At 44.0% G+C, this 288,358-nt stretch overlaps 12 protein-coding genes and 1 pseudogene across 25 annotated transcripts in view; 5 read left to right on the forward strand and 8 right to left on the reverse strand.

Annotated features, from left to right (window-relative positions):
* Window positions 1–8,568: 8,568 nt before the first annotated feature.
* LOC106590259 (sialic acid-binding Ig-like lectin 13) lies at window positions 8,569–20,653 on the reverse strand. The gene is made up of 8 exons (XM_014181074.3): window positions 20,524–20,653; window positions 20,377–20,443; window positions 19,648–20,031; window positions 18,794–19,099; window positions 18,397–18,663; window positions 9,999–10,098; window positions 9,831–9,888; window positions 8,569–9,519 (listed from the first exon to the last, which is right to left on the reverse strand). The coding sequence occupies exons 2-8, from the start codon at window positions 20,423–20,425 to the stop codon at window positions 9,193–9,195; spliced, it is 1,491 nt and encodes a 496-aa protein (XP_014036549.2). The 5' UTR covers window positions 20,426–20,443; window positions 20,524–20,653; the 3' UTR covers window positions 8,569–9,192.
* Window positions 20,654–23,621: 2,968 nt separating this feature from the next.
* Window positions 23,622–27,621, reverse strand: LOC123731530 (flap endonuclease 1-like; annotated as a pseudogene). The gene is made up of 5 exons (XR_014383078.1): window positions 27,490–27,621; window positions 27,126–27,167; window positions 25,434–25,473; window positions 25,167–25,337; window positions 23,622–24,801 (listed from the first exon to the last, which is right to left on the reverse strand). The product of XR_014383078.1 is annotated as a flap endonuclease 1-like (transcript).
* On the forward strand, window positions 27,330–32,984 carry tm9sf1 (transmembrane 9 superfamily member 1). Of its 7 annotated transcripts, none has more exons than XM_014181067.3 (10): window positions 27,330–27,567; window positions 27,702–27,783; window positions 28,152–28,372; window positions 28,697–28,828; window positions 28,938–29,060; window positions 29,163–29,515; window positions 30,248–30,402; window positions 30,887–31,072; window positions 31,433–31,706; window positions 32,146–32,984. In XM_014181067.3, exons 3-10 carry the CDS (start codon window positions 28,157–28,159, stop codon window positions 32,537–32,539), a joined length of 1,833 nt encoding a protein of 610 aa, XP_014036542.1. In that variant the 5' UTR covers window positions 27,330–27,567; window positions 27,702–27,783; window positions 28,152–28,156; the 3' UTR covers window positions 32,540–32,984. The 7 variants fall into 7 exon arrangements, with proteins under 7 accessions (XP_014036542.1, XP_014036546.1, XP_014036543.1 ...); XM_014181071.3 differs by having other exon boundaries at window positions 27,702–27,778; XM_014181068.3 differs by having other exon boundaries at window positions 27,332–27,641; window positions 27,714–27,783.
* A 1,295-nt stretch (window positions 32,985–34,279) lies between these two features.
* On the reverse strand, window positions 34,280–36,555 carry nanog (nanog homeobox). The gene is made up of 4 exons (XM_014181073.3): window positions 36,037–36,555; window positions 35,260–35,618; window positions 35,043–35,159; window positions 34,280–34,597 (listed from the first exon to the last, which is right to left on the reverse strand). The coding sequence occupies exons 1-4, from the start codon at window positions 36,419–36,421 to the stop codon at window positions 34,301–34,303; spliced, it is 1,158 nt and encodes a 385-aa protein (XP_014036548.1). The 5' UTR covers window positions 36,422–36,555; the 3' UTR covers window positions 34,280–34,300.
* Window positions 36,556–39,127: 2,572 nt separating this feature from the next.
* On the forward strand, window positions 39,128–51,136 carry LOC106590255 (importin-4). The gene is made up of 29 exons (XM_014181064.3): window positions 39,128–39,484; window positions 39,786–39,872; window positions 41,239–41,318; window positions 41,459–41,500; window positions 41,699–41,828; window positions 42,037–42,216; window positions 42,338–42,403; window positions 42,540–42,641; window positions 42,751–42,834; window positions 42,971–43,126; window positions 43,220–43,273; window positions 43,501–43,610; window positions 43,824–44,062; window positions 44,789–44,902; window positions 45,203–45,316; window positions 45,481–45,604; window positions 45,769–45,880; window positions 46,001–46,122; window positions 46,349–46,426; window positions 46,695–46,752; window positions 46,862–46,967; window positions 47,159–47,352; window positions 48,666–48,716; window positions 48,818–48,943; window positions 49,193–49,419; window positions 49,699–49,831; window positions 50,129–50,233; window positions 50,429–50,498; window positions 50,597–51,136. The coding sequence occupies exons 1-29, from the start codon at window positions 39,419–39,421 to the stop codon at window positions 50,725–50,727; spliced, it is 3,261 nt and encodes a 1,086-aa protein (XP_014036539.2). The 5' UTR covers window positions 39,128–39,418; the 3' UTR covers window positions 50,728–51,136.
* A 2,980-nt stretch (window positions 51,137–54,116) lies between these two features.
* rec8b (REC8 meiotic recombination protein b) lies at window positions 54,117–64,739 on the reverse strand. Of its 4 annotated transcripts, none has more exons than XM_014181059.3 (18): window positions 64,502–64,739; window positions 64,275–64,343; window positions 63,692–63,834; window positions 62,979–63,054; window positions 62,038–62,158; window positions 61,723–61,798; window positions 61,548–61,615; window positions 61,244–61,322; window positions 59,649–59,724; window positions 59,306–59,516; window positions 58,958–59,095; window positions 58,637–58,709; window positions 58,197–58,369; window positions 56,647–56,698; window positions 55,893–55,959; window positions 55,498–55,591; window positions 54,990–55,096; window positions 54,117–54,888 (listed from the first exon to the last, which is right to left on the reverse strand). In XM_014181059.3, the coding sequence occupies exons 1-18, from the start codon at window positions 64,555–64,557 to the stop codon at window positions 54,753–54,755; spliced, it is 1,815 nt and encodes a 604-aa protein (XP_014036534.1). In that variant the 5' UTR covers window positions 64,558–64,739; the 3' UTR covers window positions 54,117–54,752. The 4 variants fall into 4 exon arrangements, with proteins under 4 accessions (XP_014036534.1, XP_014036533.1, XP_014036536.1 ...); XM_014181058.3 differs by having other exon boundaries at window positions 54,119–54,888; window positions 55,475–55,591; XM_014181061.3 differs by having other exon boundaries at window positions 54,120–54,847.
* A 294-nt stretch (window positions 64,740–65,033) lies between these two features.
* Window positions 65,034–73,689, forward strand: LOC106590254 (programmed cell death protein 6). 3 transcript variants are annotated; one of them, XM_082970739.1, is made up of 7 exons: window positions 65,034–65,261; window positions 65,380–65,479; window positions 68,347–68,408; window positions 71,040–71,084; window positions 71,997–72,164; window positions 72,536–72,645; window positions 73,037–73,689. In XM_082970739.1, the coding sequence occupies exons 1-7, from the start codon at window positions 65,231–65,233 to the stop codon at window positions 73,133–73,135; spliced, it is 615 nt and encodes a 204-aa protein (XP_082826865.1). In that variant the 5' UTR covers window positions 65,034–65,230; the 3' UTR covers window positions 73,136–73,689. The 3 variants fall into 3 exon arrangements, with proteins under 3 accessions (XP_082826865.1, XP_045566694.1, XP_014036537.1); XM_045710738.2 differs by lacking the exon at window positions 65,034–65,261 and having other exon boundaries at window positions 65,268–65,479; XM_014181062.3 differs by lacking the exon at window positions 65,034–65,261 and having other exon boundaries at window positions 65,268–65,479; window positions 71,997–72,155.
* Window positions 73,690–74,047: 358 nt separating this feature from the next.
* On the forward strand, window positions 74,048–96,180 carry zgc:101569 (enoyl-CoA hydratase EchA19). Its single transcript, XM_014181056.3, has 6 exons — window positions 74,048–74,392; window positions 75,034–75,204; window positions 79,772–79,869; window positions 81,598–81,742; window positions 88,806–88,955; window positions 93,016–96,180. Exons 1-6 carry the CDS (start codon window positions 74,239–74,241, stop codon window positions 93,246–93,248), a joined length of 951 nt encoding a protein of 316 aa, XP_014036531.2. The 5' UTR covers window positions 74,048–74,238; the 3' UTR covers window positions 93,249–96,180.
* Window positions 96,181–97,311: 1,131 nt separating this feature from the next.
* bmp6 (bone morphogenetic protein 6) lies at window positions 97,312–133,212 on the forward strand. Its single transcript, XM_014181053.3, has 7 exons — window positions 97,312–98,207; window positions 115,505–115,697; window positions 118,620–118,768; window positions 119,110–119,307; window positions 130,286–130,362; window positions 131,349–131,459; window positions 131,695–133,212. Exons 1-7 carry the CDS (start codon window positions 97,802–97,804, stop codon window positions 131,842–131,844), a joined length of 1,284 nt encoding a protein of 427 aa, XP_014036528.1. The 5' UTR covers window positions 97,312–97,801; the 3' UTR covers window positions 131,845–133,212.
* On the reverse strand, window positions 133,042–148,073 carry txndc5 (thioredoxin domain containing 5). Its single transcript, XM_014181054.3, has 10 exons — window positions 147,771–148,073; window positions 146,539–146,691; window positions 141,928–142,033; window positions 141,531–141,627; window positions 139,781–139,896; window positions 139,381–139,467; window positions 139,097–139,240; window positions 136,594–136,676; window positions 136,085–136,214; window positions 133,042–134,879 (listed from the first exon to the last, which is right to left on the reverse strand). Exons 1-10 carry the CDS (start codon window positions 147,956–147,958, stop codon window positions 134,757–134,759), a joined length of 1,227 nt encoding a protein of 408 aa, XP_014036529.1. The 5' UTR covers window positions 147,959–148,073; the 3' UTR covers window positions 133,042–134,756.
* A 14,661-nt stretch (window positions 148,074–162,734) lies between these two features.
* bloc1s5 (biogenesis of lysosomal organelles complex 1 subunit 5) lies at window positions 162,735–165,072 on the reverse strand. Its single transcript, XM_014181052.3, has 5 exons — window positions 164,786–165,072; window positions 164,170–164,252; window positions 163,931–164,060; window positions 163,584–163,642; window positions 162,735–163,341 (listed from the first exon to the last, which is right to left on the reverse strand). Exons 1-5 carry the CDS (start codon window positions 164,802–164,804, stop codon window positions 163,168–163,170), a joined length of 465 nt encoding a protein of 154 aa, XP_014036527.1. The 5' UTR covers window positions 164,805–165,072; the 3' UTR covers window positions 162,735–163,167.
* A 13,396-nt stretch (window positions 165,073–178,468) lies between these two features.
* LOC106590248 (eukaryotic translation elongation factor 1 epsilon-1) lies at window positions 178,469–186,301 on the reverse strand. Its single transcript, XM_014181051.2, has 4 exons — window positions 186,152–186,301; window positions 185,289–185,486; window positions 180,966–181,061; window positions 178,469–180,210 (listed from the first exon to the last, which is right to left on the reverse strand). Exons 1-4 carry the CDS (start codon window positions 186,233–186,235, stop codon window positions 180,067–180,069), a joined length of 522 nt encoding a protein of 173 aa, XP_014036526.1. The 5' UTR covers window positions 186,236–186,301; the 3' UTR covers window positions 178,469–180,066.
* Window positions 186,302–282,706: 96,405 nt separating this feature from the next.
* Window positions 282,707–288,358, reverse strand: part of slc35b3 (solute carrier family 35 member B3) — a 14,565-nt gene continuing 8,913 nt past the window's right edge. For both annotated transcript variants that reach the window (XM_014181196.3, XM_045710674.2), the window contains exons 4-10: window positions 287,084–287,238; window positions 285,609–285,716; window positions 285,088–285,185; window positions 284,876–284,968; window positions 284,138–284,249; window positions 283,560–283,629; window positions 282,707–283,447 (exon numbers count right to left, since the gene is read on the reverse strand). In XM_014181196.3, the coding sequence (XP_014036671.1) occupies window positions 283,297–283,447; window positions 283,560–283,629; window positions 284,138–284,249; window positions 284,876–284,968; window positions 285,088–285,185; window positions 285,609–285,716; window positions 287,084–287,238 (787 nt within the window). In that variant the 3' untranslated portion in view covers window positions 282,707–283,296. The remainder of the gene's footprint in view (window positions 283,448–283,559; window positions 283,630–284,137; window positions 284,250–284,875; window positions 284,969–285,087; window positions 285,186–285,608; window positions 285,717–287,083; window positions 287,239–288,358) is intronic.

Raw genomic sequence — 288,358 nt, forward strand, 5'->3', positions numbered from 1 at the left:
ATCTCCACCCTGGTACCTCCCAGCACACCAAAAATTTAAGGAGAGCCACACAGTCTAGGAGCTCAGATGCAATCATTTAATAAGCTAATAACCAACGTTTCGACAGACAAGCTGTCTTTATCAGGGTATAATGAAAATCAGTAGTTTATATAGTGTCAAAGGACACACACAGGTGTCTGTAATCATGGCCGGGTGTAGCCTGATATCATTGGTTAATTCTCAGATATAAAAATAACATACCAAAAACATGAATGGATAGCATATGAGCATACTATCCCTGCTCACAAACATCAAGTCATGCTATGGAATGTGGTCTTTTAGGTTTTATCACAAAAAGCATCATAAATCCACTGTCAGCATTAAGCCTCAGAGGCCCACTCTCAGTTGAAATAGACACAATAGAGTTTTAAGAACCCCTTATTCTGTTGCATAAGATAACCATTTGATGCAATAACAGTATTTTAACATAATCTTGTAATTTCGCTCTCACACATACCCCACAAAACATGCCACCAGAGGTCTCTTCACAATCCCCAAGTCCAGAACAGACTATGGGAGGCACACAGTACTAAATAGAGCCATGACTCATGGAACTCTATTCCACATATTGTTGTATGATGGTATGAAACATTTTGTATTGTAGATATGCAGTGGTGTAATAATGTTATATGATGTACTGTTTTATCTTTTGTTTTATGTGTGATGTAAGTTGTAACGTGTACGCTAAGAATTGGGACACAAGTACAGGGAGTGAATTTAATAAATAACGGAACATAGACCAAAACAAGAAACATGAGAAGCGAACAGACATGAATCACAGAAACAGGAATAACTAAAGGGAGTGACAGATATAGGGGAGGCAATCAGGAAGGTGATGGAGTCCAGGTGAGTCTCATGAGGCTCAGGTACGCGTAACGATGGTGACAGGTGTGCGTAATAATGAATAAACTGGTCACATCGAGCGCTGGAGAGGTGGGAGCGGGAGTAGACATAAGCGCCTTAATGTGTTTGGACCCCAGGAAGAGTAGATGCTGCAATGATTATGATGGTGATTCTGATCTAACCATATATTCATACTGTATGTTGTGCCACTGACCTGAGACTATTGAAGTTCAATATGTAGCCTAGTAGGCTCAAGTTAACTAGCTAGCTAACTTAGCTGGTTAATTTTTGCCCATGCGAGGAAGTTAGGCTATAGCAAGAATTTTAGCTAGGTAGCCTATGAAAACTGAAACTAAAAGCGTACTGTATGACAGAGTCATATAACGTTTTGCAAATATGAAAGAGTGGAGGATGGTATTGGCATTCAACTAGTCCACAAGTAGGTTGAGTTCAAAAAATAATATTACACTTGCGCGCCATCGAAGTAGTTTGGGGGACAACGTCTGTGTCATCTTGTAGCCAGCTAGAATTAGGTTATTCAGTTTGTGGGCAGTTAGATATGTTTTGGCACAGTTGAGTAGCCGACAAGGCTGATATGAAAATCCTAACTGGCATGCTGATCTTTAGAAATTGTAGGATCAATTGTAAATTGTCACTCTTATGAAAAAAGTTGCAGACCCCTGCTATAGGCTATATGAAGCCCCCCTTGTGGAATGCACCTTGTCTACAGTGTACTATGACAGTGTTACTGTCTCGTGCGCTTCCCACCAAATATGTTCTGCATTCATAGACGTTCTTTATAATGTGTACGCCCAGTACATTTTTGTATTTGCCTGTCTGAATTATTTGCCATGGAATATTCTGCGAGTATTGAAGCACAGCATCAACAAGGGGTTTCTGAGAATATTGAAATATTGTATCAACAAACGCGGTGTCTCTGAGAATATTGAAGAATGTTGTGTCAACAAGACTGCCTCGGGAATATTAATAATGCAATGTAGTAGCCAACGCGGAGGCGGCCCACACATTTTTTCCCCCGGGCCAGCTTGTCTCTGTTTGATATTGTGTTGCCGACGCAGCATCCGAGTGCTCACTATATGCAGCGCATTCGGAAAGTATTCAGACACCTTGACATTTTGTTACATTACAGCCTTATTCTAAAATGACCAAAATCAAATGTTTCCCTCATCAATCTACACACAATAACCCATAATGACAAAGCAAAAACAGGTTGTGAAATGTTTGCCAATTTATAAATTTTTTTTTTTTTTTTTAAAGCTCAGGTGCATTCTGTTTCCATTGATTATCCTTGCGATATTACTACAACTTCTTTCGAGTCCACCTCTGGTAAATTCAATTGATTGGACATGATTTGGTATGGGTGGTATGCCAACAGCATACCACCCTGCATCCCACTGCTGGCTTGCTTCTGAAGCTAAGCAGGGTTGGTCCTGGTCAGTCCCTGGATGGGAGACCAGATGCTGCTGGAAGTGGTGTTGGAGGGACAGTAGGAGGCACTCTTTCCTCTGGTCTGAAAAATATCCCAATGCCCCAGGGAAGTGATTGGGGACACTGCCCTGTGTAGGGTGCTGTCTTTCGGATGGGATGTTAAACGGGTGTCCTGACTCACTGAGGTCATTAAAGATCCTGTTGCACTTATTGTAAGAGTAGGGGTGTTAATTAACCCTGGTGTCCTGGCTAAATTCCCAATCTGGCCCTCATACCATTATGGCCACCTAATCATCCCCAGCTACAATTGGCTCATTCATCCCCTCCTCTCCCCTGAAGCTATTCCCCAGGTTGTTGCTGTAAATGAGAATGTGTTCTCAGTCAACTTACCTGGTAAAATAAAAAATTTGGCAAGGCACACACCTGTTTATATAAGGTCCCACAGTTGACAGTGCATGTCAGAGCTAAAACCAAGCCATGAGGTTGAAGGAATTGTCCATCGAGCTCCGAGACAGGATTGTGTCGAGGCACAAATCTGGGGAAGGGTACCAACAAATGTCTACAGCATTGAAGGTCCCCAAGAACACAGTGGCCTCCATCATTCTTGAGTGGAAGTTTGGAACCACCAAGACTCTTCCTAGAACTGGCCACCTGGACAAACAGAGCAATCAGGGGAGAAGGGCCTTGGTCAGGGAGGTGACCAAGAACCCTGTGGTCATTCTGACAGAGCTCCAGAGTTCCTCTGTGGAGATCAGAGAACTTTCCAGAAGAACAACCATCTCTGGAGCACTCCACCAATCAGGCCTTTATGGTAGAGTGGACAGACGGAAGCCACTCCTCAGTAAAAGGCACATGACAGCCCGCTTGGAGTTTGCCAAAAGGCACCTAAAGGACGCTCAGACCATGAGAAACAAGATTATCTGGTCTGATGAAACCAAGATTGAACTCTTTGGCCTGAATGCCAATCGTCCCGTCTACAGGAAACGTGGCACCATCCTTACGGTGAAGCATTGGTGGCAGCATCATGGTGTGGGAATGTTTTTCAGCGGCAGGGACTGGGAGACTAATCAGGATCGAGGCAAAGATGAACGGAGCAAAGTACAGAGAGATCCTTGATGAAAACCTGCTCCAGAGTGCTCAGGACCTCAGACTGGGGCGAAGGTTCACCTTCCAACAGGACAATGACCCTAAGCACACAGCCAAGACAACACAGGAGTGGCTTCGGGACAAGTCTCCGAATGTCCTTGAATGGCCCAGCCAGAGCCCAGGCTTGAACCCGATGGAACATCTCTAGAGAGACCTGAAAATAGCCGTGCAGCGACGCTCCCCATCCAAGCTGACAGAGCTTGAGAGGATCTGCAGAGAAGAATGGGAGAAAGTCCCCAAATACATGTGTGCCAAGCTTGTAGCGTCATACCCAAAAAGACTTGAGGCTCTAACCGCTGCCAAAAGTGCTTCAACAAAGTACTGAGTAAAAGGTCTGAATACTTTTGTAAATGTCATATTTCAGTTAGCATTTTTTTATACATTTGCACAAATGTCTAAACCCATTTTTGCTTTGTCGTTATGGAGTATTGTGTGTTGATTGATGAGGGGAAAAAAACGATGTAATCCATTTTAGAACAAGGCTGTAACGTAATTTTTTTTGAAAAGGTCAAGGGGTCTGAATACTTTTCGAATGCAATTTGCTGTATATCCATAAAAATGATGCTGATTCATGTTTTGACTGGCTGAGAAAAGCTGTATGCCTGTCTGTCTCATACCGACTCCCAACACGTTCATTAATATGTGACAGCTGGAGATATAATTTGAAAATTGAAACAATATTGCCAATGTCGGCAAGACAGACAGCAAGGTTTTTACAAATCTTCGCTGTTGAAAACTAAATGTTAGTCTAAAAGAAATGTGAGATACTGTCTAGATGCTTCTTATAGTGGAGATCACGTTTCTAAATTGCCTGGCTGGGCTGATGTGGCAGTTGCGCAGTCAGATTGAACAGAGTAAATAGGCATTTTAACGTCATAGATTTAGCCGGTGGTAACTTCTGGAATAGACACCGGCTGGAATGCGGTTTAAACCAATCAGCATTCAGGATTAGAACCACCCGTTGTATAACCTCAGTTAGATAAAGTGTTTTCACTTATTGCATCTGCGTGATGCTTGCGTTCTCCCTGGTGCACTCGTTCGTTCTTGAGCTGGCTGCTTGTTCTAAATAATATACTATAATAGTGGTCGCATGTGCATCTGTTTTTTTTTTACATGCAAAAGGGAAATAAGTGTATTTATGCTGTTGTTCAAATGCACAGATTGCTTTATATATCTTCAAGTAACCACCAGTAGTTAGAAAACATAGAATCATATTTCTGTCATGCTGCTTTGTTGACAACTCTAACCATCTCGCGCCACGGTATTTAGCCAATCAGCGGCCGCCGCTGCACTGAAGTTAACACACTTGAATAATGCAACATGGCATGTGTAAATGTTGAAAATGTTCATTACTGTTCGCAAAACAATGTCCATACAGGCATTGTTTTGAACACTTTACAATGCAAGACAAAACTGGTAGCTTCCAGCTTTAATTGCAGGCTAACTTTCCTTGCTAGCTTAAAGCTGAATTCACTTTAGTACTTTGTGATAATATGCAAACCATAATGCAACATGTTGTGATTTCAAAGCTGAATGTCACAAAATATGGTATTAATTAACTTCATCTCTCTCGCCACCAAAAAACGAATTCACTCCTTCGCCTCCCACCTGGTTTATCCACAGCCACATCACAGAGTTTCTAAACCCAGAAGCGCAACATCGCGAGACTTCCGGGAACACTTGCAAACCAGCCTTGAACTTTCGTAAACTACATTTCAATCGAGTACAGGCTTAACTGAATGACAACAGAGACAGAATGCCTCATGGAATTTTATTGAATAGTTGGGGGTAGGCCTCGTCTATACCTGGTGGTAATAACAGTTGACTTAATTTTAAATTGTCTCTTACGCCTAACAGCTATACGAACAGACTTTTCATGGTCTGTTGTGTTGAATGGTTTACTCTCAAGTAGGAAGTAGCTATTATTGTAACTGGTGGTTACATTGAAGAAGACCGTGGTGAAGTTATTCTGGGACATGTTTCCAGTTATCTTCCTTTGATAGCTGTTGTCTGTCTTACTACTGTTAAATATCACATTGTCCAGACTGCCACCAAAGTATGGTGATTCTTTAATCCACACTAAGTATGGTAAGTATTGTGCTGTTAAATGTATAGCGATCTTGAGGAACATCAAATGCACATGGGATTTGCACACAGGAGCCACTCAGTACATCCAATTTCTCTGACATTGTGGTGATCTAATGTCTTTGGTCAAAACAGGCCAAAACACCTGCAACATCAAGGTCAGGGAGGTGATGTGATCTTTTCAGTACTGTCTCTCCCAATAATCTGCCTCTACAGCAAAAAATCTGAATTTATTTCAATGTATGAGTGATTCCTGATATGTCGTGAAAGCATGCCCTAGACTGGAGCATGCACATATATGGAGCAAATAATAAGAATGTATTTGAATTCAGACTAAGGTCAGGCACAACTCCTTAATAGTGTAATTTTTTCCCCTTTAACATCACAATAAACTTTTACCAGTTGAAAGTAGACAAAAATGTAATACTTTTTGTAGGATTTTTGTTGTTGAAATATTATATTAAAATATGCAAATGAGGTGAACTCATTAACTATGCACATATTTGCATATATCACAAATCTATCTTTCTGGACACTGGAAGAAGTCAACCTAAATATTTTGGTTTCATTTTGTTAAGACACTTTAGGATCTGACTTTTACAGAGCAGATTATGGATAAATACTTTTTCATCTTTCTATCTCTAAAATACTAAAGACATGTACGTAAAAACATTTTCGGCCACATTTTTCCAAATAAAATGTTATCTAGAAAAATTAAATTGACAACATATCAGCAATTCCCTCAGTAAGTCTGGACATTATATCTAAGGATAACCACACAAACTTTGGTGAATTTAGATGATCTGAAGCTGAGATAAATTATTTGTTGGCGTGTGGGAAGAGTTCCTTTGCCAAGGTGTTGCTGATGCATGCCAGACCTTACACCGCCTGGATAAGTATTTTACGTATCAGCTAACCACATCATATGTTATAGCAATCTGGTGCTCGAAAGCAGTCGATGATGTGGTACGCAACCATTGGTTGATGCATGCAAAGTCTGAGCAGGGGAACACGACCTCTAACTTTTGGGAAATGGCAGTTAAAGAGAAGTACACTGAATTTAGTCTACCAATCACCAAACACTTACAGTATTTAGACCCAACCACCATCTCTTCAAAGGAACTTACTACATATAGTCCCAGTTTGTAACATTCTCTATGAAGTGGGCTTTTAAATGATGAGTGATGGCACTGACAGATGTACAGTGAGGGAGAAAAGTATTTGATCCCCTGCTGATTTTGTACGTTTGCCCACTGACAAAGAAATTATCAGTCTATAATTTTAATGGTAGGTTTATTTGAACAGTGAGAGACAGAATAACAACAAAAAATCCAGAAAAACGCATGTCAAAAATGTTATGAATTGATTTGCATTTTAATTAGGGAAATAAGTATTTGACCCCCTCTCAATCAGAAAGATTTCTGGCTCCCAGGTGTCTTTTATACAGGTAACGAACTGAGATTAGGAGCACACTCTTAAAGGGAGTGCTCCTAATCTCAGCTTGCGACCTGTATAAAAGACACCTGTCCACAGAAGCAATCAATCAATCAGATTCCAAACTCTCCACCATGGCCAAGACCAAAGAGCTCTCCAAGGATGTCAGGGACAAGATTGTAGACCTACACAAGGCTGGAATGGGCTACAAGACCATTCCCAAGCAGCTTGGTGAGAAGGTGAGAACAGTTAGTGCGATTATTCGCAAATGGAAGAAACACAAAAGAACTGTCAATCTCCCTCGGCCTGGGGCTCCATGCAAGATCTCACCTCGTGGAGTTGCAATGATCATGAGAACGGTGAAAAATCAGCCCAGAACTACACGGGAGGATCTTGTCAATGATCTCAAGGCAGCTGGGACCATAGTCACCAAGAAAACAATTGGTAACACACTACGTCGTGAAGGACTGAAATCCTGCAGCGCCCACAAGGTCCCCCTGCTCAAGAAAGCACATATACATGCCCGTCTGAAGTTTGCCAATGAACATCTGAATGATTCAGAGGACAACTGGGTGAAAGTGTTGTGGTCAGATGAGACCAAAATGGAGCTCTTTGGCATCAACTCAACTCGCCGTGTTTGGAGGAGGAGGAATGCTGCCTATGACCCCAAGAACACCATCCCCACCGTCAAACATGGAGGTGGAAACATTATGCTTTGTTTTTCTGCTAAGGGGACAGGACAACTTCACCGCATCAAAGGGACGATGGACGGGGCCATGTACCGTCAAATCTTGGGTGAGAACCTCCTTCCCTCAGCCAGGGCATTGAAAATGGGTCGTGGATGGGTATTCCAGCATGACAATGACCCAAAACACACGGCCAAGGCAACAAAGGAGTGGCTCAAGAAGAAGCACATTAAGGTCCTGGAGTGGCCTAGCCAGTCTCCAGACCTTAATCCCATAGAAAATCTGTGGAGGGAGCTGAAGGTTCGAGTTGCCAAACGTCAGCCTTGAAACCTTAATGACTTGGAGAAGATCTGCAAAGAGGAGTGGGACAAAATCCCTCCTGAGATGTGTGCAAACCTGGTGGCCAACTACAAGAAACGTCTGACCTCTGTGATTGCCAACAAGGGTTTTGCCACCAAGTACTAAGTCATGTTTTGCAGAGGGGGTCAAATACTTATTTCCCTCATTAAAATGCAAATCAATTTATAACATTTTTGACATGCGTTTTTCTGGATTTTTTTGTTGTTATTCTGTCTCTCACTGTTCAAATAAACCTACCATTAAAATTATAGACTTATCATTTCTTTGTCAGTAGGCACGCATACAAAATCAGCAGGGGATCAAATACTTTTTTCCCTCACTGTATATACAAAAAAATAAACAATTATGTGACTGAATGCAGTCAGGCCACCACACACTTAGGTGATAGAGCAAAACCAATGTGTAGCCTTGCCTTACTGACATTTTGTAATGAAGTATAAAAGCATTGGATGTTTTCAAGCTATCGCCCAAAGAATCATCTCTAATCATGACATGGTTTAATTATGTAAAATGTTGGACCAAGAGATTATGGACATTTAATGTAAAGGTTTTTATTACAATGCAATTAATAAACAACTTCAAATTCAGCCTCAATTTCTTTTCTTGCTCAACACTCAACATAAAAACACGATAAGATAAGACGATAAGTCCAACATTGATATAGGCATAAAAAATAGATAATATTGTTATTCCGGCAACTGCATAAAAGTAAAAGAAAAATAGTGACCAGTAGATTTTATCAGTCTGGAAATGTACACTTACTTCACCAACTTCCTGTCTTGCATCAGGCCACTGTTTTCCCAACTAATTGTGTTTCTTCTTTCCTCAGTCATCATTGACTTTACATGGCCTTAAACTGCCTTCAGTAGATGAACTCATTAAACAGATGCTCTGTGAAATCAGTACTCAAAATAAATTGGCTAAAATAGAGAGTATCATCCAACCACCACTGTAGTTACAGTTAAACACTTTTCACCCCAGAAAATTCTACAAAATATGCAGATAATCAAAGAGCCCAAAATTGTAAATATAACAACCAAATACCAATAGAAAACAATTACAAAATACATACTGTCCATAAAAACAAATAATACCCATTGGCAAAATGCTCAAAATGCACTTTTCTTATTCACTTGTGCATAAACCCCATTTATAACTGGAGGTTCCTGGCCCCTCTCCCGGTCACACTGACTTCAGCGTATTCACTCTCCTGCCCCTGTTCCCTGTCCAGGGCTGCAGCTGGGGTCTCTTTGGGCCGAAGTTTGGAGAAGTCTATCTCACCGTAGTGGATCTCCTCAGGCTGGTCTTCTGCAGGTTCTTCTGGTTCCTCGCCGTAGTAGATCTCCTCAGGCTGGTCTTCTGCTGGTTCCTCTGGTTCCTCGCCGTAGTAGATCTCCTCAGGCTGGTCTTCTGCTGGTTCCTCTGGTTCCTCTCCGGTCATGGCCTGGTTAGTATACACCATCCCAACTGGGGAGTTCTGTGGAGAGAACACAGAAAGGAAAAGGTGTCAGGAAGCAAACTTTGTAAGAATAATGAGCTGATCATTTTAAAGGCATTAAGTTATACAACACATTACACATAGGATGTGTAACATACTGATATCAATTGCTATAAACTGACAGAAGTACAAAGTTCAACAACTATGCTGTTATTATTCGTTGTTCTTACAGGATGTGGCATTGCTATCGGTGTGGTCTTATCACCCTAAATTTCCTCTTAAATTATTTTTTTTGTAGTTCCTTCATTGCATTTTGTAGATGGGTTTTAAAAGTTTAGCCTTATTCCCACCTGTCTCAGTGGATTGTCTGTCCTTTCAAGTCCATCAGGGAGCCTAGATTTTCTCTTCCTGGAAGACATTTAGGAAGATTTCCTGAATGCACTGAGAAGGATTTCATATACAAAATCACAAACACAAGATAAATACACAGTTTTGTAGAGGCCAGGAAAAGTTTTTACCATCCAAAGTAAGTGATCAGGATGATTAGCAAAATTACTCCCAAGGTTGCTCCTGCTCCTGCAATTCCCCAAACCCTTGGGTTAAGAGGCTCTTCTTTCCCTGAAAATACAGCATATATTATGGTCATTTCTTTCAAAAACAGCTCTAAAGTACACTATACAGTGCATTCAGAAAGTATTCAGACCCCTTGACTGTTTCCACATTTTGTTACCTTATTCTAAAATTGATTAAATAAATGATTCTCATCAATCTACACACAAGACCCCATAATGATGAAGCGAAACAGGTTTGCAGAAATATTTTCAAATGTATAAAAAAAATAAAAAACACTTCACATAAGTATTTAGACTCTTTGCTATGAGACTCGAAATTGAGCTCAGGTGCATCCTGTTTACATGATCATCCTTGAGATGTTTCTACAACTTGATTGGAGTCCACCTGTGATAAATTAAACTGATTGGACATGATTTGGAAAGGCACACACCTCTCCACAGTTGACAGCGCATGTCAGAGCAAAAACCAAGTCATGAGGTCGAAGGAATTGTCTGTAGACCCCCGAGACAGGATTATGTCGAGGCACAGATCTGGGGAAAGGTACCAAAAAATGTCTGCAGCATTGAAGGTCCCCAAGAACACAGTGACCTCCATCATTCTTAAATGGAAGAAGTTTGGAACCTGCAAGACTCTTCCTAGAGCTGGCGGCCCGGCCAAACTGAGCAATAGGGGGAGAAGGAAGGGAGGTGGCCACTCCTCAGTAAAAGCCACATGACAGCTCACTTAGAGTTTGCCAAAAGGCACCTAAAGAACTCTCAGACCATGAGAAACAAGATTCTCTGGTGTGATGAAACCAAGACTGAACTCTTTGGCCTGAATGCCAAGCATCAATGTCTGGAGGAAACCTGGCACCATATCTACGGTGACGCATGGTGGTGGCAGCATGATGTTTTTCAGCGGCAGGGACTGGGAGACTAGTCAGGCTTGAGGGAAAAATGAACGGAGCAAAGTACAGAGAGATCCTTGAGGAAAACCTGCTCCAGAGCGCTCAGGACCTCAGGCTGAGGAGAAGGTTCACCTTCAAATAGGCCACTGACCCTAAGCACACAGCCAAGACAACGCAGGAGTCGCTTCGGGACAAGTATCTGAATGTCCTTGAGTGGCCCAGCCAGAGCCCGGACTTGAACCCGATCAAACATTTTCAGGAGAGACCTGAAAATATCTGTGAAACGACGCTCCCCATTCAACCTGACAGAGCTTGAGAGGATCTGCACAGAAGAATGGGAGAAACTCCCCAAATACATGTTTTTCAAGCGTCATACTCAAGAAGACTCAAGGCTGTTATCGCTGCCAAAGGTGCTTCAACAAAGTACTGAGTAAATGGTCTGAACACTTATGTAAATGTGATATTTACGGTTGAATTTGTTTTATACATTTTGCAAAAAATTCTAAAAACCTGTTTTTGCTTTGTAACAAAATGTGGAAAAGGGAAGGGGTCTGAATACTTTTCGAATGCACTGTATATACAAAAGTATGTGAACACCCCTTCAAATTAGTGGATTCGGCTATTTCACCCATGACTGTTGCTGACGGGCATAAAATCAAGCACACCGCCATGCAATCTCCATAGACAAACATGTATTAGATGGCGCTGACAGACATGGCAGTTCTGCTTCTAGCTCCTAGCAACTTTGTAGGTTTTTGTTTTTTTGTGTGTTGTTTCTTACATTATTAGCACAGAACTTTTTTTGTGTTATTGCGTACAGCTGGAAATAACCTTTGGATATCAGAGCGATGGTAACTCACCAGCATTACGATCAGAAATATGACGTACTCAAATTGGATCCTTTGTAGTGATGCCTTAGACCACTGTGCCACTCGGGAGAACATTGATGATGGTTTTAAGTTTTGGTGGACTTTTTTTAGCAGATGTACAATCATCGCGAATTAAATTATAGGGCGTTTCAGGAGTGAACAGAATTGTACACTTGCAAACTTGACCACAAACGAGGGCAAATGGGCTTACGTTGCCAACTTACCTCGCTTTTCTAATTATTTGGAACGATGGCCACGGGGATTGGCCACGGGGATTCCCCCAAGGGCATAAGGCGAGGGTAAGTGGAGGAGAGTGTGTCTTTTATGTGTTTGAAACGCAGCCACGGACACGGTGACTGTGTTCATCAGGAAGTGTATAGGGGATGTTGTTCCCACTGTGACTATTAAAACCTACCCAAACCAAAAACCGTGGAGCCTGGCAGCTTTCACACAAAACTGAAATCGTGAACCACTGTATTTAACCACGGCAATGTGACTGGGAATATGGTTGAATACAAACAGTGTAGTAATTCCCTCCGTAAGGCAATCAAACATCAGTACAGAGACAAAGTGGAGTCACAATTCAATAGACAGGAGGCGTACACCATCGTTCAAATGTCCTTGTTTTTGAAAAAAAAAAAAATGTTAATGTTGTAAATGACTATTGTAGCTGGAAACAGCTGATTTTTATGGAATATCTACATAGGTGTACAGAGGCCCATTACCAGCACCATGTTACAATGGCACGTTGTGTTAGCTAATCCAAGTTTATCATAACAAAAGGCTGGTTGATCATTAGAAAACTCTTTTGCAATTATGTTAGCCCTGCAGAAAACTGTTGTGCTTATTAAAGAAGCAGTAAAACTGGCCTTCCTTAGACTAGTTGAGAATCTGGAGCATCAAATCAAATTGTATTAGTCACATGCGCCGAATACAAAAGGTGTAGACCTTACAGTGAAATGGTTACTTACGAGCTCCTAATCAACAATGCCATTTAAAAAAATACAGATAAGAATAAGAAATAAAAACTAACAAGTCATTAAAGAGCAGCAGTAAAATAACAATAGCGAGACTATATACAGGGGGGTACCGGTACAGAGTCAATGTGCAGGAGCACCAGTTAGTTGAGGTAATACAGTTGAAGTCGGAAGTTTACATACACCTTAGCCAAATACATTTAAACTCAGTTTTTCACAATTCCTGACATTTAATCCTGGTAAAAATTCATTCCCTGTTTTAGGTCAGTTAGGATCACCACTTTATTTTAAGAATGTGAAATGTCAGAATAATAGTAGAATAAGGCTTGGGTAAACATAAGTGTATGTAAACTTCCGACTTCAACTGTATGTACAGTTAAAAAGATCGCGTGTCTCCCTCAATTCAGATAATTATTTTTATTCGCTATTTGCACTTCTTTACTTGAAGTTTACCAAAGTAAGCCACTCTCTGGCTGGCCTGGGTTCTATCCTCAGCTTTCCCTCCGCGGAGTGTCTCGTCCAAGCTGCTGCTCTTCACTCTCTGCCAGGCTGTCAGAGGCAGCTCAACAAACCCCAACGCCCAATCAATCTGCGTTCAGCTCCAGCCGCAGGACGCCAACCAAATGGACGATCCCGGTGATCAGGAGCGGACCGGTCACCCCTGCTGATGCGCGGGAACCTGACAGACCGGCTGAGGCAGGGGAGCCTGGCGATCCGGCTGAGGCATGAGAGGCAGGGGAGCCTGGCGATCTGGTTGAGACATGATTTGTTGATTTGTTTTATTTTGACTGGAGCAAGATTGAGCTTTTTCTTGATGTGGAAACTGCCTGGAAGTTCTTGCATGATGTTTTTTTCCAAATAGTAAACAAACATGCCCCATTCCGCAGGTTCAGGGTTAAAAGGCAGGATTATCCATGGTTTTCTTCTGAGCTGTCTTGTATTATTCACAAACGTAATCTAGCCTGGGCTAAAGCAAGGAAATCATGTTCTGATGCTGATCAGCGTCTTTTTAGGCAGCTACAAAACAAATGTTCTTTTCTTCTCAGGAAGGCCAAGTCTGAATATTTTATGTCTGTTACCATTGATAACCTGAATGACCCTAAAAAGTTTTGGAAGGCTATTAAGTCTATGTCTATGTCTGGTAACAGTAATGTTAATGAATTACTCTCATGTGTATTGAAGGACTCTGTTGCTGTATATGGCAACTTAAAAGCTGAATTGTTTCAATGAGCACTTTGTATCATCTGGTAGGCTGTTTGATTCAGTATCCTCTGTCTCTGTACAACCCTGTGTGGATGAACCAGTGAGAGCTGGTCAAACTTTTAGCTTTTTGCTATTCTCAGTGCAAGAGGTACATAAAGCCCTGAAATCCTTAGATCAGAGAAAGCCTGCAGGTCCTGATCATCTTGATCCCTGCTTTTTAAAACTGGCAGCTGATTTCATAGCTGAACCACTTACGTATTTGTTCAATCTAACCCTGGAATGTAATGAAATTCCAAAGATCTGGAAATCAGCATTTGTCCTACCACTTTTAAAAGGGGGAGATCCAACTCTTTTAAATCATTATAGGCCAATCTCAAAGCTGTCACCCCTGGTGAAAATACTTGAAACCCTTGTTAGTGAACAGCTAAAATAGTTTTATATACTAACTCAATTTTATCAATAGACCAATCGGGCTTCAGGAAGAAGCATAGCATAATTACAGCAGCCATGAAGGTTTTAAATGATATAACTGAAGCCATTGACAAAAAAAACCCTGTGTCTCACTTTTTATTGATCTCTCTAAGGCTTTTGATACAGTTGATCATGTTATACTGAGGCAGAGACGTAGGTCTTTTGGAGCATGCAGCTGCATGGTTTGCTAACTATCTGTCTGATAGAACTCAGTGAACTCAATTTGATGGGCTCATGTCTGTCTGTAATGGTGTGCCCCAGGGCTCTGTACTTGGTCCCCTCTTATTCACTATATATATAAATAATTTAGACAAAAATGTGCAAAATGCGCAACTTCACTTTTATGCTGATGATACTGTTATTTATTGTTGTGCCTCGTCTCTCACAAAATCTTTCCAGAACTTGCAAACTGCTTTTAATACTGTTGTGTCAATTGAAGATTATCCTCAATACTGACAAAACTAAATTAATGGTGTTTTCTAAAGCAATAAATAGACCTCTGAACCTTTCACCAATTACTACCTGTCAGGGCAATGAGATTGAGACTGTAACCTCATATAAATATCTTGGAATTTGAATTGATGACGGCCTCTCTTTTAAATTGCACATTCAACAATTTACAAAAAAAAATTGAAGCTGAAGTTGGGATTTTATTTTAGGATTAATGTCACGTCCTGACCCTTGTAAGAGGTAATTTTCCATAGTAGAGTGGTCAGGGCGTGACAGGGGGGTGTTTTGAGTGGTTTTGGTTTTCTGTTTCTATGTGGGTTTTCTAGATTTCTAATTCTATGTTTTCGTTTTCTATGTTTGGCCAGGTATGGTTTCCAATCAGAGGCAGCTGTCTATCGTTGTCTCTGATTGGAAGCCATACTTAGGCATCCTGTTTTTCATGTGTGGGTAGTTGTTTTCCGTTTTGTATGTGTTACCTGACGGAACTGTTGGTGGTCGTTTTGTTGTTTTTGTTAAGTGTTTCAGTAATAAAGTAAATATGAGCACTCTACACGCCGTGCCTTGGTCCCCTTTAGATGACCCTTGTTACAATTAAGGCCTGTTCTTCTTTTGAAGCCAGGAGGCTAGTTTCATCTACATTTATGCCTTTACTAGACTATGGGGATATTTTATATATGAATGCTTCCACTCATTGTTTGAGATCAATTGACACCCTTACCATGGAGCATTGAGGTGTATTTTAAACTGCAAAACCCTAACGCACCACTGCACTTTATATACCAGGGTTGGCTGGCCTTCTCTAGTTAATCGTAGGCTCAGTAACTGGTATACTTTTATTTATAAAGCCATTTTGGGTTTACTACCATTTTATTTTGAGATTTTTATTGTTCAGAAATGTGGTGGGTACTCTCTTCGTTCGCAGGACTTTATCCTGCTAACTGTTCCAAATGTCTGAACTGAATTTGGTAAAAGGGCTTTTATGTACTCTGCGCCATCGGCTTGGAATGCCTTACAAAATACTTTTAAACTGGAAGAACTTGTCCCGATTAGTGTTTTTAAATCATTTTGAAGGATTTTGAGGCTGATTCCCAGACCTGTCAATGTTTTTAATTTGCTGTTTTATGATTTTGTTATACTCTTGTGAATTCTATGGTTTTTACTAGATTACCTGTAGTTTTTCATGTTGTCTGTCTGTAATTGTGTAATGACTTGGTGCTGCCTATCTTGGCCAGGACGCTCTTGAAAAAGAGATTTCAAATCTCAATGAACCCTTCCTGGTTAAATAAAGGTTAAATATATATTTTTTAATAAGTCTCTAACTCAATCATCAAGTTTGCAGATGACAACAACAGTAGTAGTAGGCCTGATTACCAACAATGACGAGACCGCCTACAGGGAGAAGATGAGGGCCCTGGAGGAGTGGTGCCAGGAAAATAACCTCTCCCTCAACGTCAACAAAATGAAGCAGCTGATCGTGGACTTCAGGAGACAGCAGAGGGAGCACTCCACCATCCACATCGACAGGACCACAGTGGAGAAGGTGAAAAGCATCAAGTTCCTCAGCGTACACATCACGGACAATCTGAAATGGTCCACCCACACAGACAGTGCGGTGAAGAAGGCGCAACAGCACCTCTTCAACCTCAGGAGGCTGAAGAAATTCAGCTTGGCCCCTCAGACCCTCACAAAATGTTATAGATGCACGATTGAGAGCATCCTATCGGGCTGTATCAACGCGTGGTACGGCAACTGCACCGCCTGCAACCGCAGGGCTCTCCAGAGGGTGGTGCGGTCTGCCCAACGCATCACAGGGGGCACACTGCCTGCCCTCCAGGACACCAACAGCATCCGATGTAACAGGAGGGCCAAAAAGATCATCAAGGACAACAACCACCTAAACCACGGCCTGTTCACCCACCGAAGTCAGTACAGGAGAGTCAAAGCTGGGGCCGAGAGACTGTAAAAGCATCTCAAGGCCATCAGACTGTTAAATAGCCATCACTACCATCCGATTACTCCACCCTGCACATTAGAGGCTGCTGCCCTATGTAAATAGACAAGAAATCACTGGTCACTTTAATAATGGAACACTAGTCACATTAATAATCTTTACATACTGTTTTACTCATTTCATATGTATATGCTGTATTCACTGTATTTTAGTCAATGCCACTCCGACATTGCTCATCCTAATATTTATATATTTCTTAATTCCATTCTTTTACTTTTATATTTGTGTGTATTGTTGTGAATTGTTAGATACTACTGCACTGTTGGAGCTAGGAACACAAGCATTTCACTACATCCGCAATAACGTCTGCTAAATATGTGTATGTGATTTGGCAGTAGAATGGCCTTACTGAAGAGCTCAGTGGCTTTCAACGTTGCACCGTCATAGGATGCCATCTTTCCAACAAGTAATTTCGTCAAATTTCTACCCTGCTAGAGCTGCCCCGTTCAACTGTAAGTGCTGTTATTGTGAAGTGGAAAGTCAAGGAGCAACAAAGGCTCAGCCGCGAAGTGGTAGGCCACAGAAGCTCACAGAATAGGACTGCCGAGTGCTGAAGCACGTAGCGCATAGAAATCGTCTGTCCTCGGGTTACAACACTCACAATCGAGTTCCAAACTGTCTCTGGAAGCAATGTCAGCACAATAACTGTTCGTCAGGAGCTTCATGAATTGGGTTTTCATGACCAAGCAGCCGCACACAAGCCTAAAATCACCATGCGCAATGCCAAGCGTTGGCTGGAGTGGTGTAAAGCAGACCGCTATTGGACTCTGAAGCAGTGAAAATGCGTTATCTGGAGTGATGAATCATGCTTCACCATCTGACAGTCCGACAGACGAATCTGGCTTTGGCGGATGCCAGGAGAATGCCACCTGACCCAATGCATAGTGTCAACTGTAAAGTTTGGTGGAGGAGGAATAATGGTCTGGGGCTGTTTTTTCATGGTTTGGGCTAGGCCCCTTAGTTCCAGTGAAGGGAAATCTTAACGCTACAGCATACAATGACATTCTAGATGATTCTGTACTTCCAACTTTGTGGCAACAGTTTGGGGAAGGCCCTTTCCTGTTTCAGCATGACAATGCCTCCGTGCACAAAGCAAGGTCCATACAGAAACGTTTTTTTGGAGGTCGGTGTGGAAGAACTTGACTGGCCTGCACAAAGCCCTGACCTCAACCCGATCGAACACCTTTGGGATGAATTGGAATGCCGACTGCGAGCCAGGCCTAATTGCCCAACATCAGTGCTCGACCTCACTAATGCTCTTGTGGCTGAATGGAAGCAAGTCCTCGCAGCAATGTTCCAACATCTAGTGGAAAGCCTTCCCAGAAGAGTGGAGGCTGTTATAGCAGCAAAAGGGGGACCAACTCCATATTTATGCCCATTATTTTGGAATGGGATTTTCAACAAGCAGGTGTCCACATACTTTTGCTCATGAAGTGTATATCTAACCAAAGATTGTGCCCTATGTGCCCGTGTTACCTTCAATAGCTAGAAGCACTTTCATTGACTTCTCAATGCCGTGATCATTTCTTGCTTCACAGTAGTACATCCCTCCATCACCAACAGTCACATTGAGGGTGTAGGTCTGTCCAGATGCTACCCATGTTGGTTTACCCCCACTGATCTGGAACCAGGTGAAGTTTGTCACAGGAGGGTTGGCTGTGCTGCTGCAGGTCAGATTCACACAACTGCCCACTGATACTGGATCAGCTGTACTGAGGGAGGCTGAGGTGTTTTTAGGAGAGACTGGGGGAGAGGGGTTAATTAAGAGTGTATCTGGTATTTTGAATAGTCTGATCAATACCACTCTATGACATAATCATCAGTAAAAACATAATGACAGAATGATCTACAGGACCCAGGGACTAAATCTTACATAAAACGTTAAGCGTCATGATATGTTCCGCTGTCTTGTTGCTTGTTCCTACTGGGTAGACTGCAGTACAAGTGATGTTCTTCTCATGATGAAGGTGTGAAGGAGTGAATGTCACCGTGGAGAGAACAGATTTGGTTTGATCTGAATTCTCTTGCAGTTGGTTCTCAGGTGTAAACAGGGTTGGGAGAGTCCATGTCAGTTTAGGAGAGTGTTTGGGACAGGGAGCTGCAGCAGAGCAGTTCAAACTGACAGGCCTCTCTTCCTTCATCTCACCTGAGACAGTAATCTTGGGTCTGAGAGGCAAATCTGTAATACATTGCAGGTTAATTTATTTTACACTCACGGTTGGGTAGGTTACTATCTAAATGTAATCTGTTACAGTTAAAAGTTACCTGTCCAAAATTGTAATCAGTAATGTAATGTATGGATTAGCAAAATGTAGTAACATAATCTGATTACTTCCAGTTACTTTTGGAATCCATCAAACACATTTGGTGTGTTCATTGTGGCCTCTGATTTAAACTTGCACCTTTTTTCAATGCTGAATTGAATGTTATTGAGAAAACAGAAAGGTGTCATCAAACATCCTTTCTGAATTTAAATCTAATCAAAAAAGTAGTCATCTACTTTTTCAAAAGTATCTGTAATCTGATTACAATATTTTTTTTTGCTGGTAACGTAAGTAATTGCAGTTACCGGTTTTTGTAATATATGATTACATGTAATCAGTTACTCCCCAACCCAGTTTACACTGACAGCCACACTGTTCTCTTGTTCTTATTCTACTTGTATAATTTGATGCAAGGACTCTAAACAGATTTTTTGGGGGGATAAACAGTTAAATTGTTTCTTACCTGTGACAACTATATGAACAGACTTGTCAGGGTCTGTTGCTTTGAATGGTCTACTCTCAATTCTGAAGAAGTATATGTTAGTGTAACTGGTGGTTACATTGAAGAAAACTGTGGTGCAGTCCTTCCAGGACATGTTTCCAGTTATCTTCGCTTGATAGGTGTTGTCTGTCTTACTACTGTTAAATATCACAATGTTCGGCCTGCCACCAAAGTACGGTGATTCTTTAATCCACACTCCAGAGGTAAGTATTGCGCTGTTAAATGTATAGCGATCTTGAGGAACATCAAATGCACATGGGATTTGAACACAGGAGCCACTCAGTACATCCAATTTCTCTGGCATTGTGGTGATCAAATGTCTTTGGCCAAAACAGGCCAAAACACCTGCAATATCAAGATCAACATCAGAGAGGTTATGTGATCTTTTCAGTACAGTCTCTGTTGATATTATGCCATTACAGTTAAACAAGATTAACTTATTTCAATGTACAGGTGATTCATGATACTGTATGTTGAGATTGCATGCCCTAGACTGGAGCATACACATATCTAGAGTACATAATAAGAATGGATTTGAATTGAGACTATTAAACTGCAATTATCCGTAGTCAACTGTACTCTATTTCCACATTGAGAAAGTTGGAAATATAGCCCATACCATAAAATGGAATGACTTCCTCTTTGTCCTGTTCATAACTACAAATAATTGGAGCTGTGTGGAAAACTCACCTGACATGAAGAGGCCAATGAGAAACATGTTGTCAGTACTACATGCCATGTCAGAATTCACATTCACCTGAAACGGTACAAACATACACTTAATGGTAAAGTAGCCTAACTCACACAACACTCTGAAATCAATTTCTCTGCACCTACTCAAATGGCATTGGAGGAGAAGATCACTTCAGATGCCAAGAGTGTGCAAAACTGTCATCAAGGCAAAGGGTGGCTACTTTGAAGAATCTGAAATATAAAATAGATTTGGATTTGTTTAACCCTTTTTTGGTTATTACAGGATTCCATATGTGTTATTTCATAATTGTGATGTCTTCACTATTATTCTACAATGTAGAAAATACTAAAAATAAAGAACATCCTTGAGATGTTTCGACAACTTCATTGGAGTCCACCTGTGGTAAATTCAATGAATTGGACATGATTTGGAAAGGCACACACCTATCTATATAAGGCCCCACAGTTGACAGTGCATATCAGAGCAAAAACCAAGCCATGAGGTCGAAGGAATAGTCCGTAAAGCTCAGAGACAGGATTGTGTCGAGGCACAGATCTTGGGAAGGGTACCAAAACATTTCTGCAGCATTGAAGGTCCCCAAGAACACTGTGGCCTCAATCATTCTTAAATGGAAGAAGTTTGGAACCACCAAGACTTCCTAGAGCTGTGGGGATGTTTTTTAGCGACAGTGACTGGGAGACTAGTTCGGATTGAGGGAAAGATGAACGGAGCAAAGTACAGAGAGATCCTTGATGAAAACCTGCTCCAGAGTGCTCAGGACCTCAGACTGGGGCGAAGGTTCACCTTCCAACAGGACAACAACCCTAAGCACATAGTCAATACAACGTAGGAGTGGCTTCGGGACAAGTATCTGAATGTCCTTGAGTGGCCCAGCCAGAGCCCGGACATGGACCTGATCGATCATCTCTAGAGAGACCTGAAAATAGCTGTGCTGCGACGCTCCTCATCCATCCTGACAGAGCTTCAGAGGATCTACAGAGAAGAATGGGAGAAACTCCCCAAATACAGTTGTGCAAAGTTTGAGGTGCTTCAACAAAGTACTGAGTAAATAGTCTGAATACTTAGGTAAATGTGATATTTCAGTTTTTTATTTTTAATACATTTTCAAAAAAGTCTAAACCTGTTTTTGCTTTGTCATTATAGGGTATTGTGTGTAGATCGATGAGGGGAAAAAAACAATTTATTCAATTTTAGAAGAAGGTTGTAACGTAACAAAATGTGGAAAAGTCAAGGGGTCTGAATAGTTTCCCAATGCACCGTATGTAAAACACATGCACTCCCCTCTGTATGTATTTGGACAGTGAAGCAAAAATGTTACATTTAGCTCAATTCTTCACCATTTTAGATCAAATGTTTCATATAAGGTGGCAGTACAGAATGTCATCTTTTGTTTGTGGGTATTTTTTTTAAACACTGTAGTAAATATTACAATAATGTCCCCAAAATCACTACAGTCTGCAAAAACAGTAGTTTTTTTTAACTATAGTAAATACTAAGTATTTAATTTGCATATACCCTGCCCACTCCCCTCTCCCATATCCCAATTTGTGCCACCCATAAGTGAAAGACCTACATGCCAAGTCTAGAGCATATATTGTGTTCTCTACAGGTTATAGAAAAGAGCAGAAGCGCTGAACTATCTGTTCAGATCCCAGTCCTACCGACCAACACGTTATGGAACATTTTATCTTTTATAATTTCTCCGGTAGGTTTCCTCAAGACTTAGTGTGCAAAAACATTACATGCTACAGTAACGTCTGCAAAAACACTCCAGTGGATACTATAGTATTTTTTCATGTGGGTGTTTTGTTGTAGCCATTAACTTCCTTTCTCATCATTATTCATGATTCATTCTTAATCATGGCATTATTAGGATTAGAGATGTATTGCATTGAACCATCCCCATATCTAGTGGTGGAAAAAGTACAGAATTGTCATACTTCACTACAAGTAAAGATACCTTAAAGTATAAATAATTTCAAATTGCTTATATTAAGCAAACCAGACAGCACTTTTCTTTTTTCTTTACAGATAGCCAGGGGCACACTCCAACACTCCAACATAATTTACAGATAGCCAGGGGCCCACTCCAACACTCCGACATAATTTACAGATAGCCAGGAGCCCACTCCAACACTCCGACATAATTTACAGATAGCCAGGGGCCCACCCCAACACTCAGACATAATTTACAAACAAGGCATTTGTGTTTCATGAGTCCGCCAGATCAGAGGCAGTAGGATAGACCAGGGATGTTCTTTTGATAATGTGTGAATTTGACAAGTACTTTTGCATGTCAGGGAAAATGCATGGAATAAAAAGTACATTATCTCCTTTAGGAATGTAGTTAAGTAAAAGTTGTCAAAAATATACATAGTAAAGTACAGATACCTAAAAAAAAATATTTTTACATAAGTACTTTACACCAATGCTCATATCAAATAGGTATTTCAGTTGTGAAGCAAATACATGAACTAACAGCAGTGCTTTGAACATTTTAAATCTCATTACTTGCAATGAATTTCCTTCATTTAATTTGAACACTAAAATTAAAAGATAATTAAAACACTTGCCTTAAAATCATGAAAACCATCCACAGGAAAGGAGAAGCTATCACACACCCGTAGTGGTTTCTGACAAAAAGTGTTACAATTCAATTGGGTCACATCAGTGACATACTTCCTATTACTATGCCTAGCGTTTAGACTGTTTGTTAGAATACCAGAGCTGACAAGGTGAAAAAGCTGTTGATGTGCCCTTGAGCAGTTTCCTCTTACTGTGATTGTTTGGTCAAAAATAAACAAAAATAGCTTCTTAGCATGAGCAATTTCTCAAGCATGGATTTTGCTAGGACTGTCTAGGTGTGTTCTGAGTGGGGAGTGGAAGATGGAAAACTAGCTGTTACTGGCAGAAAGGTTTAGAACTCTCTGATTGGTATTTTAAGTAGTTTACTGACTGGTGATGTCACCAGGCAGGCCAAAACTCCATTCCACCAAAGCAGGCAGAAATTTCAGGCAGTCTTTTCAAAAAAGCTCTTACATTAAAAGGGCAATATCCCCCCTGTCCCTGTCAGAAGAGCCTACATTTGTCAGGGCATGGACTCTACAAGGTGTCGAAAGCAGTTAAACAAAACTTTTGTCAATAGAACCATCTCACCATCCTATATCTCCGGGCTTAAATGGGAATGCATGTGGGATTTGGATAAATATAAATCAAAATACAAAATTCATTATTACTTTTATTTAAGAAAAAATCATTTTAATAAAACTTGCTAGTTTAATTGGAAGACGTTAACTACTACCTTATTCTCACATTTTCAAAATGAAGAACAGACTTGGCTAGATACTGTAATTGTAGATGTCTAATTATCACACACACTCCTCAACTTCCTCTTTCCTTGCTTGACTTCCTCTTTGAAGTCTATTTGCCTGGGGTTGCACCGGTCTTCCATTTCTTGTTGGCTAATCCCTTTATCTCAGGTTCCTAAATAAAAAGGAGGAAGTAGAGAGGATTATTTTAATATAGATACAGTATGGTGTGGACAATGTTTTTCATGAATCAAACATAGATGAGGTATGGTATACACTGAGTGTACTAAACATTAAGGACACCTTCCTAATATTGAGTTGCATGTTGACTCCAATGCCTCCCACAGTTGTGTCAAGAAGGCTGAATGTCCTTGATACACACAGGAAACTGTTGGGTGTGAAAAACCCAGCAGCGTTGCAGTTCTTGACACACTCAAACCGGTGTGCCTGGCACCTACTACCACTCCCTGTTTCTCTCTCAGAGAGCCGATGATGGTGAATAGAGTCCAGTCATCCCGGTGTGCTGCCTTGTCGGCTCTTCATCATCTTCTTACAGACGTTTTTGATGTAGTTCTCACTGTGCACAAACACACTTCACAGTATGAGACATTTTATCACTCATACCAACCATGGCGTAACATCATGTGGATGTGGAGCAGGATTTCAACAGTGTGAAAAAGTAGTGCCATTGTCGGAAAGTACAGTGCCACATCAAATGATCCAAATAAAATCGACTTATTTAGAATACAAAAGTGTGACTGAAGCGTATATTCTCGTATTTACACCATTAAGTCAAATTTCCCATTAGTCATGCATTGACGTCAATGGGAAGAGTAGGATTCACCCCTGCCATTTTTTACTCAAATAAATCAGAGTGAGGCTCCATAAGGGTTGCAATATAACCACAGTGATGTTCTATTATGTCGACCCTATCCTGTACCTGAACTGTTTCTCTGCACACATGAACTGGATAAGGGCGTCCTCGTCGGGCTCGCTCCACTTGAGATCTACGGTGGAGTAGTCCACAACGTCAGGCTGCAGGAACAGACCTCTGGCCTCCTTATACAGCCAGACCTCTGGGGCAGGGTGCTTCTGCAAGGGGCCAAGGAGACACTCACACTGACTTCTGGGAATGGGATAACTGCTGCGTGACGGTTTGGAACTCAAACTAGGGACTGCTTATTATGTGGGACTGTCGTGCATGTGTGCGTTTAAGAGGAGCAAATTAAAACAATGGAGAATTGGGATTACAAACTCTTACAAAGTTTGACAGTCACAACACAGGTGAACTCACAGAAGGATAGGAAGCTTCCTAAGATAGAGAAACCGAAATGTTATAAGTAACCTCAAAAACAAATATCCAACACACACACAGCTTCTATTGTTATAATACTGTTAGATAAACTGTATGACTGGGATGAAAGATGGCTAAGGTGGTATAGAAACTGCAGTAGTACTTTGCGTCGCTGGTGGTGAGGTGCCTCAGTAGGACCCCTGCTCCAAATGTCAGGCTGTCCGTATCTTCTGTTGCCGTGGCGACAGGGTGAGCAGCTTCTTGCACTCGTCGTTGTGCTGCCAGGTAACTTCCACCAGACGCTTACTGAACTTGTCAATGTTCTCCTGCACCCCTGGTGGTGAATAGAAAAATTGGTCATCATTACACACGTGTTGGTGTAATTTCTGTATCATGTAAATGTTTATTTGCTGTTGGTGACTTCCTGTACCTGTTTCCTGCACCTGGGCCAGCAGTTTCTCAGCATCCTTCTCCAGATAAAACCACACAGAGAGAGAGGTTAGATTAAGACTCCCGAGTGACGCAGCGGTCTAAGGCAATGCATCTCAGTGCTTGAGGCGTCACTAGACACCCTGGTTCGAATCTAGGCTGTATCACAACCGGATGTGATTGGGAGTCCCATAGGGCGGTGCACAATTGGCCCAGCGTTGTTCGGGTTTGGCCAGTGTAGGCCATCATTGTAAATAAGAATTTGTTCTTAACTGACTTGCCTGGTTAAATAAAAAAGACATTGTTCAACATTTTAGAAAATACATAATGCATATCAACATCCCAAGGAGGTGCAATAAAGTTGTGATCTTGATGTGACCCCTGTCCTTGTGACTTCAGCTGTGGGGGCTTGCCATCAAATGCGTAGACAGGTTTGATCCCGTGCCTAAGCATGTGGATGGTCTGGTAAAACGTGCCCATGAGGTGGCTGAGGATGCAAGTGAAATCACATGACTAACAGAGACTTGAAAATATCATATTAGAATGGGTTAGAAGAAAATACAAAGTATATTCATGTTGACATACACTACAAATATAAAAGTATGTGGACACTTCAAATTAGTGGATTCGGGCCTCCCGAGTGGCGCAGCAGTCTAAGGTAGTGCTAGCTGTGTTACTACAGATCCTGGTTCGATACCGGGCTGTGTCGCGAGACCCATGAGGCGACGCACAATTGGCCCCAATCGTCCGGGTTAGGGGAGGGTTTGGCCGGCCGCGATGTCCTTGTCACATCGCGCTCTAGCGACTCCTGTGGCGGCCCGGGCACATGCACATTGACACGGTTGTGTACATTCCCGTTTTAAGCGTGCATTGTGTCAAGAAGCAGTGCGGGATTGTGTTTGTGACACATGGCTATCGACCTTTGCCTCTTGTTGAGAAAAAGGGGAAATTGGGGAGAAAAAGGGGGTAAAAAATATATATATACATACATAAATAAAAAATGTGTGGATTTGGCTATTTCAGACATGCCTGTTGCTGACAGGTGTATAGAATTGAGCACACAGCCATGCAATCTCCATAGACAAACATTGACAGTAGAATGGCCTTACTGAAGAGCTCAGTGACTTTCAACGTGACACTGACATAGGATGCCACCTTTCCAACAAGTCAGATCGTCAAATTTCGGCCCTGCTAGAGCTGCCCTGGTCAACTGTGGTAAGCCATACAAACTCACAGAATGGGACTGCCGAGTGCTGAAGCGCGTAACACATACAAATCGTCTGTCCTTGGTTGCAACACTCACTACAGAGTTCCACTTTTTTTTTTGTCATACCAGTGGTATTGGTCTGTTATAAACTGGGTGGTTCGAGCTCTGAATGCTGATTGACTGACAGCCGTGGTATTTCAGACGTATACCACGGGTATGACAAAACATGTATTTTTACTGCTCTAATTACTTTGGTAAACAGTTTATAATAGCAATAAGGCACCTCGGGGGTTTGTGGTATATGGCCAATATACCACGGCTAAGGGCTGCATTCATTTATAATTGAGTTTAGACAGCTAGCTTGCTAGCTAACGTTAGCAACTTGAAGATATTTGAATGTGAATATTTTCTACAATATAACATTTTATAAAATAAGGATTTATCATGACTAACATACGAATAAAACATTGCTTACATGCAACTCACTGGCTGTTCTCGTGTCACTTTCGCGGAATCTTCTGTTTCGGGCTGCGAAGAAAATACGAAAACTGTAATAAGACATTAAAATTTGAACATATGGTACAAAATTAATGAGAGACTGGGTTGACAATCCAGGACTCTTCGAGTATCGTTCATCGATTGACCGGTAACAGATTAAAAGGCCTGTGTCTTTGACAGGAAGTAAATAAACATATTTGATGAGACTAAGGGAAATCCGGTCGAGAGAAATATCATGAATTTAAACAGTAATCAGAGGAGACACAACGACAATTACTATGCACAAACTAAATAATTATATTGATCATATTTTATTTAGATAGTAAAATATAAGAGATTTGAAGATAGGTACCGTGGAGGTGTGTTTATGCTTCTTCCCACCGCCCACTCCGGAAAAGTCAGCCATCGTTAGCTATTTTTATTTTTTAAGGTGACGTGGAGTCGGTACCTACTTCATCCCGATTCATGTGTCTTTAAAAGTACGACACATATCTGGATTTCTAGGTAATCGAAGTAGCAAAATTGAAACTAACTGGAATATTAAAAATGTGTATCAATATTTAGATTCAATCCTAGCAGGACATCGCTGAGGAGGCGAGTATTCTTGGGCCTGGAATCTGAGGAATCCAGCGGGCAGACAGGTTTGGTACGATATGTTCTAGAGCTAGCGAGATGCACGGTACGATAGCTAGTTCCTCGATGTAGCTAGAGGACCTTTTTTTTATAGATGAAAGCAAGTAATTCTGTATGTTTATTCAACTGTAATAACGTAGCTAGTAGAGTCAACACTGACTACGTACAGACTCTTTGCAGAGTTTACTCTTGCAATGCACTATCGATGTGTTGTTGTTTCACAGGTAGCCAGGGACAGTCGCTATCTAGGTGATGGCTGTTGTTGATATAGCAAAGTGATGTTATATCGACATGATGCAATGGTTTGCTCTCACTGAATATGCTTATAGGCTTTTTGACAATTGACCTGTTCAATTATTGGAATCTATTCATTTTCAACAGGGCCCATGATGGCTGAAATTGAACATCCTAACCAGCAAGGAGTCTGCCGGATGATAGGTTATTGCATCTTGGTCCTGTGTCTCGTGCCACATATAACATGGGCTACAGTGAGCTACAAGCAAGGGGATCCTGTAACATTATATGTCAACAAAGTTGGTCCTTACCATAACCCTCAGGAAACGTATCATTACTACACGTTGCCTGTTTGCAGGCCTAAAGAGGTCAGTGAATACATGTGAATATCATAGGAGGTTGGTGGGACCTTAATTGGGGAGAACAGGCTTGTGGTAATGGCTGGAGCTGAGTAAGTGGAACGGTATCAAGTACATCAAACATATTTTTCATGTGTTAGATGCCATTCCGTTTGTTCCGTTCCAGCCATTATGAGTTGTTCTCCCCTAAGCAGCCTCCACTGGTAGATATGCAAATATATGACTAATGAATTATGCTTGTAGGGCTCTACAGATGCATGTTAGTAGTGTGTGTGTGTGTGTATAATAATTATATTAAGACTTGGCATACCATGAGAACATTTTTTTCCCCAGGTGCACCACAAGTCCCTTAGTCTAGGAGAAGTACTTGATGGGGATCGGATGGCAGAGTCCCTGTATGAAATCAAATTCAGAGAGAATACAGAGAAGAAGTTACTCTGCCAGCTAACCCTCACAGAGAAAGAGGTATTTGCATTTGGACAAAATACGCAGAACTTCACAGTACATTGCATCATGGAAAGGTGTAACTAAACCTAGTTGGTGATGTTTTTCCTTTATTGCTCCTTTCATGTAGGTGGACCAACTCCGAGAGGCCATAGAGGAGCTGTATTACTTTGAGTTTGTCCTGGATGACATTCCCATCTGGGGCTTTGTAGGGTACATGGAGGAGAGTGGCTTCCTGCCACATAGTCATAAGGTGGGTTAGTCTGACTCCCTTCAGTTCTCTCTCCCTCATGGCAAAACCCAAATATATGTCTACCTGCATTGTGTGTCTGTCTGTGTGGGTGTGTGTATATAGGTGGGGCTGTGGACACACCTGGACTTCAACATTGAGTACAACGGCAACTCTGTGATCTTCGCCAACGTCTCCGTGAAGGACTCTAAGCCAGTGCCCCTGGAGGAGGGTGGCGCCGGGCACGGGGCGGTGGGGACGGGCGGCGGGCTGGCACTGTCCTTCACCTACAGCGTGCACTGGTTCGAGAGCCCTCTGACCCACGCCCGGCGGGCCGAGAGGCTGAGGGACTACTCGTTCTTCCCCAAGACCCTAGAGATCCACTGGCTCTCTATTATCAACTCCCTGGTGCTGGTGGTACTGCTGCTGGGCTTCGTCATCATCATCCTCATGAGGGTCCTCAAGAATGACTTTGCCAGGTGACCAATGAGGGGACGGAGTGAGGAGGTTTAAACATTAATGATGTTCTGTTTTGGGGCCTCCCGAGTGGCGCAGTGGTCTAAGGCACAGCTAAGTGCAGGCACAGCTAAGTGCTAGCTGTGCCACTAGAGATTCTGGGTTCGAGTCCAGGCTCTGTCGCAGCCGGCCGCGACCGGGAGACCCATGGGGCGGCGCACAATTGGCCCAGCGTCGTCCGGGTTAGGGGAGGGTTTGGCCGGCAGGGATGTCCTTGTCCCATCGCGCACTAGTGACTCCTGTGGGCGTCCTGACACGGTCGCCAGGTGTACGGTGTTTCCTCCGACACATTGGTGCGGCTGGCTTCCGGGTTAAGTGGAAATTGTGTCAAGAAGCAGTGCGGCTAGGTTGGATTGTGTTTCAGAGGACGCACGTCTCTCGACCTTCGCCTCTCCCGAGTCCGTACGCGAGTTGCAGCGATGAGACAAGACTGTAACTACTTCCAATTGGATACCACGAAATTGGGGAGAAAACAGAAAATAAAATAAAAATATTTTTTTTTTAAAAGGATGTTCTGTTTTACTGGAGAGCTCACATTGATATTGGCATGTAAGAGTTTGGGTATAATTAGAGTAGGTCTATTTGTGGCTATATATCATGTTTTATTGGGATTATGTGTGGAAATTGTAGCTAAATTTTGTGGGAATGACATTCCCATATCTCAAGATCTTTCTCTCTTCTGGTTGTTCCTGTAGGTACAATGTTGAGGAGGAGGGCGGCTGTGATGATCTGGACCAAGGGGATAATGGCTGGAAGATCATCCACACAGATGTCTTTAGGTTCCCCCCTTATAAAAGCCTGCTGTGTGCCGTGTTGGGAGTGGGGGCTCAGTTTCTAACCCTGGCCACAGGTAACCATCAACACTGGTTTAACACTCAGAACACATTAATTCAATCTTACAATTACTGCTGATCTGATCAGCATGGACACACGCATAACTTGGATGTGAACACCTACCTACATGTACAAATGACCTCGACTAACCTGTACCCCCGCACATTGACTCGGTACCGGTACCCTCTGTATATAGCCTCGTTATTGTTATGTAATTTTCTTGTTACTTTTTTATTTATTTTTTTACTTTAGTTTATTTAGTAAATATTTTCTTAACTATTTATTGAAGTGCATTGTTGGTCTAAGAGTTTGTAAGTAAGCAATTCATGGTAAGGTCTACACCTGTTGCATTCGGGGCATGTGACAAATACAATGTGATTTAATGTACATGGACCATGCCTGTGACAAAGTAGTCTGTAGAAATTAAGAACTGTGGTTATCACTACAGGCTCCTTCCCCCAAGCTCTCCCATTTGACCTCTGTGTCTCTGGTTGCTGTAGGGATCATCGTCATGGCGCTGCTGGGAATGTTTAACGTGCATCGCCATGGTGCTATCAACTCGGCGGCCATCATGCTGTACGCGTTGACGAGCTGCGTGTCAGGATACTGCTCCTGTAGCTTCTACACACAGATACATGGCCAGCGCTGGGTCTGGAATATCATTCTCACCTCTTCACTCTTCTCAGGTGAGCGGACAGATTTGGTCTTCTGAATCACGTCATACATATCGTAAATATTCCATATAGATTGTTCGTGTCATTTGTTTTTGACAATTCTGGTTGAGTTTCAATTACAATAAAACTCTGAACATCTAAAGTTTACACTGTATTCATTTTTAGGCAGGATGTGTGTCGAACTGTTGAGTTTCAATTACCATAAATCTTCTCTCCATCTCTGCTTGAACCGGACTTTCTCCTCTATTTCCCCTCCCTTTCTTCCTTCCTCCACTCTTCTTCCTTCCCTCTCTCCACCCATCTCACCTTGTTACCCACCCTCTTCCTACTTCCTTGATTCCCTCCTCTAACCATCCTCCCTCAACCCCACAGCTCCCCTGTTCCTGACTTGGAGTGTGGTGAACTCAGTCCACTGGTGGAGCGGCTCCACCCAGGCCCTGCCTGCCTCAACAGTGCTGCTGCTGCTGGGGGCCTGGGTCCTGGTGGGATTCCCCCTCACTGTCATCGGGGGCATTGTGGGCAAGAACCGTGCAGGCAACTTCCAGGCCCCCTGTCGCACACGCAACATCGCCCGCCAGATCCCCACACAGCCCTGGTACAAGCACACGGCTGTACACATGGCCATTGGGGGCTTCCTGCCTTTCAGGTGTGTGCGAGTATGTGTGTAACAAGATCAATATAACAGAGAGCTTCTCTCTGGGTTTGGTAATGGAGTCCTGTTGCTGAGTCATGAGTGAGTGCTTTTCCCCCTGTCTCAGTTAAACAGCTGTCGCTCTAGAGTCTATAACCTTCTGTGGCAATGACTCATTGTGTATAAAACCAATCGATCACATTTAGTTTGTGGTCGTGCCTTTTAGTAGCTGTCATGTGACAGAACATAAACCAGAAATAGAGTGCATCTATAACGTTAGTGTGTATATCCTACTCCTGTCTTGTTTTATGATTCAGTTCTCTCCCTCCATGTCAGGGCAATCTATTTGTGATTGTTTTCAGCAGCGAGCTTAAAGTAATCTGAACGTTGAACACCGGCATAAATTGTGTGTATATTGTCTAGCCTACTCCTGACCCTAACCTCTCTCCCTCAGTGCCATCTCAGTGGAGCTGTACTACATCTTCGCCACCGTGTGGGGACGAGAGCATTACACCCTGTACGGCATCCTCCTCTGCGTGTTCGCCATCCTCCTCTCGGTGGGCGCCTGCATCTCGGTGGCGCTCACCTACTTCCTGTTGTCGGGCGAGGACTACCGCTGGTGGTGGCGCAGTGTGCTGAGCACAGGTTCCACGGGCCTCTTCATCTTCGTCTACTCAGTCTTTTACTACCGCAATCGTTCGAGTATGAGCGGCCTGGTGCAGAGCGCAGAGTTCTTTGGTTACTCTCTCCTCACAGCGCTGGTCTTTTCCCTCATGCTGGGTACTGTCTCCTTCTGGGCCTCGCTGGTCTTTATTCGCTACATCTACCGCAGCCTCAAGATGGACTAAGGGAATGTACAGCCGATTACATAACAGCCCAGTTTGAATGTCTTTGTCCTTTCATTTAGTCGATTTGATTGGTTGGAAAAAAGTATTTTCTTAACCAATCACATACAGGTCAGTGGTTGCCACAAGGAAGTGAAGGATGCATTTGGACATAGGAATTGGTCAGTGTATATGCCTCATGGGGTGGGGGAACCCAGGGGCCTTGTAGAAATATGAAAGACTGCCATAGAGGTTGAGTAAGGGAATTGGGAGTTAGGTGAAAGGGTATCTATAAAGGGATGAATGTGTCCTTTTGAGTGTGTTGTGCAATGTGTTGCAGGCTTGCAGTTTGGCATCAGCCTCTGGCAGAAGTGATGGGAGAAAGTGTGTACTAGTCACCATCCACTGATTTTGGTTCTGGTGTAAATATACAATCTTTTCAATAAAGACATCTTTTTATTACAACCTATTCACTTTGAGCTAGCGCAAGATAGTTCCAGGCCTACTCTGATTTAATTCAGTTTTATTCACAGGAGGCTGCTGAGGGGAGAACGGCTCATAATGGCCAACATTTGGAAGCCATGTTCGATGCAATTGATAACGAGCATGTTCTCCCAATTATGGTGCCACCAACCTGAGCCTAGCATCCTGGCTAAGGAATGCACTTGTACAGAAACAGCAGGTAGCGGAGCTATTCCAGCACACAAGGCTACTTAAATGAGAGCTTGGGAATATACACAAGCAAGCTTGGTACACATAAACTAAGTATTTTGAATGAACATTTGCCCTGTTAAAACATGGTTTATTTGTGTACCAAGTCATTCTTTCCCCATGAAAGAGTAACATTAGTAACAGATTACATTTATTACCATAAACCAGAATCAAAGCAGTCAGTGTTGAGTTATGTACATATTTACACCAGGTAGGTTGCTGGGTTCATCTAACAACGCCTTAAAAAAAAAAAAAATCAAGTTAAAATCTACCAATAAACCATTTGCCCAAAATGTCACGAGTACATCAACCAAGATAACAAGTAAATCCCACAATTTTATTACAGGTTGACTATGCAACAATAGGGTTAATTATACAACTAGTACTCATTTTAAAAAATAACACTTGACACTGTTATATAGGCACAAAGTAGAAAAAACATTACGCTGGGAGGTAGCATTTGAAATCTGCCGAGACAACCAGTTATTGTACATGTCAATGCATTTTCCCCATGTTGGGCCTAGTGAACAAAACCCTGACATGGAGGGGAAGGAATCACCACACACTGTACAACGTGGTCATAAAACATGGCAATAATGTTAAGAGCATCCAATAGGATACAAATCTGGTGTGGCATGGACCAACAAACATTCAGTAGGAACATGTGTAACATCTAGTAGTGCCTTGCACAGATCACTTCATCAAGTAGGCTAGTGAGGGAATAAAACCGTGCCACTTCCAGCATAGACACAGCAAAGCTTCGTCAGAGTAGTATCAAAAAGCAGAATGTCAAAACAGCAACGATATTCAATACACAGATAAAAACTTTGGAAGGTATAAAACAAACTTCAGATTTTTTTTAAGAATATGAAGGGATACAATTTCTCAAGTGGGGCCAGCGAATGGTTAAAATGGATTGATAAGATTAGCCAACACCTCGTCACGAAATAGAGAATTGCATGTGTCTGAATCTTAATTGTAATAATCATTCAAAACGAGAAAAAATGTAATACCTTGACAAACCAGTGAATTTACCACCGAGACCACTAACATGTTACCTATGTTAGTTATTGGCTAGACTTGTGGAACAGTCATGTGGATGGGGCTCATGACTTTCCAGTCATCACTGTTGCTGCTAGTATGGTGGTTTACACTGACCGTGCTGTAGCCATTGGGGTATTCATGGGTCACAGCTGGGGGCAGGGGCCAGATGCCCAGGGGCCTTGCAGGGGGCTGGGGGGGCGAGGATGGCCGAGGGTACCCAACAGCATAGTAAGGCAGGTTCTGTTGAGGACTCTTCCTTAACATGGCCTCTCGAAACTGTTGAGCAATGGTGTGGTCCTGGATCTGTGCTTGGGGTTCGCCCTGAAACTAAAAAAACAAAACAGATGGTGGTTAATATCACCAAAGGTCAAAAGCACAGCTGTGCGTAGTGATGTATCATCCTGCCTTTAAGACATTGTCCAGACTAGGGACAGGTCTCCATTGTGGATGAGTCACTCTATGTCCAAGCCTATTGCCACTCTGTTACTGACCAACAGGATGCACAAGCTAGACAAGTGGTTGAGCAATATATACTGTAAGTGTAGTATTGCAAAAAAATAGTCAAATGCCTTAATTGGGTAAGGAAAATTACTATTGGACAGGGTTACAGAGCACCCACTCTCTGCAGGGATGGCAGAAAGTGGATGTTTGCAGTTAAGGGTTAACATATTTTCACCCCAACTCCTGTTTCCCCTGAAAAACAGATGCTGACAGTGCTCATGCATCTTTATTCACCTGCTACATTAAGTTAGAGCACTACAATTGTGCTCACCTGAGGGCGCTGTGGCATGTTGGGGTAGCCAGGGTTGGGGTACCCAGGTGGTGCCCAGCTTTCGTCTTTCTGGTGCCTCTTCAGTTTCATCCTGCGATTCTGGAACCATGTTTTTACCTGTAAGAACACATTGGGCAACAGAAACAAATACCAGCTATGATTTGATACATTTGTGAAGTGCAGGTTGTTCTTAACACAGTGAGTAGCCTTAACTCACCTGTTTGTAAGTTAGCCCAGTCAGTCCAGACAGGGTCTTCATCTCAGCAGGGGTGAGGTACTTCTGCATGTTAAACCTATGAGTAAGGGCACCCATTTGGCCTGTTGAGAAAGCAGTTCGAGCTTTTTGTTTAGGGATATTCTTGTCCACTTTCTCTGGGGAAGATGGGGGCAATGACTGCAGGGTGCAGTCCTCACTCCCCATAACTTGTAGACTTCTAAACTCCTCTGGAGGAGAACTGGAGACATGCCCACTGCCATTTGGGCTTCCACTGGCTGTCTCCAACTCATTTCTCACCCAGGTGGTATGGTTGGCTTGAGAATTGTGCGCCTCTCGGTCGTTCGCAAAACTCAAAGAATCTGAGTGAGGAAAGGAGAAAAGTATGTACGCTTACTGGTATGTGAAGTCAGTTTTTTGCTTGATTACTTTAAATTCTCACGTGCAAACGTGGTTGTGCCATTGTCCACGCAATCTGACCAAGAGTAAACCCTTGCGCCAGTGGTCACTTTTAGCGGTTCATAACAAATAACCAGTAAGACGGCGTTGGATATACAAACACACATGGGCTCCGTTTGAGAGGGAGATCGTCACTTTAGCCCGAGACCCATCAAATACAGTGCAATAACTACCACTATGTCTACGATACCGCCCGTTACATTGACAAACTAGTTACCTAGAGTACAGTAGGACGCATTTACACGGATAGAGACTTACTCGGTGATCACAAAACAAGAACTAGTTAATGTTAGCTACATACCAGTAGCAGTAGTTATTTACCTGGTGAGGTGTGGGTCTCTGAGTCGCTCTGAGTGTCACTACTTGGCCGCTCGGTCTCCGTTTGCGGATCATGCGGAGCCCGGTTGTTGGAAATGAAAAGGCGGCCACTCTGGGTATGGCTGTGAGGGTCACCAAGACATGCCACAGAACCCGGGTATTGGCCATTGCTCGTGCCAGCATTGTTTTGTTCGGGAGTCCAGGATGGTGATTGATGCTGTGGCTGCGCTTGCGAGTAGTAGCTGGCGCTGACCCCAGGGTTGTATGTGGCCTCTGTCCAGCTGGAGAAGTTAGGATGATTTTGCTCAGCCCCTGGTTGGTACACGAGACCATAGGCAAAACGGTGGTAGGATGGGTTGAAGCTCACTGGTAGCTTCCAGTCTGCCATATTTTTCACTAACGTTAGTAGGCCTATGTGAACAAGAACCGTCCAAACAAATTGTCACGCAGTTTCCTAAAGATTGAAAACCACAAAACCACCCTTCCAGAAGCTCGAAAGTTCCTTGGTATGCTGTTTATAGGTGAATGTGTCTGGGTGTGGGTCAAGGTCGCAGCCAATCAGTCTTTCATTCAGGTATCTTGGCAGTGAGGCCGCGCCCCTGGAAGGGTCCATTCATTATTTCCATTATACACACATTTTGAACTAAATAGTAATTTGCACAAGCAAAATAGTTTCGACAGAAAGATGCTAAAAAGTATTTGGCAGAAACAGTTTAATGAATGGTTTGATTTATTTTGGTGCAATTCATTCCTCTTTATCGGATATCCATAAAATGATCAGCATTTAGATTTTAAAAGATTGAACTAGCTAATTGCAGAGTGCACACTTAATAGCTAGTTATTTATAATATCATTGCCAGTGCCACTGTGAGTTCCCATATTTGATTGATAAAATGTATCCTTTCTTCACCTTGAAAAGACTACATTTGATTAAATGTGGTAATGAAGTTTAATGGTTAGGGTGTTGTGCTCAGTCTCCTAATCTCATATTTTAATTTAAATAGGCCCATAACGTTTTAAGACATTTTTATTGTCAACTCTTGAATTGAACCACTGGGCACACACTGGTTGAATCCTCCACATTGTTTTCACTTCATTTCAGTGAAATTACGTTTAACCAATGTGGAATATATGTTGAATTAATGTCTATGCCCAGTGGGTTATAACTATAATTGACATATCTATCAATCATAGTGGCAAAGCCTATCACTTCTATGTAGGCCTAATTTATTACACATGTCAAACATGTTTATCTCTCCTTGGATCAGAATGTTCATTTCCTCACATCTTTGCCATAAAGTGTCTCTTCAGATCTGTCCCATTGTTGTTCAGGTACCCTCGGGGTAGTACTGATTTTAACAGTTTTTCAACCAAGTTAACAGTTGTCTCACCAAGGATTGCATTATTCTTCAATTGTGGAGAGAGACAAAACATTTTTAGCGATGGTGGTGGCTGTGAGTGGTATAAATATATGGATTCCTTTTACCTACACAAATGTGTTTAGCAATGGTGGCCTAAATGGCTGTGAGTGATAGAAATATGTGTATTAATTTAACCTCCAGAAATGGAATTAAAATCAAACATTGCAATGAACAAGAATGTAGTATGTAGCCTAAAGACTATGCTTTTACTTTACACTCCCTATGTTTTTGTCCAGACATATATCACTGTCAGGGGGCAACTCATCTTGGTTAGATGTGATTATCACTCCATGATTGAATCTATAGGCATTGTAATGTCTCTTTGTTGTTTGGTTTAAAAGTGCAAATTGAAACGCCGTCTACATGTCTCTCACAGCATGTTGTTGATCATGCTGTTAGTACACCTCAAATGCAAAGGTGATCACTGATTACTTTGTACTTGAGCCTTTTACCCTCCTCAGATACAATTTGTTCACAATGGCTGGACATGTAAATGCAGTGTATGGTCAACCCAGGTAGCAATACTTTCACAAACTGGCACAAACTGTCCTAAGTATTACCATTCAAATGCTTGTTTGTGGTCCACCTCCTTGGCTGCATTGACATTTCAATTATTCAGTTAGTGGTGAAAATATGTGATAATGTTGTGCCTATGGGACTATTAGTATAGCTACTGATCTTTACCTGGGGGGATACAGTAGCTAAGACAGTATCCTAAATGCGATTTTATTCTAAATGCTAGGCCTATTTGTACACTCAATGCATTTTGTATCTTTTGTAGATGCATAGAAAAATGTACATGCTTGGACACGTGTATGTAGGGGCTCCCGAGGGGCGCAGCGGTCAGACACAGACACCCTGGTTCAATTCCAGGCAGTATCACAACCGGCCGTAATCGGGTGTCCCATATGGCGCGCACAATTGGCCAAGGGTCGTCCGGGTTTGGCCAGTGTAGGCCGTCATTGTAAATAAAAATGTGTTGTTAAATAAAGGCTAAGTTAAGATATATATATGTTATGGCATACGTAAGTGTGTAGACTTTATTCGTGGACAGTTCTTTATTTGTTTGTAAAAAAATATATTGTTTTGTTTTACCTCGTCAATGAAGGGAGAAATACGTATTATAGTACAGTATATAACGTTTTATAAGTATCTTAGGAAATAAATAGCCCATTTCAATTAATTGTTCTTTGAATTAAGGCCTACGTCATAATTATGTTTAGACTGTGGCACAAAATATTATTCTAGATAAACCTTTACATGAGAATTTGTGATGACAGAAAATGTTTCATTTTTAATAAGAAAGTGAGTTGTCCACCTTGATGCCTGTGAAAACAAAAGTTAGGAACAGGAAGATCAGTCAGGCAAGTTGTTTTTTCGTTAATCGATGTCTTTAGTGTCACAGTGTGGGACGAGGTTTTGTTGCCTAAAGAAGGTGCAAATTGTCACCTATACTACTATGCATGTCAATTGAGACATTTTCAACTACAACAACGTTTTTGCAACTTCAAAACGTTCAGAATTGGTCATGCAAATAGTAGTTTATGCTGTTCGCTCACTAACAATAACTGATCATGGTTTACCCTCCGTCCAAAAGCAGGCGCTGTACATTTGTGCAGCATGTGTTATGTGTATTTCAATGTGGTCCCTTTAACAACGCGGTTCACGTGGAACTCCCAGGGTTCTGTCCTTGGTTTTAATGTCTGTGGTTCTGTCCCGCGTGGTGACTTGATGGAACGAACCAGACTTGGAGCGACACTCAAATCTCAACCGCCGCCGATTTGGGTTACTAAACCGGTGTAAAAAAAATTAACCATACATATTTTGATGCGCTAACTAGCTAGAGAATTTATCACATTAGTCAAGTTAGTTCACTGTTTTGCCCTGTGAAGGGCCAACTTTTAGCACATCATTTTGAATAATACCATCAACTCTCAGAAACACCGATTTTCGGAAGAGCCAAGATGTCTGGGGAACTAGAACAGATTCTCTTACAACTCACGCAGCCTGACAATGCGATTATTCAGCAGGTAATAATTCCTTACTGAACCTATAAATGTGGGATTTACCCTGACATGCTTTGATAACAAGCACCGGTAACTAACGTTAGCTAGCTAACTAACTAAGCTAACTGTTAATCAAAATGGACACCTGTTGCTAGGCAAATTATGTCACATCACGAACCAGTGTGGCTAACTGACAGAATTCAAACGCAATCTTAGTCACTTCATAAACGTGACAGTTCGCTAACGTTTAAGCCGCCTGCCTGGCTAACTTTCTTTATTCCAGTCAGTATTTACCATGTCCAACATATTTTTCTCCCCCGTACAGGCCACCGCCCAGTTGAAGCTGGCTTTTAAAGACCCAGCCATAATCCCAGCGTTGTGTGCTGTCATGACTGGGTCCCAGAACCCACAGGTATGTAACTAGGTTACATATTAGTTAGACAAACACCTATCATCAGTGTGATAGATAGTGTCTTGAGAAAGTATTCATACCCCCTTGACTTATTTAGCATTTTATTGTTAAAGCCTGAATTCAAAACAGAATAGATTTTGTGAATATATTATTTTTCTCACCAATCTACACACAATAACATATAATGACAAAGTGAAACATGTTTTTATAAATGTTAGCAAATGTATTGAAAATCAAATACAGAAATATCAAATGAACGTAAGTATTCACACCCCTGAGTCAATACTTTGTAGAAGCACCTTTGTCAGCGATTACAGCTGTGAGTCTTTCTGCATAAGTCTGAGAGCTTTCCACACCTGGAGTGTGTAACATTTGCCCATTATTCTTAAAAAAATTATTGAAGCTCTGTCAAATTGGTTGTTGATCATTGCTAGACAACCATTTTCAGATCCACCACTATGCTTGGAAATATGGAGAGTGGTATCAATGTCTTAAGTTTTAGTGTGGGACGAGGTACTCTTTCGATTTGCCCCAGACATAACACTTTGTATTTAGAACAAAAGTTATTTTATTTTTTATATATTACTTTAGTGCCTTGTTGCAAACAGGATGCATATTTTGGATTATTTTATTATGTAGAGGCTTCCTTTTCACTCTGTCAATTAGGTTAGTATTGTGGAGTAACTGCAATGTTGTTGACCCATCCTAAGTTATCTGCTATCACAGTCATTAAACTCTTAACTGTTAAAGTCACCATTTGCTTCATGGTGAAAAATCTGAGCGGGTTCCTTCCTCTCCGGCAACTGAGCTAGGAATGACGCCTGTGTCTTTGTAGTGACTGGTTGTAAGTGTAATTAATAACTCTAAAGTGTGATTCACAACTTCTCCATGCTCAATAGGTGCCCTTCTTTGCGAAGCATTGGAAAACCTCCCCGATCTTTGTGGTTGAATCTGTGTGAAATTGTATGTGTAGGATACAGAGATGAGGTAGTCATTGAACACAGTGAGTCCATGCAACTTATTATGTGACTTGTTAAGCACATTTTTACTACTGAACCTATTTAGGCTTGCCATAACAAAGGGGTTGAATACTTATTTTCTTAATTAATTTGTAAAAACGTGTTCTACTTTGACATTATGTGGTATTGTGTGTAGGCCAGTGAATTTTTATTTATTTAAATGTTAGAGCATGAATTTAAAATGTATAACACAACAAAATGTGGAAAAAGTCAAGGGTTGTGAATACTTTCTGAAGGTATGTGTAACCCAGGGGTTTGCATGCCCTACTCGGTTGTATGTGTTCTATTTGTACGGCTTATCGCCGGCTCTCATCAGTGCATTCATTGTTTTTCTACCCTCCTTTCAGATCCGCCAGTCAGCTGCAGTGATGTTGCGGATGAGAGTAAAGAAGCATTGGAAGAAGATTAGCCTTGATCACAGAGAGAGGTTGGCTGCCCTTTGTCTAATTCCCCCACAATCAGCCATTTCTAAGTCTTCTGTATTGGACTGTTGAATGAATTCCCACTGAGCTTTATTTGTTATACGTTTCCATTGTATTTTTTTCTTTTTTCTTTCTTGCTTCTTAGTCTGAAAGCAGTGGTACTACAAGCTTTTCAGCAGGAGACGGAGTAAGTATCTATTGTCCTTTACATAAAAACAGTCACATAGCTTTTGAGGTGGAAAACTAGGCATATCCTACTAGAATATCAATGGGTTATAATACAGATGTATAGCTACAACCTATCTGACCATAACCACTAACCCATCCAACACACCAATTAAACTTGTTCAATCTGAACTTGACAATAACCCTCCTCTGTTTCCAGACACACAGTGCGCCACTCCCTCTCACAGCTCAGTGCAGTGATGGTCAAACACGAGACGCCAGACCGCTGGCCTGCTCTATTCACACTCCTCAACCAGTCCACCAAGAGCAACAACCCAACGGACAGACAGGTATCAGCTTCTATAGACAGAACTAAAACACAGTCATGTATTTGTTGTACATGAACAAAGAGAGGTTTTGCAGTATGTGGCTTTGATTTGAGCTCTTGATGGTTGCTCACTGATTGGTCAGAATATGCATAGATCAATATATTTTGAATACATTCTATGCATCTTAGGTACCCTAAGCCAATCACTAAAATACCCCTGTCTCTCTCAGGTGGGTCTACTCTTGCTCAGCAAAGTGGTGGAGTCCAACCCAGAGCCCTTCAAGCCCCATTACCGCCAACTGCTGCAGCTGTTTGGCACCGTGCTGCAAGACCTGGACAACCCCACAGCTATGTACTACTGCATCCTCACCCTCACTGCTATGACTGCCTACACTGGCACAGAGGAGATGGTGAGGCCACAATCAATGAGGCCACAATCAATCTATTTTATGCCTTTTTGGAGTGAACAGAAATGTAGTCTACCATCATCCTTCATTGCTGTGCTGAAATGAAATCTCCTGTGTCTTTCAGAACCTCATGCGCTCCCTCATCCCAAGACTGATCATTGCGCTCAAACACCTAATCAAGGCAGACCAGGTAGGGTGTACTTCAATATGTCAGCCCCCACTAGCACCACTGCTGTATTGCACTGATGATTGCATCAGTCTTCTGGGATTACTATTAAATGGAGCTTCAAACACTATTGTCCCTTGATTGGATTGTTTCTGACCAGGGTCAGGCCAGTGATGCCATGGAGGTGTTTGATGAGCTTATGGAGAGTGAGGTGTCAATCATTGTGCCACACATTGCTGAAATTGTCCATTTCTGCTTGGAGGTGAGAACAGAGCTTCTTGTAATTATATTTGTAATGACTTTTTGCTTACATTGAAGGAAATGTGATGGGTTGTCTTGTTGACGGTGAAATGTGTGTATGTTCGTCTCAGGTCAGTGCAGACACCACCCTGACTGACTCCCTGCGTGTAAAGGCTCTGTCCTGCATCGCTTTTCTCATCCGACTCAAGAGCAAGGTAAAGTTGCCCAGTTATAAATGGATGCTTTAGACTATGGAGATGCACCCCGAGCACTGTGTCCTTTTATCCTTTTTGTCAGTTAAAATATGTGGAGCTTGTCAGTGATGTATGCTGTGCTCTCTGCCTCCTGCAGACGGTGCTAAAGCAGAAGCTGCTGAATCCCATCCTGCAGACAGTGTTCCCTGTGCTGAGTGCAGCGCCCCCACCTGGGGAGGAGGACCCAGAGGATGAGGAGAATGGCGACGAGGGCGACACCGACAACGAAAGTCCTAAACACTTTGCTGCTCAGGTCAACTTCCCTTGAGAAATAACCACATGCAAAGAACAGAAGGGGTGTATTTTTTTTTTTTGTGCCTAAAATATAATCTCTCTTCGTCTGCAGGTTATTGACACCATGGCTCTTCACATGCCCCCTGAGAAACTATTCCAGCAGCTGGTTAGTAAACACACTCACTTGCTTTATATGAATGTTATAATTTGCCTTTCAGTCAGACACTTCATGAAGTTATCTCTGTGCTGCAGCAGTATGTAGCCATCATTGTATTAGTAGCTGCATTGTTTATAACTTGCAGTCATACGGAGTTGTACACATATTTCCATGCATAAAGCACAAATAGTTTTATTATGTATGTATGTATGTCTGACCCATGGCATATCCATCAGATGCCACTGACCCAGGTGTGCCTGGCCAGTGAGAACCCCTATGAGAGGAAGGCAGGCTTGATGTGTATGGCAGTGCTGGCTGAGGGCTGTGCCGACCACATACGGACTAAGTGAGTCAATGCTGCTTTCTCTTATTCAGTGGCTCCCTGTCCAAAAAACAGTTAATTTAATTTGTTTCATTTGCCAATGTCCAGTCCTTTAGTGTGTTTTGGAGCTGAAATAATCCAGAGCAATGTTTTTCTCTCTTATTTTTCTCTCATTCAAATGGAACCATTGTCTTTTTCCTGCTAATCCCACTGTCCATCTGTTCCTCTGTGTGTCAGGTTGCTGTCCTCCATGCTGCAGACGGTGTGCCAGAGTCTGTCAGACAATAACCAGGTAGTCCGCAGCGCCGGCCTCTTTGCCCTGGGACAGTTCTCAGAGCACCTGCAGCCCGAGGTCAGTAAGTACTGTGCCGAGCTGATGCCACTTTTGCTGGGCTACATGTCGGCTCTGAACCAGGCCAAGATCGGACACATCACCAAGGCCTTCTACGCCCTGGAGAACTTCATGGAAAACCTGGGTGAGGATCCTCCCATTCACCTTTATCCTGATCCATACCCAACTGTCTTGCTATTATTTGGGGCGGCAGCATAGCCTAGTGGACTAGTAACCGAAAGGTTGCAAAATCGAATCCCCGAGCTGACAAGGTACGAATCTGTCGTTCTGCCCCTGAACAAGGCAGTTAACCCACTGTTCCTAGGCCGTCATTGAAAATAAGAATTGCCTAGTTAAATAAAGGTTAAAAAAATAAAAATAATAATAATTGGGTTCAGAAACGTGTATTTGTTATTTAAAATACTTTTTCTGTGTATTGAAATACACAGCCCAAAACAAGTACTTTTATTTTAGTATTTGAATTACTTAATTTTTTTTGCAAATAGCATTTCAAATTGTGTTAAAGTATTTTCCAATACAAACACTATTTTCAAATACCTGGGTTAAATGTATGGGAGTGTATTTGAGTTTTTTTTAAATACTTGGAAGTGTATTTCCAAATGCATTCCAATATTCAACCCAAGTCTGTTTTAGTTCTATTCTATACTAATTGGAGGATGCCAAAATGCTAAGCTGTTGCTAGGTAAACAAATGTTGAGCCTCTGACTCTCTTGCTCTCTAATCTTGCCCCTAGACTACTTTTAAGGTACTGATAATATAAGATTTGAATATGTCATTTGGGGGAAATAATCTTTTTAACCCCCTCTGTACTGTGCTGATGTTTTTCATGAACTGTTCCATCCCCTATCAGGTTCGGAGATTGAGCCCTACCTGCCCACCCTGATGGAGACCATGTTGTCTGCCCTCACCAACGCAGAGAACCTGAAGCTCAAAGAGCTGGCTGTCAGTGCCATAGGAGCTATAGGTAACACTGCAAAAGTCCATTTAGGATTGAGCCTTTCAACAGAGCATGTTACAGCTCAATCATTTGGAATGGCTTCCGCTTGAGTCTTCCTTCGTCCACACTTATCTGAAAGGACTGCTAAAGTCAAAAGTAAGTCCGTTGCTTTGAAAACATCTTTCAGATCAGGGCAGATGGAAAGGACACAAGGAGAGGAGGCCACTTGAGACTATTGAGATGCATCGGGTCTATTTTAGACGTTTTAAAAGACTGGAATGTGTATCACTGTAACTGTATTAACTGTATCCCTTCTCTTCCTTTCAGCCAATGCAGCCAAAGAGAAGCTAGTTCCTTACTTCCCACCTGTCATTGAGAGTCTGAAGGGCTTCCTCACTGACACAAGGGATGAGATGAGGGCTCTGCAAACACAGGCTCTGGGTAGGCTAACTATCTCTAAGCCTTAGTCTGTTTGATGTGGTCATCCAGCAGACACTTATAGTCCATGCTATTGACAGTTTAGGGCTGATCTGTCTTGCGTCATAGAGATTCTTTTAACCCGAGTCACGTATGGATGACGAATGGGGTTTCCTTTGTTCTGTCAGATACTCTGTCAGTGCTGGCCCGCACCATAGGCAAGGATGTGTTCAGCCCCCTGGCTGCAGAGTGTGTTCAGCTGGGACTCAACCTCACCAATGCCATCGACGACCCCGACCTGCGGCGCTGCACGTATGTAGTGTGTGTCTGAGATGCTCTCACTCTAATAGAAGTCCTGCCAGCCTGTTGGGTTTGGCGTTCAGAGTGCATGACTGTTTTCTGACTTTTTGATGACTTTGTATTGAACCCATGTGCTTCTCCCCCCTCGATCCTTCTCTGTCTCTTTCTGTGTACAGGTACAGCCTGTTCTCGGCCGTGTCCACAGTGAGTCCAGACTGTCTGAGTCCCCACCTCACAGCTATCACCACCATCATGCTGTTGTCCCTCAAGTCCACAGAGGGAGTCACGGTCAGTCTGACAGACACTGCTATAACTCCTATTCACACTCTATTCTATTCTCTTACACCATTGAGAAATTGCAAAAAATATAGTTTCCGTAGTTTAAAAAAATATCCTTTTCATCCTTAGGCTCACCTTGAGGAGGACAAGACTTTTGTCCTGCTGGACGACGACGATGATGATGACGACACCGAGGGAGATGCCATTTTGGATGACGAGGGGGCCGACACCGCGGACCCAGACACAGCCGGGTACGTTTCTCATCTGATTATCTTTCATTTTATGACCTTTGCTGTGTTTTTTTTTGTGGGGCAGGAGTAAAGACACAATGCAAACTTCAAAGCAGCTGACATAAAAGTAGTCAATTGAAACAAATGGAAGCCATTTTGTTTGTCAGGCTTGTGCCTAAAGAACTAGATGGAGGTGATTCCCTCTGTCCTTCTCCATTTTAATCTCTGTGCTCTCTCCATTCCCCAGGTTCAGTGTGGAAAACGCCTACATTGACGAGAAGGAGGACGCCTGTGATGCTCTGGGAGAGATTGCCTTCAACACTGGGTAAAGACTCAAGAGCAAAGAGAGATTTTGAGTGTTGCATGTCACAGACCATCTGAGTTCTATGTTCATTCCGCGTTGCATGGTATCTGCAGCTAGCCACTTCTCCGGTTGGCCCCTCTATGCCTAGAGTCCTTGAAAATCTGTCGATACAATCATCTCACTTCGCAGCAACTTTTCCTCATTTAACTTCCGCTGTCTTCCAGTATGCAAATGGAAATGTGTTGTCCCTACAGTCACTGATGTCTCCTTATCCTTTTCACCCATTCAGTGCTGCCTTCCAGCCCTTCCTGGAGTCCAGCTTTCAGCAGGTCTATGAGCTGCGTGATGTAAGTAATGTAGCACAGCTCATCCATCCTCCTCTCCCTCTGTAATGGGTAGTTTGTATGTTGGTCAGCGTTGACTATCTCTGACCATGCGTTCCTGTCCTCCCCTCAGTTCCCCCACGAGGACGTACGCAGGGCTGCCTTCGGGGCCATGGGCCAGTTCTGCCGAGCTCAACACAAAGTGTGGCAGGAGAATCCCACTGAGGCCAACCACCAGGGTAACTCGCTCGACCTCTACCTCATCAGAGCCTTGGCTCTTTGAATTTCTGAAGCATCTTATGTGGCGCTATTATAGAGTTTTTCTAAGAGAATTATTAAACGTATCAAATGAGATAATAGTTAAGACATTCATTCTGGGAATTAGCCAGGCCTGTCTAAAAAAAAATACAATTAAGCTTCCTTCCCTCAGCCATGCAGAAGCTGCTGGGGGTGGTGCTTCCCAGCTTCTTGGAGGCGGTGCGCGGTGAGCGTGAGCGCCAGGTGGTGATGGGTGTGCTGGAGGCCATGAACGCCGTGCTGAAGGCCTGCCAGGGGGAAGCGCTGCAGAGCCCTGGGCGCCTGCAGGAGATCAGTCAGGCCATCCGAGATGTGCTCAAGAAGAGGGTGAGCTGACACAAACCAAGCCTGAGTGCTCTTCACAGGCAGGATGTCCCCCATTTATTCATTTAGGATATCTGATATCAGAATATGTGTTAGTGTGGACGTAGCTTTTTCCACTCACAGCCCCAGTCTTCCCATATACGGGTTGAAAATGCACAATTTATTAATTGATCAGTGCCTAAATTGGAACCCGGTGGCTGTACATTAGCATGCTATACATGACGTCAGCACTGCACGCGACAAGAGATGCCCCCATCCCTTCCGCTAATAGGGATACTTTTGCCCATTTGTTGTCTGAGTGAGGGAAATGCTGTAAATCGAGAGGAGTCGGTGTTCTGACAAATGAAACGTTGAGGATTATAATAAATATCGCTTCGATGTCATACAAGCAAACCACACACCTATGAGTCCAAATGTGCACGTCACATTTCCATATTTGAACATTGAGTTTACATGATCAACATTTACGTTGGCCATGTTTGATCCACAGTTACAAGGACGACATGCGCTATAGCCTGGGTTGTCCTGAACACAATGAGCCTATGTTTGTCGTATTGTGAAGAACATTTGCAGCAGAACATGCACTTGAATGCACTCATGAGTCCGATCTGTTTGTCTGAAGTGCCTTTTGTAAGCCTAACACTGTAAGATCGTGTTGTATAACTTAGCTAGTCATGTTGTCAGTAGAATAAGCTTTAAAATTATGCCAACCTGACCCAGATCGCAATTTATAATGGAATGTATTTGGATTGCATACAGTGCCTAAAATGTACTATTTAAAAATCTACCAGCCACTAAGATTTTTTACAAGGCAAAATCATTTTTAAGTCATAAGTGCTTTGAACTGACTTATGAACTGTGCACAGTTGGAGACACCAGTTGGACCTCTCACTCAAACCCTGGGAATAGTTTTTTTCTTTTCTTGCACCTACTCCAAAATGTCAATGGATATTCTTATGTTACTGAATGTACCCAGAGTATTTTTTAGACTTTGTTATTGACAAATGCTGTGAAAAGTACAGTAAATGTAAAATGCACATAAAATCAAACATGTCATGTTTACGTCGACTTGTGTCAGGTGAACTGTTGTCCTCACTTTTTGTTATGATAATTTCCCCGTAATATATCGGACCAAGTGTTTTCTTTCACTTGCTACCATGGTCATGCTTTTTACAGTTCTTCTGTTTTAAAACCTTTCAATTTGGCTCTATCCATATAGGCCAATTCCCACAAATGTAAGGGGTTAAAGGGCATCGTAGCATAATAGGAAAAGAATGTGATAATCCTTTGACCCTCCCCTTACCCTGTGTCTACAGACTGTCTGTCAGGACGGAGGAGGAGATGAGGCAGATGATGACGAGCAGCAGGTGGGGTTTCCTCTCTCTTTCGTCACACTCTCCAGCACTGGCAGGATCGGATGTCTTCCAAGTGTATGGTGCAAATGATATGACCATGTTGTGTGTTGTAGGCGGAGTATGATGCCATGCTCCAGGAGTTTGCAGGTGAGGGGATCCCTCTGCTGGCCTCAGCCGTACCAGCGGACACCTTCCAGCCCCATCTCAACGAGCTGCTGCCCCTCATCATGAACAAGGCTGTGAGTCAACCATCCACTAGACCGTTAGCACTGGGTTCAAATAACCCAAGTCATTTACTCCAGTTGACAATCTATCAATATAGAAATTAATAGACCTAATTCCTAATTCATTTTGTGTTGAAATTCTACAATTTTCTCAACGAAAGTTGTTTTTATTTTGTAAAAAATGTCAGCGTTAAGTACAGAGGCATACTGAAGGATAAACCTTTAGTTCGATGTGTATTGAATGAGGATGGATTTGTTCCTCAGAAATCGTCGTGCACGGTGGCTGACCGTTCCTTCTCCGTGGGCACGCTCGGAGAGATCCTGCAATCCCTGGTCAGTGTGTCCGGGGGAAGGGCCTGTGCTGGTAAACTGTCCAATCGGCTGCTGCCTGTGCTGGTGGCCGGGGTGAGAGACAGTGACAACGAGGTTCGCAACAACAGCGTGTTTGGACTGGGAGCTCTGGCCCAGGCTGCTGGACCACTTGTCGCTCAGTATCCCTCTCAATTGTGTGTGTGTGTGTGTTTTTCTATGTGGGTGTATGTGATTGTGTTTGAGCATTGTTAAAGACATGCTCCGGTACTTCGGCGACTAAGCACTACTGGCTAAAAAGTATACAAACGTACTGGAGAATCTCTTTTAACTCACTGTTATAGTTCACATGAGTAGCTAGGTACATTGACCAGCACTGACCATGTGATTTAGATTCTATTACTGTAGTACTGGCCTGTCCAGCAGCCTAGGGTGTTTTCCTCAACTCCTGTCCCTCCCAGAGACTACCCCATGATGCTGTCCCTCTTCTCCAACCTGCTGTCCAAAGAACAGGACAGGAGGGTGATTGACAATCTGTGTGCTGCCCTCTGCAGGATGATCATGAGCCACATGGAGGGTGTCCCTCTGGAACAGGTACTGTCTGCATTTTCATGTATGGGATTTTATGCCGGGCCAATGCCTAACTCGAGGTGTTTGCATGACTCTGGAAGATTTGTGTGGAACTTTGAGTTGTTCTGACTGAACTTTAAGTTGCTCTGAGAATATCTGGGACCTGTGGGACCCAAATGCTGTATATCTGGGACCCAAATGCTGTATATTAGATTTACAATGTGAGTTTGCCACAGGCTTATTGACGTACACAGCCGCACGAGTTGAAGAGTTGAGTGTCCTCAGTGATGCTGACATGGAGAACTCTTATCTCTGTCCTAGGTGTTCCCGGCCCTCCTGGCCTGCCTCCCTCTGAAGGAGGACCTGGAGGAGAACAAGACTGTGTACAGCTGCTTGGCCATGCTCTACTCACAGAACCCTGCAATGGTATGTTCCCACTCATTTATTTAGCCTGTTTGGCTTTCTTAAACTGATCACATCATATGATACTTTATTGTCCATTTCCATTGAAATACACACAGATCTAGAATTGATCTCTGAATGTGTAATTCCACAATGTTGGCTAGTAACTATGTCAAATACTCATCTGTATTTTACTAATAATAAGTGTTGTCTCATTAGGTGGTGAGTCAAATTAAGCCAATAGTATCTGCTTCGAGCCACGTCCTGGGAACGAAGGACCTTGATCCAGGTAAGAGAACCTTATATCGTGATGGGTTTCCTTTCCTCTTCGTGTACCTAAGTTGTCGTATGTAGATATAAAACGTTATGACAATGTTGGTCATCCAGAAACCCAGAACACCCTGGTCATGCTGCTCCGAGACGTCGCTCAGCGCCACTCCCAGAAATTTGAGGGTGCCGTGAGGTCACTTCCTGCCGAGCAGAAGATGAAGCTGACTGCAGCCGTCAGCCAATCGTAACACACCACACCAAGCAACTATTCTATTCTCCAGTGAAAGCCAGTGAAATTTATTTTTTATTTTTTACTACAGATGACAAATGGGACAGTAGTTGGGTCATTCAAATTTGCCAAACTCCGGCACTTGAACCATTCTACTATTAGTAGTATTATAATTTTTCAGAGGTTGTTCCCAGTATTAACTTTTTTTATTTATATTGCCTGTTTTTATTATTTTAATTTAGATTTTGTGTGCGTCACCTGTCTTTTTTTTTTTTTTTTTTGGTCACTTGTTACCCTTGTTGTACCTAAGAGTATCTTATCTATTTGCTGCTGTCCCCCTTTTGCCACAAATTTGATTAACTTCTGGCTGGGCTAGTATTGAGTATGAAGCAATGAACTGAACTCATTATAAATGCCTTTTTTGCAGACTTGTCAGTGTCATGCAGTGTTCTTTCCCCTCACTCATCGTTCAATCCCCCCTTTCCGGTTCCATTGTTTCTCTCTCAGCTGTCCATTATTCAGAGAGCTCCCCATCGTGCTTAGTAAGGTGGTTTTGTGAATCGGGGCAAATCGGCCACAATGCACTCATCTGAACTCCAGTGTGGTGTGTGTTGCATAGTATCTCCAGTTCTTTCTTTATTCCCAAACTACAGGATTTTATATTTACTCATTATGAAAAGGCAGCATTTTTTTATTAGTATTTTATTTAAATCTGACACATTTGGCATCATATGCTTTCAGGCAGGTACACTTGCTTAACAGCTTCTGCTGGGTTCAGCAATCAAATCTTAACAAATATTCCCATTTATAATTATTCTTTCATTCTATCAACAGTTCTTTCAGCCCACAATCAGTAACTACTAGTTACATCACCTACTCAAACCCATCTGGCATGTGCATATTACCGGCAATAGCTGGACAAACCTAAGTCTATAGAGTCTACGTAGAGGCACTCCAGTCTACTTTTCACCTCATTTAACATCTGATTTACTTAACAAAAGGCACATCTCAATAGGTGGTCCAGATAAGTCATGACATAGCACAAGTGGGGGGGGGGGGGGCTGGCCCTTTCCTCTTTTGTTCTCTATTGCTCCTCAAGCAAAGGGGAGGCTGGAGAAGAAACTACTTCCCATCAAACCTACTCCTTGAAATTTGCCGTTATCTAAAAACAATTATTTTGCTCAAAACATATATTTTTTTTACCCATTAGTGTGTGTACTTTACTGTATTTATACTTGGGATATCACTTTTCAACAATAAACGTTAAATCACTGGAGGACGTCTGATTCAACATCCAAGTGACTGATCCATGTTTAATTGCACTGTTGCTTTTGCCAGCGATTATCCCAAGAGTTCCCTCACCTTCATACTTGAGTAAAAGTAGATACCTTAATAGGAAATTACTCAAAAATGAATGTCACCCAGTAAAATACTAGTCTAAAAGTATTTGGTTTTAAATATACTTAAGTACTTATACTTAAGTATCAAAAGTAAATGTAATTGCCAAAATACTTAAGTAGTAAAAGTATAAATCATTTCAAATTGCTTATATTAAGAGAACCAGACTGCAAAATTATATATTAAATTTACAGATAGCCCACTACAACACAATTTTTAAATGAAGCATTTGTGTTTAATGAGTCCACCACATCAGAGGCAGTAGGGATGCCCATGGATGTTCTCTTTAAGTGTGTGAATTGGGCCATTTTCCTGTCCTGCTAAGCATTCAAAATGTAAAAATACTTTTGGGTGTCAGGGAAAATTTATGGAGTAAAAAGTACATTATTTTCTATAGGAATGTAGTGAAGTATGTTAAAAATATGAATAGTTAAGTACAGATACCCTCCAAAAATGACTTAAGTAGTACTTTATGAATCATACCTCTGCCAATGTATCGGTCAGTGTTTCAAGGTGATTGTCTTGTAGGTCAAAGCTTGCAACAAAATACAAAGTCTGCACTTAAAGAATGTTCAAAATGATTTCCCTGGTGTGTGTGAACGTCTAGTGATCCTATTTACATACCAAATTGATGAGCTTAAGAGCCAACTCTTTCTGTAGGGTCAAAAGGGCATGTTACCACACATCTCAAAATGGCCTTTTCTTTTTTAAGCATAGCTCATTTGTTATATATGCAGTGACTTTGGCTGACCTCTTGTAACTATTTTGACCCTAACTCATTGTTCCGATCAGCTTGTCTCACTGCCTCCCCATCTCTCTGGCAGTGAGCCTTGATCGATTAATGGAACATTGGCAGTGTGGTGTCACATTGTAAGCATGAAAAAAAAGCGTTAAACTGTTCGCCCTGATAATTCTTATACGCATGTGTGTGTTCTGTCCCCAGTACAGTGATGGGGACTAACACCCATGCTGACTGGCCCATGCGACGTACCAGGGTTTCACAACAAACCTATCACCTAGATACCACACCAACAACCCAGCAGATGGACATATTGTTTTCCAATGTCAAGACATTTCAGTGCCCTGCCCTCTGAAGTGACAACGGCAGAGTTGATCATTGATGTTGTGGGTACTGGTCAGTAGGTATTTTGCACAGTGCAGAACGGAATGCATTCAACTGAAATGGGTCTTCCACATTTAACCCAACACCTTTTGAATATGGAAAGTAAATGGTAAATTATCTAAAAAAAACAAGTAATAAAATAAAGGAACCAATAATTATCTTGACTAAGGGTTTACACTGGTAATGTCCGTTTTCTTAGTTCAGAGCTAGAACATGAAACGTCTGGCCCAGCAGCCATGCCTTCTCTCCCCAAACATGGACACTCAGTCCCCTATTCTGTCCCCCTGGTCTGCATTCAGCAGAGACACAGGCTGAGGTCACCATTACCCCATGTACCACAGCATTGACCTCTGCCTCTTGCATATTGCAACCTGAGGCTACAGATGTGCTGTGACTCCGTGATACAGGCTGCACAACTCCCTCTCCTTCTAACCAACAGTTAATTGTATTGAGTAATTCAGCCATGACATCAGATATGATTATTCTGCCAGCTAGGCACAATGACTTCAATCCAGGAGAGAGGGATGAGGTCATAGTCCAGAGTAGAGCTCTACTGTTGAGTTGGTGACTGACTTGTTCATGGTCCTCTACTGCCCCCTATTGTCCCCTCACAGCCTATTCCTCAAATACATCAGTGTAGCAAACTACAAGGCTATCCCACTGTAATATCATTGATTGACCACACATTTAAAGGGATAGTTCATCCCCAAATCAAAGTTAGTCAGATGTTTTCATATCTCAGATGTGGTCTTAAATTGAGTCCACGTTGGATAACACTATATCTATTGAGTAGATCCCAAATTACTGAGATAATGGCACCATTTTAATTTGATAGAATTACATTTGAGGCTTATTAATGAGTAAACGTGCATTTTATTAAAAAAATACATCTCAAATGCTTCAACGTAAGAACAGAGCAACATCATACCACAATTGATAAGATACAAAAACCACCAAAGGTTAAACAAAAGCTTTGTCAACAATATCAACTTGCATGACAGTTGACAAATTAGAATAAAAATATCTGCTAGATATACAGTATTAAATATATGAATAACAAATACGCTATTCAATAGATATTAATTATATAAATACCAACTTTGAATAAAAAGTTGTAACATTAATAGCTTTTCACTTCTTATAAAAAGGTTTCACTTATAAAGGTTACAAAAAATGTTAAAAATGTTAACTCCAAGAGGTCATCGTTTTGGGTGTGTCCTACAAATCAGTTTGAGGTGATGATTTCGTATTAACGATATTTGGGACATGAACATTATTACTCTTATAAAAGTATGGCTGCACACGTCCCGTGTGTGTGGAGACCACTGCTTAACTTGGACTGAAATAGGTGCCGGTACTCATTTTGGGTGCCGGTACTGTTTATAATTAGGTGCAGGAGCTCCACAATACTTTTAAGCTAATATTCCATAAGAGGAACAGGAGCTCAAGCAGTAGAACATTTGAGGTGCCGGTACTCAGCTGCGGTGAAATCCTGTCCAAGTCAAACGCAGGTGGAAACATCCTCAGGCGTGCATGGTGCTGAGTGGTCCAGGGATGATGGTGATGGGGCTGTAGGGTTCAGCCTGACATACAGCCAGGTCCCCAGCAGACACCAGCTCTGGACCATCACAACGGAACACAACACAACACACAAAATACCTGCATGTTGTTAGTTAAGTAAAACAATATTGGAATGCATACATGCATATAGCCCCACAAGTGATATCTATTGTTCCTCTGTTCTCTCTGTCGGCTCTCACCTAGCAGTTTGGAGAGAATGTGGGCTGCGGTAGTGCGGTCTGCCTCCAGGGGCAACAGAGAGTAAAAGGTGACTTTCCCAAACCTCAGGAGGTACGAGGACACCACACTGAAAGGAGCAGAGGGAAATGATAGCCATGTGAAAAACACTGCCCAGAGTTTCACAGTTAGAGAGAATAGATATAGAGAAGATAGAATAGTAGTGCAGTACAGTAATGACTGAGTTAGAAGCTGTTGGCTGGCCTCCCCACTTTTACGATCAAATTCCTGAACCAACACAATTGCACTTGACGAACCCCCCACTTACTATGACTGTGATATGTGGTTGTCCCACCTAGCAATCTTAAGATGAATGCACTAACGCTAAGTTGCTCTGGATAAGAGTGTCTGCTAAATGACTCAAATGTAAATGTTAGAATAGAATATAGATCTAGTTAGAATAGATAGTAGGGTAGTGATGATAGATGGGTGATTAGTAATACTATACCTCAACAGGCCCTCTGCAGTTACCTCTCTACCTTCTATCTCCTCTTCTCTGCCTGGTAGAGCCACATGTTCCTCTTCTATAGCCTCCATTGGCACTGGGGCTTCTTCCATAGGAGACCTGAACAGTCAGTATTAGTTAAAAGTGACACTTATGGATAGAAATGAGCAAAGACTCTGAGCTGTCCAACCAGGACCAAGACAACTACATAATGATACAACTATATATCCTCTTATTTTCTCTCTCACTAACTCACATACATACATACATACATACATACATACATACATACATACATACATACATACATACATACATACATACATACATACATACATACATACATACATACATATATATGTGTGTGTGTGTGTATATATATATGTATGTGTGTGTATCTATATATATATCTATATCTCACCATCTGCTGACAGGGGTGATCTGCTCGAGGGATTTGTCCTCTCTGGACACGTCTAGAAGAAACTCGGCTGAAAACATAGAACACAAACAGATATCAAAATGCAACAGTAAAGCAGTGGTGGAAAAAGTACCCAATTGTCATACTTGAGAAAAAGTAAAGATACCTTAATAGAAAATGACTCAAGTCAAAGTCACCCAGCACTATACAACTTGAGTAAAAGTCTAAAAGTATTTGGTTTTAAATATACTTAAGTATCAAAAGTAAATGTAATTGCTAAAGTATACTTAAGTATCACAAGTAAAAGTATAAATCATTTTTAAGTCTTTATATTAAGCAAACCAGATGGCCCAATTGTTTTTGAATTATACACACGAATACCCAGGGACTCCAGCACTCAGACATAATTTCCAAAAGAAGCATTTATGTTTAGTGAGTCTACCAGATCAGAGGCAGTAGAGCAAGTAAGCATTCAAAATGTAGCGAGGTTTTAGGGAAAATGTATGGAGTAAAACATACATTAATTTATTCAGGAATGTAGTGAAGTAAAAGTTGTAAAAAAATATAAATAGTAAAATAAAAGTACAGATACCCCCCAAAAATGACTTAAGTAGTACTTTAAAGTATTTTTACACCACTGCGGTAAAGTGATTGTATGTACATTTCAATGGTATCATCATAGAAGTAGAATCTTATTCTAGTTCTGTGGCGTCATTTTATTATTTAAAGTAACAGTGACAGGAAAACAATGTCTGACCTGATGCTTCAGATGGGGCTGCTCCTCCTGATTTCAGCAACTCTTGTGGGATCTGGGGATACAAGAGGAGAGAAAAGACAGTCATCTAGACTTCAGACATTTCTGAACTGTCTGTATACATGAACAACGAAGCAGTGTAGACTAGATGCTGTTATTCCAGGCTCTCTGAGTCATTTGAGATATTATTAAGAGTACTCACTGTCCTATTCAACTTCTCCCTTGGGTACATTTTAATTCACCCACAAGTCTTTTATGTAAATTACTGTTTACAAATGTCCTGTACAAGTGTCCCCTGGCGGCATTGGTAATGTAGAAGAATATGGTGTCAAACTTCACTCTGCAGTCCAACTCATCCCAAACCATCTCAATTGGGTTGAGGTCGGGTGATTGTGGAGGCCAGGTCATCTGATGCAGCACTCCATCACTCTCCTTCTTGGTCAAATAGCCCTTACACAGCCTGGAGGTATGTTGGGTCATTGTCCTGTTGAAAAACGAATTATAGTCCCACTAAGCGCAAACCAGATGGGATGGCACATCGCTGCAGAATGCTGTGGTAGCCATGCTGTTTAAGTGTGCCTTATATTCTAAATAAATCACAGACAGTGTCACCAGCAAAGCACCATCACACCACCTCCTCCATGCTTCACGGTGGGAACTACACATGCGGAGATCATCCATTCACTTACTCTGCGTCTCACAAAGACACGGCGGTTGGAACCAAAAATCTCAAATTGGGACTCATCAGTCCAAAGGACAGATTTCCACCGGTCTAATGTCCATTGCTCGTGTTTCTTGGCCCAAGCAAGTCTCTTCTTATTATTGGTGTCCTTTAGTAGTAGTCTCTTTGCAGGAATTCGACCATGAAGGCCTGATTCACACAGTCTCCTCTGAACAGTTGATGTTGAGATGTCAGTTACTTGAACTCGGTGAAGCATTTATTTGGGCTGCAATTTCTGAGGCTGGTAACTCCAATGAACTTATCCTCTGCAGCAGAGGTAACTCTGGGTCTTCCTTTCCTGTGGCGGTCCTCATGAGAGCCAGTTTCATCATAGCGCTTGATGGTTTTTGCGACTGCACTTGAAGAAACTTTAGATGTCTTAAAGTAATGATGGACTGTCGTTTCTCTTTGCTTATTTGAGCTGTTCTTGACATAATATGGACTTGGTCTTTTACCATATAGGGCTATCGTCTGTATACCACCCCTACCTTGCCACAACACAAATGAATAGCTCAAATGCATTAAGGAAGAAAGAAATTCCACTTTTAACAAGGCACACCTGTTAATTGAAATCCATTCCAGGTAACTACCTCATGAAGCTGGTTGAGAGAATGCCAAGAGTGTGCAAAGCTGTCATCAAGGCAAAGGGTGGCTACTTTGAAGTATCTCAATATTTAGAACAATTATTTGGTTACTACATTCTATATGTGTTATTTCATATTTTTGATGTCTTCACTATTATTTTACAATGTAGAAAATAGATAACAAGAAGAAAACCCCTGGAATGATTAGGCGCCTCCAAACTTTTGACTGGTACTGTAGATCCGCTCACCTCTCGCATACTAGAGTCCGTCCTCTTTCTCTCCACCTCTATCCTCACTCTCTCCATCTCGGAGCTGCCCTCCTCCTCAGTCTCCTCCTCTCTGCCTCTCTCCCCGGTGCGAGGAAGCGTAGTGAGGACGGCGCACTGTTTCCATAGCAACAGGAGGTCAGGGTGCAGGAGAGCTGCGTCGAGGAAAGAGAGACAAAAGACTCATGATGTGAAATCATCATTATAACCTCATGGTGTGGCAGTTGTGAGGTGGCTCCGTTGGTTGGAGCAAGGTGCTGGCAACATCCGGGTTATGGGTTTGAGTCCTACATTGGACACATACTGTACTACTATATAAGAACTATGAGCTGCTTAGAATCAAAACATCTACTAAATGACCATATTACTACCATCTACTCTGGTCAGCTAGGACCATCTCAGGAGAGGAGTCATATACTCACAGCCAGAAGGGGCAGTGTAGAGCTCTGCTGGGAGGAGCTTCTTCTGGGCAGGAAAGTTTATCAGCACCTGAGACTGAGGAGGAGGCACAGACAAAGCAATGAAAATACAATTATATCTATATTTTCTTTGAAGCAATCACTGATGCACCAAACGGAAGAAAACACACTGAAACAGGGAGGGACTACCTGGACCTGTCCAATAACAAACTTACATTTTTGTTTCCAGTTGCAAACCCTTTAAAACGTTACCATTGCATGCCCTAATGAACACAACTCTGGTAAGACTAGTGAAGGCTAAGTAGTGGAAGGCTTGAGTTTTACCAGGAGCAGAGTCTCAACCTTGGTGTCCTCGATCTGCACCCGCATGGTATCCTGGGAGATCTGCACCTGAGGGTCGGCAAAGATGAGCTGGCGCCTGCGACCCCGCCTCTTAGGAGGAGGAGCGTCTATATGGGGGAGCTGGGATGATGAGAGGGATGTGAGGCAAGAAAAGAGAGGAAGAGAGCAGATGGGAGGGTTATGGATAGATCAAACTGAGAGGAGCCTGTACACACCCACACATTTGGCAGGAGAAAATATAGGACAGAAATATCTTGTTCATACGGATGCTTGGATTCCTGAGTCCTCATGATGAGTCACACACAGAACAGTGTGAACAGACACACACACCTCGCCACAGGAGCTTTCTGCCGCTTTCTCCGTCCCCCTCTCTGACTGACTCGCTGACTCCCCCTCTCTCTCGGTGTCTGGGGCAGAGGGCATGGCCACCTGAGGGGGGGTCATCTCCATGGGAACAACCTCTAACGGCACCTCCATGGGCAGACCGGTCTCCTCATCCAGCAGCCACACACTGTCCCCCACCACCACCGACACCTTCAGCCTGGACACACACACACACACACAGAGAAAGAAAAACAATACAACAAAGAGTACGTTTTAAAAAAGGCATGGGAAGATAGAAGATCAAGGTGACATGCCCTGTCAGAAAACATGATTCTTCCATATGACTTACTGGTCAATGGAGGTCATGCCTGGCTCCATGTCCCTGCTTCTCTCTCCCTCTCTCTCCCTTTCCCTCTCTTCTAGCTCTGTACAACACACACACACACCAGTTTACGCAAACGTATATTTACTCACTTATTTCCCTTTCATTATCTGTCTTACGGGTCCTACTATGTTACAAAGGCTCTGCTACCCGACCCGAGCCCGACGGACCTGACACTATACAGCGGGTTAGGGCCAGGTAGGGCCTGTTGTTTCATCAATTACTAGGGTACGGGCTGAGCTATTTGCTCATGCTCTGTTGCACAGTAGCCTAGTCATATCTTACTAGGACCATAACGTGGTGACCATTGTCTGAGCCGACAAGAGAGATTATTTCACAGAAAATAAGAATGTTCCGGAGTTTAAAGTGATGAAAAGTAGCTCGCTAACTGCTCTTTTGCATCTCGTCATTGAGCAGCCCAAAGCGGAGCCGTTGCTATGAATACTATACAGGCAGACTAGCAGCAGAGCGGATGCAGGGTAGTGATTGATGAGGTAAAAAGGTAAATCAAACTCGACCAACACAATATAATTGCCATGGAAACACGTGGGGGAAAGGGCCGTGGGGGAAAAGATCCTGAATATCCTCATTGTCCCCCAGCAAAATGTGCCTAGATTTAGTCTATTGTTTATATGTGTATTTCATATTGAGGTAAAAATCTGAGTATGTTTGTATGGATGTCAACCCCAACACTTGTTCATGTCATCGTCACCAATCAACTAACTGCATTACAGTTAAAACTGACTACCACCACCAATTCTATGTGCTAGCTATGCTAACCAGCATCGAAAACAGCCAAATATATCCAAATTGGACTCAAGTTCCCACATTGTGGGCCTGCTACAATACATAAATCATGACGGATTTGACGAATATCCACTTTGTTAAATCAGATTTGTTGAATGTGCACCAATCTGGTTAATGGACCGGTATATCTCCCTACCAATAAGTGCCCTTCTTTGCGAGGCATTGAAAAACCTCCCTGGTCTTTTGTGGCTAAACACTATTATTGCACACAGAGTGAGCCCATGTAACTTATTATGTGACTTGTTAAGCACATTTTTACTCCTGAACTTATTTAGGTTTGCCAAAACAAAGGGGTTGAATACTTATTGACTCAAGACATTTCAGCTTTTCATTTTCGATTAATTTGTAAAAATGTCAAATAAGATAATTCTACTTTGACATTATGGGGTATTGTGTGTAGGCCAGTGACCAAAAAAATCTAAATTGTATCAATTTGAAATGTTCAGGCTGTAACACAACAAAATGTGGAAAAAGCCAAGGGGTGTGAATACTTTGTGAAGGCATTGTGTAGTCGGGCGGTTGCAGATGTGTTATTAGCAACTGCAGGCAGGTGCAGGTGAATAAACTGCTGAAACACGCACCACTAGCCCAGGGAGGGGAGGACAGACAGAGACCAGCAGCTAATGGATAATAATGAAGGAAGTTATTTCTGATTTCAGGTTCGGGCAAGGCCTTAAATTTGGCAGAAGCAATTGGGCCTGAACGTCGCAGGCATGTGTGGGGCTTTATTCTTTACTCTCCCTCTCTTCTCTCACCGTCATGGAATTGGTCCTGCTGCTCCAAAAGCATGTCAATCTCTTTGCCAGTGGCTTCAGGAAGGTCAGCTCCTTCAAACTTTATGGAGAGAAGGGCAGAGGGAGACCGAGTTCAACTTCAGGAACGATTGAGCTCAGGAAAGATCCTTTTGGATCCAAATTCCTTGTTGAGTTCACATGGTCACTAAATAGGCAAAGTGAGTAACATTCTCAGTCCGATCCTAAATGACTGAGGTTTATAAATATACACAATAGCCTTTCTATGTCCTTTTATCAGTATATTATAACACTATATTCAGGTCACCCCAACAGCAACGATGACAAGCTGCTCCTTCTCTTTCAGGGTAATGGCATCAGGAGGGGATTTGAAACCTGAGAGACAGAGACAGAGACAGAGAGACAAAGGGCAACAAACATTAGTAATGCAGATTTGTTGCTGAGGATTTTCCATCCCAAATCAGACTGTCACGCAGTCTCACCTCCGTCCTCTGGTGCAGTTCCAGGACTGGCCCCTATGGGGCGCTCTGGAGTCATGCTCTCAATCAGCTGCCATGGCTGGGAATGAACGAGACACACAGAGGGAGTGTTAGAACGGTGTTCAATCAATAAATGCATTATCAACTCACAAGGTGACTCAATGAGGGTAAAGTTAAATTTGTGTCTTGAAAAGGCTTTTTGTGTACTGTGTGTACATAGGAATTAACTGTGGCCGTATGGGGGTTACACATTTTTGTAGTGACATACCGTTGGAAATGAGTTAACTAGGTAAAAATTGTGTAGAAATGGTTGTATACCTGAGGGATCCTATAGGGACTAGGCAACAGGTGCTCAAAGCCCATCACCCCAAAGAAGGGGTCCTGTGCCCCCTCGGCCTCCTGCAGCAGGAACAGGGAGTCTGGGACATTTGGGGCTTGTCTGGGGAGGGAAGGGTGCTAATGTTATTACTACAACATGGCTACAAAACGGCTGACATGCATCACCCAGGCGACACATTGGTGGTGAACACCATACAATGTACAGTACCTTTTGACCTAATAAAAAAAACAGAACATAAATCCAAACCATTATCATTGTCAATATACATTGAGTATACAAAACATTAGGAACACCTGCTCTTTCCATGACATAGACTGACTGGGTGAATCCAGCTGAAAGCTATGATCCCTTATTGATGTAATTTGTTAAATCCACTTAAATCTTTTATCATGCCCATTCACCCTCTGAATGGCACAAATACTTAATCCATGTCTCAAGGATTAAAAATCCTTCTTTAACGTGTCTCCTCCCCTTCGTCTACACTCATTGAAGAGCCTTTGAACAGGGTATGGTAGTAGGCGCCAGGCGCACCGGTGTGTCAAGAAATGCAACGCTACTGGGTTTTTCACGCTCAACAGTTTCCCGTGTGTATCAAGAATGATCCAACACCCAAAGGACATCCAGCCAACTAGACACAGCTGTGGGAAGCATTGGAGTCAACATGGGCCAGCATCCCTGTGGAACACATTCGACACCTTGTGGAGTCCATGTCCCAATGAATTGAGGCTGTTCTGAGGGCAAAAGGAGGTGCAACTAAATATTAGGAAGGTGTTCTTAATGTTTTGTACACTCAGTGTATGTGTGATAGTTATATCTGACTAATGTTTTGTACACTCAGTGTATGTGTGATAGTTATATCTGACAACTCCAGGGAACATGTGTGTATGGGACATACGGGTAACGGTGTGTGTTTGTTCACCTGTCAGGCTCAGCCAGGTCGATGCGTGCGTGTCTCTCAGAGCGTACCAGGCGCTCAATGGTCTGCTGGATCTCCTCTGGAAGAGAGGAGAAAAAGTTTGCAGTGAGGTCATTTAGCAGACACTCTTATCCAGAAGCAATTAGGTTTAAGTGCCTTGTTCAAGGGCACTTAAACATATTTTTCACCTAGTCAGCTCTGGGATTCGAACCAGCAACCTTTCAGTTACTGGTCCAATGGTCTTAACCGCTAGGCTACCTGCCATGGCATGCATACATACATACAAATACATCGTCGTGACTGGACAGCTATGGTTCTGAACACGTGGGTCTGTACAAGCTGGTGACCCTGAACACGATATGATAGCGGATCTGTGTATCTGTTAGCATGATTTATGTCTGGCTGCTAGGAGGCTATATCAGACTATCGAGTTGCCTGTTATGATAAGTGAGTGTACCTGAGCGTAATCATACATATCGACCTCTAGCAACAATGTGGTTGTATACTTTATTGTCTCAGGTTGTATTAATGAGTGTGTATGGATGGAGAGTAACCCTTAGGCTGCATTTCAGTTCAATCTGTGTCCTTGGTCCTGTAGCTTGCCTTACCATTAGACCTGATATAGTGTCTCTGATTACCGGCCTATTTCGACGAGCATCTCTTTACATGGCATTAGTCTGTATGCCCTTCATTTTAACCCTTCCCCTCTCTCTCACCCAGAAGGAAACCACACTGGCGGTGGTAGACGATAACCACCCCATACTGCAGCTGGGAGGACAGGTAGAGGGAGAAGCGAGGCCGAGGGAGACCAGGGCAGAGTGGAGCCACCTGGACCGTCACGTAATCCATGATGTCCTCACTGCAAGTACACCACCATAGCTACATGATTGATATCAGATCACTATCACACTCACAACTGATGTGTATGGCCATGGCACAACATAGGGACATGTTTCATCAGGACAGAACTTAGTTAGGGAGTAGCTGCCCCAGTATCTCTGCGTTAGAGTTGTCGATGTGTCTCTTCTGGTGTCTCCAGATGTAACAGGAGTAAATGAAGATTGTTCCTCAGCGAAACACCATATTTTTTAGTGAGTAACAAACGTTTTATTTACATTATAACGTTAATGCGTGGGAGTTTGAATCAGAGCTTCATGGGTGTTAGGGAGGAGACACTTCATAGTTGACATCTCTAACGCAGAGATACTGGGGCAGGGACTAGCTAAGCAGGGACCATAGGTTGATCACTTGACATAATATTTTCCCTCAGACATAGAAAGGGAGAAGGATTGTGGTTACCATGTCCGCCCAACGTTGACCCTCAGAAGCTCTCTGCGTGTTATCCTGATCCCTTTGGTGGCTGCCAACCTAAAACACAGAAAAAAAACAGCATGACAATACCAGAAACGGAAAGGTCTCTGATGCTGATGGCATACTCACATTACATTGACTGAGATTCACAAGCTACAAAATATTAAACTCAGCCTAAGAGGATGCTAGCTAGCTAATGCTAGAGAGCAACTCACCAAATAGTGGAAAAGCAACCGGAGTGCCTCTGAAGAACGTTTGGATAGTAAAACATTTTTCCTCAATTCATGCAGAAATATTGTTTTGCAATTTGGTGTCTGGAACCTGGTTTGGAACGTAAAAAGATCAGATTGATCAATGAAAGGGTTGATGTCAGCTGCTAGATAGCTAACGTTACAGGCAGATTCTCCTCAGAGAGCAGCGGTATCGAAATTCGCGCCAAATTTAGCTAGCTTGATGACGTTTAGGTTTTTGACCAATCATGGAGACCGCAGTGGTCCAAAAAGATAAACAGCAGAGACATTTATATAGAACATAAATACATGGATCTGGTAAACACATCAGTCGGTAACTTAGATAATACAGTAGCGGTAGATGGTAGGCTGCAAAATGTTTTAGTTCTAGCTAAGTGAAAATCATATTATGTTGGAAATCTCAAACGTTTAATTAGGTCGCTATTTTAGAAAATGCTGTGAGGGAGAACATGCAGTTTAACATTTAGAGCGTCTCGTGCAATAACGTGATTTAGAATTTCACACAAGAAAGCTTTTGGTAAATAAAGACCAATCAAAACGTGTGGAAGTGGGAAACTCTTTTCACGCCACTTCGATACCGAAGTGACTTTTTGTTACTCTCATAAGCTGCTACAAAAAATCACTTTGTATTGAAGTGAAAAGAGTGTGTGAAAGTGGAGTCATTTTCGAGTCATCCACTAAGGAGGCAGCCCTATGACGTTTCCACAGTTTCTTACGGGAAGTGGTGAGTGAGATGCCACGCCTCTGCGCGAAGAATGTCAGTGTCAGATTGAAACGAGTACAGGGTACACACATTTTTCATAACACCAATTATAAAGCTTTAAAAATGGCATATCATACAGGTAGTCCGTATAGAGGACAACCTCAACAACAACAACAACAACAATACAACAACGCAGCGCCAGCACCGGATCAAGGTTTTCTTTGGAATATATTTCAGAGGTGAGTGGAAAGACGTCTTTCGTGGCTATCGAAATAACAGTACTCCGCATTGATTTGAGCTTCATTTTGAAAACTGCTGCCACAGGGCATAATAGGCAGAGATTATAATACTACAGCAGTTTATGTATGCATAAAAAGTTATTATTTTTGTCTTAGTATTATAGCCGTGGTTCGGTGATTACATTTATTTCACAGACTTTCTTAAAGAAAAACAAAACATATCAGGATTTATTTTGCCTGACAGTTTTCTATTTACTTTTGCATATGACATTTTCCTACCACACACATACAGTGCTTTGTTTTTCAATTGTATTATATACAGTTACAACCAGTACAGGGCGTAGATATGATCATCTCAGTCATGTAACGTTAGCTAATTAAAATGATCTCATCATTTACTATCTATCTGTTTCTATTGTGTTGGTCCGTTATTCTATGACATTAGTTTTGAATACACTTTATTTTACAGGGACTGACAAGAGAGCAGACATGTCAATTTACATAAACTTAAAACTGACAATAACTGGCATAACGTTGTCGAAAAAGAGGGAAGATCTTCTTTCCCCTATCTGTAGTATTGACGAAGATGGTTGATAAATGAAGATGTCCCACTCATGACCGTTTCTGAAAAAATTGTCACCGGTCTGTTAAATGGGTGGCTCTCCCATATTCACCAATGCCTTAATAGCTGGGTCTGGTCTTCTTAGTTCATTGACTGTATATCAACCAGAAGAAAGGAGTGAGTGAGACGTCTCGCTTCATGTTAGTCCCTGGTATTGAGTTATGTAACACTGCAGAGGATCCATGGTGCTCTGCTTTCTCGCAACATTAAAATGCTGCAGGTACGCAAAACACTTTTTAAAACACGAAACACTTTGGAGAATAATTTATAAGGAGGCAAAACCTAGAAAACTTGGTCTTATCTGTCTATCAGTATTCCACACACTCCACATTTCAGAGGTGTACCTAGCCTGAGCTGAAGCAACACACTGGGGCTGGAACTCCCTGCGTCATATGACTTGAGTGGTCAAAGTGTAAATCCATTAGTCACCAGCAACCTGGTGCTTTTCTTAGCATTTTGTTAGGCTTGAGTCATGGAATGATCCTTTTCCACTCCGCCTCTATGATCATTAGATTCCATGACATGATCCCATGACAAACAAGTAGTCACTAGACCTAAACAAAACTCACTCGTCCATGGTCATGTGGCATTACACTGGCATGTCAAATGTAGGCCAAAAAGGCTTGAGTTTACACAGGCTACCCAATTCTGATCTTTAGACCAATCGCATCAGAACTTTTCACATCAGATCGTTTTCAGAGCTGATCTGATTCGTCAAAAGACCCATTAGTGAAAAAAAGGATCAGAATTGGGCTCTCTGTGTAAACACAGCCAAATACATAGCCTAGGGTAGAACAGCAGAGGATCCATCTAGGCATAGATCAGCATCTGATACGTGACAAGACAAACAATTGCTTACACTGTCTGCCGTCAGTGAATAAACAAACGTTTAGGATCATTTTGTCTGAAAATCGGCTTTGTGTTCTGAAGAGCTACCTCCACTTCCCCCTACCATGAGAGCCAGCATGAGATAAGCTGCTAAAGCATTTGACTGGAAAACTAAGTTCCCGCCAGGCATGTCATAACTTGAATAGCTCCATAGGAAAAACTGAGACAGGCCGGGGAAATGTTACGATTCCAATGGCTACTGTGCTGCTTGTAGTACTAATGTTTACAGCTAATGTTTAGGATTTGTTCTGAGCACCATTCAGCAAATGGGACGATGGTTCTGCTTCAGGCCAGGGAAAGGAATTTTAATGATGCACTTTCAATTCACCTCATTTTATGTAAAACCCAGTGAGGTAAGTCAAACCTGAGGAGGGGTAACAAGTAAGTGAGATTGAGCAGTTGGACACACACGCGCACAGCACAGACTCTACTCAAAGTGTTTGGTTTAGGTTAGGTAGGTCCCTCGTCTGACCAAGCAACCCATTTCTTTCATTCTGGAGGAAGTCACAAAGCGTGCCTTCATGGAAAGTCAGGTTTTGTATTTCTATGTGGCCTGCAGTTAGGTTGGTTTGTTGCTGGTAGGTTGGTCTGTGGAGGTTGCTAAGGAACATGTGAGTCATTGGAGGATTGTGCTACATTTCAGAGGAGGTTATTCCAGAACTGGAAGGCAAGGCCTCTAATTTGTGTTAATGTTCAACTCTCACAAAACGTCTCCCACGTCTAAACAGAACGACTGTACCATTCTAATACTATTCAATTGGAACACGATTTAAAAATCAGGCCAATTAGTTTGTGATGTTACACTTCTATAACAGATGGCCTAGCGCATAGCTTTATACTGAAAGGCGGTGGGTTCTGAGATTGTACAATAGAATGTAGTAAGATATTTGTGTGTATTGTAAATTCAAAGCAAAAACGTTTATTGCTTCTCTGATCTATTTTCTCTTGGTGAAGAAAGTATCTGAAGCCTCCTTTCTTTGGCATTGCACTCAAAATACACAGTATTAGCTAGCCTGATCCCAGATCTGTTTGTGCTGTACGGTACCCAACTCCTATGCTTGTCATGCCAAACATGTCGGTTAGTTTTGGTTTCACTTTTCACTGATCTGTGATGTTGGGGATGGTGGCGAGTGTAAAATGACACCACCATCCCCACAAGTCATCGTCCTGTCCCTAGCCCAGCCTGCACACTCCCATTGAACGGAGTGTTTAGATCCTGACAAGGGGCTTACAGCGTAGTGCCGGTAGGGTTTCGGCTGGGCTGCATTGTGTGTTTGATACAGTCTGCCTGTCTGTATCTAATTGTGTGTTTGATACAGTCTGCCTGTCTGTATCTAATTGTGTGTTTCCTCCCCAGAGTGGACAAGGACAGGAGCTGTGTGATATCAGACACAGAGCTCCAGCAGGCCTTATCGAACGGTACGTCTCTTCCTTCTCCTCTAGACCTCAACACCTCCTCCTCATTTCAACACCTGGCGAGGGATGGAGAGAAGCATGCTGAGGAGAGTTGGTGGTCTGAACTTGAATTTGACACAAATGTTTTGTTTTTACTTTAAAAAAAAACAGATGGAAAGGTTTTCTGGTGACAAAGGAAAAGTACTTCCTGTATGAGACAGGAAATGGCTGACGACGGGTGTCACCTGATAATTAACTCAACACCCTCTTGTTGTTGAGATATGACAGAGGAGTGGCTTAGCCAATGCCACGAGCACAACATGACATTAGTCTTTCCACTGGGCTGGATGGCGAGAGATGCTCATGATTGAATCAATGCTATGAGTGAACATCGTGTTTTGTAGCTTAGGGCACTAGTTACTAGAGTACAGCACAGCAGACGTTGGGATCGTCTTTACAACAAACATGTATTCTGTACCTCAACATTTTGAATTGGTCAAGGTCTCTCTCTCTCTGCGGAAAGGGTTTTGAAAGGGTTTGAATGGACATTCTTCTCTCAAACAGTTTTTTTTTACACTGTGAAAAAGTGTTGAGGCCCAAGAGCGATGAAAGGAGCTGTTATCTGGTAGTAGCCCTGGTTCAGAATACTAATGACCCAGGCTGTGTGGAAGGCAGGCAGGCAGGCGCAGTTCACACAGTCAGTCCAGTCGTGTTCATTAGTAGGGCTGTGTCATGATTTGGCTGTGCCAGTGAGACTGTGTGTGACTGTGTGCAGGCTGCTGACCGAATGCAAGCTGTGCCCCGTTCTCGGCCATGCACTTCACTGACCATGCCCACGGTGCTGTCACTATATCACTCTTACACTCACCCAGACCTCTCTGTTCCCTCCTTCTTTATTTTATCCTGCTCTTTTCACCTCTCCATTCTCCTCTTATCGATCCTGTCCTCCCCTCTTCCCACTTCTCACCCCTTCCCTTGATATCCCTCTCCTCCCCTCAGGCAGACTGTGTAGTGTTACCACTATAAGCTGTGGCTCGTCCTCTCGGGGCTGACGTCCTCTCTCCATCAGACCCTGTGACAGTGCCGCTCCCTGATGAGAAACAGATGGGCTCCTGTTGTACGTCGCCAGTCTATCAATAAAGGGAATCTTTTCTAGGTGTCTGGGTCTTTTAGCTAGCTCTCCATATTAACGGTCCACTTAGCTCCCGCTCTGCACCAACCACCTGTCAAAATGTGCCTCTCCTCCCCGACTGAGATTAATGTGCTTTGATTTCTTTTATTTTTTTCGGTGCAACCAGCCAAGTAGTTGCTGAAATCAGCAGCATTGCATTCACTGTGCTGAGTAGTTTCAATGGCAAATCTACGTGCCAAGGGAATATAGGCCCATCTACTAATGGGAAAAACTCCCGCATCGACTACTCCTGAATCGCCTCATGAACATTTTTCAAAAGGCAGAATAATAACACAAAACAATCATGTATGGCTTTGACAGGAACGGGACAGATTGTCTGGCATCTGTGGAGAAGAGGTTCCCTGCTCAGCACCCTGCCGGCACTGCATGTAGGACAGGGGTGAGGGGAGGGGGACTGGTGGTCATTTTCTATCTCAAGGTTGAGCTCAACCTTGCACATGCTGTTTTAGCCTGCCTGGAGCAGTTAGTAGTAAGTGAATGAGTGTGTGTTACTATGTGTGATTTCAAACCTGTGTGAGGCCCTTTCGAGGTGTGTGTGTGTGTGTGTGTGTGTGTGTGTGTGTGTGTTAGAGCGATCTCACTAAGCCTCTCCTGTGGGGCGCAGTTTTGCGGTCACCCTGTTTTTTCTTCCATGTGCCCCTCCCTGTTCCCCCAACCTCGTCATGAGTGGGCACTGGGCAGCGCAGTGAGAAGGTCCAGTGTGTGTGCTGGACAGAGGAAGCTTTGTCTCACAGGCCGGGCGGGGGCAGCCTCGACACGCACGCAAACACGCACACTCACCGCACACACTCCTGTGGTGCCCGTCTGGGTGCTTGACCAACAGACAGGGCACCTCTCTCGGACATGGCCGGTCACTGTTGTTGACCTCACAGCTACTGGAGAACGGGGAGTCTGGCTGGAGACCTGACCATTCCTCTCTGGTCTGGGTGTAGTCCAGACGCTTCATGTCTGTTCCTTGGCCCAGACCAAATCCCAGCCAGTCCCGCCCAGGTCGGAATAAGGAGACAGAGCGGCCTGAGTGGGAGACATCTCTCCGAGGCTTGGCTTGTCGTTGCAGAGGAACGGCTTAATGTGAAAAGTGGTTCACTTGACTGGACTGCAAAGCCTCCTCTATCTCTCGCTCTCTCTCCCCCCTCAGAGCAGTGAGAGTGAAAAGGTTGAGATGGTGAGTCAGCAAGGTTTAAGAAACCCTGATAAATCTCCAGCAGTTCTCCTCTGTTACCCAAAATACTGGCTTGGTAAAAAGGATACCCAAGATAAGAACAGAATGGTTGCTTAAGTCCTCCTAACTCTTTACTTGGCCTATTTCCCTCTTCTTCTTGTTCTGTTATAAATAGCCTAGTTCATTAAAGTCCAAATGTATTAATTAACTTGGCACAGTCGTCCTGTGCATTTTAACTTTTTGTGGCAGAATGTTTTAGTCATTGTTTTTCACCAATCGTTTCTCTGTCTTCTCTTTGTAGGTACATGGACACCTTTCAACCCAGTGACAGTCCGATCAATCATATGTGAGTATTTGTCCCGCTTTGACCCTTGACACACAAACAAACTTGCACAATGACAAGCCTATATTGTCCTGACCTGGTGTACTACCATTGTTTTATATGTTATCCCCATAGCAACCCTTTTCATTAACGTTGGTGCACAGTGACACATTTCAACCCGTCTCCCCAGTTAAGTGGAAGCATGCAGCTATCGGTAAAACGGGGAATAAGGAGCATTTCTTTCTAACAAACAGGAGGTGTTTTTTTGTCTCTTAAGGCATCTATCTATATCCATCCACTGACCGTATTGATTGGCTTACACACTTACCCTTTCACCAGCTGGAATCTGCTTTAGTCCAAGTGTAGCTGAATATAAATAGAAAAATATACTAAGAAGATACAACTAATTTTATATTTAGTGGTATTATTTTGAATCTCAATAATCCACCATTGCTTCCCACTCTGACTGTACTGTACACAGTAAACCAGTTGTATTCAAATGGCCATCCAGCCGACCAGCCCTGGGCCTTCTATGTGATGAAGCCCTTTGTTAGGATGTAATTGGATTAAACCGCAGGGGAAAGTTCAAACGGGCAAGATTTCTTTAACTCTGTGTCATAACAGATGCTATGGTAGTCCTTAGTCCAGCGTGTTGACGTTATGCCTTCTAGCATTGAACTACACTTCCCAGCTGTCCCTTCTTCTTAGGTGGTGTTTCTCAGGGGTCTATTCAGTGTGGTAAAATTTCCGAATTTTGCGGAGAGAAATATAATGAATAAAGTTTACATGGTGCCCGATTCTATAAGACTAAGACAGAAAAAACATACATATTCTACAAAATGCATTTCTATCTGAACATTGTTTTGTAACATTACACCCTTCTGAACAGACCTCTTGCTCTCACTCATATCTTTTCTATTGACTTCCGTCTCACAGCCATGTTTGACAGGGAGAACAAAGGAGGGGTGAACTTCAACGAGTTTGCCGGAGTGTGGAAGTACATCACGGACTGGCAGAACATCTTCCGCACCTACGACAGAGACAACTCGGGCTTCATCGACAAGAACGAGCTTAAGCAAGCACTGACTGGATTCGGTGAGCAAAGTATGCCTTCTCTATTTGACCATATTGGTGGCGGGCCAACCGCTATACCGGTTACGTTCATTTCTGCGGTTCACAAGGTCAGATCCGATATTCTAATGCCTTTCTGTAAGATCAAGTAAGGTCAACATGCATGAGCCTGGTTAAAGATATGTGCCAAAATAGTTGTGTAGATGCATGACAATATTCATTGTTAGCCTCGCATACATTGAGTTCAAGCATGTTGTTATTTTCTATCCTCATTGAAATGTAGTAGTTCTTAGTCCTGTATGAGAAGTAAGCAGGTGAAAACCCTATGCATGTTACAAATTGGTTAAGGGTTGTTGTACAGATGTGTTTCTGTGATGTTGACTGTTCTCTGTCCTTCTCCTCAGGGTATCGCCTCTCAGACCAGTTCTACAATACTCTCATAGAGAAGTTTGACAGGCAGAGGAAGGGACAAGTGGCCTTTGATGACTTCATCCAGTGTTGTATTGTTCTACAGGTAACCAACCGTCTTACTGGGCTTCCTGTGCACATACCACTGGTTATGAAGCCTACATTGTTTTGTCAAAATATTGTCTGTACAGTATATACAGCCCATGTTGAAATTGGACTTTGTGTTGGCTCAATATGGTATTTTCTTTCCATTCATGGCCACGCTGTTGTCTGTAGATTAAGATATTTTGGGCTGGTTTCTCAGACACAAATTAAGCCTAGTCCTTGACTAAACTTTTTCAATGTAGAATCTCAATTGAGAATGCTTTTTAGTCCTGGACTAGGCTTAATGTGTGACTGGGAAAGCGGCCATTGATGTTTATTTACCAACATGGCATCTGTACTGGCTAGTATGTCTAAGTCAAGATCTACTGTAAAATGTTCTTTGTCACTTTCAGAGGTTGACCGACGTGTTCAGGAGGTACGACACAGACCAAGACGGCTGGATCCAGGTTTCCTATGAACAGTATCTATCCATGGTTTTCAACGTTGTATAGTAGATCCAACAGCACAACTGGACACAACTGTGCCAAAGCCAAATCCTTCCCACCTCCACGTGTCTTCCTTGATCAAGATGACTGGGACTCTGGGATAGGATATAAAGACATTATGTTCTGTCTGTCATTGTTCATAATGTTTGTTTAATGTCTGAATCTTATCTTAATAATGAATATCTGTGTTTAAGGTAAACCTGCATTGTACATATCATTTAGGACAAATAATTGCATGCTTCTGTGGGACTTTTGCCAATGTTCAAAGCATACACTCTTAATCTCAGATCTATTTTGCTGAAGTCATGTTTACAAATACTGTGAAAGCAGGTTATGGTTGGGCACAAAGCCTGCTTTTAGATTCACTGACATGCCAGCTAACGCCATATTTGTAAAGACATATTTTTAACCAGCAAATCTATAAAAAAGTTAGCCTGTTTATTATTTTAGGGAGAAGAAGAGTACGCTTTTGTATCGTTTATTTTTTTGTGTGCATGATGCCTTAAACTGTATAAATGCAAGAGGAACCTCTTTTATTAAAAAAAGAAACCTGAGATAAAGTTGTGAGCTCTGAATTGAATGTGTGGTGGGAAGACATAATAGTTTGCTGTAGACAGACACAATAGTATACATTGTTACTGTATACAATTAGTGACTGAAGATGGATAGATACAATTGTCATGACTTGATGATAACATAATCATTTTCCGGAAGAGGTAGATTTAGTCAGAAGTACAGTGCCTATTCCTAACTAACCCCATTCATCTGTGCTTAAGCACTTTATTTTCTACAGAAAATGTACCTCTGCGGCAATGTGCACTGCAGTGCAAGAAATGGCTCGACTTTGCCCTCTCCTGTCTGAACTTGTGTTTAACACCCCTGCATGCGCCAATCGTGTGCAGAACCTTACTTACAGTTTGCCTTGTTTCTGGGGGGGAACTTGCAAGGTGCTGCACATTATTCGTAAACATTGGAACGTTTGTTGATATGTAGACATTTTTATTTTATTTTGTTTGTAGATGTGGATAAGGAACATTAACTTTTGAATTGGGGCTACTTTTGTTCCTGTGAGCTTCAGCAGTTTCTATTTTTGCTTGTCAATCACAACTATGGCTCTCCGAGCGTGTCAGAGTACGACACGTCTTTTGTTAGCTAGAACTCTGAGCTGGCGAGCTGCTACTGCCCTAGTCCGGTTACTTGGAAAAAAATATTATGATAAAAATAGCCCTTACAGCACTTCAGCTGGAAAGGAATCAGAGAAAGGTAGTACGCTGAAGAACACAGTTGTGTCATATGCAATGGCATTTCTCTGGCAGCAGAGGGCAGTAAATACTTGCTTTCAGACCAGACCATGGACATGGGGCAGAGTGGAATGTGGATTCAATGGATTGACTGAGGAGCCTCGTATATTCGTATAATAGTTGAGACATATATTTCTCAAAACATGCGCCATTATGTATCACTTTGTTACAAAACATGCATTTAGGATATGTGGATATCATTTGTGTGGAGTTCTGCACACTCAATTTACTGACCTTGACTTCCAACGCTCTTTAAATTGGAATATGAAATTGTAGTCAATATTGAATAACGCTAAGTTACACTATTTCATATACTATATTATATGGAAATGTGTTTTGGCTCTCAAACTGTGTACTTTGTATGATTGTAGGATGGCTGGGGTGATGTTGGATATCCCATCTCTTTTGTTGAAGTTCTTTTTGATGCAACTGCCTTGATTTCGGTCCCTTTTTCTTATCGTAAATATGTAAAGTCAACTGTACGCTCTCTGCCACAAGCCACATAGCTTCATCCTCAGCCATGATCTATTCCAGTCCCAGTTTTGGGGCCATTTCTTTCTAAGTGCTGCGGTCTCACTTCTCTTCTCTCCCATTGTTGTGCAGTCGCCGGGCGGACGGTGGTGAAGGAGAGGAGGGGGTCAGTGGTCACCGTGGCGATCAACCGGCCCGAGGTGCGGAACGCGGTGAACCAGGAGACGGCTGGACGGCTGCTGGACGAGCTCACGGCCTTCGACAGCGACCCCGCCCTGACTGTAGCAGTGCTACATGGCAACGGTTAGACAGACACCTTGCTCACTACAGACAGCAGCTCAGCAAAGCCTCTGATGGAGGGTCAGCAGTAGCCTGGTCCCAGATCTGTTTGTGCTTTTGCCTACTCCATTGTCAAGTTAAACGTGTTTTGCATGATAATTCCATAAAGAGTTGGCAAGAGAGCAGAAACTGACTGGCATCTAGGCTAGGTCAGCAGGTTAAAGTAGCAGTTGCTCATGGTCACATGATGAGGTAGCCCTGCCTGGGACTTCAAAATCTGTCAGCCCTTGGCCCAAGAGGGAATTTCTTCTTGGCCTAATAGTTAAGATGTTGGTTTCTTCTACAGTAGACCTCGGTTCAGATCCCGCCCATGACATTAGCACATAGAGACAAGCAAAGAGGGTCTCTATGACAACACCAGAGACATGACGGATGATGATGTATTGCAGTAGTAGGCAACTAGATTCAGCCACAAGCCGTTTTTTTGTCGTAGTGGATGGTCGGCGCTGGAACATAATTATAATTATGTGTACACTGCAAGTTGACCACAACTAAGCCCAAAAAGAGATTGTTATTTTTAAATACAATCATTTCATACATTGAGACACGATACAGTACCTTAAGAAAGTTTTCACGTCACTTTACTTTTTCCACATTTTGTTGTGTTACAGCCTGAATTTAAAATTGATTAAATTGAGATTGTGTGATACTGGCCTACACACAATATCCCATAACTTCAAAGTGGTATTATGTTTTTTCCATTTTTATGCATATTAATTAAAAATGAAAAGCTGAAATGTCTTGAGTTAATAAGTATTCAGCCCCTTTGTTATGGCAAGCCTAAATAAGTTAATGAGTAAATATTTGCTTAACAAGTCACAATAAGTTGCATGGACTCACTGTGTGCAATAATAGAGTTTAACATGATTTTTGAATGGCTACCTCATCTCTATACCCCACACATACAATTATCTGTAAGGTCCCTCAGTCGAGCAGTGGATTTCAAACACAGATTCAACCACAAAGACCAGGGAGGTTTTCCAATGCCTCACAAAGAACAGCACCTATTGGTAGATGGGTAAAAATAAAAAATAAAAAGCAGACATTGAATATCCCTTTGAGCATGGTGAAGTTATTAAATACACTTTGGATAGTGTATCAATACACCCAGTCACTACAAATATACAGGCGTCCTTACTAACTCTGTTGCCGGAGAGGAAGGAAACCCCTCAGGGATGTCACCATGAACAGTTACAGAGTTTAATGGATGTGATAGGAGAAAACTGAGGATGGATCAACAACATTGTAGTTACTCCACAATACTAACCTAAATGACAGAATGAAAAGAAGGAAGTCTGTACAGAATACAAATATTCCAAAACATGCATCCTGTTTGCAATAAGGCACTAAAGTAAAACTGTTGTGTTGGATGGGGGCAAATACAACACATCACTGAGTACAACTTAATATTTTCAAGCATGGTGGTGGCTGTCATGTTATGGGTATGCTTGTCATCGACAATCACTAGGGAGTTTTGTAGGATAAAAATTAATGGAATGGAGCTAAGCACAGGCAAAATCCTAGCGGAAAACCTGGTTCAGTCTTTCCAACAGACACTGGGAGACAAATTCACCTTTTACCAGAACAAAGACCTAAAAGACAAGGACAAATATACACTGGACTTGCTTACCAAGACGGCAATCAATGTTCCCAAGTGTCCTAGTTACAGTTTTGATTTAAATCTGCTTGAAAATCTATAGCAAGACTGAAAAATGGCTGTCTAGCAATGATCAACAACCAACTTGACAGAGCTTGAAGAATTTTAAAAATAATGTGCAAATATTGTACAATCCAGGTGTGCAAAGCTCTTAGAGACTAATCCAGAAAGACTCACAGCTGTAATCACTGCTAAAGGTGATTCTAAGATGTATTGACTCAGGGGTGTGAATACTTAAATTGGATTTCTGTATTTCATTTACAATACATTTGTAAACCTTTCTAAAAACATGTTTTAAATTTTTTATTCTGGGGTATTGTGTGTAATTTGTGTGAGGGAAAAAAAGAATCCATTTAATCCATTTTGAATTCAGGCTGTAAACAAAATGTGGAATAAGTCAACGGGTATGCTTTCTGAAGGCACTTTTTATTTTTTATTTGTGGGAATACTTCAGAACAGATTTCCAAATGAAACATTTTTTTAGCTGAATTCCTGGTGATTTTAGTGTTTTTTGACTCAAAACTAATATTATTATTTTTTATATAAAAAAATCGCTCGCGGGATCATTTTGGCCTGTTGCAGACACCTGATATATTTTCTTTCCACAGCTCACTAACATACACATCCAAAACATGACATCCCTCTCTCCCACAGACATACAGAACAGTAGACAGCAAACTCGTAGAGATGCAATTACACCCCTTTTATTGGATGGAAATAGTATATTTTGTATGTCTTTGACAACAGAATGCTAATAAGGACATTTACATTCAGGCTATTATGATATTTACAGTGCCTTCGGCAAACATTTCTAAAAACATGTTTTCACTTTGTTATTATGGGGTATTGTGTGTAGATGGGTAAAAAATAATCATCCATTTTGAATTCAGGCTGTAACACATCAAAATGTTGAATAAGTCAATGGGTATGAATACTTTCTGAAGGCACTGTATATATCTTATTCCTACATAGCAAGGTGTTCATAGTAACGCCTTAAGAACATGACTTCCTTATAATTTCGGCAGAATATAATTATGTGGGCGGGCTCCCAATAACACACTATAAACAGTCCCCAATTATTTAGATATCCTTAATTACACATGTAGAACCATGCGGCCCAATCAGCTGGGGCGAGAGATCAAACTCTCTTTGAATCATTTCGCCGGCTAACTGCAGGCGCTAGAAGCCAAGAGTGGGAATCACATCCTCCACTCCTCCGCCTCATCCCCTGCTCACACTGCCTAATTAGCCCTGATTTAACAGCATCCAGGAGATGGGTTCACAGGGGTCCTGAGAGCCAGCCTTGACGGCCGCCGCAGTGTCTGTATTAACATATGTATGCTCACAGCTTCCAGGGCCCTGCTTTGTGTCAACCAAGGAGCGAGAATTATACACATTTAATACCTCTGCAAAATATCATCTCACCCCATCCAAATGAACTCCCACAATGGAAATCATTTTTTCAACCAGGATCAATTCTCCTCCCTTAGAGTGTAGCGTCGGCAGAGAGGCTTTATTTTAATGCTTCAACACCTCAAAGCTGCAACCCAGAAATGACGGCTGCTAAATGCCGGTCGCTTCGGCACTGAACTGAAAACAGTGTGTCGGTAATTGCCTTGTGTTATTTGGCTTAACTTTGACCAACGTAATGGACGACTCTGGCAAAGTGCACTTGGATTCCTGCGCTGGCAATTGTTGTTAATTGGAGTGTAAATCCAGCTTGTAGGTTCAAATGTAGTACTGCCCTGGTAAATACTAATCCCTCTACTGGTGGAGGTGACAGCTAGACATGTCCAGTCTGGAATACTAACAGTGCAGCCATAAGGAAGCTATTTGGTCCAAATTAGTCCAAAACATGATAATTTTCATCGCCATTTTGGGAGAATTGTTTCAGTACTTTTCACTAAATTATGAGTAATTACCTCTGTTATACATTTTTTGAATCTGTTGGCACATATTTATAGTTTTTTGGAATCGTATTTCTATGTTTTTATAGTAAGAGGGATAGGGGAATTTGAAGGTTTGCTAACTGCTGAAATAGCTGCAAAGGTCACTGTTGTAGCACCTTTCAATGAGGCCATTTTATCCCCATTGTAGAGAACATACGATAAAGTGTTGTCGCGTGAGGCCAAATCCAAACATGAGATATGGGCATGTTACTTCAACTTTTCCATTAATATCAATAATAAAATATTTTTTAAGTGCTTTTCCCAAAGAGTCGTGCGCACTGCACAATTTGCATATTGGTTTTAGCTTGTTTCTCTGATTCTAAACTCACCATGAAGTCACAATATGATCTTATCAGTTTTAAGAACAGAAAACGATATCATAATATCTCCTGGTATAGTCCTTTTACAATATGTCTTCATACAGATTCAATCAAATCCAGGAAGCACCGGCATATAATTACACAGACACAGCCTTTTAAAGAACTCTCCTCCTCTGATCCACCGCTGCTGTAATCAAGCCAGTCTCAGTAGAGGGGTGTTGTAGCACATTTCTCATCCTCAGTCTCATTACAGTTAGAAACAGAGCGGTCACACCGTTTTACAGCCCTCCGCCTCAGCGCCTGTGACATAGTGTTTGTAGGCCTCCTGGGTAATGTTGTAATTACCACATGAATCCAATGGAAGGGGCTTTGGTCAGGGTGCGTTATTCTACCATTAATGAGAGCATTGTGCAGTAAAGAGAGACTGAGCCCACGCCAAGAGCAGAAAACCATTTGTGTGCCAGCCAGCCATATTTCCTCATGCATTTCTAAATTGCAGCCCTGCCTCTCTTCTTCAAGTTGTTGTGTTTTTTTTCATCCTCGTCATTTTCCCTTCCTCTTCAGTTGCCAGCTGCCATACTTTGTAATTTTGTGGTCTCTTCCAGGAGGGAATTTCTGTGCTGGTTACGATCTGAAAGAGCTGGCCCATCACACTGCCTCCCTCAAATTGGAGCAAGATGTCACCAAAGGTCCTGCTCCTATGGTGCGTGCATCTGCAAAAACCTTCCATGACTTTGCATCACCCTCACACGCGATCAGTGTGCACAGAACTGTCGATGACTGATAACACACAACCTAACTTTCAATGTATCTGTTTGTCATTATTGACCCCTCTGTATGTATATGTAAATGGATCAGTTGTGGTATGTCTTTCATACAGTGCCTTCAGAAAGTATTCTTACCCCTTGACTTACTCCACATTTTTTTGTGTTCCAGCCTGAATTCAAATTTGATTAAATGTATGTTTTTCTCACCCATCTACACACAAATACCCCATAATGACAAAGTGAAAACATGTTTTTAGACATTTTTGCAAATTTATTGAAATGGAATACAGAAATATCTAATTTACACAAGTATTCACATCCCTGAGTCAGTACTTTGTAGAAGCATCTTTGGCGGCAATTACAGTTTTGAGTCGTCTTGGGTATGTCTGTATCAGCTTTGCACATCTGGATTTGGGGATTTTCTCCCATTCTTCCTTCTAGATTTTCTCAAGCTTTGTTAAGTTAGATGGGGAGCAGCGGTGAACAACAATCTTCAAGTCTTTCCACAGATTTTCAATGGTATTCAAGTCTGGGCCACACAATGACTTTCACATTCTTGTTCTGAAGCCATTCAAGTTTTGCTTTGGCTGTATGTTTGGGGTCATTGTCCTGTTGGAACGTAAATCTTTGCCCCGCAGTCTAAGGTCGTTTGCACTCTGAAGCAGTTTTTCATCAAGGATTTGCCTGTATTTGGCTCCATTCATTGTTCCCTCTATCCTTACCAGTCTCCCAGTTCCTGCCACTGAAAAGCATCCCCATAGCATGATGCTGCCACCACCATGCTTCACGGTAGGGATGGTGTTAGACGAGTGATGAGCTGTACCTGGTTTTCTACAGACATAGCGCTTTGCATTCAGGTCAAAGAGTAACATTTTTGTCTCATCAGACTGCATCATCTTTTGCCTTATGCTCTCAGAGTCTTTCACGTGCATTTTTACAAACTCCAAGCGTGCTGTCATGTGCCTTTTACTCAGGAGTGGTTTCCGTCTGGCCACTCTCCCATAAAGCCCAAATTAGTGAAGTGCTGTAGAGACGGTTGTCCTTCTGGCAGGTTCTTCCATCTCAGCCAAGGAACTCTATAGCTCTGTCAGAGTGGGCATTGGGTTCTTGGTCACCTCTCCCTGACCAAGGTCCTTCTTGCCCAGTTGCTCAGTTTGGTCGAACGACCAGCTCTAGGCAGAAACTGGGTAGTTCCATATTTTTTCAATTTCCCAATGATGGTGACCACTCTGCTCTTGGGAACTTTCAACACAAGATCTACAGACAGGTCCTTGGACTTCATGATATAGTTTATGCTCTGACATGCACTGTCAGCTGTGGGACCTTATATATACAGGTGTGTTTCTTTCTAAATCATGTCCAAGCAATTGAATTGGCCACAGGTGGACTCCAATCAACTTGTAGTGACATCCATTTTGAATTTGGGCTGTAACACAACAAAATGTGGAATAAGTCAAGGGGTATGAATACTTTCTGAAGGCACTGTATATAATCTGTAATCTCTATTGCCAGTCTTTCAAGCTTGTGTATTCTTGTAAAAGACCAAGGTCCTTCCTTGTTGTGGGAGTATGTTTGTGCAGGAAGTCTAGTTGCAGCCTTGTTTAGGGAGTGTATTCTTTTCATGCCTCGCTCAGGGTGTGTGTGTCATGTTGTGTCCTTCCCAGGGTCCCTCCCGACTGGTGTTGTCCAAGCCGTTGATAGCAGCGGTCAGTGGCTACGCAGTGGCTGGAGGGCTGGAGCTGGCTCTGTTGGCTGACCTGAGAGTGGTGGAGGAGAGCGCTGTCATGGGGGTGTTCTGTCGCAGATTTGGTATGTGTATCCCGCCTACGAGATGACCCCTAGCCACCTCCCTGAGCCTGGTCCACCCCCCCACTAGTGTGTGTGTATGTCATGTAATTGTGTGAGGTTGCAGCCCTTAACCCACCAGTGGAAGTCAAAATTGTTACAAAGTGCCTGATTCATTTTCCTTTCAACAGCAACATAGAATTTCAAGCCGCTATCACTTTAGCTTTCTCCTGTTTGGGTTTGAGTAACTGCGATAGCAGCAATGACCATGGCCTTTGAAAGCATTGCATGTACAGACACCAGTACTGTACATGCTGCACTCCCTGATAACCAGAAGGAGAGGAAATGAATGTAGCGTGTAGTAGCATCTCCCATCTCGACACCAGTCTGCCTCCGGGGTTAAAAATATGACCTCTGTGTTTCTAAATAAGACCGGCCGTACTATAATTTACTGGCAGTGGGTAGATCCTGGGTCTCTTTCTCTAAACGGGGCTTATCATTTTGGCTCTGTAATTAAACAGAGCATCCTGGCAGTGCCCTTGCCTGACTTGCGACCAGGGCCAGAGCCACCGTTCAGACTGTCTTGTGGCAGGGGCATGGCCACCATGTCTCGTCTTCTTCACCTCCCATCATATATCATACTGACGCCGCTAAGTGCATGACATCAGGGGTAAATCTCAATAGTCTTTATTGGCTTCCTCAATCCTCAAATTGTCTCCTTTCCTTGATACGTACCGAATTGAGCTGGTGAAAGGGGAATGACTAACCGCTCACTTCAGATCTCCTTAAGCAGCCCAGAGTGGAGCATGTGTGCTCTGTGAGGTTTTGACACTGGTGGCGGCAGAGGCACATTTCCTCCCAGCTGCTTATGTTCAGCCACCCCACCATCTCGGCTATGCCTCATTCCACAAACCCCTGGGTTGTTTGTCAACACTTTTCCCAGTCATTTCCCCAGCTTAGTTTTGCCACTGTGGCTCGTTCTATAATTGGATGTGAGTTTAGCACTGTAATTGTTATTTTGACCATACCCAGTTATCAGCTGTGGACGTTGTGTTCCTCCACTCTGTAGTTAGCCTGGAGTGTATAGCAGCAGTAAGGCTCTACTCATCAAAAGGAACGCTACTCCTCTGGAGTTTATCTCTCTGGTAGGTTTGTTGCATCTCTTTAGTTTGATGGGAGAATTCTGTAAGCGTTTTTGGTGGAGAAACACTTGGACAGCAGCCCAAGGGATCCCTGTGGTTTGAATGAATAACCCAAATCTATGTGATGTGGCCCAATGGAAGACACAAGTGAGTGACAGCTTCCTGTCACATGATTCATTGGAGCCCCCGTCTCGTGTGGAAAAACGAGAAAGGCCAAAACGAGGGATCATAGGATAGCCCACATGTTTAGAGCACAGCCTGGTCCAAAGCTGACATCATGTTGGCCAACTCAAACAACTACCCGATGACTTGTTATTAATGACATGGGGATACCATTCAGAAACACTCTGCTACGTGAAGCTGCATGGCTGAATACTCCCCCTCTAAGCAATGCATGGGCACAGGAGTGGACCGTTAGTCCAACCTCTACAGGGAGTCCTTAGCAGAACCTGAATTTCGAACCTCCTGGCTGTCCTTGGCCCAATGCAGGATAACCTCTGGACCTTGGCTCCGGACGTTCCGGCTGCGCTCAAAGATCCAATTAGTGAGATGGATGGGGTGGTGGGGTGAGACACAGCTGCCAGAGACTGTGTGTGATACTGGACTGGACCTGACCCCAAGCCTGCAGAGAGACTAGAAAGACCACACCCTGGTCTTAAGACTAGAGGATCTGGCTAGTGGCTAGAGAGGCACCTGCAGCACTGTGTGTCTCTGTGCTTTGCTGGATGTGAGTTAAACTCTAGTTCTCAGAATGTCCTGTGCGTTCTTCAGAGCCCATGGGGAGGCCTTCATCAAACAATGAACTCGCAGACACCAAAAAACGTCCAAATATTTCTTTGATGTGCTGAACAAAAAGGGAATCCTGTGACAGTGTGTTAAGCCCAAAATATTTCTCCAAGATGGAGTGTCGGAGTGTTTCAAAGTGAACCTCCGTTAAAGGTTCACGTTCTCATCTCTGTATCCGTTCCGTACGGATTTGGCTGGAAATCTTTAATCCGCATCGAACTTAATCACATTAACCCTCATGAGAGTCCATTGTGGACAGCTTTGCTTTGAAGTGGTGCAGATGCCTGTATCTCCAGCACAGCTCAGTTCAAACTGAAAAACATCAGTCGTCTGCCCAAACTGTTTCACAGAGTTCAACACTTCACTGGTGTACTGGCAGTCTTACTGTGCCTATAGATGTGGTGTTTGAACTAAGAGGAAGCAAATGAATGAGAGTGAGGCTAGGGCTGTTGCAGTGACTGTATTACCGCCACACCGGCAGTCATGAGTCATGACCGCAGTAAAATTCCATGTGACCGTTGAGTCATGTTAATCTCCTCTTACCCAACTTGCTAATGACCTACAGGTCCTAATGGTCTGGTACTCAGGGCTCTATTGTCCCTCTAACCACTCTGACATCAATGCAATTGAAAATCAAATCAAACTCGTATAATCAAAACAGTATTGTGCTTTTTAAACTCACCTAACTGTGATGATCAATTTGAAGAAAGAAGTTCAACAGCAGGTTGAAACTGAGTGTAAAACATAGTTGTTGTGGATGTTGTTTCAATAATGCAACGAAATGGACAGCGCTTTCTAAGGTGATGATTCATTCAAAACACCCGTACCCATATTAGAGCTTAGGCGTAGGCTCATGAGCCCGAAGAAAAAAAATTGAATTAAAATGGCAGAAAAACTCAAATGATTTAATATGTTTTTGCTACATAATTGGTCTAGCCTATACTCCAAAATTAAACAAATTTGATTTATTGCCTTTGTGTGTGGACTGTATTATTATTCATACAGGATGGACTGGTTACCTTATGCTATGCTCCAAGATGTCTATCCATGAGTCTGGGAGAGAATGTATAGCCCTAGGCAATGCTGTTGGTTTATTGATTGTGCAGGGCGGCTTACAGAGTTGGCCTTCAGATAGAGTGTATTTGTTTTTGAATTGCCTAGGAATAGGGCTTTTTTTTCTCTTCAGAATTAATTAGGTGACACATTACCTTTAGCTATACAGAATCTCACCTCTGTGCGTTTCCATCTCCTACTCTCTCTACTTTTATGTATTTCTAGAGCGCGCAGAGGGGCTGTCAACAGTTTAGTAAAATATGTTTTGTTGCGAAATCATGTTACTATTGATGTCCCCGAACAAATTTCAATTGGTTTCCCAAATCAAGCACTGGGTAGCTGCAGGTTTTGGGCGTAATATCACCTGTCGCGCAGCGAAAGCATGCTTCTCAAACATGGAGTGAACGTGTTCTTATGTTTATTTATCAGCTGCTCATATTAAGCACATGCTCCACTATAAAACCAAAATAGCCTACCCGGCATCATTGAAAAACGGTCCGGCGGGAAAGCGAGCGGCCTCCATTCGCTATTCGAGTGTACCATACGGATGACATGTCTTTTCCCCCCCTGTTCCTGCCCATTTGATAATGGACCATTCTAAATCGAAACAAATTTGACTAGTTTACATTTACATTTTACATTTAAGTCATTTAGCAGACGCTCTTATCCAGAGCGACTTACAAAATGGTGCATTCACCTTATGATATCCAGTGGAACAACCACTTTACAATAGTGCATCTAAATCTTTTAAGGGGGGGGGGGGGGGGGGGGTTAGAAGGATTACTTTATCCTATCCTAGGTATTCCTTAAAGAGGTGGGGTTTCAGGTGTCTCCGGAAGGTGGTGATTGACTCCGCTGTCCTGGCGTCGTGAGGGAGCTTGTTCCACCATTGGGGTGCCAGAGCAGCGAACAGTTTTGACTGGGCTGAGCGGGAACTGTGCTTCCTCAGAGGTAGGGGGGCCAGCAGGCCAGTGGTGGATGAACGCAGTGCCCTTGTTTGGGTGTAGGGCCTGATCAGAGCCTGAAGGTATGGAGGTGCCGTTCCCTTCACAGCTCCGTAGGCAATCACCATGGTCTTGTAGCGGATGCGAGCTTCAACTGGAAGCCAGTGGAGAGACTAGTAAAGACAAGATTCATTTGAGAATAGTCTGATGGGTGAAAATATGATCACTTGATGAGAGAACAGCTGTGCAGCCTGAGGCAAGGAACAGAGCGCAAGCTTTTTTTTTGCTACTTTCTCAAATCATCAATAGATAATGTTTTGATTTCTAAGACATTCTAAGGTTTGTATCATTCACAACTAAAGTTGCCAAATAACTATACATCTAGCGTATAGGACCTGTTTCCAATGATCACTTTTTACGCTCAACATAGCCACTCCTTTCTATTTTATTCAGCTAAATGAAATTATATTCGTAAGGGATAATCATCGAGGGGCTCTGCGTTCAATGGAAAATAATGAACGACTTGGAAGGTGTGATCCACGATGTGCTAGCGGAGTGGAACTGACCTTCCACTGAGTTGCATTATTTTCCAGAGAACGACTAGAGCCCCGAGTTGATTATCCCTTTTAATACCATGGCTATAATTTAACACATTTGCACCTAGAAATGCGTTCAACATCCACTGAAGTAGCTAGCAAGTTTACTAGCTAGCTACAGTAGTTTCCGTGGTAACCAAACAAACAGACTTGCTAGTTTAACAGTCCTAGCTTGCCATTATGAAAATCGAATTCAACAATGCCAATAATGTTTTCAATTCGACTTTATCTTTCAAAAGCAGCTAAACCATAGAACATGTAATAATGAACTATGGCCATTGAATTCTACCGTGCAGATATAATGCACGAGCTATAATGCCCTTCAAGCCAATCAGAAACAAGTATTCAACAATGACATGATATAATATAAAATAACGGCACAGGACTTATAAGCAGTCTTTTGCGTGACAGTAACCAGCTGACAAAATGTCATGACGGCCACAGCCCTAAGTGAGGCCATTGTTTCAACCAGCATACATTCAAATTCTATGTAAATATGAATGGTTAACCATAATCTCCATAGCATAGCAGCGTTTTAGAGAAAAACATTGGATAAAAAAGTGGTCAAAGGCATAGCCTCCTGCACTACCCCTGCAATGCAGAGGATAAGGCTGACAATCAGGAAGAGAACCACCTCCTATATCTATTATTGGACAATAGGCTCTGCTGACACACGCAAATAAAAAACTGTTAAAACTGGTATGACTCTTAAGATGGATTTATCTGCTTTGAATAGATGAGGAATTAAAGGAAGTTCTAGTATATCCACAACATGGCCTTTCTCATTCTCAGATCTTCCCAATCAAAAAAATCTAACTTAAAAAAAAAAAAAATTGACGATTTCAAGGGGACCTTGCCCAACACACTGGATTCCATTCATAGGGAACAAAGGATGGGCTGGTGTGTTAATGCAAACAGGGCTAGTTTGAGACAGACAGGGAGAGTATCAGCAGGCTTTGAGGCGGCTGCTAGATAAGAGAGGACCCTTCCGACGGCTGATAGCATGGTGCCAACAGCACTAAAGATTATCTGGCCCAACCTGGCTCCTCTCTCGCCAATCTGGCCTGTTAGTTCTGGACATGGACTGAAGAGGCTCTCTACGCCACAATCTAATCTAGCCTCCGGCCCTGAGAGAAACTAGGGGGTTGTGGTGTGTGTGTGTGTGTGTGTGTGTGTGTGTGTGTGTGTGTGTGTGTGTGTGTGTGTGTGTGTGTGTGTGTGTGTGTGTGTGTGTGTGTGTGTGTGTGTGTGTGTGTGTGTGTGTGTGTGTGTGTGTGTGTGTGGGGGGAGGGGGAGAGGGACTCATCAGTATGTGGGGTGGAATTACTCAAACCTCAAACTGGCCATCCTGTTCGAGAAAATGTAACAGTCTGTAATGCGATGTTATTGTTGTGATGCCTTTGTAAATTAAAAAATAAATAAATAATGGAATTGAAGTCAGCTTTCTTCAGCTCGGGCTATTGGTAGCACACTCTTTCATAGGAATTTTCAACGGAATCGACCTGACCGTTAGAGACAGGGAAATATGTATTTGCTGACAAAGAGCTCCCTCCCTAAGAACCTGTCTTGTGTCAGGTTGCCATATGTGCTTAGTTTTTGACCCGAGGCCTCTCGATTGGTTGCAGATGTATTAACACAGGTATTCAATGTATTCAAATGTGATTTATTTGAAGGACTCCGAAAATGTGGCAGGGAGTATGAATGAATAGAATTAGTGTTTCCACAACTCTCCCCTGGGGAACTCCCCCCGAAAACCCAGAAAGATGATTTCAGGTTCTGAAAATATGTTGGACTCATATGCTCTTAATAATGGGTGGTCAAGCAGAATCTCTGACTGGGAGGAGTTGAGGAGACAAGCTCCCTGTGCTTCGGAGGCCAGTAAAACTCTACCTCCATCTGCCTCACGGCCACAAGGGCTTCCGCAAATAATAATAGGCTGGTGGATATGCTGGTGGACATGGTCACTTTAATTTAGCTACTCTGGATCATTAATTGGACTCGTACTGTCATGTCTTGATTTCTTGTTTTGATTTTTGATTATTTGTGTATTAGTATTGTATTTGCGAGACATTCTACTGCGCTGTTGGAGCTTATAACATCAGCATTTTACTGCACCTGCTATAACACCTACAAATATGTGTACGCTACCAATAAACTTAGATTTCATTTTTATATGAGTTATGACATTTTAGGAGCCACTCACTGTTGGTGGGAAAACACTCCTTTTTAAGTCGTAAAAGTGGAGGGTAAAAGCAAGACAACACTGTTTATGCAGCTTTTTAATTTTGCGCGAGCGTTTACCCACCTTTTGCGGAAAATGCATTAAAAGTATAAGTTGCATTGCTTTACTCACCACAAACGGTGGTCAGCGTTTACCCTATATTTTTAACACTACATCACTGGGTGGAACGCATGAGTGATAAACTCCCTCACAGTCTACCTACCCACTTATAAGCGTATGTGTATGTCTGTGTGCAACAGGAAGACTAGAATAGTCAACCACTCTGTAAAATCCTGCAGCCCTCCTCAGAATGTCACTCATGGATGATTCCCTTGTCTTCCTTAGGCGTCCCCCTGATTGATGGGGGTACAGTCCGGCTCCCCCGTCTCATTGGTCTCTCCCGGGCTCTGGACTTGATTCTGACTGGACGACCCATTGGGGCACAGGAGGCCTTAGCCTTCGGATTGGCTAACAGAGTGGTACCGGATGGCCAAGGTAAGAAATATGCCCTCTCTTGAGGTTTTGTTTGTAATGTTCCTCTCCTCACTCTGAACAAGTATTTTTTTTAACTGCATTCTGAAATTTTGTTGTCCGTTCCAATGTAATGGCTGTGGTAGATTAGACAGATTTATGTAAGCTATTTTACTCAGAGTTATCCGATTTATATGCCATTTCATTGGTTGGAATAAACCATATGAATAACTTCATCAAATTCATTGAGCAATGATAGTTGAATTGGACTATGTATAATTTCCAAAATGGCATTTTTGCTATGAATGTGTGAACTCCAACTCCTTCATCCCTACGAAAAGCCTTTCCATGTGCTCTCCTGGTTAAAATTCCTCAAAAAACATTAGAAGATTAAGTTAAGTCTTTTCGGAAGTCATTCCCACAGCCAAGTCCGACTAATTGGACTCAGAGGCTGATCACTTTGGTTAGAGATAGCTCAAAGAGAGAGGGGGCACTTGGGCATCACTCACATCAGCCCTTTGCTTCCATAGGAGATTTGGATGTCATCCAGTGCTTTCATGTGGCCCAGGGAACAAAGTGGCTTGGCTCAAGCACAGAGAGGCAGGAAGTGCAGGAAGAAGGGAGGATGCACCAGCAGTAGCTGTAACTGAATAGCTGCCAAGTGCCCTATGCTAATGTAATTATTGAAACTAACTACAGAGGGTATAAATCCTGTGTGTTTGTGTATAACACTCGCTTGGTGGTGTGAATGAGTGTACGCTTGGTGGTGTGAATGTTTAGAATGGTGCCGGAGGGGATGGCTGACATTTTACATGCTCCTAACCAACTTATTTTGTACATAATGTTGCTGCTACCGTCTCTTATGATCGAAAATAACTTCTGGACATCAGAACAGCAATTACTCACCTTGAACTGGAGATTTTTCCTTTAACGAGTCCGGCGCAAAGGATATACTGCTTTCTCGGGAACAGGGCCAAATCCCCATCATTTGCGTGATAAAAGACAGAGAAAAAGGGGGCGGATGTCGGGCTGCCTTCTGAGAATTTGTAGGCGAGCAAGTAAACCTCCACTGCCATCCGTTCTATTGGCCAATGTGCAACCATTAGAAAATAAAATCGATGACCTACAATCAAGATTATTCTACCAACGGGACATTAAAAACTGTAAAATGTTTCACTGAGTCGTTGCTGAATGACGACGCGGCTAATATAGAGCTGGTGGGATTTTCCAATGCACTGGCAGGACAGAGAAGCTAGGTCTGGTAAGACAGCTGGTGCGCGATGTCTAATATTAAAGAAGTCTCGAGATATTGCTTGCCTTAGGGTAGAGTACCTTATGATAAGCTGTAGACCACACTATCTACCTAGAGAGTTCTCATCTATATTATTCGTAGCCGTCTATTTACTACCACAAACTGATGCTGGCACTAAGACTGCACTCAACCAACTGTATAAGGCCACAAGCAAACAAGAAAAGGCTCTCCCAGAAGCGGCGCTCCTAGTGGCCGGGGACTTTAATGCAGGGAAACTTAATTAATTCCGTTTTACCTCATTTCTACCAGCATGTCGCATGTGCAACCAGAGGGGAAAAAAACTCTAGACCACCTTTACTCCACACACAGAGATGCATACAAAGCTCTCCCCCGCCATCCATTTGACAAATCTGACTATAATTCTATCCTCCTGATTCCTGCTTACAAGAAAAAACTAAAGCAGGAAGTACCAGTGACTCGCTCAATACGGAAGTGAATCAGATAACGCCGATGCTACGCTACAGGACTGTTTTGCTAGCACAGACTGGAATATGTTCTGGGAATCATCCAATGGCATTGAGGAGTATACCACCTCAGTCATCGGCTTCATCAATAAATGCATCAACAACGCCGTCCCCACCGTGACTGTACGTACATATCCCAACCAGAATCCATGGATTACAGGCAACATCTGCACTGAGCTAAAGGCTAGAGCTGACACTTTCAAGGAGCGGGACACTAATCCGGACGCTTATAAGAAATCCAGCTATGCCCTTCAGACGAACCATCAAACAAGCAAAGCGTCAATACAGGATTAAGATTGGATCCTACTACACCGGCTCTGACGCTCGTTGGATGTGGCAGGACTTGAAAACTATTACTGACTACAAAGGGAAACCCAGACGCGAGCTGCCCAGTGACGCGAGCCTACCAAACGAGCTAAATGCCTTTTATGCTCGCTTCGAGGCACGTAACACTTAAGGCTCACATAAACAGCATCCTCCCTTATACCCTAGACCCACTCCAATTCGCATACCACCCCAACAGATCCACAGATGACGCAATCTCAATCGCACTCCACAATGCCCTTTCCCACCTGGACCAAAGGAACACCTGTGTGAGAATGCTGTTCATTGACTACAGTTCAGTGTTCAACACCATAGTGTCCACAAAGCTCATCACTAAGCTAAGGACCCTGGGACTAAACACCCCACTCTGCAACTGGATGCTGGACGTCCTGACGGTCCACCCCCAGGTGGTAAGGGTAGGCAACAACACGTCTGCCACACTGATCGTAAATACTGGGGCCCCTCAGGGGTGGGTACTTAGTCCCCTCCTGTACTCATTTACATTTACATTTAAGTCATTTAGCAGACGCTCTTATCCAGAGCGACTTACAAATTGGTGCATTCACCTTATAATATCCAGTGGAACAACCACTTTACAATAGTGCATCTAAATCTTTTAAGGGGGGGTTAGAAGGATTACTTTATCCTATCCCAGGTATTCCTTAAAGAGGTGGGGTTTCAGGTGTCTCCGGAAGGTGGTGATTGACTCCGCTGTCCTGGCGTCGTGAGGGAGCTTGTTCCACCATTGGGGTGCCAGAGCAGCGAACAGTTTTGACTGGGCTGAGCGGGAACTGTGCTTCCTCAGAGGTAGGGAGGCGAGCAGGCCAGAGGTGGATCAGAGGGTTAAATAATGAACGTAATCAGGGAATATGAAACAGGTGTGTATAATTAAGACAAAACTGAACGAACAGGGAAACATAGATCGGTGGTAACTAGTAAACCGGTGACGTCGATCGCCGAACGCCGCCCGAACAAGGAGAGGGACCGACTTCGGCGGAAGTCGTGACACCCCCATTAACATCGACGGGGCTGTAGTGGAGCGGGTGGAGAGTTTCAAGTTCCTTGGTGTCCACATCACCAACGATCTATCATGGTCTAAACACACCAAGACAGTCGTGAAGAGGGCACGACAACACCTTTTCCCCCTCAGGAGACTGAAAAGATTTGGAATGGGTCCCCAGATCCTTAAAAAGTTATACAGCTGCACCATCGAGAGCATCCTGACTGGTTGCATTACTGCCTGGTTTGGCAACTGCTCGGCATCTGACAGTAAGGCGCAACAGAGGGTAATGCGTATGGCCCAGTACATCACTGGGGCCAATCTTCCCGTCATACAGGACCTGACCACCAGGTGTGTCAGAGGAAAGCCCCCAAAAAATTCAGAGACTCCAGTCACCCAAGTCATAGACTGTTTTCTCTGCTACCGCACGGCAAGCGGTACCAGAGCGCCAAGTCTAGGACCAAAAGGGTCAGCTTCTACCCTCAAGCCATAAGACTGCTGAACAATTAATCAAATGTCCACCGGATTATTTACATTGACACCCCCCCCCCCCCCCCCCCCCATTTCTTTTGTACAGTGCTGCTACTCGCTATTTGTTATTATTATTAACCTGTACCCCCCGCACATTGAATCGGTACCTGTACCCCTTGTATAAAGCCTCGTTATTGTTATTTTATTGTTAATTGTTATTATTTTTTACTCAGTTTATTTGGTAAATATTTTCTTAACTCTTTCTTGAACTGCACTGTTGGTTAAGGGCTTGTATGTAAGCATTTCACGGTAAGGTCTAACATGTGTATTCGGCCCATGTGACAAATAAAGTTTGATTTTGATTAGTGTACAGTTAGTTGGTGGTGTGTAATGAATGTACGCTTGGTGGTGTGTATGTGTGTACATGTATGTGCTTATTTGCCTCCGCATGAGTCTGTTTCTTTACGATGCTCACTTATATATCTTGTGTGTGTGTTTTTGCGTGTGTCTCAGCTCTGCAGGCAGCTCTGGAGCTAGCTGAGCAGATCAGCACCTTCCCCCAGCAGTGCATGCGTGCAGACCGCTCCTCTGCCCTCTATAGTGCCTACGATGCCCCCTCCTTCAGCTTGGCCTTGCAGTACGAGATGGACCACGGAGCGCCAATCATCCAGACTGAGTCTGTCGCCGGGGCAACCACGTTCAGCTCAGGGACAGGAAGAGGCGGGAAATTCTCCTCAAAGCCCTAGTAACACTTTATTTAGGTATGCTTATAAACATGACTACATAATGTATGCCTATGTACACTACATGACCAAAAGTATGTGAACACCTACTCGTCGAACATCTCATTCCAAAATCATGGGCATTAATATGGAGTTGGTCCCCCCTTTGCTGCTATAACAGCCTCCACTCTTCTGGGAAGGCTTTCCACTAGATGTTGGAACATTGCTGTGGGAACTTGCTTCCATTCAGCCACGAGCATTAGTGAGGTCGGCACTGATGTTGGGCGATTAGGCCTGGCTCGCAGTCGGCGTTCCAATTCATCCCAAAAGTGTTTGATGGAGTTGAGGTCAGGGCTCTGTGCAGGCCAGTCAAGTTCTTCCACACTGATCTCGACAAACCATTCCTGTATGGACCATGCTTTGTGCACAGGGGGATTGTCATGCTGAAACAGGAAAGGGCTTTTACCAAACCGTTGCCACAAAGTTGGAAGCAGAATCATCTAGAATGTCATTGTATGCTGTCGCGTTAAGTTTTCCCTTCAGTGGAACTAAGGGGCCTAGTCCTAACCATGAAAAACAGCCCCAGACCATTATTCCTCCTCCACCAAACTTTACAGTTGGCACTATGCATTGGGGCAGGTAGCATTCTCCTGGTATCTGCCAAACCCAGATTCGGCCATCGGACTGCCAAAAGGTGAAGCGTGATTCATCACTCCAGTTTTCACTGGTCCAGAGTCCAATGGCGGCGAGCTTTACCCCACTCCAGCTGACGCTTGGCATTGCGCATGGTGATCTTAGGCTTGTGTGCGGCTGCTTAGCCATGGAAGCCCATTTCATGAAGCTCCCGACGAAAAGTTATTGTGTTGACGTTGCTTCCAGAGGCAGTTTGGAACTCGGTAGTGAGTGTTGCAACTGAAGACAGACGATTTTTACGCGCTTCAGCACTCGGCAGTCCTGTTCTGTGAGCTTGTGTGGCCTACCACTTCGCGGCTGAGCCGTTGTTGCACCTAGATGTTTCCACCTCACAATAACAGCACTGTCTTTTGGATGGGACGTTAAACGGGTGTCCTGACTCTCTGTGGTCACTAAAGATCCCATGGCCCTTATCGTAAGAGTAGGGGTGTTAACTCTGGTGTCCTGGCTAAATTCCCAATCTGGCCTTCATACCATCATGGCCATCTAATCATCCCCAGTTTACAATTGGCTCATTCATCCCCCCTCCTCTCCTCTGTAACTATTCCCCATGTTTTTGCTGTAAATGAGAATTTGTTCTCAGTCAACTCACCTGGTAAAATAAGGGTTAAATAAAAAATTTTTTTTTTTAACTAACAGTTGACCAGGGCAGCTCTAGCAGGGCAGAAATTTGACGAACTGACCTGTTGGAAAGGTGGCATCTTAGTTAAATAAAGGTAACATTTAAAAGAAAAATTATAATAATGACGGTGCCACGTTGAAAGTCACTGAGCTCTTCAGTAAGGCCATTCTACTGCCAATGTTTGTCTATGGAGATTGCATGGCGGTGTGCTCGATTTTATACACCTGTCAGCAACGGGTGTGGCTATAATAGCCGAATCCACTAATTTAAAGGGGTGTCCACATACTTTTGTGTATATAGTGTATATGTACGTAGTTTTTTCTTCATGATTTATAAATTATACCAGGTCCACTAAGTGGTTTATAGATGGTAAACACGTATACATGGTTTACTAATGGTTAGATAAAACTAATTCATAATGGATTATTAGCCGCCTGTCCACCTCTTTCCCACCATTTTGCATCACACAGTGTCATACTGGTGTGTCAGACACAACCTCCGTGGGGCAAATGACAAAGTCATACAAACAATGACAGAACCTCACCAGCTGCTTATCTGTACTGTCTATTTCATAATGATCCCCCACATACAAAGGTTCTTTAAAGTTAAATCACTGCGCTCGACAATTGTGGTTGGTATACCACCCTCATATCTAGAGGAATTAGAGGGAGGGCTAGTAGGGGTATGGAGGCTGATCGAAAGAAGCAAAACCTTTGAAAGACAAAGACTGGAAAGCAGCAATAGCATCAAAAGCACCAGCACTATACTGGCATTGTTTCTGGTTGGAGTTGTACTATGGTTGTGTGATGTGTGGGGTCTTGGGTCTACCACCAGACTATACTGTAGTAAGATGGTGGTGTGGAAATGCCATGTTTAGAGGAATAATTACTGTGCGAAGAATGACTGTGAGTGTGTTTATGCCTGTGTGTATGTGTGTGTGCCCACATGTTTATGTCTGTATAATTAGTGTGGAAGATTTAGCAGTCCAAGTGAACTTGGTGTTATGAGTGAACATTCCTCTGGTGGACAGCTCCCCCTCAATTATCTGTGTGTGTGTGGGTGCTTGCGCGCACGTGCATGTGTGTGAGAGATGATTCAGCTTGGAAGCAGAGAAAGTAGTACCCTAAGGCAGGTGTGTGCGTGCGTCTATACAATATGGTTGTCTGTATACTGTCCGTTAGTATAAGTGAACAGTTATATCCACAGGTTGCAATGAGACCAGCCTGTGTATGAGGGACTCCAATCTCTCTCCTCAGGTTGTGAGTGTGACCCATCGTGTGTGTGTGTGTGTGTTAATTAGGGTGAGGAGAGGCTCTGTCTAGACGCCATGATGACAGGACACACACCCCCTGTTTAGCCTGTGTGCCCTCCCTCTGCTTCCTCCTGCCTCCTCACCCATGGCCAATACACCCAGCTATCACCTGCTCCCAACACACACACACACACACACACACATTGTTATTTCCTATTCAATTTCTGTACCGCTCGAAGTGGACGTTTGAGGTTGAATATTCGTCAATAGCCAGACACTAATCGTGGCGTGTCTTTACAATGATGTATTTTACTTGCTAATACAGTTAGAGTGGCATGCCTAAATTAGATGTGATGATGTGTAAATAAAGCTAATATTAAGACAGTCAACTGTTGGTCCAATATAGTATATTTTTTGTGTCATCCTCCATTGTACTGAATTGCTAGCAAAGAATGCATTATTGACAAATGGTTCTTGGTAGAAGGGTTCTGTATTGAATTTTATACATTATTTTTCATTCTTACTTTTCCAAAAGTTCATTCTACAAGGCTGCAAACAGATGCGTTCAATCTCTACGACCAAAAACAGTGAGCAGGTAGTCTTTTATATAACAGCCAGACTTCTTTTACTTTTCCCCACTGTGCTGGCTGCCTGTCTGTCTCATCTCTTCCCCCCGTCCTGTAGGCAGTTGTAGGGAGTCTCCTTCCTCTCTTTCGCCTGGACCTCAGCCAGTGGAGGAGGTGGGGAAGGGGGAGGGGAGGGGATGTGACTTTGATGCTGCTACGCTCTTCAAGCTCCCAACAGATAAGATAGGCTGCAGAGAGATAAGGACACCCTGCCTTCCTATCAGAGGGATCTGGGCACACAGACAGACACAACACGGAGGGGGGCGGTGCTGGTGTGGGGGCACTCTCTTCTGTTCCCTCTCCAACCCCTCACCTTAAATAAGTAGTACGTTATAATTTTTGTATTTAACCTTTTATTGAACCCTGTCTCTTGACGCAAGTGTGTAATGGAGTCATTAAGCAAACGTGGATCACAATTTGATTCAATTTGCATAAAGGCATAAATATAAAAATAAGGATTATTTATAGTAATATTGTAACGTGTCTGAGATGTTGCTGTTTTTCATTTCATCGTCAGGGGTCGTGCGTAACCAATATAATATTATTTCCAAGCGGACTAGAGTAGTTTTCCCTAAAGAAAGTCCTTGAGGACCTTTAGGAAACAAGTGTCTCAAACCTTTTAGTGACTTAAAAATAAGACCGTTATGACCTGTCCAGGTTATTCGAATAGTATATATCACGATTTTTCATCAAAGAAAGTTTTACTTTTGGTGCGAGGGTTATTGCTGAGAAATGGTCATAAATATGAATTAAAGTATTTTTAATTTCTCATGCGTATGAAAAGACGTACAGCTTTTGATTGGCACTTTCTACATGTAAATCAAATGTCATCAGCCCCACCTATCCTCTGTGCGCACTAACTGGGCGGGTACAGTGGCTACACGCGCTTTACTACCTGCTAATGCCCGTTACTCAGAACTCAGACACTGCAGATACACATTCAACCGGTGGAATTGAGGAAACTTCAAGTTAAGGGGTTATTTCTTCTACGCAACTTTGGGAAATAGTGTATTTAAGAGTTAAATACATACACTAGAGTACAATGGTTTCTTTCAGAGTTATATTTTTACCAGATAACATGTCGAGGAACTTTTCATTTTGACTGGGTCTGACTTGGACTTACCGAAGCGTTTAGAAGTTGTTTTACATGCTGCCTTTGACGCAGAAAGCCGAGCTGTGGACTTGGAGACTTTTCAGAAATTATGAAGACCAATTTTACGAACATTTTTTGTTGGATAATATTGCATAATGCGTGAATGATTCTCGATTTATTTCAAAGTAGCTACTTTAGCTTTCAGTGAGAACAAGGAGCCAATTTGAAGAATAACTATAAACTTATTGAAACCGTACGTCAGAGACACACTGACTACAAACTGGACATACAATGACAAGCTGTTGGTTTGCCTTTGTGGGTTTGTGGTGGAGCGCTTATTGCATGTTCCTTATTGCAGGTAGCAATTATTTATTCGATGGGAACAACGAGGTGCACCCAAGTTTCATTCACCGGCGGTTGCGGACTCACGAAAAGAGAGAGATGCAGAAAGAGATCCTCTCCATCCTTGGACTTCCACACAGACCCAGACCGCATCTGTCACATGGAAAGTACAACTCCGCTCCGCTCTTCATGCTGGATCTTTACAATACGATATCCAGCGAGGAGAAAAACGAAGTGGAGGGCATGTTGGAACAGTACCAGTCCATGTACACCACCCAAGGTCCCCCTTTGGCAACATATCAGGAGAATGCCTTCCTAAATGACGCCGACATGGTGATGAGCTTTGTAAATTTAGGTAAGTTATTAAATTATTATATCATTACAAATGTAATGTATTCAACTGTAGTCATTTAGCTAATTTGGAGTTTAAAAATGGGCAAATAAAGTCATAGTTTATACGTCCTTAATATCAATCTCAATCCAAATGCAAATTGGAGACGTAGCCTACACTCGTGCGCAAAAAGCAGTATCGTGAAGTTAATTCTACAGAGGCTGAAAAAATAGAGACCAGAAGTGTTCCTCTGCAGCCTACGTGTGAATTGTTGTTCACAGGTGTTCGATCCAGTGCCAACAATATTCAAATGAGCCTGTATTGGGCCGTGGATGCCTGCAATATTGCGCGTGCTTCCACCAACCACAGGGACAGATCTCTAAACTCTTCCCAGTCCTCATCAGTGGTAAACGAGAGCTCGATAAAAATAACACGTTATATATACTGTGTTGAAATATCAGAAGTTCTCTTAATTGTAACATTTACATTTGAGTTATTTAGCAGACGCTCTTATCCAGAGCGACTTGCAGGAGTAATTAGGGTTAAGTGCCTTACTCAAGGGCACACCGACAGATGTTTCATCTAGTCGGCTCGGGGGATTTGAGCCAGCGACCTTTCGGTTACTTGCCCAACGCTTTTAATCTCTAGGCTTCCGAACTTTGTTTGTCTATGGACTTCACGCACGATGATCATTTACGCACAGAGATACATTGGTTAATTTAGTCCAAATGCTGATTCCGCAATGTTTTGCAATCGGTTCAATGATTTAAATCTGATGGAGGAAAATTAAAAACGTATCCACACCAAACTAAATACAAAAAACAACAACCAGCACGCTGGTATTTGTGTAAACCTATTCTTGGCATTGACCATATAAATTGCTGTTTAATATGTGAACTGTGTTGCATTGTTTGTGTTGCTTCGTTGAATTTCTTTAATTAGACCCTGGACGATAAAGAGATACTTTCATCATAAACAGTTCAACATAAAAGCCCACGGTCTCTCCTTCCATTAGCCGCGCGAGTGTTTACAGAGCTCGTCTAAACAGACTGCGTGAAGATAAACAGAGGCGCTGGCAGACTCCGGTCAACGCTGCTAAACTTGATGGATGCCATTCTTTGCATATTGTCATTATTGAGTCTGAGAATACTACGGAAGTGTCCGAACCAAGAGGGATTTAAAAAAAAGTCTGTGGCACTTCTCAGTTAAAAAATTTAAAAAAACTCAAACCTAACCACACAATTCCACAAGTGATTATCATGAGATGCAATTCAAAGTAACAAACTAAGCAGCAAAAGCTTCCTTTTTTTAATCGTCCTCTGGAGTGTTCAATGGTGAAGTTGCATCATGTAGTGATGAAAACCAGATATTGCAGGGTGTTTTTTCTCTCTCAAGTAACTCAGTGACTCTATTGGCCGCTGTTGGAGTGTGGTGAGTGGTTTCCAGTCCCTGTTAGTTTGGGTTTTTGCTGCTGTTGCACATCTGCTTATGCACTTAAATTAATAATCTCCCATACATCAGTTCACAATTCCCTCAAATTCATTGTACCCAGGGATTAAATTGCCATCCCAATAGAACAGAGTACTGCTACTTAGTTACTGCCTTGGAGAAGATGGCTTCCTCCTCCAATGTGATTGTAATTAATGCTAGACAGGCCAAGGTGCTCCATCTGCTTTGCGAATAAAGCATTGCATGACTACTGTGTGTCATCGGATTAGCTTTTAATGTGCTTTCCTCTATATTTTACTGTTTCCTGACGGATGGCCCGAGAAACAGACCACTGGATGTTGCTTATTGTCTGGGTGGTCTCGTTTCTTTCAAGTCTGCCTTCAGTCTGTGTATCGTATAGGGACAACCGTCGGATCTGATCGGTGTTGGAGAATATGGTGATTGACCTTTTACGTTTGCATTGTTGGTCTCAATTGATCCACTGCACACCCAGCTCTACTAATAGAGGCCTCCTTTTGGGCATTCCCATGGGGGATCATGGATTTAGGAGTCCCTTAACACTACGATGCTACAGCATCTGTCTGATGTGTGGCCAGTGTGAAGCAGACGTTCTGTTCCTCGTCAATGACTCATGTTTAGGTCTTGTTTAGTCATCCGCTCGTTGAGAATACCGCTCATGCCAACGACCCATATTGACTCATCACAAGTAAGAGGAAAGAACTTAAATTAGGTTAACAGAAACATCCCTTCCTTTCCGTCCCACTCATTCCCTAAAAATAGTGTGTTGATCATCGTCATCACTCTGTTTGCCTGGTGGGTACCCTTCCCTGGTGCTGGCATGGTGCAGTTACACAGTGTTACACTATGTACAGTATGAGTCATAGTCTATCGTTCGTACCACAAGTCCAGACTTGTCTTAATGCACCGCTGTGTAGTAGCCACGGTCAGCCGGTCAGTAGCAGCTCTAGTCAGCCTGATGATGATTTTGAAAATGATGGCTTTAGTCCTGTGAGAAAGGACTTTCCCTTGGAGTGAGCTGTCATTCTGTCTTCTGGGAAAGTGACTGATTCACATATTCTGTGAAACGCTGTTTTCCAAACCAGAGTTTCCCAAACTCGGTCCTGGGGCACTCCCTGGGTGCACGTTTTGTTTTTTGTCCTAGCACTACACAGCTAATTCAAATAACCAACTTATCATCAAGCTTTGATTATTTGAATCAGCTGTGTCGTGCTAGGGCAAAAACCAAAACATGCAGGGGGGGGTCATTTTCTGACCAGAAGAAGAGATAACATGGTCTAAAAACAGTCAATTCGCTTTTTCATGTAGGACATGGCCGCTGTGTCAAAATAGTCTTCAGCCAATGTACAGAAATGTCCAATAAGAGTTGGTTTAGTTTGTGTGCTGCTTGAACGGGAACTTCAAATGTTGTTCTCATGTCAATTTCACTTATTTCTGATGGATTCACTTTGCCTCACAGACAGGTGAAGGTCTTCCCGAGCTTTGCTTAGCATGAGATAACTACCAAAAACTCCCATCTCTCGTTTCTCCTCATAACGCTCTATATTTGTCTATGAGATCCTCTAAAGGGGGACTTCCAGTAAGTAAGAGCAAAATCCAGGAAAATCCATCCCTGTTTGTAGGAGTTGTCTTGTTTGGAACTTAATTTTCCACCTGCCGTGACCAGGCAGCTGTTGTTTTTTTTAGCCGCCCTCCTTCCGTGGTTTTCATGATTCACGGATGAGCCGGTCCTCACCCTCCTTAACCCGGCGTACGTTCATCCCCCTCTCCACACCCCATTGCACTGCAATGGAGGATCTGTCAGTGCCCCTCTTAACTAAGTCAATAGCCACCCGCGTCGGGTGTTAACGCACCACCAGCCTGCCTCCCACACTTGAAAGGTGACCTGGGAGACAGGGTTTTCTAGGGGGGGTTTCAGGAGATTACCCGGGTCTAGACAATACCAGGCTTACTCTCGCAATCCCAGCCTTTTAAAATGTGTGTTTCCTGTCTTACGATGCCTGGGTGCATTTCTGAGCAGCTCAATCTCAGGTAAGCTGTGTTCTTTTTGCACCAGAACGTGTCCCAAAGCTCCGGCGTGATGAAATAATTAATTGGGAATGATCAAAGAGTTAATTGTTTGATACGAGGGCGGCTTTGGCCAATACCCTTGAAAGCCTCTAAAAAAACTTCCTGTAGACCCCTTAAACAAAATCAACTGCTTTGTGTTCAGTGTTTTAGGAGTAAATGAAGTGACGCATTGGAGATATGTTGTCGTGGAATAAAATACGGTATCTAGGCCATGAAGTTTAGGGAAAATAAGAGATACAATTAAATAAACGTCAAAAAGGATGGAGTTATGATTTAACACCTAGCTCTGTAATACACATTCCATACTGTCTAGAAAAGCTACAACAACCAGACTCGGGAGACGTTTCCTCTATCAAACTGTTTGTTTCTATGAAGCGGCTGTATGTTTTGCCAAAGAGCCTCATGTCCAATACAGTCCAAACAGCGGAAAAGGAAGCTCTTTAAATGCGGTAACTCAATATGCGGAATCGTTTGTGTATCTTGGGCACTTCATTGGAACTTTATTGGTCCCATGTTAAGAGTGGAAGCATCATATGTTTGATACGTAAAACTTATGAAAGCCAAAATAATGTTAATGGTTTGTTTATGGTTACATTTATCCCCTTGTTTTAACTTTAAGTTCAGCCCCTTAAAAGGCTACTTTCTGTCCCTCAGTAGGCCTATGTGCAGGAAATGCCTTAGAGAACACTTTGAATCTTAAACATACACACACACATACATACACACACATACATACATACATACATACATACATACATACATACATACATACATACATACACTCACGCAACCACACACCAGAGATGAGATGACTCCAAGGTCGAAAGATAACACTTTTTAAGAAGGCATTCCGTTTACATTTGAAGAAGTTTCTGTCACACCCTACTCTTAAAAAACCTGATGGTATCGCTCCCTCTCACACCATTACTCTCTAACTTGACAAGATGGCTGTCACGATTGGTCTTTATACGTGTTAAGAATGCCATGTTCCATACTTTCTTTTTTCAAAGTCCCGCACTGAAAGTTCCACAGACATTCCTATTCCCGGTGGGACAGTGTGGGACGGGAGCGGGAGGAGATAAGAGCGTGATACACGGTACACGCCGGCAGTTAACCATCTGTCAAGGAGTGCAGATGACTGCGACGGAACATCTGATTACGGGCCACTCTTCTCCCATTTATCACGTCGTGTGCTGGCATGCAGGAATGTTTGCTCTGCTATATCTCGAGGACAGACCCAAATCTCCCTTACTGCTCATTTTTGCAACTTCTGCAGTGGTGTCAGAGGCCAAGAAGAGAGTGGAGTACAGTCGGCCTGTTTCTGCTATGACCTCTGACCTTCTGACTCCCTGCTGGTTCTTTTAGAGAGGGCTTTAGTGAGGAGATAATTAACCTGGTGTGTGTGTGTGTGTGTGTGTGTGTGAGTGAGAGACGTTGCTTCCAGTTTGCTGAATGAACTATTTTCGATACACGTTTGGTGATACATTCCCTTTTCACCTGCTCTCTAAGCAAAGGCCGTTGATGGGAGCGTGAAAACAGCATCGCCCCTCTTTCAGGCCCTCTTAGGCCTTTACTACCTCCCCTGCTGAGGAGTTATTGACGCCTGGGTGGCGTTAGCGCTTCCTGAATCAACACAGCACTGATATGTTGATGCGTAGCAGCTGTGAAATACACACACACACACGAATGCCCTCCCGCTATCCTGGCCAGTAGCGTACAGATATGTACAAACACATCCGTAGAAGCAGGTACGTATGCCTGCACACAGACATAGACACGCACACTCGCCTTAGGTGTATTCTCATCAATCTCCTTTGTTGCTTGCTTTTCAAGCTTGACATGCTGCAGACAGCAGAAGAGATGCGACTGATATCATTGATATCAAATTGATTCAGGGAGGTATCGAAATTGCATTTGTGTTATTCTGTAAATCACACACACGGACGTTAGGATGATAGGTTATGGTGGATATTGGTTACTCTGTGAGATGCAATTCCAGGCAGCTATCCGAATGATCAGGACTTCATAAAATGTGCTTAACAATTAACACGGTCAACGGAGGCGGCCACTAAAGAAGAGATGTATGTGTGTAAACGTCATGTCTAACTAATGACAGACTGCCTGTCACATTCCAACATGGAGCTTTGTTCTGTCCAATACAGAAAAGAGCAGGATTTATCTCCAGCCAACAAAAGGCAAAGGAGGGCATACCCAGATGTGGCACAAAGACAGAGACATGGATACAAAGAGCTGAGAGGGACAGGCCACTGGGGCCATGGGTGATTTAAGTGTTTCTGTGGCCTGGAAGGGTCAAGAGGAAGGAGAGGGGGCAGGACACTCAATGGAAGACGTCCGCGGGTGGAGATAGGACAGGGTTGACCATTGCTACCCATCCGTGTTCAGTGTTCCCAGCCCGGTCCGAGCTCTAAAGAGGACGTGCCTGAAACAACAACAGAGGGAGAATCAGGGCCTCCCCGTGCTCCGAACACTCCAACCTCCACAAGCAGCCCCTCTATTTCAAACGGGCCGCCGCTGACAAATTTATGAGGGCCAGACGAGCCGAGGGGCTGGCTTTCCAAACACGATACAGGCACAAAAACAAAGCGAGATGGGAGCTCCCTGAGCTGAGGGGAGGGATGGAGATCATAGCCACACTCCCACTGGCACATTCCACTAGTCAGGTCACTGTCTAGGCTGCTTTCAGACTGTTTACCCGCCCTCGGACCCAAAACACCCTGTATTGTTCAATGTTCACACCCCTGTCCTGTAGCTTGGGGAGGTATGTATCCTAAATCCTGGCTGCTAATGAATAGAATAGAAAACGTGTGAGCTGAGTTTCTCAGCGGGGCTCGCCTGCTGTCCCGTCTCTGTCTGACTTGTCAGGTCTGGAGGGTTGGAACTTGGAACTTTTAATTTAAGGGAGCACTTAAGTGTTTTTGGGGGGACCCTCCATTTTGGAGTGCGTTTTTAAATCATATGGCCAGTATTAAAGCAGGGTAAGGAATTCCCCCCTGTCGGTTGGTCTCCATGGTTATGTCTGTGTCATGTTTCGCTCTGTTGATTAGTAGAGAAGGAGTGTTGAGCCTTTTTACATGGCCACAGCACCTTCATTTGGTATTACATGTCCAGATGGCTGGTGAATTGCTTGAGAACCCCATAGAATATTTTCTTGTAATGTTGACTACCATGCTGACATTTTTACTGACAGACCTGTGCAGGTACTTATCGTAGTACTTATCCTAGATTCTGTTCAGGCCTTAGTACGGTCTCCGGCACTGACCACGTCGCTGTGTTTAATTTGTGTATCTTACATAAAAAAACAACACAGGGAAACAATGGAGCTGCTCTGATTTATCAGCGGATCATGTGCTCTTGTTTTGAGCCACTGAATGGCATTGTGGTCTACTCAGAGTTTCCAATGGGAATAGCATTGAGCCTCATACCAGTCAGGGAGAGAGGGAAAGGAGGTGTAGAGAGAGGGAGGGAGGGGGGGATAGAGAGAGAGAGACCCTGGCCTTCTAACTTGCGGCTGTGGAATGCAAGCCACCAATATTTTGACTTCTCCTTTGGAAACAGCTGCGTTTCCTTTTTCAAAGATATTTTTTCCTTATTTATCGGATCCCTCAGGAGAAATCCATCTCGTCCGTCTGACACAAGCTTCCTCCTCTAAATCGGAGTGCAGAGGCCCGCCGAGCGCTCAGACACACACCTGCTACAACAGACACCAGATCACTATAGCAGGTCTCCCAACCCGGTCCCGCTGCCCCCTCACACACACACACAGATGTGTACGCATATAGTACACACGCATGCATGTATGTGCATACACACGCATGTGTGCAGACGTATACGCACACACACTCCCTAGGGACCAGCTCTCAAATGGCATTCCACAAAGCCTGAAAGGCCAATAAAAGAGGACCTTGACAATAATAATCACAGACTTGGCAGAGTATGAAAAAAGAACGCTGGTGAAAATTACAAGTGTACATATTTGGGGGAGAAGTACATAAAAAAAACAACGGAGTACATCTCTGTTTATATTTAGTTTGTACTAATGGAAGCCAAACTGAGAAGTAGCAAGGGAGCCATTTTTTTATAGAGGGTCAGTAGTTTGGCCCATTGGAAAGAAGTAGCCTTCGTCGTCAGTAGCCTATAAATTTCAGGGGAAATTGACCGAAACATCAAGGACAGAGAATCCTACATTAGTGGAAGAAATGAGATCAGAGGCTTTTTAAAGATCTCCAAATCGGATGGCCATTGATTCTCCGATAAAGTTGGACATTGATGGTATCGTTTTAGCTGACGATTATTATGAGTCTCAAATGTATTTGGCGTAGCTTCAGAGAGCAGATATGCATTGGGCTAAGTGAAAGGCAGTTTGGGACACCCCTCTGGCCCACACAGATGGTTTGTCCCTGTATCCTATGGCTACCAAGGGACAGTGAACTCTAAGGACAGGATAAGAGCCATGTAAACACTTCTATGTGTATACTATGCATGTCTGTAATATGTATTGCAATATGTTGGATAATAGTGATGCTGACCTCAGTATTGTCGCTCTCGCATTTGTGTACAACCACCAGCCAAGAACCTTATATCGCTCTCACTTTGTTTACCAATGTTTGGTTGGGTTTATTTTCTTGTTTGTGTGTGAGTGAAAGCATCCAGCGGTTTTTCCCGGCCTCTGTCCTGGGATGTCAGGGAGGAGACACATGCAGGATGGTATGAGAAGATCCCGTTCTGTGAGACTGCCAATGCAGAGCAGTAGACTATACTGTAGTTTGTCCTAACACTGTTATATCAGCTATACCTTAGCTGTACTTTTGATGCTTTCATTCATGTCTCCATAAGTCAAAAAGTGGAAAGGAATGTGTGTTTATTTTCCAGACCATTGCCACGATTTTTATGGAATTTCCTTCTCAATTAGAGAAAAGATGTTACCCTATTTGTTGACAGGTCATTGGCTCACATTGGGTAGCGAATTAGAATGGCTGCTTTTACAAGGCCTGTTGAAAAAAAAAAAAACCCACTGCTAACCATTAATGTCAATGAGCCTGCTCTGTACACCTGAGGCCTTTAGCGTTCACACACACACGAACACACACACACAGAATCATTTCCTCTCAGCAGTGTACAGTAGTTATGTCCTGAGAGCTGTGGAAGAAATGGGAATGAAATCTCCCAATGACACACAGGTATGAGGGGGATGACTGCTACCATTCAGCAGTCTGCCGATTGGGGCTCCTGATAGTCTCTTTTGGTTACATTCAAGGCCGTGGGCAGGCAGCACCCGGACATCTTTTAGCAGAGCCCCCGCAAAGCTGCAATTATCACAAATTACCCGTGCCTTCTGAGTACCCCGGGACTTTAAAACCTGAGATGTGCGTCCAGATGTCATTTTTTTCTGGGCATTCGTGTGGAATGCAGCGCTGACGGACTTGCCGGTGGAAAAATAGGCCCGGACAGTAGACGTTAGACGCTGCCTGTCAGGGGTTTGGATCGGACTCAGTATTCCTTTTTAAAGGATTATGATTACAGTCAGAATAGGATTCTAATGGGGACTGATGTCCCAATGTGGAATTCCTTCCTGAGTGATGTCATTACGTAACCTGGTGGGCTGATGTGCCAATAGCTGGCCAGTCTTAGCTTGAAGGCTCTTCTTCTAGTGCAGATGGTGTAGGACGTTCTTTGCAAAGGATGGTCTCCTTGCCTCATTTCCTCGCCATGGTGGAGTGGTCTGCCCATGTTCACATTTATGTACTCTGACATTGGGGCTGAGGTGTGTGGGGGCTGGGACTGTGTGAGTGTGTGTGTGCGTGCATATGTGGCTGTGCACGCGGGTACGGCTCCATCGTAAACCCCCGATCCCGCCAGTGACCCATGCCTGGGCCGGTGTCTCCTGGCGGGCAGGCTTTGATGCAGGCTCCGGTCAGAGTAGAGGATGAGAGATGGGGACAAGTGTTCAGGGACCCCCCCAAACCCCCACTCTCACCCCACACTTTGAACCCTATCTAGCTGCCTCCCAGCTGCCTTACAACAAACCCCATCAGGCCAGCAGGACGTGGAAACAAGTCCTGGTGGAAGTGGAGCGTGGCGGCCCCTCGGGGAGCGCCACAGGCAGCTCCTTAGGCAGATGGATACAACCACCAACTCCAAACAGTATCCTGCTGAGAGAATACTGCGAAAAGTCTAAACTTTTATAGAAGAAAGGATGTTTTTCCAAGAGATTAGTTTTTGCATGGCTCCTAATACCAACAAATAGAGTTTGAAGTTGAATGGAAGCCCAGGAGCTTTTATGTTTAGACTAGAGCAGACCTATTTTTTTTTTTACTCTGAGAAATGTATTTTTCTTTGGCTTTGTTTCGTTATGTGCTGCGGTTCTAGAAGAATTGGGCCCACCATGTGAAGCCCAGAGAGTTTCCCAAGAAACAGGAGTCAAACAAACCTTTAATTATGAACACTGGAGCAATTAGTGAAAGCAGGAAGGCATTGGGATGTGTGAGAGCCCCCCCTCAGGAGCCATCAAATCTGAGATGGAGGCAAGAGAGAATATAATTACATAAACACGATATGAATTCTTCACATGCCTTGGGCTGTGCTTCATTTTTATTGGTTTAATCATTGTAGGCGTCTTTAGAACATTTTTTTGCGTCTGGTCTGTCTGAAAGGGTGCAAAGAAGTCCTATTTAATTGAAGGGCTTGTGCGAATTTTTTTTTTTTTTATCTCGCTTTAGTTCACAGCTATGCAATGTGGGTATGGCAGCTCATTCCTGAATGAATGGCAAATTAGAGAGACTTAACGACAAAGTGGATTGTTGAGTAGATTTACAGTCTGAACTGTTGGCTGGATTCTAACCCAAGCTCTTGTTTTGGGTTGTGTGAAGTTCCAAGTTGTTTTCCATTGTGGCTAACAATAATGCATATTACATGCCTCAGGTCAAGGGTAGTTTATTCACAGTCGTAATTTGACAAACTATGTTCTCTGCACTCCAAGTCATGGATTTGTAATCAACATTCTACTTCTACGAAAACATGAGATATATAGTTTGCAGCTATAATTAGAAACTGGGTTTTAAAACAACATTATCCAAATGGATCCAAATCGCTTTATTCTCCATCAGAGTGGTGGTACCCCAAGAAAACCCCGCTCCCCTGCCGACTTGGGCAACCCTGACTGAACACTACTAAGAGAGCTCTCCCCTTAACCCTCATGTTGTCAAACCGTTACTCAGCAGAAACTAGTTGGTTTTGACACATTTGCACACACTGTATACAGATTTGTTTTGTTGTTCTATTGTGTTATTGACTGTACGTTTTGTTTATTCCATGTGTAACTTTGTGTTGTTGTTTTTGCCGCACTGCTTTGCTTTATCTTGGCCAGGTCGCAGTTGTAAATGAGAACTTGTTCTCAACTGGCCTACCTGGTTAAATAAAGATGAAATATAAATAAAATGAAAAAAAACACACAGACCTCCACAAAGTTGCTTTGAGCTTTCAGAGACCTGCTATCTGGGTCACACAGGTGCTGTTAAGATTTGGTGTTAACCACCATGTTTTGCTACAGCGCCCCCGTGGTTTGGGAGGGGGCAGTGGAGGTGTGTAACTACTAGCTAGCCAGTGCCCTGAGGAGCAGTGCTGTGGGGGAGACGGCATTTGTTTTTCTTTGCGGTTGCGGGCGGTTGAGGGAAAGGACTGGATGCGGCCAGAGGGATTAAATGGAAGGCGACTGCCGGGCTCCCTCCAGGGGATTGGATGGAAAACATTTAGAGTGAGAGACGCCGTTGACCACTGACCACAGAGCCACCCGCCCACCTCTCCCTCAACGCCAGTCTGGTCTTCTTAACACTGCAGACACTCTCTCCTCTGTCCTCTCAGCTCCCTCCCTCTCTTTTTCTCATTTTCTGTGGTTCCTTAACCTTTACTTTTCCTGCATTCAAAAACAGACCTCAATTAATTTAAGTTAATCTTCCTGATTTTGGTTTCTTTTCTTAGTTTCCTTCTCTTTCTCTCCCTCCCTCTCCTGGAGTTGCATGTCCCATTTAGTTTCCTCAGTCATTTCCTACTACTAGAGCGTCCATACTGTGTGGGGGCTAATGGCAATAGCACCAGGACACTGAAGCCACATGTTGCGCAGGTGGAAACGAGAGAACAGACAGCAATAATACCTTTCCAAGACCCCCCTTCTTCTTCTCTGTCCCTTTCTGTGTCTCTCCCTCTCTCTCCCTCGGTCGTATCGCCCACCAGGTGGTGAATCATCAGAGACATTCCATTCTCACGTCTGCAGCATACTTTCACAGGTCACCACTGTCTCTAGGGCTGCTCAGTGTACTTTCCAACTGTATGTATGTGTGTGTGTGTGTGCGTGGTGGTGTGTGTTTGTATGTGCACACTAAAGACCTCAGGTGTCCAGTGTAGCAGGATCATTGACATTTATAGTCAGTTGCGATTTTTTTTAATCAACGGTCCTTTGTAAGTGCAGTAGTTTGTTTATGTGTGTCTGTGTTGGGGTGTGTGTGTGTGTGTGTGTGTGTGTGCATACACTCGCACTGGCTTTGTGACCACATTCTGTGGTTGTGCTACAGCATGTGACCATGGTCTCTGTGCTGGAGGTCTGCATCTGGTCAGTCCACCCTAACTCTCCCATATTGACCCTACACATGTTACTGTATTTCCATCACCTACTGTTAGCAAGACGTTGCTAATGCTCTCTTAATGCTACATCTTCTGGAATACTCTTAGGAGAAGCAACTCAAATGTCCCCTTCATGCCTTCTCCCTCTAGAGCTCAGGTCAGTTTAAACAAGATGGAAGTGCTCAACGGACCATCAATTGCATTTCAAGCCTCCATCTTAAACCCATGGGTGCTAAGTGAGATTTGGAATACCCTGACCTCTCCCCTTGAAAGAGCTGTCACTAGTGTAAACCTCAGGCTGACCTCTGAGCTGCAATTCTCACTGCAACTTGTGTGTGCGTGCCCGTGCGTGCGAGATAATGAACCATTCACTGTCAAGAGGCGTCAGAGGCCACGTCAACATTAGGGCTGCTGATGTGAATAAGATCTTGTTGGTTTCCTGTGTGTGTAAAGGTGTCAGCATACTTCCCATCCGAAACAGTTCATGCATAAATTATGACGACATTTTGTGACGTTTTTGTTTCTCGAGGCAAGCCGAAATTCGGTAGCCGAAAGTCTATGCCCCTCCGAAGATAAATATTCTTCAAATAATTGTTTGTTGTCATTCAACGAGAGAGTAATTGTTTTTATACAACAACCCCAAAAATTACTTGAGAAATACTGCACCAAACAACTTATTATTATTATTTAAAAATAAAATTGGGGTGGTAGATCAGCTTTAATATTGCAGATAGATTGTAGCTTCCATCAATGTAATTTTCTGCCTCATTTCCAATCCCCCCCCCCAAAAAAAATTGAAAATATATTTATATACAGTACCAGTCAAAAGTTTGGACACAGCTACTCATTCCAGGGTTTTTCTTTATTTTTACTATTTTCTACATACCCCAAATTGGAGTAAACTAATGAACAACAAAAGTTAGACTTCTAGTTTCTCTTCGCAGCGAAATCTGCAGAGCTGGGAAGGTTGTATCACTCACATATATAACATTCTCTTGGTTGTTACAATTTTGTATAATAATTTAAATGGAAAAATTTGAAGTTTTGAATCCGGCATCGTTTTGCATATCAGTTCATAAACCATGTGCCATGGAATCGGTACATCGAAAATCTCTTCCCAACTATTTTGCAATATACATGGCACAGCTGTACATTTTTTGGTCATTAAATGAAACTGGTATATTTTGGACTTTAATGCAGGACCGACAGACAAGTTCCTTACTTTTTTCGCCTTCCACTTGCCTCTTCCATTTTTGTGGCAATGCTGCAATTAGTTGTTTGTAATTTTGGGTAGAGCAGACATTTCCATTTATTTTTATTAGCTGCATGTGTGACAACTCCACCAGTCCTATTTATTATATAATTTACAAAGATTATATATATTTTCTAATGTCTTTTTTTATCAATTAGTATATTTGAGTTTAACCACAATATTTGTTGCATTATTTGTTCTGTCTTTTCTGATGGATTAAACTAAAATTGCAACCGACTTTCTATGGCTTGTTTTAAAAATAATGATATTTTGGAGACAATTTCGTTTTCAAATAACCGAAAGTGAGAGGTTGTAATCTGAATTAAAAAAAAGGGCCATTCTTGAACATGGGGTGAGACATTCTTACTAATTTGCTAGAGAAACAGGATTTAAGTATAACTTTTGGATGACTGATACCTTTAGTGAGAGGTCTAATGCTTTAATATTTAATTTGAATTCATGTTCATTATATAAATAGGCCCGTTTTATTTTGTCCAGTTTGCCATTCCAAAAAAAAGGAAATATTTTTGCTCATAATTGAAAAAACAGGTCGCTAGGTGTAGGCAAGACCATACGAAAATAGCTTCACTGGGATATGGCTAGATCAGGGTGATTTTTCCACAAATAGACAGGTATTTTCCTTTCCATGGTAGCAAGATCTGATCTATTTTTGCTAACTTTCTATAAAAATGTATTGAAATGAGATTCTTTCTTTCTTTCGGGATATGTATACCGATTATGTCCACATCCCCGTCAGACAATTTTATTCATAAACTACACAGTAATGTAAAAGTTGTATTTTTGTGTGATCCAATACTTAATATAGTTCACTTATCATAATTTGGTTTTAATCCAGAGAGGTTAGAAAAAGTATCTAGATCCTCTGAGGCTGTGGAGGGATCCAAATTGCGGATTTAAAATGACACCTTTGTTTTTAAGCACTGTATTTCTAACCCCTTAATATTATTGTTGAATCTGATTTTAACAGCTAACATTTCGATGGCAATAATAAATAGATATGCCAATAGTGGAGAACCTTGTTTTACTCCTCTTGACAGTTTAATACTTTCTGAGAGGTAGCCATTATTTACTATTTTACACATAGGGTTACTATACATAACTTTAACCCATTTTAAACCCAAGAGATTCTCCAAAATTGAAATATCCCAGGCATATATAAACTCCAGTCATACTCTATCAAGTTCGCTTTATTTTTTTATAATATATTACACTTGATCTTTCTTGAATAAGTGCCATTTCTTTTTGTTTTTCTTCCAACTTTCTCTGAGCCTCTATTGTACAGTTTTTATTCCTGTCTGTTCTGTTAGTCTTTCAATTTCCTTTGTTAATATGGACTCTTTTGATTTAAATTGTTTTTGTTTTAGACATGAGTACTGAATTGCATGGCCTCTAAAGCCACATTTAAAAGTGTCCCGTACAATAAGGGGATCTGCTGTACCTATATTATGTCAGAAAAGTCAGTTATAAATTCTTCTGTCCTAGTTATAAACAAGTTGTCATCCAATAGGCTTTTATTCAATTTCCAATATCTTCGCCCACGTGGAAATTCTGTAAGAGTAATATATATGCCAATTATGTGATGGTCCAAATGTATTCTGAGCCCTATCAACACTTTTTAAAACTTTTGGTACCAGAAAGAATGACATAAAAATTCATCAAGACGACTAGCTTGATTAAGCCTCCATATATCCACTAGTTCCAATATATCCATGAAATTTGTGTTAGATGTAACCAAACATCTTAGTTAGACATAAAATTGCGCGACTAAGACCTTCCTCGGCAAAAACGTCACAATTAATGACATATTTCTTGAGTTATCTTAGATGAATTCTGACTATTTTGAAGAAGTGGCTATGGCGTCTCAAGCTGAACAAACAGTACTATTGATGCTTTTTTTCATGTTTTTCAAGCTACGTTCTTTTAAGGGTGTATGCGAGCACACTCCTTCGGTTCGCTTAGCTGAGTTTGGCTAGGCGCCAGCGGAAGGCTTAAGTGGGGTCCTGGCCTTGTGAGTCCTGGCTGGCTGCAGATGAGACCTGAGGTGAAGTGAGGCGCGTCTTCCTCCACGTCCTCGCGCTCCCTCATCTTCCATGGTGTGCTCTGGGACGTGTGTGTGTGCGAGAGGTTGAGCTCCGGTAGATTCTGAAGGCGATTGTGTAGGGGTGTGCTAGTCTCTAAGGGGGTAAGCTCTGGTAAACCCCTAAAGCAGTGAGTATCTCTCTGTGTCTCTCAGGATCTCTAGAGGGCTGCTCGTCATTGAGCTTTACTGCTGTCTTACAAGGGGCGGACTAGCCAAGGTTAGTCAGTCAATTGAAGCCGCAGTGGTTGGATGGGAACAGGGGTCCCACAGCATACTGTCCCCTATTCTCTGTGAGACCCTCCAAAGTGTCTCTCCTCCCTAATTGGGAACACATATGCCAAGATGTACTATGCGGTACGAGGGTACCCTTGACCCCTGTTTGAAGAGGGGAGATGGGGGGGGGGGGGGGGTTGACTCCCTAATGTCTCTAGGAGAGAAGCTACTGTCCCAAAAGAAAGTATTTTCATGTAGCCTCCATACTGAAGTACTGAACCTCCATATAGACCTCCCTTGGCCCTCCCCCTCTCTCCACGTCCCTGCTCTACCATTTCATTTACTCCTCAGATTTGTTGGGGAGGGCTGGCGTGGCGGAAGTGTGGGCTCTGTGTCTGCACCTCACAAGGGAACGCCGCATGGAAATCCAATCAGAACGGGAGAGCGGGACAGGACACTCCATCCCGACTGGACTTGTACTTATGTGGCGGGAAACACACAGGCAGTGGAGCCAGTCCTGGGAACTACAGGGGTGATTGTGTGTCTGTGTGTGTGTGAGACTGAGCATGGTTAGTGGCACGAATGCCATCAGTGTGCAGGGGAGCTCACTGTGGTTCTTGCTTCTCTCTCTCCCTCCCTCTCTCTCTGTGTGCTATTGAACTGTGGGGAAGTCCCAGAGCGAAATGGGAACCAATTCCCTGGGGAACACATTATTATTGCAACGCATGTTGAAGTTGAAAGAGGGAAGCTCTGTTGGGAGGCAATAGTTGATTTTTGTCATTTGTAGCCTCTGAAGTGGTCATTGGAACACAGACTGAGTTTACAGCCCTGAAATCATGGGTTTTCACTTCAGACAATAACAGGGAATTTATTTTAGGAAGCAGTAAGCCACAGCCCTATTAGTCCATATGCATAAATCACATGTGATGCTTTGAAACCCTTTTATGGTGTACCTCACTGCTGTGTCTGTGAATGAGATACTGTATTGACCATTTAACTGCATAGGAATACATTGAACGCCTAAGTAACTAACTGCATTACAGTATAGCAGGCGGAAGTCCGTTTTTACGATTAAAAACATTTTTTACTATCCCTGTGTGGCCTCTTCATGTCAAGCCCTGTTTGTTATGCTAGCTGAGTTACATGTTAACATCCCACAGTCAGTAAATCCCCATAAAGCCAGGGGAATATTTTTTAAATCTAGAAAACTGGAACTGTATAGTTGGTCAGCTTTTCCTGTCGGGACATCATTTTTTTTTGTGTTTAGCCTCAATTGTTTAGACAACTCAAAGTAAGATATGTTTACATCCGCAGACTTTGCAATATGAAACCTAATACTATGCGTCTATGTAAATGAAGACTGTTAAGATTCATTTTACATTGTATACTAGTGGGTGTGGAGGGATACAAGATGCATCAAAAGTCGTCCTGCGTTCAGCTATCTCTCCAGTTCAGTTGAATTCCTAGGTTTGACTGTTGCATGTCTCGGCCAGGTCTAACCAATGATGTTGTGCCAATGATCTGATTTACAGTATGTGTGTGTGTGGCTCTAACTTGTGTCTCTGTCCTGTGTGTGTTTGATAGTGGAGGACGATAGAGAGCTGTCGCCACACAGACGGCACCACAAGGAGTTCAACTTCAACCTGTCCCAGATCCCAGAGGGAGAGGCTGTCACCGCCTCCGAGTTCCGCCTCTACAAGGAGTGTGTGAGCCGGACCTTCCGCAACGAGACCCTCCTGCTCAACGTCTACCAAGTGGTACAGGAGCACCCCAACAGGTAACACAGCCACACCGATACCCCCTGCATTCACTCACAGTCCAGGTTTTAGAATATGTCAATCTGGTGAGAATATGATCATATATTCAATCCCTTTTCACAGTCAAATAGCTTGGTGCTTGCTAGTGTTATATACATGGGTTTATATCAGGGTTATCTTGTTGTCAGTTGTACTGCAGCGATGAGATGTTATCACATATATTTGAGGTATAGTATTTGTAAGGGCTGCTGAGTCAAAATTCTCCATATAACACGGGCAGACCTCTATGGAATCCTCTCTCTAGTCCCCATCTGGTTGTGCTTCCAATTAGCTGTCTAACACTGGGATGACATGAACAATACAATACCAGACCCTAAGACTAAGTGAACACTGAGATATGATGTGAGACCATCCCATTCCCAACCTCCTGCTATGCCGTCCTCCTAGTCAGTCCTGAGCTTGTGCAGATGAGGGGGAAAGTATACTGTATGCAAAGGGAGGACTTAGCTACATGCACTTCTCCAGCCATTGATTACATGTTAGTGTAGCGTAGGCAGCGTCCTCTCCCCGCCTGGGAATTGATAGGGTGTTGGTGAATTTAGTCCAGGCTCCTCTCTCTGTCGCTGTGGGAGACAGACTTCCAGCTCTGGTTTTCTGCCATGTATTTTTTGTAGAATGAGGCATGACCACAACGCCTTACCGAAATAGCCTGACTTTAGTAGAGTCCAAAAAAGAGTAGCAAGGCCAAACATTTACATTGTGGCTGCTGGGAGAGACGTCCCACGCAGAGACAACGGCCAATGAGATAGCTGGAAGCTATATACTTTTTTTAAACAGTGACCAATGGGAGACGATGTAAGATTATGCAGTTGTTCATTGAGGCACTTTTCAAAAGCCACAAAAAGTTGCATAATATGTCCCAAAATGCTTTGTAAGATGGGCATCTGTTCTCTGTTTTCCTCCTCATGTATAGTGATGTAGTTGTATTATTACATTTGCCGTATACGTTTCTGGTCGTCTACAAGTCTACAAGTCCTCAATTCAATTACAGTTGTAAAGACAGTTGCTCTTTTTGCATTTTTGCTGGATTCTTTTTTTCCTCAAAGCGTTTCTATGTCTATCATGAGGTACTTGTTTGCCACATTCCTTTATCTTTACAATAGACGGTTTGTGCTCTGCTGCCGACATTTTTATCAAAATGTTTTGATATTTCAGAGATTAAAGGGGCCAATATCTCCAATTACTGTATTATTGTAGGACAAGGTTTTACCTTGAAGCGAATTATATAGTTTGGTTCGTGGGCTCTCCGAGAAACTCGCTTTGTGCTTGCAAATCCTCAATACTTGTGTGGCTTGCAAAACACATTTGCTGACAAACAGATTCATTTGCAAGTTGTTAAAGTCTTGGAAGTTATAATTGCTTTGATTATAGCTCCTAATCTTTAATAAGCAGATGGGTTAGTGAAACCTTGCAAGTAGGGCTAAACAGAGGTGCAACTGCATATCATTGCCAAAATACATTCTCTGAAGTTTCATAAAAGCCACAAGATAAGCAAAAAATATAAATCCTTACGTAAGGATTCATTTGCAACAGTAATGTCTCTGGTAGTTCTTCTTAAAGTCATGCAGGCGGTCTACAAACTCTGGGGTTTTCCGCTCCTCCTCCCTTGTTTACAGTTAAAAAGGCTTCTGTTATGACCCTCAGCAATAATGATAGGCTGTAGAATTATACTACAGTATTCACTTCATTGGGGTGGTTTGTTTGGCAGTACGCAAGGAATGCAAGGTCTTGCAGATAATGTGTTGATTGCAAAGAATGTGGCCTTAGTCAGTGCAAAAAATGGCAGGTTAACATGCATTGGTATGTGTTTGTTTCCTTACTAAATTCTCTCTCAACAACACCCAATATGTCATTACTCATTTAGCATGGTGTTCTTGAGAACTGTGACGTAATTATTTTGTTTACAAGTCTTGTCACCTGTCTAAAGCTGAATGTATATTAGAACAGTACAAGCCGTCTAAACAACAGGCCGATATGGTGCGTTTTTAACTGCATTCATTTGACAGGGCCAGTAAAGGAGATTTATTGGAACCAAAAAACACAAAACGTTGACATATGACCTTATTATTCCAGTTCATTTAAGCAGTCAATAAGAGGCTTTACAATAGGGCTTTGGTACCACGCCCCCTGCGGCTCCCAGATGGACCCCCTGCCAGTCCACAGGTTTTAAAATGGCTGCCTCGATCAGAATGAGTCAGCACTGACCCTCCGGACCCACGCTGTGCCAAACGTGTGAACTACCTGAGGGGGGCATTGGGAACTGCCTCGTATGGAAGCCCTCAGGAACACTCTCATTAACGAGCAATAACGAGGGGCTGCCGATGCATGACTGCAGGGGCATTCCCGGAACACCTGAGAGTTTGTGGGGCTTTGATGTGTGGCCTGGGGAACGCCCGGCGGCCTTGCGCTGTGTCTTTACAGTAATGGGGATGGGACAGACCTCTTTTCTCTCCTTCTTCTTCTCTCTCTCTTTCATTGGGTTGTTGTTGTCTTTTGCACCTGAGACCTAGCTACAGTTATACAGTGGGGCAGGGGAGTGGTGGTGGGGTGATGTTACGAAGTAGAGGAGTGTTACACAATATAAAACAAAAATGTCCTATGTGGCTCAGTTGGTAGAACATGCACACAATACTCTAAGTCGCTTTGGATAATATAATATTATATATTATCACAAAGTCAAGTCAAGTGTCCCATAGACTCTTGATGTGCAGAAGTTAATGTCAATCGGAAGCATACCAAAAATGTATTTTACATATTTTATGATACAGTATCTATTATGGTAGTGTACCAGTCTTTGATGTACATTTGTATACTTCTCTGAAGATGGGAAGGCTGCTAGCTGCCCCTCAGTCATGGCTGCTTGTTGTGAACCGTGTCCCCAGGGAAGCAGACTTGTTCCTGCTGGAGTCTCGCAGGCTGTGGGCGGCCGAGGAGGGCTGGCTGGAGTTTGACATCACGGCCACCAGTAACCTGTGGGTGATGAGTCCCCACAACAACATGGGCCTCCAGATCGGAGTGGAGACCAGCAGTGGTGAGCACAATGCTAAATTAGAAACATATGCTAACGGCTAACATTGGAAACATACGCTAACAGCTAGCATTGGAAACATGCTAACTAACTCATGTAAACAGTAGTGGGCAATAATAGTGTTTTTTTTTTTTATGTGTCACAATGCTGAAATGAAAAGGTTGATATCTTTGCAAATCAAATACATTTATTTGACACAAAACATCCATTAAAGGAAAAATACAGACATTTGTCACAAATATATCAGTAGAGTGTATGATACTCTTCCAGGTAGACTACGCTCAGTAAACTGTAGCCCATTCAGTATGTCCAAGTGATTGATGGCTGGCCCCTCTGGAAAACAGGGCGGAGCATTAGCTCCAAGGAGGCAGGGCTAGTTGGGCGTGACGGAGCGCTGGAGAAGCAGCCCTTCATGGTGGCCTTCTTCAAAGTCAGCGAGGTGCACATCCGCACCGCCCGCTCCACCAACAAGAACCGCAACAAGAACCGCAACCGCCCCACACAGCCCCAGGAAGGAGGCTCCAGGGGCCCAAGCCCAGCAGGTGGGTCCATAGTTTGACTAACTCCCACTTAAACCCTCATACTATTGTGCCGAGTACCGACACACTGTACTGTGCTGGCATTGAATACATTTTTTCTACAATGTCCTTTCCAGCGGGGTTCCAGCAATTATGGTGGATGCGTTACCAGGCGAGTTCATTACAGCTCAGTAGTGTGAGAAATGGGTTTTACTTGTTCGCTCAATTCAGTATGTGGAAAGTTTCTTTCGATTTGTACATATTATTTCACTATTGGAACATCAATCATAAAGTCAGCTGGGGACTTTAACAAATCAAATATGAGGAAAATGCTATCAACACATTGCCTGTATTACTCGTGCTTCAAAAACATCATTGTTAATGTCCCTTCTGAGATGGATACAAGGCGCTCCCTCGTCCCCCTTCGGCAAATCAGATCACGACTCCATTCTGCACCTCCCTTCCCATAGGCAGTGACTCAAACAGCAAGCACCCGTGCTAAGGTCTATTCAATGCTGGTCTGACCAATAGGAATCCATGCTTCAAGATTGTTTTGTTCACGCGGACAGAGATATGTCCCGGGTTGGCTCTGAGAAAAACAATGACGTACAGTTGAAGTCGGAAGTTTAAATACACTTAGGTTGGAGTCATTAACTCATTTTTCAACCACTCCACAAGTTTCTTGTTAACAAACTATAGTTTTGGCAAGTCGGTTAGGACATCTACTTTGTGCATGACACAAGTAATTTTTCCAACAATTGTTTACAGACAGATTATTTCACTTATAATTCACTGTATCACAATTCCAGTGGGTCAGAAGTTTACATACACTAAGTTGACTGTGACTTTAAACAGCTTGGAAAATTCCAGAAAATGATGTCATGGCTTTAGAAGCTTCTGATAGGCTAATTGACATCATTTGAGTCAATTGGAGGTGTACCTGTGGATGTATTTCAAGGCCTACCTTGACATCATGTGAAAACCAAAAGAAATCAGCCAAGACCTCAGGAAAAAAAAATGAAGACCTCCATGTTCATCCTCCAAATGCCTGAAGGTACCACGCTCATCTGTACAAACAATAGTACGCAAGTATAAACACCATGGGACCACGCAGCTGTCATACCGCTCAGGAAGTAGACGCGTTCTGTCTCCTAGAGATCAATGTACTTTGGTGCGAAAAGTACAAATCAATCTCAGAACAACAGCAAAAGACCTTGTGAAGATGCTGGAGGAAACGGGTACAAATGTATCTATATCCACAGTAAAACGAGTCCTATATCGACATAACCTGAAAGGCCACTCAGCAAGGAAGAAGCCACTGTTCCAAAACCACCATAAAAAAAGCCAGACTACGGTTTGCAACTCCACATGGGGACAAAGATCGTACTTTTTGGAGAAATGTCCTCTGGTCTGATGAAACAAAAATAGAACTGTTTGGCCATAATCACCATCGTTATGTTTGGAGGAAAAAGGGGGAAGCTTGCAAGCCGAAGAACACCATCCCAACGGTGAAGCACGGGGGTGGCAGCATCATGTTGTGGGGGTGCTTTGCTGCAGGAGGGACTGGTGCACTTCACAAAATAGATGGCATCATGAGGCATGAAAATTTGGTGGATATATTGAAGCAACATCTCAAGACATCAGTCAGGAAGTTAAAGCTTGGTCGAAAATGGGTCTTCCAAATGGACAATGACCCCAAGCATACTTCCAAAGTATCAACCTTTACTTCCAAAATGCTTAAGGACAACAAAGTCAAGGTATTGGAGTGGCCATCACAAAGCCCTGACCTCAATCCCATAGAACATTTGTGGGCAGAACTGAAAAAGTGTGTGCGAGCAAGGCCTACAAACCTGACTCAGTTACAGCAGCTCTGTCAGGAGGAATGGGCCAAAATTCACCCAACTTATTGTGGGAAGCTTGTGGAAGGCTACCCGAAACGTTTGACCCAAATTAAACAATTTAAAGGCAATGCTACCAAATACTAATTGAGTGTATGTAAACTTCTGACCCACTGGGAATGTGATGAAATAAATAAAAGCTGAAATAAATCATTCTCTCTACTATTATTCTGACATTTCACATTCTTAAATAAAGTGGTGATCTTAACTGACCTAAGACAGGGAATTTTTACTTGGATTAAATGTCAGGAATTGTGAAAAAATGTGTTTAAATGTATTTGGCTAAGGTGAATGTAAACTTCCGACTTCAACTGTATACGCTGACACGGTGACTGAGTTCATCAGGAAGTGAATAGATAATATTGTTCCCACTGTGACTTTTAAAGCCTACCCAAACCAAAAACCGTGGATAGATGGCAGCATTCATGCAAAACTGAAAGTGCGACCCACCGCATTTAACCACGGCAAGTTGACTGGGAATATGGTTGAATACAGTGCAGTTATGCACTCCGTAAGGCAATCAAACAGGCAAAACGTCAGCACAAAGTGGGGTCACAGTTCAATGGCTCAGACACGAGACGAATGTGGTATCCCAAGCTGTGTCCTCAAAACATGTGCAGACCAGCTGGCTGGAGTGTTTACGTACATATTCAATCTCTCCCTATCCCAGTCTGCTGTCTCCACTTGCTTCAAGATGTCCACCATTGTTCCTGTACCCAAGAAAGGAAAGGCAACTGAACTAAATGACTATCACCCCGTAGCACTCACTTCAGTCATCATGAAGTGCTTTAAGAGGCTAGTTAAGGATCATATCACGTCCACCTTACCTGACACCCTAGACCCACTTCAATTTGCATATCGCTCCAATAGATCCACAGACTGTGCAATCGCCTGCGCATTGCACACTCCCCTATCCCATCTGGACAAGAGGAATACCTATTTAAGAATGCTATTCATTGACTACAGCTCAGCATTCAACACCATAGTACCCTCCAAGCTCATTATCAAGCTTGGGGCCCTCTGTCAGAACTACGCTGATCCTCAACACAGGGGTCCCACAAGGGTGCATACTCAGCCCCCTCCTGTACTCCCTGTTCACCTATGACTGCGTGGCCAGGCACGCCTCCAACTCAATCATCAGGTTTGCAGACGACACAACAGTAGTAGGCCTGATTACCAACAATGACGAGACAGCTTACAGGGAGGAGGTGAGGGCCCTGATGGAGTCAACAAAACGAAGGAGCTGATTGTAGACTTCAGGATACAGCAGAGGGAGCATGACCCCATCCACATTGACGGGGCTGCAGTGGAGAAGGTGAAAAGCTTCAAGTTCCTCTGCGTACACACCACTGACAATCTGAAATGGTCCACCCACACAGACCGTTTGGTGAGTAAGTCGCAACAGCGCCTCTTCAACCTCAGGAGGCTGAAGAAATGTGGCTTGGACCCTAAGACGCTCACAAACTTTTACTGATGCACCAATGAGAGCATCCTGTCTGGCTGTATCGCCGCCTTGTACGGAAACTGGACAGCCCGCAACCGCAGGGCTCTCCAGAGGGTGGTTCGGTCTGCCCAACGCATCACCGGGGGCACACTGCCTGCCCTCCAGGACACCTATGGCACCCGATGTCACAGGAAGGCCAAACAGATCATTAAGGACATCGACCACCCGAGCCACGGCCTGTTCACCCGCTATCATCCAGAAGGTGAGGTCAGTACAGGTGCATCAAAGCTGCTATCTCAAGACCATCAGGCTGTTAAATAGCCGTCACTAGCCTGCTACCACACCGTTACTCAACCCTACACCTTAGAGACTGCTGCCCAATGTACATAGACATGGAATCACTGGTCACTTTAATAATGGAACACTGGTGACTATAATAATGTTTACATACTGTTTTACTAATTTCATGTGTGTATATACTGTATTTTAGTCAAGGCCATCCTATTAAACTATTGCTGTATATATACTATTCTATTCTACAGATATACTAAACATTCTATCCACATACTCTCTATAAAGTCTATACATCCCATCATACGTGTATATACAGTGCATTCAGAAAGCATTCAGACCCCTTGCCTTTTTCCACATTTTCTATTCTATTCTATTTCTAAAATTGATTGATGAGGAAAAACATTTATTTAATCTACACACAATACCCCATAATGTCAAAGCGAAAACAGGTTTTTAGATTTTTGGGGCAAATTTATTACAAATATAAAACAGAAATACCTTATTTACAAACTGTAAGTATTCAAACCCTTTGCTTTGAGACTCGAAATTGAGCTCAGGTGCATCCTGCTTCCAATGATCATCCTTGAGATGTTTCTACAACTTGATTGGAGTCCACCTGTGGTAAATTACATTGATTGGATATGATTTGGAAAGGCACACACCTGTCTATATAAATTCCCACAGTTGACAGTGCATGTCAGAGCAAAAACCAAGCCATGAGGTTGAAGGAATTGTCCGTAGAGCTCCGAGACAGGATTGTGTTGAGGCACAGATCTGGGGAAGGGTAACAAAAAATGTTGGCAGCATTGAAGGTTCCCATGAACACAGTACCCTCTGTCATTCTCAAATGGAAGAATTTTGGAACGACCAAGACTCTTCCTAGAGCTGGCTGCCCAGCCAAACTGAGCGATCGGGGGATAAGAGCCTTGGTCAGGGAGGTGACCAAGAACCCGATGGTCACTCTGACATAGCTCCAGTGTTCCTCTGTGGAGATGGGAGAATCTTCTGGAACAGGGGTGGGCAACTCCAGTCCTCGAGGGCCTGATTTGTGTCACACTCTGTCTCCATCCCTAGCAAACACAGCTGATTAATCAAATTGCATTCTGAACTGAAGCTCATGATCAGGTGATTATTGGAGTCAGGTGTGTTAGCTGGTGCTGGGGAAAAACTGTGTCACCAATCAGGCCTTTGAGGACTGGAATTGCCCACCCCTATTCTAGAAGGACAACCATCTCTGCAGCACTCCACCGATCAGGCTTTTATGGTAGAGTGGCCAGTCCGAAGCCCCTCCTCAGTAAAAAGCACATGACAGCCCACTTGGAGTTTGCCAAAAGGTACCTAAAGAACTCTGACCATGAGAAACAAGATTCTCTGGACTGATGAAACCAAGATTGAACTCTTTGACCTGAATGCCAAGCGTCACATCTGGAGAAAACCTGGTGCCATCCCTATGGTGAAGCATGGTGGTAGCAGCATCATGCTGTGTGGATGTTTTTTAGCGGCAGGGACTGGGAGACTAGTCAGGATCTAGGGAAAGATGAACGGAGCAAAGTACAGAGAGATCCTGCGCCAGAGCGCTCAGGACCTCAGACTGGGGCGATGGTTAATCGTCCAACAGGACAACGACCCTAAGCACACAGCCAGCACAACGGACAAGTCTCTGAATGTCCTTGAGCGGCCCAGCCAGAGACCGGACTTGAACCCGATCTAACATCTCTGGAGAGACCTGAAAATAGCTGTGCAATGACGCTGTCCATCCAACCTGACAGAGCTTGAGAGGATCTGCAGAGAAGAATGGGAGAATCTCCCTAAATGCAGGTGTGCCAAGCTTGTAGCATCATACCCACAAAGTCTCGAGGCTGTAATTGCTGCCAGTGGTGCTTCAACAAAGTACTGAGTAAAGGGTCTGAATACTTTATGTAAATGTGATATTTCCGTTTTATTTATTTTTTTATACATTTGCAAACATTTCTAAGAACAAGTTTTTGCTTTGTCAATATGGGGTATTGTGTGTAGATTGATGAGGGGGAAAAAACTTTTTCGTAAATTTTATAATAAGGATGTAACGTAACAAAGTGTGGAAAAAGTCAAGGGGTCTGAATACTTTCCCGAATGCACTATAATTGTACTCCTGACTCCAACATTGCTCGTCCTAATATTTATATATTTCTTAATTCCATTATTTTACTTTTAGATCTGTGTGTATTGTTATTGTTGTGAATTGTTAAAATTATTGCTGGAGCTAGGAACACAAGCATTTCACTACACCCGCAATAACATCGGCTAAATATGTGTATGCGACCAAAACAATTACATTTTATTTGAATCAAACCCAACTGCACCGTACAATTACCCCACAACATCCCACCTTACACTCACACTCACAGAAAGCACAAGACAATATCCAAACATCTGCAAGCCGAGCAGGGAAGGTCTCGAAGCACCGGATTTCAGTGTAATATGGTGAGTTGTGCTGTCATTGACGGGGACATCGGAAAAAATAGAGTCCGAGAGATGGAAACTATCCCTAGATGCATGACCTCATCATTTGAGTGCACTTTACAGTACCTGCCCTCTGCCCCCTCTTCGTATTTAGCGGCTGATGTTATGAACAGGTATGCAGGCTAATTAAATTAGGCTCTAATCCGGCTACTCATCAGCCATCATCCCCTGGCTCCGTCATAACACTAGCATAACGTTACCCTTTGCTGAACATAAAGCTGGCCCTGTGAGGGGGGATGCCAGTGCTTTTACAGCAGGAAGAGCTGCGGTTCAGAGGGCTTTGTGACTAATATCTGCCTGATCCCAGCGCTAATTTGACAGATGAGGCCCAGGCTAATACTAAGCCCTTATGGCTAGGGTCACGGGGTCAGCTACTCAGCTTCGTAACCGTCATCGTTACAATAGTAGCTCAAGTGATTTTCCTCACCACCTCAGTTTGACGTCATCTGTTTTGATGGTGATACCATCCAAAGGCTAGAGGTGTTGTTGGATGATGTTAATTGGAGATCTACAGTTTTTTTCCTTTTCTGGAACGCATCATAGTTCATCTTTATTTAACCGGGATAGTCCACTCATCAACAATTCTCATTGTTATGATGGGAGTCTGAAGTTATTAGTTTGTGGTTCCATGTCTGTAGTTCATCACACCAATCATTCTGGAAATAATCTGCCATATCTGCTTTGCTGTAGAGTCTAGAGTTCTAGACATTACATTATGGCCATGCTCTTCTCAGTAGTGCAGTGTCCATCAGATAAAAACCCTCAGGACAGAGCAGGACAGAAGAGAACGGAACAGAACAGGCTCCCGGAACAGAACAGAACAGGCTCCCGGAACAGAACAGAACAGGCTCCCAGAACGGAACAGAACAGGCTCCCAGAACGGAACAGAACAGGCTCCCAGAACGGAACAGAACAGGCTCCCAGAACGGAACAGAACAGGCTCCCAGAACGGAACAGAACAGGCTCCCAGAACGGAACAGAACAGGCTCCCAGAACGGAACAGAACAGGCTCCCAGAACAGAACAGAACAGGCTCCCAGACCAGTCTGCTGGTGCTCAAGCTAATGAGGACAATCTGTTGAACCAACGTGTCCTGAAGGATTGGACTTTATGTAACCCAAAACATCAATCCCTCGGCCTCGCCACTTGGGATGTCTGGAGCGTAAATATTTAGATCCCGCGCAGGAAGTTGCGAGTCCTTTGCGACAGCAAGTGGCGAGGATCAGGCAGACTTGTGAGGCATATGGTTCCAATACCGCATCACTCACTCACTTCACAGGCTCTGAGGAAGAGAGGAAGGATGGATGGATAAAGGGAGCATCTTTCTTCTGTGCTGCTCTGAGGGAGAAACAAATAGGGACAGTGCCTCATTGTTTAGCATCTGATGGGACCACCATCGCCCCGTCTTTACAGTTTCCGATTCATATTAACAAATCAATGTAGCTACACACCAGAATAATAGTATGCTTAATGCTTAAGAACACAACAGCCAAGTCATGAGCTCTGTTCCAACATCCACACTAGCATGCCACTTAAAATACATGCCCAATATATTGCTTCATTCTAAGTGGTACGCTAGTATGGATATTGGCAAATAGCCATGGGCTCATCATGTAGGTGTCTTGGCGTTAGTTTGCTTACAATAACACAAGCAGAAAACCCTATCCGACAAATGAAATCACACCTACATACTGGGTTCCTTTGAGAGGGGAAGTTTGTACAGTAACTGTACGCTTGGAAATGAAAGAGTGAGAGAGAGAATAAAAGAACAGTACGACACCTTTAAAGGTAATTTGGGGTTTGGGGCGGCAATGGAAGCCGGGCTTGGCCCTTTAACGACCATCCAGGAGGAGTATCACTGTAGCCTAGCCGGTCGTGGCCCCAGACCTGTCCCAGACCTGTCATTACCCAGGCCAGTCATTAGCCGCTCGCTAAAAGACTGACCAAGTTAACAGTATTGCTTAAAGAATTCTAATAACACGGCGCTGTCCAGCTGTGTGTTTTCATCTCTGCCTCTCCTCCTCCAGTCTCCCTTTGTTTACTGTTGGTGTAATTAGACATTGGCGAGCTCTGCAGAGGGTTTAATAACCTCCCTGATGAAAGACAGGAAGAAAGATAAACTTCAGTGGAAGAGGGAGGGAGGGAGAAAAAACCCGGCATGGACACAGACAGACAACAGTCACATTCTCTTTTAAGTCTTCATTGGAGTTTGAAGAAGCTAGCCCGTTCTCTCTCTCTCTCTCTTTAGGAAAACCCTGTTCTTTTGGGAACACCGCCGCCTATTAGCCCATCGTTCCATCACCGCCTCTCCACAGGCACAGCTTGTGTAATTGCTACTGTAAAAAGGGGCAGTTTTGAAAATGGCCTCTGTTTTTTTTTTTTTTTCTTGAGAAAGTTTCGTGAATAAACCATGGAATTACTGTGTTCAGTTCCGGAGATCGAGGCTTTTGGTGGAAGGAACCCATTTAATGTTGTACATGCCTCACTCCCCCCCCCGGCAACAGTGTAGTGATAATTTTGTAATTGGCTCCATTGACTTCTATATTTTTGAATGACAAGGGATAAATATTATTTATCGATTTTTCCCTTGTCAGCACCTTTAGCCCAACTGTTTTAAGGCCCTTTTGAATTGTAGTCTATGGTAATAAGGAAGCCAGGTTTTTCAGGTTAGAAGTGTATGAAAGCCCCTTGGGATCCATGCTCAGCGGTAACTGTGGTGGATTTACATTTTACAGGCAGGAAGGGGAGAGGTGGTTTATGGGTACCAAAACTCTGGCCTTTACACTCACTCAATGAAAGTCAACAGTAAATATCAGCTTGACTGTAAATACTGATGGTTATAAAGACAGAGAGGTGCAAGGAAACAAGGTGTATGTGTATTCCTGTCTGTTAGTGTATCTGTGTGTGTGCCTGCATGCACGTATACACTTACAGAACGTATGTTCAGAGCATGGTGTATTTATTTACTTTAGTGTGTGTATTCAACCTTCAGAAGATCTTTTCCACCTGGTCACCCAAGTCCTCTGGTCCCCTTAGCCCTTTCAGACATCGTCCTGCAACATGTCAAACTGTACCAGGGTGCTTGTTAAAGCAGCTGCCCAGGGCGGGGGGGGGGGGGGTTCAGTGACACGGTCCCCACCCTGTGATTTGGCTGGGAGCTGAATGTCTGGGCCATAAAATAGGCCATCGGGGGCCTGTGTGTGTGGAGGCAGGTAGGTAGGTCACACCATGCCATGTGAGAGGAACACTAGCCCCAGGGGTTAAGTACCCTCTCGAAACCGGCTCCAGGACCTCAGTGAGAGACAGATTTATCTCTGTAAATATTTACCTTGCAGAGGCACAGCCGAGGTGGCGGGGAACCCAGACTGGCCCGGGGGCTGACGGGCTAGGCAGGCAGGCTGACCCAGAGGCTATGGCCGCCCTGCACTGCGTTAGGATAGATAGTGTAGCTACACCCCTCCTCTATCGCCCCCATAGCTACACAAACCATCAGCAGACAGACACACACACACACACACACACACACACACACACACACGGAAAGAACATGGGAAACACCTGAGTGTCTCCGACGGTAACAGCCAGGATGACCTCTCAACCCTGACCTTATGACCAGATACCACCTTTTCTGTTTTCCAACCTCGGCGTGAGTTAACCCCCCAGTCAGGTGACTGCTGCACTTATGTTGAAGTGTTTCCTGTTCCAATGGGAAGCGAGCGGCGGGTATTTATAATTGCCAAGTTTCAGAGCAACGCTCTCTCTCTTTCTCTTTGCTCGCCTTGGGTCGTCATTGGGAGCAGGCACACTTGTCTGGGCTTGTTATGTTTATGTGAATTCAATCTAATTAGTAATTACAACATGTCATTACAGTTATGAATCCAAATTATGGCTCTCTAATAACGACGGCTGAGTGGGTCGGCTGAAAACAAAACAAATAAAAGGGTTCATTTTGGCGGCCTGGTAGGAGCCTGCACTGTGTAGATTGCTCGCTTGCATTGATAAATCGGAGAGTGGAGCCACCTGGTCATAACACAGTACAGTAAGGGCAATGAGTTAGTTCAACTCACCACTGCACACCCAGCTAACTAAATAAACTGGTTTAATGACTGGGTCCTGGTCTCCAGGGCGGAACAGACAGGGCAGGAGGGGGTCTGTGAGAGACTCGTCCCTGTCCCCCATTACTTTGACACACACACACACACACACACAAACAAAGAGATGGTCCTCTCTGCCACCCCTGATGCCCACCTGGGCCCCAGACTGTATGGCATATAGCCTGGCATGGTTTGCCCACTGTTGGCTTTAAGGGAGCTCCTACAGCAGGAAGTAATGCCACTCTGTGCTGATATCATAGCTCTCCTCACACTCTCTCTGTTTAGTAGGAGAGGGGGACGAACGCAACAACAAAAAATCAGCAGGTGGACTCTCAACGTCGTCAGTGGAAAGTCTGAGTCACCCGTTTTGACTTCAGAACGCCGGCCAGTGCCAGCAATGACCTTCCCCTCTGAAACACCATACCTGTGGTTGACACCCGCTGAGTCGCTAACTCTGTGACTCTGCGGCTGGGTGGGACGAGAGGGAGATAATTAAAACAAACTGCGGAGAGAGGAGGGCAGTTATAAACATGTTTGTCATCGGCAGTCCGACCCAATGCGCCCAAAAGCCGACCAATTCAATTTGGCAAGCTTTCAAATGAATTTATCTTCAAGTGAATGTGAGGCACATAAAATAATCCAGTACACAAATGAACCCATGTCACTGTGAACTGGTGTAACACCCATATACGTGTCATACTACCCAATATGATATATGACAGCGGAGGCATATGATTCAACCCTGACTTCTAGTTATTTCTTCCCATTTAGAATACAACAGCAGTGACCAGAAGACAGCCTGTAGGAGACATGAGCTCTACGTCAGTTTCCGGGAGCTGGGCTGGCAGGTAAGGATCAAATTACCCCCCCCCCAGTAATTGCAGTGACACACTGGTGGACTACAGTACCCATAATGTCCCATTTGTTCAGAGTGAAGAGTTCAATACGATACAGACATGAGTCAAACATCACAGGTCAAAGAGAAGGTCATTGAAGCCAAGGTTTGCAAAAATATGGTAACTTCCCAAAATTCCATGGTTGTTCCAGAAAATCTGGAAAGAAGGAATCATCAGGAGGGAATAAACAGGAAATCCGGAATCCTCTTATCATGATTTCTGGGAAAACCTGGGAATTTGGGGAAATTTACCAGATTGTTGCAACCCTAATGAAGACATTTGGTAGGTGAAAGCAAACCAACAAGCAGGCTTTTGTACCGATTTAATAACCTTTTAAAGAAGCATTTATAGGCATTTGGTAAGAGCTTAAGTGGCCTGTGAACTCTGTCAGGTCACTGGGTGTGTTGGGTAACAGGGGCTGCGAACAGTTAATGGAGGGGAAAACATGCAGCCACCTACGTCCTGCAAAACAATCAACCCCCTGTTAAGACAGCACTGACATCTAGAGGGAAGGTGCCAACACACACACACACACACATACAGTACATAGGCCTATACACACACACACACACACACACACACACACACACACACACACACACACACACACACACAGAGAGAGAGACTGTAGCAACCAGCCTGCTGCCTGAGTGATTCCACAGGCACTTGTACATTTCTGAACTGATCTGTCCTAAGAGACCCAGTTGAGACTGATGGTTGTGAAGGAGTGAAGTAGGACGCTACAGTCCAAAGTGCTTTAGACATTATGCGAGTATAAATGCCCTCTGACAATGCTGCGGCTGAACTGGCACTGTATATTGTACCCATTAAAACACACAGTACCTTTTTGCCACAGGATTCCATTTCCAGAGTCTTCAGAACACATTGTAGACCAGAGATTAGCCATATTAAATGTATCCCTCTTGTGATTGTATCAGGACTGGATCATTGCACCTGAGGGCTACGCGGCCAACTACTGTGACGGAGAGTGCTCCTTCCCCCTCAACGCCCATATGAATGCCACCAACCATGCCATTGTGCAGACACTGGTGAGCACTCCAAGAATTTGAGCTACTACGTTGCTAATAAAGAGCTATATCCTAATTTCATGAATCCTAATTTTCATGGAACCTGGATTTTCATGCAAATCTCCCATTGATATAAATGTATATTTGATTTGTAAAACAAATGTTTCAAGTGCGCACTTCACGTTAGGAAAGTGACATGGATCCTTCAAGCTGTGCTTGAAGAGGAATAAGTGACCTCTGACCTCTTGTCTCCTAGGTCCACCTCATGAACCCGGAGAACGTGCCCAAGCCCTGCTGCGCCCCCACCAAGCTGCACGCCATCTCCGTGCTCTACTTTGACGACAACTCCAACGTCATCCTGAAGAAGTACAAGAACATGGTGGTGAGGGCCTGTGGCTGCCACTGACAACCGCCAAACTGCTGCGTCATCATGGTCACCCGCCCATGGGCTGCAGCGGAGACTGTGTGCACACATCATGTGTCTGCCTGTTTGTGTGTGTTGTGTACTACCCTCTCCTCTCCCATACTCAGGGCGAGGGAGGAACTGATAATGGACCAGACCAACGTGCTGCTTCCCCCCCTCTCCTCCTTTCAAAACTAAGTGGTGTTCAAGTTCTGAGACGGCTAATGGCCCATTACAGCGAAACAACTCGACGGCGTCGGGGAATTGACTCAATGTTATCTCAATGCTGACAGCCAAACTGTTACATGACGTCAGATGTAGTCAAATGATACAAAACATGTCGAAATCCTTTTATAGGACCGCAGGGGAAAAGCATTAGCCTAACTACACAATTTAATAGAGATTGTATATATATTGTCTGACTAACCAAAGCCTGATTTTAACATGAACAATCTGCTGAAATATTCATGAAATGTATGCCACGATACATTAGTTAATGTAAAAAGACCCAGATATTTCCTACTCCTCTTTATGAATTGTACTCAGAAGTTCTTCCGCCATATTCCCCTGGCTTCCAAAAATATAATATGGGCCGAACGGAAACAACCACATACTATTTTAGTTGTGAACTCCTCAAAATATCTTCATTGGGTCAATATTTGCCAGGCTCATGCTGGGTGTTCACCAAGCTGGTTCAACAGGTAGCAGGTTGTGGCTTCACTGATGGACTGCTCTAAAGATGATGACATCCCACAAACTGTCATTTCCATGTTATTCCACTCACTGAGTTAACATATCCCCAAAAACCTGGAGAAAAAAAATTGTGGGAAAAGCTATTTGTTGGTCAAACCAGCTGATCAAATGTTTTGGACCAGCTTTCTGAAATTAGCTTGGGTTTGACGTTTTGATTTTGTTCATTTCAGAGTAATTGCTACTGTCGATTCATTTACAGATCGGAGCTCTATTCAATCCGTATTGCAGAAGTTCAGCATTACAGCGTGATTGAAATTTCAAAGGCAACGTTCTTTTGTGCCTAACCAATCAGATATCACAAAATATACCTCCAGTAAGCTGCTGTTTACATTTCTTGTGGTCATGTTTAGACTTACTTTTGTGTGTAAATACGTGTACATTTTCAGCTTATTTATTGCACCACTTAATCACATGCCATATTACAGACAAAAAACAAATGAAAAATACTATTTTTGGAAAAAGACATTTTATTACAAAATCTCATGTTACAGCTTGCCTTTTTTTTTTTTACAAAATTCATGGGCAGTGTACAACCCACTCACAAAAACAAAATACTGCTTTCCTTCACTGGAGTCTGCCTAGACCATGTACTATCCATAAAGATTTTACTGACAATAAGTGGTTAGACTCTGAATGCATTTGTTTCCCTTAATTGAGCATTGAATGTAAATTGCCTCACACAGCAACTCCATGCGAACACATTCTCAGACCACTTACATTTTCAACCGCCCCTGAATAGAACACACACAAAAATCTGATCCACTAACATTATGGGTTGATAGAAGATATTATATATGGAAAGAAAAGAAAATCAACTTCGTCATCGTAATTTATGATCATTATATGGGTGGATAATATCTTTTGGGTATTTGTTTTTTTGACCTCCCAAGCAACTGAGGTAAACCGAACAACAGCCCCAAAGTAAAATGACCTTATCACTGTTGTGCTTCACTGGGTGTTTGAGTGACACCCCGGGGCCTGATATGGGGCTTAGTCAATGGAACAGAATATTCATCCGCTTTGGAAAATCTATTACATTTACAGCAGACGTTTGTTCTATGCAACGTTCTGAATGTTCCATTTTTTTTTAAGTCGTTCATGTTGGACACAATTCCTCAAACCATTTGTGAGGGATGTTTCAAACATGGATTAATGACATATGGTTTTCCTTTCATGACAAACTAGCACATTCCATGCATAAGGCATGACTTGAGTGCGCCAAACAGACGATCACAATCATTGTTCATAAAACAGTGAGAACGCCAAAACAGTCCCGAGGCGCCTGACATTGGACCGTGGGACTGAACCTCTTACAGCACTAACATGGAAAACCAAAAAATACTTTTACAATCAGACTTTTTGTAGTACAATTGCAATGTCACAGAAGACCACTCACTCAAAGGGCAGTTTGACATGAAACAGTTTCATGCAGCCTTTCCTGTCATAGCCAAAAAGTAGTTGGGGGAATTTGTCAGAAAAATATAGCCGATAAGAGATCGCAGTATGGCATAGACCAAGATCTCCAACTGGGGGTCCCTGAGAGTTAAGTTAGTTAGGCCGTCACTGGCATGGATAAAAAGTACCATCAACGTCACTAGAGGTCACGCGGCTTTGACCCCTGTGCTACAGTAACATTACATCAACGCCTCATGATTGTTCGTCAACACAATTTAATCACCAAATGAACATTAACACATTTTATATCTATAAAATTTCAGACAAACTCATTCTGCTTAATCCAACGTTTTTTGATACAACCAGCAGGCACTATTTAAGACGACTCTGCTTGAGTTGTCAAGTGTTGGGATGACTATAGCAGTATGCATTTTAAGGTTTGACCGATTTAAGTACCGCTGGCAAAGTGGTTTGCAGAGCCAGCCAATGCTCTACAGAGGAACAGTGGGACTGGGCAGCCCAAACATAATATATTCACATTTTACACAAACTATTGGATTATTATAGAATCAGACTGGCCTCGCTCATGAGACATTACAGAGGGGGTTAAAAGCAGTGTGTTGATGCTACTCCTTTCTGAAAGGAAAACGATGGGAGATGTAGAGAGATAAGAGCTGGCTGTTGTGGGAGAGAGGACTCCTCCCATTGGCCAGATATTCTGTGTTGGGGAGAGGTGAGAAGTAATGGTGGATGTTGATTGGACAATGCTACAGCTCGTCTCGGGCCTGCTTCATTAGAAAACTGTGCAGGCTCTCCAAGTCCCGCCCTCCGTGATGCTCCTCGCCTTGAGCACCAGCTCTGAACAAGAGCAGGGTGGGGTACCCACGTACCTGTAGAAGAGAAAGGAGACAAAGTCAGCACGGTAACAACCCCTAGCTAGCCCCGACCTCTTCAGTGTTTGCTGATTTGAAGGGAATGGATAGGTATAAACAATATGGTCTTTACTTCACCTAGCCCTGCAATGCCTTCACCATATCACGTCCACCTTTCCTTCAGATCGGCCAACACCGAAGTAAATAATGGTTTCTCTTACTATACGAATCGTCTAGATTGTTTAGCAGTGCTAGTCATAACATAACACTAATTTAATCAATTCTAACAGTGAGCTTTAAGAGCCAGACAGGCAGCAGCTGAAGAGACTACTGGTCCATGGCCTTGAGAGGGTGAGTCGGAAAATTCCAGAGAGCGTCCCATTAATAAAGGTTGCGATGGTTATAACATGGACTGTATTCAGGGCCATGAGGGAGTCTTGAGATCCACCATTCCTGTTAGTGGAGCACCACTGATTATCCAATCCTGTGATGAGGTGGCTGTGCAGTTTTATGGCTTTTTGAACCATAGTACACAACCCACCGTTTATACTTCCTATGGCGCTGGGTCTCACCTGCTTGTGTGTGTTTATGAACGGAATGTCAAGTTATACAATCAAGGTCTTGCTAATTATACCGCAGTGTGTAGTATACTACAGTAGTGCTCTTTCTGAGAAATATCTTAGCTACTGACAGTCAATTTACACTGAGTGTACAAAACATTTCCATGAAAGGTGAAGGTTATGACCGGGTGAAAGTTATGACCCCTTATTGATGTCACCTGTTAAATCCACTTCAAATCAGTGTACAAAAAGGGGAGACGACAGGTTAAAGAATGATTTTTAAGCCTTGAGACATGAATTGTATGTGTGCCATTTATAAAGTGATTGGGCAAGACAAAGAATGTAAGTGCCTTTGGACGGGGTATTGTAGTAGTAGTTGCCAGGCGCACCGGTTTGTGTCAAGAACTGCAACGCTGCTGGGTTTTTCCACGCTCAACAGTTTCCCGTGTGTATCAAGAATGGTCCACCACCCAAAGGACATCCAGCCAACTTGACACAACTGTAGGAAGCATTGGAGTCAACATGGGCCAGCATCCCTGTGGAACACTTGACACCTTGTAGAGTCCATGTCCCAATGAATTGAGTCTGTTCTGAGCGCAAAAGAGGGTGAAACTCAATATTAGGTGTTCCTAATGTTTTGTACACCCAGTGTAGAACACCTACTGAAAACCTGTTGCAGATCGTCCTCTCCACTGTGCAGTCCACTTTGCCAATCTTAATGGCAGTCAGGCCAGGGAACTCCTTCTTGGACAGGTCCTCCCATGCAGGGGCCAGATTCTTACAGTGGCCACACCTGGAGTTGGGGGACAAGTCAGTTATAATTACGCAGGTTATCCAGTCAGTGGACCACAGAGGTTTTCTTTCTCTGCGACTGCATCTCAATAGTTGAGTGGCACTTTCATCTAGTGTATTTTTAGTCATGTGCACTGCTGTGACAAAACTGGCATCCATGATATTTTTCCCCCCCTAGCCTAGATCAGGGCAGATAGTAGTAGAGTACTGAGATGGAACTTTAGACTGCGAGGGTGCCGCTCCATTACCTGAGGGGAAAATGCACTAGCCTCCTCAACTTCTTAGAAGTACCACTGACTCAAAGAAATGTCCAAGGTCATACGGGGGGAGATAAATAGATAGTTAAAAAGAGTGTTACTACTGTATATAAGAGCGCTTACCATGGAGCGTAGAACTTGATGAACGTCAGCCCCTTGGCCACTGTCTCGTCAAAGTTGCTCTCTGTGAGTGTAATAACGCCAGACTGCATGAACAAACAGAGATGATATCAGACGGGATCATTCCTGGTCATGTATTGGTTAATACAATCCCTTCAGAAAGTATTCACACTCCTTGACTTTTTCCACATTTTGTTGCGTTACAGCCTGAATTTAAAATTGAGATTTTGTGTCACTGGCCTACACACAATATCCCATAATGTCAAAGTGGAATGATGTGTTTACAAATTAATAAAAAATCTGAAATGTCTTGGGTCAATAAGTATTCAACCCCTTTGTTATAGCAAGTTTAAATAAGTTCAGGATTAAAAATGTGCTTAACAAGTCACATAATTCTTGCATGGACTCACTCTGTGTGCAATAATAGTGTCTAATATAATGTTTTAATGACTAACTCATCTCTGTACCCGTCAAACACAATTATCTGTAAGGTCCCTCAGTAGAGCAGTGAATTTCAAACAGATTCAACCACAAAGACCAGGGAGGTTTTCCAATGCTTCGCAAATCAGGGCACCTGTCGGTAGATTGGCAAATAAAAGTAAATAAAAAAGCTGACATGAATTATCCCTTTGAACATGCTGAAGTTATTCATTACACTGCATAGTGTATCAATACACCCAGTCACTACAAATATACAGACGTCCTTACTAACTCATGTGCCGGAGAGGAAGGAAACCACTCGGGGATTTCACCATGAGGTCAATGGTGACTTTACCATTTACAGAGTTTAAACAGTTAGAGTTTAATGGCTGTGGTAGGAGAAAACTGAGGATGCATAAAAAGCATTGTAGTTACTACCCAATACTAACCTAAATGACAGAGTGAAAAGAAGGAAGCCTGTACAAATTACAAATATTTCTGTTTGCAATGCGGCACTAAAGTAATACTGCAAAAAATGTGACAAATAAATTAATACAAAGCATTTTGGTTAGGGGCAAATCCAACAACAAAAATCACTGAGTACCACTTCATATTTTCAAGCATGGTGGTGGCTGCATCATGTTATGGGTATGCTTGTCATCGGAAAGAACTAGGGAGTATTTTAGTATAAAAAGAAAACAGAAGAGACCTAAGCACAGGCAAGATCTGGAAGAAAACTGATGCAGGTTTGCTTTCCAACAGACACTGGGAGACAAATTCATCTTTCAGTAGGACAATAACCTAAAACACAAGGCCAAATATACACTGGACTTGCTCACCAAGACGACATTGAATGTTCTTGAGTGGCCTAGTTACAGTTTTGACTTACAGAACCAGTCAAAAGTTTAGACACACCTACTCATGCCAGGGATTTTCTTTGTGACTATTTTCTACATTGTAGAATAATAGTGAAGACACAAAACTATGAAATAACACATATGGAATCATGTAGTAACCAAACAAGTATTCTATATTTGAGATTCTTCAAAGTAGCCACCCTTTGCATTGATGACAGCTTTGCACACTCTTGGCATTCTCTCACCAGCTTCATGAGGTAGTCACACGAAATGCATTTCAATTAACGGCTGTCTAGCTATAATCAGCAACCAACTTGACAGAACTTGAACAATTTTTATATTGTACAATCCAGGTTTGCAAAGCTCTTAGAGACTTACAGATCGCTGCCAAAGGTGACTCTAACATGTATTGACTCAGGGGTGTGAATACTTATCTAAATGCTTTATTTCTTTGTGCAAACAAATTCTAAAAACATGTTTTCACTTTGGTATTGTGTGTAGATGGGTTAGAGAAAAAATATATATTGAATCCATTTTTAATTTAGGCTGTAACACAACTAAATGTGGAATAAGTGAAGGGGTATAAATACTTTCTGAAGGCATTGTATGTCCACAAGACTAGTAGCCTAAGTTCCTACACCGAACATCCGTGACTAATCAAGCTCGTGTTGTACTGGAATTAGCTTTGGATCTCTCCTTAAACGACTCGTCCCATGTCTTTGTTCAAGGTTGATGTCACTGTTCACACTGAACGCTCTATCTGAGATGCCTTGGCATGGGCGGAAGGAAATAGCTAGCCTGCCCATAATTGCTAGGTCTAGTTGACCGTTGTGCAGCAGAGGCCTATGCCTGGTGTAGACTGTAATCTACAGCGTAGTCCTGACCGGGCTAGATGGTAATCTCACTGCTAAAACATCTGCCCAAGAGCTTGTTCACTCATTAAGTATCTGGAGAAGAAACTTGCTGCCCACACACGCAAACAGGGTACCCGCCCCCAAAATGAGATCTCGGCGTAACAGTGACCAGTGCTAAGAGTTTTAAAATAGCATGTGGAGTATTTAAAGTCTGGAAGGCACATGTGCTTGGCCTCACGGTACCTGAGAGAAACAGTCAAACAGTCAAACAGTCAAACACACCACACACACACACACACACACACACACACACACACACACACACACACACACACACACACACACACATACACACACACACACACACACACACACCTCCTCTTTGGCAGGTTCGGCGCTGGGTACTGGGATCTCGTTAGCATGTGGGTGCTCGTCATCCTCCTTAGTAGCAGCCTTAACCTGGTTGTCTACAAAGTCCTTCAGAGATTCCAGGTCCCGCTTGCCTCTGTACTGGTCCGCCTGGACAGACAAACAGCAGCAATGGAAAGGGTTAACAAACTGACTCACGTTTTAATGGTGAAGCCATAGCTCCTTAAAAGCTTACATGTGTTACATGACACAAGGTCTTCTTCAGTGTGCTAGCCAACCAAACTACGTACCTTCTCGCCGTCCTTGAAGAAGAGCAGGGTGGGGTAGCCACGCACAGCGTTCTCAGAGCACACCTCGTAGTGCTGGGTACAGTCCACCTGGCCAATCACACAACACACCAGTTTAATCAGAATTCATTCAGCATATCCAGCTCATACCTAGTTTGTCATACTTTACATTTAACTCCTGTAGCTGGTAAAGATAGCTAGTTGTGCTTTTAACTTGGAAATATCAACATGCAATTCAATACAAACAGGCCACAGCCATAAATAACATTTGTTCAGTGGGTTGCATTATCTCATTGTACAAACAAAATGACTCGTCAGAAGATCCGTGTCCTGGTCTTGTTGCATAGATAAGTGACTCCGGTACACTGCTGTTGCTCAGGCAGGGTTGGAACTTGTCACCAACCTTGCCGATCTTGATGTTGTCTAAGTGCTCGAAGCTGATGGCCAGCTGCTCCCAGGTGGGGGCCATGGCCTTGCAGTGACCACACCAGGGGGCAAAGAACTTGACAAAGTGGGACCCTGTGGAGAGGAGGGAAAAAAAGGAGAAAAGGAGATTATACTTAATACTGGAAAACATAATATATACATAAATGTACACCAAGAATAGCTGCAATCTGAACAAACTGTAATTATAAAGCATTTTACAGAGGTACATATTACCTTAAGTTAGAGGGTATGAGCGTCTTAGCTTAAGGATGGGTTATGAGTTGATGGAATAACATGAGAAATTACATCAACTATAAAAATGGCCTCTGCAATGCTGCCCTGGAGACTAAAATAAACTGAGCTCACAGAGGTTAAATGCTACCGATAACACAATTGTCACAGTTCATCTTGCCAAGATTTAAAGATGAGACCCATAAACATTCCTCTTACAAATGACCTTGTCATATCCTGTCTTTTCTCCAAAACAGGAATCATTTATTTTCTTCTCAACCTAAACATAAGACTAAAAACCAGGCTTAAAGGGATACTTTGGGGATTTTGGCAATGAGGCCCTTTATCTACTTCCCAGAGTCAGATGAACTCATGGATACTATTTTTATGTCTCTGCGTGTGGTTTGAAGGAAGTAATTGCTAACTAGCTTTAGCGCAATGACCGGAAATCTATGGGTATCTGCTAGCATGCAAGCAGACACCCATAGACTTCAAGTCATTGTGCTAATGCTAGTTAGCACTGGCTCGTGAAACTACCTCCAACTTCCTTCATACTGGACACAGATGCATCCAAAATGGGGAAGTCTGACTCTGGGGGAAGAATACTGAACTCTCAAAAGTTGTGCACAAATTTGTCTACATCCCTGTTAGTGAGCATTTCTTCTTTGCCAAGATAATCGATCCACCTGACGTGGCATATCAAGAAGCTGAATAAACAGCATGATCATTACACAGATGCACCTTGTGCTGGGGACAATAAAAGATTACTCTAAAATGTTCAGTTTTGTCACACAACACAATGCCACAGATGTCTCAAGTTGAGGGAGCATGCAATTGGCATGCTGACTGCAGCAATGTCCACCAGAGCTGTTGCCTGAGAATTGAATGTTAATTTCTCTACCATAAGCCGCTTCCAATTTGGCAGTACAACTAACCGGTGTCACAACCACAGACCACGAGTAACAACGCCAGCCCAGGACCTCAACATCTGGCTTCTTCACCTGTGGGATCAACTGAAACCAGCCACCCGGACAACTAATGAAACTGAGGAGTATTTCTATTTTTGAAACTGTTGGATGTTGTGTTTATATTTTTATTCAGTATAGATAAAGGGCCTCATTGTCAAAATCCCCAAAGTATCCCTTTAAGAGCTGCAATGGGGACAATTATCATGACCATTTACTTTTGTTGTGCTTGTCCAGCAACCGGAGATAAATGTAGCGTGGATTGCATCATGGTTTCAAGGAAATGACGGACCCTAAATTATGTTAAACTTTGTAGAAACTTTACATATGCAACTTGCATAAAACGTTGGGTTGTATTCAGGTCTAAAGAGACAAGCCTGGTCCCAGGTCTGTGCGTGCCGTCTTGCCAACTCCTATGGCGCATGACAATTGCAAGTCGGCAAGACAGCAGAAACAGTTCTGGGACCAGGCTATAAAGAGACCGTTGCCACGTGTGTGGTACTGATCGATCCCAGTCCTCCCCCAAGTTACCTTTAGAGATATGGGCCTTGAAGTTGCTGGCGGTGAGGTCATAGAGGCCCTGCTTTGGCTCTGAGGCTTTGGGAGGCTCCAGCTCAGTCTCTGGCTCCTGCAGAACATCATGCCACACGTCAAATAAAGACTACCATCACATAACATTAGTCTCAAAAAGGTTTCCATTTCAATATATAATAAAAGAATATGCCATTTAGCAGATGCTTTTATCCAAAGCGGCCTAGTCATGCGTGCATATATTTTACATATGGGTGGCTCCGGGAATCGAACCTACAATACAATACTACCAACTGAGCCATACAGGATCACGTACTGTATGTTTTATTTAGATGCTCTCTAGTCTAAAGTATCCCTCCCCTCTGTGTCTCTGCACTTGGGTGACCTCTCTCCTTACCACAGGCTCCTCCTGCACAGTGTTGAGCATCCAGGTCTCCAGAGACTGCAGGTCCCTGGGGCCTTGGTACTTCATCGCCTCCTGCTCGGGCTTGAACAGCATCAACCTGCAAACAAGACAGGGATCAATGAGATCATACAACTCAATGACTAGGGCTTGGCCATACTGCTCTGCTGGATCGACATACTCAAAATACACCAAATTGGTCAATTGCTTTGTCATTACATGCATTGCAACTCATTTATGTCATGTTCATGGCTAATAAAATCTTAATACTTTTCTTCGTGACAGTTTTTTTCCCCCCAACAGAGTAATTTATAAGCATGTTAGGGTCTAAATGCATGTCAATGTTCACTGCTATCTGTCAATAAGTAATCAATCTACATTGAAGCTCACTGCTCTTTGTGGTTTATACCGTTAGAAAAATAAAGAAGTGCCTCGAAATGGTGAGGTACTCTCAACTTATCCATTAAGAAATCCAAGACGAAACTGTTCTATTGCACAATGTTTTAAAATGTTTTGCTACGGTATGCTCTAACGCAGAGGTTTTCAAACTGGGGTCCATTGTGGATACCATTTGTATGTCTCTGGGTCCAGTATGGAGGAAGTTAGAGGTAGTTTCACAAGCCAACGCTAACTAGCGTTAGCATAATGACTGGAAGTCCACAGGAACAGTTAGCATGCTAACTGTTCATCAAACTCTGGGGAAGTAGATAAATTACTTCATTGCCAAAAATCAAGCTAATTACATGGTTTTTTTCTGTAAAGAAAATTATTAGAAAGAGGAGGAAAGGAAGCGCTATTAAGGTACACAATAGTAAATGTTGGTAGACAGAAGGTGCTCTTTGGTAAACGGGGTGAATTGGTCATCAAAAAGAAAGGAGGACCAAGGCACTCTTCATATAATTAATTAAAATGCCTTTATTTGGATGGCATGTTCAATAGAAACAAAGTTGTTGTTGTTTTCTTTTACGACGCGTTTTGGCTAAAATTATTAGTTGTGACATCTGCGGTAATTTTCTGAATAGAAAAACACTTTTGGTGCCAACTGAAATGAACAATACCAGATAGAAAGCATGCAGAAAACATATTGAACTATATATATTTTTTTCAATAATACCATCTTTGAAAAATACAAATAAAAACTAGACAGTCAGGGTGAATTGAGAATGGGATTTTTTTTTATATACGGGAATTGAGGGCACGTGTCTATTGATTTTGTTACAATGTTTGAGCAGAGGTACACAGCATTAGCATTGGCAAAATGCATAGAATTGGAGAAAATGTGCTTTAAAACGGCAAAATTGTCATTTAGCTCCTTGCTAAAGTGTAGAATAGCTGGAAATCTGCTTCAAAACTGCTAAATGTTCTCTCAACTCAATGCAAACGTTTGTAGAATTGCAGAAAATTTGCTTTACAATAGCAAAATTCTCTTCACCGACTATTCCCAAACTGGGGTACGCGCAATGCCGTCAGGGGTACGCCAAATAAAAATGTGATTCACATTTTCAAACAGTCCATTTAAATTTTCCAACAGGGCTATGCATTTGGGTGATGTTTTTTTTCGCCTGAGTAGTCTCGTTTCACTACCAAAAATAAAATTAAACCATTTAGTGTTCAGCAAAATAACAACACAATGTCAAATAATTAACATCCAATTACATTAACTGTTACTCTCTCGTGGGAATGCCACCAAGGGTCCGTATGTAGCCAAACGTAGCTGCTGCTCATTCCGTTTGTACGAAAATTGATAAATGGTTAAAAAAGTAAGGCCCGCGTCCATAGAGACACATACCAGCTCTACTGATAGTACTGCTACTACCAGCAGTACTACACCTGCACCTGTTGACGACACAAGTTGTTCTGCTTCCACAAGCACATCCAATGCTAGCATCAGTAATTCTACATATGTTGCTAGCCCAGCTAGCATGGACACTGACAGTTGTGAATCTGATGCAGCCGAAGAGCTACTGCCCTTACCCAGGAAAGCACCGAACAACAGACAGGGACGTTGGACCATCGAAGAGGTGCAAATATGATGAGAACTACATTGATTTGGGGTTCACTTAGTATATTGGGAGTAGTGCCTTTCCTCAGCCACGGTGTGTTATATGTGCAAAAGAAATTGTTCTATTGCAGAAGGTTTTAAAATGTTTTGCTATGGTGTGCCTAATGCAGAGGTTTTCAAACTGGGGTCTGAGGTACTGCAGGGGGTCCATTGTGGATACCATTTGTATGTCTCTGGGTCCAGTATGGAGGAAGTTAGAGGTAGTTTCACAAGCCAACACTAACTGGCGTTAGCGTAATGACTTATATTGGGCGTAGTGCCTTTCCTCAGCCACAGTGTGTTATATGTCCAAGAAGAAACTGTTCTATTGCACAATGTTACCGAGTGGCTAGGACAGGCAAGCCCCATACTATTGTGGAGGACTTAGTTCTTCCTGCTGCCGCGGATATGGCTGGGACAATGCTGGGGGAAAAGGCCAAAAAAACTATACAGACAATGCCTTCATCAAACAACACTGTTTCACGACGCATCAGTGACAAGGCAGGAGATGTTTCGAAACAATTACTGCTTCACATACAAGCCAGTGAATTCTATGCGTTACAGCTGGATGAGTCAACAGATGTGGCGGGCCTGGCACAACTGGCGGGCCTGGCATATGTTTGTTACGTTTATGGGGGGTCAATTAAGGAAGACATCCTCTTCTGCAAACAATGACAACAGGAGAGGATATTTTTCAAGTACTGGACAGCTTTGTGACATCAAATGGACTTTGGTGGTCAAGATGTGTTTGCATCTGTACTGATGGCGCAAAAGCCATGACAGGGAGACATAGTGAAGTGGTAATGCGCATGCAAACAGTACACTGCAGCATCCACCGAGAGGCTCTTGCTGCCAAGGGAATGCCTTACAGCTTGAAAGATGTTTTGGACACTACAGTGAAAATGGTTAACTTTGTTATTAAAGCAAGGCCCCTGAACTCTCGTGTATTTATGCATTATGCAATGATATGGGCAGCGCCATGTAACGCTTTTACAACATACAGAAGTGCGCTGGTTATCAAGGGGCAAAGTATTGACACATTTTTTATTATTTTTTATTGAGAGACGAGCTTAAAGTTCTCTTTACTGACCATAATTTTCACTTGTCTGACCGCTTGCATAATGACGAGTTTCTCACACGACTGGCCTATCTGGGTGATGTTTTTTCTCGCCTGAATGATCTGAATCTAGGATTACAGGGACACTCCGCAACTATATTCAATGTGCGGGACAAAATTGAGGCTATGATTAAGAAATTGGAGCTCTTCTCTGTCTGGATTAATTAACAAGGACAACACACAAGTCTTTCCATCATTGTATGTGTAAATGAACTCAAACTTACGGACAATGTCAAATGTGATATAGCAAAGCACCTGAGTGAGCTGGGTGCGCAATTACTTTCCTGAAACAAACAACTGGATTCGTTATCCCTTCATGCCCTGCCTCCAGTCCACTTACCGATATCTGAACAAGAGAACCTCATCAAAATTGCAACAAGCGGTTCTGTGAAAATTTTATTTAATCAGAAGCCACTTTCAGATTTCTGGATTGGGCTGTGCTCAGAGTATCCTGCCTTGGCATATCGAGCTGTTAAGACACTGATGCCCTTTGCAACCACGTACCTATGTAAGAGTGGATTCTCGGCCCTCACTAGCATGAAAACTAAATACAGGCACAGATTGTGTGTGGAAAATGATTTAAGACAGATTCTCTCCAATACAACCCAACACTGCAGAGTTATGTGCATCCTTTCAAGCACGCCCTTCTCATTAACCTGTGGTGAGTTATTCACAGTTTTTGATGAACAAATAAGGTTTTATATGTAAGATGGCTAAATAAAAAGCAAAATTATTGATTATAATTATTTGTGCCCAGTTCCTATAAGAGCTCTTTGTCACTTCCGACGAGCCAGGATGTGTGTGACAAAAACTTACTCATTCTTAAGTTTAATAAATGTTTCGTATAGTGTGTGTGTGGCAGGCTTACAATGATGGCAAAAAACAACATTTCAGAGTGCGCTGACCCTGGTGCTAGAGGGGGTACGCAGCTGGAGGTTGAATGTTTGAAGGTGTACGGGACTATAAAACATTTTGGAACCACTGCTCTACACCACCAAGATACCTTTCTAGCTAATAGACTTAAGAGTTTACACTTCCTTTTCCAATGAACTGTGGGGAGGTCAAAATAATGAAACTGTCCACCAAATCTATTCATTGTCAAATATTGATTAGTTCTACTTGTCATTATCATTCACCTGATGACAAGACGTGATTATATATTTTTGCTAATGTAAAGGTTGTCACACTGCTTACTTAGCGAGTACCACTTTCTCTCCAATTCAGCACATACCTGGCGCGAACACGAGACCTCTGCCTCACAAACACACGTGACCGTCATCCCTCAAGCATCTTAGCTGATTGCGACACCTCAAAAGCTACCTTATGAGGCGACGCAAGCGGGACACTTCAGGCTGAGGATTAAGTTTCCCATTTGCTACACTAACATATGATGGGGGTGCCTGTGCAAGAAAAACACCTGCTCTAATGAATACGCCCCTGTACTTACGTGGGGTACCCCCTGATGCCATGGACGTTGGAGCAGAACTTGACGTCCTGAGTGCAGTCAACCTTTACAACGTAGGCGGGCGGCGACTCCATGCTGTTGTATTTGTCCGCCATCTCGTTCCATGGCCCTTGTAGCTTCTGGCAGTGACCACACCTGAAAAGACAATGCAGCAGAGAATTGTTGTTTTTTGGCCAGCGCTACAGATGGCTATATCAGTTTGCTAATACACGACTAGTAAAGGCCCTGTGCAGCACCCCTAGTTCCCACAGCTATGCTTGTAACTGTATATGGGGAGCTGTGACACTTCACATGAGTATCAAGGAACCATTGGGAGGAGACCAGAAATACTTTTGAGATATCTGAGAATATAAAACAGATTTTTTACTTCCATGATGACGCACTACATGTTTTTCTATAAGCCTTTATGTCAGCAAAGACACCAACATATTTTATATCCCATTTAGGTCTAACTACAGCAAGTAGATTATTCATTGGGTTTTTAAAAAAACTGACATTTTTAGGCACAGCTTTAGTGCGTGCATGTGTACGAGGTTACGTCAGTCAGTGCCTGCCACGTAAACGGTCACAGCGGGAGCGAATCCTGAAATGATCCATTCCTCCACTGTACTGTTAGATAGAAAGCTGCAGTACAGTAGAAACATTTAAGCAGCAAAATTAACACCTTGAAAAAAAAAACACTGCGCTGTGCATGTAGCGACTTTGTCAACTAAAATTGTAAAGTACGTGACAGTTGAAGTTGAAACGTGACTTCAAAAAGTTCGCTAGTTTAAATAACTATCCCAAAATTTAGCAGCCATAGTAGCATGCTACCTAATGTTAGCTAATGCTCGAGTAATAGCCAACGCATTAGCCAGATTACATTGATCTTGCATCAAATGCAAGGACGGATTAACATGTTATATACAACAGCCATATCATATGTGTAACTAAAAACAAGTTGGCTGACTAGATAGATAAATAGTTCGATCGGTAACCAACTAGCCGTCAAAAAACTACGCGACTTATCTGCAAATTAGCTAGGTAACGTTTACTAGTAGCAGCAATCAAAGTTAGGAGCTTGCCCATCATGACAATTTGATGAGACAGCTAGCTAAATTGTTGAGGACATATGGTAACGTTATCTGAACATTGTCGATAACTTTACAAAATGCCAGCTGCTAACGTTGGCTAATCCATTCATTCAGGTTAAAACTTGAAAAACGTTTGCTTACCATGGGGCGAAGAACATGACAAAGTGAGGAGCTGTGGGGACAGCATCGTTGAACATATCCACCGTATACGTATGCTTGGCATGTTCATCTTCTTCTAAATCAGCGTTGCAAAATATATTACCAAAAAGTAATGCACAATAAATAACACACAACATAAAAGGTGTGCAATTCCGTGCTGAGGAGGCCATGATCCCGTCTGTGAATACTTGGACAGCCCCTAGCCCTACTGCTGACTTTTCGGGAATCTGGATAGAGCCAATGGATAGCGAGAAGCTCTGAACAATGGTTGCTGGCGTTTTACAGGTGGAGATGCAAAGCAGATTAGATAAGAGATCTGTGGCATCACGAAAATGGTGCACTTCAAACACTCCGGAACAAGCCCTTAACAAGTTTAAATCCAGATGCTTTCACAAGTAGAGCAGCTAGTGTAAAATATCAAAGTTTGCTAAACTTTTCAGTGTTGGTTACATTTCATTCATTTGCGTCATTCATTCAGGTCTTTCTGTCAGACAGCCTAGTTGCTAGGTATACACATTCTTTTAAAAAGTTTGAGTAAGGACAGATATTGTCATGTTGAATAATCAAGTCTGTGCATTGCATCATCATCCTTTACCATGAGCTACAGTGCCTTCAGAAAGTATTCATTTATTCCACATTTTGTTGTGTTACAGCCTGAATTCAAAATAGATTAAATATAGTTTTTTTCTCTCACCCATCTACAGACAATACCCCATAATGACAAAGTGAAAATATGTTTTGAGAAATCTTAGGAAATGTATTGAAAATGATAGACAGAAATATCTAATTTACATAAGTACTCACATATGAGTCAATACATGTTAGAAACTTCTTTGGCAGCGATTAGTCTTTCTGGATACGTTTTTAAGAGAGTTGCACACCTGGATTGTACAATATTTTCTCATTATTATTAAAACAATTCTTCAAGCTCTATCAAGTTGTTTGTTGATCATTGCTAGACAGCCATTTTCAAGTCTTGTCATAGATTTTCATGCCGATTTAAGTAAAAACGGTAACTAGGCCACTCAGGAACATTCAATATCATCTTGGTAAGCAAGTCCAGTATACATTTGGCCTTGTGTTTTAGGTTATTGTCCTGCTGAAAGGTGAATTTGTCTCCCAGTCTCTGTTGGAAAGCAAACTGAACCATGCTGTCCTATAGGATTTTGCCTGTGCTTAACTCTATTCTGTTTCTTTTTATCCTAAAAACCTCTGTAGTCCTTGCCGATGACAAGCATACCCATAACATGATGCAGCCACCACCATGCTTGAAAATATGGAAAGTGGTACTCAGTGATGTGTGTTGGATTTGCCCCAAACTTAACCCTTTGTATTCAGGACATAAAGTTAATTTCTTAGCATTTTTTTTGTTGCAGTTTTACTGTATTGCTTTATTGCAAACAGGATGCATGCTTTGGAATATTTTTTATTCTGTATCTTTTCACTGTCATTTAGTATTGTGGAGTAATTACAATTATGTTGAGCCATCCTTTCTCCTATCACAGCCAATAAACTAGGTAACTGTTTTAAAGTCACCACTGGCCTCATGGTGAAATCCCTGAGCGATTTCCTTCCTTTCCGGCAACTAAGATTAAGAAGGATGCCTGTGTCTTTGTAGTGACTGGGTGTATTGATACACCATCCAAAGTGTAATTAATAACTTTACCATGCTCAAAGGGATAATCAATGTCTGTTTCTTTTATTTTTACCCATCCACCAATAGGTGCCCTTCTTTGCAATGCATTTGAAAACCTCCCTGGTCTTTGTGTTTGAAAGTCGCTGCTTGACTGAGGGACCTTACAGATAATTGTATGTGTGGGGTACATATATGAGTTAGTCATAAAAAAAATCATGTTAAACACTATTATTGCACACAGTGTGAGTCCATGCAACTTATGTGATTTGTTAAGCACATTTTTACTCCTGAACTTATTTAGGCTTGCCATAACAAAGGGGTTGATATTTATTGACTCAAAACATTTTAGATTTTCATTTTTAATTAATTTGTAAAAATGTATAAAAACATGATTCCACTTTGACATTATGGAGTATTGGCTGTAGGCCAGTGATACAAAATATACATTTAATAAATTTTAAACTAAAATGTGGAAGAAGTCAAGGGTGTGAATACTTTCTGACGGCACTGTATTTCAACCATCAATTGGGCTTTAATAAGATGATCTAAAAGAAATAAAAAAATACTGCAGTGAAGACATGTACATTAATACGTTTTAGAACAAGTTGCCTAAAAGACTATACACAGTGCACAAAACATTAGGAACACCTTCCTAATATTGAGTTGCACCCCCTTTTGCCCTAGGAACAGTCTCAATTCATTGGGGCATGGATTCTAGAAGGTGTCGGTGTCGAAAGTGTTCCACAGGGATGCTGGCCCATGTTGTCTCCAATGCTTCCCACGGTTGTGTCAAGTTGGCTGGATGTCTTTTGGGTGGTGGACCATTCTTGATACACACGGAAAACTGTTAAGCGTGAAAAACCCAGCAGCGTTGCAGTTCTTGACACAAACTGGTGCGCCTGGCAACTACTACTACAATACCCTGTTCAAAGGCACTTAAATATTTTGTCTTGCCCATTCACCGTCTGAACGACATACATACATAATCCATGTCTTAAGGCTTAAAAATCCTTCTTTAACCGTCGTCTCACCTTCATCTACACTGATTGAAGTGGATTTAACAGGTGACATCAATAAGGGATTATAGCTTTCACCTGGTCAGTCTGTCATGGAAAGAGCAGGTTAGGAACACCTGCTCTTTCCATGTTTTGTACACTTAGTGTAAATGATAAGTTCTAATTTTTCCAAACTCCCAAGTATTACAATATTTCACAGAATTGTCCCAGGTACTGTTTTACACTGTCTGTGCCATGCTATATTTATTAATACGGTCATGGGAAGCAAGCGAAAATCATTCTGAGGAGGATTATTTATACGTGAGAACAGGAAATGAAATGAGAGGCCTTCCTCTCCTGAGCCATTTCGATACATAGAACAATGGAATACCATTTTGAGGAAATGGAACACATTTGTTTCCCTAGTCACATCGGTAATTTTTTTGTGACTTGGTATACGCCTTCTACATAGATGTTCTATGGATATAATTCAAACTAGAGGTACATGTTGGTTTGTTAAACTAGGTCACTTGTAAAAAATAGGTTGTTCTTTCAAAGTTCTCCCTTTCATCCTACTTCAGAATGTTAGAATTACATTTGATCCTGCAAAATTACAGTTGAGGTCTTTCAGACAACGGGATGTCTATAAGATTTATTGTTTTGTATAGTTTTCCATTGTGAGAGCTCTTTGAATTGGACTCTGTTTGTGAGAACTATTGTTTTTGCTCATGAAATACAGTACAATAGTTTTCAAATAACCCTGCCAACAATATCCAAAGTCGTCCCATTAAATGTATAGAAACCTCAGCATGACAGCTGTCAGTAGCCTAGATTAGGGGACACATATTTCACCTCCAACAGGTCTTTAGAAAAACCAAATTAGTCACTTTCAAATGGTCTTTGGCATGTTCCGGTCGACTGCAACTCCTTGGCAGCCAGCACAACTTTCCCTCACACCTAGCTCTGTCCTGCTCCTGGAACAAGCTTGGCCACTTGGTGTGCAAGTTTCATAAATCCTTGAAGAAATCAGTGAAAAAAGAACAATATTCTTAATGTTGTGGAAAGGGATTTGTGGCAGAGAGAATATACCATTACGGCTTGCTTTCCACAAAATAAAACATCTAAGATGGAGGTGTTGGATCATACTCGGTTGTGATGAGTAATAGCCAGTTGGTCTTCCAAACTGATGGTCAGATATGAGTAAAGGTTGCCTACCTCTTCATCACCACTGGAAATGATGCCTGAGAGTGAGAACATTTAGACCTATTAATGAATCCACTTTATTGCTTAGGCTATATGGTCCCTCCCTTGGGGGCTGTAGTGCTGTGCAATGGTTACAGAGCTATAAATCTGAGCTCCATTCCCAAGGTATTTAGTGCGCTGCCTCCCAGGACTGACAAGTCTTTGGCTGGACAAACTATTTCCACCCTGTCACAGAAAGACTTCATCAACTCACAGTGCAGCAGTGCAGGCCCCTGGGTTGGTTTCTTAGCTAGACAACAGATGCACATACTCTATCCTAGATGTTCAGTGCTGTTTGTGCTTTAGCCATGTCGTATGGCATGACAATGAGAAGAGTTGGCTATTGTAACCAGGTTACAGATACTGTATTTTGTCATGTTTTATATTTGTCTCTATTAAGACGCTGGTGTGCTGTATTTCCATTGGCGGTTCACCATTGCTAGTGACTTTTTGGTAGCAGATTCCGACTCGTTCCTGGTCAGAAACATTGGTCTTGTTTTCATGGAGGAAGGTCACAAGAAAAGTCCTTAAGCTTTAGATGGATCACAGCTCCAAAAATGTTTAGGAACCACTGGTCTACAGTGTGAAAAAATATTTATACCAGTGCCAGGGTCTGCTTTCAGACATGTTACTGGAGGACATGTTTAGAAAGTGTTCTGGGTTTGGTTAAACTGGGGGTCACTGGTTGGAGGTGACCTGTGTCAAGGGATTGACTGTGACCTGCCATTCTCAGGGCGACCCTTAAAATTCCAATATTCCACATGGACTGGGTCCATTTATGGGGCAGCAATGTAACAGACTCTCCCCACAGAGATGCATGATGCTACGTTGGCCTCAAGGTTGACTAGAGTTGAACTTCAACCTCTGCCCTCAAACCCAAGCATCCCTCCCGTTCAGAGAGAACAGCTTCATAAAATGCTTGGTGGTGAACAACTTTGTTGATGTGCAAACAGAGAGCAAGATCTAACAAAATGACAGGGCTGAGTGACACCCCCCCCCCCCCCCCCACACACACACCATCACCACCAAGAAGAGGTCTCGATATACACACTAGCTTAGAGCTCTCGCCATCCTATCAAACTCCAATCCCTCCCTGCTCATTGAAACCTCTGCCTTTACAGCTAACAGGAGGCGCAAAATAATATGAGATATTTTCTTTGACTTCCACACATGATAAATAACATCTAGAGCCAAATCTACCATGGGTGTTCTGTTGTTACCATGGTCACCAGTATCCACATTTCACAATTAATCCCAACAGCTTCATCTCCACATGCCATACGGAGGGTAAATGTGACTAAATTGTAGCTGACACATTTACGCATGCCTCTCACAACGGAGGCCACATAGTTCCAGTGTCTACTGGTTACCCATTGTTGACAATCAGAAGCTTGCCAGGCCAACTATATGTGCTGTAATAGCAAAAGTAGATGAATGGTCCACAGGGACCCTAGGACGTGCTGTTTATTTTCTTAATTGCCTGAAGTTAGTGCTCGAGAGTGCAGAAGTCGGCAGGTGGTAGAGCGAGAGAGTGGGAGACTGAAATAGAGGAGGAGAGTGAGTAGCAAATGAATGGCACAGTCAGATTTCTGTCTACCAAGGTTGAAGAATATAAGTCAAACAAAAAAAGGCCTACTCAGTTATACCGAACAAAAATATTAATGCAACAATTTCAAAGATTTTACTGAGTTACGGTTCATATAAGGAAATCAGTCAATTCAAGTAAATTCATTAGGCCCTAGTCTATGGATTTCATGACTGGGAATACAGATAGATACCTTAAAATAAATGTAGGGGCGTGGATCAGAAAACCATTCAGTATCTGGTGTGACCAGATTTGATCAGGCTGTTGATCAGGCTGTTGATTGTGGCTGGTGGAATGTTGTTCCACTCCTTTTCAACGGCTGTACAAAGTTGCTGGATATTGGCGGGAACGGAACACGCTGTTGTACAGAGCATCCCAAACATGCTCACTGGGTGACATGTCTGGTGAGTATGCAGGCCATTGAAGTACTGGGACCTTTTCAGCTGTCAGGAATTGTGTACAGATCCTTGCGACACGGGCCGTGCATTATCTCGCTGAAACATGAGGTGATGGCGGCGGATGAATCACACAACAATGGGCCTCACGATCTCGTCACGGTATCTCTGTGCATTCAAATTGTCATCAATAAAATGCAATTGTGTTCGTTGTTCGTAGCTTATGCCTGTCCATACCTTAACCCCACCGTCACCATGGGGTACTCTGTTCACAACGTTGACATCAGCACACTGTTCACCCACACGACGCCATACACAACATTGGAGGCAGCTTATGGTAGAGAATTCTCTGTCAACAGCTCTGGTGGATATTCCTGCAGTCAGCATGCCAATTGCACTCTCCCTCAAAACTTGAGACGTCTGTGGCATTGTGTTGCGTGCCAAAATTGCACATTTTAGAGTGGCCTTTTATTGTCCCCAGCACAAGGTGCACCTGTGTAATGATCATGCTGTTTAATCAGCTTCTTGATATGCCACACCTGTCAGGTGGATGGATTATCTTGGCAAATGAGAAATGCTCACTAACAGGGATGTAAACAAATTTGTGATTTTGTTTTATAGAAATAAGCTTTTTGTGCATATGGAACATTTGTAGGATCTTTTATTTCAGCTCATGAAACATGTAAAATGTTGGTCCCATGTTGGGTTCTATTTTTGTTCAGTATACGGTGCATTCGGAAAGTATTCAGACCCATTGACTTTTTATATTTTTGTTAAGTGTAGTTGAAAGAAAGTAGAATATTCTGCATCTCTTTTAGCTATTTTGTGATATGTTCCCACCATCCACAATTGCTAAACCATACCTTAGAATTTATATCTTGATCAAAACAACCAGGTTAAAGTGATGCAGCAGCATTTTGGTATAATTTCAGCCAGTAGTTTTGAAAGTAGCGCTCACGAGCCAAAACGGGCCTACGAAAATTGTGCACAACGTCATCCATTTCATATGATACGTTACAGTACATCCTGCAATTTTGCAATTCGTATGATATGTTACGAATTCCAATTGTTATGAATTTGTAAGTGCTTAAGATCCCATTATATAACCCAGTAGATATCTTACTTCACAGCTGTGGATTACATTTTAGAGTTTCACTCTCAAGTTCCAGTCTATATTTAGAATGTTTCAGATTCAACATGCACAACGAGAACAGCAGGCCATATTAAATCAAAATCAGTAACTGGGTTTTGGAAACGTAAGAAAAAAAAATACTAGCATATCATTTTTTTTCCTGGGCTAAGCCTTACACAACACTGAAATAAGGTCAGGATCATCTTCAACAGTTACAGTTGTTTCCTGATTATATTGCAATAATTCCGATTTTCAATCCACACCAGGACTACATTGAACAAATTGGTTAGGAAGGTACAATACTTAAGTCGTTTTATATATTTCAACCCGCAGCACAGCTTCTTGAGGATTACTTGAACATAAAGCAAATCACTGAGGAAGTTATACAATAGTAAGCCTACATATGTTTTCTGGGAATATGAAGAAGCGATCATATCCGCCTATTTCACATGGCGTTTGGGGATACAGGAAGCGATCAATCGAGAGGAACGGATGTCATTCACAGGCTAGCCGCTACACCAGCCACCTTCCATGGGAAAAGGCCTCCCACACCAACAGAACGGTTACGGAAAAATCCCATGCAGCCGAGCCTTTCATCTGGAAATCTGGGATGGATGGACACACACGGCTGAGGTCGGTCTCCATGGCGATGGCCATTGTATCACAGTGTTTTTATGTTCTACCTCTGCTCAATGGCTAATCCAAATTTAGGTCTCCTGAGGTATCTGTTGAAATTATCAGTTTTTCCAACCTCGTAGTTGGGTCGGGTTAACGGGTCAGTGACTCCACCGGTGGACATGGCATTCTGCAGGTTGTGTACAGGACAGTTGAGGGACCTGCAGTCAGGGGATTACAATATAGAATAATCTACATGCAGACAACTCAGGACAGCCACTGTTGTTTTTACATCTTATATGATCAATTGTAGTTGTTGTAGTGAAAACTACAACTTGATGACCTGGCGTAATCACAACCCACTGGGCACAGACGTTAATTCAACGTCTATTCCCCATTGGTTCAACGTAAGTTCATTGAAATGACATGGAAACAACATTGATTCAAACGGTGTGTGCCCAGTGGGAACATTCTGCAGCTATAACCGTGGTAACAGGGTTTGGTCACCTGTTAACTGCTGAGGGGAAGCAACAGAACAGAACAAGCTCTCCTGGCTGATTCCATGAGCCTTCACTTGCTGCCTTGCCATGTCTCACCACATCTGTAAGAAATATGGACGCGGCTCCTTGTTCAACAAGTCATATGAGGCGCATTCTGAGCCCTGGTGACAGGACCCTCTGCCGGGGCTGCCTCTCACAGACGCTGACCGGCCAATAGTCCCCCCCACTCCCCCCAAAAAAACATTAAGCCCCGTCTTCCTGCTGGAAAAGCCATCAGGAGCGTCGGGGCCAGTACAGACCTGCAGGAACTCTGGTGGTTGCCAGATCTCAGGCTCCCCTGTGGCTGGATGCTGAGATTGAGCGAGCAGAGTGGCCAAGCTGCAAAGTCTATCACCACACCGCTGCCCATAGGTGCCGCAGCAGGGAGCCGGCCATCATGGCAACCCAGCCAGATGGGGCATATGCTGTTTGGTGAGATAAACATTCAATGTTATTGTGGCCATTGAGACAAAAGTCAGGACAGGGCTTGAACCAGTACCTCATGGTAACAGGGTAAGTGTCCACCTGTGTCATAAGGTCCGCTTTTAGACAGAGGCCATAATAATAATAAGATACATGAGGCATGGAGGACCTCAACTTTATTTAAAAGAAGCAACTTTTATTTGAATGCGTGTGGTCTGGTTATCAAAATATCATTGTCAGAGTACAAATCATGCAGCTGATACAAGGTCTTGTACCTAAATGGTCCTGTCTCAGGGCATCTTCCAGCAGTCAATATATCATAGGCAGAGTGCTGTAAATGTCATGATGACCACTGACGTTCACCTGCCAGCCAGAGAAACGACTAAATCGCCCCCCCCCCCCCCCCCTTGATTCTGTTTAGACATACTGCAAGACATTTAAGCAAGCCTTACATTGCGTCAAGGTTTGTTTTTATTTTCCTTTTAAAAAGAAATTGCAGATGTTGTCACTTGCTCATGGAAAAAAGGGCCCAGCCTTGTTGAAGTAAGCCTGACATTGCCAACGAGAGGTGGCCAAGTCTCAAAACAGATGTTTACCGTTTTTCTTAGGATGATTTGTTCTCTGCTCAATATTGATCCCAGTCCAAGCATAACCACACTCTCCTCCCCAGAGCACTGCGCAACAGAATAGGAAAGCGAGGGCTTTCCTTTTAGGCTGAGACCAGGTGCGTGTATGCGTGTGACCATGCATGTTAGTGTACGTGAGAGAGTGTAAGTGTGTTGTGTACTGTATGTGTGTTTGCAACCCTCTGTGTGTGCGTGTTATAAGAATGTGTGTATTGTGTATGTCCTGTACCTGGGTACCATGCGTTCAGGCAGCCCTGGATGGCCCTCCACTCGCGCGGTCCCCACAGAAGCCATTAAGCGGCGAGGCTGGTGGGATAATGTGTTTGACTTGGCCGGCAGGGCAGGAACAGGTGCTGGGAGGGAGGCTCTGCTCAGGGCTACTACTCACTGGCTCCTTTGATGTGGTCCAGGGTCAGCCGTCTCTCCACCTCCCTCTCTGTGCTCCTGCTAAAGGACTCAGCCATGCTGCCGGCTGCAGCCCCACACAACTGCTGCTGACAGGCTTGTAAGCCCTCAACAATACAACAGGGTATATCGTATTGAGTGTAAGTTTAGATTTATAGACAAAATCGAACCTGGAAAACAAGGCAAATGCTGCCAGGGTCCGATATTTGACAGGTTAAAATGACATATATTGATGTAATGCTTTTTTGTGTGTTTTCAAAATGCTACATCATACAAAGTGCAGGCTAACACATAGTTAGAATGGATGACAAATACAAAAAGCTGAATTGAACAAGCAATGTATCACTGAAAGTTCTTCATCCCCTGCTTAAATTGTGTTCATGTCAAGAAGCAACTATTCCGAAGTGACTCCACAACAACAACAACGTTCTGACATTATGATGCCGGTTGGTCAGAGACAGAGGCCAGAGCGCTCTGTTGAGTCCAATGACTACAGGGCCGAATGACATGATAGCAGCGCGTCGCGCAGTTAACATGGCCAGGCAGGACATGAGTCATGCTGCTTTTAGCTCCAGGCCTCTGTACCTCAAGGTAAAGTCATTAGGGGCTGAGGATCGGCCTGAGATGAAGCGGCCCACTTGGGTTCAGAGAGGGAGAGGATGAAAACTAAAGCGCAGGCTGTCACAGGGACCTGAAAGAGAGTTGCCTTTATTGGAAAAGCCCACTCCCTTACATTCCTCTGCCAAGACACTGGCCCTGGCCAGAGCAGCGAGGATGGGAGACTGACTCAGACACAGGGTTCTGTTGTCTGGAGCTATGCCACACACAGACATGCATGCACAATTGCACGCATACACTTTCATTGTAAACACACACACAGCGCACACACACACACTCATTGTGCTGTCAGTCGCATACTCAACATGATACACGGTGGCTAAGCAGCAGCAGGAATCCTCTATTTCCTGAATGGGTAACACACCATCTTATAAAATGCAATTGATTGATTTATTGGGTTTCAGGGCTTGTTTCAGGTTGGATATGAGATGTGCTTTAGAATGCCAGAGCCTTCTGTTTAAAGGAAAGGGCTACTCAATGATGGTTCACCTGGAGGGACTGGTTCCAATATAAGGGTAGAAAAAAATCTATTCATGGGCCTGAGCTTGACCAGTTATTATCTTATAATTCATAACCAAAATGAAAAGGCCGACTGGGAACCATTCCCAGTATAATGTATGGTGTGTGCCTGGGAAAAAAGAGATCCCTCCTACATTTGAAGAGGTTCATGTTGAGGAGTTGAGAGCAATACAGCACTCTGTCATCCACAGATGATTCGTGGGATCAAATTTGACCACAGAGAGGAACCGAGAGAGGGTAGGTTATCATGGAGTTTTCCTGCCGTCCCTGCTACTTCACTCATCTTGAAAAAGGCTGACTGGACCGTGGCTCCTGAATCATCCTTTATATCGTGTCCAGCTATTACATCTCTGTTCGCTGAATTATTTCATGAAATCATCAATATGCCAACAACGAGCAATAAATAACTGAAAAAAGGGTTGAGGAATGGTTTTCCCATGATCGTTTACCGATAGATTTCATTAAATCATTTCCTTTATTTCACAACGTCAAAATGGGAAACATTTTCAAGGGAGGATGTAAATTCAGCGTACCACAAGCTGGCACTGAGTTTAGGTAAAGTAAGGTAAAGAGATTCAGCTTATCCCTTCATTCCCTAATTGAATGTATTGGCGTACTGAATTGTTGTTCACTCAGCTACTACCTGCTCTGGAGGGATTAAAGCAGGAGTTAGATACTGTGGTCTGTTTTGCCCCTTGTTAAAAAAGGTTGTTCCTTTTCAGGCCACACTTGTGTTCATTGACAGGGTTATCTTTATATGACTAAGGCTATCGTGGTCTAACAATGTTTGGCAAAGCTTTGATTGAGAGGCATTCTCAAATATCTCATAATTAACACTTCACATTCCTCTCTGTTGTGACTGTAGCTTGTAGACATCACTGTTACTGTGCTCATTAAAACCTTATCCATTACCTGTTGGCCAACAATGAGCAGAAGTCTAAGAACACCGTCTGATAACAACCATAGGTCTCCACTGTCCCCTGAAAGCACACAGATAACCTCTTATCAATTAACTTACAGGGAGATAGAGGAATCATAACAGTTCTTCCCCCCTTCCTGTCGTCATTCCAAATGACACAGAGTAGGGTGTAAAAGAGGAATACCAGGAACATTTTCGGCCATGGGAGATGACCTGATAGCCTGCCAGACAAAAATATGTGGAACCAACATTGGTTAGACGTTGGGAGTGACGGAAACCTTTCAAATAGTCATTATTTGTAAATAGTACCTGGTATATAAAATAAAAAATAAACTGTAGAGGTATGTAGTTGGCAAAGGATCCAGACATTCCACAACTTCTAGACGACAACAAGCGGCAGGTTCCCTGTTGAGGCCAGCCTGTGTTGACAAGCCATTCCCTGCGTCCTTTCTGACCATTGTTCTGGCCATGATTGACTGAGGAAGGTGTTTGTTGTTGCTGGCCCTTATCTGGGTTTCTTGGACTTGGCAGACACTAGTAGCGCGAGGCTGTGCCCAAACAGACCAAAAACACCCACGTGCCTCAGAAATGATTTGACCTTGGTGGTACAGTACATGGCAAAAAACTTATTTTGAACTTATTTGTTGAAGGAATTCCATTTGAATCCCTTTCTAATTGCTTTTATATGCCACCTCGTTCTCATTTTAGAAACTGGCAGTGTATGAGGATAACCATGCTTCCCCTCTGATTTTTTTAAATGTCATAATTCATTATACTGCAGTTCTTATAAGCTTATTTTCCCCACTTAGCAATTCTCAGGGTGAACATTTGCCACTGCCAAAGAATTCATATTACCACCTACTTCAGCGTCCACACAGGACCCATCCACCGGCTTCCTGTGGTGTTGTAATACTAGGTTATTAACTGGGAAGCACACCCAATTGTTCATTGCCATTTTCATTTGGACCCCACAGTAATTGAGTGAAAGGCCTATTATGTGATACAATGCAGGGGAGTGGGTGTATGGAGGCTAAATCTCAGGGGCTGTTGTAATGAATGCTTCTGTAAATGAATGCCCTCCACTTCACATTGTTCCATCGCTGACTTAAAATTGTTTCCCTTTTCAGCCCTCATTGACTAAGTTGAAAAGTGCACATGGGGTACTGCCAAAGGCCCCTGTCAGGCTTTCAGAAGCAGCAGTCCAGTGAGGGTTTATTGGTCCTGAATGTGTGAGAACACTGCGAGTCGGGGACAAGTAGAGCGGGCTGCAGACTGAAACAGCTATAGCACTCACCTCTTTGATCTCCACTTCAGAGAGGAGTGGAGGTGATAAAAGCAGTGAGCCGAGAGACTATCCTCATACACATGGGTTATATTAGGTATATTCAATAAGAAAGCACAGACTGTGATTTCAGAGGTGAGGGAATATCTTTCCATTCCACTCCAGACTCATCCTGAAACACACACCATCCATGCCATTTCAATGTTTCTCCATAGTCCCCCCGTCAGGACTGCCGGTCTCCGGGTGCTTTTTCCCTGACGATTTATGTTGGCAGGGAACTGCAGCCAGCTCCTCGACTGGGATCGCCGCGCTTTTTCCATAACAGGAAGAACACAATGGCTCCGATAGACAGAGGAGACGAAAAACAAGCCTTGGTTCCTGAGGTACGCGGCGGTGGGCCGGAGGGGCGATAACGCTGGTGTCAGCCGGTGCCCGACTTGCTCCGCACTCATCTTCCCGGAACAGCGAGTCTATCGGGGAAGGCTGAGACGGGAAGCGCACGCTCCGGGGGCACATCCTGTACGAACCGCCAAAGGCCAGGGGGCTTTCCATTGAGTTCAATGTCCATCATCACCTCGATCCCTGTCTCAAAGGTCATTGACCTGAGTGGACGTCTGCTTGGTACAGTGAAACATCCTCCAAACTAAAGTTAAGGGTGCACCAGCTTCTCACAACACCAGAGGACTTAATAGGGGCGAAGGTCTTAGAGTACATTCTCTTGAATAGCTAACACTGACATTGTTGACCTTTCGGAATATATCCGGGCAGTTTTTTTTCTCCCGCTCTCGATCTAAACCGAAAAAATAAACAGGGCCAGATGAAAGATGCCTTGTTGGTGGAGGTGGGCTGCGTTTCCGGATTGTCACTCCTCATTAAGTGGTGATGGGCTGTCTGGGTTTGGCCAACTGGGCCCAGTCAGGGCTGGGGAGGGGAGTGAGTGTTCTCCCTTGGCTGCACAACATCTGCTGGCACGGGCGTGCTCTCGCTGATCTCTGATGACACAACAGCCAGGGCGCCCGCCCTAACGACAGTCACTCACAGAGGGCGACCCAGTGCAACCAGACAGCAGCAGCGCAATTGCAGGTCAGCGCGAGCGAAGTGGAAAAGACTGTGCCTTCCCTGAAATGGGATACCTAGCTGTTTGAGCCAGTCTAACAGATGTGTCAAAAGACATTGCTGAACTACGTAGTATACATTCGTGTCGAGAGAAAGAATCCACACTTGAGCCACGCCGAGTTTAGCAATGCTTTATTTGACTTATACTGATTGATGAGGTCAGCGTCCCCCCACACAGCAATGGAGTCTTGAGTAAGGGGTCCATTCTGTGTTGATCAGAGCCATTTTAAATACTTATTCTGTCACTTTCCAACAGAGATATATCCTGTTCCCAGCAGTTCAGGAATGTGTCAGGGTGTCTGTCCATCCGTCAGTATAAACAGCCTGCCATTGTCCAGTGAAAATACTTTCTCTAAACACAACACTTGCATTGTCGAGTAGGAACCTGCAAGTAAGCATTCATTGGACGATGTGTACAATGTGTATTCTGTACATAAGACAAATAAAACTTCACAAAGCGCTAGAAGTCGCTACCTCTCTATTTAACAAGGGTACATAACAGGCCTGGGGAAACACCACTAAATAATGTCAGCAATTGACAAATTGAGCTGGCTTCAGTGAAGCCATTTTTGATTCATGTCTTTTGAGAGGTTGATTGTTGTACTTGATGTCAGAGGTTGACTGTACTCTATTCTGAAGAGTTGGTGAGGGATGCCGAGTTGGGGAAACTGCTTAGTGAGTAGAGTTTGAGATGTTGACCCAGCTTTGACAACCCAGCTTTGAGTAGCGCTTCTGACATGAAACATTTTCACTCGCACGTAGCTTTAAATATCTCACCTCAGTGCCAAATCCCAGTTTATTTTCTTATTCAGCTAAAGGCAAACACATCTATCCACACCTCAAAGTATGATTCCATAAAAAATCTCAAGATGTTAAAAGCTTCACAGCCAAGGAAAAATCATGTTATTGCTAGTTTAAAAATGGCATTTTCCATAAGTTTACATATTCCATGTGCTTAGGACAGAAAATGTTGATTTTGATGGGCTGTGAAAATGCCACGTTGTTAATCACACTTTGTTATTGGTGATCTGGAAAATGTGGACTTTTGTGCAGCACTAGTGCTCTGAAATCCTCTGTTAGTGCCAATGACAATGTACCGCATCAACGAAAGGCAATACCTTCATTTCACACAAGCATACAGACCACAGGAGGCTGCTGAGGGGAGGACAGCTCATAATAATGGCTGGAACGGAGCTAATGTAATGGCATCAAACATGTATTTGATACCATTCCACCTATACCGCTCCAGCCATTACTACGAGCCCGTCCGCCCCAATTAAGGTGCCACCAACCTCCTGTGGTATAGACACACGTGGACGTACACACAGCGGATCAGAAGCGGGAGAACTTGGCCAGATCCTTCTTCATCTCGCTGTACATGACGCTGAGGCGTCCGACAGCCTTGGCGTGCTCCTCGTCCACCTCCTCCTTCAGACGCTGCTGCTCCTTCAGAAACTCATCCCAGTCTTCCTTCCGTCTGTCTATGGTCACCTGCAGCTGGGTGCTCTGAGGTGCACAACACACAAGGATCTGGGTTAGGCTCGACACCAAACATTTTCAAACTAAACAAAACAATGAAGCAAAATGAAAACACACTTGTTGGAGAGATTTAGTGGTACTCAAATTCTCCTGTTTAGTGCCAAATGACCACGACTCCGGTTTGTTGTCACAATCATTGCCTGAATGTAAATGACTGTCAATGGTTAAATAACATTGGTAATTCATTTGAGGAGAGCATGCATCATTACCTGCTGTGCATCTAGCGCCCTCTGCTGGATCCTCTGTGACATGTGATTCGCAGCCTCCACTGTAGGAAAACACAATGTACAAATGTTACATTCAATGACTTTCTGGCCTTAACAGTAAGACACACTGAAATAATACAATGCAGTTGAAATTCTGTGACACATGAATGTAATACGTATTTTTCGTTATGTGTCGGACCCCAGGAAGACTAGCTGTCATCATTGCGTTAGCTAATGGTGACCCTAATAAAATTAAATAAAACAATACAACAACTCAAATCACGCCATATGACAACTGCAGTTGCTAGCAATTGAAATACACGCCGTCTAGGTAAGGAAGAGAGGCTTACGTCGGGTGAGAGCCTCAAAGAGGTGTTGATGCATGTGTTCTGAACACTTGGGCAACATCTGCTCGTTGGTCTCCACTACCATTTTGTTCAGGTTGTCCAGCAAACGGCTCTCTCTGAATCCACGTTTCTCCTTCAAAATCACAAAGAAGTATGTGTTAACAAATATCAAATTACAATTAATCAAATCACATTGTATGCCCCATTATGTTACGGTGCATCTTTCCAAGCTGAATATTTACCTCAAATTCTCTCACAAAGTAGCGGATCTCCCCTTGTACGACAGGCCTATGGTCTATTAGCCTGGACTGAATATCACCAACATCTAATGGGAGACACAAACCATCAAATCTTGTCATGTTGAGCAATTGCTAATGTCATATATATTGAAACTTAATTCTAGGGCTTGCAGTCAACACTGGGGTTAATTCAATTTGTGTCCCCAGAGAAAATAATGAAATATTTTCACATATGAATAATTTACAGTAAAATTATCTGAATTCATATTAACCTGATGTCAATTTAGGCCTGAATTGACTGGGGGTAAAGGAAATCTAGATAAGGAAAAGATATACTTCTGAAAACTAGCGTTTCTATTGGCCAGGTTCAGCAAATAGGGCGGGACTTACCTGCATTTGTCCAATAGAAACGCTAGTTTTCGTTGCAAATAGAACGTTTTGCAACTGTTCTGAGTAATGGATTACACCCCAGGTGATACTGCCTAAACAGATCTGGGACCAGGCTAGAGGCTGCAAATTGTATGCGTTAATACTACAACACATGACTCTCCCGAGTTGTGCAGGCTAGCTAGCGAGTTTTCTGCAATGAATAATAACTGTAACACGATAATGAACTCACCTTTGGCTATCTTGTCCATAGTTACGCGTTAATACACAAAAATCAAATAGTTACTTTAAACCTCGACAACACGTGAAATGCTTTGTTTAGCAGTTGGTTAGGATTGAATGAGCTTGCTAAACTAGCTTTCAGCCTATTTTCGACGAGGTAGATATTTACATGCAATTTATCATATGTGAATTTGCAAATATTTAGCTCCAGCGGCTGTTAAACGTAGCTTAAATATATTCTAGCAAAAACCAAAACTGTAACTATTGTCAGCTGATTTAAAGTCAGCTGATACAAATTCTCGAACTACTTCCGGGTACGAGGTCTTGGCTCAAACCAAACCTCCCAAAACGGGGGCCACACTTACATGAGGTAAATTCTGAGGTACCTGTACAGTAGGTACAGTACAGAATCATCATCAGTCATCACTATAATGCATGTATAAACTGTAGGTGTAGCCTACATATTTGGCAGCAAATTTCCATCACCAATGGTTTATGATCGCTCTCTCTCCTCCCTCTGTGTGTGTGTGTGTGTGTGTGTGTGTGTGTGTGTGTGTGAGATGAGGCGTTTAAATTGCTTTTTTGTCATTGATGAATTGTAATTTATTCCAGGGCAATGCAATGATAATGATGGAGGATAGAGGTCTTGCATATGAGTCAGGACTGCAGATGTCAGTCTTGCGCTATGGTGTGGCTTTATAAGGGAATTTTCTGCATACAGTTCAATGAATTGAAGTGTATGTTAGCAAAGAGAGATAATCCGTAAAATACACACATAACGCCACCCCATTCTAGCTGATGACAGTAGTAATTATAGGGATTGGCCATCATTTTGAGGGATTTCATCAAGTAATACCTTATTGTGTGTGGCTGTCACATGGATTTAGAATGTAAACATTATGCTGTGTGTGCAGTGTCGGTCATAGCAGGAAATAGTAGATATGTGAATATAAATTGTGGACTTTAAAAGACAGATTATCTACTACACCTCCCAACCCCTTGGTTTTGTGCATCGTCCAGTCAACCAGTAAACTAAGTACTATAATATTATGGGCCACTGTATCCTCCCAAGACTGACCAAAGATAATGAATATGTACACATGTCCAATTAGCCTAGATTATGTAGTGGGCTTGTTCTTCAAAAGTCATGCAGATATAATATAAACAGAAGTTTGAGATCACTTAGTAGGCTATTTCTTCTGGGTAATAGAGTAATACTTCAGTTTTTTACAAAAAGTGTGCTGCCTTAATTTGCCACTAGGTGGAAACAATGCCCACTCTTATAATAACCAGTCTGGTTAATGAGACCCTGTTTAGTAAATTATTTTCAGATAGAAAGTTCATGACGTTTAACAATTGAAATGCAAATATATTACCTCCTCTCAGTGTAGGCCTGTTTAGAGACAAGTACTCCTGGCAAGAGCACATTAAGAACATAAACATATTAGAATGCGTTAATAAAGGGGGTTGTTTGGGGCTAGTTTTGCATGTTCAGACCTCAAACATTTGTTTTAAAATAAGTGCCTGCTATTACTCAGAAATGTCACTTCCACTTAAAAGAAAGTCTTCAGACATGAGCTAATTCTCGTCCTGACCACATGATTTAGATAAATAGTTGTTATCTGCATCATTGATTTTGATCGCCGTCTATTAAAGAGATTGCAGTCATGAGCTGTTCTTGTGCCAACTGATCAACTGCCATCGCAGAGTGCTGCAGGGTCCATCGACAAAGAGTGCATTAGAAATCTTTGACGTTTGTGAAAATAAGTAGGGGTGCTTTAAAATCGATTGCATACAAACAAGGTCAGATACAACATGAAAGTTGGACAAAACAGCACTTACACAGTATGGCAATGACATAACCTATTCCCTTGTTGTGTTTATAATGTACATGTGCAGCTGTGCAGCCAAATAATATTTTGATTAACTGCACAGCATTTCACAAATGATGAATCAAATGTTTTGTTATACTCTAAAAATACTTATTCCTCTATTTAATTAATTTGTTTCATTTGAAGTATGCATAATATGCTGTAATGTATTGTAATGTAGATACAATGTAGTACAGTAACATATGCGTAATATGCTGTAATGTATTGTAATGTAGATACAATGTAGTACAGTAACAGAATTTAAGAGTATAACATAATTATAGTTATGATGAAAATGTAATTACATGTTAAGAGCCATGATATTCAATCAAAAATGAATAGTCACTGCCAATTTGCTCATTAGAGAAGAAATAAAGCAAACATAATTTACAGTTGTTGAATTATACATATTTTTTTTATTTCAAAAGTACTTCCACCAATAACTGTACATTCTGTTTTGATTGACTTTATGTAAAAGGATGAAAATGTTTTCTGTTCTGTAGTTGACAGTGAATTAACACACTTGAATCACAACTAAAGACATTTGTGAACTGAACCAAAGCCACAAAAAAGTGCACGATTGTGAAACTGAATGCACCTCATTACGTGATTTTACTGTATCTCCACTGAGTGGTGGAAAAAGTACTAAATTGTCATACTTGAGTAAAAGTAGAAAGTAAAAGTAAATGCTATACATCAAATTCAAGAAATGACACTGTATTTGTCCACTATTATCTGCCAGGATTGTGTTCCAGTAAGGTTTGTAAGTGATTGTCCCTTGTATGAGCCATATCACATCTCTCTCACAGGTCTACTATTACGTGAATTCAGTGACAGTGGTGGTCTCTTCGCTGCACACTTCTGTTCTGAAACAGCAAGACTTTTCAAGGGTAAATAACACAAAGTGGGGTGATTCAAATAGTTGTTCAAGAAAGTCAAATAATAAAGATAGTCAAATAAAAATGTTGTAACACAATGTTTCCTGCAATATTTATAAAATAAATAAAACGTTAAATCTTCATTAATATGTTGTGAAAAATGCTAAATATTTTCACAATGTGAAACAGGTTTTATGAGACAATCCTACAATTTTAAATGTGGATAAATATTTAGCAATACATTTTGTAATGTGCAATTTATTCAATTAGCTACAATTGTAATTTCCCTCCATAGAATGTTAATTTGGCTCCCATAATTTTGTTCTCATAAACCACAGCCGTGCTCTTCCCTTGCTCAGACTGCAGTAACGTGGCTGAGGTCCTGGAGCATTGAGTCCTTAGACAAACGGTGAGTGTTCTGTGGGAGGTCTGGATGAGTGGTTTACAAAACATACCCATCAGGCCTGTTAGCGTGGTGACGGCTTAGAAAACACAGCTCCTTTTTTTCTTCTTCTCCACACAGCCCCTAACGACGGTGCTGCTCACATTACCCAATGGGTATAATTATTTTGCATTACATTGCTCTCTGTCCCTCACTCTCTCTCCTCCTCCTCTCTCTGGCTCTGGTCATGATCTCTGGGCCCTTGGAGAAGGCCAGAGGGACCATGGTGCTTGGCGTTCACAGCACGCTAAGTGCCAGTGACTGTGGCTCTGAACAGGTGCCGGTGGAGGGGGTCGGATGGGTGGGATTACTCACTGCCTGGGCCCCTGGGCAGGGGCCCCTCCTGCCACACACCCACCTGCCCCCCTCTTCCCCTCTCTCTCTCAGCCAGTCAGCCAGCTCACACTGCTCAGGTCAGTGGTCCTGGTGCCACTCGTTGCATCCTGGAGGCTACTCCTGAGCTGCCCACCTCCACCATGTCAGAGAACGAGAGAGGCCCCGGGAAATAACTGGAGCCCCGGTAATAGTGGCACCTCAGGAGGCATGGCGGAGTATGACGCTGCCCTGCTGTCATGTTCTCCCGGGGCCAAGAAAGCAAGGGGCCGAGCGGAGGAAGGCAGCAACAAGCAACATGAAGCAGCGGCAGCCACGTAGCTCACAGCCTGAAAATCAACATATGTAGTCATCATGTGCTTTTTGGGAAATTCTTTTTTTTCCGCCATGCAACCTTGTCAGCCGCGTCTTGCGATTTGTAAACTGCCCCTCCTTGGAGTGGAACGATTGTGTCGTTTACGATTAGTGTTCTCAGCGGGCCCCGGTTTGGGGCTGTCCCCAGGATTAGCGGGCCGCTGCGCTGTCACTTCTCCCACGGGGCCGTCCACCGCAACTATAATCCAACCAAAGGATTGCCTCATCCGAGTGCCGTGGTGTCCAAGTCAACTGCCGGCAACAGGCAGGGAGAGGCCCAAACCTGTTGAGGCAGACCCTCCCACACCACGACGGCAATCAAAGTGACAGCCACGGGAGAGAAAGTAGGGACATTTTCTTTGCGTGAGCGAAATAAGTCCCCTGGCGGAATACCCCCCCCCCCAACACTTCTCCTTCTACCCCTTTACCATGTTGGCGGAGGAGCGGGGGCCGGTCTTGACGGTTGAGAAGTTTTTTGTGGGGCCGTGATTTTCGACGTGGGACAGAGGGGGCGCTCGGGGGCGGCTGTGTTTGGAGTGGTGCCTCGTCAGATTAGATGCATGCTGGCTGGGTTTGATGGCCAACCTGGACAGACAAGCCCTGCCAGGCACAAACTGCTCAGGCACATGATGTCAGGAGGACAAAAAATTATCCACCGCGAGACCAAGGAGACAGATGACACCCAGCAGGAAGCGAGAGCCAAATCTGTAAGCATCCACAATCCAGCTGGCTAGCCCTAGGGTACCTGTCTCTCTGAAGTGGAATCCGCATCACCCCATGAGCTGTCAAATTAGCTCACAAGACTGGAAATGCTGAAAAGATTTGGCCCCTATAAAATGTTATTAATTCATTTTTGCTTCCTGTCCTGAGAAGACAGAAAAAAACAATAAACAAAAACAGAAGTGTGTAGGGAAAAACAGAAGTCAGGCCTCCTGTGTGGAGCTGTGGAGGAACATACCGTAACCCAATGCATGCATAGACACATAACACACACATACACACTTTATATTTACACACACAAAAACCCAAGCAGATGTACATGCCAAAACACACACACACATACAGTACATATGCATGCAACTGTGCACGCACACACACCCTCACGCACAGGGCGATCATTCACACGCACATACACACACAGACTCACAGATACAGTGCCAGGGGCAAGTTTACAATTACTGCATGTGTTAAGCAGTCACCTGGGAGAGATGCACTGTGTTTGTGGAAAAATACATTTCCAACAAGCCGTTCCCCCATGTCCTCATTCTAAGAGAGTGGCAGAAAAACAGACATTTAAAAAGATCTTATCAAAATGTTTATTTTTGTATTATTTTTTACATCTAAACAGATTTTTTGTTGAGATATTTGATATTTGATATTTTATTTTAATCAAATGTAGGTCTTGAAATGAGTTACATTAGATTAATATTGATTTGCTTGTGCTATACACAGTAGGCACATTTGAATGTGGGGAAAATAGAAGTGAGATGATAGTTTTACAGAAGCAAACAAATTACAAGTTAAAGTACAGAATATTTAGTGAAACATTTCAGAATTCAACTGTATGAGAAAAAATATTACAATAATAGTAATGTTAAATTACAGTACTCATGTACTTTACATTAAATAAAGAAGACCATAAATAATGTGTGGGACACATTACCCAAAATGTAAATAGATGGAAGCACAAGACAAAACCTGGCAGCAAAATGTCTCTACCAGCTTTAAATCTATCAGTGGAAGTTTCGGCGCTTGAAAGCGAGCTCTCCACTACTGCGTCCAAATCCTAGCGGGCACATTGCCACCCTAATGGCCGCAGCGGGTCGTCTTTGGACAGGGCAGTACAGTACACCCCTGAGAGGGGGACAAGTGACTGCCGTCCCTGTGTGTGACGTGACCCCCTTCTGAGAGGCGCGTCCTGCCAGAGAGAGAGGCGGGGGACAGGGGGACGTAAGATGGGACCTGACAGGAGTTTAGCGCTGGTGTCCGCCAAGGCAGATGACGGCGGCCTCCTTGAGGGAAAGGCTGTCGTCCGTGCGTCCCACATCTCCGAGAGTTGTTGCTCTCTTTCACTTTCTTGCCTGCCCTCTTCCCTCTCTCCCCTCAGATTCGGAGGTCTGTGTGGTAGGAAGGAAGGACGGGAGCCCTCAGGTCAGGAGAAGCTCTGTGGTTGTCCAGATCTACGCTTCTACAAGATGTTGTCTTGTAGCTTACATGCAGTAGCCCTTCAGCAATGACAGTGGGAGACAAAGAGCAGTGATAGCGCTCAGGCCTCCTTTGACGCGTGTGTGTTTGTGTATGTATGTGTATGTGTATGTGTTTGTGCCCCGGTGGGAGTGTATCCTTATGCATGTGGTGCAAACAAATGTGTGTGTGTGGATATCAATTTGATTGCGGGTGTGTATGTGTGTGAGGATGGACGCAGGCCAGGTTTCTCCCAAGGGAGGCATGGGAGTAGCAGCTCCAGTCATTCATCCTGCTGGCTGGGTGTCACTGAGCAGATCGGGGGGCTACGAGGCACGAGGCGCTTCGCTAACATCTCTCCCTCATCCCTCTCTGTGTGTCCCTGGAGGTGATCTCCAACTGTCTTTGACTAAACTTCAGCCATCCTCAGCTGACAATTTTTATGAAAGGGAGTGAAAGGGAGATATTACTAGGGTAACGGAGGGTTCGAGGGCCTATCACACTGTGTCACCAAAAAAAGCACAACAACAAACTGATGGCAAATCCACACTTTTCAACTGGGAAGAATGCATTTGGGTTCCCACATAGTCCCAGGGTGTTTTGATGAGTCACTCGGCATGAGGCTATGGAATTATCCACATTAACTATACTGTCAAGTATAACAATACATAGTATACAGCATCAACTGTGCATCATGAAATTGATGGTGGCTTTTCTGACAACATCACGAAAATTATTCATGTGCATTGATGGGGCCGGAAGCCGTGCTTTGTTATGATTCTGAGTGGTCAGATAGCTAGCAACAATGACAAGAAACTGCCATGTGGGGAATCGTAGGTGGCTCGTTTCAGCTAGTTTTATCTTGTTTTTGATACCATGTCTTGTTTTGAGGTGTTTTGACTTAATTCATGTCAATGCTAATACGGCAACAATTTGCTAGCTACAACTTAAATAATGTATTTGAAAGACAACAAGTGCTAATTGAGACAAAATAGGGTTTACATGTTGTCAACCATCTGAGCCAACCCTGTCTGTTTTGCTGCATAGTTGCGCACGTTTCGGTTTTGTTCAAAAACCAAGGGTTTTCAACTTTTTCTTGCCCAGGGCCCCCCCACCCAGGCAAACCGGTGACCCAGGGACCCCCATCATACATTAGCGAAAAATCAGGTGAATGATAATGGAAACGTAATCAACATTTTAAAATGAATAGATTTGGTAGATCGTTTTTTCATTATTTTGACATGCCCACATTATAATTGGAAGAGGAAGTGTAAACTCTAACATAGCCTATTAGCTAGAAAGGAAATTCCAAACACATTTTCGCTAAGTGCAGTTGTTTAACTGGTTAGCCATGTGTTGGCCAAGCCAAGAAAACTTACCATCAGCCATTAGCATTTGCCGTACTGATAGCCTATTCGCTGTTGCTTTTTCAAAGCCTATGCCAGACACTCCAGTGAGTGTAATTTGCTCAATATTAAGAGTTGAGAAATAAAGTTGACATCATTAGAAATGATATATTATCCTCTTTTCTACTGTAGGTTATGTAATCCAACATCTGTTTATTCTATCAAGGCTAGCGATATTTAAAAGAAAATCAGCAATTGTATTTTATTTTTCATATATTTTTGCGGACCCCCTGCAGTATAGGGCTGTGGAGCCCTGGTTGAATACCCCTGTGCAAAACAACCAACCCGTCTATAGTCTTCTCCACATGATACCAAATCCATTCAAGACTAGGCGCCTAGTACACCTGCCTTGCTAAAGATCCATATAATTGCCTTTGCAGTGCCGTAACCCCCTGTGAAATGACATTATGGCAAATAACACACCCCATTAACACAGGAGGCACAGGAATCATTCACTTGTGTGTGTATAGCCGGGCCATCACATGCTCACAGAAAAAGCACCCACCACGGATCTTAAGCTTGAAAGAATGGTCGCAGAGCACAGCATGACAGCTGTGAAAGTCACAAGGGAAGTCCGCAAGGGCCGTTACGAAGGCAAAGTCTTCGTGCCTGCAGGGACGACTGGGGAGGGTGGTGAGCGGCGGTGGATGGGGGGGCTGGAGGAGCACATTGGGCCCATTATGATACCATCATTTCCATAGCGTTGTACGCCTGTATAACCTCCGCCATCCTCCATCCAGCCCATCAACAGCATCTTTGAAAGCGCACCAGTCTGCTGCTGCCCTTTGGGCTTCTAGGGCCTCTGGCGCACAGTTCAAAGCGGTTAGTGTCGATGAGTCGGTGTGGTGAAAAGCCAGCGTGTAACGAGCATTACCGTAAGTGTGGGGGAAACACGAGATAAGACATGGGCTTTGTTGACGCTCGGACCCCCCCCCCCCCCTCCCTCCTCGGACGAGGAACAAAACTCTGGCTTTGTCCTGTCTCATGCGCGCCGTCCCCGGGTTGCAAATGTCAATTTCACGCAGGCCTCGACCATGTATGTTTTTCAAAGGAGCCAGCGATCAGCTGTGTATCATGTGCAGTTAAATATAGCTTGACTGAGGAGCTCTCTCAGTAACCTACCCCCAACATCCCTAGCAGTGACTCCTTCAGCAGAGTCTGGGCTGGGCAATGAGTGGTTGACTGCAGGCCATTTGAACCAGGATGGTGGATGGCTGTAACATGCCCTGTCATTTTTCCAAGACAGACACATCTGCAGGACATCGTACCTCTTGGTGTCCCCTGGTCCTGTTCTGTATGCCCCCTGGGGTTGTTGCCGGGGGTGACAACATGAACTAATCTCTGATTGAGACTCAGGGACAGTACCCTTCCATGCTAAGAGTTCAAGACAGTCCTAAGTGAGGAATGCACCATACTGTAGGCTATTCCACAGAGGAGCATAATCAATTTCACAGCACATGCTCACTTAAATAGACTCACTCAGTGTAATTTGGCAAATTTGTCAGTTGCAACCTTTGAGCAATCATTTGTGTTTCCTTTATCCATGGCTGTTTGACACACAGCACATTTTGCATGTTGACTACACGCTAGCTAACACACTGAGGGACCCAGATTATGCCTGTTTCTGGTCTAAGCATGTTCAGCAGAATGATTCCATGCAATGCAACGGCCCCTCACACTAACCACTAACACTAACTAGTACACCCAGGAACTGGCCTTTAGAAGCAGCCTAGGAACTACAGTATATTTCTGGACCAACAAAACATCACCGTTTTCCAATAATCCACAAAATATCACATTGACACATTTGCATAAGAGAGGATGCCCAAAATATGGTCTAACCTTTCATATCAGTGACTTACATAGCTGTACTTTAACTAACCCTTCATATCAGTGACTTACATAGCTGTACTTTAACTAACCCTTCATATTAGTGACTTACATAGCTGTACTTGAACTAACCCTTCATATCAGTGACTTACATAGCTGTACTTGAACTAACCCTTCATATCAGTGACTTACATAGCTGTACTTTAACCCTTCATATCAGTGACTTACATAGCTGTACTTGAACTAACCCTTCATATCAGTGACTTACATAGCTGTACTTGAACTAACCCTTCATATCAGTGACTTACATAGCTGTACTTGAACTAACCCTTCATATCAGTGACTTACATAGCTGTACTTTAACTAACCCTTCATATCAGTGACTTACATAGCTGTACTTGAACTAACCCTTCATATCAGTGACTTACATAGCTGTACTTTAACTAATACTCAGAGCAGGCTCACTGAGGGGTAAGACTGAGATCCCAGCTGCCACTCTCTCCATGACCCCCCCCCATCATCACCCCCCTCTTGGTCCTGGGCCAGTCCTGCTGTGGAAGGTCATGTGTGTGTGTGTGTGTGTGAGAAGGGGGAGGGGAGAGAGAGAGAGAGAGAGAGAGAGAGAGAGACAGAGAGCGAGAGAGAGAGAGAGAGAGAGAGAGAGAGAGAGAGAAGTGAGCAGTGAGTGGTGCGGTAGGGTGAGCGAGCGGGCGTCCCCTATGCCAGACTGCAGCTTCATGCCCCCAGTCCAGAATCAAACCAGTGAGCGGTGAAGCCCACACACACTCTCTCATATATACACACACACACACACACTCTCTCATACATATACACAGGCAGGGGAAACAACCAGGCATGAGTAAAAGGTGCACTTCTGGTTCATAATCATGTCCTGTCAAGGTTAATCCATTAGCGCCATTACGGCTGGCTCCCTTTGTGTCCAGACTATGCATTATCGCCATGCTCAGTGAGGTGGACATTGGGAACTGTCTATTGGTTTGGCTTAAATGATACAGTCAACCCAGAGTTAAAATATGCCAAGGTACTGTCATTGTATCAAGTGTCTTTCGGGAAAAAGTGGAAATGCAAACTTTGATATAAAATGGAAGATAAACACACTATTCCTGTAAACCCCTCCTTCATGCATATGTATTTATACTACTGCACCAAAGGTAAGCAGGTCAGTTAGGTAACACATAATTACAGTTAATCATATCAAACCTTGCTTGAGTTGTTCTTCTAAATATGAATCAGAAGTGGTTTTTTGCATTAGGGAAATGTGACAAGATAAGGAGGGAAACAGTGCTGGAAGAGGGGGATAATTTCACTCCAGGTTTAAATAAATTAGTCACCCCGAATTAAAACCTGCATTGTAATAAGGCGGAAATTATAAATGCACAGCCAGTTGATGCATATGCAGATGAGCCGAGGAGAAATGGTAATGAAGGTGTTGTTTTTGTTCCAAGGGTGGTCATTATAGGGTATTGCTGATGGCATTGACCCCCTCATGCCCTCTCTCCACCCAGGAATGCATCTGAGGCTCACTACCATCGCCATTCTCTACGCTTATTTCCCTCGCTTCCCTGGGCAGTGCCATTTCAAAAGTACAGCCCTTGTCAAGGGGGCTTCAGACGCAATTACTTTTGGTATCACTTCTCACAGAGAAGTGAGCTCCCTCCCCCGAAGACATCCTATCAAAAACCATTAAGGCAGGAGGGCATTCTAAAGTTAAGTGGCATAGACCTGTGGGGTAGAGAGGCAAGGGTGCATTGAGTAGGAGAGAAAATGTATACCTAATTTGCGACACATTCTTCAGAATAGAATATGAGGGCACAGAATGGCCTCTGTCACCAGTGAATATGCCACAAGGCCAGAGTGCAGCTGATAAAATGTCCTGGAGGAGACAATTCCCCAGCAAAATGTATGGAGAACCACTTCCATATTGGTAATATATAAACAAGAAATCTCTAATAATGTGTATGTTATTGCACCTCTACCCCAGTGACTCCTTAAAGCAGGGGTCTATATAAAAAAGATCAAGACATTCGCAGCTTTAGAACAGAGCGCAGGTCAAATCCACACAAGAGAACTGAGAGGCCCATTATTTGAACTTATCCAGACAAGGAAGTTTGCTATCTTCCTTGCTTCTTGCACGGTATGCACTCCTCCCATCCCCCTCGAACTCACCATGTCCCTCTCACCCCTTGCCCCCAAGCCAAATCCACAACCTCTTGAACGAGCGCATGAAAACACACACACACACACACACACACACACCCAGGAAATCAGAACGCGGCAGCCAGGAAGTGTGTGTGCAGCTGAGGCAGGTTGGGGGAGAGAGAGGGCGAGCGAGGCAGGCTAATTCTGGAGCAGTCTGCCATCCGTGCCTGAGTTTAGGTGTGATCCCATTGCCCCGGGATGCACACATGTACTTTAGCACCTAGGCTGAATCAGCCGCCCCTCTCTGACTGATGAAGTGAGTGAGTGCGTCTCGTAAACTCCTCGCCACACACCTGGGCTCCTTCTGCCCTCCATGGCATGGCTGTACTTGCAACCCAGAGAAAAGAAAGACTAAAACATATATAGAACTTGTGACAAGATTAGTGTTTGCCCCCCCATTCAGTGTTTACCTCCCTGAAGCTTGCTTATAATACTGAAGCTGCATTAAGACTCCACGCTTCTAATATAGAAGCTCAACAGAAACACTACAGACAAAGAGAGAAATACACCCAACCTTGGAATGTATCCCCTGCTCACCTCAGTCTCACACGATCCTCTGCACCTTTAGAGAGGAGAGGAACCTGCAGCAAAATAACTTTCCCAACTTGCCCTCAAGCCCTGAAAGTCTGAACCAATGACTGAACTTAAAAGTGTGCAAAGAAAACTATCCCACCTGCCTGATCATTGCCTCTGCACTTGTGTAATTGCAATTGACAATCAGATGCCATCTTTATGGGCACATGGTAGAACTGTCACTATCTGTAAGGGGAGGATAAGGCAATGCCTGTCACAAGCGCTTACGACACGTTAACACGCCCCCACGCAGTGTTGATTGTTTCATTTAATCAATCAGGGGCAAACGTTCTGTCGGATGCGCCGCTCTCTCGATCTCATTAACAAGACATAACAATTTTTTGTTGCCGACATGGCAGACTCGGACTAACACCGTGGGGTGTTACGTGACGGGAATACCCCACCACATTTGCCTCTCATTAGGAAGATGGTACTAAGGCACCAGTTATTGAAACTGCCTGAATCTGTGGGAACACACTTCCTTTTTTACAAGTTCAGATTGACACCATTTACTTCATGACAGGACTTATTGCCAAAACTGCTTTCATGCCACATGATCTTACTTGTGGAACCTGTGGATCTCCTCACTGCACTTTAAACGGTAAGACCCAGTAGAGCTGTCATTCTTCAGATAGTTGTCCGTAGGGCGACTTCACCTCACCTGGCCCTGGACTCTGCCCCCATGCCCTTCCCACAGTGAAACCCCTTGTGGCCATGAAGAGGAGTGAGCAATAGGTGGCATCTGGTCAGGTCCACACACTTAGAGATGACTCCCGGTGAGAGTTGAAGTCATCAGTGAACCCTGCTGATCCACCGAGCCAATTGACCCCTGAACTATCGCTGACCAGGGGGTGGGGGAAAGAAAGGCTGCCTCGTCTGCCATGTGGGGGAATGTCTCAATGTGAGCTCATTGTGGCAGTCCACCCCTGTAGAGGAGACAACCTCTGTCTTCAGATGACTGGGGAGAGGTTGATACTAATTGGGCTGTCTTGAGTTACCCGCTGTGGCTTCATCTATGGGTTTGTCTTGGCTTTGGTTTGATCATCAGCTGCAAAGCTGGAAGACCTAATGACACTGCCATTTTGACATTACGGCGATAGTCACGGCAGCACACAAAACATCTGAAAAACTCATTTCAAGTTCGTTGTTACACATACTCGAGTTCGCTGCGAATCCATGAGTTATACGTCTTCAGAAAGCTTTATATAACTTCCAAGTTTGTCTATGCAGTATAGATGCATTAAACAAAAGCCCTCAAGTTCTCCTAAATCTAGCACACCTCAAAGATAAAGCATGACATGCTGTGTTAAACTTCTCTTCAGCAGCAGCAGCAGCAGCAATGACATCTAAATGGAACTGAAATAAACAGGACAGTGGTTCTATTATGGTCCAGCAGTGCAATGTTCTTTCTTATCTAGTCACAAGGCCTGCTCAAATGACTGCAGGATGTTTGCTTTCAGAAGTTTACACTTTCTGGAACACACAGCACTTTGTTTGCTGTTGTTTAATCGATGGAACCACCAAATTTTAAAAACAAATTCTTTGAAATCTACATAAGCGAATGATAAAAAACTAAACAAGATGAGACTCATGAGATGAAGATTATCTTTGTTTCCCTTTGATTTTTATTGGCACAGGACAACCTTCTGTAGACTTAAATAACACAAAAATATAGCATTAAAGCAGCAGCCGTCATAAGGAAGAACATACCAGAAAACTAGGAGGGCCAAGAAAGGTTTATAAGACAAAACACAGGCTGGATGAAAAGTGTAACAATGTAAACCAGTTAACAGCTTGACACACCGGATAAAGTTTTCACAATTAAGACAAAGATTACCCAACTATTTTGTTGTGCAAACACAGCGGTTTCAATATATATTAGCTGTGATTCCTACCCCTGACAGAGCTAATGGCTAAATCCAGTCAGCTGTGTGTGGTGCGAGTGTGTATTATCGCTCTGATGTTTTGGTAAAATGATTTCCTACCCCCTGGGCCCCTCTCCCCATGGGTAAGAGGGTGAAATGACACACAATGCGTGGCTGTCACCCAGGGCTCTGGCATTGGACAGAGGCACGCTGTGGCCTCTATGGCAGCTGGTAGTCTGCCCTCTGCCCTTCAGCATCAACACACAGATTGATTCGAGTGACTCTGATCTGAACTAGAGGCTGCTGCCCACGCTGCTGGTGGAACAGCAGCTTGAGAAACTAAGACTGAAGAATAAATTCATGAGGACGGAAAGTTGATAATGGACCTGGGATCTGTGTTGGATGATTATTACATAGTTGAACACAGTTGGGCAGTCTGGAACTATTCTGTGTAAGTAACATGTTGAGACATTGAAATTGCAAAAGAGGGACTTCTTTAAAGCGACATTGCCAACTATTAACTCACTTGTACTTTTTAATAATAATTTTTCACAATCAAGGCTCAGGTTAAAGGGATAGTTCACCCAAATTACAAAATGACATTGGTTTCCTTAACCTGTAAGCAGTCTATTGACAAGGTATTACAGTAATCCATGCATTGTTTTAGTTTCCCTGGCACTGTTTCCACATGCTAACATTTCAGCATTTGGGCACAAATCTCAATCAAGTCAAGGGACTGATATTAGCGTATTTAGCGCATCATGTACATATCAGCCAAAGTATCTAAAATTGTTTTTGCAGCTCAACAAAATCATAGATGATTTGAACAAAAAATGCTAATATCGGTCCCATGACTTGAATGGGATTTGTGCCACAAACGCTAAAACATTAGCATGTGTTAACAGTGCATGGGAAAACGAAACTATTGATTGCTGTAATACCTTATCCATAGACTGCTTACAGGGTAAGGAAACCAATGTCATTTTGTAATTTGGGTGAACTATCCCTTTAAGTGAAAAGACAAGATTTGCTGACATGTATCAGCAAACCCTACTACCATTCACCAGCCAGAATGCTTTCAGGGAGCCAGTTTCAGATAGCATCACTAGAATATCCCTACACCTTGACACTGACAGCATCTGCAGTCATAAAAAAAACAGTCAGACTCCCAACAACAACAACAACAAACAGACACCGAACGTCTCGAAGGCGAGGGAGGGGCCGTACTGTTGGGTAGGTGGGAAGGATGAGATGTCAGCACCCCCATGTTTAGCCCTCAAGTCTGCCCGGGGCCATCCTGGCAGCCAGCAGTGCACCCTGACGGGACAGGACACCTCAGTGGTGGCCGCTGGTGTAGACTCTGTTCCTCAGGACCACCACGGGGGGCAGGTGGTGCCGGACGCCGGGGTAGTGCTGGACGTGATCGAACCACCTCGTCATGTTCATGTACTTCTCCTTCTCCTGGACGGCCAGGTCCACCTGGGACAGAGAGGTGGGATATTCATTTTTACCACTGATGATCCATACTATACAAATCTGACATTGTTTAAAAGTTGAGAATGACACTACCGTCACATTATAAATGTCTAGCAATGTTATGAATCTCCATTTATATTTAGCAAATGCATCTTTCTGGCTATAATTAGCTAGTACCCAAACTAATGAAGCAACTCTGCTTTTAACTTAATTCACATTTCTTTCCCCACAAAACAAGTGTAATTGCTAGATGAAGAGAATAACACCAAAACAATGTGAACATATTAGACAATCCTGTTTCATGTTCGTTGTGAGGCTGCCAAAGCATGGTCTAAGATAGCTATACTGCACCTGAAACAGTCTAAAATCATACCAGTTATGTTCCGTAGCTATGATAGTCCTCCCCCTGAACTGGGCTGCTGACTGACCTCAGGACAGAGGCTAACCGCTGTGATAAAAAACTAAACTGACTCCCTTGTGGCTGGTGGCAACGATCCATCTCCGCCACAACCGCTGACATTTCTCAACATATGATCCCCTGTTTCTCTCTGTCAGCCTCCAGGGGCCAACAAACTTCTTCCTTGGCCTGGGCTAAAGACATCAATTTGCGCCTCATCTTTTCTGCTTGTGTCAAGTTTCCTCTCTCATGCCCTTTAACCATATGACTCTTTTAATTGTGAGCTCCGTTTGACAAACCGCCTTTTAAATTCAACTCTGATTGAAGTCAGCTCTGTTTGGTTATTGAACGCTAGACTTACGATGACGTGATGAATTCCGTAGTACATGAGTGTGTCGGCGAGGGTGAACTGATTTCCTGCCAGGTAAACCTTGTCTTCTAGATAACTGTTGAGGTCCTGCATGAGGGAAAAAAATGTATGTAAATTACTTTTGGTGGATCATTAAGTTAATTAGAATTGCATATTTGACAGATTTTCACAGGTAATTTGGAAAGTATTTAGACCCCTTCCCTTTCCCCCTTTTTTCCCCTCATCAATCTACACACAAAATGACAAAGTGAAAACAGGTTTTTATACATTTTTGCAAATGTATAAAATATAAAAATAACAAATACCTTATTCACAAAAGTACTTGAAATTGAGCTTAGGTGCATCCTGTTTCCATTGATCATCCTTGAAGTGTTTCTACAACTTGATTGGAGTCCACCTGTGGTAAATTCAATTGATTGGACACGATTTGGAAAAGCACACACCTGTCTATATAAAGGTCCCACAGTTGACAGTGCATGTCAGAGCAAAAACCAAGCCATGAGGTCGAAGGAATTGTCCGTAGAGCTCCGAGACAGGATTGTGTCGAGGCACAGATCTGGGGAAGGGTACAAAAACAATACTGCAGCATTGAAGGTCTCCAAGAACACAGTGGCCTCCACCATTCTTAATATAGAAGCAGTTTTGAAACACCAAGACTCTTCTTAGAGCTAGCTGCCCGGCCAAACTGAGCGATCGGGGGAGATGGGCCTTGGTCAGGGAGGTGACCAAGAACCTGATGGTCACTCTGACAGAGCTCCAGAGTTCCTCTGTGGAGATGGGAGAACCTTCCAGAAGGACAACCATCTCCGCAGCACTCCACCAATCAGGTATTTAAGGTAGAGTGGTCAGATGGAAGCCACTCCTCAGTAAAAGGCATATGACAGCCCACTTGTTTGCCAAAAGGCACCTAAAGACTCTCAGACCATGAGAAACAAGATTCTCTGATCTGATGAAAACAAGATTGAACTCTTTGGCCTGAATGCCAGGCGTCACATCTGGAGGAAACCTGGCAACATCCCTACAGTGAAGCATTGTGGTGGCAGCGTCATGCTGTGGGGATGTTTTTCAGGGGCAGGGACTGGGAGACTAGTCAGGATCGAGGGAAAGATGAACAGAGCAAAGTACAGAGAGATCCTTGATGAAAACCTGCTCCAGAGAGCTCATGACCTCAGACTGGGGTGAAGGTTCACCTTCCAACAGGACAATGACCCTAAGCACACAGCCAAGACAACACAGGAGTGGCTTCGGGATAAGTCTCTGAATGTCCTTGAGTGGCCCAGCCAGAGTCCGGACTTGAACCCAATCGAACTCTCCCCATCCAACCTGGCTGAGCGTGAGAGGATCTGCAGCGAAGAATGGGTGAAACTCCCCAAATATAGGTGTGCCAAGCTTCTAGTGTCAAACCCAAGAAGACTCGAGGCTGTAAGGTGCTTCAACAAAGTACTGAGCAAAGGGTCTGAATATGTAAATGTGATTTCACTTTTTTTAAATTTTATAAATGTACAAAAATCTCTAAAAACCAGTTGTTGCTTTGTCATTATTGTGTATGTGTGTAGATTGATGAGGGGAAAAAAATATTTCAGTTTAGAATAAGGCTGTAACATAACAAAATGTGGAAAAAGTCAAGGGGTCTGAATACTTTCCGGATGCACTGTGGAGACATACACCTACAAACAATTGTCTTGAGGGTCACAGAATCACTCCAATGTGATTCTTGATTTTATCTAAGCATGTTTTGTTTATATCATAACAACCAGATTAGACATTTGAATCAGAGAAATGTCTCATAAAAGTTGACCAAGGAAGTTCATCAACTATAGAACATTTATTATTAGAGAAAAAACATGCGGGACATTTTCCTGAAATCCCTTTAATAACCAAACTTTCAGTGATGGGGTGATAATGACATATCCACAGTTAAAGAGACCAAATATCCAAATAAAGTCTTTAACAGTCAAAAGAGTTGAAAAACAAGATGGTGGCTGGTGGAGCCAACACAGGCCTGAAATCTATTTAACCTATTTATCTGGGAGTGCGTGATGTGCACTGAGTGGAGAGCGCTGTATCTGTAAGTGAATAATGCACGACCTGAGGGGGAATATGTATTTACCTGCCGTGGCATGGCATCCCCACAACTCTGGCCGCTCCGGCTAGTGCAGATGCCTTACAAGTGGCCCACGCCTCTCCCGACTGACTTGGGCGCCTGCAAATCTAATGAACCTTCCACAAACTGGATGGACTAAGCACACGGGGGCTGTGTGTGTGCATGCGGGGGGGGGGGGGGGTGCATGGTTGTGCAGGTCCCAAGGGACAGAACCATCTTTAGCACTTGTACTGCACATACAGCGTCTTGTGGGCTAATGGAGTTATTGTGCAGCCGGAGTGTGCTGCCAAGCAATGCATGAAGGCAGCAGACTCCTCCGCCACAATCAGATCCCTGCCTTCCCTACAGCTATGGAAGCCCAGCCGGACAGGAGACGGCTCCCCCTCCACCCCCACATGGAGTTCAGAACCTGGGTTCTGCGCCTCCACCCCCCACAACCACAGTCTCTCCAAGCCTTCTTGGACTCTGCACTCACTGGGGCTACTAGACCTCACTAGAACACCAAGGTTGTGGGTTATAGCACCATGACTATTCTACCATAGTGAAGGAAGGGCACTTTCTGGTCCCAGTGAAGAATAAGTTATTGCACAAGGTAAAACATTAGTTCCCAAGGAAAAAGTTGTTATTTTCCAAGACGTGAGGTTTTCTATATCAACGGTATGACTAAGGCCAGCCCATGAAATTGATTCCAAAGTGTAACTACTAAAATCAAATCGAATATTTTGGCTGTTCTTCTGCATAATCAACCAAAACTGGTTCACATGGTAGAATTTACAAGTGCAAAAAAACAAAAAAACTGATGCTATTGTGGCCCACATTGACCCCTTTCATTTCTGGGATTATTGGTTACGCTGTTAGAGTTCTGGTGAACCAGCAGGACAGCTGTAGCAGCCAGTGGGGGCACAGAGCCCGGCTCAAGGCTAACTTCTGTAAGTGGCACCATTACATTTTTTAAAAGGCCTGTCCACATTCACATCCTGGATCAGTAGAACTTTTCAGTAATGCCATGGCGGCATGTCACCCTGACAGTCAGTGCCGAGAGGCGCCTGTTCAGCCAACCAGTGGCTTCATATCACTTTCACGCTGTCGACAGCCACAGCGGCCCCCCCATTAAAGACTTACACTGTAAAGTGTGTGCCCATCCTGGGCTCTCGTCTACTGCTTTGCCCATCTCGGCCATGTCACCGAAGGACCATATATCAGACTAGATTCATGTCCCCGCGCCTTAATGAGCCACACACACTGTCTGGCCACGGCTGGTGGAGCATGGGTTGGCGAGTTTGGCTCAGGGGCTTCTCCCAGGCCCTGCTATTCTAGACCCTCTCCGTACACAGCTCACCAAGCCTGTCTATCCCATATGACAACAATGGTAGAAAAATAGTGGGTCCACATTTACATTGGACAATAAAACTGACTAAGATAAACAGTACCAGTCAAAAGTTTGGACACACCTACTCATTCAAGGGTTTTTCTTTATTTTTACTATTTTCTACATTGTAGAATAATAGTGAAGATATCAAAACTTTGAAATAACACATATGATATCATGTAGTAACCCCCCAAAAATTGTTAACAAATAAAATATATTTTAGATTATTCAAAGTAGCCACCCCTTGCCTTGATGGCAGCTTTGCACATTCTTGGCATTCTCTCAAACAGCTTCACCTGGAATGCTTTCCCAACAGTCTTGAAGGAGTTCCCACATATGCTGAGCACTTGTTGGCTGCTTTTCCTTAACTCTGCAGTCCAACTCATCTCAAACCATCTTAGTTGGGTTGAGGTCGGGTGATTGTGGAGGCCAGGTCATCTGATGCAGCACTCCATCACTCTCCATCTTGGTCAAATATGATGTGATTTATTTAGAATCCAAGGCACACTTTTATCAGCATGGCTTCCATAGCATTCTGCAGCAATACGCCATCCCATCTGGTTTGCGCTTAGTAGGACTATCATTTATCATTGTTGGATCAGATTTGTTTAACACTTTTTTGGTTACTACGTAATTTCATGTGTTATTTCATAGTTTTGATGTCTTCACAATTATTCTACAATGTAGAAAATAGTAAAAAGTAAACAAAACCCTTGAATAAGTAGGTGTGTCCAAACTTTTCACTGGTAGTGTATTTTTTTTTATTGACTTTCTAATTTTGGATGATTTGAAGTTATAAAATGTTGGAGAATAATCTTTACTACTGTTTCTGGGTCTCTACCTTTAGTATGGTCTTGATATCTTCTTTGTGGCATCCGTCCACTTTGGTGACTCTGTACTCCAGCCACTGCTGCACTACAGCCTTGTGTTCTGCTGACCCACCCAGCAACTCGGGCCGCTTAGCCTCCTGGACCAGGTGAGTGGCGATGGTCACCAAGCCGACCAGAGCTGGTCCATTAATACTCTGGAGGACAGGGACCTGGATGGGTGAGAATGTCAATGTGTACATTTAGTATTAGCCTGATAGGAATTATGGACACAATGTCAGTGTCTGTATTGTAGTGACTTGTCAACAAGACACAGTATTTCAGTGATTACACATGCAGTCACGTTGACTACACCCTGTGACTTGTATGTGTTTCTAACATTGTAATGAAGGCAGTTGAGTCAGTATAGCACTCCACTAAAATGAGTTAGAGCCAGAAATCGTTGGCAACCAAAGATTGCTATCACATGGCATAAACATTCGGCAGATTCATTCAATGTTAGCTTAGCTAGCTGGCTAATAACACAGCTTAGCTCAAACATGATTATACATTTACTCTGCAACTTATATGGGATAAAGTTATAGCTTCGTTGTTCTTAAGTGACCTGCATTCACTAAAATAGAACTAGCTAAAGCTACTGGCATTATCTTGTTAGCTAGCTAACATGCTACTATCATTATCTTGTTAGCTAGCTAACTAGTAACGTTAGCTTGCTTTTCTATGGAAAGTATAGTGGCATGCTAACATTAGCAAGCTAGCTACCTTCGTAGCTAGCATGTGCTCACGACTCTTTTTAACCTACTGTTCATGTGGTAAGCTCTATTTTATTTAGCGCATATCGATAACTGTAACCGAAACCATTGGATGGCAAATTCACCTTCCTATCCCCCTGAGTACTGTATTTGTTAGGCTTTTTCAATCCTAAAGCCTTTTCCAGCGAGGATAGCTCTTTCAACGACATCTTTGCGAACGATGGGACAAGGGGGATGGCACAGGACTGGTCGAAAATACTCACTCCTGCCCACTAGATTTAAATCGACAACAAATTCAGCCAATGGCGACATGAAAAGTGGCTATTATTTCGTTTCATTACATTGCATCAGATCAAAGTACTTTATAGTATAGGAATACTATCTCCATGAATATTTCGTTACAGAATAATGTCTTTATTATGTAGTTAAAACGTGCTTACACATGAATTATCAAATTAAGAATGTTTATTTGTTTAATTTATATGTATAAATTAAACAATTAAACATTCTCATATATATCTTAAATTCTATCTTTCTTGATTAATCCAAAAATATTTCAGCAGAGTAAAAATTGCACACACAAAAAAACTACTGAGGCACATTAAAGAGAGGTTTTCAATTGGTGGATGGATAGCGCATGTTTACAAATCTTGGTATTTGGTTAATATAAGGCATAGTGTTAACTGAGAGGTTTTAATCAAACAATTAAACGCTTGTTTTGTATGTGCATGTATGCCTACATAAAATACTAGTCTCATTTTAATTCAGTCTGATCAATTAACCTTTTCACACCAACCCTAGTAGTACATTTTAGCAGATGCTTTTATCCAGAGCGACTTACAGTAGTGAATGCATACATTTTTCTCCCGTGGGAATTGAACCCACAACCCTGGCGTTGCAAGTGGCATGCTCTACTAACTGAGTCACTTCCTATGATGTCATACACACACCTGGCCCTCATAGAGTTAATAAGCAGAGTTTGACTGACATCTGACATTTCATTATGGACGAGTCATAAGGAGACTGGCTTAGATATGTTATTTTCCAGCATGACTTGGCTCCAGTTTATAAGCGGGCGAAGATGTGTGATGTAATACAATCAATGTATCAATATTCTTATGGGAATGCACATGTTAATAGTATAGGGGTGCCCTAATTTATTTTGGGAATGCTAGGCACTATAGAGCACTCCAGTAATTCAAACCCTTCCTACAGCTCAATCTATCAACCAATGGGGAGCATACAGGGGCCTACAATTCATAGTAACATGCTTGTTTCCTCACTGCGTTGTATGAGATTTGTGGAAATTTAAATAAAAATGACAGTGAAGGTCTAGAGTTTCCACAAGTCCGGCAGCAAGTTTGCCTCCCTGTCTCCTGGTATGTCTGTCTCGCAGTGTCTCCTTGCTCTGCTGTTGTATGTCATGTCTGTTTCGATTTGTACAGTCTCCTTATGACTCGTCCATAATGAAATGTCAGATGTCAGTCAAACTCTGCTTATTAACTCTATGAGGGCCAGGTGTGTGTATGACATCATAGGAAGTGACTGCTGCGATGAGGTGTTGCGTGCTACTACCTCCCGTCAGTCATCTTCCTGGTTGTCACATATATTTGAATATCTAGGTTGAGGTGACGTGGAGGGCAGTTACTCTAAACAGGATTAAAAAAAGCTACTGCCTGTGGTAAAAACTCTACCATGGTCCGGCTTGTCACGTTACATGCATTACCATAACATGAAGTAGAATTGATCAGAGCGTTTCCTACACTGGTGAACCCCTGCAACTCTTCGCCAGGTTGTTGCTGTAAATTAGAATGTGTTCTCAGTCAATTTATGAGGTTACAGTAAAATAAGGAATGAATAAATACAGTATTCCAAAAGCCCAATATGCAGTGAGCACATGAGATGGAAGGTAGGTAGCCTAGCGGTTACAGCGTTGGGTCAGTAACTGAAAGGTTGCTAGTTTGAATCCCCGGGCTGACTTGGTGAAATATATGTTGCGCTGCTCTTAAGCAAGGCGTTTGACCCTCATTGCGCCATGGTCGCTGTCAATAATAACTGTGACTCCAGTGTCTCAGGGTGAGTGGGATATGTTAAAAACAAATGTCCATTTCACGCCACGCACTTGTTCAGGTTATACAGTTGTACGCAAGTGAAACAGGACAAATATCAGCACCCCCTATTTGACTTGAACCTAAACCCTCATCTAGCCAAGTTGTAGCAATATGATTATACGACCTCTTTATGATTCTAGTACGAATAGGGCCTTGGATGGAACATTCTTGTTGATGTTTATTACCTTACACACATCCATGCACACATCCTGACCTCATCACTACATGTGCACTTTATCTGCAATTGCAAACGTTATTTTTAGAACTCATTTGGAGAAAAAAGCTGTCCCAGAATGCAAATTAATTATAAGAATGAGTACACAGACTATCACAAATGATTAGATGCCACAGAACAAGGTAAGGATAATTACTGTTTTTCCCTTTTTCCTTTTTTTGTATGTTTGTTTGCGTGTTTCGGCACGTCATACACGTTTAGCCTAGTAGGGATTTCATAAAGGCATGCCTGCAGCGTTAAAGTATGCCTCCTCTACCAAATGCCTTGGAGCTGCCACATCCTGTATGTACACAGATGTGCTGAGGACAACAATCTCCAGTTGCGGAGGACGATCTATAGCCCATGGGAGTATTTCTCATGCCGATTGTGATACATAATCCAGGGTCACATTAGTAAGAGAATATATCGCGGGGTCACCCATACTGCCGTGGGGCTTCCAGGGGCATCCGCATACCCCAATTGTGATATCTCTTCCCCCGTTACACTGATTTGTCTGGCTTGGATGTAGGGCCTATGCAGAGCTGTCTCCCCTGCTACCATTCATAACCTGTAAGCTTATCGTCTGGATATTTAAATCTAGAGCTGCACGAGATGGAGGAGGATCGGTCGTGAGAAGAGACATGCATACTGTCAGCACGGATTGTTGAAATTGTGTATTGGTGCTACCTTGGATTGCCAAGCTGGAACGAACATGGGCACAGACATAGGGCGGCTGTGTGACAATTAGAGAAAAGCCTGTGATGGAAAGAGACAGAGACTGAAATCCTACTCCAGCATCCAGTTTCTATTTTTCCTGTCTGTCTCACATTTACCCCAACACCAGAGAGAAGATGGCAAGCTTTCACAAATGATTGTGGATGAACAAACCTGGGATGTAACCTTTCTGTGTATCAGTGTAAGCTTGTTGTAATATAACATAACGATTTTGACGTTCTATTTCCTGGGCTTTGTAGGTTCATTCCTCCGTAATGGCCATATACTCAGACTGTGACAAATGTAACACCTTTTACAACTTCTAAGAAAAGAGTTCTTTCAGTGTTCAAATGTCGGTAGTCGGCACTGACTGCTGTCTTCTTGTTTCTCCTGCTGGCTCTAGCACTGGAAGGACTGAAGAGAGTATCAACCCCAGAGCTCCAGGCCTGCCTTGGTGTCCCAATAAGGGACTGATGTACCAACCTTCCCCCGCGCAGCAAGAACAACCCACGGCAAGAAGAAGCTGGTCCCTTCTCGTCACACACACACATGCGCACACACACACACATGCGCGCACACACACACACACACACACACACACACACACACACACACACACACACACACACACACACACACACACACACACACACACACACACACACACACACACACACACACATTTGCATATGTGAGTTTGGGGGTGGGGTGGGGGGCTAGATGAGAGGCCGACATGGTGGAAAGATGACATTTTTGTGGCATTTCAAGTCTTTCCCTTAACATTTGTGACAGGAGATTAGCATTGGGACATGCAGGGAAGGAGTGTGAGCCTGGAGAAAGGAGAGAGCAGTAATACAGTTTCTCCGTTTCCTCGTTGCATGCCAGCCAGACGCTGTGGGACGCGCTGGGGGACACAGTACCAGCTCACAGTACCATTCCAGAGTGCTTCTCTCATCCAACAACAGTCACTTAAGACTATTCATTAAGCTCTGAATTCCCTAACCCTCAGCCATGTCCCCTCAGAAAAATTAACCTTGGTGGAAGATTTTGATCATATAGCTTCTGATTGCCTTTATTGAAGTTGCCCATTGGCCATGCAGGTTCTCCCTCCGTGATTTAGACAAATTGTTGGTGAAAACTATTGTGGCTGTGCTCTCACTATGCCCCTGAGGATGGTAATAGAGACTCCCATGTAGAGTTGTGAAGTACACGCAATAAACATGGGTTTGAAATACAGACACATATGTATGCACACACACACACACATGTGTGTACAACTGACATGTGAGCAACATGGACTTGGGTTATTACACGTCTAAGACACACATATTCACACACACACACACACACACACACACACATGCACGCACACACACGCATCTGACCTGTGTTGAGTAAAGTTTAGGCGGGGCTCACTTGCTGTTGTATGCAATGTTTCTTTCAACCAGCAGGGAGCACTGTGGTTCTTTCAAAAAACCCTCCATCTGAGAGGTCCTCCATGATTAAACACAGAACATGGCCGTTTTAAGAGGCCAAAACTTTATCAAGCAGATCAAAGAAGAAGCTGTTGTGTGACTGTTAATGGGGCATCAACACACACCGGAACATTCTAATCATAATGGCTGACACAGTTATCTGACAGAAACCAACCATTGTAAATGCAAATCATTTATTTTTTCCCATACAACTCCTATTCTGTGAGGGGTTATTTGACATTAAGTGTCATATTTCACTATTTCAACTTCTTGTAGGTTGATTTAGTATTCAGTTATATTGAATAAATATGGATTGTTCAGAAAAGCTTTGTCTCACGTTAGTGTTTTTTTCTGGACAGACATTGTTGTACTGATCTTCTACAAGTGTGACTGATCTCAATATCACTCTCTTCCTGATGGTGGCAATGGATTCACATTGTCTTTACAGTGCCCTATACATGACTATGTTTTAGTAGATTACTGTACATATTATTGATCGCGGTCAGTGTCCAGACCCCCTCTCTTACATAGGTGTTGGAGGTGAAGCCAGGCATGCTGCCTTTCTTTCTCCCTCCATCATCTCCATCTATCTTTATGTCTTTAGCCCATTACTTTGATTCACTACCTCTGGAGGTCAGAAGGGAAAGCACAGGACACATGGCCTGTCTCTCCTATCGCTGTGTCCACTATATCCCTACTGAGGAGAGATCATTATAGCACACCGCTTTAGAGAGCGAGAGCGAGAGAGAGAGAGAGAAAGAGAGAGCGAGGGAGAGAGAGAGTGAGAGAGAGCAGGGTTATTCCTATTCGGCCGTCCCCTACTCTCAGGCGATGGTCTGACTCTGGCTGACATGCCTCCAGCCCCCACCAGCCACCATGATCTATATGAGGCCATCTTTATTGGCAATTTCAGCCCAGGGACAGATGGGGCTGCAGCCATGATAAAATCCACCAGGCCTCACCTGTGACACAAACTGAAGGAAAAAGAAATAATGCATCCTCCGTTATAGTGGTTATAGTGGAGCAATGTGAGGTGTATAGTGGATATTTAAGGCCAGCACGCCCAGCTGCTTACCTCTAGTATGGAGAGACACAAAGATATGTTTTGTGGCGTATTTAGTAAGGATTCAGATGCAATATCGTTCTGAGTTGGAGGATCATGTCTGACAAATCTCTATTCAGATATACTGTGCTTTTTGTTGTTGTTGCTAGAATAGTTCATTATTAGCTTTTATTGTCCTTTGAAAACATGTCCAAGTACAGTACTATACACATCCCGTGATTGCATTGCAGAGATGTAAATTGAGCTTGTTTGAATAAACAGGTAGCCTCTGTGGATACTGTCTCTTCCCTCTAATCCACAGACACAGCAGTGTTCTCTGGGCCCACAAGGTGGTATTATACATTTGTCTGACATTTACATCGGATTGTGTATTATTTACTTCCGATATACTTTCTGTATTGTGTACATCAGGAGTTATGATTGTAAATGCTGAATTACATTGTTATTACAACACCAATATGATACCTTTATTATAAAATACAATAATTGTAACAATTATTAATATAGAACACATTTGAATAAAAAACATTGCTTGATCATAAGAATCATTATTTTAATTGTATTATCACACACAAATGTAAGAATTGTAATTTTTCTGTAATATATTTTCCTGCATACTGTGTGGCATATCAAACGTACCCTGTTACATCTGCAGAATATTTTCCCATTTTTCAAAGTCTTAAAACACACAAGGCAAATCATTGGGAATTGGCATGACAACACTCTAGCTCTAAGTAGACTATATCCTCAGGCCATTCCAACACTCCTTGAATGAAAGACAGAAGCTTGCAAAGTGACGAATACCATGAAATAGCCCTGTAATGAACAATCAGTTTCATATAAGTTACAGTTCAGACAGGCCACCACCATAAGCCCAATCCCGATATGTAGTCTTTAAATTGATTTGTACAGATCACATGTGTAGCTAGCTATTGATCAGGAACTGTTTTGATCCTATTTTAATGTGCACAAAGCTGAGCATATCATTATCCACACAGAAACCTGACTCATTGTAATTCCCTCCTGTTTGAAGTGAGAACTTTCAAATACTGTAGGCCTACATTGGAACTGATGGATGAAGACAGTGTATGATAAAACATATATTCCTGCATCAGAGATAACTGTACTCAGGTGTCTAGGCTTAGTGAGTCAACGTGCAGTGATATGGTTGTGTGTGTGTGTGTGTGTGTGTGTGTGTGTGTGTGTGTGTGTGTGTGTGTGTGTGTGTGTGTGTGTGTGTGTGTGTGTGTGTGTGTGTGTGTGTGTGTGTGTGTGTGTGTGTGTGTGTGTGTGTGTGCAGTATGTGTGCCAAAGGTCTGTGCCTCTCAACAACGCTCCTCAATGTTTGTCATGCAGCCGGCTTCACTCATCCTCTCCCAGTCTCCTCATATAGGTCCTTATTAACTCAATAAAATGAAGCAATTTTGACATTTAGGGGCCTAATTTGCTCAGCGGCAAAAAAAAAACGGTCACCGGCTATGGAGATAACGTAAACTGACAGAGATATACAAAAAGTGAGTTTATCAGGAGAATTAAATGATAGAAACAGACCCTAGGATATAGGTTCTCTCCTGTTCCCATGACTGACTGGGCCGGTTAGGGAAATGGTCAAGGCGGGTGGGTGTTATTTATCGGAGGGTGTGGTCAACATTTTGGACTGGTGATCGAGGTGTAGGCTAGCTAGTGGCCAGGCTGCGGTGTGTCTGTCATTGGAGCCTTCCTTTTAATCAAGCTAACATGAAGCTATCTGATGTGCTGGTAGTGGGTCTGTGTGCAGATACGGCTATACCCATCTACCTGCAGGGACCCCCGGGCGTCATCAGCACTCGCCGCTCCCGGGCACGTCCTCCGTCAAACCAAAGACATGGGAAGTCAAGTCACTAGTTTTTTCCCTCCACCAACCCATAATCCATTTATCTTGAGATAACTTTGTCAGATTGTCAAGCAAACTCTCCGATGGGATCCGGGCCCATCGCCTATTAAAAAGGAATAAACGCCGGCTGCGCTGGCCACCACTCGCCGATACTCCCTCCGAGCATCCCCGTGACTGCATTACTGGGGCTCCTGTTTCTGCAGCCACAGCCAGCCTACCCGGTAATCACGTTTCCCCCCCCCCCCCCTCCCCTCCAAACAGGCTTGTTTCATTGATTATATAAAGGGGATTGATTTTCCATGACCAGATGTAACACTTGTAAAATGCATGTGTAATTGTATTGGGTGCTGTCCCCCTCTCTCCATCACTCCATCCCTCCTTTCCTCCTCCCAGCCCTCTGCTCTGTCTGCACCAGGATGGGAGAAAGAGATTAATATTTAAATCAGGGAGCGGTGGTGTTAATTTAGCAGCATCAGCAGCAGCAGCAGCGACTATCACGTGTATGTGTGTGTGAGTTTACTAGTTGCGATGCTTTGTGACACGCTGCCTACGCCGAGCCGTGCTGTGGTGCTATTCCAGGCCTGAGACCTAGGGTTCATGAATAATTTGCCACTGTTAATCTTGAGTGGTCTTGATTTATTCTGGGCCGCCTTTGAAGTCCAATATGCTGAGGGCTTTACGGAGAGGCTACGAAACAGCAGAGACTAACAACAGCAATAATGAGAACCATGTCCGTTGAAGTTAGACATGCAGATTTACTGAGTTCTGGTTGATGTACATTAGTATGACGATTCAATACATTGTCACAATTACAACACTGTTGAACATGATTATGAATTAAGTAATCGAACCAGGTCTCCTCATGTATTGATGCCATGTCAACCACCCTATGAAGGAGAGTGGCAGGCAGGTAATCATAGAGAATTCCATAAGACCCATCACAATCTCCAAGATGGCTGCTCGGCCATGTCATCTATTCCTACCATTCTCTGTGACACCCCAGTTGAGCAGGGTAATGACCCGTCACTAACGATACCCTCTTCATTTGCCTCTATCAAGTTCAATGTCATCTGCAGTGACCAAACGACCATGTACATATATACATACCCCTACAGATGCCATATCTTAATTTGACCCAGTTTCACACAGCAGGAAGATAATCCTGCAGCAACAGGAAACATGAATTGTTATGTGGATTATAATATAGATTTTTTTTAGGTGTTGATATATTTTTTGTTAGGGCAAATCAAGTCTGACATTTTAAAGTGGAAATTACAAACTTTAGAAGCCTTTTTAAACCTTGAATTCACTCCTGCTGTGCACAGGATGATCACATGAAGATATGGCATCTGTAATTGTTTTTGTGTGTCTTATCTATCCTTGGCCTATACTGTAAGAAATAAATGGTGATAAACAGCCATTTTGACAAAGGTGGAAAGGTGGCCTGGGTTGGCTACACCCTCACCATCACTCCCTATCAGGGTTACTGTTGTGCTGTTGGGGGAATAGAGTCTAGTCTCTGGTGCTCAGTTGTTGTTTTAGGTCCAATACACCTGCAGGACATGAGGGCCAGTTGTTTGGGCTGGGGGCTGAACATTCACATTATTCTGAGGGGGAATTGGTCGTCACTCTGAATAGGATCAGGTCGTGTTTACCTGGGGAACTGGGGGGGAAATAAGTCTGGCTTGTTTGCTTGTTTACTGGAACCCATGCCGTGTTCCAAATGGCACCATGTTCCCTATATAGTGCACTACTTTTAACTAGAGCACAGGCTCTGGATATAAGGTATAGGGTGTCATTTGTTTCGGACAAAACCACAGACACCATAGCAATAGTTTTGGAACAATTCACTTGAAGTGGATATGGAGGGCGGTGATGGAAACGACTGGGAATTTGATTATGGATGATCCATACATTTACAGTGTGTGCTGAAATTCTGGTATAGGTGAAATACATGAGGATAATGTTCCTCCTCTCTCTTGTGAGCAGTTCAGCATCTGGTCTTCTCATTCAGCTGTTCTGTACATTATTGTCAGGCACACTGGGGCCCAACTTAGCAGTTAACTCAATTACAGTAGATACTATATCTCTATGCAATACCAAGTCATATCCTCCTATATAAAAATTAAAACATGTCAAGCCATAGAGAGAGATACAACATGGATTTTGAATAACTTTGGGGCTCTACGATTATCTCAATTTAAGCCCGGGGGGCACAGAGTGAGTGAGTTTAAAAAACAAACCCATATGCATTTAGGTTTTCTCCCTCTATTAATTTCCTATCTGCATTATCCAATTAGTCTGAGGAACTGCAGCGATGTGCATCGCACGGACGGATACTCCACTTCCTGGAAACATTGAATCAGGACATCCTGTTCAGTCCGGACATTATGGTTGTCAGTCATCATTGAAAATATTGTATGTATTAGTTCTAATTGTTGTCCTGCATATTGTAGTTTATACTTCCTGCAATGGTCTTAATGTCATTTAGCTGTTTACTTGTGGGTACTTCTAGTCTGAATGGAAACGCTAAATTGTGTCTTATTTTTTGCATTTTATTTTATATATATTTGATGAGAAATATTCACACATACACACCATAATAGTCACATACATACTGTACCTAAAATAATTTATCCAACCTGACAATATTTAGCTCTCAGTGACTGTCTGTATTAATAATTTCATAAAACAGAGATACTGTATGTCCATCTCATGATATCAATACATTTTTGGGGGCTTTGTTTTGATTTCTCACACAGCCACTGAGTGAGCTCTGAACCAGTGGATCTCCCTCGATCCAGTGCCACATTTCCAGACCCTCACCTTCCCGTCAAGCTAATCCAACCCAGAAATAGAGTGAGTGGGGAGCCGGCCTGTCAGGTTTGTCTCGTCCCTGCTGCAATCTTGCTAACTATTCTACCCAGCGTCTCCCAGTGGTAAACCTCACTGGCTGTACCAGTGCTGACAACCCACATAATTAATGGGCATGAATGCGGCGCTACCTATGAGTGGAGCTGACAGAAAGCCATACATACCTATGGCCCCCCTCTCCTTTCCTCTCCCCTACTCGGTGCACCGGTTCAGGGGCTCACTGGAGCGATGGGCTGCTACAGACCTACTGGCCCTAATTGATGCCCTCTTATTTTGGAGAGGGTGGGAGAGAGGGAGCGGAGGTTGGTTATCCATCCATCCATTTCTCTTGCTCTCTCTCTCTCTCTCTCTCTCTCTCTCTCTCTCTCTCTCTCTCTCTCTCTCTCTCCCGCTCTCTGTCTCTGTCCAGCGAGTCTTTCACCGTCACTAAGGGACTTTGTTTGCTGAGAGTGGACCTGCATATCAAAGCCTCTTGTTGCTGTAATGAGGACTTCTCTCCTCTCTGTGCTCCGCGTCACAGTTCTCTGGCCCGCTTTGAACACAGACCACTGGTCCCCTGACCACAGAGTTGCAGCCATCATGAGAAAGGGGGAAGGGAGGGTTTTGGAGAAGAGGGCAAGGAGAAGGAGCTGATAGTAGGAACCTCCATTAGAGCAGGGTTATACCTCCTCCACCATTAGTTGTCATGTCGAGGGGGAGGTAGGATCTCTGAGGGCCTCACGCCCCACCCCTCTCGCGTTGCCGCGTCGACCGACCCGGGCCCTAGCTGCCTGCCAGGCAGAGTCGGCTGAGTGATTAGAGCAATTACTCGTCAAAGGTTTGTCAGGACCAATCAAATCTGTCCCTCCTCCCGTCCGTCGACAGGCGAGGGGGTGACCCAGACCTGCCTCGGCCGGGGACATTAGAGGAAGTTACACTCACTTCTCCTGCCAGTCCGGGCTGCCTGCCTGACGCTGTGCTCTCTGAGACGCGGGTGTAGACTGGGCTGCAGCCTGGGCTCTGTTTCTCACAGGCCCTCTAATGATCTGACTGAGACCCACCACCGTTCATGGGGAGCCCGGTGGAATGGACCCCTTGAACTGGGGGAGACGGCCTGCCATTGTTTGTGTGTGTGGCCTCTTCACATCCATCACAGTGATTGCCCTGCAATTCCAGGCTGCCTGCCATTTTCTCTCTCTTTCTCTTTTCCTCTCCTTTTTTCTCCTTTCGTCCTGCGACTCCCCCACCTCATTTGTTGCGATTCGAGTTGAGTTGTTATTTTCCACGATGCGAGGTATGGCAGTGACAAGGGTGAGAGCACACTCTCCTCAGCTCTCTCTCTTTCCATCCTCTCGCTCTCCCTGTCTGTCTTCCTCTTTCCTGTTTGACACCACCAAATGCAGCTGTGACACTGGGTAATGGCTTTTGGCAGCCTGTGATTATTTGAAGGAATGGGTTGCTCAGTGGACCCCTAGCTGAGAGAATCCTGGGTCTCTCTACAGCTGCAGTCAGAACATTAGTGGAAATGCCATGATCCGCCTCTCCTGTGTGTGTGTGTGTTTGTGTGTGTATGTGTTTTTGAGTGTGTATGTTTTATTTTAAAGGACCAATGCAGTCAAAAACTTGATTTTCTTGTGTTTTATATAAAGTGGGGTCCAACATTATTGACACCCCTGTTTTCAGTACCTTTCAATACCTCACCTTGCGAGGAAAACAGCACTAAGCCTTTTTATAAATGTTTTATGAGATTGGAAAACACATGAGGAAATATTTTAGACCATTTCTCGAAACAGAATCTTTCCAGAACCTTGATATCCTTTGTCTGCACGCCCCCTGTTCAATTCAAACCATAGGTTTTGAATGGGTTCAGGTCCAGAGACAAAGATGGCCATTGCAAAATGTTAGTTTTGTGGTCAATTAACTATTTCCTTGTGGATTGTGATGTGTGCTTGGGGTTATTGACATGATGGAAGACCCACTTGCAGCCAATTTTTTGCTTCCTGGTAGAGGTAACCAGGTTTTTGGCTAAAATGTCTTGGTACTGTGTAAAGTTCATCAACTTGCAGCCATTGACCTTAACAAGGGCCCCAGGACCAGTGGAAGCAAAATAGCCCCATAACATCAAAGATCCACCACCATATTTTATAGTAGGTATGGTGTTCTTTTCTGTATAATACATTCTCATTTCGATGCCAAACCCTTCAAACCCTGTGTGTGGCTAAAGAGCTCTATTTTCATGTCATCTGGCCATAGCACTGGTTCCAATCCAAGTGCTTATGCCGTACAGCAAACTCCTGGTGTTTTCATTTGTAGGATAAAATGAAAATAGAGCTCTTTGGCCACACACATCACTAAGTACACCAGTAGATACACCAGTAGGTACACCAGTAGGTAAACCACTAGGTACTCCAGTAGGTACACTAGTAGGTACACCAGTAGGTACACCAGTAGGTAAACCACTAGCTACACTAGTAGGTACACCAGTAGGTAACCCAGTAGGTAAACAGATAGGTACACCAGTAGGTACACCAGTAGGTACACCACTAGGTACACTAGTAGGTACACCAGTAGGTAACCCACTAGGTACACCACTAGGTACACCAGTAGGTACACCAGTAGGTACACCACTAGGTACACCACTAGGTACACCAGTAGGTACACCAGTAGGTAAACCACTAGGTACACCAGTAGGTACACTAGTAGTTACACCACTAGGTACACCACTAGGTACACCAGTAGGTAAACCACTAGGTACACCACTAGGTACACCAGTAGGTACACCAGTAGGTTCACCAGTAGGTAAACCACTAGGTACACCAGTAGGTAAACCACTAGGTACACCACAAGGTACACTAGTAGGTACACCAGTAGGTACACAAGTAGGTACACCAGTAGGTAAACTACTAGGTACACCACTAGGTACACCAGTAGGTAAACCACTAGGTACACCACTAGGTACACCAGTAGGTACACCAGTAGGTAAACCACTAGGTACACCACTAGGTACACTAGTAGGTACACCAGTAGGTACACAAGTAGGTACACCAGTAGGTACACCAGTAGGTACACCAGTAGGTAAACCACTTGGTACACCACTAGGTACACCAGTAGGTACACCAGTAGGTACACCAGTAGGTAAACCACTATGTACACCACTAGGTACACTAGTAGGTACACCAGTAGGTACACCAGTAGGTACACCACCAGGTACACCACTAGGTACATCAGCAGGTACACCAGTAGGTACACCAGTAGGTAAACCACTAGGTACACCAGTAGTTACACCACTAGGTACAACACTAGGTACACCAGTAGGTACACCAGTAGGTAAACCACTAGGTACACCAGTAGGTAAACCACTAGGTACACCAGTAGGTACACCAGTAGGTAAACCAGTAGGTATACCAGTAGGTACACCAGTAGGTAAACCACTAGGTACACTAGTAGGTACACTAGTAGGTACACCACTAGGTACACCAGTAGGAAAACCACTAGGTACACCAGTAGGTACACCAGTAGGTAACCACTAGGTACACCAGTAGGTAAACCAGTAGGTACACCAGTAGGTAAACCACTAGGTACACCAGTAGGTACACCAGTAGGTACACCACTAGGTACACCAGTAGGTAATCAACTAGGTACACCAGTAGGTACACCAGTAGGTACACCAGTAGGTAAACCACTAGGTACAGCAGTAGGTACACCACTAGGTACACCACTAGGTACACTAGTAGGTACACCACTAGGTACACCACTAGGTACACTAGTAGGTACACTAGTAGGTACACTAGTAGGTACACCACTAGGTACACCAGTAGGAAAACCACTAGGTACACCAGTAGGTACACCAGTAGGTAACCACTAGGTACACCAGTAGTTACACCAGTAGGTACATCACTAGGTACACCAGTAGGTAAACCAGTAGGTACACCAGTAGGTAAACCATTAGGTACACCAGTAGGTACACTAGTAGTTACACCACTAGGTACACCAGTAGGTACACCAGTAGATACACCAGTAGGTACACCAGTAGGTACACCACTAGGTACACCACTAGGTACACTAGTAGGTACACCACTAGGTACACCACTAGGTACACTAGTAGGTACACCAGTAGGTACACCAGTAGGTAAACCACTAGGTACACCAGTAGGTAAACCACTAGGTACACCAGTAGGTACACTAGTAGTTACACCAATAGGTACACAACTAGGTACACTAGTAGGTACACCAGTAGGTACACCAGTAGGTACACACTAGGCAGACCACTAGGTACACTAGTAGGTACACCAGTAGGTACACCAGTAGGTAAACAAATAGGTACACCACTAGGTACACCAGTAGGTACACCAGTAGGTAAACCGCTAGGTACACCAATAGGTACACCAGTAGGTACACCACTAGGTACACAATTAGGTAAACAACTAGGTACACCACTAGGTACACCAGTAGGTACACCACTAGGTACACCAGTAGGTACACCAGTAGGTACACCAGTAGGTAAACAACTAGGTACACCACTAGGTACACCAGTAGGTACACCACTAGGTACACCAGTAGGTACACCAGTAGGTACACCAGTAGGTAAACAACTAGGTACACCAGTAGGTACACCAGTAGTTACACCAGTAGGTAAACAACTAGTTACACCAGTAGGTAAACCACTAGGTACACCAGTAGATAAACAACTAGGTACACCAGTAGGTACACCAGTAGGTACACCAGTAGATAAACCACTAGGTACACCAGTAGGTACACTAGTAGGTACACCAGTGGGTGCACCAGTAGGTACACCAGTAGGTACACCAGTAGGTACACCACTAGGTACACTAGTAGTTAAACCACTAGGTACACTCTATGGTACACCAGTAGGTAATCCACTAGGTACACCACTAGGTACACTAGTAGGTACACCAGTAGGTTCACCAGTAGGTAAACCACTAGGTACAGCAGTAGGTAAACCACTAGGTACACCACTAGGTACACTAGTAGGTACACCAGTAGGTACACAAGTAGGTACACCAGTAGGTAAACCACTAGGTACACCACTAGGTACACTAGTAGGTACACCAGTAGGTACACAAGTAGGTACACCAGTAGGTACACCACTAGGTAAACCACTAGGTACACCACTAGGTACACTAGTAGGTAAACCAGTAGGTACACCAGTAGGTAAACCACTAGGTACACCAGTAGGTACACCAGTAGGTAAACCACTTGGTACACCACTAGGTACACCAGTAGGTACACAAGTAGGTACACCAGTAGGTAAACCACTAGGTAAACCACTAGGTACACTAGAAGGTACACCAGTAGGTACACCAGTAGGTACACCACCAGGTACACATCTAGGTACACCAGTAGGTACACCAGTAGGTACACCAGTAGGTAAACCACTAGGTACACCAGTAGTTACACCACTAGGTACACCAGTAGGTACACCAGTAGGTACACCACTAGTTACACCACTAGGTACACCAGTAGGTACACCAGTAGGTACATCAGTAGGTACACCACTAGGTATACCAGTAGGTACACCAGTAGGTAAACCACTAGGTACACTAGTAGGTACAATAGTAGGTACACCACTAGGTACACCAGTAGGTAAACCACTAGGTACACCAGTAGGTACACCAGTAGGTAAACCACTAGGTAGACCACTAGGTAAACCAGTAGGTACACCAGTAGGTAAACCAGTAGGTACACCAGTAGGTACACCAGTAGGTACACCACTAGGTACAACACTAGGTACACCAGTAGGTAAACAACTAGGTACACCAGTAGGTACACCAGTAGGTAAACCACTAGGTACACCAGTAGGTACACTAGTAGTTACACCAGTAGGTACACCACTAGGTACACCAGTAGGTAAACCAGTAGGTACACCAGTAGGTAAACCATTAGGTACACCAGTAGGTACACTAGTAGTTACACCACTAGGTACACCAGTAGGTACACCAGTAGATACACCAGTAGGTACACCAGTAGGTACACCACTAGGTACACCACTAGGTACACTAGTAGTTACACCAGTAGGTACACGAGTAGGTAAACCACTAGGTACACCAGTAGGTAAACCAATAGGTACACCAGTAGGTACACTAGTAGTTACACCACTAGGTACACCACTAGGTACACTAGTAGGTACACCAGTAGGTACACCAGTAGGTACACACTAGGCAGACCACTAGGTACACTAGTAGGTACACCAGTAGGTAAACAAATAGGTACACCACTAGGTACACCAGTAGGTACACCACTAGGTACACCACTAGGTACACCAGTAGGTAAACAACTAGGTACACCACTAGGTACACCAGTAGGTACACCACTAGGTACACCAGTAGGTACACCAGTAGGTAAACAACTAGGTACACCACTAGGTACACCAGTAGGTACACCACTAGGTACACCAGTAGGTACACCAGTAGGTAAACAACTAGGTACAAAAGTAGGTACACCAGTAGTTACACCAGTAGGTAAACAACTAGTTACACCAGTAGGTAAACCACTAGGTACACCAGTAGATAAACAACTAGGTACACCAGTAGGTACACCAGTAGGTACACCAGTAGATAAACCACTAGGTACACCAGTAGGTACACTAGTAGGTACACCAGTGGGTGCACCAGTAGGTACACCAGTAGGTACACCAGTAGGTACACCACTAGGTACACCACTAGGTACACCAGTAGGTACACCAGTAAGTACACCAGTAGGTACACCAGTAGGTACACCAGTAGGTACACCACTAGGTAGACCAGTAGGTACACCAGTAGGTACACCACTAGGTACACCAATTGGTACACCAGTAGGTACACCAGTAGGTACACCAGTAGTTACACCAGTAGGTACACCACTAGGTACACCAGTAGGTACACCACTAGGTACACCACTAGGTACACCACTAGGTAGACCAGTAGGTACACCACTAGGTACACCAGTAGGTACACCAGTAGGCACACCACTAGGTACACCACTAGGTAAACCACTAGGTACACTAGCAGGTACACCAGTAGGTAAACCACTAGGTAAACCAGTAGGTACACCAGTAGGTAAACCACTAGGTAAACCAGTAGGTACACTAGTAGGTAAACCACTAGGTACACCACTAGGTACAACAGTAGGTACACCACTAGGTACACCAGTAGGTACACCAGTAGGTACCAAACTAGGTACACCAGTAGGTAAACCACTAGGTACACCACTAGGTACACCAGTAGGTAAATTAGTAGGTACACCAGTAGGTAAACCAGTAGGTATACTACAAGGTATACCAGTAGGTACACCAGTAGGTAAACCACTAGGTAAACCAGTAGGTACACTACTAGGTAAACCACTAGGTACACCACTAGGTACACCAGTAGGTACACAACTAGGTACACCAGTAGGTACACCAATAGGTACACCAGTAGGTAAACCACTAGGTACACCAGTAGGTACACCAGTAGGTACACCAGTCGGTAAACCACTAGGTACACCAGTAAGTACACCAGTAGGTACATCACTAGGTACACCAGTAGGTATACCAGGAGATAAACCACTTGGTACACCACTTGGTACACCACTAGGTACACCAGTAAGTACACCAGTAGGTACATCACTAGGTACACCAGTAGGTATACCAGTAGGTAAACCACTTGGTACGCCACTTGTTACACCAGTAGGTACACCAGTAAGTACACCAGTAAGTACACCAGTAAGTACTCCACTAGGTACACCAGTAGGTATACAACTTGGTACGCCAGTAGGTACACCACTAGGTACACCAGTAAGTAAACCAGTAGGTAAACCACTAGGTACACCAATAGGTACACCAGTAGGTACACCGCTAGGTACACCACTAGGTACACCAGTAGGTACACCAGTAGATAAACAACTAGGTACACTATTAGGTACACTAGTAGGTACACAACTAGGTACACCAGTAGGTAAACCACTAGGTAAACCACTAGGTACACCAGTAGGTACACTAGTAGTTACACCAGTAGGTACACCACTAGGTACACCAGTAGGTAAACCAGTAGGTACACCAGTAGGTAAACCACTAGGTAAACCAGTAGGTACACTAGTAGGTAAACCAGTAGGTACACCACTAGGTACACCACTAGGTACACCACTAGGTACACCAGTAGGTACACAACTAGGTACACCAGTAGGTACACCACTAGGTACACCACTAGGTACACCAGTAGGTACACCAGTAGGTACACCAGTAGGTACACCAGTAGGTACACCACTAGGTACACCAGTAGGTACACCACTAGGTACACCACTAGGTACACCACTAGGTACACCAGTAGGTACACCACTAGGTACACCAGTAGGTACACCACTAGGTACACCAGTAGGTACACCACTAGGTACACCAGTAGGTAAACCACTAGGTACACCAGTAGGTACACCAGTAGGTAAACCACTAGGTACACCTAGCTAGGTACACCACTAGGTACACCAGTAGGTACACCAGTAGGTAAACCACTAGGTACACCTAGTACTAGGTACACCTAGACTAGGTACACCAGTAGGTACACCAGTAGGTAAACCACTAGGTAAACCAGCTAGGTACACCAGTAGGTAGGTAAACCACTTGGTACACCACTTGGTACACCACTAGGTACACCAGTAAGTACACCAGTAGGTACATCACTAGGTACACCAGTAGGTATACCAGTAGGTAAACCACTTGGTACGCCACTTGTTACACCAGTAGGTACACCAGTAAGTACACCAGTAAGTACACCAGTAAGTACTCCACTAGGTACACCAGTAGGTATACAACTTGGTACGCCAGTAGGTACAACACTAGGTACACCAGTAAGTAAACCAGTAGGTAAACCACTAGGTACACCAATAGGTACACCAGTAGGTACACCGCTAGGTACACCACTAGGTACACCAGTAGGTACACCAGTAGGTAAACCACTAGGTACACTAGTAGGTACACTAGTAGGTACACCACTAGGTACACCAGTAGGTAAACCACTAGGTAAACCACTAGGTACACCAGTAGGTACACTAGTAGTTACACCAGTAGGTACACCACTAGGTACACCAGTAGGTAAACCAGTAGGTACACCAGTAGGTAAACCACTAGGTAAACCAGTAGGTACACTAGTAGGTAAACCAGTAGGTACACCACTAGGTACACCACTAGGTACACCACTAGGTACACCAGTAGGTACACAACTAGGTACACCAGTAGGTACACCACTAGGTACACCACTAGGTACACCAGTAGGTAAACCAGTAGGTACACCAGTAGGTACACCAGTAGGTACACCACTAGGTACACCAGTAGGTACACTGCTAGGTACACCACTAGGTACACCAGTAGGTACACCAGTAGGTAAACCACTAGGTACACTAGTAGGTACACTAGTAGGTACACCACTAGGTACACCAGTAGGTAAACCACTAGGTAAACCACTAGGTACACCAGTAGGTACACTAGTAGTTACACCAGTAGGTACACCACTAGGTACACCAGTAGGTAAACCATTAGGTACACCAGTAGGTTCACTAGTAGTTAAACCACTAGGTACACCAGTAGGTACACCAGTAGATACACCAGTAGGTACACCAGTAGGTACACCACTAGGTACACCAATAGGTACACTAGTAGGTACACCAGTAGGTACACCAGTAGGTAAACCACTAGGTACACCGAGGCCCACTAGGTACACCAGTAGGTATACTAGTAGTTACACCACTAGGTACACCACTAGGTACACTAGTAGGTACACCAGTAGGTACACCAGTAGGTACACACTAGGCAGACCACTAGGTACACTAGTAGGTACACCAGTAGGTACACCAGTAGGTAAACAAATAGGTACACCACTAGGTACACCAGTAGGTACACCACTAGGTACACCACTAGGTACACCACTAGGTACACCAGTAGGTACACCAGTAGGTAAACAACTAGGTACACCACTAGGTACACCAGTAGGTACACCACTAGGTACACCAGTAGGTACACCACTAGGTACACCAGTAGGTACACAACTAGGTACACCAGTAGGTAACACTAGTCACAGTAGGTAAACCACTAGGTACACCAGTAGGTAAACCACTAGGTACACCAGTAGATAAACAACTAGGTACACCAGTAGGTACACCAGTAGGTAACACCACTAGGTACACCAGTAGGTACACTAGTAGGTACACCAGTGGGTGCACCAGTAGGTACACCAGTAGGTACACCAGTAGGTACACCACTAGGTACACCACTAGGTAGACCAGTAGGTACACCACTAGGTACACCAGTAGGTACACCAGTAGGCACACCACTAGGTACACCACTAGGTAAACCACTAGGTACACCAGTAGGTACACCAGTAGGTAAACCAGTAGGTAAACCAGTAGGTACACCAGTAGGTAAACCACTAGGTAAACCAGTAGGTACACTAGTAGGTAACCACTAGGTACACCACTAGGTACACCAGTAGGTACACACCAGTAGGTACACCAGTAGGTAAACCACTAGGTACACCAGTAGGTACACCACTAGGTACACCACTAGGTACACCAGTAGGTACACCAGTAGGTACACCACTAGGTACACCACTAGGTACACCAGTAGGTACACCAGTAGGTAAACCACTAGGTACACCAGTAGGTACACCAGTAGGTACACCAGTAGGTAAACCACTAGGTACACCAGTAAGTACACCAGTAGGTACATCACTAGGTACACCAGTAGGTATACCAGTAGGTAAACCACTTGGTACACCACTTGGTACACCACTAGGTACACCAGTAAGTACACCAGTAGGTACATCACTAGGTACACCAGTAGGTATACCAGTAGGTAAACCACTTGGTACGCCACTAGTTACACCAGTAGGTTCACCAGACTAGGTACACCAGTAGGTACACTAGTAGTTACACCAGTAGGTACACCACTAGGTACACCAGTAGGTAAACCAGTAGGTACACCAGTAGGTAAACCAGTAGGTACACCACTAGGTACACCAGTAGGTACACCACTAGGTACACCAGTAGGTACACAACTAGGTACACCAGTAGGTACACCACTAGGTACACCACTAGGTACACCAGTAGGTAAACCAGTAGGTACACCAGTAGGTACACCAGTAGGTACACCAGTAGGTACACCAGTAGGTAAACCAGTAGGTACACCACTAGGTACACCGCTAGGTACACCACTAGGTACACCAGTAGGTACACCAGTAGGTAAACCACTAGGTACACTAGTAGGTACACTAGTAGGTACACCACTAGGTACACCAGTAGGTAAACCACTAGGTAAACCACTAGGTACACCAGTAGGTACACTAGTAGTTACACCAGTAGGTACACCACTAGGTACACCAGTAGGTAAACCAGTAGGTACACCAGTAGGTAAACCACTAGGTAAACCAGTAGGTACACTAGTAGGTAAACCACTAGGTACACCACTAGGTACACCAGTAGGTACACAACTAGGTACACCAGTAGGTACACCACTAGGTACACCACTAGGTACACCAGTAGGTAAACCACTAGGTACACCAGTAGGTAAACCAGTAGGTACACCAGTAGGTACACCAGTAGGTAAACCACTAGGTACACCAGTAAGTACACCAGTAGGTACATCACTAGGTACACCAGTAGGTATACCAGTAGGTAAACCACTTGGTACACCACTTGGTACACCACTAGGTACACCAGTAAGTACACCAGTAGGTACATCACTAGGTACACCAGTAGGTATACCAGTAGGTAAACCACTTGGTACGCCACTAGTTACACCAGTAGGTTCACCAGTAAGTACACCAGTAAGTACACCAGTAAGTACTCCACTAGGTACACCAGTAGGTATACAACTTGGTACGCCAGTAGGTACACCACTAGGTACACCAGTAAGTAAACCAGTAGGTAAACCACTAGGTACACCAATAGGTACACCAGTAGGTACACTGCTAGGTACACCACTAGGTACACCAGTAGGTACACCAGTAGGTAAACCACTAGGTACACTAGTAGGTACACTAGTAGGTACACCACTAGGTACACCAGTAGGTAAACCACTAGGTAAACCACTAGGTACACCAGTAGGTACACTAGTAGTTACACCAGTAGGTACACCACTAGGTACACCAGTAGGTAAACCAGTAGGTACACCAGTAGGTAAACCACTAGGTAAACCAGTAGGTACACTAGTAGGTAAACCAGTAGGTACACCACTAGGTACACCAGTAGGTACACCACTAGGTACACCAGTAGGTACACCACTAGGTACACCAGTAGGTACCAGTGGTACCACTAGGTACACCACTAGGTACACCACTAGGTACACCACTAGGTACACCAGTAGGTACACCAGTAGGTACACCAGTAGGTAAACCAGTAGGTACACCACTAGGTAACCATAGGTACACCAGTAGGTACCAGTAGGTAAACCACTGGTACACCACTAGGTACACCAGTAGGTACACAACTAGGTACACCAGTAGGTACACCACTAGGTACACCACTAGGTACACCAGTAGGTAAACCACTAGGTACACCAGTAGGTAAACCAGTAGGTACACCAGTAGGTACACCAGTAGGTAAACCACTAGGTACACCAGTAAGTACACCAGTAGGTACACCACTAGGTACACCAGTAGGTATACCAGTAGGTAAACCACTTGGTACACCACTTGGTACACCACTAGGTACACCAGTAAGTACACCAGTAGGTACACCACTAGGTACACCAGTAGGTAAACACTAGGTACACCAGTAGGTACACCAGTAGGTACACCAGTAGGTAAACCACTAGGTACACCAGCTAGGTACACCAGTAGGTACACCAGTAGGTACACCAGTAGGTAAACCACTAGGTACACCAGTAGGTACACCAGTAGGTACACCAGTAGGTACACCAGTAGGTACACCACTAGGTACACCAGTAGGTACACCAGTAGGTACACCAGTAGGTACACCAGTAGGTACACCACTAGGTACACCAGTAGGTACACCACTAGGTACACCACTAGGTACACCAGTAGGTACACCAGTAGGTACACCAGTAGGTACACCAGTAGGTACACCACTAGGTACACCAGTAGGTACACCACTAGGTACACCACTAGGTACACCAGTAGGTACACCAGTAGGTACACCAGTAGGTACACCACTAGGTACACCAGTAGGTACACCAGTAGGTACACCAGTAGGTAAACCACTAGGTACACCAGTAGGTACACCAGTAGGTAAACCAGTAGGTACACCACTAGGTACACCACTAGGTACACCAGTAGGTACACCAGTAGGTACACCAGTAGGTAAACCACTAGGTACACCACTAGGTACACCAGTAGGTACACCACTAGGTACACCAGTAGGTACACCACTAGGTACACCACTAGGTACACCAGTAGGTACACCACTAGGTACACCAGTAGGTACACCACTAGGTACACCAGTAGGTACACCACTAGGTACACCAGTAGGTACACCAGTAGGTAAACCACTAGGTACACCAGTAGGTACACCACTAGGTACACCAGTAGGTACACCACTAGGTACACCAGTAGGTACACCAGTAGGTACACCACTAGGTACACCAGTAGGTACACCAGTAGGTACACCAGTAGGTAAACCACTAGGTACACCAGTAGGTACACCAGTAGGTACACCAGTAGGTACACCAGTAGGTACACCACTAGGTACACCAGTAGGTACACACTAGGTACACCAGTAGGTACACCACTAGGTACACCACTAGGTACACCAGTAGGTACACCAGTAGGTACACCACTAGGTACACCAGTAGGTACACCAGTAGGTACACTGCTAGGTACACCACTAGGTACACCAGTAGGTACACCAGTAGGTAAACCACTAGGTACACTAGTAGGTACACTAGTAGGTACACCACTAGGTACACCAGTAGGTAAACCACTAGGTAAACCACTAGGTACACCAGTAGGTACACTAGTAGTTACACCAGTAGGTACACCACTAGGTACACCAGTAGGTAAACCAGTAGGTACACCAGTAGGTAAACCACTAGGTAAACCAGTAGGTACACTAGTAGGTAAACCACTAGGTACACCACTAGGTACACCAGTAGGTACACAACTAGGTACACCAGTAGGTACACCACTAGGTACACCACTAGGTACACCAGTAGGTAAACCACTAGGTACACCAGTAGGTAAACCAGTAGGTACACCAGTAGGTACACCTAGTACCCTAGGTACACCAGTAGGTACACCAGTAGGTACACCACTAGGTACACCAGTAGGTATACCAGTAGGTAAACCACTTGGTACACCACTTGGTACACCACTAGGTACACCAGTAAGTACACCAGTAGGTACATCACTAGGTACACCAGTAGGTACACCAGTAGGTAAACCACTTGGTACGCCACTAGTTACACCAGTAGGTTCACCAGTAGGTAAACCACTAGGTACACCAGTAGGTACACCAGTAGGTAAACCGTAGGTACACCACGTAGTGTACACCAGCTAGGTACACCAGTAGGTACACCACTAGGTACACCACTAGGTACACCAGTAGGTAAACCAGTAGGTACACCAGTAGGTACACCAGTAGGTACACCAGTAGGTACACCAGTAGGTAAACCACTAGGTACACCGTAGGTACACCACTAGGTACACCAGTAGGTACACCAGTAGGTAAACCACTAGGTACACTAGTAGGTACACTAGTAGGTACACCACTAGGTACACCAGTAGGTAAACCACTAGGTAAACCACTAGGTACACCAGTAGGTACACTAGTAGTTACACCAGTAGGTACACCACTAGGTACACCAGTAGGTAAACCAGTAGGTACACCAGTAGGTAAACCACTAGGTAAACCAGTAGGTACACTAGTAGGTAAACCACTAGGTACACCACTAGGTACACCAGTAGGTACACAACTAGGTACACCAGTAGGTACACCACTAGGTACACCACTAGGTACACCAGTAGGTAAACCACTAGGTACACCAGTAGGTAAACCAGTAGGTACACCAGTAGGTACACCAGTAGGTAAACCACTAGGTACACCAGTAAGTACACCAGTAGGTACACCACTAGGTACACCAGTAGGTATACCAGTAGGTAAACCACTTGGTACACCACTTGGTACACCAGTAGGTACACCAGTAAGTACACCAGTAGGTACATCACTAGGTACACCAGGTAGGTAAACCACTAGGTACACCAATAGGTACACCAGTAGGTACACTGCTAGGTACACCACTAGGTACACCAGTAGGTACACCAGTAGGTAAACCACTAGGTACACTAGTAGGTACACTAGTAGGTACACCACTAGGTACACCAGTAGGTAAACCACTAGGTAAACCACTAGGTACACCAGTAGGTACACTAGTAGTTACACCAGTAGGTACACCACTAGGTACACCAGTTGGTAAACCAGTAGGTACACCAGTAGGTAAACCACTAGGTAAACCAGTAGGTACACTAGTAGGTAAAGCAGTAGGTACACCACTAGGTACACCAGTAGGTACACCACTAGGTACACCAGTAGGTAAACCACTAGGTACACCAGTAGGTACACCAGTAGGTACACCATAGGTAACCATAGGTACACCAGGTACCTAGGTACACCAGTAGGTACACCACTAGGTACACCAGTAGGTACACCAGTAGGTACACCAGTAGGTACACCAGTAGGTACACCAGTAGGTAAACCACTTGGTACACCACTAGGTACACCAGTAGGTACACCACTAGGTACACCAGTAGGTACACCACTAGGTACACCAGTAGGTAAACCAGTAGGTAAACCACTAGGTACACCAGTAGGTACACCAGTAGGTACACCAGTAGGTACACCACTAGGTACACCAGTAGGTACACCAGTAGGTAAACCAGTAGGTACACCAGTAGGTACACCAGTAGGTACACCACTAGGTACACCAGTAGGTAAACCAGTAGGTACACCACTAGGTACACCAGTAGGTACACCACTAGGTACACCAGTAGGTACACAACTAGGTACACCAGTAGGTACACCACTAGGTACACCACTAGGTACACCAGTAGGTAAACCAGTAGGTACACCAGTAGGTACACCAGTAGGTACACCAGTAGGTACACCAGTAGGTAAACCAGTAGGTACACCAGTAGGTACACTGCTAGGTACACCACTAGGTACACCAGTAGGTACACCAGTAGGTAAACCACTAGGTACACTAGTAGGTACACTAGTAGGTACACCACTAGGTACACCAGTAGGTAAACCACTAGGTAAACCACTAGGTACACCAGTAGGTACACTAGTAGTTACACCAGTAGGTACACCACTAGGTACACCAGTAGGTAAACCAGTAGGTACACCAGTAGGTAAACCACTAGGTAAACCAGTAGGTACACTAGTAGGTAAACCACTAGGTACACCACTAGGTACACCAGTAGGTACACAACTAGGTACACCAGTAGGTACACCACTAGGTACACCACTAGGTACACCAGTAGGTAAACCACTAGGTACACCAGTAGGTAAACCAGTAGGTACACCAGTAGGTACACCAGTAGGTAAACCACTAGGTACACCAGTAAGTACACCAGTAGGTACATCACTAGGTACACCAGTAGGTATACCAGTAGGTAAACCACTTGGTACACCACTTGGTACACCACTAGGTACACCAGTAAGTACACCAGTAGGTACATCACTAGGTACACCAGTAGGTATACCAGTAGGTAAACCACTTGGTACGCCACTAGTTACACCAGTAGGTTCACCAGTAGGTAAACCACTAGGTAAACCAGTAGGTACACTAGTAGGTAAACCAGTAGGTACACCACTAGGTACACCAGTAGGTACACCACTAGGTACACCAGTAGGTACACAACTAGGTACACCAGTAGGTACACCACTAGGTACACCAACCATAGGTACACCAGTAGGTACACCAGTAGGTACACCAGTAGGTACACCAGTAGGTACACCATAGGTAAACCATAGGTACACCATAGGTACACCTAGGTACACCACTAGGTACACCAGTAGGTACACCAGTAGGTAAACCACTAGGTACACTAGTAGGTACACTAGTAGGTACACCACTAGGTACACCAGTAGGTAAACCACTAGGTAAACCACTAGGTACACCAGTAGGTACACTAGTAGTTACACCAGTAGGTACACCACTAGGTACACCAGTAGGTAAACCAGTAGGTACACCAGTAGGTAAACCACTAGGTAAACCAGTAGGTACACTAGTAGGTAAACCACTAGGTACACCACTAGGTACACCAGTAGGTACACAACTAGGTACACCAGTAGGTACACCACTAGGTACACCACTAGGTACACCAGTAGGTAAACCACTAGGTACACCAGTAGGTAAACCAGTAGGTACACCAGTAGGTACACCAGTAGGTAAACCACTAGGTACACCAGTAAGTACACCAGTAGGTACATCACTAGGTACACCAGTAGGTATACCAGTAGGTAAACCACTTGGTACACCACTTGGTACACCACTAGGTACACCAGTAAGTACACCAGTAGGTACATCACTAGGTACACCAGTAGGTATACCAGTAGGTAAACCACTTGGTACGCCACTAGTTACACCAGTAGGTTCACCAGTAAGTACACCAGTAAGTACACCAGTAAGTACTCCACTAGGTACACCAGTAGGTATACAACTTGGTACGCCAGTAGGTACACCACTAGGTACACCAGTAAGTAAACCAGTAGGTAAACCACTAGGTACACCAATAGGTACACCAGTAGGTACACTGCTAGGTACACCACTAGGTACACCAGTAGGTACACCAGTAGGTAAACCACTAGGTACACTAGTAGGTACACTAGTAGGTACACCACTAGGTACACCAGTAGGTAAACCACTAGGTAAACCACTAGGTACACCAGTAGGTACACTAGTAGTTACACCAGTAGGTACACCACTAGGTACACCAGTAGGTAAACCAGTAGGTACACCAGTAGGTAAACCACTAGGTAAACCAGTAGGTACACTAGTAGGTAAACCAGTAGGTACACCACTAGGTACACCAGTAGGTACACCACTAGGTACACCAGTAGGTACACCACTAGGTACACCAGTAGGTACACCACTAGGTACACCACTAGGTACACCAGTAGGTACACCACTAGGTACACCAGTAGGTACACCAGTAGGTACACCAGTAGGTAAACCACTAGGTACACCAGTAGGTAAACCAGTAGGTACACCACTAGGTACACCACTAGGTACACCAGTAGGTAAACCAGTAGGTACACCACTAGGTACACCACTAGGTACACCAGTAGGTACACCAGTAGGTACACCACTAGGTACACCAGTAGGTACACCAGTAGGTAAACCATGGTACGCCATAGTACACCACTAGGTACACCAGTAGGTAAACCACTAGGTACACTAGTAGGTACACTAGTAGGTACACCACTAGGTACACCAGTAGGTAAACCACTAGGTAAACCACTAGGTACACCAGTAGGTACACTAGTAGTTACACCAGTAGGTACACCACTAGGTACACCAGTAGGTAAACCAGTAGGTACACCAGTAGGTAAACCACTAGGTAAACCAGTAGGTACACTAGTAGGTAAACCACTAGGTACACCACTAGGTACACCAGTAGGTACACAACTAGGTACACCAGTAGGTACACCACTAGGTACACCACTAGGTACACCAGTAGGTAAACCACTAGGTACACCAGTAGGTAAACCAGTAGGTACACCAGTAGGTACACCAGTAGGTAAACCACTAGGTACACCAGTAAGTACACCAGTAGGTACATCACTAGGTACACCAGTAGGTATACCAGTAGGTAAACCACTTGTACACCAGTAGGTAAACCACTAGGTACACCAGTAGGTACACCACTAGGTACACCACTAGGTACACCAGTAGGTACACCAGTAGGTACACCACTAGGTACACCACTAGGTACACCAGTAGGTACACCAGTAGGTAAACCACTAGGTACACCAGTAGGTACACCAGTAGGTAAACCAGTAGGTAAACCACTAGGTACACCAGTAAGTACACCAGTAGGTACATCACTAGGTACACCAGTAGGTATACCAGTAGGTAAACCACTTGGTACACCACTTGGTACACCACTAGGTACACCAGTAAGTACACCAGTAGGTACATCACTAGGTACACCAGTAGGTATACCAGTAGGTAAACCACTTGGTACGCCACGTCACCAGTGTACACCAGTAAGTACACCAGTAAGTACTCCACTAGGTACACCAGTAGGTATACAACTTGGTACGCCAGTAGGTACACCACTAGGTACACCAGTAAGTAAACCAGTAGGTAAACCACTAGGTACACCAATAGGTACACCAGTAGGTACACTGCTAGGTACACCACTAGGTACACCAGTAGGTACACCAGTAGGTAAACCACTAGGTACACTAGTAGGTACACTAGTAGGTACACCACTAGGTACACCAGTAGGTAAACCACTAGGTAAACCACTAGGTACACCAGTAGGTACACTAGTAGTTACACCAGTAGGTACACCACTAGGTACACCAGTAGGTAAACCAGTAGGTACACCAGTAGGTAAACCACTAGGTAAACCAGTAGGTACACTAGTAGGTAAACCAGTAGGTACACCACTAGGTACACCAGTAGGTACACCACTAGGTACACCAGTAGGTACACAACTAGGTACACCAGTAGGTACACCACTAGGTACACCACTAGGTACACCAGTAGGTAAACCAGTAGGTACACCAGTAGGTACACCAGTAGGTACACCAGTAGGTACACCAGTAGGTACACCAGTAGGTACACCAGTAGGTACACCTAGGTACACCACTAGGTACACCAGTAGGTACACCAGTAGGTAAACCACTAGGTACACTAGTAGGTACACTAGTAGGTACACCACTAGGTACACCAGTAGGTAAACCACTAGGTAAACCACTAGGTACACCAGTAGGTACACTAGTAGTTACACCAGTAGGTACACCACTAGGTACACCAGTAGGTAAACCAGTAGGTACACCAGTAGGTAAACCACTAGGTAAACCAGTAGGTACACTAGTAGGTAAACCACTAGGTACACCACTAGGTACACCAGTAGGTACACAACTAGGTACACCAGTAGGTACACCACTAGGTACACCACTAGGTACACCAGTAGGTAAACCACTAGGTACACCAGTAGGTAAACCAGTAGGTACACCAGTAGGTACCCGTAGGTAAACCACTAGGTACACCAGTAAGTACACCAGTAGGTACATCACTAGGTACACCAGTAGGTATACCAGTAGGTAAACCACTTGGTACACCACTTGGTACACCACTAGGTACACCAGTAAGTACACCAGTAGGTACATCACTAGGTACACCAGTAGGTATACCAGTAGGTAAACCACTTGGTACGCCACTAGTTACACCAGTAGGTTCACCAGCAAGTACACCAGTAAGTACACCAGTAAGTACTCCACTAGGTACACCAGTAGGTATACAACTTGGTACGCCAGTAGGTACACCACTAGGTACACCAGTAAGTAAACCAGTAGGTAAACCACTAGGTACACCAATAGGTACACCAGTAGGTACACTGCTAGGTACACCACTAGGTACACCAGTAGGTACACCAGTAGGTAAACCACTAGGTACACTAGTAGGTACACTAGTAGGTACACCACTAGGTACACCAGGAGGTAAACCACTAGGTAAACCACTAGGTACACCAGTAGGTACACTAGTAGTTACACCAGTAGGTACACCACTAGGTACACCAGTAGGTAAACCAGTAGGTACACCAGTAGGTAAACCACTAGGTAAACCAGTAGGTACACTAGTAGGTAAAGCAGTAGGTACACCACTAGGTACACCAGTAGGTACACCACTAGGTACACCAGTAGGTACACAACTAGGTACACCAGTAGGTACACCACTAGGTACACCACTAGGTACACCAGTAGGTAAACCACTAGGTAAACCAGTAGGTACACTAGTAGGTAAAGCAGTAGGTACACCACTAGGTACACCAGTAGGTACACCACTAGGTACACCAGTAGGTACACAACTAGGTACACCAGTAGGTACACCACTAGGTACACCACTAGGTACACCAGTAGGTAAACCAGTAGGTACACCAGTAGGTACACCAGTAGGTACACCAGTAGGTACACCAGTAGGTAAACCACTAGGTACACCAGTAGGTACACTGCTAGGTACACCACTAGGTACACCAGTAGGTACACCAGTAGGTAAACCACTAGGTACACTAGTAGGTACACTGTAGGTACACCACTAGGTACACCAGTAGGTACACCAGTAGGTAAACCACTAGGTACACCAGTAGGTACACTAGTAGGTACACCAGTAGGTACACCACTAGGTACACCAGTAGGTAACCATAGGTACACCAGTAGGTACACCACTAGGTACACCAGTAGGTAAACCACTAGGTACACCACTAGGTACACCAGTAGGTACCGGTACACCAGTAGGTACACCAGTAGGTACACCAGTAGGTAAACCACTAGGTACACCAGTAGGTACACCAGTAGGTACACCAGTAGGTACACCAGTAGGTAAACCATAGGTACACAGTAGTACACTGTAGGTACACCACTAGTACACCAGTAGGTACACCAGTAGGTAAACCACTAGGTACACTAGTAGGTACACTAGTAGGTACACCACTAGGTACACCAGTAGGTAAACCAGTAGGTAAACCACTAGGTACACCAGTAGGTACACCAGTAGTTACACCAGTAGGTACACCACTAGGTACACCAGTAGGTAAACCAGTAGGTACACCAGTAGGTAAACCACTAGGTAAACCAGTAGGTACACTAGTAGGTAAACCAGTAGGTACACCACTAGGTACACCAGTAGGTACACCACTAGGTACACCAGTAGGTACACAACTAGGTACACCAGTAGGTACACCACTAGGTACACCACTAGGTACACCAGTAGGTAAACCAGTAGGTACACCAGTAGGTACACCAGTAGGTACACCAGTAGGTACACCAGTAGGTAAACCAGTAGGTACACCAGTAGGTACACTGCTAGGTACACCACTAGGTACACCAGTAGGTACACCAGTAGGTAAACCACTAGGTACACTAGTAGGTACACTAGTAGGTACACCACTAGGTACACCAGTAGGTAAACCACTAGGTAAACCACTAGGTACACCAGTAGGTACACTAGTAGTTACACCAGTAGGTACACCACTAGGTACACCAGTAGGTAAACCAGTAGGTACACCAGTAGGTAAACCACTAGGTAAACCAGTAGGTACACTAGTAGGTAAACCACTAGGTACACCACTAGGTACACCAGTAGGTACACAACTAGGTACACCAGTAGGTACACCACTAGGTACACCACTAGGTACACCACTAGGTACACCAGTAGGTACACCAGTAGGTACACCAGTAGGTACACCAGTAGGTAAACCACTAGGTACACCAGTAAGTACACCAGTAGGTACATCACTAGGTACACCAGTAGGTATACCAGTAGGTAAACCACTTGGTACACCACTTGGTACACCACTAGGTACACCAGTAGGTAACACTGGTACACCAGTAGGTACACCACTAGGTACACCAGTAGGTATACCAAGTAGGTACACCAGTAGGTAAACAAATAGGTACACCACTAGGTACACCCGTAGGTACACCAGTAGGTACACCAGTAGGTACACCGCTAGGTACACCACTATGTACACCAGTAGGTACACCACTAGGTACACTCAGTAGGTACACCACGTAGGTACACCAGTAGGTAAACCACTAGGTAAACCAGTAGGTACACTAGTAGGTAAACCAGTAGGTACACCACTAGGTACACCAGTAGGTACACCACTAGGTACACCAGTAGGTACACAACTAGGTACACCAGTAGGTACACCACTAGGTACACCACTAGGTACACCAGTAGGTAAACCAGTAGGTACACCAGTAGGTACACCAGTAGGTACACCATAGGTAAACCACTAGGTACACCAGTAGGTACACTGCTAGGTACACCACTAGGTACACCAGTAGGTACACCAGTAGGTAAACCACTAGGTACACTAGTAGGTACACTAGTAGGTACACCACTAGGTACACCAGTAGGTAAACCACTAGGTAAACCACTAGGTACACCAGTAGGTACACTAGTAGTTACACCAGTAGGTACACCACTAGGTACACCAGTAGGTAAACCAGTAGGTACACCAGTAGGTAAACCACTAGGTAAACCAGTAGGTACACTAGTAGGTAAACCACTAGGTACACCACTAGGTACACCAGTAGGTACACAACTAGGTACACCAGTAGGTACACCACTAGGTACACCACTAGGTACACCAGTAGGTAAACCACTAGGTACACCAGTAGGTAAACCAGTAGGTACACCAGTAGGTACACCAGTAGGTAAACCACTAGGTACACCAGTAAGTACACCAGTAGGTACATCACTAGGTACACCAGTAGGTATACCAGTAGGTAAACCACTTGGTACACCACTTGGTACACCACTAGGTACACCAGTAAGTACACCAGTAGGTACATCACTAGGTACACCAGTAGGTATACCAGTAGGTAAACCACTTGGTACACCACTTGGTACACCACTAGGTACACCAGTAAGTACACCAGTAGGTACACCACTAGGTACACCAGTAGGTATACCAGTAGGTAAACCACTAGGTACACCACTAGGTACACCAGTAGGTACACCAGTAGGTACACCACTAGGTACACCAGTAGGTACACCACTAGGTACACCAGTAGGTACACCAGTAGGTACACTGCTAGGTACACCACTAGGTACACCAGTAGGTACACCAGTAGGTAAACCACTAGGTACACTAGTAGGTACACTAGTAGGTACACCACTAGGTACACCAGTAGGTAACCACTAGGTAAACCACTAGGTACACCAGTAGGTACACTAGTAGTTACACCAGTAGGTACACCACTAGGTACACCAGTAGGTAAACCAGTAGGTACACCAGTAGGTAAACCACTAGGTAAACCAGTAGGTACACTAGTAGGTAAACCACTAGGTACACCACTAGGTACACCAGTAGGTACACAACTAGGTACACCAGTAGGTACACCACTAGGTACACCACTAGGTACACCAGTAGGTAAACCACTAGGTACACCAGTAGGTACACCAGTAGGTAACACCACGTAGGTACACCAGTAGGTAAACCACTAGGTACACCAGGTACACGACACCACTAGGTACACCAGTAGGTAAACCAGTAGGTAAACCACTAGGTACACCAGTAGGTACACCAGTAGTTACACCAGTAGGTACACCACTAGGTACACCAGTAGGTAAACCAGTAGGTACACCAGTAGGTAAACCACTAGGTAAACCAGTAGGTACACTAGTAGGTAAACCAGTAGGTACACCACTAGGTACACCAGTAGGTACACCACTAGGTACACCAGTAGGTACACAACTAGGTACACCAGTAGGTACACCACTAGGTACACCACTAGGTACACCAGTAGGTAAACCAGTAGGTACACCAGTAGGTACACCAGTAGGTACACCAGTAGGTAAACCAGTAGGTACACCAGTAGGTACACTGCTAGGTACACCACTAGGTACACCAGTAGGTACACCAGTAGGTAAACCACTAGGTACACTAGTAGGTACACTAGTAGGTACACCACTAGGTACACCAGTAGGTAAACCACTAGGTAAACCACTAGGTACACCAGTAGGTACACTAGTAGTTACACCAGTAGGTACACCACTAGGTACACCAGTAGGTAAACCAGTAGGTACACCAGTAGGTAAACCACTAGGTAAACCAGTAGGTACACTAGTAGGTAAACCACTAGGTACACCACTAGGTACACCAGTAGGTACACAACTAGGTACACCAGTAGGTACACCACTAGGTACACCACTAGGTACACCAGTAGGTAAACCACTAGGTACACCAGTAGGTAAACCAGTAGGTACACCAGTAGGTACACCAGTAGGTAAACCACTAGGTACACCAGTAAGTACACCAGTAGGTACATCACTAGGTACACCAGTAGGTATACCAGTAGGTAAACCACTTGGTACACCACTTGGTACACCACTAGGTACACCAGTAAGTACACCAGTAGGTACATCACTAGGTACACCAGTAGGTATACCAGTAGGTAAACCACTTGGTACGCCACTAGGTACACCAGTAGGTACACCAGTAGGTACACCAGTAAGTACACCAGTAAGTACTCCACTAGGTACACCAGTAGGTATACAACTTGGTACGCCAGTAGGTACACCACTAGGTACACCAGTAAGTAAACCAGTAGGTAAACCACTAGGTACACCAATAGGTACACCAGTAGGTACACTGCTAGGTACACCACTAGGTACACCAGTAGGTACACCAGTAGGTAAACCACTAGGTACACTAGTAGGTACACTAGTAGGTACACCACTAGGTACACCAGTAGGTAAACCACTAGGTAAACCACTAGGTACACCAGTAGGTACACTAGTAGTTACACCAGTAGGTACACCACTAGGTACACCAGTAGGTAAACCAGTAGGTACACCAGTAGGTAAACCACTAGGTAAACCAGTAGGTACACCAGTAGGTAAACCACTAGGTACACCACTAGGTACACCAGTAGGTACACCAGTAGGTACACCAGTAGGTACACCACTAGGTACACCACTAGGTACACCAGTAGGTACACCACTAGGTACACCAGTAGGTAAACCAGTAGGTACACCACTAGGTACACCAGTAGGTACACCAGGTACACCAGTAGGTACACCAGTAGGTACACCAGTAGGTACACCACTAGGTACACCAGTAGGTACACCAGTAGGTACACCAGTAGGTAAACCACTAGGTACACCAGTAGGTACACCACTAGGTACACCACTAGGTACACCAGTAGGTACACCAGTAGGTACACCACTAGGTACACCACTAGGTACACCAGTAGGTACACCAGTAGGTAAACCACTAGGTACACCAGTAGGTACACCAGTAGGTAAACCAGTAGGTACACCACTAGGTACACCACTAGGTACACAAGTAGGTAAACCAGTAGGTATACTACAAGCTACACCACTAGGTACACCACTAGGTACACCAGTAGGTACACCAGTAGGTAAACCACTAGGTAAACCAGTAGGTACACTAGTAGGTAAACCACTAGGTACACCACTAGGTACACCTAGGACACCACTAGGTACACCACTAGGTACACCACTAGGTACACCACTAGGTACACCAGTAGGTACACCACTAGGTACACCACTAGGTACACCAGTAGGTACACCAGTAGGTAAACCACTTGGTACCCACGGTACACACTAGGTACACCAGTAGGTATACAACTAGGTACAGCCAGTAGGTACACCACTAGGTACACCAGTAAGTAAACCAGTAGGTAAACCACTAGGTACACCAATAGGTACACCAGTAGGTACACTGCTAGGTACACCACTAGGTACACCAGTAGGTACACCAGTAGGTAAACCACTAGGTACACTAGTAGGTACACTAGTAGGTACACCACTAGGTACACCAGTAGGTAAACCACTAGGTAAACCACTAGGTACACCAGTAGGTACACTAGTAGTTACACCAGTAGGTACACCACTAGGTACACCAGTTGGTAAACCAGTAGGTACACCAGTAGGTAAACCACTAGGTAAACCAGTAGGTACACTAGTAGGTAAAGCAGTAGGTACACCACTAGGTACACCAGTAGGTACACCACTAGGTACACCAGTAGGTACACCACTAGGTACACCAGTAGGTACACCACTAGGTACACCACTAGGTACACCAGTAGGTAAACCACTAGGTACACCAGTAGGTACACTAGTAGGTAAAGCAGTAGGTACACCACTAGGTACACCAGTAGGTACACCACTAGGTACACCAGTAGGTACACACTAGGTACACCAGTAGGTACACCACTAGGTACACCACTAGGTACACCAGTAGGTAAACCAGTAGGTACACCAGTAGGTACACCAGTAGGTACACCAGTAGGTAAACCACTAGGTACACCAGTAGGTACACTGCTAGGTACACCACAGGTACACCAGTAGGTACACCAGTAGGTAAACCACTAGGTACACTAGAGTACACTAGTAGGTACACCACTAGGTACACCAGTAGGTAAACCACTAGGTAAACCACTAGGTACACCAGTAGGTACACTAGTAGTTACACCAGTAGGTACACCACTAGGTAAACCAGTAGGTAAACCAGTAGGTACACCAGTAGGTAAACCACTAGGTAAACCATTAGGTACACTAGTAGGTAAACCATAGGTACACCACTAGGTACACAACTAGGTACACCAGTAGGTACACCACTAGGTACACCACTAGGTACACCAGTAGGTAAACCACTAGGTACACCAGTAGGTAAACCAGTAGGTACACCAGTAGGTACACCAGTAGGTAAACCACTAGGTACACCAGTAAGTACACCAGTAGGTACATCACTAGGTACACCAGTAGGTACACCAGTAGGTAACCACTGGTACACCACTAGGTACACCACTAGGTACACCAGTAGGTACACCAGTAGGTACACCACTAGGTACACCAGTAGGTACACCAGTAGTACCCTAGGTACACCACTAGGTACACCAGTAGGTACACCAGTAGGTAAACCACTAGGTAAACCAGTAGGTACACTAGTAGGTAAACCAGTAGGTACACCACTAGGTACACCAGTAGGTACACCACTAGGTACACCAGTAGGTACACAACTAGGTACACCAGTAGGTACACCACTAGGTACACCACTAGGTACACCAGTAGGTAAACCAGTAGGTACACCAGTAGGTACACCAGTAGGTACACCAGTAGGTACACCAGTAGGTACACCAGTAGGTACACTGCTAGGTACACCACTAGGTACACCAGTAGGTACACCAGTAGGTAAACCACTAGGTACACTAGTAGGTACACTAGTAGGTACACCACTAGGTACACCAGTAGGTAAACCACTAGGTAAACCACTAGGTACACCAGTAGGTACACTAGTAGTTACACCAGTAGGTACACCACTAGGTACACCAGTAGGTAAACCAGTAGGTACACCAGTAGGTAAACCACTAGGTAAACCAGTAGGTACACTAGTAGGTAAACCACTAGGTACACCACTAGGTACACCAGTAGGTACACAACTAGGTACACCAGTAGGTACACCACTAGGTACACCACTAGGTACACCAGTAGGTAAACCACTAGGTACACCAGTAGGTAAACCAGTAGGTACACCAGTAGGTACACCAGTAGGTAAACCACTAGGTACACCAGTAAGTACACCAGTAGGTACATCACTAGGTACACCAGTAGGTATACCAGTAGGTAAACCACTTGGTACACCACTTGGTACACCACTAGGTACACCAGTAAGTACACCAGTAGGTACATCACTAGGTACACCAGTAGGTATACCAGTAGGTAAACCACTAGGTACACCAGGCCTAGGTACACCAGTAGGTACACCAGTAGGTACCATAGTACACCACTAGGTACACCAGTAGGTACACCACTAGGTACACCAGTAGGTACACAACTAGGTACACCAGTAGGTACACCACTAGGTACACCACTAGGTACACCAGTAGGTAAACCACTAGGTACACCAATAGGTACACCAGTAGGTACACTGCTAGGTACACCACTAGGTACACCAGTAGGTACACCAGTAGGTAAACCACTAGGTACACTAGTAGGTACACTAGTAGGTACACCACTAGGTACACCAGTAGGTAAACCACTAGGTAAACCACTAGGTACACCAGTAGGTACACTAGTAGTTACACCAGTAGGTACACCACTAGGTACACCAGTAGGTAAACCAGTAGGTACACCAGTAGGTAAACCACTAGGTAAACCAGTAGGTACACTAGTAGGTAAACCACTAGGTACACCACTAGGTACACCAGTAGGTACACAACTAGGTACACCAGTAGGTACACCACTAGGTACACCACTAGGTACACCAGTAGGTAAACCACTAGGTACACCAGTAGGTAAACCAGTAGGTACACCAGTAGGTACACCAGTAGGTAAACCACTAGGTACACCAGTAAGTACACCAGTAGGTACATCACTAGGTACACCAGTAGGTATACCAGTAGGTAAACCACTTGGTACACCACTTGGTACACCACTAGGTACACCAGTAAGTACACCAGTAGGTACACCACTAGGTACACCAGTAGGTACACCAGTAGGTAAACCACTAGGTACACCACTAGGTACACCAGTAGGTACACCAGTAGGTAAACCACTAGGTACACCAGTAGGTACACCACTAGGTACACCAGTAGGTACACCACTAGGTACACCACTAGGTACACCAGTAGGTACACCAGTAGGTACACCAGTAGGTACACCACTAGGTACACCAGTAGGTACACCAGTAGGTACACCAGTAGGTAAACCACTAGGTACACCACTAGGTACACCAGTAGGTACACCAGTAGGTACACCAGTAGGTACACCACTAGGTACACCACTAGGTACACCAGTAGGTACACCAGTAGGTACACCAGTAGGTACACCACTAGGTACACCTAGGTACACCTAGGTAAACCACTAGGTACACCGCTAGGTACACCACAGGTACACCGCTAGGTACACCAGTAGGTACACCAGTAGGTACACCACTAGGTACACCAGTAGGTACACAGTAGGTACACCAGTAGGTAAACCACTAGGTACACCAGTAGGTACACCACTAGGTACACCAGTAGGTACACCACTAGGTACACCAGTAGGTACACCAGTAGGTAAACCACTAGGTACACAGTAGGTACACTAGGTACACCACTAGGTACACCAGTAGGTACACCACTAGGTACACCACTAGGTACACCAGTAGGTAAACCACTAGGTACACCACTAGGTACACCAGTAGGTACACCAGTAGGTAAACCACTAGGTACACCAGTAGGTACCCTAGGTACACCAGTAGGTACACCTAGGTACACTAGGTACACCACTAGGTACACCAGTAGGTACACCAGTAGGTAAACCACTAGGTACACTAGTAGGTACACTAGTAGGTACACCACTAGGTACACCAGTAGGTAAACCACTAGGTAAACCACTAGGTACACCAGTAGGTACACTAGTAGTTACACCAGTAGGTACACCACTAGGTACACCAGTAGGTAAACCAGTAGGTACACCAGTAGGTAAACCACTAGGTACACCAGTAGGTACACTAGTAGGTACACCACTAGGTACACCACTAGGTACACCAGTAGGTACACAACTAGGTACACCAGTAGGTACACCACTAGGTACACCACTAGGTACACCAGTAGGTAAACCACTAGGTACACCAGTAGGTAAACCACTAGGTACACCAGTAGGTACACCAGTAGGTAAACCACTAGGTACACCAGTAAGTACACCAGTAGGTACATCACTAGGTACACCAGTAGGTACACCAGTAGGTAAACCACTTGGTACACCACTTGGTACACCACTAGGTACACCAGTAGGTACACCAGTAGGTACATCACTAGGTACACCAGTAGGTACACCAGTAGGTAAACCAGTAGGTACGCCACTAGTTACACCAGTAGGTACACCAGTAAGTACACCAGTAATTACACCAGTAGGTACACCAGTAGGTACACCAGTAGGTACACCAGTAGGTACACCAGTAGGTACACCACTAGGTACACCAGTAGGTACACTGCTAGGTACACCACTAGGTACACCAGTAGGTACACCAGTAGGTACACCACTAGGTACACCAGTAGGTACACTAGTAGGTACACCACTAGGTACACCAGTAGGTAAACCACTAGGTACACCTAGGTACACCACTAGGTACACCAGTAGGTAAACCACTAGGTACACCAGTAGGTACACCAGTAGGTACACCACTAGGTACACCAGGTAACCGTAGGTAAACCAGTAGGTACACCAGTAGGTAAACCACTAGGTACACCAGTAGGTACACTAGTAGGTAAACCACTAGGTACACCACTAGGTACACCAGTAGGTACACCACTAGGTACACCAGTAGGTACACCACTAGGTACACCACTAGGTACACCAGTAGGTAAACCACTAGGTACACCAGTAGGTAAACCAGTAGGTACACCAGTAGGTACACCAGTAGGTAAACCACTAGGTACACCAGTAAGTACACCAGTAGGTACATCACTAGGTACACCAGTAGGTACACCAGTAGGTAAACCACTTGGTACACCACTGGTACACCACTAGGTACACCAGTAGTACACTAGGTACACACTAGGTACACCTAGGTATACCAGTAGGTAAACCACTTGGTACACCACTAGGTACACCAGTAGGTACACCAGTAGGTACACCAGTAGGTACACCACTAGGTACACCAGTAGGTACACCAGTAGGTAAACCACTAGGTACACCACTAGGTACACCAGTAGGTACACCAGTAGGTACACCAGTAGGTACACCACTAGGTACACCACTAGGTACACCAGTAGGTACACCAGTAGGTACACCAGTAGGTAAACCACTAGGTACACCAGTAGGTACACCAGTAGGTACACCAGTAGGTACACCACTAGGTACACCACTAGGTACACCACTAGGTACACCAGTAGGTACACCACTAGGTACACCAGTAGGTACACCACTAGGTACACCAGTAGGTACACCAGTAGGTACACCACTAGGTACACCAGTAGGTACACCAGTAGGTACACCAGTAGGTACACCACTAGGTACACCAGTAGGTACACCACTAGGTACACCAGCTAGGTACACCAGTAGGTACACCAGTAGGTACACCACTAGGTACACCACTAGGTACACCAGCTAGGTACACCAGTAGGTACACCACTAGGTACACCAGTAGGTACACCAGTAGGTACACCACTAGGTACACCACTAGGTACACCACTAGGTACACCAGTAGGTACACCAGTAGGTACACCACTAGGTACACCAGTAGGTACACCAGTAGGTAAACCACTTGGTACACCACTAGGTACACCAGTAGGTACACCAGTAGGTACACCACTAGGTAAACCACTAGGTACACCAGTAGGTACACCAGTAGGTACACCACTAGGTACACCAGTAGGTACACCAGTAGGTACACCACTAGGTACACCAGTAGGTACACCACTAGGTACACCACTAGGTACACCAGTAGGTACACCAGTAGTACACCAGTAGGTACACCACTAGGTACACCAGTAGGTAAACCAGTAGGTACACCAGTAGGTAAACCACTAGGTACACCAGTAGGTACACTAGTAGGTAAACCACTAGGTACACCACTAGGTACACCAGTAGGTACACCACTAGGTACACCAGTCACTAGGTACACCACTAGGTACACCAGTAGGTACACCACTAGGTACACCAGTAGGTACACCACTAGGTACACCAGTAGGTACACCAGTAGGTACACCACTAGGTACACCTAGCCCTAGGTACACCACTAGGTACACGTGCCAGTAGGTACACCACTAGGTACACCAGTAAGTACACCAGTAGGTAAACCACTAGGTACACCACTAGGTACACCAGTAGGTACACTGCTAGGTACACCACTAGGTACACCAGTAGGTACACCAGTAGGTAAACCACTAGGTACACCAGTAGGTACACCAGTAGGTACACCACTAGGTACACCAGTAGGTAAACCACTAGGTAAACCACTAGGTACACCAGTAGGTACACCAGTAGTTACACCAGTAGGTACACCACTAGGTACACCAGTAGGTAAACCAGTAGGTACACCAGTAGGTAAACCACTAGGTACACCAGTAGGTACACCAGTAGGTAAACCAGTAGGTACACCAGTAGGTACACCAGTAGGTACACCAGTAGGTACACCAGTAGGTACACCACTAGGTACACCAGTAGGTACACCAGTAGGTACACCACTAGGTACACCAGTAGGTACACCAGTAGGTACACCAGTAGGTACACCAGTAGGTACACCACTAGGTACACCAGTAGGTACACCAGTAGGTACACCACTAGGTACACCACTAGGTACACCACTAGGTACACCAGTAGGTACACCAGTAGGTACACCAGTAGGTACACCACTAGGTACACCAGTAGGTACACCAGTAGGTACACCACTAGGTACACCAGTAGGTACACCAGTAGGTACACCACTAGGTACACCACTAGGTACACCAGTAGGTACACCACTAGGTACACCAGTAGGTACACCACTAGGTACACCACTAGGTACACCACTAGGTACACCAGTAGGTACACCAGTAGGTACACCACTAGGTACACCATAGGTACACCAGTAGGTACACCAGTAGGTACACCAGTAGGTACACCACTAGGTACACCAGTAGGTACACCACTAGGTACACCAGTAGGTACACCACTAGGTACACCACTAGGTACACCAGTAGGTACACCACTAGGTACACCAGTAGGTACACCAGTAGGTACACCAGTAGGTACACCACTAGGTACACCACTAGGTACACCAGTAGGTACACCACTAGGTACACCAGTAGGTACACCAGTAGGTACACCAGTAGGTACACCACTAGGTACACCTAGCTAGGTACACCAGTAGGTACACCAGTAGGTACACCACTAGGTACACCAGTAGGTAAACCACTAGGTACACCAGTAGGTAAACCACTAGGTACACCAGTAGGTACACCAGTAGGTACACCAGTAGGTACACCACTAGGTACACCAGTAGGTACACCAGTAGGTACACCACTAGGTACACCAGTAGGTACACCACTAGGTACACCAGTAGGTACACCAGTAGGTACACCACTAGGTACACCACTAGGTACACCAGTAGGTAAACCACTAGGTACACCAGTAGGTACACCACTAGGTACACCAGTAGGTACACCAGTAGGTACACCACTAGGTACACCAGTAGGTACACCACTAGGTACACCAGTAGGTACACCAGTAGGTACACCACTAGGTACACCAGTAGGTACACCAGTAGGTACACCACTAGGTACACCACTAGGTACACCACTAGGTACACCAGTAGGTACACCACTAGGTACACCACTAGGTACACCACTAGGTACACCAGTAGGTACACCAGTAGGTACACCACTAGGTACACCAGTAGGTACACCACTAGGTAAACCACTAGGTACACCAGTAGGTACACCAGTAGGTACACCACTAGGTACACCAGTAGGTACACCAGTAGGTACACCAGTAGGTACACCAGTAGGTACACCAGTAGGTACACCAGTAGGTACACCAGTAGGTACACCAGTAGGTACACCAGTAGGTACACCAGTAGGTACACCACTAGGTACACCAGTAGGTACACCACTAGGTACACCAGTAGGTACACCAGTAGGTACACCAGTAGGTACACCAGTAGGTAAACCACTAGGTACACCAGTAGGTACACCACTAGGTACACCAGTAGGTACACCACTAGGTACACCACTAGGTACACCAGTAGGTACACCAGTAGGTACACCAGTAGGTACACCACTAGGTACACCACTAGGTACACCAGTAGGTACACCAGTAGGTACACCAGTAGGTACACCACTAGGTACACCAGTAGGTACACCAGTAGGTACACCACTAGGTACACCATAGGTACACCAGTAGGTACACCACTAGGTACACCAGTAGGTACACCACTAGGTACACCAGTAGGTACACCACTAGGTACACCATAGGTACCCTAGGTACACCACTAGGTACACCACTAGGTACACCAGTAGGTACACCAGTAGGTACACCACTAGGTACACCAGTAGGTACACCAGTAGGTACACCACTAGGTACACCACTAGGTACACCACTAGGTACACCACTAGGTACACCACTAGGTACACCAGTAGGTACACCAGTAGGTAAACCACTAGGTACACCACTAGGTACACCACTAGGTACACCAGTAGGTACACAGCTAGGTACACCACTAGGTACACCAGTAGGTACACTGCTAGGTACACCACTAGGTACACCACTAGGTACACCAGTAGGTACACCAGTAGGTACACCACTAGGTACACCACTAGGTACACCAGTAGGTACACCACTAGGTACACCAGTAGGTACACCACTAGGTACACCAGTAGGTACACCAGTAGGTACACCACTAGGTACACCAGTAGGTACACCACTAGGTACACCAGTAGGTACACCACTAGGTACACCAGTAGGTACACCACTAGGTACACCACTAGGTACACCAGTAGGTACACCACTAGGTACACCACTAGGTACACCACTAGGTACACCAGTAGGTACACCACTAGGTACACCACTAGGTACACCACTAGGTACACCACTAGGTACACCAACCAGTAGGTACACTGCTAGGTACACCACTAGGTACACCACTAGGTACACCAGTAGGTACACCAGTAGGTACACCACTAGGTACACCAGTAGGTACACTGCTAGGTACACCACTAGGTACACCACTAAATACACCACTAGGTACACCAGTAGGTAAACCACTAGGTAAACCACTAGGTACACCACTAGGTACACCAGTAAGTACACCAGTAGGTACACCACTAGGTACACCAGTAGGTACACCAGTAGGTACACCACTAGGTACACCAGTAAGTACACCAGTAGGTACACCACTAGGTACACCACTAGGTACACCAGTAAGTACACCAGTAGGTACACCACTAGGTACACCAGTAGGTACACCAGTAGGTACACTGCTAGGTACACCACTAGGTACACCAGTAGGTACACCACTAGGTACACCACTAGGTACACCACTAGGTACACCACTAGGTACACCAGTAGGTACACCAGTAGGTACACCACTAGGTACACCAGTAGGTACACCGTAGGTACACCACTAGGTACACCACTAGATACACCACTAGGTACACCAGTAGGTAAACCACTAGGTACACCACTAGGTACACCACTAGGTACACCAGTAAGTACACCAGTAGGTACACCACTAGGTACACCAGTAGGTACACCAGTAGGTACACCACTAGGTACACCAGTAAGTACACCAGTAGGTACACCACTAGGTACACCACTAGGTACACCAGTAAGTACACCATTAGGTACACCACTAGGTACACCAGTAGGTACACCAGTAGGTAAACCGCTAGGTACACCAGTAGGTACACCACTAGGTACACCAGTAGGTACACCAGTAGGTACACCACTAGGTACACCACTAGGTACACCACTAGGTACACCAGTAGGTAAACCACTAGGTACACCAGTAAGTACACCAGTAGGTACACCGCTAGGTACACCACTAGGTACACCACTAGGTACACCACTAGGTACACCAGTAGGTACACCAGTAGGTACACCACTAGGTACACCACTAGGTACACCAGTAAGTACACCAGTAGGTACACCACTAGGTACACCAGTAGGTACACCAGTAGGTAAACCACTAGGTACACCAGTAGGTACACCAGTAGGTACACCAGTAGGTACACCAGTAGGTACACCAGTAGGTACACCAGTAGGTACACCAGTAGGTAAACCACTAGGTACACCAGTAGGTACACCACTAGGTACACCAGTAGGTACACCAGTAGGTACACCACTAGGTACACCAGTAGGTACACCACTAGGTACACCAGTAGGTACACCAGTAGGTACACCAGTAAGTACACCATTAGGTACACCAGTAGGTAAACCACTAGGTACACCGATAGGTACACTGCTAGGTAAACCACTAGGTACACCAGCTAGGTACACCGCTAGGTACACCAGTAGGTACACCAGTAAGTACACCGCTAGGTACACCACTAGGTACACCGCTAGGTACACCAGTAGGTACACCGCTAGGTACACCACTAGGTACACCAGTAGGTACACCAGTAGGTACACCACTAGGTACACCACTAGGTACACCAGTAGGTAAACCAGTAGGTACACCACTAGGTACACCACTAGGTACACCAGTAGGTAAACCACTAGGTACACCATTAGGTACACCACTTGGTACACCAGTAGGTACACCACTAGGTACACCACTAGGTATACCAGTAGGTAAACCACTTGGTACACCACTTGGTACACCACTAGGTACACCAGTACGTAAACCACTTGGTACGCCACCAGGTACACTAGTAGGTACACCACTAGGTACACTGCTAGGTACACCACTAAGTACACCAGTAGGTACACCACTAGGTATACCAGTAGGTAAACCACTAGGTACACCAGTAGATAAACCACTAGGTACACCAGTAGGTACACCACTAGGTACACTGCTAGGTACACCACTAGGTACACCACTAGGTACACCAGTAGGTACACTGCTAGGTACACCACTAGGTACACCACTAGGTACACCAGTAGGTACACCAGTAGGTACACCACTAGGTACACCAGTAGGTACACTGCTAGGTACACCACTAGGTACACCACTAAATACACCACTAGGTACACCAGTAGGTAAACCACTAGGTAAACCACTAGGTACACCACTAGGTACACCAGTAAGTACACCAGTAGGTACACCACTAGGTACACCAGTAGGTACACCAGTAGGTACACCACTAGGTACACCAGTAAGTACACCAGTAGGTACACCAGTAGGTACACCACTAGGTACACCAGTAAGTACACCAGTAGGTACACCAAGGTAACCATAGGTACACCACTAGGTACACCAGTAGGTACACCACTAGGTACACCAGTAGGTACACCAGTAGGTACACCACTAGGTACACCAGTAGGTACACCACTAGGTACACCAGTAGGTACACCAGCTAGGTACACCACTAGGTACACCAGTAGGTACACCACTAGGTACACCACTAGGTACACCACTAGGTACACCACTAGGTACACCAGTAGGTACACCACTAGGTACACCAGTAGGTACACTGAGGTACACCACTAGGTACACCAGTAAGTACACCAGTAGGTACACCACTAGGTACACCAGTAAGTACACCAGTAGGTACACCACTAGGTACACCAGTAGGTACACCACTAGGTACACCACTAGGTACACCAGTAGGTACACCAGTAGGTAAACCACTAGGTACACCAGTAAGTACACCAGTAGGTACACCGCTAGGTACACCACTAGGTACACCAGTAGGTACACTGCTAGGTACACCACTAGGTACAGCACTAGGTACACCAGTATGTAAACCAGTAGGTACACCACTAGGTACACCACTAGGTACACCAGTAGGTACACCACTTGGTACACCAGTAGGTACACCAAGTAGGTACACCACTAGGTACACCAGTAGGTACACCAGTAAGTACACCAGTAGGTACACCACAAGGTACACCACTAGGTACACCACTAGGTACACCAGTAGATAAACCACTAGGTACACCAGTAGGTACACCACTAGGTACACTGCTAGGTACACCACTAGGTACACCACTAGGTACACCAGTAGGTACACCAGTAGGTACACCACTAGGTACACCAGTAGGTACACTGCTAGGTACACCACTAGGTACACCACTAAATACACCACTAGGTACACCAGTAGGTAAACCACTAGGTAAACCACTAGGTACACCACTAGGTACACCAGTAAGTACACCAGTAGGTACACCACTAGGTACTCAATTAGGTACACCAGTAGGTACACCACTAGGTACACCAGTAAGTACACCAGTAGGTACACCACTAGGTACACCACTAGGTACACCAGTAAGTACACCATTAGGTACACCACTAGGTACACCAGTAGGTACACCAGTAGGTACACTGCTAGGTACACCAGTAGGTACACCACTAAGTACACCAGTAGGTACACCAGTAGGTACACCACTAGGTACACCACTAGGTACACCACTAGGTACACCAGTAGGTAAACCACTAAGTACACCAGTAAGTACACCAGTAGGTACACCGCTAGGTACACCACTAGGTACACCACTAGGCACACCACTAGGTACACCAGTAGGTACACCAGTAGGTACACCACTAGGTAAACCACTAGGTACACCAGTAAGTACACCAGTAGGTACACCACTAGGTACACCAGTAGGTACACCAGTAGATAAACCACTAGGTACACCAGTAGGTACACCAGTAGGTACACCAGTGGGTACACCAGTAGGTACACCAGTAGGTACACCAGTAGGTACACCAGTAGGTAAACCACTAGGTACACCAGTAGGTACACCACTAGGTACACCAGTAGGTACACCAGTAGGTACACCACTAGGTACACCAGTAGGTACACCACTAGGTACACCAGTAGGTACACCAGTAGGTACACCAGTAAGTACACCATTAGGTACACCAGTAGGTAAACCACTAGGTACACCGATAGGTACACTGCTAGGTAAACCACTAGGTACACCGCTAGGTACACCGCTAGGTACACCGGTAGGTAAACCAGTAAGTACACCGCTAGGTACACCACAAGGTACACCGCTAGGTACACCAGTAGGGAAACCAGTAGGTACACCACTAGGTACACCACTAGGTACACCAGTAGGTACACCACTAGGTACACCACTAGGTACACCACTAGGTACACCAGTAGGTAAACCAGTAGGTACACCACTAGGTACACCACTAGGTACACCAGTAGGTAAACCACTAGGTACACCATTAGGTACACCACTTGGTACACCAGTAGGTACACCACTAGGTACACCACTAGGTGTACCTAGGTGTACCTAAAAATGACGCAGAAAAATGTATCCATGCTTTTGTTACTTCTAGGCTGGACTACTGCAATGCTCTACTTTCCGGCTACCCGGATAAAGCACTAAATAAACTTCAGTTAGTGCTAAATACGGCTGCTAGAATCCTGACTAGAACCAAAAAATTTGATCATATTACTCCAGTGCTAGCCTCCCTACACTGGCTTCCTGTTAAGGCAAGGGCTGATTTCAAGGTTTTACTGCTAACCTACAAAGCATTACATGGGCTTGCTCCTACCTATCTTTCTGATTTGGTCCTGCCGTACATAGCTACATGTACGCTACGGTCACAAGACGCAGGCCTCCTAATTGTCCCTAGAATTTCTAAGCAAACGGCTGGAGGTAGGGCTTTCTCCTATAGAGCTCCATTTTTATGGAATGGTCTGCCTACCAATGTGAGAGACGCAGACTCAGTCTCAACCTTTAAGTCTTTACTGAAGACTTATCTCTTCAGTAGGTCCTATGATTAAGTATAGTCTGGCCCAGGAGTGTGAAGGTGAACGGAAAGGCTGGAGCAACGAACCGCCCTTGCTGTCTCTGCCTTGCCGGTTCCCCTCTTTCCACTGGGATTCTCTGCCTCTAACCCTTTTACAGGGGCTGAGTCACTGGCCTACTGGTGTTCTTCCATGCCGTCCATGGGAGGGGTGCGTCACTTGAGTGGGTTGAGTCACTGACGTGGTCTTCCTGTCTGGGTTGGCGCCCCCCCCTTGGGTTGTGCCATGGCGGAGATCGTTGTGGGCTATACTCGGCCTTGTCTTAGGACGGTAAGTTGGTGGTTGGAGACATCCCTCTAGTGGTGTGGGGGCTGTGCTTTGGCAAAGTGGGTGGGGTTATATCCTGCCTGTTTGGCCCTGTCCGGGGGTATCATCGGATGGGGCCACATTGTCTTCTGATCCCTCCTGTCTCAGCCTCCAGTATTTATGCTGCAGTAGTTTATGTGTCGGGGGGCTAGGGTCAGTCTGTTACATCTGGAGTATTTCTCCTGTCTTATCCGGTGTCCTGTGTGTATTTAAATATGCTCTCTCTAATTCTCTCTTTCTCTCTTTCTGTCTTTCTCTCGGAGGACCTGAGCCCTAGGACCATGCCTCAGGACTACCTGGTATGATGACTCCTTGCTGTCCCCAGTCCTTCTGGCCGTGCTGCTGCTCCAGTTTCAACTGTTCTGCCTGCGGCTATGGAACCCTGACCTGTTCACCGGACGTGCTTGTTGCACCCTCGACAACTACTATGATTATTATTATTTGACCATGCTGGTCATTTATGAACATTTTAACATTTTAACATCTTGACCATGTTCTGTTATAATATCCACCCTGCACAGCCAGAAGAGGACTGGCCACCCCTCATAGCCTGGTTCCTCTCTAGGTTTCTTCCTAGGTTTTTGGCCTTTCTAGGGAGTTTTTCCTAGGGAGTTTTTCCTAGCCACCGTGCTTCTTTCACATGCTTTGCTTGCTGTTTGGGGTTTTAGGCTGGGTTTCTGTACAGCACTTTGAGAATATCAGCTGATGTACGAAGGGCTATATAAAAATAAATTTGATTTGATTTGATTTGATTTGTATACCAGTAGGTAAACCACTTGGTACACCACTTGGTACACCACTAGGTACACCAGTACGTAAACCACTTGGTACGCCACCAGGTACACTAGTAGGTACACCACTAGGTACACTGCTAGGTACACCACTAAGTACACCAGTAGGTACACCACTAGGTATACCAGTAGGTAAACCACTAGGTACACCAGTAGATAAACCACTAGGTACACCAGTAGGTACACCACTAGGTACACTGCTAGGTACACCACTAGGTACACCACTAGGTACACCAGTAGGTACACTGCTAGGTACACCACTAGGTACACCACTAGGTACACCAGTAGGTACACCAGTAGGTACACCACTAGCTACACCAGTAGGTACACTGCTAGGTACACCACTAGGTACACCACTAAATACACCACTAGGTACACCAGTAGGTAAACCACTAGGTAAACCACTAGGTACACCACTAGGTACACCAGTAAGTACACCAGTAGGTACACCACTAGGTACTCAATTAGGTACACCAGTAGGTACACCACTAGGTACACCAGTAAGTACACCAGTAGGTACACCAGTAGGTACACCACTAGGTACACCAGTAAGTACACCAGTAGGTACACCACTAGGTACACCAGTAGGTACACCAGTAGGTACACCACTAGGTACACCAGTTGTTACACCAGTAGGTACAACACTAGGTAAACCACTAGGTACACCAGTAAGTACACCAGTAGGTACACCACTAGCTACAACAGTAGGTACACCAGTAAGTACACCAGTAGGTACACCACAAGGTACACCACTAGGTACACCACTAGGTACACCAGTAGGTACACCACTAGGTACACCAGTAGGTACACCAGTAGGTACACTGCTAGGTACACCAGTAGGTACACCACTAGGTACACCAGTAGGTACACCAGTAGGTACACCACTAGGTAAACCACTAGGTACACCAGTAAGTACACCAGTAGGTACACCACTAGGTACACCAGTAGGTACACCAGTAAGTACACCAGTAGGTACACCACAAGGTACACCACTAGGTACACCACTAGGTACACCAGTAAGTACACCAGTAGGTACACCACTAGGTACACCAGTAAGTACACCAGTAGGTACACCACTAGGTACACCAGTAGGTACACCACTAGGTACACCACTAGGTACACCAGTAGGTACACCAGTAGGTAAACCACTAGGTACACCAGTAAGTACACCAGTAGGTACACCGCTAGGTACACCACTAGGTACACCAGTAGGCACACCACTAGGTACACCAGTAGGTACACCAGTAGGTACACCACTAGGTAAACCACTAGGTACACCACTAGGTACACCAGTAAGTACACCAGTAGGTACACCACTAGGTACACCAGTAGGTACACCAGTAGATAAACCATTAGGTACACCAGTAGGTACACCAGTGGGTACACCAGTGGGTACACCAGTAGGTACACCAGTAGGTACACCAATAGGTACACCAGTAGGTACACCAGATGGTACACCAGTAAGTACACCAGTAGGTACACCAGTAGGTAAACCACTAGGTACACCAGTAGGTACACTGCTAGGTAAACCACTAGGTACACCGCTAGGTACACCACTAGTTACACCGCTAGGTACACCAGTAGGTACACCAGTAGGTACACGACTAGGTACATCGCTAGGTACACCAGTAGGTACACCAGTAGGTAAACCATTAGGTACACCAGTAGGTACACCAGTAGGTACACCACTAGGTACACCAGTAAGTACACCAGTAGGTACACCAGTAGGTACACCACTAGGTACACCAGTAGGTACACCAGTAAGTACACCAGTAGGTACACCACAAGGTACACAACTAGGTACACCACTAGGTACACCAGTAAGTACACCAGTAGGTACACCAGTAAGTACACCAGTAGGTACACCACTAGGTACACCAGTAGGTACACCACTAGGTACACCACTAGGTACACCAGTAGGTACACCAGTAGGTAAACCACTAGGTACACCAGTAGGTACACCAGTAGGTACACCGCTAGGTACACCACTAGGTACACCAGTAGGCACACCACTAGGTACACCAGTAGGTACACCAGTAGGTACACCACTAGGTAAACCACTAGGTACACCACTAGGTACACCAGTAATTACACCAGTAGGTACAACACTAGGTACACCAGTAGGTACACCAGTAGATAAACCACTAGGTACACCAGTAGGTACACTAGTAGGTACACCAGTGGGTACACCAGTAGGTACACCAGTAGGTACACCAGTAGGTAAACCACTAGGTACACCAGTAGGTACACCACTAGGTACACCAGTAGGTACACCAGTAGGTACACCACTAGGTACACCAGTAGGTACACCACTAGGTACACCAGTAGGTACACCACTAGGTACACCAGTAGGTACACCAGTAGGTACACCAGTAAGTAAACCAGTAGGTACACCAGTAGGTAAACCACTAGGTACACTGCTAGGTAAACCACTAGGTACACCGCTAGGTACACCACTAGGTACACCACTAGGTACACCAGAAGGTACACCAGTAGGTACACCACTAGGTACACCACTAGGTACACCACTAGGTACACCGGTAGGTAAACCAGTAGGTACACCACTAGGTACACCACTAGGTACACCAGTAGGTACACCACTAGGTACACCACTAGGTATACCAGTAGGTAAACCACTTGGTACACCACTTGGTACACCACTAGGTACACCAGTACGTAAACTACTTGGTACGCCACCAGGTACACTAGCAGGTACACAACTAGGTACACTGCTAGGTACACCACTAAGTACACCAGTAGGTACACCACTAGGTATACCAGTAGGTAAACCACTAGGTACACCAGTAGATAAACCACTAGGTACACCAGTAGGTACACCACTAGGTACACTGCTAGGTACACCACTAGGTACACCACTAGGTACACCAGTAGGTACACCACTAGGTACACCACTAGGTACACCAGTAGGTACACCAGTAGGTACACTGCTAGGTACACCACTAGGTACACCACTAAATACACCACTAGGTACACCAGTAGGTAAACCACTAGGTAAACCACTAGGTACACCACTAGGTACACCAGTAAGTACACCAGTAGGTACACCACTAGGTACTCAATTAGGTACACCAGTAGGTACACCACTAGGTACACCAGTAAGTACACCAGTAGGTACACCACTAGGTACACCACTAGGTACACCAGTAAGTACACCAGTAGGTACACCACTAGGTACACCAGTAGGTACACCAGTAGGTACACTGCTAGGTACACCACTAGGTACACCACTAGGTACACCAGTTGGTACACCAGTAGGTACACCACTAGGTAAACCACTAGGTACACCAGTAAGTACACCAGTAGGTACACCACTAGGTACACCAGTAAGTACACCAGTAAGTACACCAGTAGGTACACCACAAGGTACACCACTAGGTACACCAGTAGGTACACCAGTAAGTACACCAGTAGGTACACCACTAGGTACACCAGTAAGTACACCAGTAGGTACACCACTAGGTACACCAGTAGGTACACCACTAGGTACACCACTAGGTACACCAGTAGGTACACCACTAGGTACACCACTAGGTACACCAGTAAGTACACCAGTAGGTACACCACTAGGTACACCAGTAGGTACACCAGTAGGTACACTGCTTGGTACACCACTAGGTACACCACTAGGTACACCAGTTGGTACACCAGTAGGTACACCACTAGGTAAACCACTAGGTACACCAGTAAGTACACCAGTAGGTACACCACTAGGTACACCAGTAGGTACACCAGTAAGTACACCAGTAGGTACACCACAAGGTACACCACTAGGTACACCAGTAGGTACACCAGTAAGTACACCAGTAGGTACACCACTAGGTACACCAGTAAGTACACCAGTAGGTACACCACTAGGTACACCAGTAGGTACACCACTAGGTACACCACTAGGTACACCAGTAGGTACACCAGTAGGTAAACCACTAGGTACACCAGTAAGTACACCAGTAGGTACACCGCTAGGTACACCACTAGTTACACCAGTAGGCACACCACTAGGTACACCAGGAGGTACACCACTAGGTAAACCACGGTACACCACTTGGTCACCGGCCACCGAGGTACACCTAGCCCTAGGTACACCAGTAGGTAAACCACTAGGTACACCAGCAGGTACACCAGTAGGTACACCACTAGGTAAACCACTAGGTACACCACGAGGTACACCACTAGGTACACCAGTAGGTACACCGGCACTAGGTACACCACAAGGTACACCACTAGGTACACCACTAGGTACACCAGTAGGTAAACCACTAGGTACACCAGTAAGTACACCAGTAGGTACACCACTAGGTACACCAGTAGGTACACCACTAGGTACACCACTAGGTACACCACTAGGTACACCAGTAGGTAAACCACTAAGTACACCAGTAAGTACACCAGTAGGTACACCGCTAGGTACACCACTAGGTACACCACTAGGCACACCACTAGGTACACCAGTAGGTACACCAGTAGGTACACCACTAGGTACACCAGTAGGTAAACCACTAGGTACACCACTAGGTACACCACTAGGTACACCAATAGGTACAACAGTAGGTAAACCACTAGGTACACCAGTAGGTACACCAGTAGGTACACCAGTAGTTAAACCACTAGGTACACCACTAGGTACACCAGTAGGTACACCAGTAGGTACACCACTAGGTAAACCACTAGGTACACCACTAGGTACACTAGTAGGTACACCAGTAGATACACCAGTAGTTACACCACTAGGTACACCAATAGGTACACTGCTAGGTAAACCACTAGGTACACCGCTAGGTACACCACTAGGTACACCGCTAGGTACACCAGTAGGTACACCAGTAGGTACACCACTAGGTACACCACTAGGTACACAGCTAGGTACACCAGTAGGTAAACCGGTAGGTACACCAATAGGTACACCACTAGGTACACCAGTAGGTAAACCACTAGGTACACCATTAGGTACACCACTTGGTACACCAGTAGGTACACCACTAGGTACACCACTAGGTATACCAGTAGGTAAACCACTTGGTACACCACTTGGTACACCACTAGGTACACCAGTACGTAAACCACTTGGTACGCCACCAGGTACACTAGTAGGTACACCACTAGGTACACTGCTAGGTACACCACTAAGTACACCAGTAGGTACACCACTAGGTTTACCAGTAGGTAAACCACTAGGTACACCAGTAGATAAACCACTAGGTACACCAGTAGGTACACCAGTAGGTAAACCACTAGGTACACCAGTAAGTACACCAGTAGGTACATCACTAGGTACACCAGTAGGTACACCAGTAAGTACACCAGTAATTACACCAGTAAGTACTCCACTAGGTACACCAGTAGGTACACTGCTTGGTACACCAGTAAGTAAACCAGTAGGTACACCAGTAGGTAAACCAGTAGGTACATCACTAGGTACACCAGTAGGTAAACCAGTAAGTACACCAGTAATTACACCAGTAAGTACGCCACTAGTTACACCAGTAGGTACACCAGTAAGTACACCAGTAATTACACCAGTAAGTACTCCACTAGGTACACCAGTAGGTACACTGCTAGGTACACCAGTAAGTAAACCAGTAGGTAAACCACTAGGTACACCACTAGGTACACCAGTAGGTACACTGCTAGGTACACCACTAGGTACACCAGTAGGTACACCACTAGGTACACCACTAGGTACACCACTAGGTACACCAGAAGGTAAACCACTATGTACACCATTAGGTACACCACTTGGTACACCACTAGGTACACCAGTACGTAAACCACTTGGTACGCCACCAGGTACACTAGTAGGTACACCACTAGGTACACTGCTAGGTACACCACTAAGTACACCAGTAGGTACACCACTAGGTATACCAGTAGGTACACCAGTAAGTAAACCAGTAGGTAAATCACTAGGTACACCACTAGGTACACCAGTAGGTACACTGCTAAGTACACCACTAGGTACACCACTAGGTACACTGCTAGGAACACCACTAGGTACACCACTAGGTACACCACTAGGTACACCACTAGGTATACCAGTAGGTAAACCACTTGGTACACCACTTGGTACACCACTAGGTACACCAGTAAGTAAACCACTTGGTACGCCACCAGGTACACTAGTAGGTACACCAGTAGGTAAACCACTAGGTACACCACTAGGTACACCAGTAGGTACACCAGTAGGTAAACCACTAGGTACACCACGAGGTACACCACTAGGTACACCAGTAGGTAAACCACTAGGTACACCACTAGGTACACCACTAGGTACACCAATAGGTACAACAGTAGGTAAACCACTAGGTACACCAGTAGGTACACCAGTAGGTACACCAGTAGTTAAACCACTAGGTACACCACTAGGTACACCAGTAGGTACACCAGTAGGTACACCACTAGGTAAACCACTAGGTACACCACTAGGTACACTAGTAGGTACACCAGTAGATACACCAGTAGTTACACCACTAGGTACACCAATAGGTACACTGCTAGGTAAACCACTAGGTACACCGCTAGGTACACCACTAGGTACACCGCTAGGTACACCAGTAGGTACACCAGTAGGTACACCACTAGGTACACCACTAGGTACACAGCTAGGTACACCAGTAGGTAAACCAGTAGGTACACCAATAGGTACACCACTAGGTACACCAGTAGGTAAACCACTAGGTACACCATTAGGTACACCACTTGGTACACCAGTAGGTACACCACTAGGTACACCACTAGGTATACCAGTAGGTAAACCACTTGGTACACCACTTGGTACACCACTAGGTACACCAGTACGTAAACCACTTGGTACGCCACCAGGTACACTAGTAGGTACACCACTAGGTACACTGCTAGGTACACCACTAAGTACACCAGTAGGTACACCACTAGGTACACTGCTAGGTACACCACTAGGTACACCACTAGGTACACCAGTAGGTACACTGCTAGGTACACCACTAGGTACACCACTAGGTACACCAGTAGGTACACCAGTAGGTACACCACTAGGTACACCAGTAGGTACACTGCTAGGTACACCACTAGGTACACCACTAAATACACCACTAGGTACACCAGTAGGTAAACCACTAGGTAAACCACTAGGTACACCACTAGGTACACCAGTAAGTACACCAGTAGGTACACCACTAGGTACCAAAGTACACCAGTAGGTACACCACTAGGTACACCAGTAAGTACACCAGTAGGTACACCACTAGGTACACCACTAGGTACACCAGTAAGTACACCAGTAGGCCCACTAGGTACACCAGTAGGTACACCTAGGTACACGCAGTAGGTACACCACTAGGTACACCAGTAAGTACACCAGTAGGTAAACCACTAGGTACACCAGTAGATAAACCACTAGGTACACCAGTAGGTACACCACTAGGTACACTGCTAGGTACACCACTAGGTACACCACTAGGTACACCAGTAGGTACACCAGTAGGTACACCACTAGGTACACCAGTAGGTACACTGCTAGGTACACCACTAGGTACACCACTAGGTACACCACTTGGTACACCAGTAGGTAAACCACTAGGTAAACCACTAGGTACACCACTAGGTACACCAGTAAGTACACCAGTAGGTACACCACTAGGTACACCACTAGGTACACCAGTAGGTACACCACTAGGTACACCAGTAGGTACACCACTAGGTACACCACTAGGTACACCACTAGGTACACCAGTAAGTACACCAGTAGGTACACCACTAGGTACACCAGTAGGTACACCAGTAGATAAACCACTAGGTACACCAGTAGGTACACTAGTAGGTACACCACTAGGTACACCAGCAGGTACACCAGTAGGTACACCACTAGGTAAACCACTAGGTACACCACTAGGTACACCAGTAAGTACACTAGTAGATAAACCACTAGGTACACCAGTAGGTACACCAGTAAGTACACCAGTAGGTACACCACAAGGTACACCACTAGGTACACCACTAGGTACACCAGTAAGTACACCAGTAGGTACACCGCTAGGTACACCAGTAAGTACACCAGTAGGTACACCACTAGGTACACCAGTAGGTACACCACTAGGTACACCACTAGGTACACCAGTAGGTACACCAGTAGGTAAACCACTAGGTACACCAGTAAGTACACCAGTAGGTACACCGCTAGGTACACCACTAGGTACACCAGTAGGCACACCACTAGGTACACCAGTAGGTACACCAGTAGGTACACCACTAGGTAAACCACTAGGTACACCACGAGGTACACCAGTAAGTACACCAGTAGGTACACCACTAGGTACACCAGTAGGTACACCAGTAGATAAACCACTAGGTACACCAGTAGGTACACTAGTAGGTACACCAGTGGGTACACCAGTAGGTACACCAGTAGGTACACCAGTAGGTACACCACAAGGTACACCAGTAGGTACACCAGATGGTACACCAGTAAGTACACCAGTAGGTACACCAGTAGGTAAACCACTACGTACACCAGTAGGTACACTGCTAGGTAAACCACAAGGTACACCGCTAGGTACACCACTAGTTACACCGCTAGGTACACCAGTAGGTACACCAGTAGGTACACCACTAGGTACACTGCTAGGTACACCAGTAGGTACACCAGTAGGTAAACCACTAGGTACACCAGTAGGTAAACCAGTAGGTACACCAGTAGGTACACCAGTAGGTAAACCACTAGGTACACCAGTAAGTACACCAGTAGGTACATCACTAGGTACACCAGTAGGTACACCAGTAGGTACACCACTAGGTACACCACTAGGTAAACCACTAGGTACACCAGTAGGTACACCACTAGGTACACCAGTAGGTACACCACTAGGTACACCACTAGGTACACCACTAGGTTCACCAGTAGGTAAACCACTAGGTACACCATTAGGTACACCACTTGGTACACCAGTAGGTACACCACTAGGTACACCACTAGGTACACCACTAGGTACACCACTAGGTTCACCAGTAGGTAAACCACTTGGTACACCACTTGGTACACCACTAGGTACACCAGTACGTAAACCACTTGGTACGCCACCAGGTACACTAGTAGGTACACCACTAGGTACACTGCTAGGTACACCACTAGGTACACCACTAGGTACACCAGTAAGTACACCAGTAGGTACACCACTAGGTACACCAGTACGTAAACCACTTGGTACGCCACCAGGTACACTAGTAGGTACACCACTAGGTACACTGCTAGGTACACCACTAGGTACACCACTAGGTACACCAGTAAGTACACCAGTAGGTACACCACTAGGTACACCACTAGGTACACCACTAGGTACACCACTAGGTACACCATTAAGTACACCAGTAGGTACACCAGTAGGTACACCAGTAGGTACACCAGTAGGTACACTGCTAGGTACACCAGTAGGTACACCACTAGGTACACCAGTAGGTACACCAGTAGGTACACCACTAGGTAAACCACTAGGTACACCACTAGGTACACCACTAGGTACACCAGTAGGTACACCACTAGGTACACCAGTAGGTACACCAGTAGGTAAACCACTAGGTACACCAGTAGGTACACTGCTAGGTAAACCACTAGGTACACCGCTAGGTACACCACTAGTTACACCGCTAGGTACACCAGTAGGTACACCAGTAGGTACACCGCTAGGTACACTGCTAGGTACACCAGTAAGTACATCACTAGGTACACCAGTAGGTACACCAGTAGGTACACCACTAGGTACACCACTAGGTACACCACTTGGTACACCAGTAGGTAAACCACTAGGTACACCAGTAGGTAAACCAGTAGGTACACCAGTAGGTACACCAGTAGGTAAACCACTAGGTACACCAGTAAGTACATCACTAGGTACACCAGTAGGTACACCAGTAGGTACACCAGTAGGTACACCACTAGGTACACCACTAGGTACACCACTTGGTACACCAGTAGGTACACCACTAGGTACACCAGTAGGTACACCACTAGGTACACCACTAGGTTCACCAGTAGGTAAACCACTAGGTACACCATTAGGTACACCACTTGGTACACCAGTAGGTACACCACTAGGTACACCACTAGGTTCACCAGTAGGTAAACCACTTGGTACACCACTTGGTACACCACTAGGTACACCAGTACGTAAACCACTTGGTACGCCACCAGGTACACTAGTAGGTACACTGCTAGGTACACTGCTAGGTACACCACTAAGTACACCAGTAGGTACACCACTAGGTATACCAGTAGGTAAACCACTAGGTACACCAGTAGATAAACCACTAGGTACACCAGTAGGAACACCAGTAGGTACACTGCTAGGTACACCACTAGGTACACCACTAGGTACACCAGTAAGTACACCAGTAGGTACACCACTAGGTACACCACTAGGTAAACCACTAGGTACACCACTAGGTACACCAGTAAGTACACCAGTAGGTACACCAGTAGGTACACCAGTAGGTACACTGCTAGGTACACCAGTAGGTACACCACTAGGTACACCAGTAGGTACACCACTAGGTACACCACTAGGTAAACCACTAGGTACACCACTAGGTACACCACTAGGTACACCAGTAGGTACACCAGTAGGTACACCACTAGGTACACCAGTAGGTACACCAGTAGGTACACCACTAGGTACACCACTAGGTACACCACTTGGTACACCAGTAGGTACACCACTAGGTACACCAGTAGGTACACCACTAGGTACACCAGTAGGTACACCACTAGGTATACCAGTAGGTAAACCACTAGGTACACCAGTAGATAAACCACTAGGTACACCAGTAGGTACACTGCTAGGTACACCACTAGGTACACCACTAGGTACACCACTCGGTACACCACTAGGTACACCAGTAAGTACACCAGTAGGTACACCACTAGGTACACCAGTAGGTACACCAGTAAGTACACCAGTAGGTACACCACAAGGTACACCACTAGGTAAACCACTAGGTACACCACTAGGTACACCACTAGGTACACCAGTAAGTACACCAGTAGGTACACCGCTAGGTACACCAGTAGGTACACCACTAGGTAAACCACTAGGTACACCACTAGGTACACCAGTAAGTACACCAGTAGGTACACCACTAGGTACACCAGTAGGTACACCAGTAGATAAACCACTAGGTACACCAGTAGGTACACTAGTAGGTACACCAGTGGGTACACCAGTAGGTACACCAGTAGGTACACCAGTAGGTAAACCACTAGGTACACCAGTAGGTACACCACTAGGTACACCAGTAGGTACACCAGTAGGTACACCACTAGGTACACCAGTAGGTACACCACTAGGTACACCAGTAGGTAAACCACTAGGTACACCAGTAGGTACACCACTAGGTACACCAGTAGGTACACCAGTAGGTACACCACTAGGTACACCAGTAGGTACACCACTAGGTACACCAGTAGGTACACCAGTAGGTACACCAGTAGGTACACCAGTAGGTACACCACTAGGTACACCAGTAGGTACACCGCTAGGTAAACCACTAGGTACACCGCTAGGTACACCGCTAGGTACACCAGTAGGTACACCAGTAGGTACACCAGTAGGTACACCGCTAGGTACACCGCTAGGTACACCAGTAGGTACACCAGTAGGTACACCACTAGGTACACCACTAGGTACACCAGTAGGTACACCACTAGTTACACCAGTAGGTACACCAGTAGGTACACCACTAGGTACACCACTAGGTACACCACTAGGTACACCACTAGGTACACCAGTAGGTACACCAGTAGGTACAGTACATAATTTCACACGTTAGTTATATGCTAGGATTTCGGAACTACAGTTTAAGCCATTTTATGACTCTTCTAAGTGATGGACGTTTATTTAGTATTTAAGGTCAGTCTACGACTGAAGACAAAATAGCATTTGACAATATTTACCTGGTCCCGTGCATAATAAAACATAAAAAAAAATATAGCCATTGTTTTTCCTTTTGCTAAATAATTTAGTGATTCATTGTTCTACAAGGCCACGCCTGTTTGTTAAGTAGGCTAATCTTCCTTCCTTTGGATGGCGACCCCTAAAAATAGTGAACAGTGACGATCTGCCAGAAACTGCGTCTGGAGCTCTGGAAAGTTCCTCTAGGCATTTTCCAGTCCTATCTCCAAACCTTACATCATCCAAAATTGTTTACCTCAATCCTCATATTGATATGTCATTTTTTATTCATTTAAAAATTCTAAATGACAGATGCATAACAGCGGAGACCAACAAAGGGGCTTCATTGTTTTTTTTCTCGTTTTTATAAGACCATATCTTAGAGCATTTTCTTCCATTCTCGTCTTAAAATTTAAACTCAGATATATTGTTTGTGATGTCCCCAGACCCAGTCTAGCTGTCACCAGTCCGAGATGTCTGCATTCTCAATATTATTTCTGGCCGGCTGTAGTCCATCTTGGGGGCACAATGGAGCCTCTTTCATTTTCTATGTCATAATGCGATAGCACAATTTCCCTGGGAGGCATGGCGCTATTGGAAAAGCGAATAACATATGTTGTGTCTCAAACCCATCCCTTTTGCTTTATCCCACAAGTGCAGATGACCAGCGAAGTAGCGAGTGCCAAAGGCTGGAGAGACAGAGAGGGAGAGCTCTGTGCAGTAGTATGCATGTCACATAGACTATCATTAATCTAGAAGGGAACAATAATAAATCTATCCTATCAAAACCCATCAGAGGAACAGTAATGTGTTAGATTCGGAGTGCAACGCAACACAGCCGTAATGTATTGCTCATATATTTTATTGGTATTCGAGGAGAGTCGACTTTGCAGTTGCCTCGGACCATTCTCAAAGCAGATTATCTTTCCCTTGGCATATTCTCTGAGTTGTGTTGCTTTCCAAGCGGGGGCAAACTTGGAGGATGTATCATATTTGCTGGTTGGTTGGGCATGCTAATCTTTCACTCAACTCTAAGCTCGTGGGACATACAGGGGCTTTGTTTTCCAGACACTGTAAATGTAAATAAGCCACAAAGACCTGGTACCGGGAGCAAAGTATCCTTACTATTGACAGTCCAATAAATCTGCAACTACTCTATCTCTCAAATAGATAAGGATCATTAAGGACGGAGCTGGACTTTCAGGTAACTTTCAGGTAACTTTCAGGTAACTTCAGACCGCTCATCTCTTGCCTTAATTGAAAGATGGGTGTTGTTAGGGAGAGGGAAAGAGAGGGGGATGGAGAGAGAGACGGTTAAGATGAAGAGGAGAGATGAAACGAGTAGCCACTTGGTCCTTTGAGACTCCTTACTTCCCTCGCTGCCAAATTAGCCCAATTAGTCAGAGTGGCCTGCACACGAGGCGGCTGTCAAATCTCACAGTCATATCAACGCCAGGGGTCATTCTCCCTCATTTAAGTGATGTTTTTGACTCTTGCTGGCTGCCTGGTGAGCCACCTGCATATGAGTGAGTGAGTGAGTGTGTGTGTGTGTGTGTGTGTGTGTGTGTCTGTATGTCTGTATGTATGTATGTATGTATGTATGTATGTATGTATGTATGTATGTATGTATGTATGTATGTATGTATGTATGTATGTATGTATGTATGTATGTATGTATGTATGTATGTATGTATGTGTGTGTGTGTGTGTGTGTGTGTGTGTGTGTGTGTGTGTGTGTGTGTGTGTGTGTGTGTGTGTGTGTGTACGAGTGTGTGTGTATGTGTGAGTGTGTGAGTGTACTGGATTATGTGTGCGTGTACCTGATTCTGTGTGTGCGTGTGTGTGTGTGTGCGTGTGTGTGTGTGTGTGTACTGGATTATGTGTGCGTGTACCTGATTCTGTGTGTGTGTGTGTGTGTGTGTGTGTGTGTGTGTGTGTGTGTGTGTGTGTGTGTGTGTGTGTGTGTGTGTGTGTGTGTTCAAGCATGAAAGGGTTGGCTTCTTCAAATCAATCCCACCTCACCAGCAGGGTGTACGGGTGTCCTTATCAGAGTATCTGCTAAAGCTGTGCTGGGGTGTGAGAACCAAGCCTCTTTTTCCTCAGGTAATATCCACCAAGTCTCTTTAAAGCCTGCCGTTGGGATTCTTTCATCTCTCCACATCAAAAGCAACTAACTTTTCTGCACAAAGGAAAAGAAGCAGAGAGAAGAGTTTATAGAAGCACAGCAAAGTCTAGAAAAAAAGCCTTGAGCAGGTGAATCTTCATAACCGGTCAACAATGGATGGAAAATGGCTCCCAAAAACAAACAACTCATTGTTTCTTGGTCTGCCAAGTCTGACTTGGACTAATAGCACCTCTCCTTGCCTCCAGCAATGCAGATGACATAATTCAGTCACTAGCCAAACAAATTTGAAAAGGCAAAGGACCTGCAAACAGACACTTAGCTTGTCCCCTAGATGAAGGAGTCACTTATAACAATAGCCACAGTCATTGCTCATAAATGTTTGAAATCTGGAGGAATCTGGGCCCTGATAATCACCTGCCCAGGGGCCCCCGGCTGTGTCCTTCTCTCAGATAGGGAGGTAGAGTGGAGTAATTGGACGACCTTGTTACATGAACAAGCACACCTTACCCCACATGAACGCTAGCCAGCCAGACAAGTTGCTCCTGTAGCAGAGCCCCTACACGTTCATCTCTTTAATTTACCTCACTAGGGTTGTATTTTACCCAGGGCCCTGTACTGTCGAAGCCAAACGTTGTTCCGGGAGAGCAGTGGAAGAAGTGTTTACCTGCTCCTCCTTAGTCAGGTCTCACATGTGACTGAATGCCTGCTGAGCCTCAAAGGCATACACATGTATGACAAATACATTGAGCGCCACTTAGATGCTCCTATTACACAGGGAGGCACAATGTGAGATCAGCTCCATCTAGAATAAAGAGTTGTAATGAGGGCCTCCTGAGGGGCGCAGGGGTCTAAGGCACTGTGTTGCAGTGTTCCGGCGTCACTACAGCTGAGGTTCGATCTCGGGGGGGGGGGGGGGGGGGGTATTTGATCTTGGGGGGGGGTGCTTAGCGACAGGGTCGGGCGCTTGCAGGCTGACTTCGGTTGTCAATTGAACGGTTTTTCCTATGACACATTGGTGCAGCTGGCTTCCGGGGGAGAAGAAGTTGTAACGATACGAAATAATGTGCATTTTTAGGTTGCAATAAAAAGGCAAGGCATAAAAATATGGAAACCAGAGGAAGCTGGTGGGAGGAGCTATAGAAGAACAGGCTCAGTGTAATGGCTGGACTGGAATTAATGGAACGGTATCAAACACATCAAACATATGGAAACCATATGGAAACCAGCCATTACAATGAACCCATCCTCCCATAGCTCCTCCCACCAGCCTCCTCGGAACGTTGTTGCACCATAGAATTACATGTAAAACATGTTTCAACCTTGTTTAAATGATAAATGTAATTGTATTTATATGTTGTTGACATGGGCCGTCAGGAAGCTTGTCTGTACCTGACATTGTTTAAACCTGATCAAATCAGAATCACATCAGCATTGCATCTGCTGTTATTTGTGAAAAGGGTCTAAAAGTCACACCTGGGAAATGGGGGGACATTTCTTCACAATCCTTGTCTCTAAAGATAAATTGAGATGTCATTGAGTGACGCAGTTTTTGTTTCTTTATCTTTACATACCAAATGTATTGTTATTCACTCCTGTAATGTGATCAATATGATCATTCTTCTGGATGTATTTCTTACTTCAATTTTTCTTCTGAATGGCAGCCCACAGGTACAACAGGATATACTGTATATAATATATATGGAAAATATTGAATGGAGAATATGATATCAGCTGAATTTATGAATTGCTATGAATATTGTACCTGTACCCCCCCCCCCCCCCCCCCCCCCACTCCATAAAAGACAAAACAAAAAAAATGTGGTCACAAAAAAATGCTATATTGTGACCTCATAAGGGAGAGCCTCATGATTTCATCCTTGACCTGTACAATGCATCATTACCCCCATTCTCCCCATCCATGCCTGCCCCCGCATTCCAAACACATCACAGCAATTAATCCACCTCGCTCGATGGACTCCCTGCCCAGCCCCTCGCCCCTCGTCTACCACACTCACACTCACGCAATGCGTGAACCCTAGCCCCCAAACCCCCATCCTCATACCTCCACCCCCAGCCGGGTCTCCCACTGACCTATTTGTTTGGGGGTTTCCTTTCCTTCCTCGCCTGTCCTCGGCCCGTCAGTTCCACAGACCACAGCCCCCCCACATCCCGCCGTGGCATGCCTCTCCAGTTACGGAAGGGGAGGAAGCAGGGCCAGTGGGGGTCTCTGGGAAAGGCACTCAATCCTGATTACACTCAACTTTGTCCCACATCTCTCCCTTGCCCCCCAACCTCAGGTCCTTCACCTCTCTCTCCTGGGCTCACCTACCTGTGTGACAGAATGCAGAACACATCATATACATATACATCTATATGTGCAGGAGCATATGCTTTGAAAACAGATAAAGATTCTAGATATGACACATTTTAGTTTGTTCGAGTTTTTCCACCTGTGGTTGACCCCAAACTTGCTACAGTAGCAAGTCAAATCAAGTCAAACATTCCTATATTGAGAAACAGTGCCTCTCAGTACACAGAACAAGGAAAACAGGGTCAAATCAAAGGAACAGCACAAACACACTGTACTGTACATATTTGGATAGTGCACTAATATCTACTGTACTGTACATTGCTAGAGGGCCAGGCCACCTCACGGCCTGCCAACTCATAGCCTGCCTGCCTAACTTCAGTTCAAGTAACAGAGCTTTTTACGGCATCCGTTGCTGTATGGGAAAGAGTGGCGGCGTATGTCAGATGCTCAGGGACACGCAAGGCGGTGCCAGAAGCCAGCAGATTAATTAGGCACTCCACATGAGTCTTAGAAGAGGAGCTCACCGGTTATCGTGAATCTACATAGTCCTACTGGGCGGACAAATGAGAGCCATGGAAATGGAAGAGGAGACAGATGGCTCATCGCTGTCTGATGGGAAGGGACTGAATTTGGCTGGAAGGAAGGGAGGGAGGGCTGAGACACTGAGGCCATAGGGCTGGGAAAGAGGGTCGGAGACAACGAATAGAGGTCTGATGTCATGCAATAAGAAGAGGCAGAGACAGACGGACGCCATGACATCATATTGAGATGATCTGGTCAGGGCTGAAATAAATGTAAGCCCCTATTATTTGACTTCATTTACAGTTTTGCAGCTTTTGCAGGGTTTTTAAATCCTTCATTGACATTGTACAGATTGTAGTTTACTATACCTGCGGTGTCTTCTGGGCTGCTGAACCAATATGTGCCTTATCAAACTGTGGCATGCTACCTCTGTCCGCATCACGCCACCTGAGTCTGCCCTCCAATCAGCCGCTGTGCCTGCAAATGCCAATGGAAGAGACACGCACATGGTGTGTGTCTGAGGTGAGACATGATGAGTCCTTTAAGAGACACGCACCCTTTGTCATCAGGAATGCGGTGAGAGCTCCGGCTTGGCCTCTTAGTCTCAGGGACAGGACAGCCAAGAATGCTGACAAGCTGTCAAAACTGTTGGACGGTCATCATGAAGCATCCGCGGAGAGGCCAATGTTCCTGCTAAGCGGAGAGGCTGACGGCTGGGTCTGTCTGCAAGCACGGGGCAGTGATCCCCTTGGAAGTGTGAGGGAGAGGGGGGGGGATAATGTGCTTGCGCTCAGCAGTTTTTTCCTCAAGGTGTGGAGACCTTTGCGACAGTGGTGGATGCAAAGCTGTTACCAAGCATAGGCCTGTGTTAGCCACAGCTAAGGTGAGCCAGGAAGAACGCATTAGTCTTTTTTTGAATGGCTAAGGGATGGCACATGACTGTGTAGAGACGGGCCAGTCCTCCCTGGTGACATGCTAATAGTGATCCCCTGAGTATCATTGTGACGTACCTTCAACATCAGGGACAAATCAAAGGTTACTCAACCAAACACTATGAAATGGTATGTGTTTTTGTTCAACCTGAAAATGTATTTATAAGTCAGGTTGCGCAACAGCTTTCTCTCCTATTGTTCGTGGGCCTCTCTCTGTTTTATGTACCGCACGTACAGTATCCACTGTATGTATTGTCAAATAGTCTTAGATAGATCAAATCACATCTAATGAGGGTTCCAATCAGGTAATTCACATTGCTAGATATGTCCCCAGTCCTAGAAAACAACAACCACAGCATGCTAGCCTTCTCATTCACTGTCAACCTAAAACAACACACATTTCTTGCCATTCTATAGGCAGAGCTTACCTTTACTATGGATCTAGCAGTATGTGTGTGTGTGTGTGTGTGTTGTGTTGTGCCTTAAATAGTCCGTTTCCCATTCTCTCTCCACTATTTTCTGCTCCTTGATCGCTCAACAGTGACAACCCAGCGTGTGTCTAACGTCCTTAAAACACCCCATCGGGCGCCTTCAGAGAAGCGCTGAGACACCCTCCTGGTTCCAGTTGTTAGCCAGAGAAATAAAAATCCTGCAAATCTTTCACTCAACCTCCTGTTAGAGCGGGGAGACATAGTGAGCTATTTAACCTTCTTCCAGGTGGATAAAGTTGCCTGGATGAAGATAGATGACATTGTGTAGATTTTTGTTGCCATGGGAGAGATAAAAGTTAACTGAGGAAGCTTTTGATTTTTTTACTTTATTTTGGGAGATACACGTAGGGAAAAGCTGTAGTCTAGTCTAGCAGAAAGCTGGCGCTCTGAAAGAGGTCTTTGATTGCTTAATGTTTGATCATCTGGGGCGAGTACACATCCCAAAAGCTTCTGTAAATAATGAACATAGAACGAAGGTGCTCTGTCTTGGGCTGTGACTGAGCCCAATCGTAGGGCTAACGATGCTGCCCCCCCCTCCACAGGAATTTATGTGTCCTGCCTCCTGCCCCGTTCCCCCTCAGTCCCTGGGGAGCCCACCAACCTTCCACTTAAATGTCAGGTGCTGAAAGCCCATTGGCAGCGATGTCATTGAGCCTCAGTCATTTCCAGGGTTATCAGATCATGTTCCAGTTTGAATGCGCTTGTTTTTCGGTCGACCCTCCCTCCCACCCTTCCTCAAACTACCTGCCTCAATACCCCATCCAGCTGCCAGCAGCTCTCCATCGCAAGATCCTTTGGCAGTCTCAGGACCCTTTAGTCACTGAGCTACCGTCAACTGCAATTTGTGCTTCTCAAAGGCGGGCGGACGTGGTCCAAAATAACAGACTGAGGACCTGCTGCCAGCCATTCCTTCATAAGGAGTGAGGGAGATCTATGGTTCATTCTAATTACTGGCCCTGCACAGAGAAAGAGCCATTGTGGCTCCATCTGAATGGTAGAGTTTACTCTCAAATCCAAAGAGTATATCATATCAGAACAGCACAGAACATTCAATAGACTCTTTCTTTAAAATCTAATCAAAATGGAAAACTGGTGTGTTGACAAGACTCCTGTTTGATATGGAAACCTGAATTGGTGATGAGAAGGAAGACTATGTCGATCTGGTCTCCGTCCGTACCTGACAACAGTCAGTGCTGCACATTTGATATAAATAAATAGAAAGTGGAGAGCATTACGATGTAAAAATGTAAAACATTGCACATTAAGTACACAGTTGTTTGGAATTCGCCTCGCCGCATGGTTTTTGCATATGAAAAATGAGGTCGGCCACAAAATTTACAATTCAGATGGGTTTCCTTAGGGATGCCCATTTAAGATGCATTGGTATAATACATTTGTTGTCTTTACCACTCACAACCGCCATCGAACATCATTAAGTAATGTGCACTCATTGGTAGGGCAAAATAAAGTGTTTATCATCATTACTTGCCACAGAGCCATTAGCAGACCCAAGTCCTCTCCATTGTATAGCCAGCGCCCCAACACAACCACTGTGTTTCTCCTGGTCTGCGTCGCAGCATCCATCCATCAGGGCATGTTTACACACTGGATACTGGGGAGGGACGTCATTAGCCTGGCCTGTTTAGAAAGTCAAGACCAAAAAGGGGGGTTGTGTTTGTGTGTGTTTGTGTGCGCATGTAATACAGTTGTGCAGTGACATTGGACAGTGTTGAACTTTGCAGATAATTGAATAAAGGTTGGATCTTGTCATTCCCTTGGACTGAATTTAAAGAGGCCATTTTGAATTGATGGTGCATGCTGTGAGAGATGATGAGATTCATCTTTGTCCTTGACTAGACTCATGAATTATAGTGGTCTGTGTTTTTGAACATTAGACGTTCCCCCATAGGAGTTCATCCAATAACCATCTATCAATGGTTTGGGAAAAACAACAGACTGCAAACTTGTTGTGCAAATGAAGTTTATTTCCTCTAGTGAACTACTGCACAATCGGATGGTTATAATAGACCAATATTGTGTACGATATGCTTAACCCCTATTCTTAGGGTGACATATTATTAGTATTTTGAGGAAGACCACATTCTTATTTATGTTCTTTGTTTTTGATAAATCAGAGGTAGCCGTAATCTGTCCATAGCATTGCATGCGAGATAACAGACAAACAAACACACAGACATTTATTTATACATATGGGAAATAATGTAGGCTAATATCCCTGGCTTCGTACACAGAACCTCATATTTGCAATATTGGATTATGATTATTGAGGTTAGCAAGCTACGTTACATGGTAAACCCCAGAGTGTAACACTGCCCTGGAGCCAACTGACAAAAAGCCTTATTTGACTATTTCGTTTTTCACAAAGACAAGCTAGAAATGTATCTGACGCTTAATAACGGGGAAACTTATTAGACATGACATTGTACTTCCAACGACAAATCCTTTACGCCACTTTTGTTTGTAATTGACGTAGACATTCAAGACTATTATAGTGTTGCAATTACACATTATTTAATGCAACCCTTTATCGGAGGATAAATGAAACAGGCTGTCACTTGAATTCAGCCACACCCTCAGCATCTCATTAGTACATTGCTTAATCCTTCTTTTATAGTTACTCATTATTTACATGATTTTATCTTGTCGTAGTTGTTTCCTTTTAGTTCACACTTTAAAGCACCGATCGGTAATAACACTGGCTGGATTTGAGTCTCTGGGGACCTGCGAGTCCATCACTGTGTTTGATCGAAAACAAAATGAAAATAATCTATTTATGTATTTTTTAGAGAAGAGAAACTCTGAAATGAGATTAGACACAAATAAACACAAATAAACACTAGACGTAAACTGTCGCACTGTGATTCTACTATAATTTCACGTAGAAATCAGCATTAATATTCCTAATTTGGCAGATGTAAGTCTCATTTTACTAGGAGGACATTGCATGATAATGTTCAGGTCATGCGCTTGGGTGAATATTTTTGTGTTTGTGCGTGCATAGAGTGTATATGAAAATACAATACAAGCGTGTGTTTATGTGTGCGATCCGCTCTCCACTGTGGCCATATGCCTAGTCCTCCAGGCCTCTCTCTCTCTGTCCCTCTCTCCCTCTCAGTCTGTGCACTACGTGCATCTCTCCAGCTTAACTCCAGAGAGAAGAAAAGGGCTCCCTCCTGTTGCCGCCATCTCCCACAGCGGGTAATGTGAATGGACTCAGTCTCTTGGATGCCATGGCCCTCTCTAGCTCTCTATGGCTCCCAGGCAAATCCACTGCAGCCCTTTCACAAGGGAACACAAGTCTGTGGGGAGCGATTGGAAGGGATGGGTTTGGTCTTGGACTTGAGGGTCCTGCTGTACTGTGTGCACACTGCCAGGCTCGCCATCCTGACAGAGTTTTGTTTTGAATCCACAAGAACTTGACATATGCCTCAAATCGTCTGCTCTCACCACGCCGGGGACCCAGTGCTCCGCTGTGATCGGAGACAGAGCCCTGTGTTGTCTGGTGAGTGTGTGCACATGTGTGTGTGTGTGTGTGGAAGTGGGGGTTGTGTATGGGGGGGTAAACAGAAACATCCGATGCCAGCCCGGATCTCTGCTTTCTCTCTTTCAGTCCACTTTTACACAGCTCTAGCAGCTCCAATAAGCAACAATGTTAAACATATAGACAAATGAAAATATAAAAATCAATGCTCCTTGACCATTTTGACTCCAATTCTATCCTTTTATGGCATTTAGTGTCAAAACCGATATGGAATTAAGGATGAAAACCATGAAGACAGAGTTTGTATTGTAACTATAAAACAATAAGATTGGTTTTCCTTATCAAAAGCAATGCCTTATCAAAAACGTATCAAAAGTTATGACGGTCTGGTTATTATCCTCTATCTGTCTCTTTCTCTCTCTGTCTCACTCGCTCTGTCTCTCTCTCCTCTCTCTCTCCTCTCTCTCTCCTCTCTCTCTGTCTTTCTCTCTCTCTCCTCCCTCTCTCTCTCTTTCGCTCTCTGTCTTTCTCTCTCTGTCTCACTCGCTCTGTCTCTCTCTCTTCTTTCTCTCCTCTCTCTCTGTCTTGTCTTTCTCTCTCTCTCCTCCCTCTCTGTCTTTCTCTTTGTCTCTCTCTCTTCTCTCTCTCTCCTCTCTCTGTCTTTCTCTCTCTGTCTTTCTCTCTTATTCCTCTCCGTCTTTCTCTTTGTCTCTCTCTCTTCTCTCTCTCTCCTCTCTCTGTCTTTCTCTCTCTGTCTTTCTCTCTCTCCTCCCTCTCTCTCTCTTTCGCTCTGTCTTTCTCTCTCTGTCTTTCTCTCTCTCTTCTTCCTCACCGTCTTTCTCTTTGTCTCTCTCTCTTCTCTCTCTCTTCTCCCTTTCTGTCTTTCTCTTTCTGTCTTTCTGTCTTTCTCTCTGTGTTTATCTCTCTCTATCTTTCTCTCTGTCTATTTCTCTCTCTGTCTTTCTCTCTCTCTTCTCCCTCTCTGTCTTTCTCTTTCTGTCTTTCTCTCTGTCTTTCTCTCTCTCTGTCTTTATCTCTCTCTCGCTGTCTTTCTATCTTTCTCTCTGTCTTTCTTTCTCTCTCTGTCTTTCTCTCTCTGTCTTTCTCTCTGTCTTTCTCGCTCTCTCCGTCTTTCTCTCTCTCTTCTCTCTCTCCTCTTTCTGTCTCTCTGTCTTTCTCTCTTCTCTCTGTATTTCTCGCTCTGTCTTTATCTCTCTTCTCTCTTTTCTCTCCCTATCTCTCAATTCAATTTTCAATTTAAGGGCTTTATTGGCATGGGAAACGTATGTTTACATTGCCAAAGCAAGTGAAATAGATATTAAACAAAAGTGTAATAAACAATAACAAATGTACTGTAAATATTACACTCACAAAAGTTCCAAAAGAATAAAGACATTTCAAATGTCATATTATGTCTATATATAGTGTTGTAATGATGTGCAAATAGTAGTACAAGTACAAAAGGGAAAATAAATAAACATAAATATAGGTTGTATTTACAGTGGTGTTTGTTCTTCACTGATTGCCCTTTTCTTGTGGCGACAGGTCACAAATCTTGCTGCTGTGATATTTCACCCAATAGATATGGGAGTTTATCAAAATTGGATTTGTTTTCAAATTATTTGTGGGTCTGTGTAATCTGAGGTAAATATGTGTCTCTAATATGGTCATACATTTGGCAGGAGGTTAGGAAGTGCAACTCAGGTTCCACCTCATTTTGTGGGCAGTGTGCACATAGCCTGTCTTCTCTTGAGAGCCGGGTCTGCCTTCGGTGTCCTTTCTCAATAGCAAGGCTATGCTCACTGAGTCTGTAGGTAGTCAAAGATTTTCTTAATTTTGGGTCAGTCACAGTGGTCAGGTATTGTGCCACTGTGTACTCTCTGTTCAGGGCCAAATAGCAATCTAGTTTGCTCTGTTTCGCTCTGTCTCTCTCTTTCACTCTCTTCTCTCCTCTCTCTTCTCTCCTCTCGCTCTCTCTCTCTTCTCTCCTCTCTCTCGCGCTCTCTGTCTTCTCTCCTCTCTCTTCTCTCCTCTCTTTCGCTCTCTCTCTTCTCTCCTCTCTCTCACTCTCTCTCTCTTCTCTCCTTTCTCTCGTTCTCTCTCTCTTCTCTCCTCTCTCTCCTCTCTCTCGCTCTCTCTCTTCTCTCCTCGCTCTCTCTCTCTCTCTCTCTCTCTCTAATTCTCTCTCTTCTCTCCTCTCTCTTCTCTCCTCTCTTTCGCTCTCTCTCTTCTCTCTTCTCTCCTCTCGCTCTCTCTCTTCTCTCTTCTCTCCTCTCTCTTTCTCTCTCTCTCTTCTCTCCTCTCTTTTGCTCTCTCTTCTCTCTTCTCTCTTGCTCTCTCTCTTCTCTCCTCTCTTCTCTCCTCTCTTTCGCTCTCTCTTCTCTCTTCTCTCCTCTCTCGCTCTCTCTCTTCTCTCCTCTCTCTCGCTCTCTCTCTCTTCTCTCCTCTCTCTTCTCTCCTCTCTCTTGCTCTCTCTCTTCTCTCCTCTCTCTCGTGCTCTCTCTCTTCTCTCCTCTCTCTCTCTCTCTCTTTCTCTCGCTCTCTCTCTCTCTAATTCTCTCAATCTCTCTCCTTGTCTCTCTCCTGTCCCCACACTCCTATCCCTCTGGGACCTGCTGATTGTTCTAGTACCAGCCTCTTCCTCTCTCTCTCTGCCTCTATACGGCTTCCACTGTTAGAATAATAAAAGCCCAAACCAATTATCAAATAATGTTCTCTCTAGCCAGATGTTGGGAGGTGGTGGTGGTGGTGGTGGTGGGGGGGAGCAATAGAAACCTAGAGGAAAGAGATTGAGCACCGTGTAAAATAGGTCAGTTCTCAGAGTTCTCAGATCGCTAGAGCATGGCCTCTGCATTTCATGCTACATTAGCTGGGTTTTAAGAGCTAATCTCCCTCCATGAATGTTTTATGCTTAATTTCATGGAGGTGCGGACTGGCTGATGAGGCTGGGGTGTGAGGGAGCGCATGGGGCGCTACCTGGCATTGGGGCTAGGTGGCAACCTGCGAGGGAGAGGGTGAGCATCTGCGCCCCAGTGAACGTTTGAATCCCAAAGCCAGTGCGTGACAGCGGCCTGTCTGGATGCATGGTAACCCACGCATTCAGATTGCCAGGGTCTGCATTGTGTCCAGTCCTCTCCGTGCTGTTGTGACTGTTGTCAAGGTATACGCCTTTACATTATCACCTCTAATATACCAGAGCTCTTTGCTCTCCCCTAGTGGCAATGTGTAGTTGATACTCAGTGAAACAACACTGAACTGATATTGGGTCCCCTCTCATTTCAATGTCCAGTGGGCAGCAGCTGAAATGAGAAAATAGACAAACCTGTTTGATATCCAGATACAGAACATACAACTTAGTCCTGGGCCATACCTACAGGACAAGAAATACAAATAAGTATAGTGGTTTCAAGCTAAAGTATGACAGAGTTTGATGGCACGATATTGAAAATGTATTTGCCAGAATTGAAAATCGCTTTAGTGGAAGAGACTCTTCTGAATGAGCATCAGTGTTTGTAATTCCACACCGAGCCCTCCTCTCTACCAAAAGGCGCTATAGTTGACAGCGTGTCGTCATCATTTGTGTACAAACGAAATCCCTGCCCTCCCCCACAGCCTCGCCCCTCAGCTAACAGGGGGAGGTCCATGAATTAAAAACGTTTAACCTGAGTGCCGTGGAGTAGCGGCAGCTAGCGCTGCATAATAAAACACCATTGCCCCCGAGCAAAGCGCTAATCAAGGCTGTCCCCCCACTTCCCTTTAATTGGCCACATCCAGCTGATCTGGCAACCGGGGCCTTTTTACAATTACTTACCAAGATCATTGATTTGAGAAATTATCCAGTAGACTGTAAGTTATGATTGGGTGGGTCTTTAATGGCATCAGGACGGTCACGTTGACGTCTGCCGCTGCGCTAATTGTGGCTAATTTACTGTGAAGTTGATCCGAGGCTAGCGTTGTTTGGGGACTACCCTGATGGTACTTATGTTCGCCGAGTGAAACTCACAGAGCGCTTTTGTTTATACGAGCTCAGAAAGAAGGACCAGAGTGTTGACATGAATGTATATAATGTTTGCTCCTGCACAGTTTACTGAAGAGGCTTGATTGTGTGAAGAAAATCAGAGCAGGACAATGTTATTTTCTGGTCATTATTTTCTGATACATCAAATTATTTTCTTGTAATTAGTTGTGGATTTACGTGAGGAACCATGTGGGAGGAATAGATCTGTCTCACAATTTATGAAATGGGTAATCTGTGGTTTGTTCCTCCCACGACAGGCACAATTCCACACACTGGAATATTGAGAACCAAGAATGTGGATTAAAGCACATAATCATTTAACTTGCAACCATAACAAAGTGGCGCTATGTTTTAATATAATACATTATGATATGCTTGTAATCCTTGTATAAAAGTGCTAAAAATGTACATCTTATTGGTGGTTACTAATCGTGGTTACTAATTGTCTCTGTGCATACGTCATACGGCGTAATGAGATGTAACTGAGACAGTTACTCTTCTTAATGTGGGTCCAGAGAGAGATTCTCTCACTTATATACAGTATATATGGGCCTATCCACTCATTAAACTCTTCAATTTAATGATCACCCTCCGCTAGACACTTTTACATAGGATTTAAACATATTTTCTATTTATTTGTCCAAAAACGTGCCGATTGACTTTCGTGCAATCCGTTTCTGTGTCCAAAATATGTGGCCATTGAGTTTGGAGCAGTCTTCTCCGTTGTCTGAAAAACATGCCCATTACCTTCAACTTAATTTCAAGGCCCCATTTTTTCTCTCCTGTTAGGCCAAATTGCTGAATGTGGTTGATCTCCGGGCGAACTTCTCACCTCCCTCTTACCTCTGGGTTTTCACCACTCGGGGCCCTCTTTTCCAGAGCCGTATTACTCCATTTAAACTTCAATCCTATTTACGGCTCCTCTTTCCCCTCGACTGCCCGGAGCCATGAAACAATTCATCCGGTGGGCTCCATGTCGCCGCAGCCTGTCATAAAGCCTCTGCTGGGATACATGTGGTGGAGACGAGGGTGTGTGTGTGTGTGTGTGTGTGTGTGTGTGTGTGTGTGTGTGTGTGTGTGTGTGGGTGTGTGGGGGGGTATTGGGTGTGGAAGAGGGTCTGACTTAGACTCCCCAGAGATCAGGGTCTGGTGCATGATGTCCTCCTTTCATAACAACTCAGGCATGCTGGTAACACAGAGCATGATGAATTGTTTTCCTTAGCCACATACACACATGCACGCACGCACACACACACACACACACACCTGGTTTGAGGTGAGCAGGCCCACCTGGCATTCCTCCCTCCATAACACTTGGACTCTTCATCATGGAAAGAGGATTACTGCCAAAGCATGGAACAGTTCAAGGAAACCACTCCACCCTTGTCAATCAAATGACCACTAGACATCTACGTAGTCATAATTACCAAGGCTGGTTCCATATGTCTTAATGTACAGGCCGACTGTGTTGTTACAGCGCGAGGCAGTTAATGGTACAAAGGCTTCTCAGCTAAAATGTTGGATTGACATAAACAATGACATGGTCCAGACAAACAAAAGACAAAGAAAACTGCTAACATGGCAATATTTGGACATGTGTCTGTCTGAGTGCCTTGCACCTGCCTGCACTCCTAAACTCAGACAGACAGACATGGTGCAAGACACAATGTGTAATTATTGTCTCCGTAAAAAAAAAAGGCTAGTCTGTGCAGTGTCTCAGAATTGTGTCAGGTTAAAAAAGTAACAAAGGACGTGTCTGGTTAGCCACATTTGAGACAGCGAGAGAGAGGCAGAGAGAGAGAGGTAGAGAGAGAGATAGAGAGGTAGAGAGCGAGTGAGAGAGAGAGACAGAGAGAGAGAGAGGTAGAGAGAGAGAGACGTAGAGAGAGAGAGGTAGAGAGAGAGGGGTACAGAGGTAGAGAGAGAGGTAGAGAGTGAGAGAGACAGAGAGAGAGAGAAGTACAAGAGGGTTAAAGGAGTTCCCCTTCACCACCTCTATCTTGACATCCCAATTTGTACCCCTCTGGAAGCGTCCAGATCAGCAGAAAGGCAATGGGGGTTAAAGGATGAAAAGACATGCCCATCATCTCCACTCATGTTTTTGTTGTTGTGTCTTCCTGTTCCTGGTCTCATTTTAAAGTGATGTCTCTAGCCCAATTAATGGGGTGGAAAGCGGTAAACAGGAGGCACAGCGATGTTTCAGGCAAGGGCTTTGGTCTAGTTTGGGGGAGAGAAAAGAAGTTGGGATAATGTCTGATTGACAACCACAGGTAGACATTAGGCAAATGGCATCATTAAAAAACAGGGGGAGCTAGCTAGCTATACCTGGACAAGGCTCACAGATACCCGCGCGGCGTGACTCCTTCACGTGGCATCAGAGGCTTGGCGCCCACAGCTCCGATACTAACACCAGAGTGCAATTTTGATCTTCTACTTTCCCCCGTTTTAATATCCCCAGCGCCTTGACTTTCAGGCTGGTTCATAAAAAGAAGGGAAAAACCAAAGGAGAGGAGCTAGCTACATGAGAGGTGTAGCTATGCCTGTTAGAGTGGTGGGTGTGACATCTGGAAGGATGGACGCTTCAAACACCCTCCACTGACTGGATCTCCAGCCTCATTAACTTGTTAGTTCCATTGATCCCTGTCTCTGTGCTTCAGTTATTGCCGACCTGTTTTGCTTATCAGGAGAAGCAACTTAATTATATATTAGTACTATTAGTATTGATGCCTTATTGCTGTTGGTCCCACCATGTGTTGTTATATGTATACTTTGACAATGTAAGTCATTGAACTTGCCATGTCAATAAAGTCTACTGAACTGAATTGAGAGGGTAAGGTTATGTATGTGGTGTTGGTGGATTGGCATCCCTTAGAGAGCACTATATTATCTTTGACTGAAGTGTCCTGAACTGACCTGAATGCATTGGCCCTCAGTACTGTCAATACTGTCAATATCTTATTCACTGTCTCCTGGGGGTTCCAGACAATTACACATTTTGTCTTATTTTTATATGTCTTACTGTTCTAACCGTGAAAAGTAATCTTCCTGTCCTAGATACTACATTAAAAACGATGTAACTGTACAGTTTGTATTCATTTCCATATAGGTCAGTGTGTGAGAGTGTATTGTTTAAATATGTGTGTGTGTGTGTGTGTCTGTCATTGGTGCTCTTTGGGAAATGGCAGCGTGCGCATGCAGGCAGCCAAGGAGAAAAGGGAATGTGAAATCATTTGACTGCTGACTGTCCTGCTGAGGCGCCTCGGGCTGTTACACATTTCCATTGAGTTACTTTATGATCAGGCCAGTATGTTATTGAAATATTATCTCTTTAGCCCTGCTCATTCTGCCACCAAATGACAGACTCTCAGCACATTGATACAGACCAAATACCAAATAGAGGGAACTTGCCATTAAGGACATAATGTCCTTTTGATCCCAGCTACCGTATCTCTCCTCACAGCAGAGAACAAAAAAACACTGCACCAGCTTTTTCTATTGCCACAGCAACATAGTGAAATTACTAATCCGTAGCTAATTACAATCTCAAATAATAATAATAAAAACAGACTTTATTATTACGTTATTGTTTTAGTTTTTTTACATTTGGCTGAAAAAAAATATGCATGAAGACTAAAGGTACACAATTATCTATCCGCAATTCTCAACACTTGCTGTTTGCATGTTGTAAGTCTTTTTCTTTAAGAAATCATCAGTTTTGGAATGGATATATGATATGGGGATCCACAGCGGCTGCCACAGACCCCTTTTTTTTATTGGTGTGTGTAGCGTTCAGAGACGTCGCGGAGAGAGATAAATCGTTTTCTCATTCCCCAACACAAATTGGATTCTGACACTATGTATTGTCCTGGACAGGTGCATTTTCAGCTCATAATTGGCATAGACCGACTCGCTTGTTGCCGAGTGCATTAGACCAATAAATAAATAAATAAAATCAACCGCATGCACGTTTCAAATCCATAAACTAATCTAATCTCCTGAGAAAAGGAATGGAAACGGGTAGAGGGGGACACATTTCCGCGTTGCGCCATTATGTAAATTGAAGCCAATCAAATACAAGCCATTGAGAACTATTGTAATATGGCTTGATTAGCTAGTCGGATTTGACTGGGCCATAAAAAGAGTCATATAAATGAAGGAATGCAGCCCTGCATGGCTAACATGCTAATTTCCCCATGAACTTAATTTGACTCCTAAGTGGCTGGGGCTATAATCAGGTGTCACACTGTAATGTTAAGTGTGTACAAAACATTATACCGTTGGTAACTATTGAATTGAACTAATCATTTTTTAAAGAAATAGTATCTCTCTCTTATTGTGTTACACATGTGCAATCAAAAACTTTACCTCTATGTCTGAGTATGAAGAAACAACTTTCCTGCTAAATAGTTAGTTCTTTGGGAAGTGCTCGAATGCAAATTACCTCTGCGTTGTCCTTGTTGTTTCTAATGTCCCTGCCTGGTTCAAAGATAGGTCTGGCCTGTTTGGACGTCCTTACCTGTCCCTACATCTTTGCTAATAACACCTCCTCAGTTAGAAATAGGCGAGTTAGCACTTCCTCTAGCGCTGTCTCCTCTGACTGCTGCGGTGCTATTTAGCGGCATTGTTGCTGTGCATTCATTTAGTGTTACCCTTGCTGACAGTAAACCTTGCCTTTGTTGACCTTGTTGTTTGCCAGGATGTGTGTGTGTGTGTGTATCCGAGAGAGAGAGAGAGAGAGAGAGAGAGAGAGAGAGAGAGAGAGAGAGAGAGAGAGAATGAATCAGAGTGAGAAATAGAGAGAAAACGAGAGACATTCTGAATTCAGGCTTGACCTTGCGTGCACTTTTACATTATCCAGCCTACCGTGGAAAAGTTATCATGTTTAGCGACAGAGCCTGCCGATACAGGTGCTTAGAGATTGTGTGTTCTCAGCCTGGCAATAAAATGTGTGAGGTGATGCTCTTTTTCATGGTCCTTCGACTGGATGAGGGCCCAGCACAGGGTCAGTAGCATCACCATAATGATGATGAATACAGTGATAAAAATACAGTGGCTTGGCCCATGTGGTCAGCGTCCCAATAGAGTTGACAACTTCAATAGAAAACAATAGCATTTGGAACATCAGTCTATATATATAAATAAAACTAGGACTATTTGAATGGCTTCCGCTGTATTTCTGTATATTGTTTTCATATAGTACCCAACACTTCAAAGTGTGACAGCGTCTGATACATCAGACCAGCTTAAGCTACTTGGTTGTGGCTGTGACAGTGCATATTTGTTTAGCGAGCACTTGCCGCTGTTCACCTAGGATTTCCAGAAGGGATATCTCCTGGACTCCTGCCTCATATGAAGCCACTTTGGATGTAATGTGTAAATATGTGGGCCCTTGCTGTACACATATCATTAGGTCTGCTGGAACACCACACCCTCCACCACCTCCTCGGGTCCTCCACCTTTTTCATCTTTTATTCACAACTGCTGAGCAGAAAAAAGAGTTGGGGTGTTTCGAAGAGGGGGGGGGGGGGGTACATTTGCATACTCATCTTTTACCACCCTCGCCGCTCCTGTTGGTTGGCTTCCCGCGGACTCCATTCTCCCTCTCTCTGTCTCTAATAACGTTTTTAGTAGTGTTTACTAATGTATCATTCATTAACCGTCAGGCGCCACAATGAAACATCATCTATCCGGCCAAGTGGAGGTTATTATCGCATTAAATCATTCTCACAATATAACTGTGTGGCTCTGCGTGACAGGTCTGGTCTGGCTGCCCCTTATTCTCCCCCACCCTGTCGTCTCCCACTCACCCTGTCCTCTCCCAAAGCCCGCGGGGGAAACTCTCCCAGCCATCATGAGATATGAGCCAGGCCTGTGATGAATATGATATTACCCATGTCACTGGCTGAGCTTCCATACTATATCCCTCTCTTGGTTTTTCCTCCATCTCTCATTCTCTCTCTCTCTCTCTCTCTCTCTCTCTCTCTCTCTCAATCTTTCTATTGCCATCCCTCTCCTTTTCTCTCTGTTTTTCACTCCTCTCTGGTCTGTCTCTTCCTCTCTATTCCCATATCTGTACCTTTTCCTCTTCATCTCATATACTTTTCTTTCTTCATGTTATCTCCAGCAGAACATGCATGGTACACTGAGTAACTGAGTAAATGAAGCTGCAAGCATCAGTCCAGTGTGGCAAGTAGCATCAAGTGTGTCTGTTAGTGGATGTGGAAGTGACTCATCTGCTATTTTAATATGGTGCACCTCAGCGTCAAGGCTATTTTACAAGCATTTCGCTACACCCGCAATAACATCTGCTAAATATGTGTATGTGACCAATAAAATTGGATTTGATTTGATGGTCTGTCCTTTTAGAGCCAATATGCTTTGTCTCTGTGCCTCTGTGCCTGCCCCCTAGCACTCCTCTGTCTCTCTCTCTCGCTCTCTCTCTCTCTCTCTCTCTCTCTCTCTCTCAAACACAAACACACACCAAATCTCACTCTTTTTTTACCCACCATAGAAATGATCACCCCATTAGAAATTGTCACCACATCCAGATTCTCTGTGACCTCAGAGATGATAAGCGGACAGTCGTCTCCTTCTATTCTGTCCAGAAACAGACAGAGAGACTCCAGGTAACCCACTTGGCTTGAATTCCCATTGTTTTTGGCAGGCTATCGCTCCCTGCTTTGTTGGCTTCACTAAATTGGCTTCAACATTCATAGTTAGGTGTAGTGAAATGTTTATTGTTCACCTTGTCATATAATTATGTAGATAAATATGAGTAAAAATATGAAAAACAAACCTCTCCAAGGGGTGTCTCCCCAAATGGGCGAGGTTGTTTATATAGAGGCCAGTGACATGACAGACGTCACTACAGATCACACACAAACACAGTATGTTAACACGATATAATATAAATCATATACTTAAAAAAAAAACGATTGACACGCACGCCTGAAGACATTACAAAAATGGGTCTTCTCACGAAAACGTTGGTAGCATCCGAATGGCTACAAACTAATATGACCACTCTATGGAAAGATGAGAACTTCACAAACACGATGGTGTTCTCGTCTGAAGTCGGTACCGCCGATGTGCCAACTTCTGTGTGTAGCGTCCAAATGGTTTGGGCTACAAACTAATGTGAACCCATTATGGAAAGGACAGACTCTTAAGAACATGATGGTGTTCTCCGTTTTTCACAAGTGTCACAGGACTCGTCTGAAGGTAACCCAGTACCGGCTTGGAAAATGAATGCAAGTATGGAACTACTTCAAATTCAAATTTTATCAACAATATTTTATCAACATTGTTTTTTTTTTTTTACACCTACAGGGTTCCTTCAATACAAAATCAAATAGGAAAATGATCCATGGTATGACCATCTTAAAACAATTCCATGTGTTAGCTTAGTTGAACTTTTAGGGGTGTATTAACAAAATAATTGTATACTCCTCGTGGCGCACACACACACACACACACACACACACACACACACACACACACACACACACACACCAGACAACTATCCTTCTACTTCTAGTTCACAGCGCGGTTAACATTTCTCCAAGCGCCCCTTACCATTCAATGCACACCCCAATTTGTGCAGTGAGAAGAGAACCCCGGGCGGTCACAGTCCCCTTCGTTACAATATGGATCTCATTAGGTGTCCGTGCTCAGCACCTCCGGGTATATAGGCACGCTAATGAGCACGCCACATCCTCTATTGTTAATTACCACAGCCTAGCCTAGCTGCCTCTCTCCCACAGCCTGCATACTGTAGGCCGGCAATGAGCATCCATGCCACTGCAGCAGCCATAAAAAACAACCAATAAGTGAACCAAAATGGAGTCTGTGCATCCATATATAAAGTAGAGCCTAGTACAGCGAGTTGTGGGGAGAGGCTGTTCGTTTGGATGTGTGTTTATTCATGCTAGGAGATGCTATTATTGAATCATGCTAAGCCTAAGCTGAGCCGTGGGCCATGGTGACACCGCTGTGTTGTTAAATAGGTTATTAAAAGCTCAGACTGTATGGATTGGGGTTGGGTAAGGTGTTTGTGTATGAGGTAAACTTATGCACAGTTTTGAATGATGGTAGAACCAGGCAAGGCACCAAAACTTAAGTGTTATGAGTGATACCACATCTGAATGTACAGTCAATGTTCTCATAAATATGAATTTTGATGTTGTGATAAAAGTACTGCATTTTCAACACTAAATATCTGTACATTTCTCATCAACCGCAAAGATAATTCCATATTTACCTGATGACCTCTCAGTGGTTAAGATTAAAGCAGATAAAATGGGTGGCAAAAAGATTTGTGTTCAAATCCTGTTTAAGAGAGGGAATGTTTACATTGAGAGTAGCTTCGTTGCCTTAACCCTTCATGGTGGACCCTCAGCATCAGCAGGAGCCTACATCCAATTCATATTTCGATTAATCGAAAAATCAATCATTAATGCCACTCTCTACTTAGGATTCCCAATGTATTTCATGATCCACATGTTTGTAAAGCTGTAAAATAAATGCTGTTGGGTTTCATGTCATAATATGTTTATCTTATATTATCTTAATATTGAACAAAGGTTACGGTTTCAGTAACGCATAATTACAATACTTGTTACAGAATAATTACGCAGTAATGAGACCTCTGCAGTCACATATTAAAGATGTTACAGTCTGAGTATGTGCTTGGAAGCACTGTCTATTCCAACAAGCCCATAATTGCCATACATTCCATGATGCCAACTCTTGGTGGATGCCCTCTACAGACCGATTGGCTCCTTAGGGAATAGGCCAATAAGTGACATCCCTCAGATTGACCTATAGTCATGGCTCTTGGCCATCTCTCTCTCAACCAAACCCTGCTTGTACACTTTTACAAACCTAATTAGGGCAAATGAGGAAGAAAACCCCCTGCCTTGGACTTGGGAGTGTGACATTTCATCCACATGCCCCAATGAAGCCCCACTATGTTCATCCATGCAGCCATGTACAGTTAATTCCTTCCTGGGTCTTTATCCCATTGTTTATTCATTTGGTTAGTGGGCAGGAACCAGCCTGAATCATTAGAAGCTCCCTGAATATCCTTGACTTCTTTCTCCGCCGCCTCTTTCTTTCTCCCCTCCTTCTCCTCTGCTAGCGAGCGGCGCCCACAGCTTATAATAAAAGGCCTAGGATTTTAAATTAGAAATTAATTTGGATAATTTGTCTCCTACCAGCGCCCTCCTCCTGTCGCTCCTGCCAGGAATATGTTAATATATCATATTAAGTAATTGCGAGGCCCAGATGCACATGATTATGCCATTGAAGAGAGAGAGAAGGCTGATCTAATTAGTGTGTGTGTGGAGCTCGCTCGCCCCGGCTAGCCTTCGCCTCGCGTCGCTACTTAGAGCACCTTGGAGCCAAAGATGACAACCTTAAAAGGAGGAGGGGGGACAGGGGGGAGGGATAGAGAGAGGGAGGGAAGTGTTTGGGAAGGGCACCACGCAGAGTGAGAGAGAAAGAGAGAGAGAGAGAGAGAGAGAGAGAGGAGAGAGGAGGGATGGGGGGAGGAGAGAGAGAGATTAGGAAGCGGTGTGAAAGATTAGCGACTGATCTCTGCCTCGATAAGCAGGAGGTCACATTGTCACACTCGGAAAGTGAGGTGCAGCCAAGGTCGACCCTCCTGCATCCCCTCTCCCTCCTCTCATCCCTCCAGCCCTCCTGCATCCCCCCTCCCTCCTCTAATCCCTCCATCCCTCCTGCATCCCCCCTCCCTCCTCTCATCCCTCCACCCCTCCTGCATCCCCCCTCCCTCCTGCATCCCCACTTCCTCCTCTCATGCCTCCCTCCCCCCTCAGTGAACTATCTCTCTAACTGAGGGGCGGGGAGAGGGTAATGAAAGGAAATCAACATTGCTCACACCACTCCACCTGCCCAATTAATCACCACGGGTGTGTGTGTGTGTGTGTGTGTGTGTGTGTGTGTGTGTGTGTGTGTGTGTGTGTATAAGTGCGTGTGTGTGCGTGTTGGCTATGTTGTTGGCTATACCTCTAGGCTATGTTAGCTCAGTGTCTTGGTTCACATAAGACTATACCAAGAATACCTACTCATCCAGAGTGTTCTAGCACAGTGACCATATAGTCTGTGTTCAATTGTACTGAATGATTGTATTCATTTAGCATTGAAGGGTGATGCAGTAGAGCTACTGCAGTGCATTTAGGGAATTGAATAAGATAAATGTCATAATGGGGAAGTATGTATGAGCGACTTCAACCTAAGATCAACTTCACATTAGAGTTGCCCTGTGGGTAGTATAACAATGAGTCTGTCTGGGAAATATATGCACCAAATATGGTGGGGGGAACCACATATCATGCTGTGTATTTTGACCAAACAGTCCTTAATCTGTTTTGAATTCCCCCCTCCAGTAGTTGACACTCTTTATGTGACATAACTCAGGTCTACCAACTGTCATGCCTTGTGGCACATGATTAAAAAGTGTTATTATTCAAAGTCAAATCTTCCTCTACCCATACAGTAGGCCAGAAAGCTGTTGTCTAGATGGGTTTCTGATGGGATTGAAGTTTGAGTTGCGTTCAAGTTTCTCTTTAGGAGTCTGGCCTCTGGTCTTAACAGTATTTAACAGTTTTAAAGAATTACCATCACGAATACCTTGACATAGCAGTTTTTTTCAAACATTATATTCCAGTACACATTTTCTTTGAAACATCAACTATATTATGGCAAACTGCACTGTTAAAACATGAGCTGTTTTGCATTGTTAAACCCTCATGATTTAACCAATAACCACAAAACACGTTTTTAGAGAAGGGTTCCCTTACAATTAGACAAGTGCAATCATCAAAAAAATACTGCAGCGTTAATGCATTTCACAAATGTTTAATTAGATTGTATTAATTAAAAGATCTTCTCTTTCTTTCTCTCATTCTTTCCCTATCTTTTTTCTTGTTGGGATAGATCAGTAACGTGACCTCCAGTTAATTGAAACCCAGGAGACTTTTCTTGCATAAAATCAGATTTATCTATCCATAAAAGGATTTCATAAAAAATAGTCAAAATTCAGTGTCTGGCTAGTGCAAGGGCCTGCAGCTACAGAGGCGAGCCTTGCTCCAACCCTTTACCATTCCTCTGTCATCACGGAGAAGTGCTACAGCTAACTAGCTGGGGATCCAGTAATTAATAGCAGGGAAACACAGACATTATGTCTATAGGGCAGCCCCCCCCCACCACCCCCCACCCCCCCCCCCCCCCCCCGAAACAATGAAATCAGTTCACCATCTGAAATGCACTGTCTGAAATGTCCCCCTGATGATAATGTGTAGAAAGTAATGATGGCCATTGTGATAATGAAAACAATTCATCACACAAACCCCACTAATGCTACGAGACAGGCTGGATGAATAGTTAGTTAACAGAGTGGCAGAACCATCTCTGTACAGTGCATTGGCTGTTTCTCTTGGGTCACAGGTGCTGTATAACCAGGCTGGCTTCAATGGTCCATTTCAGGATGCCAATGTCAAAACCAAGTTCAACCAAATCCACTAACAATGCATGGGGAAAGTGACAACATGTGATTATGATATTTCACTGTAAAATTATTTTACTCCTATTTCCCATGTTATTCACCTAATATTTACTAATCTATTATGCGGTTACAATGGCTATTCCCTGGCAATTCAGCGCACCACAACTACTGTAGCCACTGCTTCAAATGAATCACCAAGAAAGCAGAGGGAGATTATTAGGTCATTATCATATCATTTTACCGTATCATTTTGATGCAAATACGAGGTAAATAGCCGACTGCAAAACAAAGGGCAACCATAAAATGAATATAATACACAACATCCCCCGTTACAACCCTGTATTACTCAAAGTGCAAAGGGATCCTTGACAGTGACGAGCTTCATGGCAGATTGAGGTGGTGCGTGGGTGTTAGGGTGAAGCGTTGGACGGCCATCTTCCAAACCATGTCCTCTTAGGGGAACTGGCTTACAGTACCAACACAGCTACTGTCACAGACCCCCACCAGAAAAAGTCCTTATGAGCCCTGTCCCTAAACAACCTGGAGCAGTGGTCCCGCCGCCTCCCGTATCTACAGGCAACCCAGTCATGCGTGCATCATCATCACGGACGGCACCTGGGATTGCCGTTGGTCCGCGTCCAAATACCACTGGATTTAGTGGTGTTGGATGGGATCCAGAGAAACCAGTGATGGGGCCACGCCTTCCTGCGTTGACAGATATGTAGCTCTGTATGGGAGGGAGGAGGGTCAGGTATTTTGTACCTAATTACTGAAAACACTGATTTTCAAATGAATGCATAGGAGAAGAAGTACGTCTTCTAATAAACCTGCCTTGGGGCTACCATTATTGATGTTACACCCCAAGGACATACGCACATATGGGCTCCTATCTCTGAACTGCTTAATTAATTCACCATAATATACCTCCTCTCTGGCATGCAACCGCTGACATTGTGGTGGGAAACGGGGCCCCATAATAAAAAATAAAAAAAAGCGACTGTGTCTGTGCTGCTTGCTTGCTTCCAAAGCGATACATAACACAGGCACTACAGCCATGTTGTCCCTCAAATCTGTGCTCCCAGCATCCCCCTCTCCTTCTACACAAATTAATAGGCAACCACCACTGAAGCGTTAAATTGCTTTGCGTTCGCCCCTGCCGACAACTGGATTATTTTTTATTAGAACAACAGCCTTCTGCTCAGCTATTTGTGTTTTTAAATTACTTCCCTTTTCGGTTGCATAAAAAAAATTGTGATTGCTCATAAACAGTCATGGTGAGTAGTATCTTGTCGTAATGCTTAAACACACATTAGTTTTGTCATCATCAATATACACTATATATACAAAAGTATGTGGACACCGCTTCAAATTAGTGGATTTGGCTATTTTAGCCACATCCGTTGCTGACAGGTGTATAAAATCAAGCACACCGCCATGCAATCTCCATAGACAAACATTGGCAGGAGAATGGTCTTACTGAAGAGCTCAGTGACTTTCAACGTGGCACCGTCATAAGATGCCACCTTTCCAACAAGTCAGTTCATCACAGTTCACCCTGCTAGAGCTGCCCCGGTCAACTGTAAGTGCAGTTATTGTGAAGTTGAAACGTCTAGGAGCAACAATGGCTCAGCCACGAAGTGGGAGGCCATACAAGCTCACAGAACGCGACCACCGAGTGCTGATGCACGTAGCGCTTAAAAATCATCTGTCCTCGGATGCAACACTTACTACCGAGTTCCAAACTGCCTCTCGAAGCAACGTCAGCACAATAACTGCTCGTCGGGAGCTTCATTAAATGGGTTTCCATGGCCGAGCAGCCACACACAAGCCTAAGATCACCATGCGCAATGCCAAGCGTCGCTGGAGTGGTGTAAAGCTCGCCGCCATTGGACTCTGGAGCAGTGGAAACGCGTTCTCTGGAGTGATGAATCACGCTTCACCATCTGGCAGTCTGACGTACGAATCTGGGTTTGGTTGATGCCATGAGAAAGCTACCTGCCTGAATGCATAGTGCCAACTGTAAAGTTCGGTGGAGGAGGAATAATGGTCTGGGGCTGTTTTTCATGGTTCGGGCTAGGCCCCTTCGTTCCAGTGAAGGGAAATCTTAACGCTACAGCATACAATGACATTCTAGACGATTCTGTGCTTCCAACTTTGTGGCATACAGAAATGGTTTGTTGAGATCGGTGTGGAAGAACTTGACTGGTCTGCACAGAGCCCTGACATCAACCCCATCGAACACCTTTGGGATGAATTGGAACGCCCAACATCAGTGCCCGACCTTACTAATGCTCTTGTGGCTGAATGGAAACAAGTCCCCGCAGCAATGTTCCAACATCTAGTGGAAAGCCTTCCCAGAAGTGGCTATTGTAGCAGCAAAGGGGGGACAAACTCCATATTAATGCCCATGATTTTGGAATGAAATGTTCGACGAGCACGTGTCCACATACTTTTGGTCATGTAGTGTAGTGACCCATTGTACAATCATATTCTTTTAAAGCATAAACTTGGAAAATCTGTGAAAAATGTGTTATAGAGCAAGAGGAAATAGATTTCAGAGTATAATTTAGTTGTTTTGTCTCTAAATCAACATCATTGTGTTACAGTTGGTACTATAGCTGTCTTCCATAGATATTAATTAAAGACCTTGCTTGGGTTCTTGCCTGTTTTGATTCAGTGTCAAGGCAAATGTCTCCACCCAGGAAGAAGTGTGCACTGCAGACACCAGCTGTGTACTCATATTCCTGTTGTTTACCATCAGTACTCCTCCTTCGCGTGACAGCCACACGCTCATCCTCTCCCCCACCACCACCACCACCACCAGAGATGTTTCTACATTTTATTTCCCTTCCCTTTCTCTTATCCCTCTACCTTGCGGTTGAGGGGTTCCTGCTCCTGACCATTGTCAGTGGGAATTTCCCTCAAGCCGGCTGTTGTGTACCCGCGCGTTCCTTCGCGTTGCCTCGCCACATATGCATGTCATGGAGTGTCAGGGCCAAGGTGGGCCTCTGACGTGATCGGCCCTGATGGCAGCATATTCCCTGCTGATGGAGGTGCCCAGGTATCAGGCCAACACAGCGCTCCCCTCATACGAGAGGTCTGTTCTGGGGCCGGCTGCCCACCCCCCCCAATTCAACATGTCAGCCCTGTTTTTATAACGTCGTTGAACCTCCATGCTCCATTTCCCTCCTTTTCTCCTCATTTGACCTCCTATTCTTCCATTCCACTGAGCTCCAGCATTGAAAAGTCCATCATATACAGACCAGACAGAAACCTGCTCCTGGAACACCTAGTCCCTATATATCAGCCAAAGCATAGGTCTATAGGTTCCTATTGTAGGCCGATTTACGCTATATAGGTAGGTATTCAACAAAAACACATTTTGTCTCCCTGGCTGCTAAAAGATGCAGTGTGCGTTATTTAAGTAGTATATAATGAAATATGTGGCTTGGCGAGAGATTTTCCAAACACACTGAGAACTGTACTGGTACCCAGGGGGTTGCCTACTGCCTGACAGTGCAGCATCATGCAAAAGAGAGAGAGGAGCGGTGGTTAACATTCTGTATTTGTCTGCCTTTTGTAATTTATTGGAACTCATCTGTAACAGGGCTTGGCACTGATTTATATATTGATTTGAAAAATAAATAAAGGTGATAGAAACCTGCATCGGGGTGTAATGATGGACTGTTGCGACATGCAGGAGTAAGGATATGAAACATTGGGAGGAAATGAGATATTATGCCCCCAAGACAACTGCAGCCACCAGCCCATTCATTATTAGCTTGATATTTATTATTAAGAATTTCTCTTCATGAGTGACTGCAGAATATTTGGGCCCGCTCAAGCTGTTAAGTCCCTAACAGGAATGAAGTGCGTGGACCTCATTTCTCCCTTGTTGTTGCTGGCTGCTGACAGGGCAAATCTGGAGAGGAAGATTCATCACATGCATTATTGTAACACACACACACACACACACACACACACACACACACACACACACACACACACACACACACACACACACACACACACACACACACACACACACACACACACACACACACACGCGTGCAAGCATACACACACCAATACACACTCATACATACTTTCATGCAAGGATGGGCAGTTTACATAACTTTGACACATCATGGTCTGAATAATATACATGGGGTAGTCATGGCAACCGGGATCCCCCCTTTACAGTCCAACACACACATTTGTTGCAGTGCACATACATTTATCTGTTCTAAGCCCACCACGTATGTGAAAATGAATGCTTTAAAATGCACAACACACAAGCTCATGCATGCTTACCATTCCAGATTCACTAGACTAGACACCATTTACAGAAACAGTGGGGTAAATAAGGGACAGCTGTTTAAAGGAATTCCTACTTTCCTTGCCAAGGCTTTCACCACTACTTTAAAACGACTTTATAATCACAGACAGCACAGTCAAATCCTAACATACAGTAGGGCAGCCATCCAAGCCAGGGACATTCTTTTTTTATTGTCAAGGCACCGACGACGGCACAATTGGATCATCCCAGTTCTCCAGCTCATTTTACCAGCCACCTTGCTAGTTATGACTGCAATCACTGATACATTTTGCATCCTTACAGGAATTACAGCAAGGACGCTAAACATCTGCCTCGGGGCTGTGAAAATATGTCCCTGCTAAACAGATGGCCTTCATATTAGAAGTGTTCCACGTGTAGGCAGGAAGGTGGTAATCAGTTTGGGTGGGAGGTGCTGCTGTGGGGAAGAGTACTGGGTCTATGTTGGAGGAAGTCCAAAAGTCAGGAATGTGTTCAGTAGGCACCAAACATTAACTTGCCCTATAAGAAATGCTTGTCTGTTTTCTACTGCAAAACCTTTTTCTACGGTGTACCCTAATGAACATGACCCAGGTTTTTACCACACCTCAACGTGATAGGACACTTCTGTTGAAAGAATCTGCGTTGACTTTTCTTTCTCTACACAGTACAAATGGCAACCTAAATGAAGTACTAAGTCTCATTTACTATATGCTTCCTTATCATTCCATTAAATAACTTAGCATTATCCTCTCCAGAGATCACACCCAAGCCATCCCCCGACTAATCTATCATATCATACGTTTGGCAAATTCGTCACATACAGTACATTTTGCAAATTTGTTACATATTGTACGAAATGAGTGATGGACAACCAATTAATACATTCCATACAAAGCGTGACATAGCACACTAAATGGAGTGTCTCGGATTTACGTACAGAATAATATGAAATGCTCTGAGACCAGGTTGGGTAGACCAGCATTCCAGTACACCCACACTCCATTCAGCCTCTCTCACCCACCCAGGCCCAAGGACGAAAATGTCTGCTCCCCCTGGCCTGAACCAAGAGCCGTAATGAATAGGCTGCCAGACCACCCCGCTGTGGCAATTTGAAGAGGACAATATATTACATACCACCCTATTTGCTGTTGTGATGAGCTTCAGACACCTCCCATTATTTATTAGGAGGGGCCAGCAGAACAGCGCAGAGGTCACTGAACCCAGGTAAACAGGTGACGATAAGAGAGGGAGAGGTGAGTGTGTGAGAGAGAGGGAAAGGAGGAAAAAAGAGAGGCAATAACAAAGACAGAGAGCCCTGTACTCCTAGTGCTGTGTGTCCATTAATTGAGTGGTTACTCAGAGGAATGTGTTGGTTTGAAAACCTCTGGGAGGTTGTTTCCTACCAGTGGTGGTCCTATATTTGGATTAAAGGTGGTATTGGTGTATATTACACAATACTACTTTTTGTGAGCTTACAATCTCTCTCCATGTGATCTTATGATAAATAGGATCTGTTCACACGAAGTGCACAGGGACACCAAAGTCGAAATATGCAACGTTTGATAGATGAATAAAACGTTGCATTTCAAACTGGGGGTTAGCCTCCTTTGTTAAGAGTTCTCATGGTGCTATAAGACAAATGGTGTAGTTTGCCGTGGGTCAACTGGGGTTTGCTATCCCATAATGACCTTTCAGAGAGATGGAAGAACTCCTACTGCCCTCTCCCTCAGCAGCATGGAATGAAGTATAGGCTACTGCAACCCAACGGTTTGAGGTCTAAGGCGTAACATAATACCAACCACTCAACCTACAGTGAATGGTATTCAGGGTTGTTACATTGTGTGAAGTCACAGGAGCATCACATCAAATATATCAAATATTGTGGCAAGGATACATTAATGAACAATTATTCTGGTGTCGGTAAAAATAAATTAAAAAATGTGCATCATGTTCTAAAGAATCTGCAACATATCTCTTCAATCGGTTTGTATTTTGCAGGAAATAAGAGGGTAGCAGACATTTGTGCAAGACATGTCGCTCTGAGATGAACCGAAATGAGCAGTACTGTGAGTGTTCCGTTGTAGCTTGGAGCCACTAGACCCTTGAGGAGGGTCTGTCACTTTGTCAACGCTGAGAAGCTGCCAGCTTTTATGAAATACCGAATTACTAATTGCCCTGTGTTGCTTTCCTGCCTAGATGTCAGCTTGTAATATCTCCACTTCCATTAGACCACTAACAGAGCACGATCCCGCCCCCTACAGAGCTGGCAAATATTATAATTTCCCACCAAGCTACAGAGGACGAGTGCCAGCAAGGCACATCATGAAGGACAAAGCTAAAGACTTTGAAAACATTTTCCCCACTCATCTACTCTATGCCGAGCCTGCTGATTGATGGAGATCCTAAAATGTCAGCCAATAAGCCAGCCACATCACTGAAGCATGCTACAGTAGATGGTTAGGTGGAATCTGTAAGATTGATTCTAATGAAACATGCCCCTTGATTTTCAAAGAATGAATTACAAATAAAATAGGGCCAACTCTTTGATGGTAAATATGCAATGTTGTTGCTTTAAATGATTTACAAACTAAAATGACTCATGTTTCTCCTGAAACTATTTTAATGAACTGATTACTACGGATATGTATCGGCACAACCTTTAATACCATATCCAGTTACAGTATACTGAAATATTAAAAACAGAGATATGAGGGAAACCAGATAGTTATAAGGGTCTTGGTAAGCCTGCTACCTTTGAGGGATAGGTCTATTTTTTAAGGAGGACCCAGTGACTGTCTTGATCTTCCTGCTTTTCTTTACCTGAGTGGAGCTGTTTGTTCACAAGGCAGTAGTGGTGGCACATCAAAGGGTATTTTGTGGAAAACAGACATCACTGTACCAGCTTAAGTGAATGGGGCTAGACAGGTCTAGACCTCCTGGGAGATGACAACCTGTGCACAGCCGCATTGTCTTCTTCTATGGAAACCATATGTATCCCAAGACTATAGGTTAAACACAGATTTCCCTCTTTTTTTCTTTGGGGATAGCAGTTACCGAAGAAGCCACGATGTATTTTCGCCACCTAAAACAATTGGATCTAAAATATCAACGGATGATTTGCTAAAGGTAGCATGGGATTATCAACCCCCAAAATCAGAGTAAAAAAGAGTAATAAAATGAAGTAATCACTATCCACCCCAATAAAAACCCAGGTGTTGGTTGCAGCATCACCATTTCATAGATGGGACCCAATCTAGCTAATGTCACCTTGACACACACGTGACGTTCCGCTCATCCAAATTATGTCTAAAGCCAAGCCCTGTGAACAATGTTTGTTTTCTTTCTAGTGCTATCTTATTCTAGGATTACTAATCAAACAAGCCCGGGGCCATCTGATGGGTAAACATCTGAGAAGCTCCTTGGCAGCCGTTCAACTCCCCCCTCTGTAGCCAATGGATAAGAGACGGCTCTGGCAAGCTAGCTACTTACACTGTAACATATAAAAACACATGAAAAAAAAACCTTTTGGATAAACTTCCCAGTTTGTTTAATGTAAAAAGAGCTACCATTTCACCAAAACAAACGGTTCGCAAATATGGCAGTTGACACGTTGATATACTTCCGAGCATAGCCCGCCCCACACTTCAAGATGTCACTGTGTTGTTGAGAGGTCTTTTGTACAATCGGATATAAATTACAAAAAAAACATGACAGTGATTGAGTAAAACATCAGTTTTTTGTCTTCTGGCACATGCGGGTGAAAATATGCCATTTAAGATATATATTTTTTTGGTGCACATTCAATTTCAGACATGATCAGTTCAATAAATGTCAATATATTCTCTTTCAACCGTCTCGTCCCCCTTCGTCTTTCTCAGGCTAAAGTCATAGAGTCACTTACAGTGCAGAACTGTGCTATTTGGGTTAGCTAAGGAGCCAGCTTCCCTTTCAGAGTCTCGCAGGTGCTCCGTATCCACTTTCTCCTCCTGGGAATGTTTCTGTGGAGCTCTGTGGCCAAGGAATGTCTTAGGAGCCCACTGTTATTAGGTCCATGTTAGATAGGAACGTTAGAAAAATGTTTGTTTGTCCTGCCCGCCACAGGTCCCTTTTACTACACGTTCTGTGATAGCAGCCTGACCTTCTTCCCGGTCAAAAACATATTCCTGAGGTCCGCCAAAGATGGCAGCTTCATTTTGTCTTTGTTTTTGCTGTAAACATTCAGGAAGATGCCGAACAGCACTAAAAGTCCACCCCATAGGTACCTGAGAGGAAATGGAACGGAGAGGCGTGTTACAATGTTTTCAGTGCCTTGAAAGTATGTCGGCTAAATTGAGCAACCGTAAACTATGAGAGATTGAAGATAACATGACTCACTGAAAAGTAAAAGGCTTGGAGAAAAACATAAAGGATAGTACAATCGTCATCGCCTTACGTCCAGTCGTTACTGAAATGAACAGAAGACAGAAAAGTGAGAAACATAACAGCACACAACCTTGAATCTAAGCCTGTCACATCTAATGGATATCTAGTAAAGAGATTTTTCTTAACTTTGTTGATGAGATTACTTTGACATTTGTTTTGCAGTTAATCTCAAAATGAATCTGGAGGTTTCCAGAATTTCTAAATAAGATTAGGATCGCTCTGATCTGGCATTATTTCAGTAATCTGCAAAATGTTAAAAGTTTGTGCTTTAGATTTTAGAGTGTTAGTAAGGTTATCCATACTCAGATTGTAGAAATCTTTCTGTGGAGTCATATGGTTACTCAGAACTTCTTTTACTTAAGCTTCCATTGCTGGAGAAATTTCTGAATTAAATGTTTTCGAAAGTAAAATACAGACTTTTTAGTCATAGGAAACTTTATGGACAGTTCAATTGAACACTTCGACATAAAATATGACTTTGTGTGGTTCTGCAAGCAAAGCATCTGCCCAGACCAGAATGGTCTTCTCACCTGTGACTGCGACCAAGGCTCCAAAGAGTTTGATCAAGGCCAGCACAAATGAAATGCCAAAGTACCCCGTGAGAGAGAAGAAGAATGCATAACCGTATGTTATCACAGGATGCTGAAAGAAAACAAAAGATTCAACAGATTGTCATACATCTTTTCTACTACAGAACGGTCCATGTCTGATCTATTGTAATGAAATACACTGAGAGTATCAAACATTAGGAGCACCTGCTCCTTCCATGACAGACTGACCAGGTGAATCCAGGTGAAAGCTATGATCCCTTATTGATGTCACTTGTTAAATCCACTTCAGTCAGTGTAGATGAAGGGGAGGAGACAGGTTAAAGAAGGATTTTTAAGCTTTGAGACATGGATTGTGTATCTGTGCCATTCAGACTGTGAATGAACAAGACAAAATATGTAAGTGCTTTTGAACAGAGTATGGTAGTAGGTGCCAGATGCACTAGTTTGTGTCAAGAACTGCAACGCTGCTGGGTTTTTCACGCTCAACAGTTTCCTGTGTGTATCAAGAATGGTCCACCACCCAAAGGACATCCAGCCAACTTGACACAACTGTGGGAAGCATTGGAGTCAACATGGGTCAGCATCCCTGTGGAACGCTTTCGACACCTTGTAGAGTCAATGCCCCGACGAATTGAGGGCCAAAGGGGGTGCAACTCAATATTAGGAAAGTGCTCCTGTTTTGTATACTCAGTGTATAACAGAGAGGGTTCTACTAACCTGAGAGCAAAAGGCCACTGCTGGTCCCAATCCACCTGCACCCAACAGGCCTGTCAATATGTACCCAAAACCGATGGAATAGGAATACAAAACCTTTAACACAATCAAAATGACACACATAAGTCACATTTCTGAGGTGATTCAAGACACTTTACACAATTGGGTTTACAATATAAATATAACAAGCTGGTTTTAAGGCGGGTCCTCAGTACCATCTCAGAGTTGGAGCCGTTATGGAGCTTCATGGCTTTCTCCTGCACGTTCCCAATGGCAGCATCAGCACACAGAGCCAGAGAGATGAGGAGGACCCCTAAAACACCAGACACAACCAGGTTAACCGCTATATTGCTCAGGAAGGACAATAACAGCACAGCAATGGAGGTTTCTGAATTGCTGAAACAGCATCTGTACTTTTGGAGTGTGGGAAAACCTATATGTTTGTACATAATGTATGTGGTACAAGGTCAAACTCTTTAGATAAAGCATTATATGTAGTTCTTTAGGAGTTCAAACTCCATATTTAAAAAAAATACTTTAGTCCCAGCCTAGGTAACAACCAGTAGGTTTAATTTGCCCCAGGCTCATGAATGTCAGTATCCTGATTAATTTGATGCAGGTTCTCTGTGTATCAAATACAAAATCGCAGCGAAAGGATTTGGATCCATAGTTAAACAGTGTTGTAACAACAGGCTCCTTTACTAATACCTAGATAGATAACAGATTCACATGTTACCGGTTGCATTGAAGTTGGGGGCGACTTTACTGTCAGCTAGGGTGAACCAGATGAGTCCCAGGCTCATACAGAGAGCAGCAGATACATCAGCCAGATTGTAGCGTTTCCCTGAAGAAAACAGAGGAGTTAGGCTTACAAAGTCAGGGAATTCCTCCTTAACAGATGACTAACAATTTACCAGAATAGGAAGACTTGATTGACAAGTTCCACTTGGATGGAAAGTTAAAGTGTCCAGATCTTTCTTCTTGTGATTCGGATTGACCCGACACCTGTCATGACTGACATCCGATCACGAAAAGCTGCGAAACAAAAGACAAACTCAACTTTTGGTAATTCGGAGGGCATTTCCCTTTGTAACAAGACAGGGAAACGACAGAATAGGTGGCGATAAATGGCGCTTGTGTATTTACCCCCCTCCTTATGGGTCAGGTGGAAAATGTAAACACGCTGGCTAGATAGACGAACTTATGAGTGGCGGAGAAGAGAGGAGAGAAAGGCGCTTGGCAGACGAGTCGCCGTTCTGCCTCAGATCCAAGCGAGTTGAGAGGCCTGCGTGACACTGGCTGCAGGTCGGGTGGTGCACACGGCCCATACCGAGAGATTTTTTTTTCTCTCCAACTTTCTACTGGACTCTTCAACTCAATTAAATCCAAACAGGAGAGAAGAGAGAAGAGGTTGGTTGGTGTTGGACACGTAAAATGCAACAAAAAAAAACAAGAGGAGACTGAGGAGTCTTCCCAAACAGGCCGATAGATGCCTCGGGGGTGACAAGGTGACGCAGCAGGTTGGTCTGGCTTGCTTTCATTCCTCCCTCTGTTCCCCTTTGAAGGGTTCACATCAGATCTCGCTGGCATCCTGAGTGAACGCAGTAGCGTTTCCAACTAGTCCCCCTGGGGGACCCATGGTCAACATCGCCAATGCAGGGAGGGGGGGAGGAAGGAAAAAAACGAGTGTTTGATCGCTAAGACGTGGAACCTTTATGAAGACAATGTCTCCGAGATGAAAGACAGAGTACTGAGAACTAGGCCTCCTCACCCTGAAATTCAACACTTGCAAACAACCCAAAAAACGAAGCATGGACAGAACTCTGAGATAAAAGTTGAAAAGTTGGTCATTGTTTGGAGGTAAGGGCATAACGGGTGTGAGGTAGGACACTCACAGGAGGTTTCTAGAGAGCCTCTCTTATGATTGACAGTTAGGCTTAACCCCCCCCCCAAAAAAAAGTAATGTGTTTAGTTCATTATTACCCGCATGCAAAAGGACAAATATTATTAGGCAACATTTTCACGTCTTGATCAGGGCCCATATTCATAAAGCGTCTCAAACTAGGACTGCTGATCTAGGATCAGGTCCCCTTCGTTTACAATCATTATGATCTAAAAGGCTAAACTGATCCTAGATCAGCACTCCTAATCTCACTCTTCGCGAATATGGGCTCTCATACAAACAAAGATCAACTTCCTTTTGCCACTTGCCTTGAATGAATATGCCTCCTATCATGACAGGAATGAGTTTGCAGCACTTGAAGATGACCTGTGTAGGATAATTCAAGTAACCCAGTGAGGTGTTTGATAGGCCCATGGTCCCCACCGTTAGAAATGCTATGATCATGTACGTCTTCCCTGGTATTCTGCAAAGAGAAAAAGAGCAATTAGCAAGCCTTGTGGGATGACAACAAAAACAAAATACAAAAACTAGCAATACATGGGATTTTTCTGCCATTCAAATCCTTGGGTGGGGGTTTTTTCCCCAAACAGTCCAAACAGTGCATGCAAACAAATGCCTTCAGTGTAAACTTAAACCAGATATAAAGTATGTAGAAAAGATAAAGGAGCAATATATTTTTTTAGAAGATCATCTTTGAGAACTAACAATCACCAAAATAAAAGCTAGACAGTCAGGGAGAATATAATATTTTGAAAAACAATTAATAAAGCAGTATTCATTTAATTATTATGTTTGAGCAAAAATAACACAGCATTAGCCGTGGCAAAATGCATAGAATTGCAGGAAATTCGCTTTAAAACGGTACAAATTTATCTCAGCTCCATGGCTGAATACACTATATATACAAAAGTATGTGGACACCCCTTCAAATGAGTGGATTTGGCAATTTCAGCCACACCCGTTGCTGACAGGAAATGCAATCTCCATAGACAAATACTGGCAGTAGAATGGCCTTACTGAAGAGCTCAGTAACTATCAACGTGACACCGTCGTAAGATGCCACCTTTCCAACAAGTCAGTTAGTGAAATTTATGCCCTGCTGGAGCTGCCCCAGTCAACTGCTGTTATTGTGAAGTGGAAACATCTAGGAGCCACAACGGTTCAGCCGCGACGTGGTCAGCCACACAAGCTCACAGAACGGTACCGCCAAATGCTGTAGCGCGTAAAAATCATCTGTCCTCGGTTGCAACACTCACTACCGAGTTCCAAACTGCCTCTGGAAGCAACATCAGCACAAGAACTGTTCGTCGGGAGCTTCATGAAATGGGCTTCCATGGTCGAGCAGCAGCACACAAGCCTAAGATCACCATGCGCAATGCCAAGCGTCAGCTGGAGTGGTGTAAAGCTCACCGCCATTGGACTCTGGAGCAGCGGAAACGCGTTATCTGGAGTGATGAATCATGCTTCACCATCTGGCAGTCCGAAGGACAAATCTTGGTTTGGCAGATGCCAGGACAACGCTACCTGCCCCAATGCATTGTGCCAACTGTAAAGTTTGGTGGAGGAGGAATAATGGTATGAGG

This window comes from Salmo salar, chromosome 29, assembly GCF_965601325.2.
Source record: "Salmo salar chromosome 29, fSalSal1, whole genome shotgun sequence".
In the NCBI taxonomy this organism is placed as follows: domain Eukaryota; kingdom Metazoa; phylum Chordata; class Actinopteri; order Salmoniformes; family Salmonidae; genus Salmo; species Salmo salar.

Coding starts and splice junctions, on each gene's coding strand:
- LOC106590259 (XM_014181074.3), bottom strand. CDS start 20,425: ATGGCATGTAGTACTGACAACATGTTTCTCATTGGCCTCTTCATGTCA. Junction 20,032..20,376: donor CATTGGCCTCTTCATGTCAG/GTGAGTTTTCCA, acceptor TTGATATTGCAG/GTGTTTTGGCCTGTTTTGGC. Junction 9,889..9,998: donor CTGATCACTTACTTTGGATG/GTAAAAACTTTT, acceptor AATGTCTTCCAG/GAAGAGAAAATCTAGGCTCC.
- tm9sf1 (XM_014181067.3), top strand. CDS start 28,157: ATGATGGCTGAAATTGAACATCCTAACCAGCAAGGAGTCTGCCGGATG. Junction 28,373..28,696: donor CTGTTTGCAGGCCTAAAGAG/GTCAGTGAATAC, acceptor TTTTTTCCCCAG/GTGCACCACAAGTCCCTTAG. Junction 30,403..30,886: donor GTTTCTAACCCTGGCCACAG/GTAACCATCAAC, acceptor TGGTTGCTGTAG/GGATCATCGTCATGGCGCTG.
- nanog (XM_014181073.3), bottom strand. CDS start 36,421: ATGGCAGACTGGAAGCTACCAGTGAGCTTCAACCCATCCTACCACCGT. Junction 35,619..36,036: donor AGAGACCCACACCTCACCAG/GTAAATAACTAC, acceptor TTCCTCACTCAG/ATTCTTTGAGTTTTGCGAAC. Junction 35,160..35,259: donor CTGGGCTAACTTACAAACAG/GTGAGTTAAGGC, acceptor GTGTTCTTACAG/GTAAAAACATGGTTCCAGAA.
- LOC106590255 (XM_014181064.3), top strand. CDS start 39,419: ATGTCTGGGGAACTAGAACAGATTCTCTTACAACTCACGCAGCCTGAC. Junction 42,642..42,750: donor TTGTCCATTTCTGCTTGGAG/GTGAGAACAGAG, acceptor TGTTCGTCTCAG/GTCAGTGCAGACACCACCCT. Junction 49,832..50,128: donor AGGGTGTCCCTCTGGAACAG/GTACTGTCTGCA, acceptor TCTCTGTCCTAG/GTGTTCCCGGCCCTCCTGGC.
- rec8b (XM_014181058.3), bottom strand. CDS start 64,557: ATGTTTTACTATCCAAACGTTCTTCAGAGGCACTCCGGTTGCTTTTCC. Junction 61,616..61,722: donor AACTGCACCAGAGGACGGAG/GTGAGACTGCGT, acceptor TCTGTCTCTCAG/GTTTCAAATCCCCTCCTGAT. Junction 58,370..58,636: donor CTACACTGCCCCTTCTGGCT/GTGAGTATATGA, acceptor TCCTCGACGCAG/CTCTCCTGCACCCTGACCTC.
- LOC106590254 (XM_045710738.2), top strand. CDS start 65,271: ATGCCACGCCTCTGCGCGAAGAATGTCAGTGTCAGATTGAAACGAGTA. Junction 68,409..71,039: donor CCAGCAGGCCTTATCGAACG/GTACGTCTCTTC, acceptor TTCTCTTTGTAG/GTACATGGACACCTTTCAAC. Junction 71,085..71,996: donor GACAGTCCGATCAATCATAT/GTGAGTATTTGT, acceptor TCCGTCTCACAG/CCATGTTTGACAGGGAGAAC.
- zgc:101569 (XM_014181056.3), top strand. CDS start 74,239: ATGGCTCTCCGAGCGTGTCAGAGTACGACACGTCTTTTGTTAGCTAGA. Junction 79,870..81,597: donor CCAAAGGTCCTGCTCCTATG/GTGCGTGCATCT, acceptor TGTCCTTCCCAG/GGTCCCTCCCGACTGGTGTT. Junction 81,743..88,805: donor GGTGTTCTGTCGCAGATTTG/GTATGTGTATCC, acceptor TGTCTTCCTTAG/GCGTCCCCCTGATTGATGGG.
- bmp6 (XM_014181053.3), top strand. CDS start 97,802: ATGACAAGCTGTTGGTTTGCCTTTGTGGGTTTGTGGTGGAGCGCTTAT. Junction 115,698..118,619: donor GTACAGGAGCACCCCAACAG/GTAACACAGCCA, acceptor CCGTGTCCCCAG/GGAAGCAGACTTGTTCCTGC. Junction 118,769..119,109: donor CGGAGTGGAGACCAGCAGTG/GTGAGCACAATG, acceptor TCTGGAAAACAG/GGCGGAGCATTAGCTCCAAG.
- txndc5 (XM_014181054.3), bottom strand. CDS start 147,958: ATGGCCTCCTCAGCACGGAATTGCACACCTTTTATGTTGTGTGTTATT. Junction 146,692..147,770: donor GTCATGTTCTTCGCCCCATG/GTAAGCAAACGT, acceptor TTGTCTTTTCAG/GTGTGGTCACTGCCAGAAGC. Junction 136,215..136,593: donor ATCAAGTTCTACGCTCCATG/GTAAGCGCTCTT, acceptor CCCCAACTCCAG/GTGTGGCCACTGTAAGAATC.
- bloc1s5 (XM_014181052.3), bottom strand. Junction 163,643..163,930: donor CTTTGAGGCTCTCACCCGAC/GTAAGCCTCTCT, acceptor GTTTTCCTACAG/TGGAGGCTGCGAATCACATG. Junction 163,342..163,583: donor GGGCGCTAGATGCACAGCAG/GTAATGATGCAT, acceptor TGTGCACCTCAG/AGCACCCAGCTGCAGGTGAC.
- LOC106590248 (XM_014181051.2), bottom strand. CDS start 186,235: ATGTCGTTGAAAGAGCTATCCTCGCTGGAAAAGGCTTTAGGATTGAAA. Junction 181,062..185,288: donor ATATCAAGACCATACTAAAG/GTAGAGACCCAG, acceptor TCCCTCATGCAG/GACCTCAACAGTTATCTAGA. Junction 180,211..180,965: donor ACGGAATTCATCACGTCATC/GTAAGTCTAGCG, acceptor TCTCTGTCCCAG/GTGGACCTGGCCGTCCAGGA.